Below are 288,358 nucleotides of genomic sequence, written 5' to 3' on the forward strand. Positions count from 1 at the left end.
GAATTGCATGAGCGATGTCACTGTTACTCTGATTTAAAAGAAAGATACCAGCAAAAATTATATTGGGATACAGGGGTATAAAATTGGCTTTGTCTCTGAAATAATTCATTTACCTTAGATTGTGCTTTGAAGTGATACAAGGCAGTAGGTAATTACAAATTTGTGCTTGAGTGTTTGTTCAAATGAAGTGTCATCGATGGAGAGAATTTTATTGAGGTAAAATTGTGTCCTCGGACCATAAAGTAGTGCATTTGATGACTGGAGCACAACTCACAGGTATAAGGTAACATCATACTGATAACTTGTTAAACGGTCAAGGGAAAAAACAATAAATAGAATTTAAAGCGACATAGAAGAGAAATTACAGAACAGAGGATTTCAATTTTCGAGGAAAGTAGGGCCTCTCTCACTCGCTTTTCTGAAAATTCTTAAGATTAGCCTTATGACAGTAAAAAAAATGAGCCTTACATGATAATATAAAAAAAAGAGACGAGAAATTGACATATTCATAGCAATCCTTAAGACAGGAGGATGGGAAAATATTTCAGCAATGTGGCAACGCCGTTACTTCCCCGCCTCCCACAACTCGTTTGCTGCGTGAAGAAAACAAAAGAAGATGACCGTTGAGCCAAGGAAGATGGAAATTCCACCCCCGAACCTGTAAAGGCCGAGGGGTCGCGGTATTCGCCACTTGGTCTGATCAGTCTTGCTGCCTGCGTATCATTAGCGTGTCGCCGCTCAGGTTTTTCGTCTGTGTTGCTTTAAATTCTATGTATTTATTGTTTTTTCGCTGGACTGTTTAACAAGTTATCAGTATAAACTTACCTTGTACCTGTGAGTTGTGCTCCAGCCATCGAATGCACTGCTTTGTGTTCCGAGGACACAATTTTACTTCAATATTTTCTCCATCGATAACGCTTCATTTGAACAAACACGCAAGCACAAAATTGTAAGTACTATTGCCTTATTTCACTTCAAAGCACAATCTAAGGTAAATTAATTATTTCAGAGACAAAGCCAATTTTATACCCCTGTATCCCAATGTAATTTTTGCTTGTTTCTTTCTTTTAAATCAGAGTAAAACAGCGACATCGCTTATGCAATTCTAAACGCGCGGTTAATTCTTCAATTCAACATTTTTCTGGTTATGCTGTTAATTTAATATGTTCCATTTTAGTTAAATTTTTCAGGTGTCGATGGAAAGAATCCCCGCAGCAGCTCTGCAACTCGGCGGCAAAGCTACGAGCCTCTCCCACAATGACTGTTGTGTGGTTTGAATTCTTGACAGCGTGTGGGAGATGGTTTGTAGCAAAAATTTTCACCTTCAAACTACTTTTATTATAGTACCTACATTCACACTGTTGCTGTAATAGGGCGGAGGATGAGCTTACTTCTGGAGGAATTGGATAAACTTCTGGTGAGTCTGTGTTTTCTTAACTTTTCCTATCATCATATGTTTTTTTGGTTTTTTCCCCTTCATTTTTCTGTTGAAAAAAAACTGCAAAGTGAGAATGGATACCCATGTACTTTTGCTTCTATACTATTTACAATCTTTTTATAATAGATTCTCATCAGACCGAGACCTTGACTCACTGGAAATCAACGATCAGGAGAATTCAAGCTGGCTGGGATTCAACGATCAGGATCATTCAAGCTAGTTGGGATTCAACGATCAGGATCATTCAAGCTCGTTGAAATTCAACGATCAGGATCATTCAAGCTCGTTGAAATTCAACGATCAGGATCATTCAAACTCGTTGGAATTCAATGATCACGATCATTCAAGCTCATTGGAATCCAATGATCCGGATCATTCAAGCTCGTTGAAATCCAATGATCCGGATCATTCAAGCTCGTTGAAATCCAATGATCCGGATCATTCAAGCTCGTTGAAATCCAATGATCCGGATCATTCAAGCTCGTTGAAATCCAATGATCCGGATCATTCAAGCTCGTTGAAATCCAATGATCCGGATCATTCAAGCTCGTTGAAATCCAATGATCCGGATCATTCTAGCTCGTTGAAATCCAATGATCCGGATCATTCAAGCTCGTTGAAATCCAATGATCCGGATCATTCAAGCTCGTTCAAATCCAATGATCCGGATCATTCAAGCTCATTGAAATTCAATGATCAGGATCATTCAAGCTCATTCGGGCGCATTAAAATTCAATGATCAAGTGAACGATCTGGATCATTCAAATTTGAATGAGCTGACGAAAAACTCATTCAAATTGAATGATCCGGATCGTTCATTTTTCAATGAGCTTGAATGATCCATTTTTTCTCGGGATGGAAGGAAAAACGCCGTATGAACATTCGAGAGTTGCCAAATTTCCTTCAACAAAATGTTTATTTTGGAGAAAAGCTATGAATATTCTTCCTTTACATTTTCAGAATCTTTAGGTGAAATTGCGAACAAAATTATCGGAAAAATTTGGAGGAAAATATTCATAAGTTTACCAGGAAATTCGTGTTATATCAAAGGAAATTTGCCAACGCCTGAAGGTTCATATGGCGTTCCTCCTTAGCATATTCCTTACCAATACCTTCAGTTATGTAAGGTGTAGGTTTTGGTAATTGGCATGTTCCTTTAATGATTGGTGCAGTTAGAAAATGGTTCAATTTTTATAAGAGGGGAGAGGAATTATGTCCATCATAAACTCACCTTGAAAACTGTTTTGGATGTAAACGAGGACGTAAAAAAACATGAGAACTTTTCTTGCCGATTTGACCTGTAGACAACGAGCAGCAGATCTTTTCCGGCTCTATGGTTTTTCAGATATATTGAGTAAGCCAGGAATCCAACTTCAGAACACTGTAAAGAAAACAAGAACAAAGAAAACGCTCCAATGTACTACCACCCTTAAGAGCCCACTTTATTTGATGATACTGTTTTCATAGGTTAAAATTATCAGCAATGTCTGTGTCGAAGTATTGTGCGCGTTAATCCAAACATGCATGGTCGTTTCAACTACGCAAAGTGGATCGAGTCAATAGGAGAGATCGGACAAAATTTTGAAACTTTAAACGCTTATAACTCCGCTCATACAAAAATTTAAGGTTTTAAAAGTGGTTCCACTGGTTTCCTCGTGAAATTTTCTTTTAGAAGCCCCTCTTGAAATTTTAAATGTGACGAAATAAACATCGAAACCTGCAGTTTCGCTCAAGTTCTGCTTTCTTTGATTTTTGTCTAAGAAAGAGGGATTGAAGTTCTGTGAAAACAAAGAGGAATTTCATCATTTTAAAAGCAAAGGATTTTTAGGCTTGATTGATTGACTTTTAATACTTACAGCAACTCGTAAATTAGTTATGTACATGGCCTCGACAAAAAGTATCAAAGAAAATAATGTCATGTCGACCGCAGCTAGTAAAATCGAGTGTCTTTCGTCAATCTGAAATCATTAAGAATATTGATGAATAGGAAATAGACTAAACTTTTACATGTGTTGCAAACGTTCATGTCCATAAAATAAACAAGAAACAATTAGGAAATTCTGTGACAATGTATGGCCATTGTTCATCAATCATTCATGCATCTAGTTAGTTAGTTCCATACTAAAGTGTGCAATAAGAGAAAGAAGCTACTATCTCCGACCCATCCATAAAATCGTATTTTCGCTCCGGAAAACTAATGAAAAATCAGTTGTTTCTAAAATGAGCCTTCCTTGTAATAAGATAGTACTTCTTTATTGTACTATTTGGTCCAGTTTATTTAAACACCTACTAAAGTGTTAGATAGAGCGCATGCAGAAAAGTACTAGTGTTAGAGAAGTTGTATCACTCGAATGTTACCAAGGCTGCCAAGTCTTTCAAAATTTTGAAGAAGTCTAAATATAGAAATGTCAGTTTAAATGTTACGAAATCATAAACAATCAAGAAATTTGCTCCAAGCCCTTAATTTCTTAGTCGTAATGCCATTTGTAAACGGCTGCAATTGCACTTATATTTTGCATCAACAAAAATCAAATTTTTCACCTATTGTGTCACATTAAAATCATTTTGATGTCTACAATCCATAATAAGTCAGAGGAACGTAACAAACATTTTGGTCCAACAGATCTCGTGTAACGATACGTCGCAATACGAACAATTGAAAAACTTTTAACGCCGAAGGTTCAAAAGGTTTTATATAGCTGGTATCTATAATGAATTTTAATTTTCAAAAAGTCATATTATTGTATAAAAGTTACACGATGTCCTTACCGAGGCTGAGGCAACGGCAAGATTAGCCAAAATTATTTGAAAAAACATGACACCAAAAAACAAGAATGGAGTCATTATAGCTTTAGCTCTCCTCAGCAACCTGTAAAAAGTTCAGATGAACATATTTACGAATATCCTCATTTTAACAATCTGAACACAAAAAGAACAATGAATGATCACTAATAAGTGAAAGAACGGAAAATTTGTGATGATTAATCAACTTGTATACTTTTCATGAAAAATATTTAAATTATTTAGATGCATAATTCAAAGACAAAAGAAAATTGGGGAAAAAGTCTGAGGAAAATGTTTAAGAGAATGAATAAATGATAAAATTTTCTATTTCACGTAGCGAATAGGTTAAACGTTCAGTCGTTCCAAATTTTTCGATGTATATGTATACTTTACTGGTGCTACTCTCGGTACCTCTCACCTTTTTCAAAGTTATGTGAAATTCATAATCATTCTTGCAATGCCACTTGAATTTAAAAAAAACGTTTTAAAATCTTACTTAACATCATTTTGTAAGTTAACTATATTTTTGGTATCTCTACTTTTGTTTCCCACTTCAAAGTAGTCTAGGCATAATACTATTCTAACACCCTGTTGGTTACAAAATTTGGAAATTATTTTTGTGTTCAAAACCAACCAGCTTAATTTTTGTGATAACACTCAAAGATACGGAAGGAAGGAGGTTTTCCCGAATATTCTTCTTCAAAGAAGGAGAACTCAACACAAAAGTTTGGTTAATACAAGAGCTATAGACAAAATAAAAAAAAAACCCTGGCCTTTGATTGACTTTCGGTTGACAATTTCAAAGGATATCAGCTTGTTTTTTTGAAGAAATTTGCTAAAAAAAAAAAACGAATGGCGAATACCAACTTCGCAATCGTAGGAATGCATTCTCCCAGTCTCCCCATCGTTTTCTGCGCTAAATTCACCGCAAAGTATATAAAAATCAGCACAAAATTTGTGTTGGTTTGTGTTTTACTTCCTATATTTACAAAAAGTAACACAAGTACACGGCAATTTTTATCAGTGTGCACGGTTAAAAATTGCCGTGTTCAGTGTTTTTCTGTGTTACTTTTCTTAATGTCAGATAAACGCAAAGGACTTGGTTGCTCAACACAATTTTATGTTAAATCGACCCACACCGTAGGTAACACAAGATTCTTCGGATTCAGAAAATAAATTGCTAACGAGAAAAGACGACTATTTTGTCGTCTTTCGGGGATACAAGAGACGGCTACTTTAATTAGTCGGGTTAAGAGAAAAACCAAACACGCAATTTGGCCTGGAACGGCGCGATGCGGAAAGTAATGATGAGGACTTGAGATGAAAAGGAGAAGCCCTCGGCGCGGCGGTCAGCATGTAACACATATTAGCGCCTACAAGACTGCATGAATACCTCACGCATTGCGTCAGACATAGCAGCAGCGGCGGCAGCGGTCGACGTGAAACGCATGGCGCCTACAAGACTGCATGAATACTTCATGCATTGCGCCAAAGAACACTAATCGACGGTGTAAGTCGGCAATCACATAACTCGGTTTGCGACGTCGCAGACTTCCTGTCATACTTTATTTCTTAAGCGGAAGACTACTCAACGGCAATTCTTTAAAACTGCCGTGATTTTTTTTCTCTGTGCGAAGAAAATTCTGCTTAAACTTCAAGGAATGATGTCCATTTGTTCTTCTTTAAAAAAAATAATATGGGGGTGCCGCGAAGATTTTCAGACACCGCAAACGAGATATGTGATTGCGGACCTACGCCGTCGAAATATGTATTTTTATGAGTGTTATAGTACAAGACGAACCTAAGAATCATTTGATGATGCACAATGCAATCCCTCAAATCAACCTGGTCCTCCATGTCCTCTCCACCAGCATCCCTAACTCCATCGATCTTCCTTTTCGAATCGAACCCCGACAATATCAACCTCCCTGCGGAGTCCCGAGCCATGGGCAAGGACTCCTTGAGGATCTCTATCTGTCCCTGGAGAAGTGTGCACATCGCGGGTGGAAAAGCGAAGCCCAGTGCCACCATGCAGGCGCAGAAGAGTCCGTGCATGAACTGGAGGGCGAGTATGATCCAGAACTCCCGGTGCGGGTCTAGACCGTAGAAGAGCCACGGGAAAGCAAATCGGGGCGACTTCCCGGTGGATTCGATGAGGAAGAGGTGGTCGTAGAGGGTCATGCCGAACCAGAGGACCACGCTTGCTTCCAAGGCCGACAGGACGGTGAGCACGATTAGTGATGAGTGTGTTTCGCTTCGGTCGTAGCGCTCCGATGTGATCTTCGGGGAGTATTTCATCGCTAAGGCCACAGTTCCTGTCCGATCAGAGAGTTTTGGTTAGTTTCGTGAGTTTAACTCAGAGACGAAGATAGATCCTCCACTCGCCTCTTGGCGATAGGTGGAAGCTTTTACTTTTGGGGATTCAACACTTCTTAATGGTCAGTTTCAAGGGAGTAACAGTCACCGTCCTTTTTTCTCCTGTTTACCTACTTATTATATACAGTCTTTCTGCATCAAAAGAAAAAAATATAAATTGAAAAAGGAATTCTGGCCGTGGAAGTCGCACTTACGGGCTATGTAGACATACCGTCCGCGTACCGGGCTCAAGGCCGATAGTTCCGGGCGTAGCATCCGGAGCGCAGTTGAAGCTACGTCTCCAGATTTTGACCTGTTCTACGTCCTGAGGTTTGTGCAGAACCGTTGCCTGAATTTTGGCAACGGTTGCGAACCAAATCTCATGAAAATGTGTACTTTCCTGTACTTTTATGCCCTGAATTCATGAATGATCCAAGAAAAATTGAAATCGCAATGGAGATGTTGCATGTGTGAGGAATTTGGGATTGGACAGTTGATCCTTATGTAAAAGTTCGCGAGAAACACGATGGTGCTACTGGTTTTCTCTTAAATCAACTCCCAAACTCAAAAAAAGCTCTTAAGTTGAGGTCAAAATGGAGGGGATATCCCATGCTACCCTGAGAGTCCACATCTACATCAAGACAAACTCTCCATGCAAAGATAGGGAGCAAATACATTGACAGGGCTACCACTTTATCTAGGGACTCTAAGACTGAAAACACGGCGACCTTTCTAATATGTTTGCTCCCTATCTTTGCATGGAGAGTTTGTCTTGATGTAGACGTGGACTCTCAGCGTAGGGTGGAATATCCCCTCCATTGTGGCCTCAACTTGAGAGCTTTTTTGGGCTTGAGAGTTAATTTCAGAGAAAACCAAGGGCACCATCGTGTTTCTCGCGAACTTTTACAATAGAATCAACTGTCAAATCGCAAATTCCTCACACATGCAACATCTCCATTTTAAAAGGGGGTTTGGGCGTGTTTTGGCTCCTGCAGTCCGGCCGTTTAACCCTGGATCATCCTGTATAGCCCGTAAGTACTTTTTTTTTTTTAGCGTTTGTGTTGAAAAAGTGAGTCTGTGATCTAAGGGTTGAGGCAATCCTCGTGATGTACCCATAGACTCTTACGTTTGAGCTCGGTGTCGAATTCCCGGAGTCGTTTGGCGTTGACAGCAAAGAGGACTGTGAAAGAGGCGACGAAGAAAAAACCGATGACTTGAGCGATAGCGGTGAAGCCTGAACCGTATTCTTCGATGGAGAATCGATCGTTGATTCCTCGGGCCTGCTCGAGCGCCGAAACCGAGACCAAGACGCACGCGGCGATCCCGTACGAGCGGTAGGCGAGCTTTTTGGCGCGGCCCCAGTGGGGCACTGCCAGCCAGCCGATCAGTCGGAGGATCATGAAGATCAGGTCGATGGTGTTGGTCCTTCGCTGGAATTTCTGAAGAAATGATGGATTCGAATGAGGAGGGTACGAATTCGATTGAAAATAAAAACCTGCGGGCTGATTATTGAAATTGATAGACAAAGCGATAGGCAAAGAAGTCATAGTGATTATGGAGCGATCCTTTTGATTGAAATAGTTGGTTCTGTTGGACTAAGGGGGTAAATGATGGACTAACTATATAGGGGTCCCTCGTGGGTTTCCGTTAGTCTATTATTTATACCTTATTTGTCTATTGCAACCACCCGCTTCCACCAATAGGATCCCTCCATATCCGTTTTGCCTTTTTTTTCGATAGCTTTGTCTGTCAATTTCAACAATCTGAATCGATTGATGTAAACCGGTCGTCATGGTGAAAATGCAGAAATGCGTATCTCGCTTTGCGGCGTTTTAGACCTCCTGTCATACTTTATTTTCTACATGAAATAACACTACTGAACGTCATTTGTTGGGAATTTCAGTGATATTTCTTCTTTTTATTAAGAATATTACGTGAAAACTTCAAGGCATGATGCTGGTTCGGCCTTTTGAAGAATATACTTAATAGAAGCGGAGATTTCAAAACACCGCAACCAAGATGCACACTTTTGCAGTTTCGCCGTCGAAATGGAGGTATTTGTGCTGAAAGGAACCATAGACGGGTGGATAAAAGGAGTGTGCTCGTTAGGTAAGGGCCGTGAGAATAAATCGGAACTGTAAAGCGCCACTGACGTCACTGTCAACGACGGGGGACCTACGCGGGGACAGGAACGTTCTTCCAATCATGAGCCCTATCCACAACGCTCTTGTTACATGCACATGGCTCATGAGTTAGCGTATTTTGGCGCTCAGTTCCTTTAATGTAAAGATAATGTAATATCCCACTTTTCCATTCTGCCAAAAGAAACGACACCCACTTTTACATTGTTTCTTATGTAGCTTCCACGAGCACATACATCTTTCCCACCCGTCTTCATTTTCTTTTAGCATAAATACGCTCAAGTAGCTCAATTTGCATACCAGAATATTGAAGGCGATTCCGAAAGTCGTCTAACAATCAAGATCTCCGACCAGAAGAGCTCTAAACTTTCAATAACTTTCAGCAGTTTCAGCTTTGAAAAGTGCGATACGATTAGATATTACGGAAAAATCAGTAAAATTAAACATGAACTGCGCAGTCATATTCTTGTAAAAATTGAATTGCTAAAGTCAACTTTGCAATCTTGGAATGAAGTTACGTTCCTTTGTCTCGGACACAATGTTTTTTGAAGCATACCCATTTAGATAGATACACAATAATTATTACACTCGCATATTTTAAAAAATGAATAAATTGAAATTTTACCATCATCCTGTTCTGAGGAGTTAGCGAAAGTTCAAAAATGCATCACAACTTCACCGATTAAAAATGCGTAAATTAAAAGGAACAAAAATGAGAAAATATACGGATTCTCGAAGGGTGCACCAAAAAAACGCTTACAGATACCACCAGCAGTAACTCGTCATTTCCTTCTAGGACTAATCAATAGTATTTAATTCCACTCATTTCAGTAAAGTTTCAAAAGTTGCTTCGGTGATATTTACCGCTGCTAAGTTTGCCTTTAATTTCATAATCACTGTTCACTTTCAAAATGTATCGCAATTGAAACTTAGCTCTCACGCGAAGATCACATTTCCCTCTCTCAAAGACCGGCAGATGTCATTATCACCCTCATAAGTTGCCGTCGCGTGAAATACTTTGGCCTGTAGTCCAGCGTTTAAAGATCAATTAATTAACCCGTCGTACCCTGCACTTGCAAAAGTAAAGAGTTGAGGTGTAATTACCCGTGCACCGTAGCGCGTAAGTTTTAGAACTCGGGATCGCCGTGAATTCATTAGCTGAATGCCAGCTTTTCATCACTGCTTTGTTAGTTGCATACCTCGCAGGCGGTATTTCTGATCGTGCTATGTGTGAAGTGCATTCAAGATTTCTAGCTGCATTTTCTTTATTTCTGTCTCTCTCTATGCTAAAGCCTCGCTTTAAAATAAAATTATTTTACTACTACTACTCTCTTTCTTTTTTCTTTCTTTCTTTAATTTATTAATTTATTTATTTTTTTTTAGGAATAAGGAGTCTGCTCGTAAATTTTTTAACACAATTCTTCACACCTTCCTTCTCTTAAATTCTATTGAATTCTACTATTTTTCTTCATAAGTAGAAGGCAAAGGGATGCCTACATCCCGGACATTATTACCGTAACCGCATCCGCCGGTTCTTCTTCTTGCTTGCCAGCAACCAAGTTGCAGTGTGATAGGCGTAGCAGTGACGAGGCGCGAATGGTTGATCATCGATATTCTTCCATTAGAAGCTACGGTAAAGAATCGATTCTTACGAAGTTCGTTGCGAATATCCTGGTTATCGATATTTTTCTATGGGTTTAAATGGAAGATGAACCAATGGTATTAGTCGAATAATAAAAGTTGATTTAGGTAGTACTTGCAAAGAAAATCACAACTAATACTGTCTGATTTTAGGGGCTTTTGTCACTCGGATATAACTCTACATTGTTAATGAATATGGTTCCCCATTTTTGAACCACCCACCCCCCCCCCCCCATTAACTTTTATAAGACCTTGAATCAAAAGAACGAATCAATGCCAGTGCGGGGGCAGTGGGTGCAAGGCACAATGTTACAAGAGTATATATAATTGTATCTCCTAAAAATGAAGGGGTTTTATCACAGTTTAGAAACTGGCCATAATGATACCGCTTCCGCTTATTTGATCTTTCCTCTTTTTCTCCTCATGGCTTTAGTACATTTTTGAAATAAATAATGATGAACTTTCGTCGCACTACCAATTTACCAAACTTCACATACAGTTGATCCAATAGATGCACGGTGAACTCAATCGAAAAGTGTGATAGTGACTACTAGATTTCTTGAGGAGCAATTGTAACGAAACACTCTGGTATTCATTGGCAATTTTTTTTCCATTCAGGCAGATCTATTTCTTTCAAATGCATAAATTATACCTCTTTTTTCTTCAAGTGAAGAATTTACTTCAAATATGTGTTTTATCTGTAATAGAAGTAGACTTTATTACATGTAAATCACTTGCATGTTCTAATCAAAAGGAGACAAACTTTGAAATAACCAAATACATTTTGCATTTTCGTTCCTAATTTATTTTAGTTACGTGCAATGTAATTAGCTGGCACCTTCCATCAGAATGGCTGATTATACATCGTCATAATTATTCGCAATTTTTTATGGTCTCGACTTTTATTAGGAAATGAACGAGTCAAGACTGTTTTGCATTTGACTAGTCGTCACTACAATTACTGTGTGCACCGATGAAAATATTTGTGATATTGGGTAACTTTTGAGTATAATAGGAAGTGAAGCACAAACCAGCACACATTTCTAATTGATTCGGTAAAGCTTGCTGTGAATTTAGCGCAGAAAACAATTGAGAGACTGGGATAAAACGTTCCTCCGATTGCGACTTTGGTATTCACCGCTCACCTTTTACGAAAGTTCTTTGAGAAAACTAGGTGGCACTTCTTTTGAAATTCTCAACCAAAGGCAAAGGATATTCGGATTGCATTTTGCAAAAAGGAACCACTAGCATTGCAATGTTGCTAAGATTGTGCAACTTCTTTTGTCTTGGAGGAAAAACCCGAGTATCCATTAATAGTTTCTATTTTACTCGCTAAAAACTGTAAATTTAAGACAAAAATTACCATCTAAATTTCATAGTTTTTCACGATTTCCGCAATTTTATTGCAAAAGATGAAGTTGCACAATCTTAGCATCGTTGCAATGCTAGTGGTTCCTTTTTGCAAAATGCAATCCATTTTGTGTTTTACTTCCCGTTTTAACCGAACTTTTTTAATTAAATTTTTCTCTGTGTACTGGTCCATAGATCATATTCAATACATCAAACACGTGAGATTATATCGATATCGATTGGTTTAACATGTAAATACATCCTTAAAAGTCAATTTAGAAATCTGAGAGAACGGGTCTTTTGTGATTGATTTTCTATTCTTTCGAGTACCAAATGGCAATGGAAAGTGAAAGTGTTAGAAATTATCTCATTTTCAGCTTTTCCAACTTTAAAACTAGGTTATTATAACGGCATATTAGTTTGCCTTCAATTTTTGGTGTAGGCAACACGAGCTCCCGCCAAAAAGTTTCCCACCAAATCGGCCGTCATCTTAGAAAGGCTACAAAATTTTAAAAATCTGATGCCAAATTCGTATTTTCTTGCTTAAAAACCTCGGAAAACAGGTTTTGGTCAAATTCATGGGTTAAACACACGTAAAACCATTAAATTTGAGATATGTATCAGCCATAGGAGTCGAATCACCTGTAGTTAATTAAAAGAGTACCTTCTTTTAGAGATACCTGCGGCTCAGGGCCTGATTAAGGGGGTGGCCACATGGGCCGCGGTCCATGGCGGCAAATCTTGGGGGCGGCAAATTTTGCAATTTTTTTTAAAAGTAGGTATAAAAAAATCGGATTTAGAAAAAAAAAATTACAAACGAGAAAAGGCTACAAAATCTCTCATTTCCTGAGAGTATAGTAATTTCTAATTTTGTCTTCTTTCAGTGATACAAGAGACTGCACCTTTAATTAGTCGAGTTAAGAGAGAAACCAAACACACAATTTGGCCTGGAATGGCGCGACTTAGGGAGAAATGATGACGAGGACTTGAGTTGAAAAGGACACTGAAAAAAGAGTTTGATGCGCAGAACGAGAATCTAGTGCGGCGTACCAGAATTTTTTAGTTATAAACTGACGTCACGTACTGGTTTATGCCGCGCACCAAACAAGTTTGGTAAGCGGCACGATTCATCTCGTTTACACCATCATCCACGGCAAATCATTCCGAGCTGTTACAAAAATGGCCGTTGCGTTGAGGTATCAACTACAAAGGTTTCGGACCCTTTTTCGGGTGCGTCAATTTAAAAGTCCCCGCTTTAATTTAAATGATTATTCTATTTTCCCGCTTCTTGGGTTGATAGTGCTGCTATCTTTAATAATTGATGTTTTTGCTATGAACAGTAAGTAAGGCAGGTTGTTGTTGGTCTGGATTGTTATCAGTGTCTTCGTCATCAAAACATGCCAATATTCTTTCTTGTATCTCTTTGACTTTAAACATTTAATTCTAATTTCACCCTATCTCATGTTTACTCTAGTATTCAACAGTTTGTTACATTACTTTTCCTAACATCGTGTCTTATGTGTGGAAAACCGCGATCGTACCAAACCGAAGTTCCGGCCATTACCAAGTTCATATCACTCAGATCCCTCACAATACATAATATCGGTAGTTTTTAGCATGTTTATTCGTTAAATATAATTACAATCAAGGATATATTTATCTTGAACATGTTCGAACCTAATTGGTTTTGTGATGCCGTGAAGTTTTGAAGCTACTCTAGCTCCTAAGTGCACTTGCCCACAATGTCGACCGAGACCTTAATCTCTTTGATTGTTTGTTTTCAAAGTAAGATTACTTTGTGCTTTTTCCATTTCCTAGTTGTCTAGAAGTTTTCATTTTATAATCTTTTCAAACGAAATTGTACTTCGCTTTTCCCTTGTCCACCTCTGAGAATGTTAAATACCAGGGCAAGATGTTGATGGATGCATGATACGCTAGATTGCCTGGGTACCATGATTTACTTGATAATTTTCCTATTTCATCTAAAACTCTCTTATACCCATGAAAATTCAATGTTTTGTGCTTAGAACTACAGAGAGATACATCAATGCACCAAAATATGTGCTCAACCGGAGAAATTCTTTAAACGCTTTTCTTCTATGATTTGGGATTTCCTGAGCGACTGCGCTAAACAGTTTCAAGGCTAATAAGGATACTTATTCCTCTCTCTATTAATCGTTAATTTGTAAATAGAAACTGTCGGTCTTGGCTTTAGATTGAATGATGAAAAATACCACCCTTACTCACCATCTTGTGCCCCTGAGTAACATTTTACATGGTTACCTGATCAATATTCATTACCTACTTTAACGCTCCAAGTAATCGCTTACAACCAGCTTCTATTCTGTACCCTGTGATTTTTGTGATTTCCTATTACTCGAAAGTTCTTGATCAATGATTGCTAAATGGCTAGTGTAAAACATCAGGTTGACAGCTTTTCTCTTGTGAGTTAGAGTTAGCATTACTCAAAATCAGTGTTTCTTATGTTTTCCTTATTCATCCTTCATATCCACCGTGCTCATGAACATAGGTTTTTTTAAACCATTACCTTTCTTGAAATCTGATTCTTAAAGTAAATGTGTCAGTCTACTGGACATTTTACTAAAAAATCAGTTCACAGAAATTATCATCGTTATGGATCTACCTACATTGAAATTCTTTGTACCCAACTGCTGTCAGATCTTACTACTGGATTTTTCAAATTGTGAAGCCTGAAGGTGAGTATCTGCTATTAAGCATCTTAAACTGTATCTTTTCTTCAAAAATGTGACATATATTCTATTAGCCAAAGTGTAAAATCACGTATCTCCATTATGAAATGAGATCCGAGAATGTTAGTATTTGTTCCGCCTGGCTGATTGAGATTCATAAACATTCCGCGAGGCGCAGCACCGCGCAGCGCTGTACCAAACGAGTTTCGTGGCGCGCGCCATTCGAATTGGTGGCCGCCACTAGGCAGCTCCGTACAGCACCTCAAACGGGTACCTACCACACCAGTTTCGTATAGCGCGTTATATCATTTTTTTCAGTGGAGAAGCCCTCGGCGCGGCAATCGGCATGTAACACATATTAGCGCCTACAAGACTGCACGAGTACTCCACGTATTGCACCAAACACAGTGCGATTATAGTGATCAGCGTGAAACGGATAGTGCCTACAAGAATGCATGAATACTTCATGCATTGCGCCAAATACAGCGCAGTCAGCGTGAAACGCATAGCGCCTACAAGACTGCGTGAATACTTCACGCATTGCGCCAAACGCGGTGCGGTCGGCGCGCGCGGCAGCGGAAGTTAAAATCATTAAACCAAATTTTGTGTTTGTCCTTTCATAATTTTTTCGTTCATTTCTTATGAATGGAAGGCCTTGTCCACTTGAAATAGGTTTACGAAACTTGACTTTTGCGCAAAGTTCCGTGAACTTTTGCTAGTAGTGTTGACAGGGCTTTCCTAAAAAATGTGTTCAACACGAGTAAACGCGTCTTATGCACTCCTCCCCCGCTGGCACGTTCACTTGATGGTTTTTATTGATGTTTCAAAACGAATGAGAAGGGGGCGGCAAAATACAGGCGGCCCATGGGCGGCAAGTAGGAAAATCCGGCCCTGCCTGCGGTCGATACTATTTTTTTACCACAGTAAACTTTACAGTCATTGCTGCATTTCAGAGCTGAATAATTATGACTGACATATTTTGTCACGGAATAAGAAGGAAAAGAAGGAGATGGAGTTGGAAATATATCAGTGATAAAGAAACAAACTGCTCTTTTGCCCACGGACATTTTATTTCATCTATGTACAGATTACAAAAAATTCACTTTTTATACAATTTGCAGCAATATGCGCAATAATAGTTCTTAAAGTACGCTTTATAAATATCATAAATAAAGTTTTTGGAACTAGGCAATGTAAAAAATAAATTATTCATTAATATTCGCAATTTTTCAATACCTTAAAGAAGGCATGATTAGTGAACATTATGAGTGGTTTAAATGTAAGTTTTTCACCGAGAAAAAATAAATTATGTGATTTGAATGCGACGCAAAAATTTCGATCAACTTGGATTTTGTTAGTTCTTGTGTTAAACATAGTTCAGTTCTACTTACGAAGTAACGGAAAACACGACTAGGAATTTACGTATGTACATGAGTGCAAATATGAGTACTTAACTACAGGAATCTTTAGAAAAATACAAAATAAAGGCGCATGCTGAGTACGGGCATTTTGCACAGAATTTGTTAATGTCTCGTAAATTCTCAAATTATCGAGAATTATTCAAATCTTACTGGTAACTATACTTTATTTCTTTTCCTAATATTTTAGATATTTAAAGAGAAACTTAAAATAGACTTTTTTTCCTTTTTTGATGTAGGAACACATATAACATACGTTTACTACCTAAAATGGGAAAATGATTTCTTTTCATAGTCAGTGAATCGGTGGAGGTAGAGATAAGAGAGGCAAAAGTAAAGACAAACATTTATAAAATGATTATTCACGTCCAAAGTTATTATACTTACGGCAATTGAATTGTTTTGCATCTATCAGGGCAACTATAATTACATGAATATAAAGTTTAATATTTAGCCATGTACGTAATGTATGTTGTTAGCCATTTATGCTTACGAATATGAAACTTTATTAATTACACAACCGGAGTTCATAGCAATCTGGCTAAAAATTGAATTTAATATTCATATTCCTGAATTTAACAAATGAAAGAACTTTATAGCTCTCTTTGAGTTCATGTAATGATGAAATGTTGAAAATGGTTTTTTTTCAATTCTCCGGATATTCATGAAAAATATGAATGGATCAGTGTCCTCTACCGCAGAAAAATTGATTACTTTAATCGAAAAGAACTTCCATCGAAAATTTCCTGAGAGTGAATTCAAGTTTGTTGCAAACAAATTCTAGTCATGTTCAAAAAGAATGAAAATCTGTCGACTTGTCCAATAAAGAGTTCTTCTCGAAGCTTACTAGGATTTCCTATCAGAAAATACTTAGTGAAGGTTTCTTCCGATTTTAATACTAATTTTTCTGGTGGCAGTTTTTGGACTCTCTTTAACTTCCCTCTACCTAAACTCCTCCGATTTAATGGATTATTGAAAGCTTAGGTTTTCCGTTTTTCTATACTTCCTCTTGAGGTATGGGTGGGATTACATCTCTAACTGCTTCAATTTTATATTCAAAATTGATGGACGGACGGCTATTTACATACTAAATGGTTAGGTAATCTTTGGTAAGACTTTCAACTTCCCTCATTTTCGAACCGAAGTGAAAGGTGTTCCTACGAGAGTCGCAAATCTACCGTGTCGCTTAAAATTATTTATTTTCAGTCATCATTCATAATCGTTCTGGTCATGCACAGAGTTACCCAACAATCTACTATTAGTGGAATATATTGGCATTTAATTCGCAGAAATCAGCAATCGTAATGATTTGTTTCGGACTAAAAAAAACGATGACGTTAAGCACATAAAAACTTGCATATGATCAATCTTCACCCGTGGATGATAAATATTTTTCTGTAACAATAAATTGGAGAACGCCAAAAAAGTAGCTAATGACAATTTCACAAACATCCCAATGAAATTTGACTTTAGAAAAAAAGGGTCATGAGAGGCGGCAATACACACCACACAATCTCCTTTTCTCAAGTCCGCTGCAATTGCAACAAAGTTCAAATTGAGCATCTGTTAAAACAGGATTAGGAAAAGCAATTCGCCAGGCTACACGTTGGTTCTAAAACCAACATTGAGAATGAATCTGCTCGCTTTAATGATGTCCAATTGGACTCTATTTTGCAATTAGGAATTATAAATTCTATCTCAGTTCAGAAACAACGAATGTACACCATTAGTTTTCCAACGCACATAAGTGTTTTTTACGGATGAGCCAGAAATTATAGTTCCTAATTGCAAAATGAAGCCCAATTGATAATTGCATGATTGAAGGTCAAGTGCGGGCAGTATTTTTGCACACCGCTGTCCGAGCTCAACAAGAATTACACTAACTTTTGAGTGCTTTCTTTTGAAGTACATGTTTCTCTCATTCGTTTCTTGATGTGGGTATTCTCATTTTAAAATCTTAAATTAATGGCGGTAACTATAAGTAAACCCACATAAGGAAAAGAGCATACAAACAAAGCATTCACTGTTCTAAACACTGTAACCAAATTGTTCATTCAAAAAATCAAAAAATGATCTGCTAATTTCCCTCGTATTCTTGAAAATGTCAAAATCAATAGGATCCGGCACTAAGATGGTTCAAAGGGGAACATTCGATTCTTAAATGATTAGTTCAAACCTAAAATTCAATGCCAAAAATTCCAAAAATGTAGCTGTAACCGTGCATGACCAGGGGAAGATGTTATTGATATCACAGGCTACAAAAAGTACTTAATTAAAATCTTTGAATTCAAAGAGTGCGTATTTACAGAATGACTCGTTCAGTCGAACGAGTTTTGGCCATAGAGTAATATGGAGTCTAACGACTTGCCATTCTCTGGTTTTATATATAGATACAATACATGCGCATCACACATTTCTGGCAAACTGAGGGGGCTTGACATAAAAAAAATGCAAAGAAACTAAAATAAAAAAATCAATTGCAAAAACGCTTAAGTTTCAAATCTGAAAGGAAACTTTAAAATTGCAAATAATGGTTTCTCTCCAGACCAAAGAGAGGGGTCCAAAATTGAAATTTTGCGGCTCTCAGCTGACGAAGAAGCATTTAAAATTTCAATTAAGAACTAGTCTAGAGTGCTAGCTTGAGTTAAAGAAGTTTGAAAACGACACAAGTTTATGCCTAAGAAAATTATTTCCGTTGATTTTAATTCTGCTCACTTCGGTCATCCTGAATTTTTTGTGAACTATTTAAAAATACTACTAGACGGCAAAAAATTTCGCACAAAATTAGCAACTTCTTTTAATAAGCGAAAAAATTATTTGATTTTTCGTAATGCCTCTCCTCTGGACGAAAATAAAAACCAACTTACAACCAGAAAACCTGATGCAAATTAAGTTTCCTGGTTTTTTGGGCGTGATCAATAGCCAGGGATTAGTCCTTACGTTTGAGAGCATTGGGTTTTTCTTCAATTTTACCATAAACCGCTTGAACGCTAATGGCATGTTTCTTTGAGTTCATGCTTTCCATTTATTTTATTTAATTTTACACGTGAGTTTTCATTTTGAGTATTTCATGGTACCCCTTCAAATAAAATTTTCAACGTGAATAACTCCACTGAAGATCTATAATACTAAAATCAAAAATCCATTTGCCACATTCGTATTGAGAAGCAATTATGAGCAGAGAGTTCTGATACTGTCCGGTTTCAGGCAAAGGCATGGTGGGTTTCCTGATGTTGATGCCTAGATGTAAGTCGAAAGGCAAAATGACCTCCTGATTAAACGCCTTCAATTCTCCGTGTAGGCAAGTAGCATAGTAGATAAGCACGAATAGTTGCTCGCACCAAATTGTCCATCATTTAAGATTGACTATTGCTCAAACAGCGTGAGACATTAAAATGAAAGTGTGATTTTCTCAGAATTCGGTTTCGCAAAAGTTTCTATGTTGGTTGATAGCGCTGAAAGAACCCAAAGAGTATCAGAAGTCTCTATCACTGATCCTGAATTCTATTATTTTCGTCGCGAAAGGGAATCAAAATAATGAGCTCCGACCGAATCGTTGGTCCAAAATACACCAACGATTTGGTCGAAGCTCATTATTTTGGCACCAATTCGTGACGTCGAACCCCGATCGAAGACTCGTCGTTCATCTAAACTACTTGGCAGCATTATTCTTTGAAATTTACACGGGAGATGACGTCGGTTCGTGACGTCAACTCGCGATGACGCATGGTGGTGTTGGGGCGTGGACGTGAGGGGGTCACTCACGAGTTGATGATGTATGAGATCCAGTCGACGGTTTGCGCCACCCTGTGGTAGATTCCTGGCTGCCCGCGCTGCGCGCACGAATACCCGGCTGAAACGATGCCTATCAGGTACCATCTCCCTGTTCGCTCCATCATTAACGGGCCTCCGGAGTCACCCTGAAACCAAAAAAAAAAAAAAATGAATCAATGCATTACATACAATAATTTCAACCCTTATTTGAACCGCGTTTAGCATCAAGGAACCAAGCCACATCAGCTACTGAACGGAGAAAAAAACATCGTGAATGGGACCCGACTTTGCGGTCATATGGATCTCTGAAGTTTTCTGATCACGCATCCGAAAATTTGAGGTCGAATTGCCGAAGTTCGGGTCAGACATCGAGGCACTGCTTCGGTTTGTACCGGAGTAATTCAGATGTGTGACCCGAACCCTTCGGTATAAATCGAAGTACTTCAAATATCTGACCTGAACTTCGGCAGCTGGACCTCAAGTTTTTAGACACGTGATCCGAAAACTTCAGAGATCCATATGACCTCAACTTCAGGTCCCACGCAAGAAGTTTTTTTCTCCGTGTGCTTAATTCAACCAGGGAATTCAATTTTTTACAAGAGAACGTTTGTGCGGATTCCCTCGAAAATTTTAAGGAATTAATATGCAAAAAAATTCACTGAAATCTGCACAATAATCCGCAGAATCGTTTTCATGTAAACAATGTAAAGCGCCAAATTAAATATGACTACAGTTGATGTGACTTGGTTCCTTTCTGAATAACCCGGTCTATTTGTAGCAAGTTTTTTGGCCACTACGCGGTGTGACCCCAGATGGCGCTTCGCGCCCTTTAAGAGCTCTATCGGTAGGCCCCTGTGCGTTAATTTAAATTGTGCGGGTTCATTACGGACTATCTCCTTTTGATAGCTGCAAAAATCATGAAAATCTTTAAAACGAACCGTGATATAAAATAAATATTAAGGGAATCAGAGAGCTTATATATGTAGTAATGATGATTAAGTATTCAACCTGAGTTCATCGGTAAAGTTCGAAATTCACTCTCAACTTCCCAATCTGCCTGAAAAAATTGTGCAATTTTTTTTGCACAATTTTCTGCCTTCTCACCTTAAAAAAACACAACCTAACCTAAACTTCCACATGGGTATGAACCCATCTTAAAGTCTGTTTGTTTTTTAAATCATGGATTGAATTTTGTTATATTTTGTACTTTGAACAACGGCAAATTGTCATGAGATCTTTCATGCATCCATTTTTTAAAGTTTTACGGCAAAAGTACTCTCGAGGCTCAACGATTTTATGATAATGTGCCAACTGTCACGAAGAATTCATTATAGTGTAAACTGCATAAATTCCTTTAATCAATTAATACGAATCTCTGATTATAGCATTGCGAATATCCGCTCATGCCTAATTTGTTTATACAGAGCCATCCAATAGTTGCCTGTCAGTGTTCTGTCAGTGCAATAATTCACTTCAAACCTTAAACGTACCTGACATGAGTCTTTTGTGCCACCTCGGTATCCGGCGCACATCATTTCGTCGTAGATAACCACGTTGATCCCATTCGACTTATGCCACCTTTCACATTGCCGATTGTCTATTATGGGCACGTCTACAGCTTGCAGCGTTTTTGGCCTCAGTCTCGAACCTGTAATTCAATACAATTCGACGTCAAAATCCAAGTTGCGTGTGAGAGTAAGCCACCAGCTGGCTGATTGTTGCAATTGATAGACAAAGCTATAAACAAAGAAGGCAAAAGGGATATGAAGGGATCCTATTGGTGAAAGCGGGTGGTTGCAATGGACAAAGGAGGTAGGTAAGAGACTAATCCACGACAGACCCTTTAATTAATCCATCATTTATCCCCTTAGTCTATAAGAACCACTAATTTCAATACCACCAATCGGATCGCTCCATACTCCTTATGTCTTCTTTGTCCATCGCTTTGTCTATCAATTTCCACAATCAGCCCGCAGGTGAGGTTTAATCCTTCAGGCCGGGATGCACCTGCGAGGTACAAGTGCGTGTTGAAAACCCTGGTAAAAATTTGCGATAATAGCTGCGTTTCAAAATACCATAGGAATTCTTATAGCCGGCTAAAGAAGGCTACAGAAAATAGCTGTCTAATGCGGAGAAAATCATACGGCCGGGCTATACGAAGCGATAAAAAATTATGCAGCCGGGCTATAGTTTCTATCGCCGGGCTTTACACTATATCGCCTGGCTGTTGCTTTTTCGCCATCGATTATAAAAGGCTAAGTATATGAAATTGTGTAGAAATTCGTGTGCTTTGGAAATCATTCAGTTTGATACGGAACCACCTGAATATTTACAAAACACACATTATATTTTCCTTTAATACATATTTTTTTCATCAATTAAAATGAGAATAATCCATACAGGATGTGCAAACATTTCAAAATCATGAGTTGAACACTTGAACTGAACAACGCTGACTCCGTCAGATTAAATATTAGAGCCTAACACAAAACGGAGCGGCGACGCACTGGCGCCTACAAACCTAACAGGGATACTTCACGCATTGCGCAACGCGTGAAGTATCCCGTTGGGTTTGTAGGCGCCAATGCGCGTTTCGCGCTGGCTGCTCGCCTGCCACGGCGCTTAAAGCAACTATTTCACACCAGAGGTATTGCACAGTATCATACGAAACTGAAGGCGCTCTAATATATTAGTAATGACAGGCATCCATCAAAAGTACGGTGCTTTCCTCGCAAAATAAATCAAGATACTACGGCCCAAAAAGAGAGCAGTATTCCAAAAACTCACTAAGTCCTAGCATCCGTAAATAGTAACGTTTAGGATACATACTTTATCGCCTGGCTGTTGCTTAATAGCCATCGGCTATAAAAGGCTATAAGAAATTGTGTAGCCGGCTATAGAAGCTATTGGAAATCTTACAGCCGGCTGTAGGTCTATGGTATTTTGGAACACACATTCTACTGCCAATTTTTACCAGGGAAAGGAACACCAAAAGGCAAGGAAGATTTCGATAGCTCGACGTCGAACGATCGAAATTCTTGTTTCCTATTGGTGTTTCACTTTCAACAAGCGCTTGTAACTCGCACGTGTATCTGTCGCTTTAAGTGGACGTGTTTCTGCTGGACGGAACTCCAGACGAGTGTCAAAGATGGGGTGTGCTCTAAAGAGTTGCATAAGAAATAATGTAAAAAGGGGCGTGATTCCCTTTGGAGAAACGGATAAACAGGATTTTACATTCTGTCAAATGGAACTATGTGCCAACAAAATGCGGCACTCATAAGCCGTAAGTCAAGTAAGTCTAAGCAAGTCTAATTATTATCTGCACATGCTGTACCCAGTTATATTTGAATTTGGCCTCAGCATTTTCTACGATTCCAAAGAAGTTCTCAAGGCGACACGCGGAAACATATTTGATTCAAGCAATCAAGTAATAAATTTTTTTCAAGAGAATGAAAAACGAATCAAGTAAAAAAGGGGACCTAAACTTATGTCCTGAAAAGCAGGCAGTGATGTCAGTGAGTCAGTTGTTCGGTCAGTTTTTTTGCCAAAAAGTCAAAAATCCAAAACTAGAATAAAATACGATAAGCAGAATCAAATCACATCAACATAGATATTCCAGGTACAAGATGAAGCATTTAAACGTGTTCGGGTCCAAAAACGAAATCGAAAAAACATCAACAGCAAAAGTCACACGTGGAGTTTTGACGGAGGCTCTTTCTCCAATTAAGCCAGCATCAGCATCAGATGAGTCAGCAAATTCGGAATTGCTTCCTAAACCGTAAGCGTGCATTAGTTGGTTGGTCCGTAACAGTGATTTGGGTTTGCGGCTCAATCAGTCAATGTTGTTTCCTTCCGCTATCGTGCGGTAATCAGTTAAATCGTTCAGTCAGCTGATTCGCTCTTCGTCCGCCGTTAGTAAGTCAACCATGTATTCCTTCTTCCATCCAGATGATGTTTGTCCCATACTTTACCTCTGTAGAATACACCAATAGACAAGGTCCAAATTCAAGTATTCGGATGCATGCTCACTGATAGTAAAAATTCACGCAGAACGCGGTTTGGGCATCAAAAATTTCTGAAATCAACTTGTACCTAAGATCTTAACGTTTCCAGTTTATGCACTGAAAAAAAAATATCGGTGTTTTTGCTAAGAAGAGGGTAAAATTACCAAGAATTCAGGGTTCTATTTGATCCCAGTTTTTTCTTGGTAAAATTACCATTTATGGAATTGGTAATTTCACCGAGAAATCACTTTCTCGGTAATTTTACTGGACCTTGGTAAAAACGCCAAAATTTTTTATCGACTGTGGTAGAATAACCGAGATAAAATGGCAAAGTTACCGGGAATTGATTACCAATAAAAGTGGTATTCTTACCTGAAAGAAACAGTAAAAATACCAGTTTTTTGGGAAGCTTACCAGTCTGTCTTTGTAAAATTACCAATAATTGGTAAAAAAGTGAGATGATAAAGGTACCAACGGACCTTGGTAAAAACGCCGAGAATTTTTTTTCAGTGTATCGGTAAGGAGAATGGGTTAGTTGCGCTTGTCACAGAATCGTGGAATAATGCCTGATTCTTATACTTGGATTAGCTAAAAATAATAAGATTTGTCCGAGCAGCAATTTTCTACGTTCAATATTAACCGAGATATCGCACTTAGAAAAGTCGGGTTTTTGACGGTGTCCACCGCGGTAGTGACACCCTTTGCTCTCTTCCACCTTGCTTTCATCCGAGTTTTACGTTGAGTAGCTGGTGCAAAATGTGCGTCACACAGACTGATGAATGCAACGTGGAAGAAACCAAAGGTGTCACTACAGCGGTGGATGCTGTCAAAACCACGAGATTTCTAAGGGCGATATCTCACTTAATATTGAACGTAGAAATTTGCTGTTTTGACAGATCTTTTAATGTTTAGCTAATCTGCAAGAATCAGGCATCAAAACACGATTCTGTGACCAGCGCAACTGACCCATTTTGAATGACTCGCTCACAAGAAAGACAATATAGTCCACTCTTGAATTAAATCGCGCATTAAAGCGATTTTGGCAGGTTTCTCAATCGAACAATGTCCTTTCCACGCCTTGTGTTGTTTAAAGTGTTAACAACGTGCAGCAGCTGAGCTGAAGTACTGAGATGGAGGGCGACATATTTTGAGCATTGCTGCAGAGACTGTTGAGGTAACATTTAGTGCACAGTTTGACTCACGTAGACAAGAGCGGGTGGTTTGAATTTACGAATCAAAAAACGTTTAATACCTCTGTTGGGAGTAATTTCAGTATTTTCGTTGCGCGAATCATGTTTTACGTGGAATTTTGGTCGGGAAACATGTACCATAATACTTAATTCGCACCCTGTCTGCACCTCGTCTGAGGGTCCCTTGTTCATGATTTAAAGCAGGAAGCTCTGAAAAGTATATTTCTTTTTTCTAATAAGCCGAGCATTTTTGGATAATTGCAAAACTTTTAATTTAATCACACATATTTTTTGTGAAATTTTGTGGAAAGAGAGGGGAAGGGGGTAAAATACAAAACAAGATAGGCAGTTGCGTTTGCTATCTTGTACGAATTTCAGGATGGAATTTGCTGGCTGAAAGATTGTTTAATTGGCTGCATTCCGAACTGAGACGATGTCCAAGTGCGTGAGTTAAAGTAAAGTATGTTTATGTAACAAAATATGTCAATTAAGCTAATCTTGAAGGAAATTGGATTGTTGAGTAAACCTTTGTTGATCTTAGGAGCATGGAACTTTGATTGAATAGCATTTTCAAACATTGAAACTAACTTTAACAACAAGAACAAGAGGCAGGATCGTGATCCTGAGGTAACACTCTTGCAGCATAAACTAAATCTATTCTGAATCTCTGTTAATGTATTTTTTGCCGCTGAATAAAGAAAATTGCCTTGGTTTTTCTCATGCATGAAAAGATTGATGCTTATTCGATTAAATGCTTTGGCATGATTAAAAGAATTGGCGACAGGTGGCAGCTTATACTTTCGGGGATTCAACACTTCCCTATGGACAATGGAGATGTTGCATGTGTGAGGAATTTGCGATTTGACTATTGATTCTTATTAAAAGTTCGCGAGAAACACGATGGTGCCACTACTTTTCTCTGAAATCAACTTCCAAGCTCAAAAAAAGCTCTCAAGTTGAGGCCAAAATGGAGGGGATATCCCACGCTACCCTGAGAGTCCACCTCTACATCGAGACAAACTCTCCATGCAAAGATAGGGAGCAAATACATTGACAGGGCTACCACTTTATTTAGGGACTCTAAGACTGAAAACACGGCGACCTTTCTAATGTGTTTGCTCCCAATCTTTGCAAGCAGAGTTTTTCTTGATGTAGATGTGGACTCTCAGGATAGCGTGGGATATCCCCTCTATTACAGCCTCAAATTTGAGAGGGTTTTTTGAGCTTAATAGTTTATTTCAGAGAAAACCAGTGGCACTATCGTGTTTCTTGCGGACTTTTACATAATAATCAATAGTCAAATCACAAATTCCTCACACATGCAACATCTCCATTCTCTGTCCATTCCGATCTAAAATCTTGGCTATTGGTGAAAATGTAATCTTTATTCCCGTTTATGACACTACGAGGGCCTATCATGGAGGGCACCAAACAGAATTGGATTTGCATTGTTTTTACTCTCAGCATAAAAGGGCTCCAGCCCTTATCATGGGTCAATGGGGAGGGGTTGAAACGTATCTGGAGCTATAAATTATACGTCATACCGGCTTGCAATGCACCCCATCCGGCTGCCCATCCGAACTGGCCTAAAAAATCCTCGCCCTTCTCCGGGAGGCAGATGGGGGCGATGTGAGGCATGTACTGGACTGGCCGATCCAGGCGAAGCACGGCCACGTCGAACCTGTCCGCTTGCGGCGTGAACTTGAAGTACGGATGCACGTTGATCTTCCGCACGCCGAAAGTGTACGCAGGCAACGGCTCCACCGCCGAGTTGATCACGTAGTCGCCCAACGTCACCTGCACTTGCCGCGCCGAGGCTCTGCAAAAAAGTGCCGTATATTAAACAAATAAAACCGTTTCCATGGTCATGTCAATACATGGTCATACATGGTCATACATGGTCATACGTGGTCAATACATGGCCATTTCATGGTCATGACGGACGAGGGGCTGCAGAAGAAGATGCTTGATCGGGTTTCTCCTTGGAGGAGACGGAGGGGACGCCCAGTGAAAGGGTGGAGACAGGGGGTTTAGAAGAAATGAGGGTGTGCCAATTCCCTGAGGGGCTTTGGGAGGATAGGGGACTTTGGCGGCTAGGTGTCGCGGAGCGCCCTAGCGCGCTGTAAAAGCGGCCTCTACATACATACTCTGCTATTGGAGAAGAAAAATCAAGGAAGTTTTTGCCGGATTACGTGAACCAGTTTTTCAAGAAAACATGAAGTATGACAGGAAGTCTGCACAGTCGCAAACGGAGATACGTGGTTTTGCACCATTGGTTATCAAAATGGTATTCTCTCATTATTGCACCTTGATTGGACCTAATTTTTGGGACCAAATTAACGATCAGGGTCCAATAATGATCGAAAACCATAATTTTCAGAAAATATCAGGGGGAAGGAAAAGTTATAGAGGGTGATCCAAAAGTCCCGCACTACCCCCATAGCTCTTGGGATTCTTGACCTTTTCCGAGGAATCCCTCTAATTTTTTTTTTTTGGGGGGGGGGGGGGGGAGGGTGCCATTTCGTATGACCTAGAAACCAAAATTTCTCTCTCAACGTCTCCATTTCAATTTTTACCTAAGTTATAGGGGTGGTGTGGCGCCTAGTGCTTGTGGTGCAAAACATTTGAATCACCGTTTAGTAATAAAGACAAAGTTCAATAGAAATGCACCAAGTTGCATTTGGGAAAAATTGCAAATTCAGCTTGTATATTTATTCCCATCAAAAATGTGAAGTCGTTAAAAAAGGTTTTGAGCATGAAAATACACTTTAAACTTTGTCTTCGATATTGAATCTTCAGGAGAAATAAAATTTCAAACCTCCTGATCTTGGTTCAAATTTGATGCAACTTGTTGCGTCTTCGTTAAAATCAGCCCAAATCGTGAGTTATTCGTGTGGCTAACGATTTTAAAAAACATTTTAATCCTGAAATGTCGAGATTTATTCGGAACTATAAAGACTTGACCTTGATAGTTGGGCCGTTTACAAACGTAATACTCACAAAATACAATAAATGAAAATAGGTCAACTATATTATAGATTATTTTGAGATCAATGATTTCATAGAAATAATAAGGTTGCTGCACATATTCATGAAATTCTAAAGTCCATTGCGCAAGTTGCATTAGTTAAAAAATTAATTAATACTTTTTTTTAATCAAACTGCTGAAGTAAGTCGCGTCTATGAAAGACAGAAAGCTCCTGAGAAATGCAAGGTAGGCAACTAAGTTTACACTATTCTTCATTGGCATTACCCCAAGCTATAACGATTTGGTTGTATCGTACACTCATTTAACTTCTTGGTGTTAGTAATTAACGAACACCTCAAACTTATGGTAAATTTTTCATGAGAAAAATTGAACATTGATCATACCTCGCTACACAATGCCCAGCTGTCACAACATGATACCTATTGACCAAGGAGCCTCCACACCTACTCGATCCGATTCTGATGTAGGCCTGCAATCAAAAGAAAAACATTTGATTTAAATCTGATGGAATTTGATTTTAATTACATTGATCAAACTAATTCATGGCAATTATGTGATGTTAACATGAATAGATAGAGAAAGCTCTAACGCTTTTTCACGCTATAAATTGATGTTAATTTCTAATCGCTTCATCGAATATCATGGTGATCGATTTTTTCGTTCATTATTAAACCGTGAGTAAAATACCATTGCAATTTTTAATTTAGTGATAACAGTTCACGTCACACTATTTGTTCTTTCGAAAATTTAAGAAACGATGGCTGGGTAAACCGTCTTGAAGTATAAACTAATGACATAATTGCATCTTACAACCTTTCTCACTTATCTAACAGAGGCAACATGAACTATTTTCATGTCTCTTCTAAAAAAAAAAAATTAAAAATGTGACATTAATTTGAAAATTAAAGAAACATTGAAGCGGACTTTAAGTCATGAAAACGGTAGGAAGAAGGAAAAGGTGGGGTGGAAGGATAAGTTATCATTAAAAAGAGAAAAAGAGAAGATGAAATAAGGTTCTGCACAGTGAAAAAAAAACGGGAATTGAAAGTTTCATACAACTTGGGAACCGAGATAGGCGATACAAATATTTTAACTCCTCAGTAGCCGAAATTGCATAACCGTCGATATGAAGGCAAACTGAAAAGTCATTTTACAGAGAATATTTCACCTCTTTTACAAGGAGTTTCCGTCTCGATAACTGCATAAATATGAGTAAAAAAATCAAGAAATCTGATAAAACTATACTGATAGACTAACTACTGCAAAAGCTTATAAATTCGTATACTAAATTTTGAAGATTTTAAAAGTGGTTCGATTGGTTCCCTCGTTAAATTTTATGTCAGAAACACCCCTTAAAATTTAAAATGTGACGAATTCAACATCAATTTGCGGTTTTAGTTAAAAATTCCAAAAGAACTCCGATTGACTAATTTCACTGTGCGTCTCAGGAAAATTCAAATGTTGCCAAGTTTTGCCCACTAATTTTTTTTTTTTTTTTTTTTTTTTTTTTTTTGAAAATGTATGGACAGTTTGGCCCTTGAATTTGTAGAAACTTTCGATTAGATGATGATTATTTTTTTTTTTTTAAATAATTTTCTACGTTTTCTAGAAACTTTACGTTTTGTCAACGGAAATTTGACAACGTCCCATGGCTCATACGGCGTTTTTCCTGAGTGCTTTTACCCCTGCCAGGAAAGCATCTCAATCGACGCGACGTCACTGAAGCAAGCTCTGAAGCGGGGGAGTAGCGACTCGTATCGGAGGATCTGTCTTTCGGGCTCATAAACCACGACGACGACGCCGGTAACAAAAGAAACGCGACGCGTTGTTTGTTCAGCGTCGCGGCGCGGCGCACAGTGGATCGAGTCAATTGGACTTGTAATTGTTTACTATTACCGTAAATTTTGATTTTAATTACGGCACATTTTAAATTTTATTGGGTGCTTATACAGGATAGTTTCATGAGGAACCCAGTGGCACTACTGTTTGTGTATCCTTTGCTTAAAAGACATTTTTTAGACTCAAAACTGAAAAAGCACGTATGTTAACCGAAAAATGTAATGTCGAATTTTTGACCTTTAGAATCTTAAAATATGCAATTTTAGACGATTTTTCGCTCAAACCGGACCTTCGGTATCTTTTTTCATTCGAGAGGTATCGAGGCTCATAGGTTTTGACCTTTAACCCCCCCCCCCCCAGCGCCCCCTTTGAAAATTTGGTAAAAGAATCGCTCAAGTATGAATAATCAATAGACAAAGTTTGAGGAAATTCCAGAGGGTGGCGGGCGAAAAAAGCCGTTTTTGCATCTAACTCTTTTTGACTTAAACTGCGAATTTTGACGTATATATCGTCACATTTTAAATTTCTAGAGGTGCTTTATGAAGAAAACTTTACGAGGAAACCAATGGAGCCACTTTTACAACCTCAAAGTTTTGTATTGACGGAGTTATAAGCATTTAAAGTTGCCAAATTTTGTCCAGCCTCCCCTATTGACTCGGTCCACTTCATATCGTCACATTTTACATTTCTAGGGATGCTTTATTAAGAAAACTTTATGAGGAAACCAATGGAGCCACTTTAACAACCTCAAAGTTTTGTATGGACGGAGTTATAAGCATTTAAAGTAGCCAAATTTTGTCCAGCCTCCCCCATCAACTCGGTCCACTGTGCGTCGCGGGGCGTCGCGACGGAGAAAGCGGCCGGGGCCGGGGCGAGGTGTGATAGCATCTAGCGTCGCGACGCTATCCTAGCGCACCAACATAACTGGACGCCGCACGTGCTACACACACTTCCGACCCGCCATTACTCAACACTATTAGCCAGTCCTCCTCCACCACCGGTCTTTCCACTGTTTTGTTCCGTAGTTGCCAGGCTCTGCCGAAAATCAGCAATTTTCCTCACATGACTCAATGTAAATTATGTAAATTTTATCACACGAACTGGCGAGTTGATGTTGTTTCCACCGGACTGCGCGCCTCCTTGGCTGGCGTCTTCATTTTCCCCGACATGCGACACTTAAAAAGTATAAAAGCAAAACCTAGTATGCGCCATCAAATGTTGTTCAGATTGTGCATATCACTTCTCATTGTAAAATGACGAACATGTCCTGGCGTTAGAATACATGTTTTTTTTATTTTTATCCTTATAATTCCGCGTTTCCTGGGCGAAAAAACGTAACTCCATTCCAAGGTTGCAAAATTCATTCAAACAATTCAATTTTTCAGAAAAATGTACCTCAGCAAAATTTGTTTGAAAATTTGTCTGATTCTTTCACGAGATCACAAGAAAAATCGGTGAAATTTTCAATTAAAAATTCCTAAAATTCTCCCCGTTAAAAAGCAATTTGCTCAGGAAAATGCGGCAACATTGCAATGGAATTACATTCCTTCGTGCGAGAAATGACGAATTGTAGGATGGTTTACTTTTACTTTTTTTTTAGTCTATTCAAATTAACGTCCATTTCTTTGGTCAATGGTCTGAAGAAGAGTAAAGGAAAACCAGCTCTACAATTATCAGGGCAAAGATAATTTTTTTTATTCTAACGATATTACATCCCCTGATTTAGGACGGTATCACAATAATTGTACATGTTCTTGAAATCAAAAAATTACCTAACAGAAAACTTAGGATTTTTTTTTTTTTTTGGGGGGGGGGGGGTTATTTAGGGGCCAAGTCAGCGCAGACCCTCCGTTTTTTCGGCGCCATGGCCCATTTCTTAAATGCATTCGTTGGTGCCTGTGAGTTTCAAACACTGTTTAGGAACGATCTCCAAAGCCATAATCTTGGAGACTTAAACGCGAAGGTAGAAAAAATGACGGGCCTCATCTCAAAACTCCCTCAATATTTGCGAGGTCAAATAGATCTTTTCACATTGATTGTTGTACTCAAAAAGCACGAAGCTCGGTCTGAGATGTTCCCAACCTCTCGGAAAACTAAAAAAAAATCGTCCTACTTAACATCTTCAGCGATTCTTCTCCTCTCTTTGAAGAAAATTTGAAGTAAAGAACTTCGCTTGTTTTTTTATTGGACGTAATGGTACACGAATGTAAATTTTGAGACGCTGCATTCACGGTAGCTTCCGAGTCTGACTATCACACTGAAAATACCACTCTTACTTTTTGCATGTTCATCTCACAAGTTCACTCCGCTGCAATAATGCAACCTATGATTATTCAACTTTCTATACTTATGCAAAGCTAAATTCCTCGCGTTTGCGACTCAATCATAATTGAAAAAGTTGATTCATCTATTCCAAACAACCATCGAGTAAAACAGCGACAGCACAATGAGAGTAAGAATTGATAAAGGGTTGCTTTCTTTACGGAGGAAAAAAAATCCGGTGATATGAATCGTAAATCTAGTGTTGAGGATCGACCAAGACTATTCGGTTAATGCAGCTGTACCCTCGATTCATGGAACCGATTTATATTTTTTTTTCTTAGCGATAGTTTATCCAACGTTTCAGTAAAGAAGTGTTGATATCAATGTGATCCATGTGAATTGACTTATGAAAGGGGGACTGAGAATCCACAACCGAAAATTTTCTCCAAAGGAGGCCAAAACATCAAAATCAACCGTTATCGTGTAAAAATAAACTTTGTAAGGGAAACTGATTGTTGCGTTGCGGGCAATGGGTTGGCCATGGGATTGGGTTGGGTGGTTTCGTTATGGTAGTCGTCAAACATTTAGTAACAATACTTTGCCGTAGAACTAACGAGTCAGAGTTCTTCGGGTTCAAGCAAATACTGTAAATAAAACCCTTAGCTTTTGATGGTTACCTGGTGAGTCACTAGACATGTCTTGCAGTAGAAGAAAACGTCACAGGTTTTCTCTTCAAAATCTTGCATAGAAAACAATTCACACAACTGGAAGTTTTGAAATCAACTCCTGAACGAGATATTAGCAAGCATTTTAAACACCAATCAAATGGAAGTAAAAGTATATACAAATCACGTCATTTGTATTTTCGCCATTTATGGCCAATGTTAATAGAAAACACTTTTATCTTGTGCAGGAGTTAATAATTAGACTATCCGCTGTGACGCTGTGTGATTCGTTCACCATCGTGAAATTTTGAACAGCAAACACGTAGCGTTGTGCTTTTATTTATACATTGTCTAGAGACCCATCTTGCGCCCCCTTAGTCTATAAGAACTACCCATTTCAACCCATGAGATCGCTCCATACATTGGCAAAAAAACACATTGGATCTAGAGTCCAGACTCTTGAAAACATTGACAAGAAAAAATACTCTCGATTCAATCAGATTTAAGCTTAAATCAAAAGGAAATCCGCTTAAATTAAGAGGCTTGGTTCTTGATTTAAGCTAGATTCTGATTGAATCAAGAGTACTTTTTCTTGTCGATGTTTTTAAGAGTCTGGACTCTAGATCCAATGTGTTTTTTTCCCAGTGTATACTCTATATCTTCTTTCCTGTTCTTCGCTTTCCTGTTGTCACCGTTGACGTCACTGGCGATTTATAATTCCCATTCATCCTTACGACCGTTAACAAACAAGCACACCCCTTCACTTGTTTTCGATTAAAAGATGCGACCATGAAAACACAATCATGCGACATGCCTAACCGTTCGATTCTCATAGTTGGGCCGGCGGGTCCAAGAGAGGAAGTCGTATAGCTTTGAGGAACACGCACGGACTCCGAGTGCGTGAGCAGGAGCCGGTCCCGCGGGGTCCATTTCCACAGCCCCCCCACATTCGAATCTTAAACCAAAAGTTATATCATAATTTTGTGCTAATTTTGTGCTATTTTGTGCCGCAAATTAAAAATTTTGTGCTGCAAAATTAAGGGGGGAAACGCTCCTCAAAATTGGGGGGGCTGTAGAAACGGTAGCCCCCCCACTTTCGAATTTTCGAAAAAAAAGAATGCCATAATTTTGTGCTAATTTTGTGCTATTTTGTGCCGCAAGAAAAAAATTTTGTGCCGCAAAATTAAGGGGGGTAGCAGCATTCCAAATTGGGGGGGCTGTAGAAATGTTTGCCCCCTGTTTCGATTTATCGGAAAAGGAGTATGCCATAATTTTGTACTAATTTTGTGCTATTTTGTGCCGTAGCAAGACTTTCAATTTTTTCAAATTTAAGGGGGAAAAATTGGTATTTCAAAATTGGGGGGGCTGTGGAAATGTTTGCCCCCCTCTTCGATTTCTTAAAAGTGGAGTATGCCATGCTTCTGCTTTAATTTTGTGCTATTTTGTGCCGTAGAGATATTATTCATTTTTGTAAATTTAGGGGGGTAAACGGGCACATCGAATTTTGGGGGGGCTGGGGAAATGTTTGCTCCCCTTTTTGATTTCTGGAAAAAAAAGTATGCCGTAATACTCTCATAATTTTGTGCTATTTTGTGCCGCAAAAAGAAAATTTTGTGCTCCAAAATTAGGGGTCTTAAATACCACCCCAAATTTAAGGGGGAGGTCGCAGGTGCGGCAGCCCCCCACTTTCGAATTTCGAGAAAAAAAGCACGTCATAATTTTGTGCTAATTTTGTGCTATTTTGTGCCGCAAAAAGAAAATTTTGTGCTCCAAAATTAAGGGGGTTAAATACCATTTCAAATTGGGGGGGCTGTAGAAACGATAGCCCCCCACTTTCGAATTTCGAGAAAAAAAGTACGTCATAATTTTGTGCTAATTTTGTGCTATTTTGTGCCGCAAAAAGAAAATTTTGTGCTCCAAAATTACGGGGATTAAATACCACTTGAAATGGGAGGGGCGGGGACTGTAAAACAAGCTAGCGCTCCGGCGGAACCCGAATCTTCCGCTCCGGAGTCGCAGGCTCGCAGGTAGCCGGAACCTTTGCCAGCGCAGCGTGGTCACATCTCTCTCCGCTTTGACTTCTGCCCATGGAAACGGACGGAAAGGGCCAAGCACCGTGGCAACTTAAGAAAGATCCGGGCGGGAGATCCGGCGCGGCGCTCTTTGCACGGGATATTTAACCAGAGAGATTTATCCTATAATCATTAAGGATCCTTTTTGGAGGGTTATATACAGTTGGGTGTCAGCGAGTTCCAAATCGAATGTTGCTCTACAGTTTTTATTTTGCACGCTACCGATTATTATTTACTGAATCGAACAGTTTTGAGAAATAAATGATTGGCTTTCATTTCAGAAGCAACAACAATTTTGACACGTATCCAGCGAAACATATCATGAAAGGACCATTTTTAAGGAATGTTTCAGAAAATGTGTTATCCTTGATTTCAAGACCTCCGAAATCTAGTTTACATTACCTCACTGGAATGCGCCCTGTGCTCTTTTCCAACTTTTAATAACAAAATTCAATTTTTCCACCATTTTTCGTTAGGTGCCGATGTTTGGTTTCAAATAAAGTACCAACACAATGTACATGTATATTTTTTAATAACGCTTTATTTATTCCAAAAAGCGCTCAAGTGTCCGAAATTTTCTTTTGTGGTAACGCTTTGCTCTAGCTTTCTACTGGGCTGATTTTCATGATTTTTGCGGATATCAACAGGTAATTTTTTTAAATGAGCCCGCTTACACAGCCTGATTTATGGGGGGGGGGGGGCATGGTGTTATGCCATCGGGCGACAAATTTCGGGGAATTTTTTGGGGGCTTTTTACGGAAGGGGAGTTTATGTTTCATTTTCGCCTTTTACGTGTCACAAATCCTCGTTCCTTAAGATAAATCATTTCCCCTTTCCTAAATAATTGTTTGCAACACTTTCCTGCACAAATGCGCATCCTTCTCACTATCGCAGAATACGACTGCGCTTTTGATGTTTTTGAAACTTATATTTCGTGCGCATCGGCATCGCGTGAATCTATAAGATATATAATTGATCAAGAGTAAGATATTATAATATTGACCCGAAAAAAATCCCTAGCCGGGAAGAAAAAAAATCCCTAGATTTCGCTAAAAATCCCTAAATCGCCAGATTTGCTCAAATATCCCCCCAAAAGCCCTAGAATTTACACAAATTGCCATTTTCAACGTAGAAATATGACATCGTTTGATGTATCAGTTTGGAATATTTTAATCTGATTGGCTTGTTTGAATTTTGCCGTCCTATGAAAGCATTGAACAGACCAATAAAATGAAGGAATTGGTATTAGTTGTGTTTTTTTTTTCTTTTTTCTTTTTTTTTTTTTTTTAACTGTCAAGCACATCGAGTGACGCTATCGTTTTATGTTCCGGCTTATTACAACACTGTGATTGTGCAGGTTCCTGTTTGCTAAATGCGATCCTATTGATCTTGCTATGCCGCAGAATCACGTATTTTCTTTGTTTTGACCACCGATTTGCTCGAAATTTTACCGCGAATTTGAAAATATTGACTAAAAAAACTTATTTTGAAAAAATAAAAAAGTTGCACTCGCGAGCTGTCCAATCCTCGGCTGAAATTTCGAGGGTCAGTTTCAGGTAAGCGCGAGACAATGGGGCAGCGATGTCGAGCGTGCCGAGTAGCGGTCTAGAGGATTGCTGTGTTGCCAATTACGAGATTATGGTATTTACTCATTCGATTTTCCAAACATCGTAGCAAGCCCCCGGTACTTAAATTGAGCAACAAAGGCCTGCGAAGCGGGCCCTTTGGGGGTTGGACTGCAAAGCGGCCAGTAATTAAAAATGGCCCATCATGAAGAACAAAAGCAATAGCATTTCTGGTTCCGTGATCGACCAGCAGGGGTATATAGGGTGATGCAAGACGATGCAAAAATTTTCAGGTTGCTAGGGTCGCTCCGAAATAGAACAGAATAAAATTTCTTTTGCGAATTTTTTTGGTCTTACTCCCTGAAATCAATTCATTTGAACAAAAAGACTCTGCCAAGTTTCAGACAAATTGAATAATATTAACCCATGCCGACTGAGCCGTCTTTTTTATATGGGATTTTACATTGAAGAACACTTTTTTTTTAGAAAATGCAATTTTCCGGAAAATCGGTAATTTCTAGAAAAAATCTGAGACCGTATTCGGAATGAGCCGAAAAAATTGAGAGGGAAGAGTCCCATCAGACACTTCAAAAACAATAAATTCACCTCTCGTTTTAGCGGTGAAACATGGGAAAGTGCTTTTATGAAGGGTAAATGACTGTATAAAAAACGGACGGTCTGCGTCCGAAAACAAAGCTTAACATACGATGGTTGTTATTCATGTGTTTTTTACGCTGTGTCCGATAATACTATCCCTATTCCTTCATCTCATCAGCATTTCCTGGATATTATACATATTTTCTCGTAAGAAGGGGGGTTTACCATTGATCGACGTTAAAGATATAGTCATTCATACCTTGTCTAGAGGCCCAATGTACAGTAGTTTTCCTCAGAACCATGAATACCACACCAAGATTTAGAGAGTATTTGTGTGGGCACTTTATTTGAAACCAAACATCGGCACCTAACGAAAAATGGTGGAAAAATTGAATTTTGTTATTAAAAGTTGGAAAAGAGCACAGGGCGCATTCCAGTGAGGTAATGTAAACTAGATTTCGGAGGTCTTGAAATCAAGGATAACACATTTTCTGAAACATTCCTTAAAAATGGTCCTTTCATGATATGTTTCGCTGGATACGTGTCAAAATTGTTGTTGCTTCTGAAATGAAAGCCAATCATTTATTTCTCAAAACTGTTCGATTCAGTAAATAATAATCGGTAGCGTGCAAAATAAAAACTGTAGAGCAACATTCGATTTGGAACTCGCTGACACCCAACTGTATATAACCCTCCAAAAAGGATCCTTAATGATTATAGGATAAATCTCTCTGGTTAAATATCCCGTGCAAAGAGCGCCGCGCCGGATCTCCCGCCCGGATCTTTCTTAAGTTGCCACGGTGCTTGGCCCTTTCCGTCCGTTTCCATGGGCAGAAGTCAAAGCGGAGAGAGATGTGACCACGCTGCGCTGGCAAAGGTTCCGGCTACCTGCGAGCCTGCGACTCCGGAGCGGAAGATTCGGGTTCCGCCGGAGCGCTAGCTTGTTTTACAGTCCCCGCCCCTCCCATTTCAAGTGGTATTTAATCCCCTAATTTTGGAGCACAAAATTTTCTTTTTGCGGCACAAAATAGCACAAAATTAGCACAAAATTATGACGTACTTTTTTTCTCGAAATTCGAAAGTGGGGGGCTATCGTTTCTACAGCCCCCCCAATTTGAAATGGTATTTAACCCCCTTAATTTTGGAGCACAAAATTTTCTTTTTGCGGCACAAAATAGCACAAAATTAGCACAAAATTATGACGTGCTTTTTTTCTCGAAATTCGAAAGTGGGGGGCTGCCGCACCTGCGACCTCCCCCTTAAATTTGGGGTGGTATTTAAGACCCCTAATTTTGGAGCACAAAATTTTCTTTTTGCGGCACAAAATAGCACAAAATTATGAGAGTATTACGGCATACTTTTTTTTCCAGAAATCAAAAAGGGGAGCAAACATTTCCCCAGCCCCCCCAAAATTCGATGTGCCCGTTTACCCCCCTAAATTTACAAAAATGAATAATATCTCTACGGCACAAAATAGCACAAAATTAAAGCAGAAGCATGGCATACTCCACTTTTAAGAAATCGAAGAGGGGGGCAAACATTTCCACAGCCCCCCCAATTTTGAAATACCAATTTTTCCCCCTTAAATTTGAAAAAATTGAAAGTCTTGCTACGGCACAAAATAGCACAAAATTAGTACAAAATTATGGCATACTCCTTTTCCGATAAATCGAAACAGGGGGCAAACATTTCTACAGCCCCCCCAATTTGGAATGCTGCTACCCCCCTTAATTTTGCGGCACAAAATTTTTTTCTTGCGGCACAAAATAGCACAAAATTAGCACAAAATTATGGCATTCTTTTTTTTCGAAAATTCGAAAGTGGGGGGGCTACCGTTTCTACAGCCCCCCCAATTTTGAGGAGCGTTTCCCCCCTTAATTTTGCAGCACAAAATTTTTAATTTGCGGCACAAAATAGCACAAAATTAGCACAAAATTATGATATAACTTTTGGTTTAAGATTCGAATGTGGGGGGGCTGTGGAAATGGACCCGGTCCGGCGCTTTCTTCGCGTTTAATTTTCTACGCGCTCGTGAGGAGCGGATAAGACGGGGCCGGGCGGAGGAACAAGAATATGGAAACCAGTTCGGTTACGTGGATTGCATCACAGCTCAAACGCCGGGCAATCCGGGGTGCCGGCACGTAATGTGCCATTGCCTCTTCCACTTGTGAGCGCTTGTTATTTCGCTCGCGTTACAAGCTCAAGTTCGTCCTTCGCGGCTCGGGCCTGCGGGCTGATTGTTGAAATTGATGGAAAAAGTTATAGACAAAGAAGACAGAAGGAACATGGAGAGAACAAGCCGCCTCTACTAATGGGTGAAGAAAAAAAAAAACACTAAGAAGTGGCCCGAACTGTATGTAACAAGGTGGAGAAATGGTGCTGAGTCCACACCATTTCGCAGGAAAAACAAGGCCAAGAAGTTCCAAAAATTAAAATTAGAGTCAAAATTAAATTTTTGAACTCTACCAATAGGTAGAGTCGGCTTGTTGCACTGGACAAAAGAAGTAGATAACATAGTAACTATCGGCAGCCCACGAGAGACCCTATAGTTAGTCCATCTTGTACCCCCCTTAGTCTATAAGAACCACCCAATTAAACCAATGAGATCGCTCCATACTCCCTATCTCCTCTTTGTCTATCGCTTTGTCTACCAATTTCAACAATCAGCCCACTGCTTGTATCATTTTTTCCTAGGTGAGTGGGTATCCTCAGGGGTGCGACCCTGAAGATGACTGGAATTGTCGAAACACGTCGGATATATTAACAAACCCTCGGACCAGTGAGTCTTAAATTTTATATTACAGTCCACTCTCCTATCCACGCGTATACAAGTCTCCGAAATTGCGGCTTTTCTTTTGGACCAGAGGATATCTTCAGTTGAAACTTATATTGTTGTGGAAAATTAAGTTTAACAGTTAGAAGAAGTTGATTTAAATGTTCATTTTAGACCTTTATATCTTTCGACTGACCGTTCAATAAGGCGGAATAAGGAGCAAGGACATTAACATCAAGGACATGTTATATACATTTTACCATGTAAGTACAGTGGAATTTCGATTATCCGACTGTAACGGGTGGCCAAGTCGTCAGATAATCTGATGCACTTTTCGATTTGATTTCCGAACACATAATACACCTATTACGATTTATAAACAAGGAACAAATCAGAACGCAAATGAAGTGAAATTTGGCTGCAGAAAATGCAAGCAGCAAAAAATTCTATAATCAACTTAAAACGCAAGTGGCGCTCTATCCAACTCTATCATTGCACTCTATCCAAGGCATCTCTGAGCAACGCTCTGAGTCATCATCATCTCTCTCCAGAACTCTGTTCATTTTTCTAACCCAGCGTTAAAGTCTCCTAATACTAATGTGTTTTTTTGTCAAGATTTTACGTTTAAAACCAATAATGCAGCGGGAATTTCGAAAATCAACTCTTAAGCGAGATAGTATCGAGTGTGTTTCACTCCATGCACGGTTGCGTAGAACTTTGTTTATTTTCCTAACCGTGCGTTAAAGTCTCCGAGCAATACGTACAGGATTGCGTTATCTTGCGCCGCGATTTTTATAATTGGCAAGCTTAGATCTAATATGACGAAGTGAAGTCGTCAAATGCCATTTTTCTTTACTAAAATTCTCTGTAGGTGTAAAATTCATCGTTGTTGCGGTGTCGGATAGTGATGAGGTCGGATAATCGAGTGTTGGATAATCGGGGATTCAGTGTGTAGCTATTCAATGATCTACTTGCCAGGCCAAAACTTCTTCAACGTCGAATGGCATCCGATTGTTTAATAAAGAACATAAATAAGACTGTCCACGGGAAAAAGAATAGCAATTCATGGAGGTATACTTTTTAAAAAAATGCTCTCAGTTTTGTTAATTTTCTAATACTTAAAAAATTGCGTAAAGCTATACATATTACACGCAAATCTCTAGCCCCAAAATATATAGCGGACAATCTTTCCTCTCAACTGCGTTCTTTGCACTGTAAAAAGTCTAGAGGACTCCAATTTGAATTGACCTTTTTTTGGTGTTTTTCATATCCATTCACAAAAAATTGATCTGAACATTGTAGTACCTTCATCGTCATTAAAAATTTGTTGGTATTCTGATCCCTTTACCAGTGGACGGACATGGTAATCTTCACGGTAATCATGGTAATCTTTGATCAAAAAAATCAACAAATAAAGATCTCTATTTACCTGCCACGGGAAACTTCCAAAACCAGCTTCATCGCCACCAACAATCCGCCGTTGTGCACCCTGATTTTTCACCGACACTCCACACCCTGTAAATGTTGTCAAAATTTTCAGCACTAACAAAGAAAATGAAGTTAAAAGGAGGCTTCATTAGTAAAAAATGTGATCAATACTCTGTCCGGATTTACTAATATTTCACGTCGTTAATGTGAGGGACGGATTCTCACATCTTATAACCAATAAAATTTCATATCCACTAATTGTAAGTCCACAAAATGATGAATTGTATTCCTACCGAAACAAGTCTAGTTTCATTACAGATTCATTCCTCTTTTTATCGAAACTTTTTCGGTTGAAATTGTTACACCTTCGAACATACGGAGTAGTCGTGGATGCATGTCACAATGTTCATGGTGGATCTCAAGCTCAACCTAAACTATTAGACTCACTTACAATATTAAATTCGACAACAATGCCTCATTTTTACGGGGACCGAGAAAATTGTTGACACAAACGTAACATTGCCAATGAGACTATAGAATTTTAAATTACGCTGGGATCCACCATACTTTTTGTGAGAGTTACAATCTCTTTTTCCGCAAGTGTTACCCTTTTTGGTAAATTTCACATTTTAAACCTTATTAAGCAATCTCCATACGCACCTCTGACTTTTGTTCTAATTCAATTAAAACTTTTTTAAGCAAGGCTTCATTAAAAATTTAAATATACTTTGGTAAACGCTCTTACTTTACGTAACAGCCAGGCTAGAAATTATGTGATGATACAGACGAGTCAAAATGAGAAACAGGAAATCATATAGATTGAGTATTATGCCCTTTGGAAGTGGCAAATGTGTTTGTAATCAAAGCGTTATGAAGAGATGAATGAATGATTAATATACGTGTTGCACTAGTTGACATTAGAGTTTGAGCAAAACTTTAACCCTCAACAAAACCTTGGTTAAAACCCATATTAAAGGTGAATAACATATCATGCATGCGTATTTTTGATGAGCAAGGTGAATTTTGTCATCTCGCACATGAAACAGAATTATCGCAAAACACAATGTGCGGGCACTAATTTTTTCAAATTTAAGATTCATACACTATTATTTCATAGCTGTTTCATGACAAGCGATATGTACTAATGCAACACTTTTTTTTTATCGAAAGCAGTTATCAAACATAAAATGTGTTAAGCTGTGACCAGATGTGTTAGTTTTCATGCTTCCATGTAAAGCAATCAGAGAGAGAAACAAGCATTCAAAGCATTCATTGGTTCTAAAAGCAAAATTCACTAAAAAAGAAAATTGTTGCAAGCAAATGGCATGAAACATACTAAAAGGACTCGAATATAATTCTTCTTAAGACAAGAAATGAAGAAAACATTCGAAATATTCAACAGATATTTTGGATTTCTAAATACCCGGTTAATGTATGAGTTGTCGTGCACACATAAATGAGAGGGAGGACTCTCCAATTTTTCTCGTCGGTTACACTAAAAAATCCTTTTCGTCATGAAAATTAGGAAAAATTTTTAAATAATATGGATCATGCGATTTGATCAATGCTAAATAGCCTGACAAACTGTTAGGTTCCCCCTTTAAAATATGGTATGAGTACGTTCACATGATTTTTTCTCAATCCATGAAATCATTCATATTTAGTGCGATCCAAGTTCAGTATTGATCTCTGATAGGACAGAGACTGCAAAAAATTCCCAATATCTTTTGCATTTGATCAACATTCTTAAGAAAAGGGTCAAAGTTTCAAGCCTACGAGAAATGAAGCAAAAAATTCCTCGCTTTTATATCAAACAACTCAACCGCTTGCTATCCGCATGCTATAATAACCGCTTGCTAAGTATCATTTAGTGGCGTGGCATGCTTTGCGATTAATCGATCGATTTGCCATTTAAACCAATGGAGGAGGATTGATTAACAGGTTGTTCGCAACTGACAGCTTAATAATCGATTCTTTTCCATAGCTTCAAATGGGGATAAATCGATAATAATTCACACCTCGCCACTGGCATCATTCATTGAATCATCTAACAATTCTAATCCTATAATTCACAGTAGGTATAATGATTCATCCACTCTTTGTGTAGCACTCAGCGGACTCGGAATGGTTGTTTGATGATTTTAATACTTAAAATCTATGCCGGTTCATTTCTCAATGCTACTTATTTCGTCATGATGGTAAAAATTTTGTGTAAATTCCGCTTTCTTTGATCTGGAAAAAATTCTGCGAGATCACCAGGTGTTTGTACAAAATTAAAACGTAAATCGGAGATGCTTTTTTCAAAGAAACGGAGTATTCCCTTTTTTAATTAATTTTGTTTTTTTAAATCGTGTTCTGGCATGGGATGCGTCTGGAAGAGAGGGCTCTTATTCTCAGGGTATTGCTCGGCCGAGGTGAATGTTAGTAAAAGCGTCAAAGATAGTACACTGATTGTAAGTGATAAACAGTCAAATGGAGCTCATACCAAGTTTTTAGAGCCTATGCTAAAGTTAACATTATGTTTCAGTGAGATATAATATGAGCAAACCGCCTTCAACATAACCATTTCAAATGTATTTAACGATCAACTTATGCATACATTTTTAGGCGATTTTAAAAATTATGACGAAAATAGGCCAAGTTTCAATGAAAGGAACCACATCATTTCACAAGACCGAGAACAAGGGGTTTCAGGTTTTATTCCTCCGCAAGACTAAATCTTGGAGATAACGTTCAACATCCTTTTCCATTTCGAAATATTTTTTCTCAACCGGTGCATAACGTTTGCGCACAATTTTTTTACCGATAACGTTTGCGCAGACTTTTCACGAATATCATTTGCGCACACTTTTTACCGATAACGTTTGCGCACACTGCACTATTTGGCAACGCTTCAATGATGCGTCAGTAGTATCGCTTCGTGATAAGGCAAGTCAACGGACGGATAATTTATAAACGGACGAGGGGAAATTTTCATTTAAATAAATTCCAATAAGCAATCAATAAGTAAATGAATAAATAAGTTAATAAGAAGAAGAAGCCTCTCAACAATTTTTTAACGCTCAGAATATAGTGTCTTTGAAAATTAAATCTGTGCGAAATGATGAGGTGTTCACTAAAAGGAATGATCAACAAAAAAAAGATGATGAAATTATTGTTTTAACCAATTCGTATCTCTATAAGGACCTGAAAATTACGGAGTTTCTGGAAATGGTTCGTGAAGTTAAATACCCCGACAAAAATGATTCAGACAAAGAAAATAACCCGGAGGCTGTAAATGCTTTCAATGCAGACGAGCAGTTCTTCTTATTAACTTAATTTATTCATTTACTTATTGATTGCTTATTGGAATTTATTTAAATGAAAATTTCCCCTTGTCCGTTTATAAATTATCCGTCCGTTGAATTGTCTTATCACGAAGCGATACTACTGACGCATCATTGAAGCGTTGCCAAATAGTGCAGTGTGCGCAAACGTTATCGGTAAAAAAAGTGCGCAAATGATATTCGTGAAAAGCGTGCGCAAACGTTATCGGTAAGAAAAGTGTGCGCAAACGTTATGCAGCCTTCTCAACTTGAGTTTTGACGGAAAAAAATCTGCAACTAGTTTTAAGCTCAAAAGTACTCCTGACTCATTTTTTCCCGGATTGATCCTCAGTTCTTTTCTATTTATTTCGGTCCAGATTATCTTAAAACATACTCAAGTTGAGAAGAGGAAGGGGGAGGGGGCATGATGGCGAAGATTCTCGCAAAAAGGCAACAATGTTCTCCGTCGATTTACTTCATTACAAATGCAGAAATAAACAGTCTGTCTTGATACATATCGAGAGTTTTACATGCAGGTCTTCAAAATTATCTGTAAAGACATTAATAGCCTGAGACGCTGAATGTCTTAAAATTATACTAACTAACTAACTAACTAATTACGAAGAAAATTCTCCGAAAAATTTAACGAAAAATATTCACAAGTTTTCCTGAAAATTCGTATTTGATCAAAGGAAACTTGCCAATTGACGAAGGGTTCATACTGCGATTATCCTTAGCTCGGCAGTGAAGGTCTCTCTGTACACAGTTATGACTCCCGGGATGATATTTCAGCATGCTGTTTTTTCCGTTGAGGTTTCTTTCAAATACCAGTGACGCACTTTTCATATTCACATATCCATAAACTATATGTGGTAGAGTATGTACGCACTTGTTATGTCATGTTGTGGTCCTCATAATAATTTGAAGGTATGAGCTCCTATAACTATTTACAGCCTGTCCATTTTTTACCTTCCGTATTGCACCGGAGAGAAGTGGAAGTGAAGGCATTTCGAGGAAAGTCCGTAGAAAGATTTACAAGTCACCGCTGTTAGTTTTTAAGTAGGTAGTTCGGAAAGATAGTGCGTGAGATTGTATACAAAGTGGAAGAAGTAACACAGTATCCGATTATCTTCCCCTCCGTTCTTATCGATAGTCTAAACAAAAAGGTATTGTGAACGATGTTCTTTCTCCTATCTCCATCGACAAGAAAGGAAATAATCATAGACAGCGCAGCGCAAGACGAGCTACGTCCTATGAATGGGCGGAAGCGGCCATTATCTGACGGCGCGTTGTTTGCCTACGTTGAGGTTCGTCATTTGTAACCTTCGAATTTTTCGCAATGCAGAGAGGTCCATTGCTGAATACAGCAAGCACTTATGAGTCAATCGGATCAAACAGATTTATGCAATTTTTTGAGATTCAAAAATTTATTCTGCAATGGAGATGTTGCGAGTGTGAGGAATGTGCGATTTGACTATTGATTCTTCTGTAAAACTTCGCGAGAAACACGATGTTACCACTGGTTTCCTCTGAAATCAGCTCCCAAGCTCAAAAAAAGCTCTCAAGTTGAGGCCAAACTGGAGGGGATATCCCACGCTATCCGGAGAGTCCACGTCTTCATCAAGACAAACTCTCCATGCAAAGATAGGGAGCAAATACATTAGCAGTGATGCTTTTTTTCAGTTTTAGAGTCCCCAAATAAAGTGGCAGCCCTGTCAATGTATATTTGCTCACTATCTTTGCATGGAGAGTTTGTCTTGATGTAGAGGTAGACTCTCAGGATAGCGTGGGATATCCCCTCCATTTTGGCCTCAACTTGAGAGCTTTTTTTGAGCTTGGGAGTTGATTATAGAGAAAACCAGTGGCACCATCGTGTTTCTCGCGAACTTTTACACAAGAATCATCAGTCAAATCGCAAATTCCTCACATATGCAACATCTCCACTACGAAGCTTCGACAGAATGTTCGTAGTTTTCAATCAAATGATATACCGGGTTAAAAGTTCTCGGTTGTTCCTGAAAGCTGACACACCGAAGCCTTGGAAATTGCGATTTATTTTCAAAGTTCCAGTTTTTTCTTGTAAATATTTGCGTTCTAAACGGACTTTTGACGAGAGAATCAGCACGATTCGTAAAAAGACTGCGCGCAGAAACTGCACCTACAATAAATGCTTTTTTACGCCAAATTCCTGTTCTAATTGCTTCAATGTTTACGTTACTTGTGAAATATGGACTTATTATTTCACCAAGGCAAGTCCACAGGTCAATCCGTACATATTTCATACAGACAGATAAGATTTTTTCTTTTGGTTTGTTTCCGTCGACGCGTCAGAATAAAAATATTTATGAAGTGAAGCTACAAAAAGCCTTTTTATTTAAACAGCAGGAAACTTTTAGCAAGCTCTAATATACTCAAGTTTTACGGGATAGGTAAATTTCAAAGTTATTTACAGGAAACTGTTACATGTATATGACTTTCGCTTCTTCAATGATTTAGCTGGTGCATGTTGGTAAAAAATCTAAACATGTTAATGACTCTAAGGCTGTTTCTGCATTGTAGATAAAGCTGTCAATATTATTCAACCACTAAAATAGCAATGCTAACATTTCCATTAATTGTTACAAGAATAAATAAGTGCGTGCAGAATAAATTTCCTAATCAATCATACTGCATCATGGAAGATCTGGCTTAGCAGGACATGAGTTCAGACCATAAGAATAATTTTCAGGTGGATAACGTCCTTTGAAAGAAGAACTGATCTTTTCTGTCAACTGAAGCGATAAACTCATTTAAGCTGTATCTTTTTTAAAGTGTCCTCTTACGAATTGTTTGTAGTTTTTGCAGTATACTCACTTGGTTCCTGCCTATGATATTATGAAACTATTGCATTACTTGCAGTTAATTTAATCTGCATCTGGTCTGCAATTTTGACATAAATATTACTCTTCTGATGATTCTTATTTTAATATTTGATTTCTTATTCTTGCTCTGCAAAATTATTTAAGCACGTTATAAGACGTAGCCCGTCGAGCACTGAAGAAGGAATGTGGTCGGTCAAGGAGCAAAATTACTCTTCATCAGATTTTAGTAAATTGAGTCCGAATGAATGCTAGTGACGCAGGCAGCTAGTTTATTTTTTCAAATTATTTTGAACCAATGATCTCTAAAAATCTTCCTTTTTAATGGATTTTTTCCCATTAAAAATACTTGGAATGAGAATAAGGAACAATATGATGAAGCTTTAAAAGCAGTTCGAATATTCATAGAACTATCAAAACCTTCTTTTTTCTGAGGATTTGATCCTTTATGTTCATGAAAAATAGAGACATGAGAATATTATTGAGGAAAAGAAAGAGAAATTTAACGGTCAATGGATGAAATTCATTAGATCAATTAACCATCCTGTCTGAGATGAAATCGAATGCGTTAAACAGCAAAGGGTTGCTCCTATTAACTTAGTCCACAAGACCTTACTAGCAATACGCAAAGAATCGACTTCTAAGCCTTTTGATTATATGCAAAGAGATTGCAAAGGCTACCGAAGAAAAAAAGCTAAAATTGCGGATGTTCTTGAGGTTCTTTTTTTCCTGCACATTAAATGAGCAAAACTACATTCAAATATTAAGGCTGACTTTTACTAAAATTTTGGATAAAGAGAACTTTAATTCCTCACCGAATCAAATAGAGTCAACGAGGTCACTAAAATGGTCAATTCTGTTCTTGCCAAAGTTTTCATAACACGGAAGATCTTTTTTCTCCGCAGAGAGCTTGGTAAAAACTTGCCTCAAGTTGACAAGACCAAAACCCATGGGAGGACATGCATCCTCCATGCTATGGACACTTTGAAAGATAGAGGATACTTTTTCAATAACCTTGCTGACTTAAGTGAAATAAGTCAATTGCATGTCTCATTGAATCTTGTTTTGGTAGGGACGTAAGCTGGCAAAAGGTAGATGCACCGACCTATACGCCTCACAATAAGTTCCATGAAGGAAAAAAGTGCAAATTTACAGCCCCTTGAAAAAAAGTTTGGATTACGTCATCCGTTACACTAGTGAAAACCATGACTGTTCTTTACCACTGGTGTACCGATGACGTCATTTGTCGTATTTTTCAAGCGGTGTAACCAACAGTAGTTTATGGCGGTAATTTATCGTAAAACAACTGCCATTGTCAATCGGCCTATCAATCATACTTGTCATAAAAATACGTTTTGATGATTGAACTCTTAGATTAGCAACAAAATAGCACAATTTGTACCAACGTCAAGTTTCTGTGTCAAATATTGGTGTTATCATTGCCCTTTAAGAAACACGAGGATTGATGTCATCCATAGCAATAATGCAAAAATTGGACTTCATTTTACAAATAGGATCTGCAATTTCTGACTCAGTTTTGGAACAACGTAGGTAACATTAGCTTCCCTAGGCACGTAAGTGGTTTTACGGATGAGCCAGAAATTTTAGTTCCTAATTGAAAAACGTAGTCCAAATGGTCCTCTTTTCCGTGAGCTTTTCAGAAGTGAAATTGAACTATATTTTGCAATTACCTAGATACTAAAGTTTTTGGTTCATCCGTAAAACCACTTGTTTGAATAGAGAAACTAATGGCACATACGTTGTTTCAAAGCTGAGCCGAAAATTGTAGCTCCTATTTGCAAAATGAAGTCCACTTGAAATCAATCAGTCAGTGCAAAATCACTCATCTTTGAATAACAAAAAAGTGGGGAGAGGTGTTGAATGCAATACCGCGGTGCCGTGCAGTTTTTTTTGTTGAAGTCACAGATTGTTTCGGCTGAAAGCATGAAGTATTTCGCGCTGATGACCAAACTAGAGCAACTGAAAAACAACTGACTAAACTTTTTATCCTCACAACCGAAACATTTCCGAACTGGACAAGGACAGATGACAGAATTCCTGTCGTGAGATTATGTGTCTGTTCAGTTCTATCTACTATAAAAAGTATCTTTTGCAAGAACAGAGCTTTGATCGAGAGCGAAGGACGATTAATTGGACCACGTTAACCAGAAAGGAACCAAGCCACATCATCGACAAATTTAAGTGGGCAAGTTGACCCTTTATTGCATAGCGTTGCATGAAAGCAACAAATGGTTTTCAGCTTTATTTCTATGCTGGAGTATTAAATTGAATCAAAGCAAGAAATGATTTTTGGAGAGCATTATAAGTTTGATCTCCTAACTTAAAAAATTACTACAAAAATCGATTTCAACTTACTCTATTGTCGAAAAAATACTCTACAATGTAGATTTTCTCACCAAAATCAACGATTAGCTCATGCAACAAAGGGCTAATTTTTTACGAGAGAACGTGTGTGCGGATTCCTTTGAAAATTTTCAGGATTTTGCCTTTTACGATGCAAAAAATTCACTGGCATCTGCACAAAAATCCGCACAATACTTTTCATGTAAAAAATGTAAGTGCCTAATGGATTTGGCAATAGCTGATGTGGCTTTGTTCCTTCCTGCTTAACGCGGGCCAAATACAACTGCGTACAATAGAGATGTTATACTATTGTCCCAGACAAATCTCAATAGCCCTGTACAGGATGATTCAAAAGTCCCGCAAAACCAGCACCAGGCATCACACCGTAACGTTTGAACAAATTGAGGTAGAGACTTGAAATTTTGTAAGTGCCCCAAGGTCAAAGAAAACGACTTTTGGGACCACCTCCCCCCCCAAAAAAAAAAAAAAAAAAAAAAAATTTAAAGGGACCATTTCGAAAAAGGGTAAGAACCCCAGGGGCTATAAGAGTGGTGCGGTACTATTGAATCACCCTGAAGATGAAGTGTTTCGTGGTTAGCTACATTTTTTTTTTTGTGTTTGGATGACGCCAGTCGTAATGTTTTCGGAAAAATGCCTCATTAATACTGAACGCAAAAAAATTTATTTTAACAAACATTGCTATGTTTCGCTAATCTCTCAGTTTCAACCATCAAAACACGATTTTATCCGCGGCACAACGACCCATTCACGAAGTTTGAACTTCATTACTTTTTGATCCCAGTCCACTGTCACAGTCCAGCTCATTCCATGCACCCCAGTGGAACGCTTTGACCGCTCTTCCGAGGTGCATTTCGTCCGGTCCTAACCTCAAACAGAGGGCTGATTATTGCAATCGATAGACAAAGCAAATGACAAAGAAGACAAACGGGAAATGGAGAGAAACTTTGATTGAAACGGGTGGTTGTTGTGGATTAAGGGGGAAACGATCGACTGACTATTCACGGTCTTTCGATCGTCACCTCATGGGACTCGATCGTCGCCTCATGGGCCTTGGTCGCCAACCTATCGGGTCCCCGTGTGGTCCAGTCAGATCCCGTGGGTTTTCACAAGAATCCTGTAGGATTCCGTGAAGACCAATGAGAAAATCATGGAAACCCCATGGGACAGTTCTATGAGGGTTAGTCTATTACCTACCTCCTTCGTCCATGCAACAAACCATTTTTACCGATAAGGCCGCTTCATCTTCCCTTGGTCTATAGCTTTGTCTATAAATTTCAACAGTCAGTCCACAGAACCACTTGGAATGCGCAGATAATCGAGGTAACCCGACCCACCCCGTTCCATGCGGTTCAAGGATAAAAGATAATCCCTAATGAGTGCGACTATGACCCTATTGAATGACCTAAACAAGATTCCCTGCGGCACGCAACTGACTTTTTCTCGTACAGAGACAAGAGACCCTCCACTGGGATCTTGGCAATGGTGGAAACTTTTACTTTCGGGACTTCAACATTCACCTGTTGACCTACCTACTTTGTCGATGGTCAACAACGTGTTGGGAGTTTCATTTTGCAAACAAGCCGAAGTTTGGGAGACTTTTTTGGCTCATGACGTCACCCAAAGCTCATCATCCACCTAGTATGTAGGTCAAGCAGCCAAAAAAAATCTCCCAACTCGCTTATTTGCGAAATGAAATCCCACACCTGTTGAACCATCGACCAAGTGGTAGGTTCACGTAATGTTGAAGTCACTAGAAATTTTAAAAATCTACCGAAAGTAAAAGCTTCCACCTGTCATTAAGAGGCCAGTGGAGGGTCTTGTCTCTGTTCTCGTGGAAGTTGGGGGGTGGTTGAAGGTTGCGTCTGGTGACTTACTGGGGTCGTTAGTGACCGGGCCCGGGTTAACGGGGACCGGCGGGGCGGGTGGGTCGTTAGTGATGGGTCCGTGGTGGTCGCTCGTCTTTGCCGTGTTTCGGTGGCAGCACGCGTACAAGAACCCGCCCGAGCAGGAGCCCTCGATCAAGCCCGACGTCATCCAACACGTCAGAAAGAACTCGCAGCTCCCGGACATGCACAACTTATTCTCTTTCCCTTCCTCGAGTCCTACCTCGTTCGAGTCCGGCCAGTCATCTGTGAACAGTCCATCATACCCGCCCGGTTACCATCACACCACTACACTCCTCGTCGCAACTAGGGGCAAGTCAGAGCTGAGTAGGGGTGGAGAGGGGTGAGTGGGGGAGTGGGGGTGAAGAGGGGTGAGTGGAGGAGTGGGGGAGTGGGGAGTGGGGAGTGGGGGAGTGGGGAGTGGGGAGTGGGGGAGTGGGTGAGTGGATAGATTGGGGGAGAGGGGAAGGAGGCAGTAGTCTGTGAACAGTCCATCATATCCGCCAGGTTACCATCACACCACTACACTCCTCGTCAGAACTAGGGGCAGGTGGGGGCTGAGTGGGGGTGGAGTGGGGGATGGGGAGGGGGAGTGGGAAGGGGAGTGGGGAATGGGGAATGGGGAAGTGGGGGAGTGGGGAGTGAGGAGTGGGGAAGTGGGGAAGTGGGGAAGTGGGGGAGTGGGGAGTGGGGGAGTGGGGGAGTGGGGAGTGGGGGAGTGGGGGAGTGGGGATGGGGAGTGGGGGAGTGGGGTGAGTGGGGAGTGGGAGTGGGAGGGGTGGATGGTGGGGCGGAGGCAGTCATCTGGGAACAATCCATCATACCCGCCCGGTTACAATCACACCACTACACTCCTGGTCGGAACTAGTGGAGGCGACAGAGGCTAACGTCCCTCGTAACCCTTGCCTTCTACGGACGAGTATACTCGTCATCGCAAAACCGCATATGGGACAACCTTGTTTTGCTTTTTGGCGTGAATTTTCTGTACATCTGAAGCAAAAAGTTAAAATAGGCATTTTTTCATTTTTCAAATGCCTTGCAAATAGTCAAATAATTCTTACTTGCATGGGAATTCTGATTCTCTTTGCTTATGCAGGAAAGAATTCATGGTACAAATTTGCATCGTAAAATGATGATGGTTTTTGGGCTTCAAATGGACACGTATCTCAAAATTCGCGGCGAACATGGATCTGACGGTTTTATGCTTTCTTAGAGGGGCACCTCCTAAAACTTCCTAGTTCCGACCATGATTACACTCCTATCACTCTTTCAACATTCAAGGACTCGGACTTAATATGCATGGAATAGTCATGGGTAAGATAGGATTATATTCGCTGACTGTGTTCGACCTAAAAATCATGTATTTCTTGGAAAGGAAGGAAGACCTGAAATGGGCATTGTAAACATTTTTGATCCATCTTTGGTTTACTCTTCAAAAATCTATACTCGAGTCATTCTATGATCTTTCTCTGAACGACTGTCAAGAGATGGGTCAGTGAATGTGTTCGAGTCGATGAGACTTATACTGTTTGGTTTATGTTCCTCTGTAACAAACCAGAGTTAAAACCTAATATGCTGATTTGATCATTCAGCCGGAGAAGGCTGCGATGTAATTTAAATCCTGACCCAAAAAACAAAAGTTGCGAATAGGTTTATGCAGAGCTGCACAGGAAAGGTTCCATCAAGAGATATTTCCCAGCGCAGTCATTCACAAATAGCCCAAATCTCTACAGAGCAAAATAAAAAAGGCATGGCTTATTTTTTCTCATATTACAAAGTATTATCTTCTTGAAGACAGTTTGTATAAGGTTTATGGTGGATTCTTCACACAAAGGTATCCTCTCCAATAATTTTTCAATGGTTTTTTAGTAAGAAGTAAAAATGGAGTTGAAATAACTTAATGTTGTATCACTTCCGTCTCTTCATCAAAATATCAGGATGCGCATCGCAAAAATGGTAGACATCCATTAAAAAGATACTTATTTTTGTTTCAGAGGAATCTGTAAGTTAGAACGTGCCATTTCAGTCAAATTTGACTATCTCATCCTTTTACTCGTTTTCCTTACGAGTGGTGGGACATTAGCTGCATTACTTAGAATCAATTTGTATTGAGTTGTTTCCTCTAAATTAAATTTAAAGAAAAAAATCGATTCTGAAGGTTAATCAAAAACCATGGCGGCTTTTCACCTTGTATACTATTCTCTCGGTCCGATAGAAGATATTCGTAGTAAAGAAAGTTCAAACTGTCGAATTTATGCAAACGATTTTATTTTGCTCTGCGGATTTTGTGAACCATCAAGCAAAGCGTTTGAAAAAAGTGCGTAAGCAGAGGACTTCATAAGTCTCAGCAGCCGCTTGATGCTAGAATGACATCTGATGGTGCCTTTTTCAATGCTTTTGTGCTACTCGATATTTTTTTCTAAATGGGTTTACTCATGGTAGGCATTCGGTACCTTTGGTGATTGAGTCATACAAAGTTTACAAGTATGTCATAAGTTTGTCGACTCTGCATTTTTATTTTTTCTTGACTGGTCTTTTGTAAATGTGGGTTTGGTAGTCCTTACTGATGCAAAAAGTTCAGCGAAAGCTTGAAGTGAATGCAGAATGTACCCTGCTGCATTCATGTGTGAGTGATCACGTTTGCTTGCACGCGATGATGTTCTTAGATACTTATTGCGTGATTTTGTCATTTTTGGAGGCAAAAAAGGTAAAAAGTGTAAAAACTAGTGATTATTGCTCGGAGTCAAATTAGCAAAATGCATGGGAAGGTATACGTTGTGACTGACTTAAGAGGTTCGAGTGTGAGGCTACCACAACATGTGATGGTGTTGTCATGTCACTTAGTTTTCTCATGAGAGCAACCAAATCAAATCATGTAACAATGGTCTGCATTTGCTCTGGTGAATAATTATAATTTGAGGCATTAACAACCAAGCAAAAATGATTGAAAGAATTACAGTGTAACTCCTCGGAACATATAAAACTTATCAAATCAAGAAATCGAATCTGAGAACCATATTCATTGTCGTTCCTTAATCAGCACTTTTTCTTTAAACAGTCATTTTTCTCAAAACTTTTAAATATAAATTTACGAATTTTTTCATTAAAAAAATTTCTTTCATTTTCAGTATCTTGGATGCAAGTGCTATGCATTAAACAATTAAGAATTTCCGCTTGACAAAGACTAGACTCAGTTGACTGTAGCGCCTTGATGCAACAATTCGTGTGCTACGGATGTGCGTGTTGCATGTTCAAAATTGAGGGCAATTTTGTTTTTCTCACCTCTTTAGAAATGCATGGGAGTTCTAGCAGCTGAATAAGAGAATGCCTATGCAAATAAACTAGATGTTGGATCTCAATCCTTTCACTGCAAAAAAGTGCCGCTCTTTGAATGGTCAACGTACCTCAGGCTTTCATGGATTCTCTGATTTCCAAAATTTGAAATAATTTCCGAGCAAGTTTTGATAGATATCTCTTATAAAAGTTATTCTCGTTCCGCTAGTTTCATTCATCTTTCTCTCGAAGAAACGAATTTCGATTAATCGGATCGTTTACTTGGATACTGGGTTTGTAAATAAACTCGTAAGATTTTATTAAAAACTCCTAAAATAAATTGGGAAAAAATTATATGTTAACTTGATTCTAACGTGATTTGTGCATTGTTTTGTTAATTGCATTGTTATTTGTTTTCGATACTTCTAAGTTCTGTTAAAATACTCAAGAAATATGCGCCAGATATTGGTCATCAGGGGCATATTCATTGATTAGTGTATAGATTGCACCTTAATTCAAAGACCGGCCCGTTGGCTTAGTTTTAAGACTTCAGGACTTGGGACAGGACAATTTTGCCAACAAGACATTACAACGACAATGAATAAAGCCGACAGTTCTTCCTGAGTGTTCAAAATTTCGAGCGGACCAGAGTTGACATAATTGGATTGGCGCTCGAAGCAAATACCCCACAAACCCAAAAATCGGCACGATTAGTGTGTGAATACTAAATAGAAACAAGCTCGCCAAAAAAAAAGAATCAAAATCGACACTCACCGCGGTTGTCATCTGGGGCCGTGAGGTCCTGAAGGTTGCCCTGGCCGAAGGGCGCCTGGAGGGTCCCCGGTTCGACTGGGTCCCGGAAGACCAAGCGGGGACTCCGGGGACCCATGGAGGGGACCGGCGGGAGGGGCTGCTGGTAGAAGGACGTCTGGAAGGCCGGCTGCTGCGGCCACGGGTTGAGCGGCGGCCGGTTGGGGCGGAACCCCGCGTCCGCCGGCGGGAACCGCACGAACCTCTTGTTCGCGTCCGCGTACGTGACGCCCACACCGTCCCACCGGTCCTTGAAGTGGTACACCCGGTACGGCGTCACCCTGTAGTACGTCGGGAAGTGCACTATCGCCCTTTTCGATCGTTTCCGGGCCGAAACCTCCGTGCCGTTCCCCTTGAACCACTCCTTCTTCAGGTACCTCTTCCGGAACCGGTTGTCCTTCGCGAACGCCTTGACCGGGAAGTGCCCGGCGAAGCCGGGGAAACCGGTCCTCGGGGCCGGGCTCCAATAGCTTTTCCCGGTCCGGGATTTGAACTTCTTATCCGTGACCGGTTTCACCGTCGTGAAGCTGATGTACGTCGTGTCGTCGACGACCGGTTTCGTCGTGGTTGACGTTGAGGTAGAGTTTTTTGATTCGGCTCTTTTACTATCTAGGGTTTGATTGTTGGAGGCGGGGGAGGGGTTCAGGGTGGGGCTCGGGGAGGGCTCCGCCGTCGTGGGGGTGGGGTCAGTCTCGGTGGCTAGGGTGGGGGCGGGGCTCTCGGTGATGAGGGTGGTGTTGAGCGGGTTGTCGACGTACTGGTCTTCGTCGACGTGGGCGTCGAATTTGCTGGGTTTGCCGGGGATGAGGAGGTTGCCCTTTTCGTCGTAGATGGAGTCCAGCTCGGGCGGGAACTTGGTGAGGGGTTCTTCGGTGAGGGCGGACCAGTGGCGGGTGCTGTTGGCGTGTTCCGGGTAGTCGGGCCCGGGCCCGGAGAGCACCTGGCAGAGCGACTCCTCGAAGAGTAGGACTAGTAGTGAGTATGCCACGCCCACAGCTACGAACCGACTGAAACAGACGTGAAAAAGAACAAAATCAAAATTCTGGAACGTCACATCAAAAAGAATCACACTCTATAACATAAAATCATAAGAATAACGCGAAACACTTAACGCCATGGGCGCGAAGCGCTTCGTGGGGGTTAGACTGAGAGGCGGTTAAGGGGGCATAGCCTCCTAGTTTATCCTTATAAAATCATGAGCGTAACGCATATACACTGGGAAAACATTTCGGTGCACACTCTTTAACAAAAAATCATCAGAATAACGCGAAACACTTAACGCCTGAGGCGCGAAGCGCTTCGAGGGGTTGGAATGAGAGGTTGTTAGGAGGCACGGACGGGCGTAGCCTCCTAGATTACCATATGAAATCATGAACGTAACGCAGATACACTGGGGGAAAAAATTAGTTCTTTCGGCTGTAGTATTTGGTATATGCTAAGGTATGCAAAATCAAACCGGGAGTCTCTTGCAAGGCATTCTTTGGATCAAAATAAGACATTTTTTCTGTACAAAGTTTTCTCTGATCAGTGCGTCTAGTTTGAACTACCATCTCCTAAAATGATTGGAATAAGTAATAATTTTTTTCAGAATTTTTGGCGATGATCATGGACCTATGAGAACGGCTGAAATCCTACGATTTTTAAAATAAAATTCAACCATGGTCTTAAAAATATCGAAATCTGTAGTAGAGGGAATGACAGGAGGTCCAAGGGGCAGCGGTCAGATCGTTGAAATTTGGGTCGGCGTGACAAGAATCGAAAATCGATTTTACGCGGCGCAGATAGGGCTATGTCTTGCCTGATCTTGCCTGACTACCAGTTACTGTCAACATCGGGCTGCAGGTCATGAATTTTACTTTGAAAGAGCCGAAACTCCCACGAAATCCCTGGAAAATCCCTCAAATGGACTCATTCGGTAACCGTTATTTCGCTCAAACATTCGAATGAACGTAAAATTTTAGGAGAATGTTTTATTTCACGAGTAAAAAGGGAGTAGGGGTATCCCTCTAAAGTAATTTATCCTAATTCAGTGCTAATTTAATTAAACCCTTCGAGAATCATTGTAGATGATGTCGTTTTCTATCCAGCTAAAGCCAACAATTCATGCATAACTGACAACCGAAATTGCCGAGATGAAGTTCACTGTGATATATTAGCGCAGTTGCGCTAGGATTCCAACCGTGCAACTCTGCGAAGAGACTTGCAGAAACAAAAGAGATTATGCATGATCTGTGCGTCCGGTGCGAAAATGAATGGAGCCCTATTCATAGCTTGCTGAAGTAATGCTTTTCACAGCTAGCTTCCCGAGTAAATTAGAACGAGCTATTATTGATTCTAGTCCAAATAGCGTTGCTAGCGCTTGCAGCGAAAGGAAACATTGCTATTGATCTGAATTGCACCACTTAGATAGCGAGATTAACGCTTGCAATATCCATTTTGTCGTGGATTAAGTGAATGGTGAATTATTTCAAGCAGTCGTCAGAGCCGACTCATACCAGAGGAAAATTATTGCAGACCACGTCATGAGATGATAAAGAAAATGCAAATGAAAAGATAGCAGAGGTATTGTTGGTTAGAAAAATGTCATGTCTCTGACTGCAAGCAGTAGCACTCTCCGAGAAAAAACGGATTCAACGTGTTTGTTGCAAGTGTCAAAATGATGCGCGTAAATGGGAAATGAAGGAGTGAAAGCCAGACGGGCCGATTGCAGTGGTCCAAAGTTTCACCTGAAAGATAATTTTTTGTTCATTCACGATTGTATATTTTACATCAAACATTGTTGGTAATATTCTTCAACTCACCGGAACATTTCACCATAATTCTAGGAGAAAATTTGCATCCGTGCTTGGGTAAATTAATAAATTGTTAAAGATAAGCCCGTATCATACGATCAAAGTTTTCGGGCTGACAATCTTTGAGGGTCTCGTGACCCCACGTGACGCCACTTCGAGAGCTCCACTTTGATCGTCTGAAACGGGCTTAGTGCGTACAGCGAAAGAGATCGGAGGATATTCCGCCTTCAATTACATGATAGGCAAAAACGGACACACAGGAGTCGCAATAGTGGTATCATAATGTTTGTTTTACGCTGTCTACGTAGTACCTAATGCATGTAAAGCAGACAATTTTTCTGTTACTGCTCCGCGCGTGCTGGTTTCATGCTTATGAATGGGCCTGTTGTAAACTTTTGCTAGAGCAGAATGAAGAGTTGTTTCCTATAGATAATGCCTCAAAAATCACGATGAGCGCATCGGCAAAGTCTGAAATGCACTCATAACTTCACAATCTGCGTAAGAAATTTGCGTTATTTTGAGCTTCCCGCTTCAAAAACGATACTACTGCACAGGTGAACATTTTGTTAGAGGAGTCGCTCCATCGTCGGCAATATTCATCATGCCCGACGCTTGCGCAGTTCCTCGCGTAATTCGAGGAGAGTTCAAGGTCAATTAAGGCGGGCGAGGAAAATATGAACGTAAACACGCCGATTGTTATATGGTTTAATCCTGTTCAAGTGTTATCGCGTCCCATCACACGTGTTTTGGCGGACTGGCGTCGGCCATGATGAGTATTGTCGCCAATGGAACGACTCCTCTAACAAAATGTTCACCTGTACCGTAGTATCGTTTTCGAAGCGGGAAGCTCAAAAAACCGCAAATTTCTTACGCAGATTGTGAAGTTATGAGTGCATTTCAGACTTTGCCGATGCGCTCATCGTGATTTTTGAGGCATTATCTGTAGGAAACAACTCTTAGTTTTGCTCTAGCAAAAGTTTGCAACAGGCCCATTGGCCTCATACAATGAATTCATTGCTTCATTTTGCAATTCACAGAAAACCGTCAAAAGTTAAGGTACGCACTTTTGCAGTGTCAGCGTAGACATAAATCTTTGCAACGTTTTGATACAATTACTCTCACTTTACTCTACTATCCACTTCTTCAAATATTATGTCATACTGACTTCCGCTCTACAGTGAATGTGCGCCTTAAAAATTCAGGAGATTCAAAACAAAAATGACGGTTCACTAGGAAGTAAATGTTTATAAAAAAAAGTAGACTTGATTACTAAAACACTCAAAACTGAGTCGAAATGAATAACACATCGCACATTTAAATATCAAAATCGTCTCTGAATTGACCCGACCGCTGTTTTATCGATAAAGTCAAAGATCTGCCGGACAAAAAGAAAAAAAATTGTACAGGTATTTAAAAACGAGGGTTTTGACAGAAATGAAGTGCAGCACGAGGTAACTCACAACGATGCTGAATATGATGTAAGAATGAGTGAATCACTCAATCAGGATATTCACATGGATACTTTCACCTGTAGAACGATCAATAAATTATGTTGAGAATGGGACGCGCTTTTTACACGGTCGGTGTTGCTGATTTATAACGCACAATCTTAAATTTTGTGTGAATGAATATTTCTTAGCATTAGCGTCAAGTCATCTTCTTGACAATAGTGTAGTGACGGTTTTTACCAGAATACTTTTAATAGATTTCTTTCCTCTCGCACGGAAAAAACGAAATTGCTGATTCAACAATTACTTAGTTAAAAGTAGTTTTCGACATGTTTCAATCTAGATTTCACAGTAAAAAAATGCTAATTTAACTACCCTCGTGGTTAATTTAGCTTTCCATTATCATAAAATGTACATTATTTGAAACATGTTGGACATATTCTTTATACAATTTAATTGTTAACTCAGCAATCCATTTTTTCCGTGTGCTTTCTAGACCCTTCTTCTTTTTGCGTAATCCATTCTAGGTGCTAATGAAAAAAAAAAAAAAAAAAAAAAATCACTAAGAAGTGGCCCGAATTGTATGTAACAAAAAAACCTCTCTCCACCTTGTTATTCTAGGTACTATCGATATGTTTAAAATTTTAACCTTCAAGTAGATTATTCTCAGAAAATTGGAATTCCAGTCTATAGATTAACCAGTGAGGAGCGTTAGTGCCGAAAAAATTCTTCCATCGTCTTAAAATAAAGTCAAAAGTACTGTTCTCAACTAACCGTCGATATTGATACATTGAAATCGGTTGCAAAATGGAAACAGTATTTTTGACTTTTTAAACATCGCAAACGAGTGAAGTGATCTTGGAGTTACAACGTCGATTTGGCAACTCCGTTTCTTCGGCTGGAGTGGAGTTCCCAAGTGCAAGCAGCAGGGTAAATATCCATCGAAACTGACGAAAAAAATTCGGCCACAGAATCCGTGACTGTTTGAAAGAGGGCTTCCCCATATCCACGTCAGCGACATCGATGGCGTAAGAGTGAAGAAGATATTTCACACATTCAAGTGCCAGTTTTGAGCCCAAATATAGGGAGTTTAAAATCAGAGTCGAGCCAAATTGATTCAGTTAAATGAGGACGCCATGAATTGAGGGGCTAGGAGGACAAGGCGCATGAGTGTACTTTTTGCCATTTAAAGAAATACGTGTTTAAAGGTTCCAAATTACATGGAGCCTCATGATAAAAAGGAAGATTGAACTCACTTTTTGATGCTTTAAAGTTGGATTTTAGTTGTGAATTTTTCACAGAACATACGTACAAACTAGTTTTAGTTGAGTTCATGAATATCTCGATTTTTTCAAAAGCTGCGCGTATGTGCCTTGTCCTTAAAGCCCATCAATTGCATTCGTCCGATAAGCGGAAATTCCAGTCCTTGGAGATGTGCGGATGGTGACGAAAACATATATTCACAAGTTCGTCACAGGAGTTTTACGAGAGCCTTAAATGGGTATATACCCAAACATGCTTCTAATTACTTAAACATCCATCGGTTCAGTTGGTTTTTATAGGTTCCTTGCAAATTTTGTGTTATGAATATTAGTGTTTCTTCACTCACAATCAGTGGCGTGGCGTGCTTTGCGATCTATCGATATTTCCCCATTTGAAGCTGTGGTAAATAATCGATTATTGAGGTGTTCGCTGCACACACCCTGTATATCGATAATTTTCCATAGGTTTAAATGGCCGATCAATCGATATATCGCAAAGCACGCCACGCCACCGCTCACAATTTAATTCTCTTGGGTGCGCTGTTTTACAGATACGTAAGAAAGTTGTCTAAAAACATATTGATGGCTAAAGTATATGTGACACCACGTATGGCCATTGTGGTGTTTCAAAATCTCTGCTCCTATTTAATTTTTTCGAGGAAAAGCACGTCAATTGTAAAGCTGGAAACTTTTAAGAAATATTCTACTGATAAAAAAGAAAAGTTAAGTCAGTTTTCTAGGAATTAAGTTTATACTAATTTTCCATTAAAAAAATGGAGTACGACAGGAAGTCTGCAACGACGCGACGTAGGTTCACTCTTAGGCCATCAAAATGCAGTTTATAAAATTAATTCTATGAATTTAGTAACTTTCTGTTGTGAAGAATTTGCTGCCTTATTTTTTTTTTTATTTTTTTTTTAGAACGAGGCTTACTTTTAATGAAATTCAATCCCGAAGATTTGATGTGCGTAAAGAAAGTATTCCATTATTGACATGATAGATCTTGCTGCATTTACACGCGCGGTTATGTAACTAGAACTGCTGGCTTAAGTTCTCGAACAATTAGGTAAATTAACTAATTTTTCCGTTGTTGAAATAAGGGTCCCTGTGACTCGAAAAGCACACATCAAAGTTGTCACGAGTAATTATCACGGTCCGCTCGCCTGTCATTTGCGAATTGAGATTTTTGAACGGTTAATATATTCCTGACTGACCGAGAGCTTTCACTCGCAAATTGCTCAGAAAATTGCTAATGCTCGCAGATTTGCGTTTGCTCACTTCAAAGCGTGAGGTAACCAACTAATCTCAGCGTATTGAACCGAGACTTCGTGAGGATCATAATTCTATTGTCCAAAGCATTTCACCGTAAGCCTCCTAGATTTACCCAATTTTTTCTCATAAAATATTTAATCACAAGGAATCAGCGAATAACCATCCTTAGGAGCAGATTAAAGTGAGCCCCAATTTCATCAACGCGAGATCCATTTTTAATCAATTTTTCATGCAACTTCATAATATTCCGAGCTATTCAACACGATATGATCCATATTTGACCATTGTGTTACTTTGTCACTCTCTACTTACTTCTACATAAGCTGATTTAAAATCGACTGAAATGTGTCATACCCTGATCCGTTTCATCTGCATTTTAGTTCCCGTATAAAAGAGTTTCAAAGAAATCAAGTAACTTTCAGAGTGCAGACTTCTAAAGGGAAAGTCCGGGCACAAGTCATTAAAATTCATCTTCAAACAAATATGTATACTTTAATATTAGATTTCATAATATAACTTTTATGTTGTTTCTTTCATTTGTTGTTATTCAAATTAGCTGTATGATACCACTTTGACGAGGGAGGCTCTATGAGGATGGTTCATTTTACCTCTTGTAGTGGGCAGATGATCTGGATGAACAAAAAAGTGTTACGTACCTCATTTAATGGACACATTTGTATGAGGTAGCGTGGGCTAGCATTGCTAATGATTTTATCTTTTATCTTTAAGGAGGCTGAGACATAATGGCACGCAATTGGTTCATGAGGGATTTATAGTTCACCATTGTAATGAACACCTTTAAATTTTACCCAAGTTCCGTGATGATTATCCTCTTTCATTGGCGGATTCAGCAAACTGGCAACATTGTTTTTCTCCATTTAAACCTATGGAAACGTATCGATTCCTGGAGGGGCCAGGTGCTCCGACAGGAATCGATTATTTAACATAGGTTTAAATGGAGGGAATCAGGTTTTGCCAAATTGCTGGATCCGCCGCTGTCCTTTTTATGATGCTATGTTTAAGGTTCCCTTAAGCCTCCTTAGATCCCAACGTGAATCATAACGACGAAGTAAGTCTACGATCACATATTTTGTTTACGGTGTTTGACAATCTCTTTTCCTATTTTATTTTATTGTTTCAAGGAGCTAGAGCAAATCGGCATCATTCATTGAAGTATTTGCAGAATTTTCTTCGCTTGGAAAAATCAATGCAGTTTTTAAAAATCGTCGTTGAGTAGTTTTCCTTCCGTAAAATAAAGTATTACAGGAAATACGCGACGTCACAAATAGAGACACGTGATCGCGGACTTACACCATCGATATTTGAAACCTCCCTAAGGAAAGGAACTGTTTAAGGAACAACTATGATTACGGCCCCTGCTTTCTACGGTAATAAGTGGTCAATTTTACATCTTAAAGACCAACGCAGGCATTCAAATGACAGTTTTACCACTGAAGTATGCCTTTAAGATTTTCCCAAAACCACTTAAAATTTATCCGCCCACGTGGCAACGTGGTCTGAAAGCCCTTTCCGATGTTACAGTTCCCTCGTGTGTTGCGTAACACGCTCGGCCACATTACGCAATGTCGTTGTTTTGTTTTTGAGGAAAGTTGTGGGATGACACCACCAGAGCGAACTTTGCCATTTGTCGACAACCGGTTTGACTTCATTAAGGCACCCACCTCGAATTACGTTTCTTTGACACACACATATAATGTGTTGAATTAATTAAACCTCGTCCGGACCCCCCCCCCCCCCCCCCCCTGCCGCCGTACTCGCTCTGCATACGTGGTTGGGGTTTTAAACCGCTTGTGTCTAAATATTGAAGTTCTCTCTCTGGGTTAGTTGTTCACACGAGGAAGAACTTAGGTTGCAAAAACCACGTGAGTCAGTTTCGCTTGTCACAGAATCTTTTTTTGATGCTTTATGCTTAAAGATTAGCAAACTTCAACAACAAAGACAATCAGATCCGTCCAAACGCCAAGTTTCTACGTCCCATATTAACAGAGATGCGCCCGGCAGCATGACATCCAGTGGCGTGGCGTGAACTGCGATATATCGACTGTTATGAGAGACTGTTAGAGCTGCGTTTCAGAGTACCATAGGAATTCTTATAGCCGGCTAAAGAAGGCTACAGAAAATCATATAGCTGGCTGTAGAATGCGGAGATAATCATACGGCCGGGCTATCCAAAGCGATACAAAATTATGCAGCCGGGCTATAGTTCCTATCGCCGGGCTTTACACTTTATCGCCTGGCTGTTGCTTTTTCGCCATCAATTATAAAAGGCTATAAGAAATTGTGTAGAAATTCGTGTGCTTTGGAAATCGTTAAGTTTGAGACGGAACCACCTTAATATTTACAAAACACACATTATATTTTCCTTTAATACATATTTTTTTCATCAATTAAAATGAGAATAATCCATACAGGATGTGCAAACATTTCAAAATCATGAGTTGAATAACGCTAACTCCGCCAGATTAAATATTAGAGCCTAACACAAAGCGGAGCGGCGACGCACTGGCGCCTACAAACCTAACAGGGATACTTCACGCATTGCGCAACGCGTGGTGTATCCCTGTTAGGTTTGTGGGCGCCAATGTGCGTCTCGCGCTGGCTGCCCGCCTGCCGCGCCGCAGCGTGCCACGGCGCTTGAAGCAAATATTTCACACCAGAGGTATTGCACAGTATCATTCGAAACTGAAGGCGCTCTAATATATTAGTAATGGCAGGCATCCATCAAAAGTACGGAGCTTTCCTTGCAAAATAAATCAAGATACTACGGCCCAAAAAGAGAGCAGTATTCCAAAAACTCTTTTCGCCTGGCTGTTGCTTAGTCGCCATCGGCTAATAAAAGGCTATAAGAAATTGTGTAGCCGGCTATAGAAGCTATTGGAAATCTTACAGCCGCCTGTAGGTCCATGGTGTTTTGGAACACAGATTCTACTGCCAATTTTTACCAGGGTACTTCTGAGCAGTGACGATTCCAGCAAGTTGGCAACACTTTCAATGCTCCATTTAAATCCATTGAATAAGGCCCGGATACACACTCAAATTTCCATCAATTTCCGATCAATGGTGACTGGTGCGCACCAAAAATTTGACCGCCAATTTTGTCATAATTTTGATCGGAAATTGACGGAAGGAGCGTGTATCCAGGCCTGTATATCGATTCGGTGGCTGCCTCACCAAGGAATCGATTGGCAATCGGGAACAGTGTTGCCAAGTTGCTGGAATCGCCACTACGTCTGGGAAGTAGACATAACAGCCGTCGGAAGTGAGACTCGTAATCCAGCACTATCCAGCACATGATGACCATTGGAGGACACTGGGGAGTTGCGGGGGGACGGAGTAGAACGTCCAGCGGTCTTCGACATGCATGTGTCCATGTGCCGGGCAATGCAAACATAACAATGGCACGAAGGCAATTAGTTCGAGAGGGACCAGACGCTACAATCACAACCGAAGTTGCCAATTCACGACGAAAGGATTATCCATCATTTGGCATCGATACATAGAGGGAAATTCTGCTATTTTTGTGGTTTTGTGGCGCACCTGCCATCAACGCACCGTGATGCAATACAATCATCATAATGGTCGGAGTCATAATTTTCAATAGTCATATTCACTGAGAATCATGTAACTGGCTCTTCTTTGACCGAGAATAAAGCGTGCTGTGCCTGTATTGAGGCCGAGATTGTCAAATTGCACATGGAAATTCACCGACAACGATTGGAAATTGAATAAAATGTTACACCTTCACAACGTTGTTCACAGCATCGACATACATTGACATTCGGAAGTGTCACAAGCACGGAATGAGGCCCATTCACGTGGCAAAGAATCGAGATGAGTTTCTTTACGGAACGTATTCGATGATTTTTGTCTTTGCTTTTTGACTACCACCGCGCATGGGAAGTACGCCATTTTAACTTTCGGACGTTGCCAAATTTGTTTCGATAAAAGAGGACTATACTGCCGTGCTACACTGAAAAAAAAAATCTCGGTGTATTTACTAAGAAAATGGTAAAATTACCAAGAATTCAGGGTTCTATTTGATCCCAGTTTTTTCTTGGTAAAATTACCATTTATGAAATTGGTACTTTTACCGAGAAATCTTGGTAAAATTATTGAATTTTTCGGTAATTTTACTGGACCTTGGTAAAAACGACAATATTTTTTATCGACTGTGATAGAATTACCGAGATAAAATGGCAAAGTTACCGGGAATTGATTACCAATAAAAGTGGTATTTTTACCTGAGAAAAACAGTAAAAATACGGGTTTTTAGGTAAGCTTACCAGTCTGTCTTGCTAAAATTACCAATAATTGGTAAAAAAAAGGAGATGGTAAAGCTACCAACGGACCTTGGTAAAAACGCCGAGAATTTTTTTTCAGTGATAAGGAAAAGCATCGTATGAACATTCGAGAGTGCTAAATATCCTCCCATATAAAATTTTTATTTTTGAAGATAGTTAAGGATATGTACCAGGTTGCGAATAAAGTTCTTTTGTAAATTCTCCGAAAAAATTTTCGCAGATTTCCCTAGAAATTCATATTATATCAAAGGAATTTTAGCAACGTCTGATGGCTCATACGGCGTTCTTCCTTAGCATAGCAGTATTCAGGGAAACTTGCAATTATTTGTCTTCCAATTTTTCAGAGAACTGAACTTGCAATTTAATCTAAAGTATTTGAGCAGTTCAAGGAAGAGTATATTTTATAACTTTGCACCAAAATTTTAGAAGGTCGCAATGTTTATCCGGAATATTCTCTCATATGACGGCCTCCCACGCTTTTACTTAAGAGGCCCTAATAGCAATGACTGTTGAGATATTTATTAAAAACTTGTCAATATATTTGTAAAAATACACATGACAAAATTTAGGTCAATAGGTCCCGGATTCGAATCCCGGTAGTGGCGCCAAATTTTCACGGAACTACAGGAACAGATTATCTTCGGCCTTAGTCCCTGAAAATTTGAAAAGCCCGAAGCACGGATTTGCCTAAATCCCTTGATGGTTGTAGGTCCCTAACGAAATATAAGCCAATCAACCAACAGAAAAAAATGCTGGTTTAATCTTGCTTAAATGGCTGAATTGGTTTCTATTTCCAGGTCAACAAACATCAAACGTCCTGCAAGAGGTTACAGATAAAAGTTTGTCAGGAGATAAAAATTATCACTGAGATTGAATTCCTAACGCACTGCAAGGTTACCTTATATTTACTTAAGAATCTGTGGTGATTAGCATATTTGTGGATCAATTAACAGTTGCTGAGCCTGTTGTGTCAGTATATGAGCGGAAAAAACGTCTCAGTGATAAAAAAGAGGTTATTGAAGGAAATAAATATCAATGCGGTGGGCTGAAGGGCCTCGCTCAAAGAAAGCATCTTAAAAGCCCGAGAAGCTTAATTCTTCAAAAAATTCTTCTTATGGAGCAGTTGCACAATCAATTTATGTCCTTTCAGCTCCTCTTACCAAAAATAAAGCTTATTTTTTGACCAAATGCTGAACAGAAAGAAGGCTTTAATTTGTAACGCTTTTGTGTAACGCCTATATGTATAACACTTAAAAAAAAACAGCGCAGCGCAACCCCCCTCCCCCCTAGATTGCAGTTCGGCTGACTTAAACCCGTCTATTTGACTTTAGCCCTCTTTTGATTTCAGTATATTTAGCGGGAACAGGATGTTGAGGCGACCCAGGCACATCCTGGTTCGTCTGGGCAAACTCACACACAGGTCAAAGCCTCGTCCAAACGCCTAACGTGATCGCGCAACGGTCGACTCAAGGACGGTGCACACCGACTAGCGCCGTTGAACTTGTGACTCATGACACACATAATAGCAAATCATCCGTTTCGAGTGTTTTGTGTGATGTTGCACAACGGCGCAACAGGAACTTCTGCGCTATGATTACTCAAGCTTGGCTCCAAGTTCAAGTTGGAACTTCGGCTGGTTTCTATACGGGGGAGTCAGGAAGAGATGGAGCCGAAAAAGGCGCTGTGAACAACGAAGAGGAGTGTTCAGTAACAGCTCATGATGAAATTGTTTCAACAGAGAATGGGTGTTCCGTGGTGCAGGGTGTCTACTAAAACAGGCTGACCAAAAATCAGCACTTTTACAATACTTTTTCAGTACATTCCCATGAAATTCAGTACCTCATCAAGAGAAAAATTCAATACTTTTACAGTGCCTCCGATTGACGAATTTCGCAAAATTAAAAAAAAAATTGACTTTCCCGCTCAAATTGTGATAAAAATAAAAAAATTCCGGACCTACTTGCGAAATTTTCGCACTTTTTCAGTACTTCCGGACCGCCCTTAGAAAATCAGTACCGTTTCTGGACTTGCAGACACCCCGGTGGTGCAACAAAAAATTGGACATATTTCTGCTGGAAAGAACCAGAGACGGGCGAGAAAAGAAGGAGTGTGCTCGTTAGTTGAGGGCCGTAAGTATGAACGGGAATTATAATGCGCCATTGACATCAGCAGGAATAAAACGAAGGGATCGCGATCGCCCAGCTCGGGGACGCAGGGCTCTTTAACTCTGGCTCATGAGTGCCGCATATTTTGGCGCTTAGTTCCTTTTGATTTAGTGTAAAATTTCACTTTTCCATTTTTACAAAAGGAATCACGTACACTTTTACATTGTTTCTTATGCAGTTTTCCAGCACATACATCCCATATTTCCCGCCCATCTCTAGTTTCTTCTAGCAGAAATACGTGTAATTTAAAAACGGACATCACTAAGTAGGACAAACTTAGCTGCGGTGGACCTTTCTATAAAGGGCGTTCTATTTTCGGAATGAACGCCGCTTAATTGTATGAAATAAGGCTGTAGTCCATGGAGGTTTGCTGGAGCAGTTTTTTCAAAGTAGGGAATAATGTCGGAGTTTGCAACTTTGACATAAAATTTCTCTATTTTCGTCACGAAAATGTGGTGAAATTTTATGAGACATTAATGTAGGGTCAGTTAGTTGTCGTTAGAAATGCAAAAATCTGACCAATTTTCATTAATTGCCCCTAGATCTGCAGCCAAAAATACCTAACAAGTAAATATGAATGATCATGATAGATTACAGAAGTTAGTGGCTGCCAAATTAATGACTTTTTGCTCGCAGTGCGAAATTAATCATACAGTTTAAACTGTCAAGAAATAATTTGATATAGAATGATGGATTATTAAGCCATACTTAAAACTGTCACTTTGCTTGACTTCTGTCTACATGACCACTAAACATTCAGGAATTTGGCAAAAGCACCTAACTTTCTTTAATACTCCACACAGTGCAATGAAAAAAATTAGTAATTTTTATGATACTTGTCAGAATACCGTACAAATATTATGATCTTTTTATCAGCTTTTCTAACCACTACCCAAAGTTCCTAATAAGATGCTCGTAAAAACCAGGAATTTAACCTCCTGCATTTCCGTTTCCGGGAATCGATATTCAGACATTCGAAATCATATCGACGAATTTCCTCCTTTCTAGCACTTGCTCGCTCAGTCCTATAATTGGATATGATATGATTGCCGAATAAGGATTAAAACAAACGGTCAGCTACGGTTCAAAAATACGTCTGCTCTTTAAAGGTTAAAATCCGTCGCCCGGCACACTTTTTTGCGGCAAAAAAGTAACAAAGGCACAGAGATATTACGCGACGGAAAGATCGCGGTGATAACATCGAGCGAGGAATTAAAAATGTGGTCGGGCGGTTTTAGTGAGCAGTTAATGTCCGGTATTGCATAAGCGCTTAAAAAAAGAAGAAAAAAACTGAACCATTACATCAACGGACTGAGTCACGGTCCATAAAAGAGAAAGAGGAAAAGAGAGATACACGGCACACGCACGGCCCAAATGGACGTATTCATGCTGAAAGGACCTATGTTACACGAAAACTCCGGGCACATAGTTCCTTTTAGCACAAATTCGTCCAAATGTTCTGCTCAGTGGCATTCGGTCGGGGCAGGAATGCACTGCAATCGCCAAAATACTCAAGGTCGTTTGATGTTGGTGACGTATTAGCATCTTTGCAAACTCCCGTTGCATTTATGGAATGTATTGCATATCAGGGGGCTCCGCCCCCTGCCCGCTACGCGGCCCAGCCCCCACAACGTGCTCTTTGAGACCTATTTTTGAAATGAGGAAACCTATGACAAAATGATCAGATTAACTGAATGATTTGGACTGCATTCTGTCACTTGGAACTACAATTCTCGGCTCGATTTGGAAAACACGTATGCATTATTCTTCCGTGCTATAGAAGAACGTCGTATGAACCTTCAGGCGTTGCAAAATTTCCTCTGATAAAATACGAATTTCTTGGGGAAACTATGAATATTTTTCTTCCAATTTTTTAGACTGTATTGTTCGCAATTTAATCAAAAATATCTGAAAATTTCAAGGAATAACATGCGTTAATTTCGTCAAAAATGCATGTTTGATCCGGGGAACTTTGGCAACTCTCGAATTTTCATGTGGCGTTCTGCCTTAGCTTGGCAGTATTAGTTTCTCTATAGACATAAGTGTTCTTACAGACGAGCCAGAAATTGCAGTTCCAAATTTCTAATGGTTGATCAAAAAGTTGAGAAATATATTTCGGAAACTATATATAGTTTGGCAAACTTGTTTCGCAAACCGTTAGCAACCATTGTTAGGTCGTCAAAGTGCGCAACAAGTTGCTAATTAATCATCATCAGGGGTACAGTGCTGGTATTTCGGTGTAAAGTTCGGTGTTCTTATGTAAAAGTTCGAGAAACACGATGGTGCTACTGGTTTTCTCTGAAATCAACTCTCAAGCTCAAAACAGCTCTCAAGTTGAGGCCAAAATGGAGGGGATATCCCACCCTACCCTGAGAGTCCACCTCGACATTAAAACAAACTCTCCATGCAAAGATAGGGAGCAAATACATTAGCAGGGTTGCCACTTTATTTGGGGACTCCAAAACTGAAAATACGGCACCCCTGTATTTGCTCCCTATCTTTGAATGGAGAATTTGCTTTGATGTAGAGGTAGACTCTCGGGGTAGGGTGGGATATCCCCTACATTTTGACCTCACTTTGAGAGCTTTTTTTGAGCTTGGGAGATGATTTCCTTGAAAACCAGTGGCACCATCATGTTTCTCGCGAACTTTTACATAAGAATCAATGGTCAAATCGCAAATCCCTCACTCATGCAACATCTCCATTGGTGCACCTACTCGGATATCTGGCGCCAAAATCAGCCGGGAGTATAGTTGGGATTCTGATACTTTTTTCCCCGGAGGTACTGAGGTACTCCAGAACGATCGAAAGATGCATGCAAGTCCCAAACCGTTCCTTTGTCTCTGGCTCATCAAGCCGGTTCCCAATCAGCCAGCCAGCGTCGATCCCGTCGAAATGCCAAGTTACGTTGGTCGGGGTCCGCAACGCGGAAGCTGCGTCTCTTTCCTCCTCCTCCGATTTCGGCGCCCGATTAAGCAGGCGCAATCTCTCATGCGCCGATCCTCGCTCAGCTTTCTCCGCCACCGCGGCCACCGGCGGTGGGGGGGGGGGGGGGGGTGGCGTCCTCGACGGCCGTTTCAAGGTAAACCCGGCGATTACTTTCACTGCCCGGGCGGGCTGCCTGGCGCTCCGAGTGCAATATGCAACGAGCGATGAGCTTACGCCCCTCCCTCCTCGCCGTATCTCATTTATTTGACCGTGAACGGAAATTCGACGTACGAGCTTCGAGACGCCGGAAAGTCCGGGCCTCCGACGCGGAAAGCTGCGCCCGGAAATCGACTTTTACCCGACTCGCGGTGTGATTAGAGTACCTGTATACCGGGGAGTATTGCCATCTCTGTGCCGCTCTCTGATTGGTTCGTCAGTTTTAGGCTATCTAACTGGTAAAAAAAACCTCTTGGACCAATGCCGCGGTGCATTGACTTAAGAGAGCAGTTTCTTGTCGCCGGATTTAAGAGTCTTGAACTCTTGTTTCAAGCGGATTTTGCATTGATCCAAGCGGCTTTTGCATTGATTCAAGCGGATTTTGCATTGAAACAAGAGTCCAGACTCTTAAATCCGGCGACAAAAAACTGCACTCTTGAACCAAGAGGTTTTTTTTTACCAGTGGGAGCTCCAAAGTTGGCCCGATCAATTTTTCGATCGATGCCATACCCTCCTTATCCTGCCGTGCTGAGAAAAAAACGCCGTATGAACATTCCAAGGTTGCCAAACTTCCACGGATGAAAGATGTGATTTTTAGGAAAAAGCATATTTCCTCTTGAAATTTTCTAATAATTACGATTAAATTGCGCGTATTCTATCTGAAGATGTTTGACAACACAACACCTGAAGGTTCTTTCGCCGTTTTTCCTAGAGTACCAATTTACGGGAGAATATTGCCATTTCTGTGCTTCTCTCTGATTGGTTCATCAGCTTTAGGCTATCGTGGAGCTCCAAAATTGGCTCGGTGTAAATAAACCCGACTTAGAGGAACACGTAATATCGGCTGAGAAATGAATGATAATCACACTTAAAGCTTACTTTTCTGCAGAAATATTCATTGAAGTTCGATTCGAACTCAATTCAGAAGTTGAACATTGTAAGTAACGAGTAATAACAAAAACATTTCTATCATGCCCAAAATCACGTCTAAAACTTTGTAGAATTTTTCCGCCATCTTGTTTGTTTACATTGGGCCAAACTAAGAGCGGAGAAGCTGGGGTTTGTTTACATTGGTCCAACTTTGGGGCTCCATGATAGCCTACCGATCAGAGAGCGGCACACGTTTTCTGTAGTAAAAGGATTGAGATAGCAATACTCTCTCGTATACAGTACTCCAAGTGTGATGATACTGAAGCAGCTTAAAGAGTGGTGAAGAAGTTACACTGAAAGAAAAACTTCGGCGGTGGAGGCCGTACTTACGGGCTGTATATGCCTACCGTACGCCGTACGCGTCCCAGGCTCAAAGGCAGAAAGTTCCGGGTGTAGCACCCGGAGCAATCAAAGCTACGGCTTCAGCACCCGGAACTTTCGGTCTTTGTGCCCGGGACGGACGGTATGTCTACATAGCCCGTAACTTTTTATCAATGTAGGCATTTTTAAGGGCAATTTCTATGACTAAGAATCTCTGAAGGAGGGGGGGGGGTCAAAAATTAAATTGATGGCCAAAGTGCGAAACCACGTATCTACGATGGAGGCGTTGCAGACTTCCTGACGACTTCATTTTTTCTTTTGAAAAATTTGTGAACGTAATTATTTTAAAACATTCCTTGATTTTTCCTCTCTACTAGTAGAATATTCGGTAACATTTCCAGGCTATGAAGTTATACAAGCTTGGCTTGTTCCTTTTCAAAAAATAAAATATGAGCAGAAATAATGAAGATCCTCAATTAAGGTACGAGGTTTCGCACTCTGACCATCAAAATATTGTTTTCAGCTCATTTTAGAAACGACGCATGTAACGTTAGTTTCCTTATGCTTATGGAGATAGGTGCTTTTATAGAGGAGCCAAAAATAATGGTCCCTTATTGCAAAATTTTGTTCATCTAAAGTAAGTTGAAAAACCGAAGGTAATATCTGCAGGAAAAGTGAAGAGTAAGGTTTTTTTTAGAACGTTCTTTTGAAAGTTCTAAATGTTCTTCTGGCGGAAAAGCAGGATTACCATTCAATAGTGTTGCTAACTCAAGAGGGTACCGCAAGTAACCCCATCCAATGACTACGTTGTCGTACAACGCAAAAACGCCGTAAACGCCACTTTAATTTTTTTGGAAACGATGTATTATAGCAGAAAAACATGTGTACACTTATGTAACTTGTGTTGGAACAATGTTTTTACAAAATTATTTTGCAAAATTATCAAGAAATTAACCTGAAAATTTGAGGTGCATAGGTACAACAGTTTTTATTTCATAAAGTGTTAAGTTCCAAAAAATGCGGGAAAATCTTGATGGATTTACGGCGTTCTTCACGGAAAAAAAATCTCGGTGCATTTACTAAGAAAAAGGTATAAAATTACCTAGAATTCAGGGTTCTATTTGATCCCAGTTTTTTCTTGGTAAAATTACCATTTTTGTAAAATTATTGAGCTTTCTTGGTAATTTTACTGGACCTTGGTAAAAACGCCAATATTTTTTATCGACTGTGGTGAAATTACCGAGATAGAATGGCAAAGTTACCGGGAATTGGTTACCAAGAAAAGCGGTATTCTTACCTGGAAAAACCAGTAAAAACACCGGTTTTTAGGTAAGCTTACCAGTTTGTCTTGGTAAAATTACCAATAATTGGTAAAAAAAGTGAGATGGTAAAGGTACCAACGGACCTTGGTAAAAACGCCGAGAATTTTTTTTCAGTGTTGCTTAGCACGGCAGCACGCCTCTGAATATTTACTGGTCATGAAAGAAATTCCAGCGCTTTAATAAGTTCTTTAATCGTTTAATTCACGTTCAGCTGCACACAGCGTAGTGCGGGCATCACGCAAGGAGCCTCATAACAATTTTCGTCCGGCTATAAACGTCCTCTACAGGAGTTCAGAGGCGAGATTTTTATCGCGCAAATTATGAATTGTTACTCCACGCCGCAATGATTCAAATAGTAATAAGCGCACACTCGCACTCTGGTGTTGTTTATCTAATATTTCGATCCGATCGTTGTTTGGGAGCGACGTAACTTCCGTTTTTTTTGGTCTGATTCCCTCGAATCTGTCTCTTCCGCCTCCTCCGTTCCTTGCAGTTGGATTTTTGCCGATTTAATTTGGTCAGCCAATCATCATCTCATTCATCAATAAATCATTGAGCCTACATTCCGCAGAGGCGGGCCGATTTTATCTCCTTTCAAGTCATAGGCGGGTCCAGGAGGGAGGTATAGGGGGCGTGCGCTCCCCTCCCCCCCCCCCCCTTCGCCCGAAAATTGAGGAAGAAAAATAGAAGGAAGAAAGGAGAAAGGGACGGGCGAAAAAAAGGGAAAGACGCGTAAAGTTACTAATTACTCATGACGAAATTGACTAAAACTGCATATTCAGTGCTTCAATAATTTTTATGGGGAAACGGAGGCCCCTGGACCCTTAAAATGCCGTGCTAAAGAAGAACTTCGTATAAACATTTGAAAGTTGCCAAATTTCCCTTGATAAAAAATGTATTTTTGACAAAATTTATGCATATTTTTCCTAAAAATTTTTAGATATTTTAGATTAAATTGCGTACAAAATAATCTGAAAATTTCGGAAAATAATATTCACAATTTTCTCAGTAAATTCGGCTATTATGGAAGGGAACTTGGCAGCGTCTGAAGGTTCATACGGCGTTTTTCCTAAGCACGGCAGTGCACCCATCCAGTTCGAGGTGTTTGGATCGGCCTTTGTTTTAAGTAAGCACACAAATACCCGGAATATCAACGGTTTCCGAGTTATCGGCCAAAAACCGTGAGAAAATGTAGTCGATCTTTTGCCATTTTCCGATTTTTTGTGTTCTTAGAGAGGAGGATTTGCAGGGGGAAAATTTGGATCCTCGTTTAGAACCCTCTATAAGTCAGAAATCTGAGGAGCAAAAAAGTCCTGCTCCCAAAACTGCATAATAACACCAAATGACTGGCCTAAGTTTCTGTCACGATTAGTCATTTTTCGAAAAATCAAAATGCAACAGAGAGTCTGCAACGTCGCAAAGTGAGTTGTGGGGTTTTGCAGTTTTGCCGTAGATATAATGGGAAAGCGGGGATAGTTGTTCCGTCTTCATAGAAAAAGGTCGACCTTGAGCGCCTTCAATTTTGATGAAACTTCAAGCACATCCATAAAGCACGAATATGGGTATCAGAGAGTCGTGTGAGTTCGAGAGCCTTGTGTCTTTGGTGTCTCTTGATTTTTCATATCTCAGCGATATTTTTTACGCAAGTGTTTCGGTTTGATAGTGTTCTCAAGAATTCTTGTTTCGATTTGATAGGTCCCTAATTGCCAGCGTTTTTGAAAGCCTTTAAAATGATTATTTTCAACTGTTTTCCACAAGTGCGCATATCCAAAGTATGGTGCGAAATGTTGTTACGACGTGTTGCAAAAAAGTTAAAAAAACTCAGAATGAAAGACTGAGAATGTTTCGTTTAAACCTGAAATCGATGTTTTAGCAGTGCTAAACAACCGACCTATCTGATTGACTCGATCCACTGTGCGTCCCCTACTTCCCCTTTCAATCCGCCTATGTGTGAGAAAAAGTCTGTTCATCCAGACTTTTTAGATATGTCGCTCATCGTGATTTTTGGCTTTTCTCCTCATAATGGAATTCCTATTTTTGCCGCGACAGAATTTTGCAAGGGACCCAGTTTTTCCATCGGTGAAAAATCGCACAACTTTGCGACGGCGGAAAATCCTAGGTGGTGATGAAAAGTAATGGTAATGAAAGTAATTGATATCGAATCATGGTGCGCTTTCCCGGGTAAACGATGCATGGCGAGTGGTAAACCCGAGCCGCTTAGAAAGTTTGTGAGCGTGAACTAGAGAACACGAGGTCTTGTACGTAAAGACGGATGTGCGCTTTGGCTCGAATAGAGCATAGGTTGTTTCTACATCCGAGACTCATTGTTACTGTTTCTCGAGCGAATTAAAACAAATGTGTGTGACGGGAAAAGTTCGAATAATATACTGATCCAAAGAGAGGCTCTTCTCAATTAACCTATAATGTAGGCGTAGTTAATTTCGCACTCCAAGACGTTCATCACAGTAGCACACTTTTAGGTAACCGATTTCCCAATTAGCTCTTACGCTCTTGCCAAACTGCATATCACAATGAAAATGTAAAAAAAAACGCGTACCTCGACTTATGACACGTCAGACTTCCTGTAATAATTTAACTTTCGAGCGGAAAAATGCGCAACGTAACTTGTTCGAAAACTGTGCCCCTGATTTTTTCTCTTCCCGATATTCTCCGAAATATTCAAGGAACGATGATGATTCGTTCAATCGATTCACAATATACGAGGGGCGTTCAATAAGTAAGTATCCCCCCCTCTCTAAAATCCATAAGAATGGACCAATTTTAAAAAACTTGGGCTCAAAATCTTCCTTAGGATATTTTGAGTTCAACAAAACAAACCGCAACAAAATCGGACTATATGCGGCCGAACGCGAGCCGTTTGAACGCGCCGAGGAGCTCGACGCTCCCGCCGAATCTGCGAGGATTTGAAGTCCGCTACAGGAGAAGAGCTTCTCTGCCAAAGCCTCAGTCGTTCATCACTGACGAAAAATCAAAGAAATTTTTGTAGAATAAGGGGCTTACTTCACTTCTCCACATAACCAGCTCGATCCAAGCAAGTCTGATACTGAGACTAAGACTAAGAGAACAGCTTTTGGATGCCTCGTGCGTGGAAGTCTTTCAGCTGACCGCGGATGAAAGAGTGGACGGCTTGTTTGACCTCTTCCATTGATTCAAAATTAACTCCTCCGAGTTCAGATTTCAGATACGATAATAAATGGCAAACCAGACCACCATTTATTCCCATTTCTGAAATCTGAACTTGGAGGAGTTAATTTTGAATCAGTGGAAGAGGTCAAACAAGCCGTCCACTCTTTCATCCGCGGTCAGCTGAAAGACTTCCACGCACGAGGCATCCAAAAGCTGTTCTCTTAGTCTTAGTCTCAGTATCAGACTTGCTTGGATCGAGCTGGTTATGTGGAGAAGTGAAGTAAGCCCCTTATTCTACAAAAATTTCTTTGATTTTTCGTCAGTGATGAACGACTGAGGCTTTGGCAGAGAAGCTCTTCTCCTGTAGCGGACTTCAAATCCTCGCAGATTCGGCGGGAGCGTCGAGCTCCTCGGCGCGTTCAAACGGCTCGCGTTCGGCCGCATATAGTCCGATTTTGTTGCGGTTTGTTTTGTTGAACTCAAAATATCCTAAGGAAGATTTTGAGCCCAAGTTTTTTAAAATTGGTCCATTCTTATGGATTTTAGAGAGGGGGGGATACTTACTTATTGAACGCCCCTCGTATTCCATGATTCCATCGAAACAAATGTCCTGTTTTAACATCGATCCTTTACCAAGGTTTTCATGGCGCAATTTAACTTCAATGCGATCAATGACGTACCGTCGAAATCGGTTTATTTTAAATCACACGTTACAGTATGGACTTTGTTGTTTGGCCATGTTTTTGGCCTTCAATTAGACGGTTAGGCAAAAGCAGCTCCCATACGTTCAGATAGTTGCATTCTGTAAGGTAAATGATTATTTTCGCAAGATTTTACTCCATTAAAGTTCTGAAACAAGTAACTTAAACAAGTAACATCGTCCGAGTTTTTAAATCGTTGCAATGGAGATACATATTTACCCGTTTAATTGTGGTAAAAACCGCGCAACGACCGTCAAGAGAAATGACACGGGGTTCTAGTTTTACGGCGATTTTAGCGTCGCGCAAGCCAGGGAAGGGAGCGCGGTCGGGTATCGAGTCATCTTAATAGTTTGATGCGCCTCCAATCTAGCTAGCGGCAATGTGCCTATGACCGTAGTCGAATAGTTGTTGCAAATAACTCTCGCATTGCGTTTGGCGCAATGCAAGAAGTATCCGTGCAGGCTTGTAGGCGCTGATATGTGTTTGACGCCGGCCGTACTGTTTGGCGCAATGCGTGAAGTATTCCTGAAGTCCTGCAGGCGCTGATACGACTTAGACGCCGACGGCACCGTGTTTGTCGCGATCATTCGAACTCGCGTTAGGCCATGGACGCGAACAAACGTACAGACAATACTTTCACTGCCTTTATGATCTGTTGAAAAATATTCCGTAAAAATTTTGAGAAAAAAAGTTAGTTTGCGTTTACTTGACACGGGATAAAAAAGAACACAAGGTTGTCGGATGATATGGACATTTACTATTAATTGTGGTTGTGACCCAAGAAGTTAGGTTACTAACCCAAATGTTGCGGTACTACTACAATAATTGGAAATTTCTATCTCATCCAATAAATTGGGGTAGTGCCGCAACTAACCCCTAAGACTTTTTTCCATTGACAATATAAAATAGGAGAGGATATTTCAAAATTTTGCGATCAAAATACATGGTTCCATAATTTAATCATAGATACGATTGTTTAAGGAGCATCATTGGCCCACTTTGAAGTGACTAAGTATTAATGAATACGCTTTGTAGTTCCGTACCGGTGGAGGGCTTTTATTTTCGTAGACTCTTAGTTCCAAAAAGTTAATACCTTCAACATTAAGGAGCTTAAGTAGCGACTTATTCCCACAACGGTTTTTTTTCGTTGCACTACACCAAACGGAGAAAGTAACCGGATAATAAAAGAAATTAATCATTCTCACGCACTGCGATGTTGAATATTACACGAAGCTCTGCGCTGGTGGAGTGTGGAGACTTGAACGCGGGTGTAGGATTGTAGGATGTACGACCGTCGGTTGTTCACATCCTTTTCATCGTGATCAACTGTGGCGTGGCGTGCTTTGCGATCGATCGATATTTCTCCCATTTGCAGCTGTGGTAAATAATCGATTAGTAAGGTGTTCGCTGCAAACACCCAGTTCATCGATACTTTTCCATAGGTTTAAACGGTCGATCAATCGATATATCGCAAAGCACGCTACGCCACTGGTGATAAATGGGAACATGACGAATATTAAATGAGGTTTTAGCTGCCTGTAAATTCAAAGATTATCTAATCCGGTGTTTAGACAGAATTTTCTCAACGAATCAACTCCGGGCGCAGAGTAGAGGTTTTCACTTTTTGTTGATATTTCTTAGAGAAAAACAAGATGGTGGAGGGAACCGTGGTATTTCCGACATCTTGGAAAGAGGCCGATGACATAAGAGGGTGCAGGATATTTGGTGCTAGGATTACGCTGCCATGCTAAGGGAAAATGCCGTATGAGCCTTTAGACGTTGTCGGATTTACTAGAAAACTTTTGAATATTTTTTTTCGTATTTTGCAGATAATTGTGTTCGGGACTCGATCCAACATATCACAAAATTTCACGGAAAAATATGCTTAACCTTTTACGAAAATACATGTTTTATCTGAGGAAATCTGGAAACTCTCGAATGTTCATACGACGTTATTCCTTAGCACAGCAGCACTCACCCACAGTCTTTTCGCCTAAAAAGACTATTCACCCACACGAGTTCACCTAAGATTTTTTAACTCGCGGTTATTCACCCACAATCCTTTGAACCTGCGTTTATTTTACTTAAAATCATTTTCGTGAAATAATTTTGACTTTTAAAGTGTCAATATAAATTTCATTAAATAAATGTGATTGAAAACTGATTTTACACATGGCTCAAAGAGAGATTCAAAGTTCGCATGCTTTCAAGAATTTCAATATCCACTGTCTTTCTTCTCTGCCATCCTCTTAATTAATTTCTTCACGTCACATCACATACATTTTCTTCAATTTTTCTACAGTGAACATGAAAATATCGTCGCAGGTGAGTATCATGCAAACATACCGGAAGTGATCCATGATCCCTAGACATAACGACTAGTGAAAAGCTTATAAAACTCGTACATTTTCGAAAGGGAATTCTCCGAAAGAGCTACCCTTTTTTAATATGTTTGACTAAAAGTTACTTACGAGAAGTGTGGAAGAACTTTTGAAGTGTGTAATGCAGTTTTTGAAAACGTAACATTTTTTATCAATGTTAATAAAACTCTTAAATGTAGTAGTTTTTAAAGACTTCCTTACGAAAATTTTACTACCAAAAATGTCCAAAAATGAATTCCTTAAGACATTCCTGTGAATTTTAACAATTTTGGAAGTATGCTTTTTATAGGTAGTTTTTATTGAGGTTCAAAGCTCCTAGAACGTAGAAACTTTTCCACGCCGGAAAGTTAATGTAAGTCATGGCCGCTTTTTCAATTTTCTCTCTGTAGAGTTTAATTTTCTTAAATCATTCCGAGACGCGGCAACGAAAACATAAATTTCCGAAAGCGACACATAAGAACGACAGAATGGATGAGGCGATCAGTGGCGTGGCGTGCTTTGCGATGTATCGATTGATCGGTCATTTAAACCTATGGAGAAGTATCGATAAACAGGGTGTTTGCAGCGAACACCTGAAACATCGATTATTTACCACAGCTTCAAATCGGGGAATATCGATAGATCGCAAAGCAAGCCACGCCACTGGAAGCGATACATGTTCAGAGAGAGAACACTTACTGTTGGCGCTTTACTTTATTATGACACAAGGCCTCCGGCTAGAGTTTGGGAGTTAATTTGATTAGAACGACCACTGCAGTCCTTCTACCCGTCTTCTTTTCGTTGAGTCAGGGTTCTCGGTATCATTTGGACGTCATCGAGTAGAGATAATCTATCTACAGAGGAAGTTTTTTTTCCAGAAAGGCGCGTATATGTTAAAGCACTCCAGTTCAATAGGTAATACGTTGTTCCCTTAAAATTCCTTCTGCAATCAGGTTAATTCTCATTAATGAAGTCCATTTGAGGCGGCTTACATGCGTTCCTCGGGGGAGATCGGGGGTTTAAGTTGGACCGTTTCATTAATCGATACTTGTAACGCGCGGCCTTCCGACAGTGTTGCGAGATCGCTCATATCATCAAAATTAACTACCTAGAAGAATTGAAGATACCTCTAAAATAGTTTTAAAATATCGTTAGGTTGTTGCTACACTTTTGGAAATTTTTGCGATATCGACAGGTCAACATGTAAACATGGCCTCAAAAGTCACTGAGTAATCTGAAGGAAAGGTTTCTTGAGATAGGTCTTTAATTTTTATGGGTATCAAAATGGTAATAAAAAGTGAAATTGTTAGGAATTTCTCTCATTTTCAGCTTTTCCTACTTAAATCCTAAAATTTTTGTTCAGGTTATGTTCTATTGTTTTGAATCAAACATACATCAAACCACTATCAAATACGATCTATATGGAGGCTCTATCAAATGACTTTCAAACCATACAGTCTCAATTCGAGAAAAGTATGTTTTGAAAAACAATGGTAAGAAAAAGTGGTACATATAATAAAAAGTGAAATTGTCAGGGATTTTCTCATTTTCAGCTTCACCTACTTAAATCCTAAAATTTTTGTTTAAGTTTATGTTCTATTGTTTTGAATCAAATGTACATCAAACCACTATCAAATACGGTCTACGTAGAGGCTATATGAAACGACCTTCAAACAATACAGCCTCAATTCGAAAAAAGTATGTTTTGAAAAACAATGGTGAGAAAAAATGGTAATAAAAAGTGAAATTGTTAGGAATTGTCTCATTTTCAGATTTCCCACTTAAATCCTAAAATTTTTGTTTGAGGTTATGCTCTATTGTTTTGGATCAAACATACATCAAACCACTATCAAATACGATCTAAGTAGGGGCTCTATGAATGACCTTCAAACAATACAGCCTCAATTCGAAAAAAGTATGTTTTTCGGTTGATCTGAGAGCGAGGCAACAGAGCGCGACACAGATGCCGGAGGGTGAGTGACTCTAAACGGTGAGCATCAAACGTCTTGAGTCATCGTATTATCTCACCGCGATGCTCGGTGTTCGGTGCTCGATGCTCGATGCCTCCTCCGCGCTCACTTTCTCTGGATCCGAGTTCGAGTAGAGCCCTTAGCCCTATGTTTACTTTCTTCGTCCAACATACGCGCATGCTCCATCGTTTTTCCCCTCTTTTTTGAGTTGCAGTCCACTTCCGCCCAACACACGCGACCAGTCATGCCGCTTGACCGTCGCGTTGCCAGTTTGATGAGTTTGATGGAGCAGTAATCTCAAATTGCCATATCGATAACCTAGGTGCGGAATCACGTATCGCCACTCTCCGGCCGAAGTATCAGAAGCGCCATGCGACGTTTAATTTATTTTTTTACAGAGACATTGTTCAACGAGGCTGTCCGAAAGTTTCACTGGATTTTCTTCGCGCTGTCTATAAAATTCAGTGAAATTTTCAAACGGATTCAACCAACGATTTCTCTGTGAAAAAATAAAATGGCGGCGGAAATTTTGAAACGTCGCATGCGGGGCTGGTGATACTTTGGCCAGAGGTCTCCGTCTAGTTGTGTTTCAAAGTTTCCCCTCTTACTTAAATTTTTTAAAGAGGAACAAGTTAACGACATAGTTTGAAATTAATACAGAATATTCTACTTACAACAAGGAAAAATCAAGAGAGTCTCCGACAAATTCCATTGACTAGTTTTCTCGAGAAAAAATAAAGTATGATAGGAAGTCTACATCGTCGCAAACGGAGATACGTGGTCTCGCACTCCTCTTCCTCCTCTTCCTCTTCTTCCTTCTCTTCCTCCTCTTCCTCCTCTTCCTCCTCTTCCTCCTCTTCCTCCTCTTCCTCCTCTTCCTCCTCTTCCTCCTCTTCCTCCTCTTCCTCCTCTTCCTCCTCTTCCTCCTCTTCCTCCTCTTCCTCCTCTTCCTCCTCTTCTCCTCCTCCTCTTCCTCCTCTTCCTCCTCTTCCTCCTCTTCCTCCTCTTCCTCCTCTTCCTTCTCTTCCTCCTCTTCCTCCTCTTCTCCTCTTCCTCCTGTTACCAAGAATGTAATTTGTTTGACTTTCACATGAGATCAGAAGAAAAATCAGCGAAATTTTCAGTTAGAGGAGACCAAAATCCGCCTCGTAGAAATGCAATTGCGAGGGAAAACTTAGCAACATAGAAAAGCAGTTACGTGCTTTCGTGAGGGAAACGACAAACTGCTTCATCTTAGCAATGATTTGACACGAATTTTTTTTGTCCCAAACAACGTAAACGGTGGTTGCGGGACACGGACAAAGACAGAGAGAAGATCATGACGGAAGACATAAAACCCAGAAATGAAGTGTCAGAAAAATGGTTCCGAAAGCCGTGTAATTGAATTTGAATTAAGGCTGCCTCGAGTCTACCAGGCAATTGCTTTTAGATTCGAGCACGCAATGAAAAAATATTATTCCTGGGGAGCAGCTGCGGAATTTCTCAACTTTTTGTTGTGTTTTTGATGGTTCTCAGCGCTGCCGTGCTAAGGAAAAAACGCCGTATGAACATTCATGAGTTGCCAAATTTCTCCCGATAAAACGTTTATTTTTAGAAAAGTTTTGATTATTTGTCCATGACATTTTCAAATAGTGTTGATTAATTTCGAAATAAATTATCTGAAAAATTGGAGGAAAAATATTCATAAGCTTACCAGGAGATTCGTGTTTCATTCGAGAATATTTGGCAACACCTAAAGGATCATACGGCGTTCTTCCTCAGCACGTCATCGCGGTTGTCATCAGTCCCAGCAGGATTTCAATCACCAAAATCATCACCTGGAGAGCTGGAGTAACCTCGAATCGCACAGAGGGTCTCGAGAATCTACGGGTGGTAGGAACTTCCGATGGCTTCAATATCGGTTGAAATTTAAGTTGGTGTCATAGGTCATCCATCGAAATTTACGAGGGTCAGCCATTCAGTATTGATGAAAAGTACACGTAAATTAGACTCAGACAAAGCAAATTTTAATTATCGGTAGGAATGCAGGTAGTGAATGTCTGGTTGATGCGTCTGCCTTGATATCTTGTACAACTAGGAAAGAGTATACGGAACATTAGTGTGACTATTAGTGTCCATGAGGACAGGAACCTTGGTCTGTAGAGGACCATCTTTTCCGTGGATCAATTTTTGTCGACTTGAATCGAGATATCGGATTTGGACGAAATCATTTTTGACGACAGTCACACTCGATTATCATAAAAAGTTCATAACAAGCTTTTGAAATGCATGAGGTTCTATCTTGATCCATAGGCGGATCCAGGCACCTCGAACGAGGGGGAGGGGGCGTAAGGGGGGCGGGCCTCTCCTAGAAAATGTTTGAATTGTTGAAGCATTCTGATGTTTGAGTCAATTCCGTCATGAATAATTACTAAATGTAAGCATCTTTTCTTCTTCTTTCCTCGGTTCCTTCCTTTTTTGCCTCTCTCATTTTCTTTCCTCATTTTCTTTGGGAAAACGAGGGGGGTCCCCCTATGCCCCCCTACCTCCACCTACGTCTTGGTCTAGAAATTTTGTGATATTAACTCGGTAAATTAGACTTGTAAATGGCCTCTGCTAGAAATAACAATATTGAGCTGGAAACTTCAAACGCTGCCGCCACTGGCGCTTTTAAAGTACCATTCATTCTTATGGCCCGACCACTGACGAGCACACCCCATCTTTTCACTTGCACATAAATACGCATACATACGTCAATGACGATGCTTGTGCAGAGGTTTTAGAAAAAAACCACGAAATTTCTTGGCAATCCCTACACCGTGATGCACGACCTTCCTTACACAATCGAACATTTAAACGCACCGGAGTTCCTAATGCACCCGCTATTGTGTAACGATCGTATGATGCGCGGCGACGTAACGTAATCCCGTCCGTAATTCTCCGTGCGTGTAATCCATTTGCCAGAGGTCGGTCGAAGTGCGTTACGCTCGAATCGGTTACGATTCGGCGTGGGTGTGTGCGTTTAAAAAGCGTAATTTCATTTTCCGCGCCGCGCATGGGTTTAATGACCTCATTAGGACTCGTTTTCTGCATGGATGATGTTGTCCACATCATAATCCTGGGACACGCGCTTCCGACCAGCTAGCCTGGTGATTCTGGTATGTTCTGTTTCCTGTTCCCTACTTTGAGAATGATTGAGTTCGTCCAATTAAATAACAAACTAAAAACACGGCTAAAACTACAGCTGACCTCAGACCCAGGAGCACTCACAAAATTTCAAATCTGCCTCTTCATCCATTTAAAAGATACAGCGGGCCGATTATGGAAATTGATAGACGAAGCTATACATAGACAGAAGACAAGAGGGATTTGGAGGGTTCCTATTGGAGGAAGCGGGTGGGTGCAATGGACAAAGGCAGAAAGGAATAGACTTGCTAACGGCAACCCACGAGGGACCCTTTAGTTAGTCCATCATTTATCCCCTCAGTCTGTAGGAACCACCCATTACAACCAATAGGATCGCTCCATACTCCCCATGTCTCCTTTATATAGCTTTGTCGATCAATTTCAATAATCGGGCCGCAGGGGTGGTGTCTGGTGCTAATGGTGAGGAACACTTGGATCGCCCTTTATGTCAGTATTTAATGCAGGAACTTAACGTTGCCTTAAATAATACAGATTAGAATTTTAGATATTTTTTCTATAGAAACTAAGCTTTATGAACAGCAAACTTCAAACCGTTACGGTTTTCAGTTTGGGCTGATATTGAGCGTTTTTTTTGTACCAATACAGTACCCGCATGATATTCTTTGGTGTCGATAACTCAATTCTGAGTTTTTGTATAGTAAGGCCCCTTTCCCTGTGGAAAATTACAACTCGATGACAAAATAAGAAACTCGATTGCAACGTTTGAAAATATCCGATTCTGCTTCATCTCTTTCAAAGAATACCATTTAAAATGTTTCCTTGCTACTTCCTCTGATTTTTTTAGAGTGGATGAGAAAAATGAAAAAAGAAACTTTTGGTTGGTTTCACTTTGAAAAAATATACATATACAGGTATACAATTTTCGACTTCAGTCGTCGATATGCACAATCCTCGTTAAAAATGGATACTGAATTGTGATTTGAGGGGTCTAATTCAACTTTTTAAGAGCTCCATTTTGCGCAATGTTACAGCATGATTTAAGAAGGTGGCAATTTTCGCTTTGGTCGTGTTTCTGCCATTTCCAAAGGCGTGCTGAACGGTTGACCTGATAAATCGGCCGGTTTCAAATCTTTGAAGTTAGTGCGGAATACATTTGCAACAGTTGTGGACTCTACTCACGAATCAGTGGTGTGGCGTGCTTTGCGATACATCGATCGATCTGTCATTAAAACCCGTAGAAAAAGATCGATAGACACCTTAACACCCCTAACACCTAAATAATCGATTCTTTAACACAGCTTCAAACGGGGAAATATCGATAATTGATCATTCTCACCTGGCCACTATCACGAATCTGCAAGTCGTGCGAATTCTTGTTTACATCATTTGATGATCGAGTTTCTGGCTGCGAATGCGTGATCCGGAGGACTTAAAAAAACTGGGAAATGCATTAAAATGGTCATAATTAAAAGAACGCAACGTTTACAAATCTCTAATATGTTTAATATTTTTGTGAAAAGAAATATTGGAAAAAAGTCACTTGGATCTAGAGTCCAGACTATAGAAAACATCAACAAAAAAAAATATTCTTGATTGAATTGGACTTTTGCTTAAATCAAGAGTCGGGCCTTTTTGATTGAAGCTGATTTCCTTTTGATTCAAGCAAAAATCCGACTGATCCATGAGTATTTTTTCTTATCCATGTTTTAAGAGTCTGGTCTCCGGATCCAATTTACTTATCTAACCAAAAAATTTCTTAACCCTCTCAATATTCTGAAAATTTGAGGGGGAATTCACACAAAATCTCCTTCGTGACCGGGGGTTACTCTGAGACATCTGGAGATGAAGAAAGTTTCCTGCTTAAATAATGTACTGTTGTTTCTCTCGATATTATCCAGAGATTATGACTTGAGTAAGAATGAATTTTGGCGGAGAGTTCCATGCAGAGTGAGTGACTGTAGCGCAATGGATAATGCGATCCTAAAGGTTAACTTCCAATTTTTAATGAGGTTGCAAATATTCAATCCAAAGATTTTTGGTCAACGTTAACAGAAGATTTGGTTAAAGTAATCAATGAAAAAAACATCCACTCAGACCCCCTCCTCCCCCCCAAAAAAAAAATCACCTCAGGCCTCCATTTGTGATAGAAGAAAGGAGAAATGAGACATTTTTATTTTTACTACAGATGGGGGTCTGAAAGTTTTAATTTATTTTTATATTCGTCCAGGAGGGTGTTGAAACCAGTGGCGTGGCAAGCTTTGCGATATATCGATTGTTGTGTCATTTAAACCAATGGAAAAGGATCGATAAACGGGGTAAACACCTTAATAATCGATTCTTTACCATAGGTTTAAATGGCATAACAATCGATACATCGCAAATCACGCCACGCCACTGGTTGAAACCGCCCCCTGGAACGTCCCAGGCACTCTGTTTGTCCTCAGCCTTAGTTTCCCATTTTCTCGTATTTCGTTTCGTTAGATTAATCGGAAAAATTTTTGTGCACCATTCTTGTCAATGAGATAAAAGCTACTCGATGAGGCGTCAATTGGACTGCATTTTGCAATTTGGAACTGTAAATTATAGCTCATCTGAAAAAACACTTATGTGCATAGGGAAACTAATGGCACATACGTTGTTTTTAAACCGGGCCGGAATTTATAGTTCCGAATTGCAAATTGCAGTCCAATTGATCCTTAATAATCATCTCACGGGTGGCAGTCACGGGCCAGCACGCATGCCTGACTTGTTAAGCCCTCCTTCCCGGGACGCGAACCAATAAACTTAAATTAAGATGTTAATGATTTGTGTAGTATGTTCGTTGGAAAAAACCGCCTAACTCCTACAGTGCCCCAATGAAGGAGCGATTTTTTTGCCACGGGCGGGATAGGCAGTGATATTTACGGCCTTTAAATTAACGCATAATCGGTTCTGCCCATGTGTGGGCGCACCGGTTCTGGCTCGAAAATTCTACCGCCCGGGCGCTCTTCAAAAATCGCTTCCTCGCTTCCTGTTTTCGTTCGGCTCGTTACTCAACTTTTTTGCATTTGGACGCATTCGTGCTAAAAGGAACTATGTGCGTAGGGTTTGCGCGTAGCATAGTTCCTTTTAGCGTAAATATGTTCGTTTGCTCGTTACTCCACGCGCGCGAGCGGGAATGAAAGTTTAGCGCCGTTATGATAATGACTGAAAGTGACACTGCCGCCGTCGTTTATTGTTGAAATGACGCGCCGTGACGTCATTAATTCACGGCTCCTGTGCTAACCGAGCGATTCGTATCGGGATTCCATTATTTTACGCAGAGAAAGAAGTGCGATCGTGAAGCCTGTTTGGTGTTAAATATCAGTAGCGTGACGTGAATTGCGATATATCGATTGTTATGCCATTTAAACCTATGGTAAAGAATCTATTATTATGGTGTACCACCCCCTCTTTTAAAATGTATCGTCTCTGGGCCCTTCTTAAAAACTGTAAGAATATAAACAGATCAGTGGCAAGGCGTAAATTACCGATTATCGACATTTTCCCTTGGAAGCTATGATAAAGAATCGATTATTAAGGTGTTCGATGCGAACACCCTGTTTATCGACCCTTTTCCATAGGTTTAAATGGCATAACAATCGATGTATCGCAAAGCACGCCACGCCACTGTTACATACCCGTGGCCAAAGTGCGAAACCACGTATCTCCGTTAGTGACAATGTAGAATGTAGACTCACTGTCATATTTTACTTTTTCTTTGGAGAGGTAGTCAACATAATTCCTTGAAAACTTCTTCGATTATTTCCTTGTGATTCCAGAATATACCGAAAAAATTTTAAGGAATAAACTTGGCTTTTTCCTGTTGTAAAAAGTAAAATCTGAGCGGAGAGTTTGAAACACCGCAGGAAATAGTAATTTTGCACGTTTGCCATCGATATGGCTGGGCTTACTTGGTTCGTCAAACCGAAGTTTCGATTCGTGTGACTGAGTGTTCGACTGGTGTGTCCGAATGTTCGATTTGTGTGACGATTGTGCGATTCGTGTGAACGTGTGCCTGAGTGTTCGATACGTTTAATCGAACCTCTTTTCCCAGCTCGAGTCAATCCAAAAGTTGGATCAAATGAACAGGACACTCGGTTGGATGACCCAAAAGTTCGGTCTGATTAACAGAATGTTCATTCTATGTGTGCGGAATGCAAAATGTACCGCGTTTAGTAGAAAGGAACCAAGCAACATCCCAGGCTGCTTCACGCATTGTGCAATGCTTGAAGTATCCCCTTGGGTTTGTAGGCGTCAGTGCTCGTTTCAAGCTGGCTGTTAGTGCCAAATTTAACTTGGCATTTTTAATTTTTTTTGAGAGAGCGTGAGTGAATTCTTTTGAACATTTTGAGGAATTAGCTTCGTACCTTACAGAAAATTCACTGAAATTTGCAAAAAAATCCGCAAAACTGACCGAAACATTACTCGTCGTGTTCATGCTGAGGTTAGGCAACGATAGAGACCTTCCACTGGTATCCCGGGAATGATGAACATTTTGAATTTCAGGGACTCAAAATTTTCTTTGAATTCCAGGGATTCTAAATTTTCTTTGAATTTCAGGGACTCAACATGGACTCATGGCTTTTCGATGGTGCGAATGTAAACAGAGGCATTACTCGTCGTGTTCATGCTGAGGTTAGGAAGCGATAGAGACATTCCGCTGGTATCCCGGGAATGATTAACATTTTGAATTCACTGAAATTTGCACAAAACTCCGCAAAACTGTTTCATGTAAAAAATTAAACTACGCCACTAAATTTGGCAGTAACTAACGTGGCTTGGTTCCTTTCTGCTTAAAGCGTTCCAAATACGAAGGGGGGGGGGGGTTGGCGGGTGGCGGAGGGCGGGAAGCACTCTGGAAATATTAGCCTGGTCGAAGGAGCATGTCTGTTATGCTGTTTCAATTCTTACTTTGTCTAGTGGTTCATTCGGCCCGACTAATCTCCCGCTGGAATCTGCTACAGTTATTTGGTGCGCGGCCCCCGGTTCGGGGGGCAGCGGGCCCCACGAATTCCTCAGAGTCTACGCTCCGGTATGGCTCCGATGCCGTATCACCGCGCTTGCCGTCGCACGGGCGCAGGTCGTCGCCCTCCTGACATAAAAGCGTAACTACACTCCGCGATGAACCCTATCGTCCATAGAACTCAATGCTCTCCCGGGCTCATCTCAATTTGCAGTTACGTCCCTTTGTAAGCCAAGCGACGGAGTGGTGGTTCGCGGTTTCACCAGCGCGGCACCGCGGCGCACAGTGGTATGATACTTCGGGAGAGGTGAGACATGGATTTTTGAAACTGCAAATTTTCATGTTTGCTCCGTCACATTTTATTTTTTTGGGGCCGCACTTATAGTCGCTCTTCAAACAAACCTTTTCTTTAGAAGGCCCCATGTGGCTTACGTTTTAATTGCATTGCATTTTTGCAATAAGGAACTAAGAGTGCTGCCCTGCTAAGGTTAGAACGCCGTATGAACATTCGAGAATTGCCAAATTCCCTTCGATAAAATATGTATTTTTGATGACATTTATACCTATTGTCCCTTGGAATTTTCGAATAATTTAGATTAAATTGCGTAAAAATTGTCTAAAATTTTTTGGAAAATAATATTCGCAATTTTCCCAGTAAATTCGGTATTTATTGGAGAAAACTTGGCAACGTCTGAAGGCTCTTACGGCGTTCTTCCTTAGCACGACCGCATCTTTTGTGCAACTTAGCAGGCAGTCAGCAATCGCCGGAATTTGCAAGCAGTATGTGTGCAAAATTGTCAAATCGGAAGAGTTCTGAGAATAGTAAAGGTTTCATTGATAAAGAACTTCAGAAGCGGGTATCCGCCTTGGAGAGCCTTCAAATCCGGCGATACTCTCCGCTTCGCCGGGAAGTTAGTTTAGTTGCTTGACCCAACCAAACCTAACTAAGGTCGCTAATTGCATTATTACTCGGGTGTGTGCTCACTGCCACGACACGCGGAGCGCCTTCAAATCCGGTGATACTCTCCGCTTCTCCGGGGAGTTAGTTTAGTTGCTTGACCCAACCAAACCTAACTAAGGTCGCTAATTGCATTATTACTCGGGTGTGTGCTAACTGCAAAGACACGCGGAACGCCTTCAAATCCGGCGATACTCTCTGCTTCTCCGGGGAGTTAGTTTAGTTGCTTGACCCAACCAAATCTAACTAGGGCCGCTGATTCAATTATTTCTCGGCAGTGTGCTAACAGATGCGACACGTACAAACAGAAAAGAGGTCTGATTCAATTCCGAGCATAATAACTGGTACTTTAAATCACTTATTGCTTTTTTTACTTTCGATTTTTTCCTGTTTTGATTCAAAGCGATGAATTGTGATTTGTTAGCAATCGAGGGCGTTGGGTGCAGAAAGGGCATTCCTTGGTTGCGGTGTCTTAAAATCTTATTCACTACTAATTTACAATATACAGGAAGATATCGATTCAGTGAATTTGATTAAATTTTTCGTTTTTAGCGTTGCTGAAAGGGCGATTGTAATTGCTTGCGCTCATAAAGAAACAATCTAATTTAGGACCGAAAATGGGTAATTATTCGAGAAAACTGTAAAGCTTCACTACTTATAGCGCTAGTAAATCAGGCAAAACCTTTCAAAAACACCTCAAATAAGGGCAAGTTCTCACAGGGTAGATGATTGAGAGTCGATTTGACCATACATGACATTATTCTAAGCTGTTCCAATTTTTGACCAAAGTTAGGGCCAAAATACCCTCCTTGGTTAATTCCTCCTCCTTAAGTCTTGTATTTTAATGTGTTTTTATCGTTACCCTCGTTAATGGGACACATACTTTTCCAGTCAGAAGCTTCTCAGCCAGTTTTCTCAAAACTTCATTTCGCACTTACTACTCTCTTGGCAATCACGGCAGTATCGAACACGATCTAGTACGTCCCATATACCTGTTTCCACACCATGGTCGACCTCTCCACTGTGCGCAGGTGGTGGTCGGACGTCGGGAGGGATATTTCGGAAGTCTGCGACGGTGGCCGCAGCGTCGCGGCGCTGCGCGGCGGACCGGGAGCGCCGCGACGCCGCGCCGCACCGCGCCAAGAGATATCTCCGTGCTTTCATCTCTTCCTGCTCCGCGATCATCTTTGACAGCTCCACTTCCCCGGGCCCGCGCTGTCAGACTTACCCGCTCGCGCCTCTCAATTGCCCCGCTTCTTATGGCTTCTCGTCTGACTAATTGACTCGCCTTGTGGCTACGTCGTTCAACATATATGACTGTTCGATGGTGCGAATGTAAACAGAAACATTACTCGTCGTGTTCATGCTGAGGTTAGAGGACGATAGAGACCTCCCACTGGTATCCGGGAATGTTGAACATTTTGAATTTCAGGGATTCAACATTGTCTTTGAATTTCAGGGATTCAGCATTTTCTTTGAATTTCAGGGACTCAACATGGACTCATGGCTGTTCGATGGTGCGAATGTAAACAGAAACATTACTTGTCGTGTTCATGCTGAGGTTAGAGAACGATAGAGACCTCGAGCTGGTATTCCGGGAATGTTGAACATTTTGGATTTCAGGGATTCAAAATTGTCTTTGAATTTCAGGGATTCAACATTTTCTTTGAATTTCAGGGACTCAACATGGATTCATGGCTGTTCGATTGGACCAAAAAATAAAACATCAGAAAAAACTAAATCTGATGTAGGTACTTGGGCTGATTGAAGTTGAATCCAGCCTATTGTTCTATCATGAGTTTAAGTCTCCAGAAACGTCTATTTCACTTTGCTGCTGCCAGTACCATACTCCATTTGTTTTTCCACTTCACGTGGTGTCAAAGGGCTAATTTGCGCTTCGAACCCATCAAGTTCAACAATAACTTGTTCAGAATAAGGCAATGCTGAGTAAACTGCAAAGTATTGAGGAAGCTTTCCACAGGATTAAATCAGACCCTTTACGTCGGGGAAGGTTTCAATCCGTGCGTTTTCTCTATAGTACCCACCCTCTACCAAATGGACCGCGTTTACCGATTTTGAAACGATAAGTAACATTGCTTTGAAACGGAGAAAATTAGGTTTGAAGCTTCATTCTTCAGCAAATTGTGCGTTAAGGAGTTGCTTTTATGCAATTTTACCTTTGGTAAGTTTACGAGTAGTCATTTATGGGGACTATACGTGATTTCTTCAAGCTCATTTCAGAAACAAGGTATGTGCTCTTCATGTTCCGACACACACAGGTGCTCCTTTTTTTTTCCTTTTCTTACTTTGCTTCCACTTCAAATTCTTAATTTTTACTCATTTTTCCACTTTTTTCTTCCTCCTCTTTTGTGTCCACATTTTATTCTCATCCTCTCCTTATTTCTTCTCCTTTTATTTTTTTCTTTTCGGTTTTTCTGCTATCTCTTCCTCCGCCTCTCTTTCTTTTTCTCTCCTTCTATCTTCCAACTTATTTTTCCTTTTCCAACTTCTTTCACCTTCTATTTTCTTTAGATTCTCTCCATACTGTTAGCTCCCTCCATGAATGAGTCAGACACAGTTGCAGTTCATTATTGCAAAATTTGGCCCATCTCCAAGCTGATTCTTGAAATTGATCGACAAAGCGATCGACTAAAGAAGACACAGGGAGCCTGGAACGATCCTATTAGCTGAAATGGGTAGTTGTCATGGACGAAAGGAGAAAATTATGGACTAACCATAGAGTCTCTCTTGGGTTGTCGTTATAGCTCAATTTTTTTACTTATTTTTTTAATTTTTTGCAGCTGAAAATGAACTGGTAACAGCTCGAAACGTCCTGCCTTGTAGTGTTTTTGATGTTTTCAGCCTTGTTTACCCATAATTTAATTCCCTCCTCATTTATTCGTATATTCGGGCTATATTTTTGTGCTTCATCGTTGTCGTTAGCTATACCTAATTTTTCCATCACAACCACCCGCTTCCACCAATAGGATCCCTCCACATCTCTTTTGTCTCCTTTGTCTATCCCTTTGTCTATAAGTTTCAACAATCAGGCCCCTTGTGCTTCCTCCTTGCAACGGACCCTTTCAAAAGTAACCTTTCATTATGCATAGTTGGCTACCATGTTCCTGTTGGCGCGTTCTCGCGATCTCGCCTCTCGTTTTCTGCCATGCTAGGGAAGAACGCCGTATGAACATTCAAGAGTTGCCAGATTTCCTTCAATGAAATGTTTATTTTTGAGAACAGTTATGAATATTTTTCCTTGAAATTTTCAGGAGCTTTAGGTGAAATTGCAAGCAAAAGTATCTGAAAAATTGGGGGGAAAATATTCATAAGTTTACCAAGAAATTCGTGTTTTCTCATAGGAAATTTGGCAACGCCTGGAGGTTCATACGGCGTTTTTCCTCAGCACGGCAGTTTTCGGGTAAACATTCCCGCATCATAATTCGCTCCTAGGAACCCGAGCGGAGCCATTGTGCTCCCCGCTGCGCTGGTCGGACTCCCGTTCACGCAATCCGTGAGCCGGCCACCGAACGGCTCCTGAAAAGAGAAGAAATCCGGCGAAAGTCCACTCCACCGATTCTTCCGAATGAGCGTGACTCAGTTTCGCGCCCAACTTATCTCTATTCCGGGCCGGGAGCCGCGGAAAGAAGCGTTACAAAAAATAGCGGAGAAAAAAGCTGAAAAAAATATCTGTGAAAAGATCGGTCGACGGAAGAAAGTTAAAAGCTCTCCGCGCGCGTGATGTTCCCTGCGTTTATATTCGCATTTCTCGGTCGGAAGTGTTTCGTGTGGAGCCCGGAGAAAGAGCTGGGCTGTGTTGCCTCCGTGAAAAGGCGACAAGTAGGGTAAAACATGAATTCATTTGCCCCATTTTATATCCGAGTGCAAGAAACAGAGACAGTTTAATCCAGAGACCCTTCACTATATTTGAAAAATAGTTCGGTCATTTAAACCGTAAGCACGGCGTCCTGTGCTGCCGTGCTAAGGAAGAACACCGTATAAGACTTAAGCCGTTGCCATATTTCCTTGTATAATAAAGATATTACCGGAAAAATCGCTAACGTTTTTCTTCAAATCTTTCAGACGATTTTGTCCGCAATTGAATCTGAAATATGCTAAAATTTCCAAGGAGAAATAAGCATAACTTTCCTCCAAAACATATTTTTTACCCAATATATAAAATTCCAGGTTTATCAAAGGAAATTTAGCAACGCCTGAAGGTTCATACGGCGTTTTTCCTTCGCACGGCAGTATGGTACTCAGCAAAGTGAAATAGACGTTTCTGGAGACTTAAACTCACGATAGAACAATGGGCGAATTCAACTTCAATCAACCGAAGTACCTACATCAGATCTAGTTTTTCCTGATGTTTTATTTTTTGGTCCAAGGACGAAACAACACTGAAACTAGTTTTATCATTATATTCCTCATGGTTTACGGTAAATTCATATAGAATTTAAAGGTGTCAAGTAGTTCATTTCTTCGTTAAAAAAAAAAAAATAAAAAACAAGAAGGAAAAAACAAAAAAGGAGAGAAAACTAGGCAACGATAAATGGCACATTTCAGCCAAAGTATGACACGCGCCATGCGATGTTTAAAAATTTCCGCCACCATTTTATTTTTTTACACGGAAATTGCTGTTAATTGAATTAGTCTGAAAATTTAACTGCATTTCATCCGCTGCAAAAAGAAAATTCGGTGAAATTTTTGGACAGCTTTGTGGAACAATTCCTCTAGAAAAAAATAAAATTTCAGCCTACATTTTTAAACGTCGCATGCCGCTTGTGATACTTTGGCCGGAAGGTGACAAAATGCGCAGCTAAGCTAATTTCGATCGAAATCGTCCAACTGAGAATAATCTCGTTGATTTGCCAACATTCGGAAGATCATAGAGCGTTCTTCCTTATCACGACAATATTGCGTCAGTGGACGCACGAACACCTAGCCTGGCAGTCAACCAAAATATTAAGGAACACAAGTGACTAGGACCGTGTCTGTCTCGGAACGCTTTCACTGCCAATTGAGAGCACATTATATTATGCGTCTTCCGAACAAGAGGCTCATAATTTAATGACTCATAATGTTATCACATGGGTGCTACGGTTCGACTACTGCCAAAATATTTATTGTGCTCGTGCTATAACACAGTATATCTGCTGTGCCGAGGAAAAACGCCGTATGAACCTTTAGGCGTTGCCAAATTTCATCTGGCTGATCAAACATTTCCGGGAAAATGTGTTAATATTTTTCTGTCAACTGTTCAGAGAATTTTGTTCTAGATTGGATCTAAATAGTCTGAAATATTCAAGGATACACATTCATAACTTTCCTCAAAAATAAAAATTTTCTAAGAGGAAATTTGGCAACTCTCGAGTGTTTATACGACGTTTTTCCTTAGCGCGGCAGACATCACGTCAGAGAAGAGTGCTCCTCGCCGGTGCGTGAACTCGGAAGCTTTTTTCGCTTCACGATACTGTCCTGATAAAAACCTCGCAACTGCAATGAAATCCAAACGAAGATACGCGATTTTCACCTCACATGGTAAGCTAGTCATCATCCTAGGAGGAACTTGCAATGAGTGACTTCTTTAAGGAGGGCTCGTATGTGCTTTAAAAAAATGGTGAATACGCTCATACGTCCTGTGTTACGTCATTGAGAAGAGTGTTTTCGCGTGTTACGGATGCCCGGGAAGTGTACCAGTCATGCTGGTCGGGTACAAAATTCACGTCCCGTAACTCGGAGGGTGCGATCTGCCGTGCTAAGCAAGAACGCCGTATGAGCCATCAGACGTTGCAAAGTTTCCTTCGATAAAAACCGAATTAACTGGGCAAATTGCGTATACTGTTCTCCAAAATGTTCGGACAATTTTGTATGGAATTTAATGAAAAATAACTGAAAATTTCTAGAAAATATATGCATGAATGTGGTCGAATATACATTTTTTATCAAGGGATATTTGGCAACTCTCGAATGTCCATACGGCGTTCTTCCTTAGCATGGCAGTGATGTTCCCTGGAGCAGAGTAGATTAGAACACCTATAGGGAAGAGTATGGACAAGTAGGTAATTTTGAGGTTCTGTCTATAGATGGCTGTAGGTTCCTCTCTTGGAATATAAGCCAATAAACCATCAGAAGAAGAAGAAGAATTTTGAGGTTAGGTCATGGAGCTTTTAGGGCCGAAACGGACACCCGACCTCTGAAATCTAATTAGCCAAATTTCAGTACTCCTGAGCCAAAAGGTACCAAACTCCCTTTTAGTCTCTTCGTAAAAACTGTTCTCGTGCGATGATTTCATGAGTCCAGTGTTCGAAACTCACCTTTGAGTTTTAGGAGCCATGTGGCGCATCAAGCCTGATTTTTAGGCGCCATTGGGGATTTTTTAGGGGCAAAATTGACTTTTTGCCTATATGTTACGGCGCATTTAGTGAAAAGTTAGACGCAAGATGTTTTCGTAACAGAACTTGTAAGTAGCTGTGCCTAACTTGGGGAAGACAAAAGCACTAAGAATGAAATCGTGAAGAATAGAAAAAGCTTTAACCTTTAGTGCTGAAAATTCTGATTTTTTTTAATTCAACCAGATTTGTTTTTCTTTCATGTGACTTCCTGTGAAAATCCAGATTTTTTGGAGGCAATTTTTAGGGGCCACGTTGGCGCAGAGCCTTCATTTTTTAGGGGCCACCCGCCCAACACAAAATATTGCTGCAATATTTTCGCAATGTTCCAAGACAATATTGTCGCAATATTGTTGAAAAAACACTCTTTAAATATTTGTTCAATATTTTAAAAACATTTTTGACAACATTTTCAGAATGTTTTTGCAAAAATATTGTTTGAATATTCTAGCAGTGTTTACAAAATATTTAATTTACAATATTGTTAAAATATGTTGATGTGTATAGTAAAAAAATGTTTCAAAAATATTTTAAAATATATGTTGCTGCAATATTTAACAAAAAATATTTTAAAATTATTTTAGAAATATTAGTTTAAAAATATTTGTTTAATATTATGTTAAAAATATTTTATAAATATTTTTGTAATATTTAAAATTATTTGCTAAAATGGCAAAAAATGGTTTGCGATTTCTGCAATTTGCTTTTTTTGCGAAAATGCCCACCCTCGTGGCAAGAACGACAAAACAATTTGCAACAGTGGTAATTTTATTGTGCGAAAATGGCAAACTATACTTTTGCGAAATTAACATCACTAGTTTATGCTATTATGGCTAAAACTTTTGCTAGATTTTCAAAATGTTTGCCAAATTAGCGTATGGTTTTGCTCTGTTTACCAATTATTTTGCGGAACTTACTAAAATCAATCGCTATTTTAGCAATCTCAATATTGCGATTTTGCCTACCTCATAAATTGCTTTTTTCACAAGATATATTGCGAATTTAGTGACATTTTTGCGATTATAACAATTCAAAAAGCTATTTGATTGTGCAATTTAATTGTGCTGAATTAGCAAATTGTTTAAAATTGCTGAATTTGCAAAATTATTGTTAAGTTAGCGATCTCATTTTGCGATTTTCGCAATAGCAAAATACAACCGTGTGCGCGCGCCCTAGGAGCCGTTTTTGGTACTTTTGTTCTTTTCTTATAAGATAAGATAAGATATTTTATTCAAGAAGTAAAACATAAAATAAAGAACAACATTAATCTCCCGGATCGGACCTAAAATTAAATTCAACTGATAATAATAGAAAAAAGAAGGGGGGGGGGGAGAAAAGAAAAGACAAAAAGAAGGGGAAAAAAATAAATAACATAACATAAATACATCGACATAAATTCAAACTAGAAAAATGCTCAAATAATTAAAACTGGAAAAAGACGCAATTATAAAAACAGTAATTTGGTAAAGAAAAAAATGAGAGAGAGAGAGAGAGAGAGTTAAAAAAAAAAAAAAAAAAATGAAAATTTGAAATACATGAATAGGAATATGTTGAGTACAATTAATAAAAAATTTGAAACATAAATTACAGGATGAAATAAAAAATAATAAATAAATAATAAATAAATAGTAAATTCTGGTAAAATATTATAAGAATCCGTCAATAAACAAACATATTACGGACTCAGAGGCCTGCGATAGTTAAGAGATTGAATTTACGGGCCCATCTACATCAAGCCTGGCTGGTCTGGTGGTAAAGTACTGGATTTCGGAGATCAACTCCATCCCGAGGCGTGGGTTCTAATCCCGACTAGGACGGCGCGGATTTTAAGGTAAGTAATAACTCTACGATTCACAACCTGGACGCATATGTACATTAGAAAGCAAATTAGTACCAAAGGTGTCTCCTAGAGAGCGCGCACACGGATATGGAATATGTACCCTGATCGCAATATTTGTGCAATATTTTCGAAATATTTTGGCAACATTGCAGACAATGTTGCCAAAACGTTCCCGACAATGTTGTCAACAATATTGTTAGGTAGGACCCTAGCACATTGCTGCAATATTGTGACAATATTGTGACAATATTGCAGCAATGTTGTCGGAAATATAATAACAATGTTGCTGCAATATTTTGGAAACATTTTCGTGTTGGGCGGGCACGGCCGACTTTTTAGGCGCATTTGGCGCGTTGGCGCCTGTGAGTTTCGAACACTGTCACGACGGTCTCCCTAACGACAATGTAAACAAGATTGGGCTCTCTTTAAGAACAGAGCTGTTTACAGAACGACTACGATCGCGGCGATCCAGTCATCAACCCGCTGAGCCCGAAAAATTCAGGATCACCACCGGTCAGACTTTGTGGAATAACAGAACAACCGGTTGGTGAAAATAACGGATTCGGGAGTTTCATCAGGTTCAACGGCCGGATAATTTTCACGATAACCGCACGAAAAAGATGAAAACAGACAGCGAGCTGCTTCACGCGGACGCGATACGATCTTATGCTCACGACATTTCCGTTATGATCCCGACACGGTATGGCGTGAGGTGAGGATGTCGGGATGCCAGACATTATTCATGCCTTTTTTGCTGAAATACGGAATTTAAATCGGGGCAATCGTCGGTTCAAGGCGCAATTTTTGTTTACCGAAATTGTTTGTTGATTGTTGATTTACACTGTTAAAAATCTTGAGCGAAATTCTGTGCCGGAGTCTATGTAGCGTCCAAAACCCCGAGTGTTTTAAATGCGGAGCGGAATCTACTCTACTTACGGAATGACTTACAATATTACGAAGTGGAATCTACTCTCCTTGCGGAACGACTTACAATATTACGGAGCGTAATCTACTTTCCGTACGGAATGACTTACAATACGGAGCGGAATCTACTCTCCTTGCGGAATCACTTACAATATTACGGAGCAGAATCTGCTCTTTTGGCCGAGGGTCATACGCTAATTTCACTTCGCATTCATATCAGTCGGGATTTTTTGGCGCTATATAGACTCCAGCAGTCCAGCGCCTTTACTCCTCAATTTTTAATAGTGGGTGGTTAAAGCAGCATTTTTTTGTTGTAAAATCTACATTGAAACATTGCAGACACATTTTTTAGCAATTGAATTGTTAAATCAGCAATTTAAGTTTTCCCGTGAGAAATTATATCAATTACTCCATCACCGAGCTTTCAACTTTTCAAGCAGTCCATCGGCTGGTCGACTTCCATGCAACGATAAAAGTAAATAAAATACTACCTCTCCTTATAACCCGCACTAGAGGGCGTTGCGTAACCTATGGATGCTCATCAAAGACCGCTCCGGTTTTTTTATTGCTTTCTTTTCTCTTTCGATGACGCGGGATCGTCCCCGGGCGCTGGGACAAAAGGACGCTTTAAAACCATAAGGAATCATATCCATGCTGGCATGAGCCCTGAGATTCACAAGCATATATGCATGACAGGGCTCAAATCACAAGGGACATAGTTCATTTTGATTTAAATGCGTCCTTAAGGCGGGCGTTGTATAATTATATCGATCAGCCGCAGAAATTAGTATTCTCTTCCGATGTCCTCTGTCGCGCGGTTCCGCCGATCGGAATGACGCAATCGATCCCGATACAATTGCAGCGGTGCTAAGGGAAAACGCCGTATGAACATTCGAGAGTTGCCGAATTTCCTCCGATATAATGTGTATTTTCAAGGAAAGTTATGGATATTTTACCTTGAAATTTTCAGGGACCTTGGGTGAAATTGCAAACAAAATTATCTGAAAAATTGGAAGGATAATATTCGTGAGTTTACCAAGAAATTGGTGTTTTTACAAAAGAAATTTGGCAACGCCTGAAGGTTCATACGGCGTTTTCTCTTAGCATGGCAGAATTGCAGCGGTGCATCGAACTAAAGCTCAACCGGTGATTGGAATGACGTCACTGTTCCGCGATGATTGACGGCGGAAACTGAGGAGCCGGGGCTGGATTATCGTGGCGACTTAATCAGCGCCGTCGCGTTGACAGCATCGTTGAATGAATGCTTAATTTATGAAACATCTTCTATTCAAAATGGAATGGAACTATCTATTCTGGCGTGTGAAAAGTATGACTTTGAGCTCTGACAGTGTGGATCCCGAACTGCTATCGATTGTTCAGCGTAACTTTAAGTTGTTTCTAAAAGTCAAAGATGACTGATGATATAAATCAGGGTGTCTACAAGTTCGGAATTTCCGGAAAATCCAGAAATAATACTGATTTTGAAAGCGCGGTCCGGAAGTACTAAAAATATGCGGAAATTCCGCTAAAAGACTCGGAATTTTCATTTTTGTCGCAATTTGAGAGAGAAATTCAAATTTTTGAAATTTTTTGAATTTCGTCATAAATGGAGGTACTGAAAAAGTACTGAATTTTTCCGTTGAGGAGGTACTGAATCGCTCGGGAATGTACTGAAAAAGTACCGTAAGAGAACTGATTTTTGGGTAGCTTGTTTTATTAGACACCCTGTAAATATATTTAAATATCAGTCTTGTAAACAAAATCTAGTGTGATAAACTTGCTTCTCAGACTTCTCAATCGGCCTGTCATCAGTTCATGATCAGGTTCATCAAATTTTCAACAAGTTGTTCATGTGTCATTCTTATAGGTCAATGTAAAATGCACAAGCCATATGAAGTTTTAAATCAATCATGACCCAAGTAAGGCAACGCTCGCTCTGCTTTGATTTGTATTTTACTTAGGGCTTGGTATTGCGATTATATCGAGGGTACTTTATTGCAGTAAAATCGAAATCAGAAATTGCAACGGCAAATGTGCCTGTCTATTTGTCGCAATTTACGAGCTTTTAAGGATTCAAAGATTGGAAAAATCAAAGATTGAAAATCTCAGAAAAATGACATATTCCTGATGAAATACGGGATCAACGTGTTTCTTGCTAAACTTTACATTAAAATAGTTGTGTTTTTAGGAGAAATATATGAAACTTTAATATTGAAAGAACGAACCAGTAAGTTTTGTGCACAAATCGATCATAAGCTTTGAGAAAAACATGGGTGAGTCCTTGAGGAGATATTTACCTGAAACAGACAAAAAATTGGAATGTTAATGACAATTTTCAAATTATGAACGGAAATGATGATGACATTTTTTGTAAAAAAAAAAATCAAAAAAATCTTATGATCCGTTTGGATTTATTATGCAATTTCAGTTATTTACTATGCATACGTTGACAAAACACAAATTTTCGGGAGAATTCGCAAGTAGTATTCCGTCAATTTTTTGAATAATTTTTTCGTAATTTCATCTAAAGTGTCCGAAATTTTCAAGGAAAAATAATCATAACTATCTTCGAGAATAAATATTTTTAAAAAGGAAAGTTGGCAATTTTTGATGGTTTATACGGTGCTCTTCCTTAGCACAGCAGTAATGTAGTGAACCTCTATACGGCTTCGTGTCAACTTCTTTATTTAATTCGTGTCGTTTATTCTTTTCAGAATCGCTATTTCAAGGATTTCATGATGTCATTCTCATGATTGGGCCTTAAAGAGGTAACAATCAATTAGTAATTATTGTGAGCGAGGAATGCGTGTGCGTTTCATCTGTGCGTAAACCACATGCAGGAGCGTCAAGGTGTCGAAAATATTGTCAGCTTGGCCTTTTCAATGATCATAAATCATGATTGGAAAACCCGATTTTCATTGACGGACTGTGAATCGAGTGCCGCATTTGATCAGTGCGACCTCGATTGGCACTGCTGGAGGTTGATGACCACCCGCCTGTTTTAGCATCCGTCTTAACGGCATTTTCCTTTCGAACCATCGGATGACAATACGCAATGAATGGCTAATCGAGGATTGAGAAAAAAAATTGCAGCCGGGGCTGCCGCTGCGATTCCGAGGTCGCTCACCGAGCATCGGCTGTGTTGCCAACGGTGCGGTTGGTGTTCGACGGAAGCAATTTTTTTCGATGGAGCTCTCTTCAGACAAACTTTCCCGATCGAGTATCTTTCGGATCGTTAAACTAGAGTGAAATCGGTTGTTTATGCGTTGACAAAACACTAATTTTCGGGAGAATTCGCAAGTAGTTTTCCGTCAATTTTTCGAAGAATTTTTTTCAACTACGAAAATTGTTTTGACAGCATCCACACTGGAAAAAAAACACACATTGGATCTAAAGTCCAGACTCTTGAAAACATTGACAAGAAAAAGGACTCTTGACTCAATCGATTTGCGCTTAAATCAATACGAAATCCGCTTACATTAAGAGGCTTGGTTCTTGATTTAAGCTAGATTCTGATTGAATCAAGAGTCCTTTGTCTTGTCGATGTTTTTAAGAGTCTGGACTCTGAGATCAATGTTTTTTTCCCCAGTGATCCATGCATACTTTGCCTCGAAATTGTCAGATATGTTAGATTAGATTGCGTGCAAAATTGTCTGAAAATTTAGGAAAATAATATTCGCAATTTTCCCGAGTTAATTCAATTTTATCGGAGGAAACTTTGCAATGTCTGAGGGCTCATACGGCGTTCTCCCTTAGCACGGTAGCACTAGTATACTAGAATTCAAGAGGCAGGTTGAAATCAAAAAAACGCTCCCGATCGGCTAAGCGCTTAAAATAAATAAATATAAACAAATATCGACGGATAAACTACCAAACCACGTATCTCGGTTTGCGACGTCGCAGACTTCCTGTCATACTTTATTTTTTAAACTACTCAACGTCAGTTAGTGAAAACTTCCGTGATTTTTCCTCTTTGTGCGGAGAAAAATCTGTGAAAATTGTAAGGAATGATATTGATTTAATCTCCTTCAAAAAACAAAATGTGAGTGGAGATTTTTAAACACCGCAAACAAGATACGTGGTCTGGTAGTTTCACCGTCGATATGTACCACTCGCTTCATGGGTTAAATACTTAAAACTTTCTGGTGTGTATAGTGCAAGTAGACACAACATTTTGACAGAATCGCAAAGACACAATACACTAATAATTACAGGTATATAACTATCGACTGGGAGTCTACCCATGAGCGCGGTGACAGCCTTGTGCTCATGTGCAATGAGTTGTCACATGGAACGGACGGTGGAGGACCTCGACCATGGGAAATTAGCTCAGTGACTTTCAGGCACCGATTAGTCCATTAGTCCAGGCCACACGCTCAAAAATTCTCACCTTCGTCACAATGACCTATTTACATCGGACACCGATCGGACATGGCGATTCGTCGAATGCTATGTCGTTAATTCGGGGTAGATTAATGGAAGCTGATTCGATCAAATCAGTCTCATAACCTCTGAAAACCCGACCGAATCCCTCATTGATATATTTGGAGGATAGAGATTGTTTGGTTCAGCGCGGGAAGACAAACCGCTCGGATAGGAAAAATCTGGTCCATAATCACGAGATACAATCATTGAACAATTGGACTTAATTTTGCAATTAGAGAATGCGGTTTCTGGCTCATCCATAAAAACAACTGTGTCAGGAAACTAATGGTACATAAGAGGGGCTTGGAGGACAGGGCGCATAAGTGCAGTTTTTGAAAAAATTCGAGATGTTAATCATTTCAAGTAAAGCTAGTCTAAATGCATATTCTGAGAAAAATTTGCTCCCTAATAATTCCAATTTTTAAGCACATGTTTGAGCATTTTTTGCCCAAAAATATGCGTGGAATACCCATCTATCCTCAATTTTGAATTTTTGTGGCTTAAGGTCCTTATTCACATCTGTTCCTGAAGGTACATATTCACATTTAAAGGGCTTGGAGGACAAAGCGCAAAAGTGCGGTTTTTTTTTTTTTTAAAAAAAATGATATATTAATGATTCCAAGTAAAACTAGTCTAAATGCATATTCTGTGAAAAATTTGCTCCCTAATTCCAATTTTTCAGCACCAAAAAGTCAGTTCGAACTTTCTTTCCGCCAGAAGGATCCATGTAATTTCGAAACTTCAAACACATTTTTCTCGAAGCAGCAAAAACTACACTTATGCGCCTTGTCCTCCAAGCCCCTCATATTATACGAGGTCTGTTAGATTAGAAACCGGATTTTGGTCATAACTAGCCCACAATGCGTCCAAATTACGTTTTCTTGAGCTTTTCTGATAGCTGGAAATATACTTAAGAACGCTACGTTCACAAGTTTGAAGAATCCTAATTAGCTTCGTTGGTATGTGGCTTGAAGTAAGGCAACCTCAAGGGTGTTTTGCGATTTTTATGTTTCCACAAGGACGATTGGAATTTCGTCTCTATATCGCAGCCGTACACTGAAATATTGTCACCGAAAATTATCCTATCCAAAAATGTAGGATCACTGTTAGAACGTTCAAGCAGCTAAAGGGAAATTGACATTTGGTTGGATTTTCGTTCAACGGACAACAATCAAGGGGCAAGTGTACCTGAAACTCGATGCGTGTCTACATATTCTATCAAAATTGTATGCACAGAGCCTTCAGAAATATAGTGGGGACATCTCATACAATGATCATGGTGAACTTCACTCAGCGTATACCAAAAGTTTCGGTACAAGGTATACCGAGTTTAAAACAAAATTTAATGTTGAATCTTTGCTATATCAGTGATCGCATGATGAAAATCGCAAAACGCACCTGACTTACTCGTATTCAAGATGACACAGAATAAACACTGATCAAAATAAACAAAATCTGTGAACGTAGCGTTCTTAAGTATATTTCCAGCTATCAGGAAAGCTCAAGAAAACCTAATTTGGACGCATTGTGGGCTAGTTATGACCAAAATCCGGTTTCTAATCTAACAGACCTCGTATTGTTCCTGAATTGAGACGGAAACTGTAATTTCTAATTGCAAAAGGAAGTCCACTTATGATTGGCTATTTATAAGCAACAATAATGACGTTGAATGACAAAAACATAGCATAAACAGAGAGGAAGTGAAATAGACCTTCATAGAGACCCAAACGCATTGTAGAACAATAGGACGCATGAACCGAAATTAGCCTAACTACATCTGACTTAGCCTAATTTTCTTTAATGATTTATATTTTATCAAACAGAATAAAAGTAAGCAATACCAAGATTTGAAATTTCGTGAGTATTTTCTTCATAATTTAGGGGTGAATTTGCATAGTGTTTGATGGCGTCACGTCATAGTTCTATGTTAAAAACAATGAAATTCGAGAAAAATAAGCCAACGTAAGATGCATTTCGGCTGATCTCGGTTAAAACCGTCAAAAAAGCGTTTAAACTCCTCGAAAGTATGCTCAAATTATGCACGATAAAATACACTCTGTTACGATTAATCACAATGACACATTAATCACAATCAATTGTAACATGGAATTTTTTTTCCCGAAGGGTCATTCCATTGTAACGGGTGTGACAACAATTTAACTTTAAACAAGAATTTGAACTCTTTCTTGGGGTTTAATTAAAAAATTATCTGCAGTAGTAGAAAGGACTTTTTTTATAGATCATTTTAGTTTATCAGAAATTGTTTTTACTTTGTTCCATTCCTCAGGAAAAAATTAAAAGGCTGCGTAACGGGCGTGACCGATTTTGGAAGTGAGTTTTTCCTCAGTGAGTGTAAAGTGGAAACTCAGCGGTTTTATGAATTTAAAAATCTGATTAAATTATATGATGAAGCCAAAGGGTTTTTGCTTCATCTGCCGATGATCCGTTTTCGATTATCTTTTTGTCTTTCCGTGAAAAATGGGAGAGTTTGCGTAACGGGTGTGACAGATTGTCTCTCTGAGGTCCATCATTTCTGAGAGAGTTTAAAAGCTAAAAAACTTACTTTTCTTCTCATACTCTTATTGCAGGCAATCCTAAGCAGTAAATCAATCAGCAATTTGACGCATTTTAATGTAGAACATGCCAAAACTACATTTTTCTACAAGGTGGCCCAGGCCTACCGTTTGCGTTACGGGTGTGACGTAACGGGTGTGACAGATTGTCTCTCTGAGGTCCATCATTTCTGAGAGAAATTAAAAGTTAAAAAACTTACTTTTCTTTTCATACTCTTATTGTAGTCAATCCTAAGCAGTAAATCAATCAGCAATTTGACGCATTTTAATGTAGAACATGCCAAAACTACATTTTTCTACAGGGTGGCCCAGACCTACCGTCCCAGGGCTTTTCTTCGGGTAGGATTCCCCTTTCGTCCCCGCGGTCCTGGACCTCGCATGATCCAAATTAACCAAAAAAAAAATCTTGGTACGGTAGGTCTAGGCCTATAGTAAAGTGAAAATATTTCAATCCAATCGGAGAGAGTTCAACGAGTTCTATTTGAAGTCCTTTTGAGATAGGTGTATTCACTTTAAATACTGAAATATGGCAAAAAAGTTGGCGATCTCTCTCTTATTAGATGTATACATACCTCTAATTGTGCATATGAGTGTATTTCTTGTGATAACCATAGAAAAAATGGTGAGAAGTGAGGCAACATCTGCATAATTGAAGCCTCTTCTCATTGGTCACACCCGTAACGTGTCACACCCGTTACGCAGTTTTGCCTATCAATTGTTGAATTAAAACTTTGGAAAAAATACTCCAAAGCTGTACTTGACTTGAAGACGTACGGAAAAAATTAGCATCTCAAAATAACATGAATTAAAATAGTTACATTAAAAAACCCATGTTTTGCGTAACGGGTGTGACAGTCAGTACACTAAGTTTTAAAAGTTACATATAATACACAGTGATTACTTTTAAAAATTGAGACTTGGCAGGAGCACATTGAATCAGTTTCTTGACAACTGCAAACATAAACTGAAACTTGGTTTTGGCGGGAACACCAGAAAATATTGCTACCAAACTGTCACTCTTTTTACAGTAGGATGAAGCTAACCAATGGGGTTACAAAACACGTGAAAATTGCGAGAAAAAAAACAAAACGGATGTAAACCCCATATATTTCCAAAACTAGGAGTATTAAGGAGTCCAAAAATAAATATTGTTGGGTCATTTGGAGGGGGGAAAAAAATACCCCCCGGACTACCTAGGCGTGGAATGACCCCGAAGAGTTTTTTTTTTTGTAGTGACGTGACGACCGTGCGAATTCCAAAGTTTTCAGCGAATTTTTCTTAAAACCATCAACATTCCACCTATTTTATCCGATTTTGGATTTGGATCAAAATATCGTCTCCCATCCAGATTCTCCTCGCATAAACCAGTGTTTGCTGCCTTTTTAATGATGGCATCAACGTTGCATCACCGATGACAAGCTTAAAAATAAACCAAGGATGACCGAAAAAAAGCGACGGCTTGTTTTGCGGAAGGATTTTTCGTAAGACCCAAACAAGGAGCATAAAAACTCCATCTACTTCCTTCGGATTTTTTTATGCTTCCGATTTCGCAGAGCGACTTTTTCAGGCCTCTTTTTTGCTCGTAAATACCGGCTGTTTCTCGAGCATTTCGTTATTTGCTTTAAAAAAGGGTAAATACCGTAAGGGGCAACTATCGCGGAAGTGTGAGAGTAAAGGGCAGGTCTAAATCGTAATAGTCATCAGTGATCGAGAGAGCCAAAAAAGCGGACGTGAATGAAGTCCCAAATACGGGTATCGGCCCTACCGTTCAGCTCGATTTGCGAGCTGATTGTTGACATTGATAGACAAAGCTATAGACAAAGATAAATGGAATATGCAGACGTCCTATTGGTGGAAGAGGGTGGTTGCAATGGGCGAAGAAGTTAGGTAATAGGCTGACTAACGGCAACCCAGAAGAGACCCTATAGTTAGTCCATCATTTTCTCCCTCAATTCATGGGAACCCACCACTTCAACTAATAGGGTCGCTCCGCATACTCCCTATGTCCTTTTTGTCTATCAGTGTCAATAATCAGCCGGCAGATAAGCCGCTTTATTTAGATTAACTGCCCACTTTTAGAGCGGCCGCACAGGAATCCTCTTACTCCCCAAGTAATGCAACAATAATATTGAAATACTTCTGCAATTCAATGCAATAAAATTGAAAGTTTTTATACCATGAAATCATGATATTTTACATCATTTCTGGTCAATTTTGAGCGATCAATTAAATGCGATCCATGTGTGAGAAAGGTAGGTAATTCGCATTGCAAAATAAATTGGAGCTTAATTCAGTTTCTTCGCAGTAAATTTCAAAAAGGGGTGCCCCTTCAATCAGTGCGAATAGACAACATGCACAACACTCCAATCAAATACGATGGTCCAAGTGCAGAACCGCGTATCTCCGTTTGTGACAATATACACCTCCTGTCATACTTTATTTTAATTTTTATTTCTTGGAAAACAAGTCGACCTATTTTCTAAAAAAACTTCCTTGATATTTCTTCTCTGATATCAGAATATCCTGTATGAATTTCAGGCTATGGATTTTTCTTTTTTCTATTTGCAAATAAATCAAATAGCAGTAAAAATGTTGGTACATCGCAATAAAGATACGTGGTTCTGCACGTTGGCCATCAAATAGCAATTATTTTACCATGCAATTGCACTTTATTGCAACCTATGCTACTTGGGTCTCTCGTTGTCATCAAACCATACAAATTTTGGCGAGCCTCTCATCTTCTAACTACCCACCTGCTCAAACCAATTCCTTCCTCTGACGCGTGTTACAGCAATTTCTTGTCTGATATCAGAATATCCTGTATGAATTTCAGGTTATGAAATTGCCTTCTTCTTCTTCGCGGATTTCAGCCGGGTCAGTTTCAACTCTCTTCGGTAACACGGTAGCCCAGCCTCGCATAATAAGTCTCCCCGCCTCTTTCGCTTCAGAAGTTCAGACGCAACGGCCTTGCTCAAGGCCAAATAAAAACCCCATTATATCAAACGACCAGGCAACTTCAGCATAGACCATCTTAAGAGAACCGGTGGTGGCGCGATGTGACCCTCCGGGCAGCCGGCGGGATGCGGATGGCAGAGAAAGAAATTATGAAATTAGCGGTCATCGCTTGCGAGCTTCACGAAAGCAGTGGTGCCAGCCCGCTTATCCGCAAGGTTCCCACGCGGTCGGTTATAAAAAACACGGATTTCAGGTTGGATTCGGCAACAACGCAGAGCGGAGAAAAGACGGCGCCGGGTTTTAGTGGTCATTACCAACTGTAAACGGTCGTCCGCGGTTTCCTCGCTGAACCCGACCGGTTGCGCAATAAGCGCGCGCCGGGAACGCGGTGCTATCATCGCTGAGATAATCGGTTTCAGCCGGCGGCGGTGGCGCCACCTGCCGGTTTCAGTCGATTCGCTCGGATGCGTTGTTGAGCTCTACGCTCAACTAAACGGGCAACAACTAACAGCGATTGTCATTGACGATGACTAAACTCGCTGAATGATACGTTATCATTAAGAAAATCAACCTAGAGACTTTGTAGGGATCAACGATCATTAAGGGAGGACTTAAGGAGATCCCATAGACGGAATGAAGTCACGTGACCAACGTGAGCCTTTTAGATCTCCTGATCGATGATACGCATAAGCGTATGACAGATCCATTAGATGACGTCCAAAATGGACGATGTGCAAAAGATTATCACTGAAAATTTCCGCTGCAACTAGAGTTAAAAATTATCATAGGGCGACAATCGCATGATCTGGACAAACGTTTTAGGGATTACGATTCGAAACTAAAAATTTTGCGAAATAAAAAATGTATACTTTTTATAATTTTTGTCAGTGTACTTCTCTCGAGTTAAAATTATAACGACGGATAATTCGAGTTTATTCGATCTTTTTGGCAAGAGCTACATACCTGTCAAACCTAGGCTCAAATTTCGACGTGTCCATACTGTTTCAATCTTGCATTTTTTACTAAAGACTAGATCGACCATATGTGCCGCTAGCGAGCCTAGCTCTGGGATTGCGCCTCTAAGCCTCTTACGGACCATGTCGTAAATCTAAATGAGCGTTATCGCACTGGTTATTAAAGGAAAGCGATGACAAGAGGACTGACTAGGGAGTTGGAGCGATACTTGCGTTACATTGCATATTTCCTATGGTCTAAGGCAGAACTGATGGTAACTAAGGGTCTTCGAGGTTGCTTTAGTTGATATCTCTTGCAGGGATGTTCAAAGTATCTGCGTTAACTAACCTGTTGTAATCTGATTATGGATTTTTTTCATAATTTTAGATGGAGTTCTTTAATCGTTCTCATGAATGCAAATCGATGCAAGTCCACGGGAACGCACCTAGGAACGCTATGAATTACGGCCCTTAAAATAGTAAAATGTTTCCATAATTTTTATTTAAGGAGGTGCGCCACACGATGGAAGTAACAAAATGAGGTTGATACCCAGCCAGTTCGCGAGTCATTTTTTACCGGTCCAGTTGGGTCTCATGTCACCGGAAACCAACGCAACCGGTTGTTTTGACCCCACAGACTATTGAGCTCCAGCTTTACAAAATATGCAAGAGACCAGCTTTTGCGTAAGGCTCTTCCTACACAAAGTATTACTGGGTTAGGTTAGGTTGGGATGTTGTCCAGCTCAGCTGCAGTCGAAGAAAGTCGGACACCGATGTCACCAATGACCGTCCGTACGTTGCATATGCAACACATTGAAGGCGCCCTACATTCCCTGATACGATATTTTAGGCAGCCTCCTAAGATGATATTGAGAAACGCAGGATACAACTATTTCTCCTCCACGAATGTGCGTGTTGCATATCCAAAAACTAAAGCCGCACTGTAATGCCTCCCACGATTTTTTAATTAGTAAGCTATTACGTTAATTGCAACCCTAGAATACAATTATTTCCTGCGTATTAGATGTGCGTGTTGCACATGAAAAATTGAAGGCCCCCACGCTTCCTTACGAATCATTTCAATCAGTAAGCTAAGATGCAAGCTTGACATACTGCCGTGATAAGGAAAAACGTCGTATGAGCCTTCAAGGGTTGACAAATATCCCTTTGCAATTGACTAATTTCCAGGAAAACTTTTGAATATTTGTCTACCGATTTCTCAGATAGTTTTGTTTGTAATTTTATCTAAAACGTCTGAAAATTTCAAGGAGAAATTTTCATAATTTTCCTCAAAAATAAACATTTTATCGAAAGAAATTAGGCAACTCTCGAATGTTCATACGGCGTTTTTCCTTAGCACGGCAGCATAATTCAGAAATTAAAAAAATTGAGAGTTAAAAAAATCATCATTTTCACGTTAGATTCTCCGAAGTTTCAAGAAAGTTTCAAGTGATCCAAAAACTTTCCAAGGAATTCAGGGCCTTCTCATCATCTAACAACTTTACGGTACATTGATTTTAAGCTTCCAGCTATGCGAGAAGTTTTGAACTGCGTCTTTTAAACAGCGATGTGAAATGTTTGAAATTCAGTGTGAAACATCATGGTAACAGATTTAATTTTACTGCGAGGATTAATTAGTTTTTAAAGCAACCGGAAGAGCCCAATTAGTGAGTGTGAGAACAACACAACGAGTGTGGAAGCACAGAAGACGAGTTGAGCATAGGTGGCTGCACCGCGTTTGGGTAAAAAGCAGCGAACTGATGCATAAAGATGCATGATGAATTTCGGCTGATTCGATCAGTGCTCCCATTCCATGTCAGTCCAAAATTCCGGGATTCTGAACTTTTTTGTTCGATTTTCTCCCACTCCATATCCGTCAAAAGTTCCGGGAAAAATTTAGGAAATTCTCGAAAGTTCCGGAATTCGCAATTATTTCCCGGAAATGGGTGTCTTACAAAAGGAAAATTGCTTGTTGCTATGCTTTGAACGCCTCTTTTAAAATTTACAACCATTGAAGTTAGCTTTCGAATAACAATAATACTAATAAGGAAAATAATTAAAATAACTGCAAAAGGCAGCATTGTTCGGAAGCTGCAGAATTGTCCGCCGAGTCATTAGCGATGACTTCCATCCCAACAATTACTAAATCTTATTTCTAAGTCTAAGTCTAGTCTAAAGACTTTTAACGTTTCGCTTTTTACATTTTAATATTTTCATTCTAGATTTAATGAGATTTGTAAATTCATAGCTTTCAAACGAGCTTTTGAAGAAAATCCACTTTTAACCATTTTATAAACCAAGGAATTTTAACGTTTAACTTTTTAAATTTAATACTTTTATTTTAAGATTGTTGAGATTCATGAATTTTTAGCTTTGAGTTATTTTTTTTTAAATCTTTTTTTAAATTTTTAGCTTTGAAACAATTTTCTTAAATTTTTAGCTTTGAAACAATATTTTAAATTGTTAGCTTTTTTAATGAGTTGGTTGTAGGGAGACTCAAGTTTGGCTCTCCTTTGCGTTGAAACGCCGGGAGAAGTCGAAAGAGCCGGCTGCGGACGTTAAAGACATAATACAAATAATAATTATGCACATAAGTGTTTTTACGCATGCGCCAAAAATTGTAATTTTTATTTCAAAATGATGTCCAGTTGTCCGTTGCGCTGAGTTTGCACATTTGCAAGATAGTTGAATTACAGAAATTTTATCATTTGAAAGTTGTTCCTTCTTATTGCGGTCCAGTTTTACGAGTGGCAACGCATCGACAAAACGCAACTCTATCACAGCAATCGATTTCCAGTTTCTCCATTCTAATGTATATTACCTGGATAGCGAGAGATTGAAATAATGACCCTCACCGCACAGGGAATCGAGTCATTGGGAGGGAGGTCGAAGTGGTCGAACATGGATTTTTTTACTGAAACAACAAATTTAGATGTTTATTTCGTGAGATGAAGATGGGTGCTTCCTCGAGTAAATTTTACGAGAAAAACAATCGTACTTATTTTAAGACCTCTATGTTTTGTAATAATGGAGTTACGAGCTTTCGAAGTTTAAAAAGCTTTTCCGCGACTTCACCCATAGACTCAACCCATTGCGCGGCGCGTGGAGACTAAACTTTTGAAATTTAATTGCCTGCAAGCTTCCCGTAACGTTATTTCACGGTCTATTGTCCATGCTTTCGACTGATTGACTTGACTGAACTCCGATGCGGTGATCTACTCTGCCGTGTTAAAAAAGAACACAGTATGAGCCTTCAGGCGTTGTCAAATTTTTCCCCCAAAAATACGAAATTCCTGTGAAATGTGCGAATAATTGTTATCTAATTTCTCAAAGAATTTCAATTAAAATTTAATCAGAAATACCTGAAAATTGGACGGAGAAATATTCGTAACTTAGGTTTAAAATAATATTTTATTGAAAAGAATTGGCAACATTCGAATGATCATACGACGTTCCTCTTAGTTCTTAGCACGGCAATATTATGAATCAATTTCATATATTATTGTGAAGCAAGAGTGAATGGAGGCCCAGTCGTATGTACGGCTGAGGATGTGCAATTTGAGGTTTGAATATCAGAACCAGGTGTAATTAAATGGCTACATCTTCAAGTCGAGTAGAGGTACTCATGCCATGCATTGACGAAATAATTCATTATACTGCCACTGTAATTGGTAAATGGTGCAGTGGCGTGGAGTGCTTTGCGATGCATTGATTGATCTGCCATTCAAACATATGTGAACCTAGGTTCGATCCACTATCGAATACGATCCATAGATCGTGTTAAGGAAAAGAAAAACATGGAATGTTCCGTATTTGAAGAAAATAACTTTACTTTCATTTTGGAGACACTGAATTCTATGTTCACATGGTTCACATTATTACAGCTTGGCTTGCCCTTGCTTAGACCTAAAAGATTGCAAAGACTCAGAGGTAGAGTCCCTATACTGACAGTTAAGACAGCAACCCCTCATGGAGTCACAAACGGGAATTAAGATTACACAAATTGAACGTTTTTCGTAAATTTTTATTCGACTCATTCTCAAATTCCTTTCTCCGTTCCTTCTCTCATTCCGTTTGTTCCTTGTCGAACCCGTAATTCCTCGGTCCATTCCAGATTATAATCTTTGCAATTGGTGAAAATGCAATCTTTATTCCCCGCTTGTAACATTGTGGAGACCTAAAATACGGGAACCAATCAGAAATGGACTCAGACTGTCTTAACTCTCAGTATAAAGGGACCAATGTTTGAAACTCACCTTCGGGTTTCAGGAGCCATGTTGCGCATCAAGCTCGATTTTTAGGGGCCATTCAAGATTTTTTAGGGACCAAATTGACATTATGCCTAAATATCGAGGCGCATTTAGTGAGACACAAGAAGCTTTAGTTAAAGAACTAGTAGCCGTGACTTGCGGAAATGTCGAAAATTACCAAACCGAAAAATTGGGATTTTTTTCTGAGGGAGCGGGGGGAAGGCAATTTGTAGGGGCCACGTTGGCTCAAAGCCTTCATTTTTTAGGCGCCATGACCGATTTCTTGGGCGCATTTGGCGCGTTGGTGCCTGTGAGTTTCGAACACTGAAAGGGACTCCATCTAGAGGGAGCAGCTACATAGCCAATTTGGGTTAGTAAGGGGGCCATGTTCCAACAGATCGTCGTACAAACCAAGAATATGGTAATAACCACGCGGTCTCACACCATAACACCAAAACCCTATCCATCAAAAACGGAGCACGAGGCGTCATAATTCGGCCGACAATCCCGGCGATACATCGAAGCTCAATCCATCAAACCCGCACCTCCGCGGCACGGACAATACTCCCGTCCGCACCGAAAACCGCGCATCGACACAACGTTCCCGCGGGGAGTTACGCGGTTCTCGGAAGGCGGAATACGAGCCCGCGCATTTACATAAAGACGCGGGGACGTGGACGGAGAAAGTAATTTGAAAGTAGCCGCGCGTTACCAGATACAACTTGTTTTCTTCTTCTTTTTTTCGGGGCGTTGCGTAACGGCGATTAATTACGCGGGCTTCGACACCGACGGCCCGGGGGGCGGGGGGGGGGGCGGGGGGGTGGTCAAGATGGGAGACATTATCAATTAGAATGACATCGGTCGCCCGTCCGTCCGTCGGACGTTCCGACGTCTCGCGCCAGACGCAATTCATCATAACGCGATGCCGTATTGTCACGAACGCGGCGTGTGACGTGACGTGTCGAATCGTCGTGATTGACGCGTTTTGGCGGCTGGGTATTGGAGCTGGAGACCCGCGTTCGGGCTTCGAGTCGGCTCGGAGATAAAATATCCGAGAAACCAAGCTCTGGGTATTGGAAATGTAAATGACGAATTCGTCGTTTTCCTCGAGGAAGAACGTCGTAACTCCATTTCGATGTTGCCAAATTTTCACTCGTAAATTGCATATTAACGAGGCAATGGAGATGTTGCATGTGTGAGGAATTTGCGATTTGACTGTTGATTCTCTGTGTAAAAGTTCGCGAGAAACACGATGGTGCCACTGGTTTTCTCTGAAATCAACTCCCGAGCTCAAGAAAAGCTCTCGAAGTTGAGGACGTAATGGAGGGGATATCCCACGCTATCCTGAGAGTCCACCTCTACACAAAGACAAACTCTCCATGCAAAGATAGGGAGTAAATACATTGACAGGGCTGCCACTTTATTGGGGACTGTAAAACTGAAAACACGGCAACCCTGCTGCATGCAGCATCTCCATTGCATATTAACGAGGCCATTTTTGGGAATTTCTGACTGGAATTCGTCCAACACTGGAAAAAAAACACATTGGATCTAGAGTCCAGACTCTTGAAAACATTGACAAGAAAAAGGACTCTTGATTCAATCAGATTTAAGCTGAAATCAAAAGGAAATCCGCTCAAATTAAGAGGCTTGGTTCTTGATTTAAGCTTAAATCCGATTGAATCAGGAGTATTTTTTCTTGTCGATGTTTTTAAGAGTCTGGGCTCTAGATCCAATGTGTTTATTTTTTCCAAGGTACATTTTTATGGTCTTCTGAATGCACATAGATCCGTTTGGCAGAAATACGTCCAAATGACAAAAGTCCCGCATCCATTCAAGGCTGTTCCGAGCGTAGCGAAAGAAATGGGAGAAATCCTGAGGCTCCGAAAGCTCCATTTTGACCGCCTCGCTCGAGGACTTAATTTCGCATTAACTCTTAAACGAACGTAGTAATTAAAACAAACAATAAAGACGTATAATGCAAGTGGGCTCTCCGCGGCGAGAGCAAGAATCAGCCACTGTGAAGCGGTGCCCCGCGACCGTGGTAGCGGCGGGCAACGACGTCCTTGTATGCATTTTAAGTAACGGATTTGTCACTCGAAGGTTGACATATGAATGATTAGGGACGGCAATCATTTTCACCATTCGTAGAGGCTACCGCTCACAGCACACTTCGCTGCGCGCCGGCTGTATTCGAGGGAAAACTCAAAGACGCTATAATCCATCGTTTTCCAGCCGGGCAAAGTGTAACTACAAGTCAACGTTGCAAAATTTCCTCTCGAAAATCATATTTTTATGGAGAAACCGTTGAGCGATCATAACTCGTTACCCTCTGGCCAAATTATCACAAGCGCCATGCGACGTTTCTGAATTTCTGCCGCCATTTTATTTTTTAACAGAGAAATTGTTCAACGAAGCTGTCTGAAAATTGCAGTGAATTTTCTTTGAGCTGCCAATAAAATTCAGTAAAATTTTTAAACGGATTCAACAAACAATTTCTTTGTAAAAAAATACAATGGGGGTGGAAATTTTGAAACATCGCATGGAGCTTGTGATACTTACACTAGAAGGTGACGAACTGCAAATTCATTTTGGGAGTAAGTTACAGTTCTTTCTCTGGAAAATGATGATAGTAATCAGGCGCGCAAAAATGCAACGTCGTATGAATGTTTAAATTTTGACAAATTTTATGAATTTTTTCTGTAAAAAACAAATGTCCACATTTGCAGTTACAGTTAGTTTTGCAAATTTCTGGCCAAACAGCCTCATCAAAACTCAAAAGTAGACTGATTCATGAGTGACGTCACTTGAAGGTTTCCCTCTAGAAGATATACCGCGATGACACAGAATTGAATCCAAGCAACATTGTTTTTGAAAAGAGAAATGCATTATTTTTTTTATTTTTCATTGTTCCTGCAACAAAGAGTGTGAAAAAAGTGAAAATTCAAGGAAAAAGATTCACAAATTTTCCAGAAAGTTCAGAAATGTAAGAGCGTCCGAAGGTGCCAGACGTCTCTAGCATGTGACTGAGTACGCTCTCTCCGTAAAGTAATTCAGGTACGTCAACTGGAGGGGTTTCCAACAAAATGTGATTCGACTGTGCAGAGTTGAATCCAAACAACGTTCTGAATACCGCACGCATGACAACGGAAAAAACATTGTACGAATGCCTATCAAAAGTTTGCCAAGGTCAGTTAAATGCCTATTAAAAGCTTGCCTATGTCAATTTATTACAGCCATAATCTTTGAGACTTAAACGCAAGGGTAGAAAAACATGACACTCTAACGTGAAACACCTGTGAGTGCCTCTCAAGGAAATGAAACTTTTTGCGGTGAAAACTCTAACATGTGGTTCAAATACTTATGGACGTGATTTTCAAATGCTCTACTTTTAAGTTAGGCTAGCGAGAAATAGATAGACAAAGTTTATAATGGGAGCCTCAAACTTTTGACAAATTTGCTGGTATGACCCCAGGAAAGAATTTCTGGTGCGTCCATCGGAATCGAATGCTCTTCATCCTTCAAGTCTGTGCTAATTGAACAGATTTGACTGGATCCAGACTAACTGCATTATTTTACGTTGCCTCATTTCCTCTCATATTTTATGTTTTTAATAGATAACTAAACATTCTAGCGTCTTTAGACTCTCTGTGAATTTACTCTAGATTATGAAGAGTTTACTTACATAATTTCTAGTTTTAGTGCTGTTGTTGTCCAAATATTTTTACACGAAGCAGACAACTCACGCACGTTTTTAACAAACGCACTGAAAAAAATATGGTACATTTTACCATACTCTGATACAGTGATACGAGTATGGCAATAAACACCAGACCCTACGGTTACATTTACCAAATTATGGTAAGGATCACTCGACTTCCGGTTAATACTATTATAATTTTGGTTATTTTCACTAAATATTATCACTATGTAAATAATCAAGTAGACTCATAGTAAATGTTACCATACTTTTTATTCAGTGCGGCTGTAAAGTCTTTTACTTTTAAAATAGAGCATGACACGAGCTTTGCTTTGAAAGAAACGGAGACGCAATGGTCTTGGAGTTTTGCAGTCGGTAAGTCTCAACTCCGGCAACAAAGAGCGTTAGTTGCTTAAGTCACACTCTACTGATTTTCGAGTGGTCGCGCCTACTCCTGATTTCGGATAATCAGACTCCGGTTATTTTGACCAGGTTAGGTTTGGTGTCTGTGTGTATCGAATACTTTCGGCCTTAAAACCGAAGGAAGCCGCGTAAACTTGAACCTACAACTGCTTGAGACTCACCTTGGATTCGTCGCTTGGCTGACATACGAGCGTAACTACATTCAGAGATAAGCCAGGGAAAAAGTTGAGTTACATGGACTACAGGGTTCATCGTGTGCTGTAGTTCCGTCCTCGTGTTAGGAGTGCTACGAATTGAGGTTAACTCACGAATCCGTTTTTGAATGTGGGAAAATGAATTGCGCCAAGTGGTTTATCTATTGTTGATCGTCATGTTTTGGGCCCATGTCACATCTCCTAGAGAAATTTTGAGGAACTGCACACTGAGAAAACGTTTGTGCCCAAGAAAATTTTTGGGTAACGTTGGTAGAGTTACCTAGTCTCTCTGGTAAAATTACCCGAAATCGATTCAATGACCGGTTTTAGTCCGGTATAATTACCGATTTTAGTCCGGTATGATTAACATAATCCGGTAAAATAACCGGGAAAGTTCAGTAATTTTATCGAGAATTTTGGTTAAAATACCAATTAAAAAAACGGTAACTTTACCGAGAAAACACCGGGATCAAATAAGATTGGGAATTCTAGGTAGTGATTACCGTTTCCTCGGTAAAAACGACGAGAATATTTTTTCAGTGCAGTAGCAGAAATTGTGCAAAAAAATTTGTGCAAAATGGGTGGATATTTTAAAACACCATTACGAAAGAGGAGTTTTTTTTAATGCAACATGTATTTATTTAATACATATGCAAACAAAATGGAGCCAAATACATGCAACATCACGTCTTGATATAAGTCCTGCAATTTAGAGTTTGATCATAACTCTTTAGTGACATCTCCTAGATTGCACTATCCAAATCATCTAAGATCCTTTAAAATGAAAAATGATCGGTTAATTAGAAAATTATCTCAACAGCTGCCTCCGTAGGGATTTAAGAACGTATTTAATTGAAATAAAAGTTTTCCTAATAGCAGAGAATTTTTTAACATAGCTAGCGCGTGATTGGTTTTCATTTCATTGAATCAACAGTACAAGAAGGTGACAAGGATGAATGATCTGTCCTTATGGAACAGGAGGATTTCGTTGAAATCAGCCAATTTTCATATTAAAATTCAAATATGTGACTAAATGCAATGGAAAGAAGAGAGATGGAAGGATGTATCCACTTAAGATGAGTGGATATGCATGAGAGAGACAACCGATTAGTTTATTGCAACATTGGACGAGTCTACTGAGGGTAATTTATTTGTGCATGCGGGCCCGTTTCAAAAAAGCGGGATCATAACTAGACACTATTTTCCGACAGCAAGTATGCGAGAGTGCCAGCTTGTGAAGAAAAAAATCGTCGCAGGAGAGGGAAGGACCAACTTGAAAGACCCCTCTTTGGTTTCACTCCCTTTCAAAGGTAGTTTAAGGGTATGCAGAAACGGGTGTCCAAACATTATCCGAATCACTACACTTTCACGGATGCGTCACAAACATTTCAGTAAAATTTTACCTTTAAGTGACTGATTCGCTCACTTTCTTCAAAGGGCATTGACATGGCAACAGGTGAGCTCGCAGTGGGCCAAACTACAGAGCGCAGAGCCTCCGACGCACACTGGACCGAGTCGGTTGGAGCAGTGGGACAAAATCTAAGAACTTTGAAAGCTCGCCCTTTGAAAAGTCGAGTTTTTGACGTCATCCATACCGCGGGAGTGACACCCCTGATTTCTTCCACCTTGCTTTCATCCAAGTTTCACGTAGAACAACCAAAGAAAATTACGTCACACCGACTGATGAAAGCAAGGTGAAAGAAACCAAGGGGGTCACTCTTACGGTGAATGATGTCATAAAAACTCGACTCGACTGTAGACCGATGTTCAAGGGGCGATATCTTAAATGTTCGGAAGTATGAAATAAACAAGTTTAAGAGTAAGTTGAAATTTTTAGCCAACGTGCGTTAAAATACAGAAAACCTCAGAAATTCTCCAGAAATCCAGGAAATCTCAATACAGGGGAAGAAGCTCATCCGTGCTGCGTTACACTGAAAAAAAATTCTCGGCATTTTTACCAAGGTCCGTTAGTACCTTTACCATCTCACTTTGTTTACCAATTATTGGTATTTTACCAAGACAGACTGGTAAGCTTACCTGAAAACCGGTATTTTTACTGTTCTTCTCAGGTAGAATACCACTTTATTGGTAATCAATTCTCGGTAACTTTGCCATATTATCTCGGTAATTCTACCACAGTCGATAAAAATATTGTCGTTTTTACCGGAGTCCAGTAAAATTACCGAGAAAGTCAATAACTTTACCGAGACTCTTGGTAAAATTAGCAATTCCATAAATGGTGATTTTACCAAGAAAAAACTGGGATCAAAGAGAACCTGAATCTTGGTATTTTACCCTTTTCTAGTAAATACACCGAGTTTTATTTTCATGTAGAACCGAAACGCGCGTCTGCAGTTGCGCCTTCCTGAATGGTCGTAACTAGTGTTGCACCAAACAGCGTATCTCCAATTGTGCTCGGATGAGTTTTTTCCTCTGTATTGGGATTTCTAGTTTTCTGGATTTTAACGCACTTTTACTAAAAATTGGATTAATTTATGCTAAAAGGAACTATGTGCATAGGGTTTGCGTGCACCATAGTTCCTTTTCGCATAAATACGTCCAAATGTAACTTACTGTCTGTACGACTCGTGCGTCTATCGCAATCAGTTTCACTGAAAAAAAGTCGCTTGGATCTCGATTCCAGACTCTTTAATATAATATCGACAAACAAAAATACTATTGATTCAATGCGATTTTTTCTTGAATCAAAAGGCCGAGCCTCTTTTTTTTGGCGGATCTCTTTTTGGTTCAAGCAGAAATTCCGATTGAATCGAGATTGTTTTTCTTGTCGATGCTTTTAAGAGCACTGAAAAAAAGATTGGTAGAATTTACCATTCCTTCACGTTGTATGAAAGGAATGTCGATCTTGAAGTCGATTCTGCACGAAGAATGGTTACCTGTACCAGTATAAAGTAAAGTTTACCTTCCTTCTGGCAGAATTGACTTTGAATTGATGCTGTGTGAAATACAGCGTGAAGGAATGGTAAATTCTACCAATCTTTTTTCCAGTGAGTCTGGACTCTAGATCCAATTTAAGCTACTTTTTTCCCGTTTTGTAAACTTTCAGGGTGGTTCCATCGGTTTTTTCGTGAAATTTTCTTTCAAAAACGCCGCTTAAAATGGAATTTGTGACGGTATTAACATCAAAATTTGAATTTTTAGCCAAGAAGATCATGCCCTACCTCTGCTATCAGGTCGTTCCACTGTGCGTTGTCGCGTCGATTGTCGGCGACGAGGAAAATAATTCACCTCCTCAATTATTTATTGCGAAGCGTTCGGGGTATTGTTTGTGACGGGAGATCCAGTTACGGCATGGCCCGGGCTCATGACATGACGGCAGACGTCGCAGACGTCACGTCGCTCAAAGCCAGATTCCGCTTCTCGGAGAGCTTCAAAGAGTTCCGACTTTTTTCCTCACAGCGGGGAGGCCAAAATGGCCGTTTAACTTTTAAATGCGCGTATGAGAGATGTACAACAAGCCGTTTTTTCTGAAAGAGAGCTTCCGCACTCAGCAACATTATGGGCTCTGACAAGGAAAGTTGCTTTGTCGCGACGGACCATACTAAGCTGGACCGCGTTAATCAGAAAGGATCCAACCCAGTGGCGTGGCGTGAATTGCGATATATCGATTGTTATGCCATTTAAGCCTATGGTAAAGAATCGATTATTAAGGTGTTCGCTGCGAACACCCTATTTATCGATCCTTTTCCGTAGGTTTAAATGGCATAACAATCGATTTATCGTAATTCACGCCACGCCACTGATCCAACCCCCGACAAACTGAAACTGAGAAAACTGAGATTCAATTGTGAAACTCTAATAAAAGTATCGAAATAGGGATCCGAAACCGAAATAGTATCACCAGTCAGTGATACGAGGTCAGAGCAACTAAAGCCAGGGCCGGGGTTTGGAGCCCTTTCACCCAAACCTTTTCCCCCAAAAGTCAAAAGATCCAAAGCCAGTTTCCCCATTGCCCCTTCATCCAAATTCACCGACAAAATTTTTCCCAAAGAATTTTCACCCAGCATTTTCATCCAAATTTCACCCATGAATGAAAATCCGTATTTATTAGATTATTTGAATTATTAGGCAATTTAGGTGACTCACGATGATTAGGCAATGTTGTACCTTTATTTTGAACTACGTTAAACTGTCCATGGCAACTAGAATAATTGCAGCGATCTTGCACTGCCATGAGAAAAAAAATATATGTATACATGGGCAGGGCCGGATTTAGGGGGTGGCCACATGGGCCGCGGCCTATGGCGGCAAATCTAAGGGGCGGCATAAACTTGCAATTTTTTAAAGTGTAGGTATTTGAAAAAAATCGGATTTATAAAAACAAAATTACAAACGAGAAAAGGCGACAAAATCTCTCATTTCCTGAGAATATAGTAATTTCTAATTTTGTCGTCTCTCAGTGATACAAGAGACAGCACCTTCAATAAGTCGAGTTAAGAGAGAGACCAAACACGCAATTTGGCCTGGAACGGCGCGACTTAGAGAGAAATGATAACGAGGACTTGAGATGAAAAGGAGAAGCCCTCGGCGCGGCGATCGGCATGTAACACATATTAGCGCCTACGAGACTGCACGAATACTTCAAGCATTGCGTCAAACACAGTGCGGTAAGCAGCGGTCGGCTTGAAACACACAGCGCCTACAAGACCGCATGAATACTTTACGCATTGCGTCAAATACAGTGCGGTCAGCGTGAAATGCATAGCGCCTACAAGGCTGCATGGATACTTCACGCATTGCGTCAAACACAAGGCGGTCAGCGCGGTGCGGCGGCGGAAGTTAAAATTATTATTTATGTTTGTTCTTGCATAATATTTTCGTTTATTTCTTAAACATGAGAGGCCGTGTCCACACAGAGGTAGTTTGTTAGTAGTGTTGACAGGGCTTCCGCAAAAAATGTGTCCAACACGAGAAACCGCGTCTTATGCATCCCTCGTCCCTTCCCCCTCCGGCATGTTCACTCGATGGTTTTTATTGATGTTTCGAAACGAATGAGAAAGGGGCGGCAAAATACAGGCGGCCAATGGGCGGCAAGTAGGTAAATCCGGCCCTGACTAAGACCAATAATTAAATGGGTCATTCTAAAAATACTTAAGCGCTAGAAATGAAAGCACGAGGAAAACATTAGAAACCACAATGATCGGCCCGTTTTAAATCGTGGATTTTATGATGATGTGATTTTCATCGCTTTAATATTTCAGAGCTCGGAAATTTAGATGGGTCGATTAAAACGTGTTTTTTGTTTTTATTACATCATACTTTCTAGCGCTTTTATAGAATGGTACATTTGAATTTGCTCCACTGGGAGGATAGGCATATACTAGGGGGCTACGCCCCCTGGCCGCTACGCGGCCCAACCCCCCGAAGGCGCTTCGCGGCCCTATTTTTGCCCTCCTGTCAGTGTTATTTTTATTTTTCCCCTAAACAATTACGATATGAGGTATACTTTAATTTTAAACTTTACTTGAAATTACTTTAAAATTAAAAGGACGCGTTTTGGAATGACTGCTTGATGAAATATTACAGTGAAACAATGAACAATGATAGTCAGGTAATAATTAAGATTTCATGAGTCGGGGACCGAACCTACACCGAGTTCAAAGTGGACGCATTCGACGTCTTAGACGTCTCGGTCACCGCTCGACGTGAGGGGTTCGGTGCGAATCTTGTGTAGATAAGTGTAGAGCTGATGCGCAGGCTACACAGCTACTGCGCAACCTCCTCGACCACTGCGCATCCTCCCGCGCATAGCGGTAGTAGTACCGGAGCATTCTATAAACTCACTCACTTTTATAACGTGATTTTAAAAAAACCTGGGTCCTTCTTCCAAAATCTGATTACAGCGGGCTCATCTAGGGCCTATTACCTGTCGATTTACGCAAAAATCATGGAAATCGGCCCGGTAGAACGCTCAAACGAACTATGACAAAAAGTATACATTTATATTGTTTAAATGAGAGAATTCGCAACTTTACCACGTAATATAAAAAAATCTGGGCCATATTTTGAAAATCTGAAAAGAGTTGGCTTATCTAGAGACAATTGCCCGTCGATAACCGCAAAAATCATGAAAATCGGCCCGGTAGAACGCTGGAACTAAGCGTTACCAGTTTCAAAATTAGGAGGTCTTGGAGCTTATAGTATAGATGGCGTTTGGGTGTCGCAGAATGCCAGAGTGCGTTGTGGGAGCGACTCTATAAATATTCATTCAAATCGATGATATCTCAATCTACGAAGTATTTCCACCTGAGTTGGTCAAGGCGCCTTAATACAACTATTCGTGCTGCACGGATAGGCGCGTTGCATGTTCACGATTGAAGGCGCTTTCACCTTTCTCACTTCTTCAGAAATGCACGGAAGTTGAAGTTAGATGTAGCGCCCGAATAACAGCGTTCCTATGAAGGGATATTATTATGACATCCCAATCCTCTTATTTAAAAAAAAAATGCAGTCCTCTGATTGGTCGAGGAATTTCAGGCTTCCATGGATTTTCAGATTGCCAACTTTTGAATGAATTTCCGAAAGGAAGATCAAAACACAATTCCTTTCACATGCAGGAACTCTATAAAGGAACTTGTAAGCGTTTGAAGAGAGAGAAAATAGTTAATGTTAATAAAAGTGATACTCAATTGACGCCACCACATTGACGTCATGGCAAAATGAACAAGTTGGTGCTAAGTCTTTGTGTTATTTTGTCTCTGAACCATTTTTCTAATGATCTCAAACTGGCAATGTTGGAAACGATACGCCCCGTATAGCGTTGAAAAACGATGACGGTTTTCCTGCTAGTGTTACAATTGCTGAGTTTGAGATAAGAATTCAAGATTCATATTGCCATTTCCCCAAAGAAATAAATTTTCAACCAATCCTTAACTTCCCTACGCTAGAATCATTATTCGAGTTTTCCGCAAATTCGACAACGTGAATCCAAAATTGTTGGACCGATTGTGAGCGGCGAACGGGTCGAAATCTGCCAATCGCAAAAAACGATTTTGCATTTGTTTCGCTCCTGGAGCGTGATGAGGTCTCTAATTTTGAAGCTCTGTTTGATTATCTGACAGATTGAGATCGACATTGCCACATAGCTATAATTTAACGGTCGTTTCCAGAATCTGCAGAAAAGCAATACGATAGTTCATTCCAATTGCTTGGGGATCAAAATGTGTAATCAATGTTCCTTTTGAGGTAAATTGTACTTCATTGTTGAATGTCATCTTTAGGCTACTTTATTTCAAGAACCTGATCCGTGGACACGCTGGGTTTGATTACTGTGATTTCAAGAATACTCGGAATGTTAGAATACGTTAAAATAGTGGAGCATGGTGGTCGGAACATTTTAAACATTGGCAGATCCAGCAAATTGGTAACATTGTTTCCCTCCGTTTAAACCTAAGGAAATGTACCTATCGATTCTTGAAGGGGCCAGGTGCTCCGTCAAAAATCGATTATTTAACATATAGTCCAGGCAAATAAGCCATGAAAGGGGCTATAGCCTGCAAAAATCCCGGGTAGCAATGTTTTCATCGATTCCTATGTAATTTTTGACGCTGAATCCGAATTTCAACTTTGCGCCATTAAATTCGGACCGGAAAGTTGCCAAATTTGGCAAAAATGGCCTAAAATCGGCCTTTTTTTCCGGATTATGGCCTGTAACTTGCCAAAAATTGATCTGACGATAAAACTAGTTATTTTCAGAAATAAAGCTCGTTAAATTTCCTACAAATCAGTTCCTATACACTTTTTTGCTCAGGGCAAAATTAAGCGCGCTGGCGGGCTCCGAACTTTGTAAAATGTGCGAAAATTGCGCATACTGTAATGTGTTGGGTTATCCTTATTATTTACATCAATTCATTACACTAAGTGTAAATTTTATCATCTGCACTTAATTTGTCCAGAAATTACTCGTCGGACGATTAAAACAGGAGACATCGGGCAAAAACCGCGAAAAACACAATTTTCGCACATTTTACAAAGTTCGGAGCCCGCCAGCGCGCTTAATTTTGCCCTGAGCAAAAAAGTGTATAGGAACTGATTTGTAGGAAATTTAACGAGCTTTATTTCTGAAAATAACTAATTTTATCGTCAGATCAATTTTTGGCAAGTTACAGGCCATAATCCGGAAAAAAGGTCGATTTCAGGCCATTTTTGCCAAATTAGGCAACTTTCCGGTCCGAATTTAATGGCGCAAAGTTGAAATTCGGATTCAGCGTCAAAAATTACATAGGAATCGATGAAAACATTGCTACCCGGGATTTTTGCAAAAACCGCAAAAAAACGCGATTTTCGTTCATTTTTCGAAGTTCGGTGCCCGTCAGCGCGCTTAGTTTTGCCTTGAGCAAAAAAGTGTATTGAAACTTTTTTATGGGAAATTTAACGAACTTTTTTTTAAAACAACCAAATTGTCGTCAGATCAATTTTGGACAAGTCACAGGCCTTAACCCGCAAAAAACCAAATTTTCGCTCATTTTTCAAAGTTTGGAGCCCGCCAGCGCGCTTAATTTTGCCCTGAGCAAAAAAGTGTATAGGAATTGATTTGTAGGAAATTTAACGAGCTTCATTTCTGAAAATAACTAATTTTATCGTCAGATCAATTTTTGGCAAGTTACAGGCCATAATCCGGAAAAAAAGGCCGATTTTAGGCCATTTTTGCCAAATTTGGCAACTTTCCGGTCCGAATTTAATGGCGCAAAGTTGAAATTCGAATTCAGCGTCAAAAATTACATAGGAATCGATGAAAACATTGCTACCCGGGATTTTTGCAGGCTCTTTTCCTTGTTTGCCTGGACTAATAGGTTTGAATGGAGGAAATCCTGTGTTGCCAAATTGCTTGATCCGCCCCTGATTTTAAATTGCTGCCTGTCATATTTTTCAACAATTTTTCATAAGATTCAGTCCCTTTTGAGATCAACTTCACTCGGAAGAACCGATGCTTAAAATTTTCACAACCCCCAAATCCCCCCCCCCCCCCCCTCAGGCTGCCTTCTGGGAGGAACTCAATTTGGTTCTTTCTTTGAACCGATCATCGTACATCCTCAATACGTGTCCATACCAAACCATTTGTTGGTTTTTGATGTCCTCCACAATGTCATTCTCAATCTCTCATTATTTTACGCGCTCGCTCAACGCTCAATCACGCTCGAACTCGCTCGAACATGCTCTCTTTGCGAGATCCCTGCGGATCACCGCCGAACGTCCTTTCCAGGCGCCCTCGCATCGGGTCCGCATCCTATAGCTGTCAAATCGTCATTTCCTGGACGAAAGAATGTGACTCCATTTTTGCAGAATCGACTCAAACAATTGAATTTTTTTACATGAATGCAATTATTTTGACAAAATTGTCTGATTTCCCCGATGAGATCAGAAGAAAAATAAAAAATTTTTGGACAGAATTGCCAAAGAATCTTCTGGTAAAAATGCTATTTTTGGGGTAATTTGGCACCATTGTAACTTAGTTAGGTTCTTTCGTTCTGACCTTATGTTACAGTTATTTGTTTACTTCTTCTCTTTCCATAGGAATTGCCGAAAATGAATGAACCGCTTCGCCCCACAATCATCAGTATGGTCGCCGATGAATTGTTTTTTTAAAGCTTTGTCTTATTTCATGCTAGTTTCACCCACACTGCCGCGCTAAGGAAGAGCGCCGCGTGAACCTTTAAGCGTTGCCAAATATCCTTGGTAACTCACGAATTTTCGGGAAGGTTTGTAAACATTTTTCTTCCAATTTTTCAGAATATTTTGTTCGCAATTTTAACCAAAGCTCTTGAAAATGTCTCGGCAAAAATATTAATAATTTTTCTCAAAAATATACATTTTATCGAAGGAAATTTGGCAACTCTTGAATGTTCATACGGCGTTCTTCCTTAGCACGGCAGCACAAGAGGACGCGAAGCGCCCTCAGGGAGTTGGACCGTGTAGCGGTCAGGAGGCGTGCCCCTTAGAAATTCCTCGTGTAAGAACTCCACCAAGATGGAAACCACAAGAACAAGGAACCGTTTAAGGAACTACACCGTCTAAGATGGTTTTACAATGTATCATTCGATGGTTTGATTCCCTTCCCGCATCTTGGACCGAGGCGTAACAGAGACGCTCCACGGAGCTTTCACCGTCATAGTCTCCTCCAATGTACCGAATAATCGACAGCTAATATTTGTAATCAATATTGCAAGTCTCGCTTCCTTACGTAACCGCTTTCGTATTCCGGAGGTTCCCTGGTGAGTGCGTGTACTTCATGAGAAGAATGAAGAGGAAACGGCTTTTGGACGGTGCCTCCTACGCGGTGCCAATTATTGACGTTGCCAATTTTTCACAAAAAAGGTATGTGGCGGAAGGGTGCTGCATGGGTCGATTCCGTACATTGCACAATTGAGTTTTGGCAGTTGAATCACAGATTGTCGCTCCTATGGTGTGTCTCGATTTTCACGTGAGCCCTGTTCTCCGTACAACTTCATGTTTTCCGAGGCTCATGTGGAAATATAGAGACGCTTTTACGTCAGAGAAGCGACGAAATGGAGAATTAGCATGCAAATTTTTTATTGCTTCATCTGAAAGTGCTGAAAGAACCGAAATCACAGTATTTTTGTAGTTTTTTTCTGATATGGGAAATAGTATCAAAATAGATTTAAAAGTGAAAAAATGCACCGCCTCGTGACATCATCTGGTGGCATTTCCCATTTAAACACACATTTTTTAGCAGGTTAGATTATTTTGTCATATCTTCTCCAATAATTGTTCGATGCACGAACCAATGGTATCCTCGTGTTCAATTCACTCGGTAGTTTCGACTTAAACACAAAATTTATCAAATTTCAGACACCTGCAAATTATCTATTCGTTCCAATGACAAGTTGTCGTTACTCGTTCGAGGGAACGTAACTCCATCGCGAGGTTGCAAAATTGACTCAACTAATTTAATTTTTATTAAAATATAACGGCGCAATTTTCGTCCAAAATTTGTCTAATTTTTGCACGAGATTAGAGACAAAAATCAGTGAAACCAGCTCAAAATGCGTATGAGTCTCCGAGTGGAAGTGCAGTTTGGGAGAGGAAAGTTTAGCTTGGAGATTAAATAAAGGAACTCTAGACAGGGTGGCAAAATTTTATGAAAAACAAAATCTTGAAATTGCACGTGAAATATTTCATGAAATCTCAGAAATTTGTGAAAGATATTGAAAAATATCCGTTTCTCTCTCATGATTTGCATACAGTGTAACAATTGCTAATTTCTCCTTTTTTTTTGCATGTGTGTTTGAGTGCGGCTTGCATACTCCAGCCCCTGAAAAATATGTAATATTTCACAGGCTCTTGAAATTTCATGAAATATTCCACTGAAATTTCCAATCTTTCATTTCTTTCTTACCTTTCATGCCACCCCGACTCTCACAGGAACTCGAGCTTTTTCTCGGTGCAAAGCCAAGCCTCTCGCGGCCTTGACCGAATGATACTTTTCCTCATACCCCTCGCTCGTGGATAATAAGGAGCAGGTTTTATACAGCGAGTGAATTATTCTAACACCTTCACTTGGCGCGGCCGCGTTCACATCCTCATGCTCCGAGCGCCACGAAACCCGAGCCCGACTATTAAAATGGACGTAATTCTATCGAACGGAACTATGTGCATCAAGACATGAGCCCTGTTATGCATGTGTTCTTATGGGTCTCAGGGCTCATGGCCTAAAGCACATAGTTCCGTTTGGCAGAAATACGTTCAAATAATCCTCCGCGACTCGCCATAAGCTCACGGAGCCGAGCCGGGCCGAAAGTAGTATTCAAATAAGACGAATATCATCGGATCAGAGGACATGATTTCATGAGAGCGAAATGATAAGCCAAGTTCACTTTCTACCGGCGCGCAACCGCTAAGCGCCGCCACATACAGTGGATCAATCGATCAGAAAGCTTGGACATACAATTTTTTGAACGTTACAGGAGTTTAAATCACTACACAAGTTGTTGAGTATGTAAAATTTAAAAAATGTACGAAAATTCAAAAACTTTTAAAACAATTTTTTTTTAAAAAAAAAAAAACACTCACTTGCGTATCACGGCAGTCGCGCCGAAGATGGAGGTCAGGGACGCCTCCGAAACGCGTCCGCTCCGAAAATTGAAATAGTTTATGCAAGTGAATGTTTTTAAAAAAAAAAAATTGTTTCAAAAGTTTTTAAATTTTCGTAAATTTTTTGAAAGTTTAAATTTTACATATAATTTTTCACTAAAATTGCAAATTTTGATGATTATTTCGTCACATTTTAAAGTTTGAGGGTCGGTTCTAGAAGAAAATCTCATGCGGAAATCAATAATTTTTTACTAAAATTGCAAATTTTGATGATTATTTCGTCACATTTTACATTTTGAGGGGTGGTTTTAGAAGAAAATTTCATGCGGAAATCAATAGAACCACTATTAGAACCCCACAGGTTTGTATGACCGGAGATTATAAGCGTTTAAAGTTTCCAAATTGTGTCCAACTTCTCCTATCGACTCGATCCACTGAGCGGCGCACCGTTGGTCACTCTGACTCACGACTTACGCGGATAAACCATCGCGAACCAATCCAACGGATTCAGGACTAACGCTGGCCGGCGCCAGAGAGAGGAATGGACGGACATGACATTTTAGGGGTCTAAGACTGCATCGTCTTGACTATACCAAAAGTAAAAAGCTTCTTTCAACGACTCAAATGTAGCCGGACACTGTATAGAATATGGAAGAGAATAATGAGTATTTTTGGTATGAAACAGCATAGATAAAAGGGTTGTTATTCATAACTCGTCTCGCTTGATTGTAAGTCTGGGTCAAAAAAATAATGGCCAAGAAAATGAGAGGCAAGTAATTACGAAGAGAAGTTTGTCGTAAAGACGAAAATTTAATGAATTTCTCTCCTCCATGTCCTTCCGTGAACCATTTAAACGGTTTAAAAAATGATCTCATCATTAAAATCGTAACTACCCCAAAATTGGAAAGCAATGAAATGCATCCTCAGAGACCGGTTTTGGGATACAATCGTAAAAACGAGTACCTGCAGACAATGGATGCAATAACGTCGAAAAGTCTTCCTTTTGCCTTCCTCTCCATACTGCTGTTCTAGAGGATGAACGTTGTACGAACATTTGAGAATCGGCCAATTTTATCTCTGAAAATATTTATTTTTGAAGGATGTTGTGTGATTCTTTCTTAAATTTTTCAGATCCTTCGCATAAAATTAACGGACAAAATTCTCTGAAAACCTGGAGGACGAATATTTACACAATTTTTCGAAAATTCACGATTTGTCAAAGTAAACTTGGCAACATCTGAAGGCTTATACGGCGTTTTTCCCTAGGAAGGTATATTATGAGCGAGATGAGGAATGATGTATATTATCTTCTTAAAAAGTTAAGTTAAAATACGCGGTCGAGCTACGGACATTAAACTCCTTCACAATTACTGTGAACTGCACTCCTGCGTTTGGCTTCCTCTTCGGCGTTCAGGTATGATCACAAAAGGAAACACAAAATGAAAGTAATTGTCTGATTTTGTTGCTTGCACTGCCATTGTCTCTTATTGACTAACCCGTTTTTGGGCATTTAAAATGTCTCTAATTCTGCTAAAACCTGACGTAACGTTGTAACGTTTATCACAAATCTCTGAGAAGTTGATTGTAGTAGATATAATATTAATTATTTTACCATCGGTATTATAAACGAATTTATTTTAAAAATGCGCACGTTCCTTCTAGTGATACAAAAAACCTGTTAGCGCTCATTCTATTCAGAGTAAATTTTTTAATACGTTTGAACTTTGATCTATTTCGATGAATTTTCAGTGAAATTTTTTTAATTTTTGAACTTATGTCGTTTCTAAAATTTATGGTCCTCAGACAAATTCTTCATCCTCACTAAAATACATTTAAAATGATGCCGATTGATTCTTCGGTCTTATGAACCAAATGTATTTTGTTCAATGTCGGCCGTACTGTTCGGTTCATGAGAACCGTATCCTCAGTTCTTGCAACCGAGCATTCAAACCGATCAGAGGTAACGGAAAAGCTCGGTTGCATGAACTGATGATACGGTTCCCAGAGCCGAGAAAGCGGTCGTATGAACCGAACAATGCGGCCGATATTGAACACCGTACATTCGGTTCATATGACCGAACTTTTTTTCTCGGTACACTGCTCTCTGCCGTGAATTTCGCTTTGAAAAAAAAAAAAAACTAGTCAGCAAGCGTTTCACACTCTTTCAGGAAACAACTCTCGGCACTTGTCAACTTTTCCCCATCGAAACTCGGCGTACATTTTTCTATTTTGACTTACCAAGCCTGTTCTTAAGTTTTAGCATCCGAGGGCATACATGCGAAAGTGTGCTCAGCGGAGTAGAAAGAAAGAGCGGAGAAAGAGGAGGCGGCGAGGAAGAGAAAGAAACTGTCGCAGAGGCAGAAAGTAAACTCGGGCGTTCATTGTCCGTCGCCGGTTGTCAAAACGTCGTCAATCCATTCTCCGGTGAGCCCTGACGACCGTGGAGTCTTACGGACGATGGGGTTCATCTCGGAACGGAGTCGCGTCTCTACGTCAGCGGTGCGAAGCGGTCTAGGAATACACCATGAATTTTCGAACAGTCATTGTGAAGTGAGAATTTCTGTGCGTAAGGAGCAGTTAACGGACTGACACAATGCGAAACCGAGGAGCCAGAAAAAAGAATTATCGTCACTTTTAATTGGACGTAGTTCTACCAAAGAGACCTATGTGGAAGTGAGAAATATGGGGTGTGCTCGTTAGTCTCTTTGCGTAAGAGTGAATGAGAATAATAAAGCGCCAGTGACGTCAGCGGCACAACGAGGCCGCCCGCGAGCGAGGGGGAGATGGTCGTCGGGGCGCTTTAACTCATGAGCCCTGTCCACAACGCTTTCTTGCCATGCCCGCGGCTCATGAGTTCCGCACTCAGCTGCACATAGGTCTCTTTGATAGAATGCAATATCCCGCTTTTCCAATTCTTCAAAAGGAACCATGCCCACTTTTACATTGCTTCTTATGCAGATTTCTAGAGCACACCCCACATTTCTCATCGACACATAGGTCTGTTTCGTAGAAATACGTCCAATTATGATTTATAATGAGTGAACCGGTGGTTTTCACCACCGCTGGCACCTCTCTGTTAACTGGCGCTTGCGAGACGTCAAGCTGGCGGAATGCGTTTTGGGAAAATTTTTCCAACGCACCAAGTTGAGAGAATAGTACGCAGAGAAAAAGTATTAAAACAACGTGAACAAACATAAAAAGTATCAGCAAAGACCCTGCATGTAAGCTGTGATATTTTTTATTTTATTTCGTTCATTTTTTGGGTATTTTGTTCAGTTACTTTTAGTCTTTTGTTCCCGTTTTTTTCATTTCACCCAAGTTATTTTTGTCACATGCCACCTTCGTTAGTTTCAATCCGATTTTATCGTCTATTTAGAACAATGATCAAATGATGATCATGTGAATGTCATCCAAATGCCCAACATCAAGTTGTAAGTTTTGATTTGATTTCAAAGTTTTTTAGAGTGATCAGATTGGACCGGTAAGAGCAAAAGTTGGCAAAGCTGGCAATGCAGGTATGAACACCTGCGGGTACTCCACTGGCTGATTATTGAAATTATCATTTATTTTCTTACCCCTGCGTTTGAGTCTTCAGACATGTGTAAAATGACATCAGTTCGTTACACACATTGATGGACATAACTATGCGAGTGACGAAACTTTCTCATTGAAATTGATAGACGAAGCGATAGACAAAGAAGACAAAACTGAAGAGAAAGCGATTCTATTGGTAGAGAGCGGTGGTTGCAATGGACAAAGGAGGTAAGAAATGTACTAACTAACGGCAACCCACGTGAGACCCTACAGTTAGTCCATCATGAACCCCCTTCGTCTATAAGAACCACCCATTTCAACCATTAGGATCGCTCCATACTTCCTGAGTCTTTTTCGTCTAGAGCTTTGTCTATCAATTTCAACAATCAGTCCGCTGACAGTAGGCTGTCTCGTTTCTTCGCGAATGATTCGCCAGACACCTCCCAATTCCGTTCCGGTAAATTATCACAGATAAAATCATATTTCGAGATGAGCACCTGCATTGTTTCGATGAAAGCAATGTAAACTGAAAGCGATCCATTGGAACATGCAAAAATTTGAAAAATTCGCTGTGTTTCATTCGAGTGAGACGCGATCAAACTCCGTCTGCCTCAGATAAATCCGGATCCGCGAGTTGAAATTGGAGCAGTTTTCGGTCTGTTCTGTATTATTTACCTTAAATTAAAGAACGGTGAGAGTGAGAGTGAGAACAGTTGGCGGATAGAAAGACCGAATGATGTAAAATAGACAAATAAATTGAAGACTCAGGGCACCGAGCGTTGCGCGCGGTTGCAGAACTGGGCAGAAAATACTGGATTATTCATTACTGCACTGAAAAAAAAAAGTAGCTTGAATCAAGCATGATAATTCTTGAATTTGCCGCCAAGAATTTTTTTTTATCTTGCTTTAAGCTGACTTCTTCTTGATTCACGAAAAATAATGCTTGGGTTAAGCAAAAAAGTAGCTTACATTAACCAGCAAAATTCTTGATTTAAGAAGAAATACTTCTTGGCGGCAAATTTAAGATTCTTTTTTTTTTTTCAGTGATGCACTGAAAAACTCTGGCAGTGGAAACCGTGCTTACGGGCGCGCGGTATCCGGAACAATCGAAACTATGGCTCCTGCACCCGGAACTTTCGGTCTCTAAGCTCGGAACGCACGATATGTCTATATAGCCCGGAACGCACGATATGTCTATATAGCCCGGAACGCACGATATGTCTATATAGCCCGGAACGCACGATATGTCTATATAGCCCGGCACGCACGATATGTCTATATAGCCCGAAACGCACGATACGTCCATATAGCCCGGAACGCACAGTATGTCTATATAGTCCGGAACACAAAACATGTCTACACAGCCCGGAACGCACGATATGTCTATATGTCCCGGAACGCACGATATGTCTATATGTCCCGGAACGCACGATATGTCTATATGTCCCGGAACGCACGATATGTCTATAGCCCCTAACTTTTTTTTCAGTGTGTTCGTCGCCACTGCCAATGACGGTTTTTAACCAGTTTTGCGAAATTTTTTTCTTAATTTGCGCCGAAAAAATTGTGCATTTGCTCCCGAAACGTTGCAATTTGATCTGAGAATATATCGCAATTATATCGACGTCGGTTTACTGCAATATTACCTGATAAACATTGATCTAAATTGCGATTTCATCTCAAAAATTTGGAATCAACTCGTGAGTTCGTCGACAGCAATTAATTGCAATAGTATAGAACAAGAAAAAATTTAATAAAATTTCATTTTTTTCCATTTGTTTCCGACACAGTTCAACGGCAACATGACGGATAATTCCAAATTTTTACCGAATTGGCAACAGTGTTGGAATTGGTCGGAGGCTGGGGCGGCGCTGTCATCGGCTATTAAAGCATAGGCCCATTGAATAATTGGCAATGTTTGAAGGCGTTTCCAACTCTGACCGCGACCCGCGCGGTGAGAAAATATTATGGCACTACTGCCGCGCTAAGAAAAAACGTCCTATGGACAATCCAGAGTTGTCAAAATCCTCCGGATTGTACATGTATTTTTGAGAAGAGTTCTGCATATTTTTCCTCGAAAATTTCAAATATTCTAGGTTACATTGGGAATAAAATACCCTGAAAAATTTGAAGAAAAATATTCAAAAGTTCCTCTAAAAATCCGTGTTTTACCTAACGTAATTTGGCAAAGTCCGATGGTTCATACGGCGTTCTTCCTTAGCGCATGGCAGACTACTGCTATGCCGCGCAACAACCGCGTATCCATGCATCCTTTTCAATTGAAGTCACGTCATTCTTGATAAGCGGCGAACGACTGCTCGTCCTCATCAAGTCGGACGAGCAAAAAGTGAATTTGCAAATGAGGCAAAATTTCCCAGCGCACGTCAACTCAACTGATCTGGAAGAGCGCGGCTAGGAATATCGGCCAAAACTTTCATCCGCGCAAAACAAGACGTTTTCGTCGTCTTATTTTCTCTCGGCCGACACTATACCGGACGGTGGTTACAGGGTGTTTCGAAATAGCGGAACATCCTCTCGCGGATATAGGGACGGGCAAAAAGTTTGGGGTCCTCAGAATGAGGAATTTCCATACAATTTTTTTTGTTTACCCAAGTAGCATGGGGCTCTATTTTCTGTTTGGCACTAATTTAGAAATTGTATATTTTCTAGACAGAAAAATGAAATAGAAAGAAAATGGGAAGAAAATAGATGTATCAAATAGAAGTAAGAAAATTATTTAAAAAAAACTTATATTTTCTGTCTATGTCCCGGACACTAAATACAAGGAAAACAGACAATTTTTTTGTCTACATTCTGCGTTTTTTCTATCTGTTTTCTGAATTTTAAATTTCTAAGAAATAGATAAAGAAAATAACCAATTTTTCTCTATTTTCAATCAGGTTTTTGGATATTTTTTCTTAAGGAATTTTTTTTTTTTTTTAATGTATACTGAGCCGTGCCCATTCAAGCATCCTGTCGCCTACTTTATAGTAAAAAATTGAGTAATTTTTTTTCGAAGCAATTAATATTGAAAAATTACGCGACTATTACAAGGACTATATATTTTGTATCTATCTACATCTATTAAATTAAATTGAATATTTTGGAACGGAGATTTGTGCATCATCATTATATTACCTGGGCACCATGGGCACTACACTGGTTGTAGAAAAACGTTTTTCTCGAAAAAAATTAAGATTATTTATCATAAAATTTATAGCTGTCTTTTAACTAAAAATCGGTGATACAGATCTTTTTTCTTGGGAAAATTTATGCTGCATATTAAAGTTCTTAACGTGAATTTTAAAATTGTTGCTATTTTCATCACATTTAACTTTTTTTGAGAAAACGCTCTTTGTCATGTCAATACTCAATTTTTATTCACTGGAGCTCTAAAATTAAAAAATTAGTAAGAGTACGTTTGAGGAGTAGTACTGTCAGTCCCCATCACTCCGTCGGTGACATTGATTTTTATTCAGTAGATATTGAAAAACAACGAAATAGGAGCGCTATCTGCGATTGTTAGGAAATCATTGATGCAATGAGTCAAAATACGCACTTTAATGACTGCGCTATTTCCGGAAACATTAATTAATCCTACACGATCGATTCACGCCATCGCACAAGGGGCCGCTTTTCAACAATTTTGAGCACCTTGTTTGCAGTAAAAGGGAAAAATTAGATTAAATTTTCAGATGGAAATTTTCAGATGGAAATTCAGATGGAATATTCTAAATTTCCTTCTTTTAAGAAGAGTTTGACCTCTCTATTTTAAAGATTGAAAGACAATTTTGTTCTGGAAAAAAAAAAAAAAAAATATTTTCCTCCGTTTCCCCCTTGGAGTTTACCAAAACTAGGATCTTATATTGACAATCATCTAAATAATCCGGATCCGAACATTTTCAAGTAAAAACATGGTGGATTGAAACTTAACATTAAATTTTCTTAAAACAATTGTTTTGAACCTTTTTAACTCCAGCTTCTGCACACATTTTGGGCGTTTAGAAGGTAAAAATGTCCCTAAAATTCTCATCTGCTATTTTCGGCACACTAGAACCTTAGTATCTATAAAAAACCTCTTATAGATTGCTGAAAAAAAATACGCATCTCCGATTGAATCGTTGCAAAGTTTCGTTTCATCAGAGGTAAACTAAACAATGTTTTTTTTTTAAAAAAAAAAAAAAATTCCTATATATTATTTTTCTTATTCAGCATGATTCTTAGAAAATTTCAATGAGATATTTTGTAATTTTCTCTTCAAACAATTTAACTTAATCGGATATTTTGAAACGTTGCAAGCGACACAGTCGACAACTTTAGCCATCAATATGCCCTTGGTTAGGTTTCCATTTGCTCTGGAGCACTACTGTACCGAGGAAAGACGTTATATGAACCTATAGACGTTGTCAAAGTTTTTTAATAAAGTAAAAATTTATAATAAAAATTGAATTAATTTCTTCCTATTTTTCAAACAACTATGTTTGAAATTCAAAATAAAGCTTCTGAAATTTTCCGGGAAGAGTAAGCAGACTTTCTTTCAAAATAAATTTTAATCTTAGGAAATTTGCCAAAATTTAAACATAATTATGGCGTTTCCGTAGCACCACAGAGCAGGTATCTCGTTTTACTGTAAAAACTTTTCACTACCCTTCTCCAATTTTTCTCACCAAGGAAAGAAATTTGAGTCAAAATCAAGGTTATCCAATTACTAAAACACCCAGAATTCATCTCAATGTTAGCGCAAATCATTTGCGTAGAACACTGGGAAAAAAACACATTGGATCTCTCTCCAGACTCTCGAAAACAATGACAAGAAAAAGGACTCTACTTGATTCAATCAGATTTAAGCTTAAATCAAAAGGAAATCCGCTCAAATTAAGAGGCTTGGTTCTTGATTTAAGCTTAAATCTGATTGAATCAACAGTATTTTTTCTTGTCAATGGTTTTAAGAGTCTCAACTCTATAGATCCAATGTGTTTTTTTTTTTTCCAGTGAAGCACTAATAAATCATCAGGTTCCGACCATAACGTCGCTCTGCTGTCGTAATGACGAACTTCGATTTCCTCATGAGCCGCAGAGAGAATGGATTTATATGTAATACAAGGCTCACGTGGAAATCGTGATATGCCCTCGCGTCAGAGGTGCGACGATAATGTCCCTTGTCACTATTCTCCGATCCGGGTAAACTGTGCGGCGTTGCGTAAGTCCATCAGGATTACTGCCCAACAATGAGAGGACAGTCGCAACACCAGGACCGACGCCGGCACTACCGCGTAAAAACCACGGAAAGCGGATTTGAGTCGGCCCCCCGTAAAAAAGAACGAGTCCGGTGGTAATTAACAATCGTGTTTTCGCTGAAAATCGCCGAGTCTTTCGCAAGGCACCTGGAAGCTCTCTCGCACGCAGAGGATTGGGAACAAGGATTGAGTCCCGGAGCATCAACCTGGATTACCGCGTAAAATGCACTTTGCGGAGAACTATTACAATCCGCGTAAAGTGCACTTTGCGTAGAACTGTTACAATCCGCGTAAAATGGACTTTGCGTAGAGCTGTTACGAACGAGCAAGTTGCAGATCGGCCGCTTTGTCTTGTCACTGGGTCATCCTTAGCATTGGGCGGATCTATAGAGTCCCTTTATACTGAGAGCCAAGAAAATGTGAATATATTTCTGATTGGTGGCCGTATTTTAGGCCTCCACAGTGTCACAAACGGGATTAAAGGTGACATTTTCACCATAGAGTACATAGAGTCGAATGTAAGTGGAAGAGCTGGCGCGTGGCGCCACTTTTAAGCATTTTCCATGTCCCGAATTCCGAGACTCCTGTGTGACGCCGGGTCACTTTTTCGATACATAATCGATTGTTTGCGGCCATCCGATGACAACAACAACAATAACAACAAAGGAGATAGGAATTACCACGTATTCCACACCGCCATTTTGGATCGAAAATATATCGAAAAAGCGACCCGAACTCGGCGCACACCGGGCTCGGAATTCGTCGAGCAGCACATGGCGCCAGCTCTCCCATTTACATTACGACTCTATGTTCTCAATGATTTTCACCGATTGCAAAGATTATAATCTGGAATGGACCAGGGAGTTACGGGTTCGGCAGGGAACAAACGGAAACGTTGTTCAGGAACGGAGAAAGGAATTTGAGAATGGGCCGATCAGAGATTACAAAAAACGTTCAATTTGTGTAATCTTTCACGGAAAAAAAATTAAATTGCTGATTCAACGATTCAATTGCTGAAAACAGTGAGTGCAATGTTTCAATGTAGATTTTACAACACAAAAATGCTACTTTTAACCACCCCCGTGGTTAAATTAGTTTACAATGTGGTTAGAGTAGCATTTTTTTGTTGTAAAATCTACGTTGAAACATTGCACTCACTGTTTTAGCAATTGAATTGTTGAATCAGCAATTTATTTTTTCCGTGTTATTCCCGTTTGTGACTCCATGAGGGGGTGTTGTCTCGACTCTCAGTATAAAGGGACTCTAGGCGGATCCAAGGGAGGCGCACCCCCTCCCCCCGTTAGCCCGAAAAAAAGGAGGAAGAAGAACGGAAGAAATGAAGCAGGTAGTAATGAAGGAGAAAAAAGGGAGGACCTTATATATGAGTCGATTCAGTGCTCCCATTACCCGCAACTAGTAGCGAATTCCGGAATTTTGAGATTTTCCTGAATTTTCCCGGAACTTTTGGAATCCCTACTGAAAAAAAACTCCGGCCGTAGGAGCCGCAATTACGGGCTATTTAGACTCACTGTCCGTTCCAGGCTCAAAGGCCAAATATTCCGGCCGCTGGAGGCGTCAACAAAGCCAATAAGACAGTTTATATCTCGTTTTTCTCGGATCCGCAATTTTGGCGCTTACGCGATTTGGAAAATAATCGGTTCATATTTGATAATTATTCATCACGAAATTGACTGCATATTGGACGTATTTATGCTAAAACGAAATAAGTGCATAGGACTTGTCCTACCTTGGAGCAAGGGCAAGGCCGGAAGCGCCAGACGGCATATTGGACTATTTCGGATGCAGCATCCATTTTTACTTCTCGAAAAGCATTTAAATTGTTAAAAAAAGCCCGTCAAGTTTCAAATGCTGATTTTACAAAACAAAAATGCTGACACAACATTTGAATTTGTTCGTTTTACAGTGAGCGTAGTTAGGTTAGTATTTCTCCAAATGTAAAATCAGCATTTGAGACTTATCGGACATGTTTTTAACAATATAAATCCTAAATCAACATTTAATTTTTTTTCCGTGTAGTTTCCCTGCGGGAAAAATGAACATCACTCCACCATCTATGGAATATTTTGAAAGTATGTGGAGAATATTTTCGTGGAAAATGACGAAATCCCGGCAGGAGGACGTGCGGAAAGAAAGGAAACGGAGGGCACGGATCAGTGTAATAAAGGTGAGAGTGCTGGGCCCCAGGCCCGGGAGTAGGGGCCCGACGTGTGTAGGGGCCCCGACGTGCGCCGGTGACCGTGCTAAGGAAAAACGCCGTATGAGCCTTCAGGCGCGGTCATATTCCCCTCAATAAAAAACGAATTTCCTGCAGGGAAAATGTTGAATAGTTTTCTTCAAATGTTTCAGACAATTTTGTTCGTAATTCGATCTAGAATATTCGACAATAACAAGGAAATAGGTGAAATGATTGAAAAAATAATCGAGCTACCAGCCAAAAATAAATATATCAAATAATATTTCAAACTACGTAGAGATAAGAAATAATAAAAAACTTACAGGAACTTACTTACTTTGTTGATAGTTTTGTAGCTTGTTCACATATTTTTTTTTAAATTTGTTTTTGTAAGATGTTTCCACTTGTTGCACTGAAGAAGAAGCCAGTTTGTTGTTGGTCGAAACGTTTCTTTTGTTTCCTGTAAATTTTTTATTATTTCTCATCTCCATGTAAAATACAGTCTTTCCGGTGACTATTTCCGGTCGTCTTGCGTAGATTTGGGTTATCCGCGATTTTCGATCATCCGCGGTATCTCCGGTCCCAATTATCGCGGATGATCGAAACTCTACTGTAGTTTGAAATATGATTTGTTTAATTTATTTTTGACTTGTAGCTCGATAATTTTTCAATCATTTCATCATGTTCTATGAAAGCCAGCCACCTTGGCATTAAAAATGTAACAAAGAAAAATACGCACAATATTTTTTCGAAAAAACGGTTTTATCGGTGAAGATTCGGCAACGTTTAAAGGCTTTTACGGCGTTTTTCCTTAGGACGGCAGCGCTCCCGTCTCCCGTCTCACGTCTCACGTATGGAAACATTTTTCCCGATAGCCCGGCCGCGGCTCTTGATCTATGCTGCGGCTCCGAGTAATTTACACCCATTGTTGCCAGATTGTGCTGAAAATACAGCAAATCTCTCCACTTAACTCAATGTTAAATATCCATATCTTTTCACACAATCTGGCAACCTTGTTTACACCTGATCGACACCGACACTCTGCCGAACGGGCTTAACATCTCCTTCCTCTTACGTAACTCGCTTATTTCACCCGGGCGCATTCTTACCCGCCGGGCTCATTTCCCCGCCGAAAGATGCCGCTCCGAGCCAGAAAATACTTTTTTCCCAGTCTGGAGTCCATCAGTCCACCGTAAGAAAAACACAACATTTTGTGTTACACACGCCGCCGTGCTACGGTAAAACGCCATATAAGCATTATAGGGAGATTATGGACATGTCGAAAATTTTTAGGTTAGGTGATGGAGCTCTTCGAGCCTTAAAGGGTAGGCAATCTATGAATTCAACTTATCCAATGTGATTTATAATCACGAATTCTGGGAACCGTCGTTGGTAAAGTACGTTTTGACTTAATTTTGTATAAACTTACTCATTTTTGCGTAAGAATGCTTACTTATGAAGTTTCTTGTCCATTTTCGTTTGATCAAATTGGAGTACAAAGATTGACAGTGACATTTTTCGTTTTCAAAGTTTACCCACCCTTTTAGGCCCTAAGAGCTACATACTTCGAGATGTCCATCCAACGTAAGAAAAACACAACATTTTATGTTACATACACTGCCGTGCTAAGGAAAAACGCCGTATAATCATTCGAGAGTTGCCAAATTTCCTTCAATAAAATGGTTAATTTTCAAGAAAGTCGTGAATATTTCACCTTGAAATTTTCAGGAACTTTAGGTGAAATTGCAAAAAAAAGAAAACAATTCTGAATAATTGAAAGATTTTGGTTAAATCGAACGAACTGTAGTTTACTCTGAGACATCTGGGAATGAAGAAAGTGTCTTGCTGAACTAATCTGCCGTGCTGAGGAAAAACGCCGTATGAACCATTAGGTGTTGTTAAATTTCCTTTCATAGAACACAAATTTCCTGGTGAGCTTGTGAATATTTTCTCTTTAATTTTTCAGATAATTACATTCCCAATTTCAGCTAAAGTTCCTGAAAATGTCAAGGAAAAATATTCATAACATTCCTTAATAGTAAACATTTGACAGAAGGAAATTTGGCAGCTCTCGAATGTTCATACGGCGTTTTTCCTTGGCACGGCAGAATAATGTACTCTTATTTCTCTTAATATCACAGCGATTGCGACTTGTGATTGGCTAGCGCATTGGACTATCCCCAATATCAGGAGTTTGATTCTGACGGCTGGCGCCTAATGTTAATGAGGTCGCAGATTCAACCGAAAAATTCCGTCACTTCAACAGAAAGATTTGGTCGATTTGACACAGAAAACTAACGCAAAAAAATGTAATCAACAGCTTGTGTTACTTCGTGTTATACTTTCCATATGGGCACAAAAAGTTTGGTCTCTTTTACTCTGCAGTATGCTGTTTATTTTTCTAAACGTGCATTAAAGTCTCCTAGCGATGAAATTAAGTTTAATTTTGAAGATTTTCCGTCTAAGACGAATCAACCAGCAGGAAATTCAGACTTCAACTCTTAAGCAAGATTTTAACAAATACATCACACCTCATGAAAGGCAGCGCAGAAACTTGTTTATTTTCCTAACCGTGCGTTAAAGTCTCTGAGCTATACTTTTTAAATCGACCAAGAATCGTTCCTCACTTACGTAAAGCAATTTTTCGGCATTGTTGATCTTCCTCCCCTTCACATCATGAGGCCTTTGCAGCTGCATGGGGCTGAAATTTTCGGCCACGATCGCCGACATTTAGTACAATGGCCGAATCCTCGGAGGACAATGCCGGCCAAATTTTCGACATTTTCCCTGAATTCGGGCGGCTGGAACTGAGAATCTCAGCTCCTGTAGCCGAGTTTTTTGGCTACGGATACTGCCGCAAAAGGCTACGGTGAGCCCCTCCGAAGACTTCTCTCTAGAGAACGAGCCCTCCAGCTTAGGTATGATGCAAAGAAACAAAACGGCACCACCGCATAGAAAGCAAAACTTTGGTTACACCAGCTCAACTTCTATTCAATAATGACATCAAATTCACTGCCGGTGACTAAATTTGTTGGATTGGCAAAAAATGGTTAAGATACTTTCATTCTGTCATTTCCTACATTGTAAATGAAAGGGACTAAATCCCCCGTAAAACACTTCTCTAGTGAGTCGTGCCAATACCTAAATGAATTTTGACTTTTTCGGCATTTTCTCCCGTTGTTGACAGGCCCCATGTAAATAAAGTCAGTTTATAATTGAGTCAGTTTAAAATCCGAAACTGATGAGATACTTCTTTTCTAAGGCATGCACAACAGGGTCAAATCAGGATTGAACTGGGAACCAATCAGGGTCCAAACATGGTCCAATTGGGCTCCTAATCAAGGTCCGAGAATTGGACCGAGGTTATTAGAAAGAAACCAACCCACATTTTTCAAAAAATTGAGTTAAAAATTTTTTTCAGAGTTCTAGTCTTTTATCTTCTCCTGCCAAAATCTGAGAGTCGAAAAAAAGGAATTGGTTTGTGAAAAGAGGGGTTGAAGTTCATTTTCTACATTGAGCCCTACGCAGGAATACAACTTCAAATATTTTTTTCTCAGTTTCAACTCAATGTGGGTTGGTTCCTTTCAGATGAACTCGGTTCATCCAAAGGGAGCTTTTCAGGAGCTTTTTCAGAGCTCTTTCGGAGCTTTTCCGAGCTTTTTCAACTGATCATAAAGGTATTGGTGTTATAGATTTTATTTTTGGTGTTTGGAGAGGATTGATCGGAACTTCTTTCAGAATAATTATTCGTTCCAAACTTATAAATGTTGCTATCGGTTTTTGGACTTTTTGGACGATTAATTGGACCACATTCATTTTTGAAAGGGTAACATTCCACCCTGAAATTGAAACTTCAAGGCTTACCTTTTTCCACGAAGACAGCTCCTGCGCCTGTTATTCCATTTCGTAATAATTCCATTTCCTGGCACCATTTTCTTACCATCAAACGCAATCGGAACAAAAAACTACGATCAAGACGAAAAACTACAAATCATAACCTCCAAGCCAGCGCGAGCTTGCATCCCGAACCGCGACACTCTTGGAAAAACTCGAGACCGGAAACGGGGGACGAGCAAGAACCAATCAAAACCGCGCACTGAAACCCTTCCGAATCCTCACAACCGGAAACCGCAGTCCGGGACCAAGGAACACACGCCGAGGAGCATACAAAAAGAGCACAACCCGTCACTGCAACACCAAAATATTTAATTCGAAGTAGTTTTGGCTCCCGAGCGTCGCATCATTTCCCGCCGATCCGAGGGTTGACACCAGCACTGAACGCACTTCGGAGTGTGATAAGCTCCGAGGAGGAGTGATAAGCGCGGGGTTGAGAGCGATCGGGGAAGTGCGAGAGGAGCTCTCGGTCGGATGCGAGGCGGGCGACGGCCGCGAGATGGCAGCAGCGTCGCCGTGGACCCGGGGGTACCCGCGGGAGGGGGCGGCGCGGAAGGAGAAGGAGACGGCGCGACGGACAGACGGACGGTCAGACAGCGGCGACGCTAAGTCGAAACCGCGTAACTGCTCGGGGTTTGGACGGGGAGATAGGTGGCGGGGGTCCAGGGGCCGGGGAGAAAACCTGGGCACTTTCCATTGCTCCGGCGTTGTTCGCCGTGTTGACGACCGTACTTTCTTTTACAAGGTCGCGCGCGGCCCCCACCCGGGGCTTTCACCCGCGCTGCCAGCTCGGACGCTGGACCGGCCGGTGACGTCATCGACGGCTCTGGAGGATGCGCTCGCCATGCGGAAGAGAATCCTCGGGCTCTTCTCGGACCCGCGTGGAGAGAGAACTTCAGCTTGTGCACGGAGAAGAAACTTCGTGCATAGGACCCGAAGTTGAGGTCATCTGGATCTCGCTGGAAGTTTTCTGATCACGTATCCAAAAACTCGAGGTCCAGCTCCCGAAGCTCGGGTCAGACATTTGAAGTACTTCGATATATACCAAAGGGTTCGGCTGCTGAACCTCAAGTTTTCGGATGGGTGATCAGGAAACTTCAGAGATCCATCTGACCTCAACTTCGGGTCATATGCACGAATTTTTTTTCTCCGTGTGTGAACTAAAGATGTTTTCAATCCCGGTAACCAAAGTTTTTCATCAGTGAAGGCAAATTAAGGCTCGATTTATAAAAAAACATCACTAATAGTTAAAATTCACTAAAAAATATGAAGGGTGAGACGTAACGAAGAAAACAAACTTCGTGCGTGCGTGGAACCCGAGGTTTAGGTCATGCGGATCTCTGAAGCTTTCAGAGCGTCATCCGAAAACCTGAGGTCCTGCGGGCCAATTATTTCGCTTATGGATTAATAGACAATGCTATAGACAAAGAAGACAAGAAGGATATGGAGGGATCCTATTGACAAAAGCGGGTGGTTGCAATGGACAAAGGAGGTAGGTATAATAGACTAAGTAATGGCAACCCACAAGAAACCCTATGGTCAGTCCATCATTTCCTCCCTAAGGTTATATTCAGTTCGTAAACCTGAACTCACCGTCGAGGGAACTGATCAGAACGCAGTGACTAGCGACCAGTTCACAGAGCTGCGGGCTGATCATTGAAATTGACACTTTCATTGGATCGTGGATTCCTCTGCGTGATGCACAAAAAAGCGTAACTTCGGTCGAACACCTATCGATGAATGAGTTGAAAACTCCGGTCTAATTATGGAAATTGATAAACAAAGCTAGCAGTGCAGGTATATGAACACCTGCGGGTAGTACACTGGCCGATTATCGAAATTATCGTTTATTTTCCTACCCCTGCGTTTAAGTCCCCAGAAATGTGTATAATGACCACAGTTCGCTACACACATTGATGGACATAACTATGCGAGTGACGAAACTTTCTCATTGATCATTGATCATTGAAATTGATAGACGAAGCGATAGACAAAGAAGACAAACAGAGGATAAAGCGATCCTATTGGTGGAGGCGGGTGGTTGCAATGGACACAGGAGGAAGGTGATAGACAAACTAACGACAACCCACGAGAAACCATGTAGTTAGTCCATCATTTCCTCCCTTAGTCTATAAGAGCCACCCTTTTCAACCAATAGGATTGCTACATACTTCCTATTAAGCGTGCCAGTAGGGCTCGCTTTTTTTTTTCTTTGTCTACTGCTTTGTCTAAAAATTTCAATTATCAACCCACAGCTGGCGAAGTTCGAGTCTTATGCGCGAAATTTTTTTCTCCGTGTGATTTTGAATTGAGTCGTAAACATTTGCCATTTGAGTCGTAAACATTTTGTAAGCTTAAGTTGATTTTGAAGATAGCCAACTCTCTCTCATGAAAGAACGTAACTACATTTGGACTGCATTTTGCAATTTGGAACTATAAATTCTGGCTCTTCTGGAAAAACACTTTTGTGCATAGGGAAACTAATGGCACATACGTTTTTTTTTTTTTTTTTTTTTTAACCGGGCTAGAATTTATAGTTCCAAATTGCAAAATGTAGTCTAATTGTGGAAACAATTTTTTGGACTCCCTCATCAGTCACTGATCTATAGAGAATCTGAGAGAGAATACCTGATAATGTGGAGGGTGGTTCTTTGGGAGCTGTCTACAAAAAGGTACGAAAAACCTTCCCTTAAAATTGTCTGGCCAAACACCCTCTACATACTGAAGTTTCAAACATGCTCAGTTTCAAATTCAGAGAGAACATGAGAGGTGACATAAAGAATAGCAACCATTAAACGGAGGCTTTTTAATCGCAATCATCTGCTTTGGAAGAGATTAACTAAGTTAGTGAATAAACGAGCAAAAAAATCAGAATAAAAGGATTTTTGTCATGCAACTTATTTATTGGTCCAAGTATAGAATAGTCACTGAAATATGTTTGCACTTCCAAAGATGCTTCTTTTCCTTATCTGTTCCTCCTACCTCTCCCCGCACGCTTACACGCACTATAAAGTAAACAAACAAGACAAAGTTCGTAATTACGACTTGGAATGTGCGAATCTGGTTTGTGACATAAGAACATTTTTTTAGAGACAGAGAGTGGAAGAGAGAGAGGAAGAGCTCAAAGCTCTTACGCTTACTATTAAAATGCATAAAAAATCTGCAAGTTCTAGCGAATTTTTGTCCAGGATTTCCGCTTGAAGGTAGAGGTCCCCATAAGCGTTGGAATATATTTGGCAATTTTTTTTGAGTGGATTCGCTAGTTCCGGGTGGATTTTTGTAATTTACCCGACCGTACAGTACATAACCTCTGCATGGGTGTTTTTTACACATGCAGAGTGTAGTCACCTTTTACTTTTGCTTATCTTTCGTGTTAAAACTTTTCTTGAAATTTGAAAAGAAATACCTAAAAATGTGTATAAAGTAGATCCCCAACGCGCAAATATGTAATCAATGGATCGCATTTTGCGAAAAGGAACCTAGAGCATTCCAATGTTGCTAGGATTGTTCGACTTATAATCTTTGCAATGATTCCCGAAATCATGCAAAAATCTGAATTTACAATGGTAATTTTCGTCTTGAATTCATAGTTCATTGAGAGTAAAGATAAAACTCGTATAGATGATTAGTATAAATTTGCAGGCTAAAAAAAGTTGCACAATCGGAGCAACATCGGAATGCTCTTGGTTTCTTTTTGCAAAACGCAATCCAATTGATGAACAGATTAATTTGTTGCTATTTACGTAAATAAAGACACACATGTCGAGAATTATCAGAAATTAACCCTTTCCATAATATCGCCATGTTGCGATGAAATTGCAATTTTCGGACAAAAAACGGACGGTTTTTTACGATATTCGGCGATTTTATGGCAACGTTTAGGGTTCCTTGAATTAAATAGGTATACAATCGGCGTCTTAACCAGGAATGACAAATAACTTCCCCCTCATTCCAACTTATTGCGATAATATTGCAATAAATACCAATAAGTTTGTCCATTAAATCAGGAGGATAGGCAATCCGCACATTTGCCACAAACTTGTAAAAAGTCAACGATATATTTGCAACTTACGGCAATGTCTGCTACTCGGCATGCAAGCGTTTCATTCGCCGCAGCGGGTACAAACTTGGCAATGATGGAATTAACTTTTCGAGCAAAACACATCTCCCTCTTCTGGCGCCAATGCAACGAATTAGTAGCTGCAACTTTCTGCTGCGGAAATGTTTACCGGATATGAGATGAACGGCGATTCCGACGATTTCGCAGCGAGGCGTGTTTCCTCAGTACAAATCTCGGATTTTCGCTTCGACTTTAGCCAAAATCATTTCGAGGAATACATGACTCCATAGATGGAGCAAAATACATTTCGGTAGAAACCATAAATACTATAATCAGAGGTTTTGTAGCAGAGGAGGCAAAATTTGATTTAAATTATCGAAATTTTCGGTAAAGAATACGTCTAATAATATACAATTTTTGACAGGAGGTGAGCTTAAATTCCATCAGCGAAAATATCTATGAGGTACTCCAACGTCTTTTAAAATTAAAAAAATAAAAAACATTTCTCAACCTCACCCATGGTCACTTGAGAGGCTTGAAAGACAAGTGGGGTAGTAGCAGTTTTTGAGAAAAATGAGATTTTTATATTCAACTAAAACTAATCTTGAAATACACTCTGTGAAAAATTCACTACTAAAATTCAATTTTTTAGGATCTAAAAGCTAGATTAAACCTTTTTTCCGCTATCAAGCACCATGAAATTTTGAAACTTTAAACACGTATTTCTTGAAACAGCAAAATCTGCACTTATCCCCCCCCCCCCCGAGTCCTTCCATTCAATCTAATTTTTAGTTTTCCCTCGGTGTAACAATGTAACATGGATTAAGTATAATAACTCGACTCCAAGACCATTAAGGCACCGGCAACTAGTGGTTACTGGAACCAAAGGTAATTTACCGCGCAAAAAGTCTATCATCAACCGCCAGGAAAGCCAGAAAACTAGAAAAAACTCCGCTCCGAAAGTAGAAAAGCTCTCACGTAAGATGTTACAAAATTATTATAAAAGGAGAATTCCTCTGGAGCCTGTTTTCTTGGTCGCCACTTGGATAACATATTAAGTAATAGTCTCATCAGGACCGTGGAGCCCTGTCTCCAACTCCGGTGACTTGAGCGTGGCTCCGAACTTCTCTCTCTTTGACTCCAGTGGCGTGGCGTGAATGATCGATTTTTGATACATCCCCATTTGAATCCGTGGTAAAGAATCGATTATTAAGATGTTCGCTGCGAACACCCTGTTTATCGATCCTTTTCCATAGGTTTAAATGGCTTAACAATCGATATATCGCAATTCACGCCACGCCACTATTCGACTCACTTTTCGTCGTTTCATAGATCCTATGTGATAGAGGTTCGATGTATCGTTTGGTTCAAAACAATAGAACATAACCTCAAACAAACATTTTATGATTTACATAAGAAAAGCTGAAAATGAGAAAATTCCTAACCATTTCACTTTCCATTGCCATTAAATACTCGTAAGAATAAAAAATCTATCGCAAGAAACCGGTTCCCTCAGATCGCTCGATTGACTTTAGAGGCTATGTTTACACGTTGAACCAATCATATCGATACACTCGCACCTGCTTGATGTATCGAATGCGATCCATTCTTCCTCCGTTCATCTTTCATCCATTTGCCGGTCGCCGCGGAAGGAATCTGATCACGATTGTAAACTGGTGTGGTACCGCACAACCGAAACCGGTGTGTCTGGTATCCGATACACCTGTAGCTCTCAGAGACGGGTCGTTCTTTCGAAGTATCGTATTCTACTCATCGCGAAGCTGTCGTCGGTGATTGGAAGCGGTTGTAAATGAGCTTCGCGGTAGCTTTACCTTCACCCTCAAGAAAGTGCGTGCGAGGAAATGAACTATTGGGACCAGGAAAATTGTCCTCTTCGCGCAAACAACGCAAAGTGAAATCCTTTCTATTCTAATAAAATCATTTTAAAGACGCTCGGTGGAAGCGGTGAGGGAGGGGAGTAAGACGGTCGATGAGCAGGAGTGAGAAAGGGGCGTTCAAAGGTCAGGGTTTTAATAGGGTGAGTCTTTACTTTCAGAGGCCTTTGTTTAGTCATGGACAGCAAAAAACAACTTAAAACTGTTGGTAGACTTAATGGTAACGAACCATAAGTCGAACACTTTAAGCTACGCTGGAAAAAAAAAACTTATTGGATCTAGAGTCCAGACTCTTGAAAACATTGACAAGAAAAAGGGCTCTTGATTCAATCGGATTCAAGCTTAAATCAAAAGGAAATCCGCTCAAATTAAGAGGCTTGGTTCTTGATTTAAGCTTAAATCTGATTGAATAAAGAGTATTTTTTCTTTTCGACGTTTTTAAGAGTCTGGACTCTAGATCCAATGTGTTTTTTTTCCAGTGTACTCGTGGTATAATCTTTAAAAGGAATTGGAAATCATTAGACTGATACCAAATTACTTACCGATCGTAATTTCAATGGTTATGTAATTCTACATGTTCGGTTCTTGCGGGAGGTTGATGACTCGCTCGGAGAACCACAATGTTGAGTGCATGGTCACACAACCGTACTGAATGCACAATATAAGACGACCCGCCGCAGTTCGTTGGACTTCCAACATATTTGAATCGGGTGATTTCAAAAGCTATCAAGTCAATTTTTGTACTGGCCCCGAGGTGCAAGAAAATAGATGCAAAATAGGGCTCATCTGAAAATGGACAGATTCTCTTCCAAAAAAATCGATTCATTTCAAGAAGAACTTATCGCTTCGGGATCCTCGCTGTTCTTGCGTGGTTCTTCGAATGAACCGCGGGGAGGATCCCTCTTTGCATTCAGGCCGAGTCCTTTCAAACATAAATGGACGCATTCGGATCAAGAGGAACTATATCCATAGTGACACATGAGCCCTGTCATTTATGCATTCTCATGGATCTCAGGGCTCATGTTGGAATGGATATAACTCTTTATTATTTAAATCCGTTCAAACCCAGCACCCGAGTGTTCACACCTAGCTTTGTCGTCGGTGTCTTGGCATGCTCGTCGGTTTGGAGCCATTTTTTCCCCCTCAGTCAATTTTTCTGGCTCTGACTTGGTATGGTGCCGCCACTCTTTATGATCCAACCCTCGTCGTGGTTACAAATGCACTCGACTTCCTATTCTTCGCGTCCGTGGAATGCACCTGTCGTGAGAAGGTTCACCTGTACTGCCGCACTAAGGAAAAACGCCGTATGAACATTCGAGAGTTGCCAAATTTCCCCGTAAAAAACATGTATTTATGACGAAATTCATGGATAAATTTATATCCTTGAAATTTTCAGATAGATTAAAGTGCGCGCAAAATTCGTCGTCTACCTGGCATAGGGGTGTAACTACACTCTGCAATGAACCCTGTCTTCCATACAATTCAATGCTTCTTCGGGCTCATCTCAATGTGTACTTACGCCCTTATGTCAGCCGAGCGACGAATTGTTTGAAAAATTTGGAAGAAAAATATTCAGAATTTTCCCAGTAAATTCGTTGGTTATTAAGGGAAATATGGCGACTCCTGATGGTTCATACAGCGTTCTTCCTTAGCACGGCAGTACTGCCGTGCTAAGGAAAAACGACGTATGAGATTTTAGTTATTGCCAATTTCTTATGAAAACTTGTTTAATTATATACGTATAAGAAGTTTTGAATATTTTGAGTGCGGATTTCGGGCGCATCAGATTGAATTACGAGTGACGTTCACTACAACATTGGATAGAATTCAGTCTTAAGTTCTCCTGAAAATTTGTGACTTATTGAAGACAATTTGACAACATTGACAGGCTCATAAGACGTTTTTACCGAGGCTGGTAGTATATTGGAATCCTATTTATTTATCGGGTCCGATTTGAATACAAATGTTTTCAACGATGGTTCTGGTGTCAATGGTCCAGGACCCAAGGTTGCCAGAGTGTTCCATAAAATGTAGATATTTTACAAGGTTTTAAATGGGAAAATAGGCTGATTTTCCAACACTATCTGGCAACAGTAGGACCTTACTCAACAGGAAGGTTAAGATGAGAGGTTGACCCCGAAAAGCTCAGTAACTGGGGCTTGTTCACGCTGTGAGACGTGAAAATGGGGTGTCATCAGTTTGAGGGTCTGCTAATGGATGTGAAACCACCTTAAAACATTGTGTTACACTCTCTTTGATCCCCCACTTCTTCAAACTGGCGTTCAAGAATGGATTTTGATAAATATTGCCCCTAAGCGATAATTTTTCATCTTAGATTTTGAAAAATTGGCACAGATCTGAGCAATATACATAACGTAATTCTAAACACCCTCTCCCCCTGTAGCGCATGCTCAGACCTCCCTCCCCCACACCGCCGCGCTAAGGTAAAACGTCGTATGAGCCATCAGCCGTTGCCGAAAATCTTTCGACAAATCACAAATTTTCAGGAAGTCAGACTTCTCAGAGGATTTTGTTTTTAATTTTATTTAAAAAATCTGAAAATACCATTGGAAAATATTCATAACTTTCCTCAAAAATGAACATTTTCTGAGAGGAAATTTGGCAACATTCGAATGCTCATACGACGTTCTTCCTTAGCGCGGCAGCACTAGAGTACCTTTATAGGAAAAGTATGTACAACTCGATTTATGCAGCTATTAGGGCCCCAAAGGGCGCCAACGAGTAAAACGAATATCACTAGAAAAGTGCCGCTGCCAACCTATGCATTTGAAATATTAATCAATTGGGCCGACAGCGCATTGTAAACAAGCGTCTTTAAGGATTATCACTTTGAAATTGAGAAAATTAGTGCGAAATCAAAGATATTATACGTGATTTTATTATTTTTTATCAGTTATGAAACGATGGGTAGTAAGAATTTTGAAAACTAGTACCTCTGGATAATTCGAGTTCATAGGTTGGAAGTCCTTTTGGGCCCCAAGAGCTACATGACCTGATCAAACCTAACCTCCAAATTTTCGAGTTGTCCATACTCTCCTATAAAGGTACTCTGGGCAGCACCGAGCGTTGCAAATTTTTATGAATGACCCCTTGGTACAACCTAAGTCTCGGTGTCGAATTAAACTATTGAAAAAAAAATGATTCTCACATTTAATTTACTTTTGTTTTCTTTACTGCTACACAGCAAAAAGAAAGAAGACGATTACAACGCCATCGCCTCAACGTAACACTGTCGCATTCACTTAATTAACGATGCAAAGCGCACAACGAGAAATTAAGTGAATCAGCGGTGCTGTTCTTTCTCCTCCCTCTTTTCCTCGTCCAACGAATCCGAATCAATGAATTAAAGAAAATTAGCATGAATCACAGGGAGAAAACTCGTCTAATTCGCGTTGCCAACTTGAAGACCGAAAACTTCCATTCCTCATAAATAGCAACGAGGGTGGTTGGGATTTTTGGACGGATCGGCAACGGGTAGGATTCTGCCTCTCACAGCTTTGTTTATCGCATGCCCACATCTCATTTTCTATAGTGGGCGTAAAGCTCTTTTTTTCTCTCTCGTTTTCATGACTGATTTCCGCGAGCGATTACAGTGGGTCACTCCCATGCATCTCATATTTTCGATTTCACAGCTTCTTTCGCACGTATGTACTGCTAGTCACGGTTTATTAAGAGGGTAATTTCTAAAAATGGTGCACCTCGTCCAGAGACAGTGTACTTTAGAGAAGGGACCCACCCCGCAGTATTCTATTAAAAAAATATTGCTCAGAGACTTTAACGCACGGTTAAGAAAATGAACAAGATTCTGCGCTGCCTAGCATGCAGTGAAATGCACTTGATAATATCTTTGCTTTAGAGATAAAGTGTAAATTTCCTGCTGTTTGATTCGTCTTAGACGTAAAATCTTCAATATCAAACACAATTGTATCACTAGGAGACTTCAATGCACGGTTAGAAACATAAACAGCACAATAAAAAAAATAAACCAAACTTTCTGTGTTAATATGGAAAGTAAAACACGAAGTAACAAAAGCTGTTGATTACATTTTTTTTTGCGTTAGTTTTCTCTGTGTCAAATCGACCAAATCTTTCTGTTGAAGTGACCGAATTTTTCCATTGAATATCTGCGACCTCGTTAAAATTAGGTGCCAGCCGTCATAAGATCAAACTCCTGATATTGGGGATAGTTCAATGCGCTAGCCAATCACAAGTCGCAACTACTGTGACATTAAGAGAAACACAAATACATTACTGCCGTACTAAGGAAAAACGCCGTATGAACATTCGAGAGTTGCCAAATTTCTCGAAATAAAACGTTTATTTTTGAGGCAATTTTTTAATATTTTTCCTTGAAATTTTTAGGAGCTTTAGGTGAAATTGCGATCAAAATTATCTGAAAAATTAGAAGGAAAATATTCATAAGTTTTCCAGGAAATGTATGTTTTATCAAAGGAAATATGACAACGCCTGACGGTTCATGCGGTGTTTTTCCTTAGCTAGGCAGTATTCATCATATAGTATAAAAGCAGGAGTGTCTGGAGTAAAAACGCTCAGATTCGCCTAATAATGACAATATATTTCAGAGACCCTACATTGATATAATCCCTGCAGTTCAAAAGTTTTTCAGAGCCTAACTTTTCAATTCGCCTAACGATGACTCATGGCCGAAGAGTTAAGAAATTTGTTTAGGATTCTAAACTAATTTGAAAAAAAATCACCCAGCAAAGTGCGTCTACGCACCCCGACATTCATCACTCATCATTCGACTCGTATTTGATGTTTTGCTCAACAAGCTGCTCATCACTATCATTTGCCTAATCGAAGCGTTGTAATGTAATTTTTGCCTCATCCGATGACATATCGAAGATAGTTAGTGTGGTGTCTCTAAAATAAATTAGCTTTGCTATTGATAGCAACGCCTGAATACAACTATTAGTGCTCCAGGGACGTCCGTGTTGCACACACGAAAAATAGTAGGCGCTCCATTTTGATATCCGCTCTTTAAGTTGCTGATTATTAGACTAAAAATAGCGTTACCGTTACCGCTAGAAATTCCACTCGTAGAATTTTGATATTTATTTGTGGTGGGAGGTTTTGACGCTAAGCCACCACGGGACTGCTGAAGTTTTTTGGCGATAGTAATTGAATTTAAGAATAAAATAAAAAATGGAAGAGAAAACTGTGTTTTAATTAAATATAATTTCATTTTTTTTATCATTAAACCGTGAGTCTCGAGATTTTCACGAAAAATTCATTTCGGTCGGACCACAACGGACATCACATCCGAAACGCCGACATAACGCAGGTCAGGTCGGTGGCAATTACATCTACGACTGTGCAACGGATTTTACATAATTTAATTCAACGCGTTATGATTTCATATTTCCCCCTTGGTCCGGCGTCCATCGCATCGGCGCACAGCGGAACGAGCCAATTAGGGAGGTCATACATGAAATTTTTGACCAAAACTGCAAATTTTTATGTTCGTTTTGTCACATTTTATATTTCTAAGGGTGCTTTCGGAGGAAAATTTTACGAGGAATCCAATGGCACCACTTTAAAAACCACAAAATTTTGCATGGACGGAGTTATAAGCGTTTAAAGTTTCCAAATTTTATCCGACCTATCCTTTTAACTCGGTCCACTGTGCGGCGGGCCTCGCGGATCCAGCCTCTACATTCATTATCCCGCGTTTAAGTCTCCGAAATTACGCAAGGGACGCGTTCGCTTTTCCTCGGCCCGCTCTGCCCGTTAGTTTTGGCATTGGATTACGGCACGCCGCACAGTCGTATGAGTCATTGCAGGCGTCGGACATGGTTTTTTAACCGACTAAAATGCTGCCGTGCTATGGAAGAACGCCGTATGAACATTCGAGAGTTCCCAAATTTCCCTCGATAAAACATGTATTTTTGACAACATGCATGCATATTTTTCCTTAAAATTTTCAGATATTTTAGATTAAATTGCGTTGCTAAAATGCGCATACTTTGCATTGAGTTATGTAAAGGGTATGCCAATTTTCTTCATAATTTGGTGATAGCTCACTCACGGTGTTGCCGCATTGTGTTGAATAATTTGTGTGCTTTACGTTAAGTTGTACGAATACTGCGGATTCTCATCGCAGTTTAGCGACTTTTTACCTCCACAGTCTCCTCTTCTTCTGATATTTCTATTTTAAATTGAGTTGTGGAACAAATTGTTGATTTTCACTATAATTCACTGGAAAAAAAAACACATTGGATCTAGAGTCCAGACTCTTGAAAACATTGACAAGAAAAGCGACTCTTGATTCAATCAGATCTAAGCTTAAATGAAAAGGAAATCCGTTCAAATTAAGAGGCTTGGTTCTTAATTTAAGCTGAAATCTGATTGAATCAAGAGTATTTTTTCTTGTTGATGTTTTTAAGAGTCTGGACTCTCAATCCAATGTGTTTTTTTCCAGTGTTTGGCAATTTTTTTATCCTTTTCACGTTGCATATCGCAGGAAATCCTACAGCGTATATATTGTTCAAGATCGCGCGCCTTGTTTGCCGGTCTGCGCACGCGCGGGCCTCTCACGTCACATCCAAATTTTCACAATGTAATTTTAAAGGGAATGCGGAAATATGGCAACAGTTTTGTTCAGGATTTCGGATCGCCTAGTGACGGCACTGACAGAGCTGGGTAATTTGGTTAACAATCATTCGTATTGTGATCGTGACACACTTATGCGGATGTGGAATTGTCCCTACTGAATAACTACGCGGCAGAAGGTTAAAGAATACATACAGAGAAGAATGAGAAGAATTGGACTGCATTTTGCAATAAGAGACTACACTAATTATAGCTCATCTATAGAAGCGCCTATCTGCACAAAGAAACTAATGAGACATTCGTTGTTTCTTAAGCGAACGTTGAAGTAATCGTTTAATGAATTAAGGTTCATCACTGCTAAATGTTGGCCAAATATAAGGCTTCGAGGAACAAACTTATTTTTAAATATGTAGGTGTATTTAGTTAGTCTGGGGTTTCATTCTTGCACCGTGATATTGTAAATAACGACTCTCAAGGGAAGAGAGTAAATACATGGTGTGAGGGACCGTCATTTTGTGGGTATGCAACGCACGAACCCATGGAAAGGGAGGGTTGCATCCTAATTTTGTTGTCAAATGCCTCATCTAGACAACGGAATAATCTGCCATGCTAAGGAAAAACGCCGTATGAACCTTCAGGCGTTGTCAAATTTACTTTCATAAATTACGAATTCCCAGGGACAGTTGGAAATATTTTTCCTCTAATTTTTCAGACAATATTGCTCGCGCTTCAATCTAAAATATCTGATAATATGAAAGGAAAATGTGCATAACTTCCTTCCAAAATAAACATTTCATTAGAGGAAATTTGACAATTCTTGAATGAATACGGCGTTTTTCCTCAGCACGGCAGTAAGCGTCGCAGGCGTATCCTCAACGTGACATATTTTGATACTTTTTAATCGTGTCATAGCAAATAAGGTTTCTTACGTATTTTAAACTTCTTGTTACTTAAGTTTGGGACTTTTTCAATAATTTACGATTTAAGCCTTCCTGCAAAATTCAAAATTACAAAGTTCCACTTCGTAACATTATGACATTGAACTTAACTTTAACCTCACCCGATTACAAACACTATTTGCGCGGGATTTCTAAAATATATTGTCTCTGGCTGTGCACTTAAACAGTAATCTTCGTCGCTGCACTTCCATGCTAATGAAAAACTCCGTGCGAGCCCTCAGAGGTTGCCATATTTCCCTCAATAAAGAATGGATTTTACCGGGAAAATTTGGAATATTTTTCTCTAAATTTTTCAGACAACTTTCTCCGCAATTTAATCTTAAATATCTGAACATTTCGAGGAAAAGTACTCATAACTTCTCTGAAAAATGTATGCTTTATCCGAGGTAATTTGGCAACTCTCGAATGTTGATACAACGTTTTTCCTCAGCACGGCAATGCAGGTACTAGCGCTCTTTCACCGGCAGCATGACCACCAGCACCGTGCATTTAAACGGTGCTTTGCGATACATCGATTGATCTGCCATGTAAACCTATGGAAAAGGATCGATAAAGGGTGTTCACAACGAACACCTCAATAATCGATTTTTTACCATAGTTTCAAATGCGGAGATATCGATAATCGATCATTCACGCTCCGCCACTGTATTCAAAACATTGATGGTGTGGGTTGGGCACTCTCTTTGTGGGATTGTCACCGGAGAAGGGATCGGCTCGGTTAATGTCCAACTTACCAACATTATACTTAAGAGATCCATAAACATGCCGCTTGCAGTTTCGGATCGACCATTGGCTTGCTCGTGGGTGCGGTTACGCCATTGCGAATCACTTCCGGGTGGATATTAAAGTGATGCCGCGAAATTTCAAGCGTAAAGGAGTTCTAAGTGAAAGGGAGAATGTTGTGACAACCGTATTTGTACTAACTTGTACTTTGTGCGAGTTCACATTGAGCGAGAGGAAAAATGATTGCGCTTTTGCTGTTTCTCTGGATGTTTGCTTTCCTTTTTTTGCTTCCTGTATTCCTCTCCTTTCGGGTTCTTCTTTGGCCATGAGCCCTTTTCAAGTATCCGATTTGAACTTGGAGAAAAGTCAAATGAATCGAAGTTTGGTCCGCAAAACTGAGGTTTTTTTCTGCGCGCATCTTAAGATTTCGAACAACGTTTTGCTCTCAAAACTAGACCCTTCTTTTCTTCATGACAACCTATACCCAACTAGACATCTTTTTATAACACTGAAAAATGGCTAAAGAATGTTTCTTTTAGGTTACCAGGATACCAGGTTGCCGAAGAAGGTGTTGGAGTGGGTCTCCCCGGTAAGCGACGGAGAGGGTGTCCAGCCAAACGGTGGGTAGAGGGCATCCGTGAAGAGAAGGAGAGATGCCAGCTTCCGGAGGATCTTTACAATGGCAGATTCCAGTGGCGAGTAGGCGCCCTAGCGCGCCGTAAAAGCGGCTTATACATACACATACGTGTAAAACTTTGATTTTGCATACATTTCAAATTCTCAATCCTAAACACGCTTGTTTACAATGCGCTGTCGGCCATAGTGATTAATATTTCAAATGAATAGGTTGGCAGCGGCAATTTTCTAGTGATTTTCGTTTTACTTGTTGTCGCTCTTTTTAGCCCTAAGAGCAACATAAATCGGCGTGTCCATACTCTCCATATAAAGGTACTCTAATAGAAACCTTGGGGTAGGGACAATGTCAATGGCGGTACGTCATTCTTGAATCTTCGAATTTCAAACGATCGTTTACTCACCGGACGGACGGGTTGTCAGGCGAAAAGAAGTGGTCTTTTCGACGCTTCTCTCCTTCCATCATCTTCGATTGAGAGATAAAACTTAATGGTCAACTAAGAGCCTATCGATTTCACCAAAAGTCGCTCGGTGGTGCGGCGGTCCTATTGACCACGCCGCGAGCCTCGCTTTACGAGGATGACACTCGCGAGAGTTCGATAAGACAACAACTTTTGGGCGACCAGCCGTTGGATCCATGCGAGCGCCCATGAAAGTGGACACCTTTGTACCGAAAAATCAAAGTTGAAGCACTGAGATTTTGGGATGTAGCACAAACGTCTGTTACAAACAATGGACGACTTGACAAGTTGAGAATGTAAGCATGTAATAGGACGCATTTTTGCTGAAAAGAACTAGAGACGTGTGGAAAAAGGTGGGATGTACTCTAGAAAGCTGTGTCCCAAGTAGGGATAAGTTGCGATTTGATCGGAGAAGGTATCGCGATTTTAGCATCTGCGTTTTGTTGCAATAATAATTACCGGATAAAAAATTGCGATTTCATTGCTTAAATTTTCAAGAAAATCGCGAATTAATCGACAACGATTTGTTGCAATATATCAAACAAAACATCGTGATGAATTGGATTAAATTTCGATTTTATCTAACGCGATTTTATGAAGATAAAATTGCGACAAGACTGAGGATAATTGCACAGATGGTGATGATCCTAGCGATTTTATCGCCAAAAAATCGTAACTTAATTTCAGAATATCACGATTCTTACGTCGAAAAATGCTACTTGGGATAAGAAGCAATGTAACGGTGGGCGTTATTACTCTATGGAAACTGAGAAGTGGGATTTGACATTAAAGAAAAAGGAATCATGAGCGCCAAAATTGCTAATTCATGAGCCGCAGGTATATGTGACAAAAGTGTTGTGGACATGGCTTAAGAGTTTAAGTTAGTGTCCTCAACCAAAATCGATAATAAATAACGTTATCCCTCGTCGTCGCACGTCTGATTCGTCGCCGATGACGTCATTGACGCTTTACAATTCCCATTCATTCTTACGCCAGCCCTCAACTAACGAGCACACTTCTTTGCCACACCCGTCTCTCGTTCCTAATAGCATGCATAGTCCAATATAGATTTTCTAATCAAAATTTCACGTAGATTACGATGTGGGCGATGAAATATGCTGATATTTGCTCTCAACCAGTATATTAAAGTTTTCAATTCGCATTGATTACTAAAAAATTGAAGTATTATTTAAAGTGTAAACAGCCCACAATAGCTGAGCCGAAGCACCAATATTGAGGTTGTCAGATTTCCATACTGCAAATACAGTCACGGCAACGTTTAGATAGAAATTTGACTCAAGTGGATTATTATTTTTTCTATGAGCGGAAAGTGTGAATTTATACATCGAAAAGCGTAAATATTTTGGTTGGGAGTTATTTTCAATAATTTTAGTTGTATCAATCGCGTTCTACGTGAAATTTTGATAGAGGAACATGTATCCTAATGCTTTTTACACCTTCTTTTACTCCATTTCTCTGAGCGTTGCCATGCAAATCGAACGTTCACTTTTCTCTCCTCGCGTTTAAGTCTCCGGGAACTTCCTAAGAGCTACTTAGGGTGATCCAAAATACCCTTCAACCCTCTCTAGCTTTTTTTCTAATCGGGGTAAAGATTTGAAAAGAGGACGATCTTAGGTCAAAGACAGCTATTTTGTGATGCCTCCGAAATTTTTAGGGATTCCTTTCTTGTAAGAGGAAAATGATCACATAACTTTTTTTTCAAACGAATAGCTTTCACCTCGCATACCCCCAGATGTAGTAGATGGTTGCGTCTGAAGCTTTCGGTGCATTGCCCAGGCGTATTTGGCTTGTTTTCTTCAGGATTTCGTTGAAAATTAGTTGCTTGATTCCGCGGGCTGATTGTTGAAATTTATAGACAAAGCGATAGACAAAGAAGACATGAGAGGTATGAAGCGATCCTATTGGTTTAAATTTGTGGTTCTTAAAGACCAAGGGAAAAAATGATCGACTTATTAGAGGATCTCCGGGAGGTTGCCGTCAGGTAGTCTATGACCTACCTCTTTTGTCCATTGCAGCCACCCGCTTACACAAATAGGATCCATCCTTATCCTTTTTATCTTCTTTGTCTATCGCTTTGTCCATTAATTTCAACGATCAGCCCGCTGATCGCTCCAAATTCCAACGGTGATACAACCGCCATCAATCCAAAAAATTAACCGAATCCAGTCTCGAAAATTCGTCTCAGTTTCAGCCAATATTATTGCTTAATTTTCATGTTGCCTCCTTTTCATAGAGCTTGGGTCTATTGAATTCAATAATCAGCTTGGAGAGCTCACATTGCAGGGTGGCATGAAACGTAAGAAAGGAATGAAATATTGGAAATATCAGTGAAATATTTCATGAAATTTCACAAGGCGGAGAATTATTTCATTTTTTCAGGGGCTAGAGTATGCAACCCGCACTCAAACACACAAAAATAAAAGGAAATCACAATTTTTACTTTTTGCGAAACATGAATAGGAACCGGCATTTTCCAATATCTTTCATAAGTTTTTGAAATTTCGTGAAATATTTCACGTTTTATTTCAAGATTTAATTTTTTATTAAATTTTGCCACCCTGAGCTCACAGCGGAGTCCGGACGAAAAGTGCGCGGGTCGAGAGCGTTTAGTCGGCCCTAGTTGACAGCGCGGCGGCGCACAGTGGATCGAGTCTACGCGAGAGGCCGGACAAAATTCGGAAACTTTAAACGCTTTTAACTCCGTGTATGCAAAACTTTGATATTCAGAAATTGGTTCGATTGGTTCTCTCGTGACACTTTCTCCCAAAAGTACTCTTTTTTAAAATGTGACCAAATAAACATCAAAATCTGCACTTTTAGTCAAAAATTTCGTGACCGAACTCTCTAATGGAGCCATTGGCGGATCCAGCAAATTGGCAACATTGAAATGACTATCCTTCATTTAAACCTATGGAAATGTATCGATTCTTGGAGGGGCCAGGTGCTCCGACAAGAATCGATTATTTAGCATAAGTTTGAATGGAGGAAATCCGGTGTTGCCGAATTGCTGGATCCGCACTGAAAACAAATTCTCGGCGTTTTTACCAAGGTCCGTTGGTACCTCTACCATCTCACTTGTTTACTAATTATTGGTAATTTTACCAAGACAGACTGGTAAGCTTACCTAAAAACCGGTATTTTTACTGTTTTTTCCAGGTGAGAATACCACTTTTATTGGTAATCAATTCCCGGTAACTTTGCCATTTTATCTCGGTAATTCTACCACAGTCGATAAAAAATATTGGCGTTTTTACCAAAGGTCCAGTAAAATTACCGAGAAAGTTCAATAATGTTACCGAGATTTCTCGGTAAAATTACCAATTCCATAACTGGTAATTTTACCAAAAAAAACTGGGATCAAATAGAACCCTGAATTCTTGGTAATTTTACCCTTTTCTTAGCAAATACACCGAGATTTTTTTTTTTCAGTGCACTGTGCGGCGGCGGATTATTCAAAAGCCGGGCTAATTAATTCAGCGCTAACACGATTCATTTCTTCACACCGTGTTATTTTGCATCTCTCCGAAATATCTCTATGAACAATGAAAAATTACCGGCCCGGAGACGCTCTGATCCGCAGTTCCTCGGTCCTGCGTCCGCGCCCGGCAATTCTTTACGACTTGCGCTCTTTAATTGCAGCTTTCTGCCGCGAACGGCCCATGCTCAGGGCGTAACTCCCCCTTCTCCGCCCCCTCCCCTCTCTCCAGGAACGCGCCGACAGCTCACGGAGCAAATCCATCGATGCCGACTCAAACGCAGCTTTAGAGCTTGGGTCTTTCCTGAGAGTTAAGAAAATGTGAATCCATTTCTGATTGGTTACCGTATTTTAGGCTTCCACAGTGCTGCCGTGATAGCGAAGAGAGCCGTAAGTGCAAAAATGAAGTCTTGAGAAAACGGGCTCAGAAGCTTCTGATCGGAAAATTTTATTGAAAGAAGCCTCCGTTCTTTGTCAAATTGCCACTAATCGTCTGAAATACTCCTGGAAATCGTTTGCATGATTAAAAATCGACTGATTTTATTTATATTACATAAAAAGGCTATTTTTCATTTTCATGCTAGGTTATTGTTAGGCAAAACAGCCGTAAGGGCCACCTTCTGCATGCTTTCGTGGTTGCGTTTTGGACACACAACAAACACATTATCAGGTTAGAAATCGGTAGATGAGGGCGGCATTCCTCTTGAAAGCACTGTTTTCATTGGCTCTCATGCACCTACGGCTGTCTTGAAAAAAACTATGTCATTTTTTGTGCACTTACGGATTTTTTATACGTCTCGTTTTCATTAAATTGGGATGAATTTTGTTGTTTTAGCTGTCTCAGTAATTTCATCTAAAAGAGTTTAAACGAATTTTGAAGAAAACTCGATTTCGAAAATTTTGCGCTTACGGCTCTCTTTACTATCACGGCAGAGTGTCACAACCGAGAATAAAGATTACATTTTCACGAATTGCAAAGATTATAATGTGGAATGGACCGAGGAATTACGGGTTAGACAAGGAACAAACGGAATGAGAGAAGGGACGGAGAAAAGAATTTGAGAATGAGCCGATCAAAGATTACGAAAAACGTTCCATTAGTGTAATCTTTATTCCCGTTTGTAACTCCATGAGGGGATGTTATCTTAACTCTCAGTATAAAAGGACTCCATTCTTGCCAACACGTGAAGGAAAACTTTTTCCCGAAAGAAAATTTTTAAATTTGATTTATTCTTTTTTTCCGGGGTAAAACTCCCTAATTGATTGGGTCCCTCCTGCGCACACATGATCGAGTCAATTGGCGAGGTCGATCATAAAATTGTTGACTAAAACTGCAAATTTTGATGTTTTTTCCGTCACATTTTAAATTTTAAGGGGTGCTCTTTGAAGAAAATTTAACGACGAAGCAAATGGAACCATTTTGAGAACCTCAAAGTTATGTATCATTGAATTATAAGCGTATAAAGTTTCCAAATTTTGTCCGACCTCTCCTACTGACTCGATCCACTGTGCTGCGGGCCGATTGTTGAAATTGATAGACAAAGCTATAGATAAAGAAAACGTAAGTAATATGGAGGGATCACATTCCTTCATGCTAAGGAAAAACGAGTCATGAGGCCTCAGGCGTTGCCACATTTCCTTTGATAAGACACGAAATTTTTGGTAAACTTTTGAATATTTTTCGTCTAATTCATCAGGTAATTTTGTCCCCAGTATCGCCTACTGTGTTTGTTTGTTTCAGTGTCACTTGAAACAGCAGCTTACATTTTTTTTCCTCTTAATATTTCGGCAGCATGTTTTAATCCCGGGCAAGCTTGAGCTATGACTCGCGTTATCCATTAATCAGTGGCCTCGCATGATTTGCGATGTATCGATTGATATAACACTCAAACCTTAGAAAAAAGATCGATTATCAGTGATTGTAACGAACACCATAACAATCGATTCTTGGCCATAGCAATATTGATAGTTGATTATCATGCCTCGCCGCTGCGACTAATTGAAAATTAGTCGGCTATTCAAGCATCAAAAATTTATCACTAAAAAATAAAGTTGTATTTTCTCTCTTAATTCTTCGCGGAGCTCTATGAAAAATGCGGTTCTTGATGTAATCTTATCACCTTTTACCTTATTGATAATCCGTGTCGTGCTGCAGGATGCTGTCATTACTCAAGAATATTTTACATAAAAAGATTACCTTTAGCAGTATCCACCGTCCGAAAAAAGGCGCAAGTTACAGGTAATAAAACAAATCGCAATTATCGCAAGTTGGTGCTACGGGGTTACGTATATTTGGATTTATAAAAAACGGTTTATATCTATAGAAGCAACAAATTGATCATTATTGATAGACAAAGCTATATACAGAGAAGACATAGGGCAGTTAAACCGATCCTAGATGCAAGTGGGTGACTTCAATGGACAAGAGAGCTAAGCAATAGATTGACTAACACCAATCCACAAGAATCAACAACATCGTGTTGAACACATTTTTTTGGGAAAGCCATGTCAACACTACTAGCGAAAGTTCACGGAACTTTGCGCGAAAGTTAAGTTTTGTAAACCTATCTCTGTGTGGACAAGGCCTTCCATTCATAAGAAATGAACGAAAAAATTATGAAAGAACAAACATATATGTGGTTGAATGATTTTAACTTCCGCCGCCGCGCCGCGCAAACCGCACCGTGTTTGGCGCAATGCGTGAAGTATTCCGACAGTCTTGTAGGCGCTATGCGTTTCACGCGGACCGCTGCTGAACGCACTGTGTTGGACGCAATGCGTGAAGTATTCACGCAGTCTTGCAGGCGCTATGCGTCTCACGCTGACTCCACTGTGTTTGGCGCAATGCGTGAAGTATTCATGCATTCTTGTAGGCGCTATCCGTTTCACGCTGATTACAATGACCGCACTGTGTTTGATGCAATGCGTGAAGTGTTCGTGCAGTCTTGTAGGTGCCAATATGTGTTACATGCCGATCGCCGCGCCGAGGGCTTCTCCTTTTCATCTCAAGTCCTCGTCATCATTTCTCTCTAAGTCGCGCCGTTCCAGGCCAAATTGCGTGTTATGTTTCTCTCTTAACTCGACTAATTAAAGGTGCTGTCTCTTGTATCACTAAGAAACGACAAAATTAGAAATTACTATACTCTCAGGAAATGAGTGATTTTTTCGCCTTTTCTCGTTTGTAATTTTTTTTTCTAAATCCGATTTTTTTTTATACCTACACTTAAAAAAAATTACAAATTTTTGCCGCCCCTTAGATTTGCCGCCATTGGCCGCGGCCCATGTGGCCACCCCCTTAATCCGGCCCTGCCCATGTATACATATATTTTTTTTCTCATGGCAGTGCAAGATCGCTGCAATTATTCTAGTTGCCATGGACAGTTTAACGTAGTTCAAAATAAAGGTACCATAGGTCGCAGTAAGTTTGAACCGAGAAGTAGAGTTGAAGAAGAACGTCCAAATGCCGAAACAAATGTATAATTTGTAAGTTTAAAATGGATTTTAGAGCGGGTTTCACACAACGCATCAATTTTTTTTTTTTTTTTTTTAATAATTGTGTTTATCTTGATCCTACAAGCCTTGATATGTTGTGATCCAACATCACAATGAACAAAGGTAACTTTAAATAAGAAGGCAATCCAAAAATTTCTTACAAATTTGCAATATTGTGTGCTTTCGTAAATTTAGCATATTTTTTGAATGCCCTGATGATGCTTCATCAGCGCCGCGCCAAAATAAATTTGTAGGTCCATAGATGCGTCAATGAGTGATTAACATTCTGTTCCCATCTTCTGGGCATAATATTTATTATTCTTTCGGCCAATTGACAGTGCAGTCTACCATGTTAACGACCTCTCAAATCTCTAGCCTTAATCCATCACTTCTTACCTAGTCATTTTCTTATTTTGTTCTTACATTGCCTAATTTAAATCATTTGTACGATCTGTATCTGAATCATTTGAACGACTTGTACGATCCCTTAAAGGGAGTGTATGTACCAATTGTAAAATAAAATAAATAAATAAATAAAATTGCTCTTGACTTCGGCTGTTCAAAATAAAGTTACGCGCACTACAATATTCGCGCTAAAGGTCCACGAGTTAAAGCTTCGTCTTTGCATCTCACGAGCTATAAATTCAACAGCCATTGACAGCAAATTCGACCGTAATATTTTCTAAGACAATTTTGCAACCCCCAACAACTACCTTGAGGATTGTCCTGATGACGAGACGACCTTGTTATTAAGATAACAGTTCGGACAGAAAGTTTATTTACTCTATAATTTCTTTCTTCTTTCCTTCCCGTATTCCCTCGCCGTCACTTCCCTTCCGAGCTTCTGCTCTCTCACTCTCTTTTAAGGCTGTCCGCATCAGCGGTGTCAGTTCGGCTGGGAATCGCCGATTTCAACGTTTTCCAGTGGCAATTAAATAATTTTTCGAAGAGACCTGGCAACTGCGTTCACGGTCAGCGCGGATGCTGTCCGAATAATGACGTCTAATGCGTTGTTTTCAATGGTCATCGGCAGAAGCTCCGCGTCCACGTGCAGTCCAAAGTTCAACTTTCAGTTCGACGAAACCACTTCTAACTTTCAGCTTGGCATCGGTACTCCCACCGATCTCTCTGTTGGACTAATCGGTTGAAAAAAAAACCCGCAATTAATCTGAGCTTGGTCTTGAATTAATATCCCGTTGAATTTTGGAGGATTATGAGGGCCTTTACTGTCGTGCTAGGGAAAAAACACCGTATGAGCATTCTAGAGTTGCCGGATTTTCCCAGATAAAACGTGTATTTTTGAGGAAATTTAAATTTATTTTTCCTTGAAAATTTCAGATGCTAAGATTAAATTGCTAACAAAATGACCTGGAAAATCAGAAGAAGAAAATGCATAATTTCCCCAATATATTCGTATTTTATGGAGGGAAATTTGGCAACGTCTGAAGGCTCATACGGCGTTTTTCCTTAGCACGGTAGTTCAGTAAACTTGTCATGTCGGATCCACACGATGATATGGTCATTTTTAATTATACGACATTTCACCTCGTGGCCTTTCGCCATGTGACATTTCGCTGCGAATTCAGAAGAAAAAGATACAAATCAAAAGTTGCAAACTTCAGAAAGTGCAAAACGAAGAGTTGTCTCCTTTGGAAAATGGCTCAAAAATCATAATGGAAAGAAATCAAATTTCGAAAGTTTGAGATTATTCAACCATTTAAACCTATGGTCAAAAATCGATTATTAAGGTGTTCGCTGCGAACACCCTGTCTATCGATCCTTTCCCATAGGTTTAAATGACCAATCAAGCGATATATCGCAAAGCACGCCACGCCACAGAAGTTGACCTACAAGAAGCACGGTTCATTTTCCCCCTGTTGCCCCGGATATGAAATACAGGCTGATTGTCCATCTTATCCGTGTAATTCATCATATATCGATGAAACTACCAAACCACGTATCTCGTTTGCGGTGTTTAAAAATCTACGCTCACATTGAAGTAGACCAAATCAATATCATTTCTTGAAATTTTCACGGATTTTCTCCGCACTAAGAGGAAAAATCACAGAAATTTTCAAGACTGGATGTTAAGTAGTCATTTAAAAATAAAGTATGACAGGAAGTCTGCGACGTCGCAAACCGAGATACGTGGTTTGGTAGTTTCACCGTCGATATACAGTTGATCTAATGACCGTCCGACGATGATCGATCAACCGTGGCGGATGTCTCAATCGAAGAGCTTTCAAAAATCTGGCGCCTTAAGAATCACCCTCTACGATGATGCCATCGCGTATGAGTATGATGACGGGATCGTAATTGATCGATTGGTCAATTCGGTGCCACTAATAAATCTGAACGTGCGGGACATCTTCCGTTTCAGAACTGCACTGGAAAAAAAAACACATTGGATCTAGAGTCCAGACTCTTGAAAACAGTGACAAGAAAAAGGACTCTTGATTCAAACAGATTTAAGCTTAAATCAAAAGGAAATCCGCTCAAATCAAGAGGCTTGGTTCCTGATTTAAGCTTAAATCTGATTGAATCAAGAGTATTTTTTCTTGTCGATGTTTTTAAGAGTCTGGACTCCAGATCCAACGTGTTTTTTTTCTCCAGTGTGGTGTGCGGAGGATATCAACGCTGAGAATTTTTATTTACACCGAAAAAAAAGGATGCTGACTCAACATTCTGGATGTAAAAAAAGTGTGCGACAATTCACAAAACGCTGAATTAACCGCCACAGCAGTTACCTTTACATCTTAAAATTGCTATAATAACTGCTGTGGCGGTTACTTCGACGTTTTGTGAGCTATCGCACATTTTTTACATCCAGAATGTTAAGTCAGCATCATTTTTTTCAGTGCGCGTGATTAAATAGATTTTGAATCTAACGATGATAGATAAATTGACATTTGGGCGTGTTGGGCAATTCCCCTTTGGGCCTTTTGGGCAATTCGAGACTTTGAAGTTATGTGAGGAAGGACATTCTTGTAGCTGGACATTTTTACGTGTTTAGAAGATATTGTTATAGCAACGCCCCTAGGATTTTATAACTCTCAACCCAAACCAAAAGGGTTGCCTTGATATGTCACTATATATTCACCGAGTGAACGCCGGCGCTTTCACCAGTTAGCATCTATGACGTGACAGTCCATTAGATGAGAATTTATTCCTTGCAAAAATTGAAGGCAGCTAATTTTTAAGTAATTTACGAATTCGGTGAGGGTTTTAGTCGTCTGCTCGACAACTGGCAAACTATGCGCCAAAAACCGCCAAAAAGAAGATTTCAGTGTATTGGTATAGGAAGTCACCTTGATGCGCCTTCAGGTATAAAAATGGTGATAGTTCAGAGCCCTACCCTGGTTCTATCTAATAGTCCTATAACTATTTCCTGTTTTTATCCTAGTTCATCTAGTTTTATATCCTTTATTTGTATTTCCAACGACACCTCATTCCAGTTTGTCTATAGTTGGCCGGAGGCACTACCTACCGGGATGAAGAATTGAATAGACTGTAATACTAACAGAAAAGAAGTCGACTTTTGCCACTTTTACTAATTTTAACAACTTCACGGTGCGAAACTTTGGGTGCTAAGTTCAAATACAGATTCAGCGCCAGAAATCACGTTGATCACTTAAAGCATAGCCACACGAAATTTTTGCCAACAAAGGCTCTTCCCATGAAATGAATTTCATGGAAAGAGAATTCCTTTTCCTCTGAATGAGAGAAGGGACGGAGCAAGGAATTTGAGAATGAGCCGATCAAAGATGACGGAAAACGTTCAATTTGTGTAGTCTTTATTCCCGTTTGTGACTCCATGAGGGGGTGTTGTCTTAACTCTCACAAGGGACTCTAGGCAGCATTTGAATGTTCAAAACTCAGTGTTGCCAACTTGCGCGAACCGCGAACCGCCACGAGAGCGCGCGAACCGCGGTCCATCCGCGGACTCGGAAGTGCCGCGGTGGACGCCGGACCGTCCGGCGCGGCGAGCCGGGCGTCGCGGCGCGCAGTGGATCGTGGGCTGAAAAACTGTCACCTGAAGATGGTCAAATGTCCCGTCCCCGCGTAAAGGTCGCCGCAGAGCGCCCGCTTTCTCCCAGGCCTTGAGCAATTAGCGCATATACGCTCCGGTTCTCGAAGAAAGTACTCTATCGGCGCATCGTAAGCCGCGACACTGCTGCCATCTGGCTCGGAACTGCCGCGCGACTCCGCCGTCGCCGCGTTGACAGTCATCGGTGATTGGCAACGGTGAGGCGCGACGTTGCCGGGTCTCGTTGGAAAAACAACGGTTTGCTATGTCGAGGTGGTGTGGATTGGAGGTGTTTTGGCAACGGTGGCGGTGTGTGGTAATAATTACCGCAGACTTGCACCGGCCGTTCCACCTCCTGCGTGCCGGTGTTTACCTCACTCGCTGCGCATATCTCACTGGATGCACCGCTCTCGGGATGCAGCCGCCGGATTGTACGCGGCGACGTCATTCCTCGACGAGTGACGAATGACTGGTTTCGTGTGAGGGTTCCTGATGACTGGTGGCTTCTGAATGATAGTTGTTGGGGATTTTATCGAGGCAATCGATTAATCAAAATGATCCGATTTTCTTTGAGATGAAGATGAAGAATTGAATAGACTGTGTTGAATATATTTAAATCAAATTCTTTCAAAAAAAAAAAAAAAAAAAAAAAAAAAAAAGTAGTCAAGTTCTGTCGTCTGGGAAACAACAAGCCAACCCCTCTACGTTCTGGTACAGTTAACTCATTTCATTTTCCTCTACTTTCTTACCTGAATCGAAAATGAAAATTTGAAATGGGAATCACGTTATGTTCCCCCATTTAAATTGTTTAATAAGCAATTTCATTTTTTACGCGCGTTTTGCACTTAGAGTCCCTTTCTGCTGAGAGTCAAGACAACCCCCCTCATGGAGTCACAAACGGGAATAAAGATTACACAAATTGACAGTTTTTCGTAAACCCAATTCCTCAAATTCCTTTCTCCGTTCCTTTTCTCATTCCGTTTGCTCCTTGTCGAACCCGTTGTTCCCCGGTCCATTCCAGATTGAAATCTTTGCAATCGGTAAAAATGTAATCTTTATTCCCGTTTGTGACACTGTGGAGGCCTAAAATACGGGAACCAATCAGAAATGGATGCACATTGTCTTGACTCTCAGTAAAAAGGGACTCTAGTCTATTCCAATGGATCGTATTCGATAATGGTTCGATGTATCGTTTGGTCCAAAACAACAGAACATAATCTCAAAAAAAAATGTATCCTCTGGCGTTAGAGGGCTATTTTGTTAGTGTGCTGGGACTGATTGTGCAACTGTGGAGGCCTAAAATACGGTAACCAATTAGAAATGGATTCATATTCACTGGAAAAAAAACACATTGGATCTAGAGTCCAGACTCTTAAAAACATCGAGAAGAAAAAATACTATTGATTCAATCAGATTTAAGCGTAAATCAAGAACCGAGCCTCTTAATTTAAGCGGATTTCATTTTGATTCAAGCAAAAATCCGACTGAATCAAGAGTATTTATTCTTGCCCCTAACTCCTCGAGTAGTGTCGATTGTTTTTTCCATTGATTTAAATGATCAGAACCCAGTGTTGCCAAGTTAGGCGGATCGTCGCCGATGGCAACGATGGATCCGGAGCGGCAAGGACCGAGAAGATGACGAAGCGGAGTCGTACTGCGCGGGAGCCGCTCAGGACTTTCTCCGCTCACACCCACACTTCCACCCCGGCGTTGTCAGCTTCAGCCACCTGAACACTGAGCACTGATACCGAGATAAGGGAATTATCAGATTTTAAGAATCTTTAATCCGACCACCGTCTCGGTCGGGGCTTAAATAATTTCAGGATAGACTGATTTAGTGGCTACGTCACTTGACGCACAATGCTGTTTGATTACAGACTGATTTAGTGGCTACACTGGTAAAAAAACCTCTTGGTTCAAGAGTGCAGTTTCTTGTCGCCGGATTTAAGAGTCTGGACTCTTGTTTCAATGCAAAATCCGCTTGAAACAAGAGTTCAAGACTCTTAAATCCGGCGACAAGAAACTGCACTCATAAGTCAATGCAGTGCGGCATTGGTCCAAGAGGTTTTTTTTACCAGTGTACGTCATTTGACGCACAATGCTGTTTGATTATACAGGGTGTCCCAGGATTAAATACAAATATTGAAGGAGTCGATTCTTTGGGTAAAAAAAGGACGTTTTTGTGGTATAAATTCTTTTCCAAAAACGCTTCTCCTGGGCGCCATGACTCCCCAAAATTTGAGGAGAAAAATAATCTTTTTAACACTGCGCAATGTTTATCATCCAATATTAATGAAAATTGGTAACTGGGAGTGATTTTAGCGTTCTTTTCATTTTTGACCTCCAAAAAAGGTAAAAATCATTTTGAGGGGGGTTTAGGGGGGGTATACCGAACCTAAAAGTGGCCAAAATTAATGTTTCTAGCGACAAAAATTGATTTTTGACGGCACCATAAGATTCAGCGTTGAAAATTATTGAGAAAATGACCCCAGATTTTTTTCGCTCTCAAAAACAATGTATCCTCTGGCGGTAGAGGGCTATTTTGTTAGTATGCTCCGACTGATAGCGTCATTTTACGACGATGCCACTATTCGATCACGTGAAAGCTCGTTTTTTTCTGTATTGAAATTGAAAGCGAACAGATCTATCCGTCGAATATATCTGTTAGTAATTTTAAAGTGCAAAAAAAAACTGTAAGATCCATTTACATTTTAGCGAGAAATTTATTAATTTTTATCAGAAACAATCATATGGTTTTAACTAATTTCGTGCGAAGATTCATTCTCTGGAGCAATTCAATAAACTATGAAAAATATAAATTTCACCACGCATTAAACTTAACCACTTCATTACTGGATATGTCACTTAAATCAATTACCAAAGATTATTGTAACAAAGAAGAACATCTGTAGATAAAAATAAACTGAAATTAAAATAACGGTCCGTGGATACGCTGTTTTGTCGTCAATCTCTCTCGCACTCATTGATGGAGATGCGGCAGTCCTCGCGGCTCGTCACAGGGACAATCGGCGCACGCACACATTCGCAAAAATACAGTCTTGGGCTCCTAAATTGGTCCACGGTGGGGAGGTAGAATTGTAGCAGTAAGATCACTTAAGTGCTTTTTCATGAGAGTCCCCAAAAGCACAGCCGTAAATTGGGAGGAAGACTCGAGTTATATTGATTAGTACGCTAGAGTAGACCGCGTGACCGGTGTCAGACAAATTTCAATCGGTATTCGGTTCGGTTGTCCTTTCCCGCCAATGCCACCGATTCTGTAGGTATGCTCTGCTGCATCATCGCAAATTGAAGGCGTTTTAATCGGTTGCTTGACGAACTTTACCAAAATTAACGTATCTGCATTTAGACTTTGGCACGCCCCATTAGTAAAAATCAATGTCACCGATGTTGGGTTTGTGCATTACATACACGGGATGGCAAGATTTTACCGAAACTATTCTAAATATTACCTGAAGTGACGTTGCAGACTTAGTGTTTTTTATCATTTTTAAATTTAAAAACTACCAACTCACAGCAATTTTTAAAAACTACCGTGCCAGAAACACGGTGTTCTCATTGATGACTCTACATTAAAAGAGAGATAAATATCTTCAACGGTCTCAAACTTCTTCTTTCCTCGCACTTTCTCATGTTCTGTCTCCTCTTTGAAAGAGGAGACATCATAAGAGGCAAATACCTGGGAGGATATTGATGAGGATATTGATGCATAGAGTATGCTTTCTGGCCTATCTTGGAATTTGAAGGCGGAAAGAAAATCAGCATAAACATATAAAAATGTGTACACCTTTTGAATCACATCTGATTCCTCCAAATATTCCGTGAGTATAACCATCGCAGTTTTAATAAAACAGTTAGTAACATCTCATTCTAAAACAAATTTGCCGTAAAATTTCATTTTCTTTTCTGTCTCAGTTTTTATTTGTCAGGAATGGTCCTCTGATTTATTCTTTTTCTCTAAAATGTCTTACAATTGCATTTCTATCTTTTACCTTCCTAAAATTCTGGTCCGACAAATGATACGTTTATAAAGCTGATCCCCCAAAAAATGTAGTAGGATAGAATATACAAAGAGGCCATTTTAAAAAAGAAAAACGTTATAATAATATACATTTCAAGCTGGAGCGCACTTCAGCTATGCATTCACCACTGCAAAAATGTCAAAGGAAATTGACAAGCCCAGCGGTAATGGAGGCTATTTCAATTGTAATCTTCCGTCGCATTTCTACGGCGCAATGATACAACTATTTGAACTCTCCGGAATGCGTGAGGTATCACGGCACATTTGAAGGCGTTTTCAAAACAGCCAAGTAGTGATATCCAGATAATCGTTTTGCATAGTTCATATTATTTTGTTTTCATTTCTAACCACTTGTTCATTTATAATCCTCCGATAAAAATTACCCATTTGCTATATACAATTCTAGCTGGAGCGCACTTCAACTATGCATTCACGACTGCTGAAATGTCAAAGGAAATCGACAAAGCTAGCGTGTATGAAGGCTATTTCAATTGTAATCTTCCGTCGCATTTCTAAGGCGCAATGATACAACTATTTAAACTCTCCGGAATGCGTGAGGTATCATGGCGCATTTGAAGGCGTTTTCAAAACAGCCAAGTTCCAATACCCGGATTATCGTTTTGTATAGTTCATATTCTTTTGTTATATTCCGTACCACTTATTTATTTTTAATCCTCGTATAAAAACCATCCATTTGCTAAATACAATTCTAGCTGGAGCGCACTTCAGCTATGCATTCACCACCGCAAAAATGTCAAAGGAAATCGACAAGCCCAGCGGTAATGGAGGCTATTTCAATTGTAATCTTCCGTCGTATTTCTACGGCGCAATGATACAACTATTTGAACTTTCCGGGATGCGTGAGGTATCACGCCGCATTTGAAGGCGTTTTTAAAACAGCCAAGTTCCAATACCCGGATTATCGTTTTGCATAGTTCATATTATTTCGTTATATTCCGTACCACTTATTTATTTTTAATCCTCGTATAAAAACCACCCATTTGCTAAATACAATTCTAGCTGGAGCGCACTTCAGCTATGCATTCACCACTGCAAAAATGTCAAAGGAAATCGACAAGCCAAGCGGTGATGGAGGCTATTTCAATTGTAATCTTCCGTCGCATTTCTAAGGCGCAATGATACAACTATTGGAACTCTCCGGAATGCGTGAGGTATCATGGCGCATTTGAAGGCGTTTTCAAAACAGCCAAGTTCCGATACCCGGATTATCGTTTTGCATAGTTCATATTATTTTGTTTTCATTTCTAACCACTTGTTCATTCATAATCCTCCTATAAAAATTACCCATTAGCTATATACTTATGAATGATAAAATACTATGTCATGTATGCTGATACCATCCGAATCCAAAATAATTCAATGTATTTTACAGTATTGTGGTCTATCCTCTTCCATTGAGTGCCACTTATCAGAAGGACTTCCAACTAACCAAAGAGATAATGGCGACTTACTTTCAGAATCTGCTTTTGGAGTCAAAATCGATACTCAACTGGGCCAGAATTCAAGTTTCTCTCAGTCTCTGTTCCGGTAAGAGTTTTATGCATTCACTTTCAATTTTTAGCAAAATATATTCCACCAAACGTGGCAAATATTATAGTTACTATTTCAATACATTGACTTGAGATGAGCACTCTTCCCCTCAAACTTGCACTAATACTCGTTAAAGTTTAACTTTTGACTTTAGTGCGGCTGATATTTGGAATTTTTTAGCTTTGAAATCCCCGCAGAATAGTACAAATAGGCATAATATTCTACCACCGTGTTAGTAGCAAATATTTCCAATATTGTTAATAGTTTTCAGTCAATATGATGTAAAAATACTAGCCTCTTGACCTTTCGAAATTATCATAATTAAAATTCAATATTTGAATTAGGGTGAGCAAACTTTTAGCTGCACGATTGTATAAACCCTGGCTTCATATGGACTGGATCTACGAGAAAACAAGCTATACAAAGGAATTGAACATTGAGTGCCAGGGCCGGATTAAAGGGGTGGCCCATGCGGCAAATTTAGGGGGCGGCAAATTTTGCAATTTTTTTAAATGTAGGTATAAAAAAATTATCAATGAGAAAAGGGGACAAAATCCTTCTTTCCTGAGAGTATAGTAATTTCTACTTTTGTCGTTTTTCGGTGATTCAAGAGACAGCTTCTTTAACTAGTCGAGTTAAGAGAGGAACTAAACACGCAATTTGGCCCGGAGCTTAGCGCAGAGAGGAATGATGACGAGGACTTGAGATGAAAAGGACAAGCCCTCGGCGCGGCGGTCGGCATGTAACACATATTAGCGCCTACAAGACTGCATGAATACTTCACCCATTGCGACAAACACAGTGCGGTCAGGAGCGGTTGGCGTGAATCGCATAGCGCCTACAAGACTGCAGGAACACTTCACGCATTGCGCCAAACACAGTGCGATCAGCGCGGCGCAGCGGCGGAAGGTAAAATTATCATACCACATTTATGTTTGTTCTTTCATAATTTTTTGGTTCATTTCATAAATGGATGGAGAAGCAAAGCTCTGTGAAATTTTGCTAGAAGTGTTAGCAGGGCTTTTGCAAATAATGTATCCAATAAGAGTAGGTAAACGCGTCTTATCCCCCCCCCCCCCCCCCCCCCGGCACGTTCACTTGATGATATTTTTTTTTTTTTTTTTTTTTTTTTTTTTTTTTTTTATGCATGAGGTTTGTAGGAAAATGATTTGCTTGGTATAGAATCGAGATATCTGATAATATTTTATCTTTCTTCCGGACCAAACTCCTGTTACTAATGCCAACATTCATTGCATTCTAAATTCGAGGTATTTATTAGATGCAACGTATGGTTCTCACGAAAATGGTTCTTTCAATTTTTCAAGCCAAGACATGATTAGATGAGGCACTTAAATTTTTATTCGCGGTGAGTTAAAAAAACCTAGACTTCATTTTGCAATTAATGACTGGTATTTCACCATGAAAGCACAATTACTCCCATGGTAAAACAAATAGCACGTACATTATTCCGGAAACGAGCCAGAAATATTAGTCCCCTTTGCGAAAATTAGCCCGTTTACGATATCAACCTCGTGAGGTGAAAAATTGTCATATTTCATTCCATGGAGTATCAAATATCCTCAATGGGACGAGAAATTTGCAACACTGCAACACGTGGTCTCGTAATTCCCTCATCGATATCGTTCAGTATCAAAGAAGAATAAAACAAGTTGGTTTTTGCAATCGCTAGCGATAGCAATATTCGTCATGGGAACTTTTGCTTCTGGGATATGAAAATGTTAAGGTACAGTTCGTTTGTAGCATCTTCAGAATTGAAGGGGCTATGTAATTTTGTGTCGACATCTCTTTTTTAACATTTTTAATTTTTTTTCTTTGCATACAAGAAAGCTGTTATTTACCAATTATTTATTTCCGTTGGATTATGTATGGTTTTCGGAAGTTAACGCATTTAACTTTCAGTTTCGTTTTTTCGGCGTAAAGTATTATTTTTACTCTACGCATATGCCCGAATACGCATCATAAGTGACCTATGTGCTTCCTAAGTTGCCATTTTTTTCATTCAAATAGATGTAACTGAAATGTTAGATGTGTACTACCTATACTACTTTCATGTCATTGCTTTATTTATTTATTTATTTATTTATTTATTTACTTTTTGAGTAGGTATAAATTGTTATTTTTTGCTGAATTTTGGAGAAAATATTGCTTTAAGAACGTGGAACGTAAATTAATTTTATTGAAAAAAGAAAATACCATCATTAATTTGGGCGAACAGAGAAAATATACATCAATATTTGGGTCAACATCTCCCTGATTATATGAAGGATGAATATATTAGTATTTCTGTATCAAAAAACTTAGCTTTTGTCTTCAGAGATACAATGATTCTAGTCCCAGTCAATTTGTTTTATTGGAAAAACAAAAAAACAAAAAATAAATAAAAAAAAAAAACAACTGAAATGTTAGACATACTATTTTCATGTCTTTCTATTTGTATCAATAGGTACTTTTTGCTTAACTTACGAACGTTGAATGCAAATTAACTTTATTTAAAAAAGAAAATAACGTCATTAATTTGGGGGAACATGTGGCTGATTATATGAAGGAGGTATATACATACATAAAGTCGCGATTATAGCGCCGCCTCGCGCTCTGCGACGCCCAATCGCCATTGCCCCCTATCCTCCCAGAGATCATCAGGCAACTGGCACCTTCCGATCTCCTCCTCCACCCCCTGTCGCCAACCTTTCACAGGACGTCCACGCCGTCGCCTTCCGGGAGGAACCCAATCGAAGACCTGCTTGGGCAACCGATCATCTGCCATCCTTCGCACATGTCCATACCAGACCAACTGCTTGGACCTGATATCGTGCACGATGTCCTTTTCCACACCCATTATCTCGCGTACCCTTTCATTGCGGATACGCTCTCTTCTCGATATCCCAGCAGACCTTCGCCAAAAGTCCATCTCGGTTGCCCTAAGCATGTCTTCAGTTCTTTTCTTAAGTTGCCAGACCTCACTCCCGTAAGTTACGATACTCTTCACGATGACGTTGTAAATTTTCCTTTTGGTCTCCTTGGAGATACTCTGGTCCCAGAGAACCCCATTTAGCATCGCGATAGCTTTCCTGCCTTGCACATTCCGATCTTTAATGGCCCGATCCAAATTTCCGTCCTTAGTTAACCAAACTCCGAGATATTTATACTCTTCACAGTCCAGGATCTTCCGGCCATCCTCCAGTTCAATGCTTTGCTGATCACCACCGATAACCAACTTCTCCGTCTTAACCACATTTACTTCCATTCCCCACTTTCGGTATACTTCCACTAGCTTCCGCGTCATGTAATTCGCATCTTCTTCGTCCTGAGCTATTACCACCTGATCATCAGCAAAGCACAGAGTATAAAGGGTGCCATCTTCACGTAGCGGGACGCCCATTCCCGAACAGCATCTTTTCCATTCCTTTAAAACTTCTTCCAGGTACACTTTAAATAAGGTTGGCGACAAACAACACCCTTGTTTCAGTCCTTTAGTAATTAAAAACCCCAACGATAACTCCCCATGCGATTTAACCCTAGAGAAAGCCCCACCATAAAATTCCTTAATAGCACTAATTAGTCCCCCACTAAAACCCCTTTTGTTCAAGGCTTCCCAAAGTTTCATCAATGGCACACTATCGTAAGCTTTCTGGAGATCCACAAACACTAGATGTAATTCCTGGCCAACTCCCTTCTTTTTCTCTATGACGTGGATGATGGTAAATAAGTGATCAATCGTTGACCGACCGGCTCTGAAACCTGCTTGCTCTTCCGCTTCATGTTCTTTCCACTCCTCTTCAATTTTTGCTTTCAAGATTTTTCCATACACTTTGCTCAGGGTACCTGCAACCGACAGTCCTCTATAGTTATCACACTCATCTTTTCTACCCTTCTTCTTGTATATAGGTGACACCCAAGACTCTTTCCATTCTGTCGGTACCTTTCCACCGTCCAAGCAATCTTGCATCAGGTATCTCAACCGTTGAAACAGCTTGCAGGTTCCACACTTGATCAACTCAGCAGGGATATTTCCCGGACCTGGAGCTTTATCGTTCTTCAGCTCTCGTACGGCCTTTACCACGTCCTCCATATGGATCTCCAAGTTATGATTATCGTTAGTATACTCCAAGCTTACACCTCCATCTTGAAATTCTTGAAGGAGGTATATTCCAGTATTTATGTTTAACATATTAACTCACGAGAAAATTTTCGCACATTTATAATCTAGTATTAAGTATTTTTTGATGATTAGTCTAAAACATTCAATACAACCATTAAAAAGTAACACCCACCGTCGGGTATCGAACTCCCGATTGCCTAGTGCCCGCTCCTTTTCATAAAAACGTGGCGACTTAGTCAACCAGGCTATCACGGCTCCGCGGTCGAGTGCGTAAAAATAGCCTACAAAAGACTCTGACGGTGGGCGGGGCTTATCACAAGAGTTGTTTTCGACGCTTCGTAGCTCCTGAGATAAGAAAGAAATGAGCTAAGCGCCTCTCTCTGTGAGACATTGTTTACCTATGCTATCATGTGTCTCAAGGTTCATCTCATCATGCATTTGCTATCGCGGCAGTAAGCTGAGGCAATATTTCTGTATTCATGGATTAAATCAATCAATCGAGTTCTGATTTTGGCTCATATATCCGTAACGAGTCCTCCAGAACAATTTTCCACCTTGTACGATGGTTATTATTTCTTTACTTCTATTTTTCGAATTTGAGGTGGGATAATGGCGGCTTCTCAAGAGCAACTAGGTAGGCGATCTTTTGCACCAACGAACAGAAAACTGATGGCGAAAAATAACCAATCAGAACCTCCCAAAAAAAAGAATTTGCCTAAAAACGGAACTTCGTGGTTCTGCGCAGATTTACCAGTCAGACACGACATCTTAAGGTGGAAAAAAACTCGCTGAAAGCGAATTTTAGCAATCAACACAACTTGACGTAGAGACATGATTGGCTAAAAAATACAACGGTTTTTGATACATCGGAAAATCAACCAAAAATCGGAGACTGGGCGAAACGCTCAAGGTCGCAGAGGTATAGGGAATCCCATAGCGAAAGCAACGGAACGATTCTAATATCATGGGGAACTCCGTTCCCATGACAAAAGCGCTGTCTATACCATTGCTATATTTATCATTTCCAAAACACACAACTATTTCACTTCATGAACTTCCGTGAATTCAGCAGGTACCCTCCAGTTGGGGTTGCCTTCAATTTCACCGCATAGGCAACAAACATACTGGAAATCGCGAGTATATATTTTGACCAAATGTTGCAACTAGAGACTACAATTTAAAGTTCATTCTTAAAAATACTTATGTGAACACGGAGAAAAAAAATTTCGTGCGTGGGACCCGAAGTTGAGGTCATATGGATCTCTGAAGTTTTTGGATCACGTATCTAAAATCTTGAGGTCCAGCTGCCGAAGTTCGGGTCAGACATCTCAAGTACTCCGGTACATACCGAGGTGCCTCGATGTCTGACCCGAACTTAGGCAGCTGGACTTCAAGTTTTCGGATACGAGAAATTCAGAGATCCATATAACCTCAACTTTGGGTCCCACGCACGAAGTTTTTTTCTCCGTGCATAGGGATTTTAAAAGTACAGACTAAACCGAGCGAGAAATTACAGTTTTTAATTGCAAAATTGATTCCACTTATTCGTAAAATAGTCATTTTTATACAATTTTATTTTTTTAAAATCTCAGGGTTGACGGAAAGGTGTGTTTAGGAAACTCAAAAATAAGGAGCATTATGATATTCAACTTTACTTAGTCTTTCCTTAGTTGTATATATTTCTAAAAACTGTCGATTAAATTTTATTTGCGGTATGTTTTACTTCATTTACACCCACTTTCATTGGTTTTTTCTTTCTGCCGGGAAGTGAATCAACTGCACTGGCGCATTGCTTTTTGTCTGCTAATGCTTGCAATGCACCCAGAAATTCAGGTAAATTCTAAATCTATAATTTGGGCATGTAGTAGGAACAAGAGTTGCCTTAAAAACAAAATGACGATACAAACTATTTTGTGCTTAAACTTTGTTCACCAAAAGAAACAAAAAACAAGCAGTGAACTCCAACACAATGTGTTGATAAGGCGCGTCATTAACTCGCACATATCAACCCCTTTAGTTTTCATTTACAGAGATTTCAAAAAAGGCAAGCAGCACAACAAGAGAATTCACGATCCAACACTGCAAGGTCAGCGACGCACCTTCACGAGACCGTGTATTGTGAATCTAGAAAGCTATTCGAACAAATTTAAGTTTTTTGATCTGCCTCAAGCAAAATCTTTTCAGATTCTTGAAGAAAAGTGCTACGGAAAAATTTCAGCGAAGAAAGGAAAAATTCTGTCGAATTCCTAGAAGATAAAGTCGATTTAAAGGTATTTTGGGGCTAAAATACCCAAATCACCGGTATTATAAATCCCGTTATATTATTGAAAAGAAATTGACTCGATATAAATGCAATTGTCTTAAATATGTCTTGATTTTGTTATTTTAAACGTCTTTTCATGCAAAGAAGCTCAACCATGTCCATGCTTTATTCATTCATGAATTGAAAGTAAGCAATCCACATCCCGAAAATCTACCGATTTGCCGTAAAAAATCGCAGAAACTTGATATACCAGGTCGATGTACCCACTCTTTGAATTTACCAATCAATTTAGTGAGTGCACGTATGTGAAAGTCAAAATGCTATAGTCATTTTGGGTGCATTCATTTTTCATGAAACAATTGTAAGTAATTTCAATCCCGAAAAACCATAAATTTTCCGTATAAAATTAAAAAAATCAAAATATGTCGACTCCCTGCCGTGAAAATTAAATTCTACGTGTGAAAATACTTATGTATCGATATGCTGAACAGAATGCCCGCCTCTCCTCGTAATTTACAAACCGTTCCTATACTCATCTCAAAATTTTTCTCAGAGCTTTGTGTTATTATCAGCTTCCATTTAAACCCCGGTTTGATGGCCGAATCGGCTGCCCAAAAAGCAAGCCATTTTTGAAGGGCTCTATGAGAAATTCGTGATATTATCAGCTCTCAGGAAATCACCCCATGGGTAAAATTGCTGGTATAAATTTTCGAGTGCTTAAAATAATCGTATTCAAGAAACTAAGGCATTAAACTATGGAGTCAATTTCGTTTTAATAATATAACGGGATTTACTTGTCTTCAGGTCAAAACTCATACAAGAAAGCCCCTTGCAAGAGGCTAATTTTTTGTAATGTCACTCAATTTTTTCTCCTTTTTATAATTGAATTGCTTGTCACATTCTGAGGTCAATCATATTAAATTGTAATTTATACATTTCTTCTTTTCCCCCTTCATTTTATTTTTTGTTTGGAGAAGTTTTGTTGATTTCTTCGGATTTCGAATACTGTAACTTCTCTTCTATTTGGCCGATTTTTATGAATGAGACCTCTTTTAACTCGTGTTTTAACGGAGAGGAAGGAAAAAATTGCTAAAAACTCGCGAAACAATTTTTTTTGAAAATTGGACGAATCCTAGCGTGACGGTGAAATGGTTAATGAAGCGTAAGTAATTGGGCGAGGGGCTGAGGATCCCGGCCTCGCTTTTTTTTTTTTTTTTTTTTTTTTTTTTCAAACAATTATTTTATTTGTTAAATGACAGAGTAGAATGATACGTGACAGGGTATCACCTGAAGGCCTAAGTTTACATATTATTAGTTTTTAAAGATCCTATTTACAATTTTTTGATTATTCCCCCCTGTCCCATGGAAGCTTATTGTCTAGTTACTTAAGTTCTAATTGGTTTCTCGAAGATCCTCTGTCTTCTTTTCGCTTTAGTTGTTTTTGTTTGTCCCGGAATTGCCTTGGGGTGGCCTGTCTTCGGGTGAGGAGGAGGGTTGGCAACTATCGTCATCCTTTTCTTGATTAAGTGCATGTTGTTTTCCCTGTAGTGTGTTCTTGACGTATGCATGTATTAGTGTCCATTTTTTGCGAGAATCTAGCATGGTTGGTATTAGATTATCTGGAGTTAGAGTTGGTATGTTTAGTGTTTTTTCCAGTTCTTCTTTCTTTTGTCTTACGTTGTTACAAGTGAAAAATGTGTGTTCAGGCGTGTCTTTTATTTCAATTCCGTCTTTTACACAATATGGACAATATGGGTCTTTTCGTTTCTTGAATCTATGTAAGTAAGAGGCATATGCGCCGTGACTAGAGAGAAATTGCGTAAGATAAAAATCTGGTTGGCCGTGTCTTCTGTTTAGCCATTTGTGTAGTTCTGGTATGACTCTTTTTGTCCACTTGTTTGGTGAATTTGACCATTCTATCTCCCATCTTGTCATCTTGTCCTTGTGTATTTCTATTGGGTCTTCTTTCATATATTTGCTCATTCTTTCTTGAATAAGAATGGTTTCCGATGGTATCCCTGAAATTATATTTAGTGCGAAGTCTGAAGTTGTTCGGTAGGCGCTGCATAAGGCTAGTTTGAGTGGTCTTAGCGTTTTTCTTATTTCTTCTTTGTTTTTCTTCAGGTTACAATCTGGAGCCCAGATTATTACTCCATAAAAAATTATGGACATTACAGCTTGAATCATAATTTTCCGTCTTATAAATGTTGGTACATGGAGATTTGGTAATAGTGGTCTGAAGTGGGTTGCTACTTTTCTTGCTTTCTCACAAGCTGCTTTGATGTGCTTGGCCATCCTGACACCCCTTGTGATTTGGAAACCAAGGGAGGTCAGTGATGTCCCTGCGGTGATTTGCGCTTCTCCAACTGTTACTTCGATGTTTTCTGCTTTTCTTGGCCCATGTAGTAGTATTGCTTCTGTCTTGTTATCTTCGGTGAGTAGTTTTTTCTTTCGCAATTTCTCTTTGATTTGCTTGGTGATTTGTTTTGTTTTCGTTTTTATTTCTTCTTCGTTTACACCTGTGATTATTAGTAGCGTATCGTCTGCATATGCCTGTTTTAATGAATCTGGTGTTGTATTTAGATTCAAAATTTCGTCAAAGATCATTATCCATATCGTTGGTGATAGACAGCCACCTTGCGCTGCACCTGAATTTAATTTTATCATAAAGTCTGGAAAGACTAAGAATCTGTTTGTTAAATAGGATTTCATGATTTCTATGAGATATTGCGGGATGTTTCTTTTATACATGGTCTCAATTATGTCTGTCCAGCTTACTGTATTGAATGCGTTTTTGATGTCTAGATTGAGTAAAAGTAATAAGCGTTTTTGAGTGTTACTGTTTTTTGTGTGATGTTCATAAATTTTTTTAATCCTGAGAATTGCATCGCATGTATTTTTGCCGTTTCTGAATCCAAATTGTGCGGTATTTGGGGTGAATGATTGTGTGAGTCTTTTGTTAAGAATGAATTCGTATATTTTAAACATCGAATTTAGCATGCATATTGGTCGGTATGCTTTAGGGGAGTTTATTTTTTTGGTTTGTTTCGGTAGTAATGCTAGTCGGGCTGTTTTCCAAGTGTCTGGAAAATCGCATTTTTTCAGTAAGGAGTTTAACATGTCTTTGTACGGTTTGAAATTACTATTTATGTATATTTTGCTTAATATCGGAATTATGTTGTCTGGACCTGGGGCTTTATAGCTCTTTTGTCTTTTGATTGCCATGTGTAATTCTTCATCTGTTATGAGAGGTATTTCTGTTTCTGGTATTGTTGACCGTTTCCATTGTACATAACCATGGTCTGGAAATAATTTGTCAACTGTATCTAATAGTTCCTTTTTGGTTAGGGTGTTGGTGTCATGAGTTGGTGGTCTTTTTAGTTTGTTTCTGAAGATCTTGTATGCTTTCCCCCATATGTCATTGTCTAATTCTTTTATTATTTCGGTCCATTTTTCTTGTTTGGATTTTGCGATTTGATGTTTTAGTTTCTTTTTTAATTCTTGATATTCTTGGAAGGTATCTTCTTCTATTTGTTCTTTTTTTCTTTCACGTATGAGTTTTCTTTGGGCTTTTAAACATTTTCTCTTTGTTTGTTTGATTTCTGTGTTCCACCAATATGGGGTGGTTTTTGTATTTTCTGAGTTTTGAAGTCTGAATGTTTTGTTGGCTGCTTCTATTATAATTTTTTCACAAGTCATTGGAGATAATGTGCTTTTTTCTAGGTGTTGAGTTGTGAGTTCTTTACATTCTTTTGAGAATTCTGGATACTTTTTGGGGTCAAGGATCCATTTATTGACTTTTTGTTCTGTTTTTCTTGTGGTTTTATATTGCGGATTGTATTCTAGAGTGAAGCATCGGTGATCGCTTATATTAATATCGTCTATCACTTGCATTTTTAATTTTGATTCTGTTTCGGGTGAGCATATAACTATATCAGGTACTGAGTCTCCCCTTGCACTGATAAAGGTTGGTGTATATGTTGATGTTTGATTACATGCCACCCGGCCTCGCTTGGCGACCGTCATTAGCTATTGTTCGTCGAGACGCCGACGCAGTGATCAGGAGCGTGGGGAAGAGAGGGGTAAGTGGATTCCTGTATGAGCCACGTTTAGCTAATGGTCTAATGAGTCTCGAGGCTCATCACAGATTGCACTTACACAGATTGCACTATCATGAGTGGCGGTAGCCACCACGGGCAAGTAACCTATCCTCCAACAATTGGCAACACAGCACAGCCCGGTCGAGGCAATGACACCATAGTTACACGAACTTGGCTTATTTGGGTTTTTCAGAGCACGGGTACCAACTTTTGAAAAGTATAACCGAGGTTACAGATCTGTCAAAGCAACGTTTTGAACAAAACGGAGGAGTTAGATTCTCATTCCGAGAGTGCCGACCTGCTCAGCCATCCTCGAATCAATTCGCTTGATTCTGCTTATATATGCATATTTTAAATCAGCGCGCCCCATTCTTAGGCTTTTTTTAAAAAAACCAAGTAACGTAGACTCTTGGTATTCACTGCACATAAACTAGCGACCCCCAGAATGAGAAACAACTTTAAATCATAATTATTGATGGATAAATAAACTTTTTACACGCTTTGGAAAATCTCAAAAGTTCGCGGTAGTCACTTTTCGGTAAGGAACTAAGGGACTCGGTTATTGTATCGAGCAGGGTTCGAAACGATCGCAAAGGCGGTATACTACGTATACGCGCCATTTGCTGGCCAATGACGTGTGCGTATTTGATCACAAAAAATTATTGAGGTTACACCGTCTAGACAGACGAAATTCTCGAGAGGATTAATGGATGACAATGAAATAAAATAAATCGTTTGAATTTATAAATGTTGAATGTCAATGACATCCGAGCCAATCAAGTATCTCAGTTTGCTTTATGCTTCATTCATCTGAGCTTTTTTCATTTTCTATTTTTTTGCAATTAAAAATTTAGGTGTTATTTCGCCAAAAGCCTTGTGGTTTTCAGTTTTTTATTGCCTCAGTTTTATTTTATTTTTTTTTTATTTTCATGAATATTTAAATCTGTTGTTAACCGTTCTGTACTGTACTTATTTTGTTTTTTGAGGTAATTATCTGAATCTGCATATTTCACAATATTTTTTTCAATGAAGTCGTGGTACCTTCATCCGGTGTGTCAAATTATATAACTTCTCGCTGTGCAATATGGCAAGGTGATCAACACGATTTCCTCCTGGAAGTCCTATTTATCGATTACCTATGTTATCACAAAAATCCAGCCAAATGTTGAAAGATTTTATTTAAATTTTGGAAAATTAGTGAATATTGTTCAATATTGGCGCATTTAAGGTAACACGCAAAGCTAGATCTGCCTGTATTTGATCATACCGATACATCTTTAACCTCATTAAAATACACCATTTTGTCCTGAATTATTTTCTTGATAAATTCACATAAATCTCTGGATTTTAATGAAAAAATAACTGAAATGTCTTTTTTTGAACACAGGAAAAAGTTCTTAAGGAACAGTACAGTATTTTTGGGAATGAAAACAGACCTGTTACAACTGAAAATATAGATAAAATGGAATATACTAAGCAAGTTATCAAAGAGACTCTTCGCCAGTTTCCAACACTACCTTTCATTCTCAGATCCATAAAAGAAGACATTAAAATAAGTGAGTAAAATTTGTGAACCGCATCATCAAAAACTGCACGGTTTTAAGCAAGATTTTTTCTAGGTTGCCTTTAGGATCAACGATTGGTCTATAGTAACGGTTCACAATTTTTAACACTGAAATTACGTTCTCTTAAATTATCTCAATAATCAAGTAAAAAAATTAAAAATTTTAGAAAAATTTTCAATCATTAAAATTACTAATACTCTCTTATTTTCATGTCCGTTTTGAAGAAATTATTTTTTTGGGTTTCTAATGTTCTTTCTTGAAGGTGCCTTTTCAAAGGCGTACAAAGGGTGGAGCGGGGCAGGGGAGCCTTGCCCCCCCCCCCCTAGAATTAAAAATAGTATCATCTTGCCCCTCCCAGAAATTCTGGATGGTGGGAAAGAACCTTCGTCGAGGATGATTATCTCTCCTAATGTAGAGTCTAAATTGAAAAATAGTGTTCTTTCACTCAGTAATTTCTAAAATTTTCATCATAGAGGCCTTAAAAATGGGGCCAATTACAGTTAAAATTTATAATTTAAAAAAAATTTCCGGATCCATTCAATGCAACAATTTGAGAGTATTCTTTGCTGAAAGTGAAAAATTAACGTAATTTTTCGGTAGAAATGATTGGAAAATCTGCGTCATGGAAGCCACAAAATGCGTCCAAACATGGTTAAAATTTCAAAAAATCCCCGGAAGAAGCCCCCCGAATCCCCCGGTGGTAGAGGGGCCAGGCCCTCCTGGCAAAATGACCTAGAAACGCCTATGTACCTTTCTAATATACAAGGGATTTTCCGATGGAATATTTCGGAATGATTTTGAATTCCTAGTGTTATAAGAAGGACCGATATGTAATAAAAAGAAAATTTAAAATAATGTCTAATCTGTTGGCGTGCAGAATATATTTCTTTTTATATTTTTTACGGAACTTTGATAAGTGGGAATTGAGTCAATAATTTTAATTCTTGTTTTGCAGCACAAGACCATATTCTGCCAGTAGGTTCACCGGCAGTGATTGCGCCACTACTGACCCATAATTACGATTCAACACTGTGGAAACAACCGAAGCAATTCAATCCAGAAAATTTTTCAACCGAGAATGTGCAAAAGGAGACGCAAGTATTCATTCATAGCTTTTAGTGGTGGTGCAAGAGGATGTATCGGTAAGAAAAACTGTACTCATGATTTTTTACAGCTTTTGTATTTTTCACTTTATTTATCTACTTATTTTTAGTGCGATTCGCTTAGAATGTATATAATTCTTTCTACAAAGCATCTGTGATCTCCCTATTTTCTACAGTCATAGAGAATCACGGATGTTGCTCATGTTTATAATTCACGGCATTTTCTGGTAACCCAGCTGAAGATCCTCTGATGTGTCTACTTTTATAACATGATACATGAGTAGTTGTAAGGTCGTCGTAAAATCTTTAGAGTATTTGCGATCAAATAATCAGGAGGACAAGAGCACTTCTACAGAAACTTCGTGAGGGGAACGTCACAAGGGGAGGAGCCTATGGAAATACAGTGTCATAGAACCTCATTCTTTTTACTCATAAATGCAACCTGATGGTGCGTGTGCACAAATATGATCCATGTCTTAGAGCGCGAATCATTCAGTTAAGATAGCTAGGTACTTATAAAGGAGGAGATTGGGAAAAATATTTTTGTTTCAGAAGTGTTTTCATTGTATTACAATTTGGCTGTGTGGCTTTTCTTGCAAGTGGAAAATTCGAATTTTTCGTGCCTAAATAATGATAATTTTTCGTGACGGTGAATATTTTGTTAAAAATTTGATTTTGATCATTTCGTCATATGAATCATGTTTTACGTAAAATGTTGAGAAGAAAACATATCGACGGTGTAAGTTGGCAATCACATAACTCGTTTGCGGTGTCTGAAAATCTCCACCTTTAAGTTATTTTTTTAACCGTTAGTTTTAAAGAATAGCTGTTGTGTAGTTTTCCGTTTAATAAATAAAGTATGATAGGAAGTTTGCGACGTCGCAAATCGAGTTATGTGATTGCCGACTTACAACGTCGATATGCCAGGGTGCTCAAATTCGTGACTTACCGAGTGATTCATTATAATGGACCACAAGACAAGGTACGAATTTAAGCAATCTGATACATGTTTCTTATCCAAAATTTCACGTCGAACACGATTCGCGCAACGAAAATTACTGAAATCAACTCCTTACGAAGATATAAACGCTTTTATTTCACATTGGTTACGAAGAATTTGAACTGCCCGCTCTCAAGAAACTCAAAGCTCTACGTGAGTCAAATCGAGCACTACAACGGTTTCAGCAAGCTTCTCAAACGAGCAATGTTCATTTCCCACTGTGTTTTGTTCGAACTATAAGCAATTTGCTATAGCTGAGCCAGAGCGTCAAGATTGAGGTTGCCAGATTTTTATATCGCAGAGACTGTCATGATAACGTTTAGCGCGCGATATGAATCACGTAGAGCAATGAGTTTCATGCGCGGGTGGTTAAAATTCACGCATCAAGAATCATTAATTATCTTCGTAAGGAGTTAATTTCGGTAATTTTCGTTGTGCGCATTGTGCTTTACGTAAAATTTTGGTTCAGAAACATGTATCTAAATGCTGTAATTCGTACCTTGTCTAGTGGTCCATTTATAGCTCACAATCAGCCTGACAATGTTAGCCCAACGTACTTACGAAGATCTAAAACTAAAATAAACTCTCTATAATTTAAGAACGAATTGTTGAATTTGTTTTGCATCTGAATCAATAACAAGTCACACCTTTTTAAGGAGCGATGAAACTACCTTGAGTACCTACACTCACAAAAACGAGAAAGTAATGCAATGATCCAAGGCTACCGCGTTGGTAAAACCGAATGTTCCACGAAAACAATAAAAAAGTGAAGTTACTCAACAAAAAAAGGACCAGTTGACCCTTCTATAGTCAGGTCCTGTTTTCAATAATTGATTGGCAAAACTGACAGTTTATGGAGTAGAGTTTGCGAGCTGTGTCAACCGGTAGCGCGATTATGTGCGAAGTGCTTTAATGCCCTACATAATATCGGAAGTAATTTTCTGAAAAGGTGATTCGCTCATTATCATTTGGTGTTTTAACTATCACTTGTTCTATTCATCTCTCGCGTCATAATGTAGTTTTCTAATTATTTATTATTTACTGAATTCGCACTTTAAAACGTATATATCAAACTTTTAACCTGCAACTAATAAATGGAGATCGGTTATAGTGTACCAGTTTATAGTTTGCTTTAAATATAAATAGTACTTTTTTGCATCAATGCATCGCTCATCATCAATTTTAGTCTAGAATTGCAATACATTGTGTTTGATTGTGGGTTTATTCGTGTGCAATGGAAATATTAATCCCTGGACTGTCTGACGTCACTGGGGCACTGTTAACTATCTTATGCATCTGCTTGACCCTGACATGGGGTATTCATAAATGGAATCGGAGGCATAAGGAGCGACTTGCCTCAAAGTTTCCTGGACCAACAGCTCTGCCTTTCGTCGGCAACGTGCTGTCACTTCTTAACAAAACTCACTATGGTAAGTGACTTTTTTGGAGTAAAAAAGGAAAGTTAATCTTCAACAACTGCTCGGTTGTTTAGCGCTCCGTACACAGTTGGACCAAGTTCATCAGAAAGGAACCAACCCATATTTTCGAAAAAATTGAGTTAAGGGTGTTATTGAGTTCCTCTCGTTGTATAATGTCTCCTGCCAAATACTTAAAATCGAAAAAAAAACTATTAGTTCGTGAAAAGAGGGATTAAAGTTTACATTCCACATTGGGTCTTATGGAGGAATAAAACCTCAAACTTATTTATCTCAGTTTTAACTTCATAAGAATTGGTTCTCTTCTGATAAACGCGGTCCAGTTAAAAGTGATTAGGGCTTCTGGAACAGGGCACGTACCGAAGATGCCAGGTGGAACCATATTTTTACCGTCACGTCTCATATGCAGGTATTCGTAGATTGAAAATTGACGATTTTTGAAAGTGAGAACAGCAACTGTAAAAGAAATTAAAAGACATTAAAAAAATAAACAATGAATAAAAAAAAACTGTGAGGGCCCATTTTCCGGAGATTGACACGTGGTAAAAGTATTTTGTGACTTAGGTAGGGCTTTTCATTCCATGGGTCCGCTGGGAAAGACACTGGGTCCAACCATTAATGAAACATAATGCAAGCAGCAAACAACCTGAAAGCGATTTCACACGTATAAATTTGCAGAGCTTTTCATACATATCGATAGGAATGATAATTACAGCTGAACATTACCTATACTTCCGATTTCAAAATGCGCGTGATCAATCTAGACATTTTATTTCACAATATCATATGAGATCATATGTCCTCTTGTATTTTTTTTCTTAGTTTTTTTAAAAGCCTAAAGTGAAGTTATCAACTTATGGGGATTGCGCATTTGTTTTAAAATTGTTGATGTTATACGATTTTCCCAACATTTTCTTTTGTTGATAATGGTAGGCAAAAATAATTTTACTTGTAACAAGGAGAAATGTTTTTCCTTCCCGGAAAAAGTGAGTGAAACTATCGTTGGAATTTTCTTTCTAATGATGGGTTTCATTTTTGCTCGGCGTATTTAGTTGCCTTGTGGGGTTCAAAAAAAGAACAAGTTTTAATGAGCTGTGTAATTGTCACATTCTCGAAAACCGTACTAAAAATTTGACATTGTCAGGAGTGAAACTCTGTTAAAAATCGTCGGAAGACCCCTTATGATCACCCAGTGGTGCATTTCCCATGAATCCGCTTTTCCAAATGTTTTCTGAAAAAGGATGTTCATATCTTCCAGTAGATACAACGATAATGTGTCTATAATCGCACAGAAGAATTATCCAGGATATGTATGCTGAGCAATGGTATTTTAGGTCCCTTAATTCTGCTACTTTTCCAGACTTATTATGGATCGTTACCGGATATTGTGAAGAGTATGGATCACCATCTAAATTCTGGCTTGGTAGTAAACTTCTTGTTTTCATCACAAAACCAGAGGATATCCAGGTAAAAAATATACAAAATTGTTGATCACCTCACGATTTTGCAACACTTACAATTAGTATTCTGCAAAATAAGCATAATTGCATTATGCCCTTAAACAAGTATAAGATTTCAAAACCATTGCCAACCAATCATTGGTTGTTATTACAACCATGAAGATGGAAAAAAAAAACAAGAAAAATAAGAATGCACTTTTGAGAGTTCAAAAACGTGTGGATTTAGAAAATTGATTTTCTGAAAAGTTGGTGGATGATAATTAATAGAGAGATAAGGTCATTTTTGGTTTCAAAAGCTGAAAGTAAGTGAGAGTAGGCCCATATGACAACTGCATTAAATAATTTCGTCATCTTTTCAAGATGCAAAACAAACGAAACAGTTTTGCAAGTGCGAGTATAGGCGGAATATGCCATTTGATCGGGCAAACTTCCTTATCAGACACAGCGGAGAAAATTTATTAATTATAATACAACAGTGGAAACTATTGAGTGAGGTGAACACGAGAATACCCATTGTTTATAAATTGAACGATTATTGGAGAAGATGGGACAAAATAATCTAGTCTGCTAGTATACATGTTTTTAAATGGCAAATTTTGAAATAATTAAATACGCGATAAACCCCCAGTTCTTTCCTGTTCTCTGATGTCTGTATCCTCAAATAAATATTTGACGAGGAAAGTCTTCGTGGGTCTGATTCGAGTAGTGTCCTCATATTTCTGAATAGAAAATTGCTATACGTACATTAGAGTCGCTTTTACAGCGCTCTGGCGCTCTACGAAGCCTAACCACCAAAAAACCTTGTCATCCCACAACCCTTCAGAGATTCGGCACTCCCTTATTTCAATCAAAACTCCCTATAGCCGTCCTCTCACTGGGCGTCCCGTTCGTCTCCTCCCAGGAGGATCCCAACATGCATCTCCTTTGACATCCTCTCTTCCATCATTTTGTTAACATGACCTTATTAGACAAGACCTGAAAATTGTTTTAATCTGATAATTTTTCTTTTTGTTGCATTTTTCAGATCATTTTGAACAGCTCTAAAACATTAGCCAAAGATGCGGTTTTTTATAAGGTTGGTCAGGCAGGGATAGGCACCGGTCTGATTACAGCACCACGTACGTAAATACCGGTTCAAAAAAATTTGATGTACCTAATTGGCACTTGGTTTTGACAAAGCTTTTATTAAAACATAAAATGCGCAGCATTAAAAAATTCATGTCACATCCTTGCTCGTGCACCACTCTTTAAGCCACGTAAAGTCTCTTTTTCAAAAATGAGAAATAAGTTGATTCGATAGTCAGGAAGGTTTGAACTAAATCGACGGGGTAAGTTCGCAACCACGTGTCTCGGTTTGCGGCGTTGCAGACTTCTTATCCTATTTTATTTTTTAAACGAGAAACTACTCTACGACAGTTCTAAAAAACTGCCCTCCTTATTTTTTTCTGTGTCCAAATAAAATTCTACATAATACTTCAAGGAATGATCCAGGTTTGTTATCCTTTTAAAATTAAAATAGGAGCCGATATTTTCAAATATTGCAAAACGAGATACGTGGTTGCGGACTAACATCATCAAATGCTTCTTATTTTCTCTTCAATATGTTCCGTATGAGATGATGCTTACAATACAAAAGTTGCAAATGGACATCTGAGTCAAATCTTAACTTTCTTAGTTAAAATCCATTGCATTCGGTTTTGTCAGACATAAGAAGAGGTACTCTTTTAATAAACTGCAAAAAAGGAGTGCAGTACCAAAAAAGTGATTGGGTGCCAATCAAAATGACTCTACATCCTCTTTTTATTCCCTAATTTCAGTCGAAAAATGGAAGAAAACTCGAAAAATGCTGACGCCATCTTTTGCTCCAAGAGAAATCACAAGATTTATGCCTGTAATGAGCAAAAGAGCAACGATCATCGTACAAAAGATGCAACATCATTGTGGTAGTGGTGTCGAAGTAGAATTTTATCCGTACTTCTTCACGGCTTCACTTGACACAATCTGTGGTGAGCTACTAATTTTAAGCAAGTAATCTTCTTTATTTTAATATTGTCAAAAAATATGAAAAGCGCTTGGCATCGTAAATTATTTGTGGAAGCTATGAGGTCTGAATCAATGATTTATCTAGCCGCCGAGGCAGCCTATTCCAATATGCGCGCAATAGCATGGCGCGCTTGATATCGTTGAAAAGAGGAAAATTTTCTGTTGTTCCAACGAGAAATTCCAGTCGTAGTGTATTTGATAGATATCCTCATTGGTCTGGTAGGAAATTTCTATTCGTGTATTATGAACTGCTTGAAAACAAATGCACCTTAAAGTTTTGGTCTTACTCTGATTCAATCCCAATAGAACTTGAATTTTTTGGAATTTTTCATAAGATAATTGGATGAGCTTGGAAATGTCCTGCTCCTAATTAAAGAATTTTAAAAGACCAAAAAAAGCTTCTTCGGGGCCTAGAAACGGAAAGTGAGGTTCAACATTTCAAAAACATGCATGCTACAGAAAGATGTAATTTACTAAATCAAAATTTCCAAACATTCTATCACATGGAAATTACAGTCACGTCTCTTTTTTAGAGGCATCTTTTGGGGTGAAGGTTGACTCTCAGCTAGGTCGAAGTCGAGACTGGGCAGAAGTTTTGTTTCGGTAAGTATCTGGCGTCTATAAACTAATTGAATTTATTTTCTTTCTTTTAACATAAAATCACGAATTTTTCAAAATACATCAAAATGAGAGAAAAAAATGCGCTCAACCCAATAATTCTCAATTATTATGATTCTGAATTTGGAGGCCCTTTCACAATTGGAGATGCTCCAGCAATCACTGCACTTCTATCCAAGAGGCTCGGCAGCGGCAGCTAGAGCCAAAACTAGTGGCCCGTGCTGCCAAATTTCGCCAAAAGTACCGAAAAATTGTCATGAGGCTACCAATTACCACCACTTTAGTCCAATTTTGACACCCAGGACCGTAAAGCTTGCTTCAGCTGCCGAACTTTTTGGATTGCAGATATTACCGAAAACTGTTTTAGTTGTTTTTGAAATAATTGGAAGGCACGCTGACAAACAGTTTTGCAAATTTCATCTTCAGTCTTTAGAACATGTTTTTGTTCAATTGCTTCAAGTCATTCTTCCTATTGTGAAATACATAGAAGATCTGTAAATTTTAATTTCTTGTTTGTTTTTTATATAACTTAAATGATTCTTATATTCTTTTCGTGCTGCTGTCAGAAGAAAATGAAAACTAATTATTTTACGTAAGTGTTTTTTTAGTGGATCTACTTTTTCGTATGAAACGAGATGCTTAACGGATGCCTTATATTTTGTCCCTCCTTTTTGGTTTATTTAATCATGTGTCAATATTGATCTGTTTATCGATTTAAATACCTGTCTCTTTTGCGTCTAGAAGGGAGGGTTTTTTTGGTTTTAAGAATCTAATTCGATTAGGGCTAATCATGTTTATAATTTGCTCCTGAATCCAAAAATAATTCAGAATTTTTCCGTCTACCAACCAATTTTTCTTCTTTTTTATAAACGTACTTTTAAGACAAGAAGTATTTTGTTATAACAGCAAAGATGATGTTTGAAAAACTCGATTTTACAAAAAAAAACAGGTCAATGTTAAAAAACGTAAAAGACTCTTCTCGAATTTTACAGCACAAAATTCGGCTAAAAGTCAAGGGAGATTCATTCGATTTTTTTAAGGAAAATCACTCTCATAGTCACTAAAAAATACATAAGAAACATTCAATTAATTCAGAAAACAGTAATTGCCCAAAATTTGAAGACCTGAATTATGAATAGTTAGCGGAGTAAACAAAAGCCGTGAATCCCATTTCCTGCTTTCTATAGACAGCAGTTCTATGGTGCGCACACTGAAGTAAAATCCCCCAATATTTTAATATTTTTAAATTTTTGAGGCCAATTGATCGGGTTCTTTTCCGAAATTCCCGGAGAAACTGCAGATTTTATGAACGAATCATAGTTTGCCCCACAGCTGCTGTAAACAGCTATTTCTACATGATTAATGAGTTTTTTTATATTAAACTAGGGTTTTGCCTCTTTTCGTGGAGCGATTTTTTACACCATTGTTGTACATGGACTACATTTATGAAAAAACAAGCTCTGCAAAGGTGATGAAAAAGGACTGTGACGATTTTCGAGACTTCAGCAAGAACGTAAGTGTTCAATGACATACTTTATAAACTTAACATTTAATTTGTATACAGGGTGTACCAAAAGTCCGTCCCACCCCTGCTAACTTTTGAACGAATTGAGCTAGGGTAATGAAACTTTGGGAATGTTCCTATCTCAAAGGGGACCATCTTTTGGGGGGGTCAAAATTTTGGTCCCCCCTCAGGGGGGGCGCGGGGGGCCCCCAACTTTTTTTTTTCAAATGGCAACCCCTATCTTGTGATACATCATTCGAAAGAGCATAAAAAACTAAGAATTTTGGCGCAAACCGCAGATCAATATCTTAATTTTTGACCGAGTTATGATAGGTCAAAGGTCAAATTTGACCTATTTTCAAAAAATCATAACTCCGGTTCAAATTATCGTAAAGAAAAAAATAAAACGGGAAAATTTACCAAATTGTGTCCGCTTTTAAGTAAAAATTGCAGAAATCACTTCGCTGTAATTTTAAGGGGGGGCTCGGACCCCCAAATACGTCAATTCAAAGGTCATTCAATTTTCCCGCGAAAAAAGGCAATTTCCCCTAGATTTGCCTCCACATTATCTCAGTAAGGTCAAAATTAGTTCAACATTACGTTGGCAAGTCCCCAAATTTCGGGAAAAGTTAAAAAAAACGAAATTTAACGGTCAAATTTAATCACCTTTAAATTTCGTTTTTTTTTTAACTTTTCCCGAAATTTGGGGACTTGCCAACGTAATGTTGAACTAATTTTGACCTTACTGAGATAATGTGGAGGCAAATCTAGGGGAAATTGCCTTTTTTCGCGGGAAAATTGAATGACCTTTGAATTGACGTATTTGGGGGTCCGAGCCCCCCCTTAAAATTACAGCGAAGTGATTTCTGCAATTTTTACTTAAAAGCGGACACAATTTGGTAAATTTTCCCGTTTTATTTTTTTCTTTACGATAATTTGAACCGGAGTTATGATTTTTTGAAAATAGGTCAAATTTGACCTTTGACCTATCATAACTCGGTCAAAAATTAAGATATTGATCTGCGGTTTGCGCCAAAATTCTTAGTTTTTTATGCTCTTTCGAATGATGTATCACAAGATAGGGGTTGCCATTTGAAAAAAAAAAGTTGGGGGCCCCCCGCGCCCCCCCTGAGGGGGGACCAAAATTTTGACCCCCCCAAAAGATGGTCCCCTTTGAGATAGGAACATTCCCAAAGTTTCATTACCCTAGCTCAATTCGTTCAAAAGTTAGCAGGGGTGGGACGGACTTTTGGTACACCCTGTATTATAATAACGTACATTTTTCTTAAAATAATTTATTTCATGACATAATTTTTATCTGGTGTTAGTTTTTAATTTAAGTTTAATTTGGTTAAGTAACATTAAGAAACAACCGCAACAAGTTGCAATCAGAACACCATGTGTTTCAAGGTGTCACATTACCATATTTGAACACTCATTTTAATATGTATTTGGAACCGTAATTTTGAATGAGTAAAGTAGCACTTGGAAGGTTGCTTCTATAACCCCTGCTGCCCTGCCCAGTGCCCTTGCCATTAGGATGGGTGCGAAGTTTTTCCTATTGCTTAGAACATTAGTCGAAGTCGAACAAGTACTGATGATGATGGAACTTAAAGCTCCGAACGCGTCTCACATAAAAAGATCACCACAAGGGAAAAACCGATATTTGTTGAAATTTTTTTTATCACAATTCACTTGTGCCCCCCCCCCACTCCCTCCCCCATGATGTTTCTGTCAAAATGAATGTAAAAATTCCAATTGACATGCATAAAAGTAACCGGATTTGTCAAAACAAAAGCTGGCAAGGCGAAAAATTCCAGCAAAAACGATTGTAATATCATTACTTACATGGTGATGCTAATAAAAAATCTTGAAGCTGTACATATGTTCATACGTCCACTACGATTCTTTAGAATTGTTTCATCATTCAAATGAGAGAGTGCATTACTCAACGTCACAGCATAATGATCTCTTTAAATTATACTTGATTGATAAGTCATTCAATCGATTGCATACCTAATTAAAACATAATTATTCCCAGGTAGCATTTCTCAACGTAAAAATAGCAATATTTTGAAATTAAATTCCGATTTTTTCACGAATTTTCGGCAATAAAATTGCTAGGATCATGCATCAGCACCAGGTTGATTATACTTGATCTTGTCGCAATTTTATCTCTATAAAGTTGCGTTCGATAAAATCGAAAGAGCGACGCCAAAAACGACCGTTTTTTGGCACAATTTGAGCCAGAAGGGATTTTTCTGAAACCGGGCCCAAACGATACCTTATGATACCCTAAAACTCTGGTAAAAATTTTAGCTTGAGTATACGCCCGGTTTTTGAGAAATGAGGGGGCAAAGTTGCCAAATCGCCATCATTCTGGACAGCATTTCTACAGCAAAAAGACGGGAAAAATGGACGAAAAAGTCAAATATTTGATGGGTTTCGGCTGTAAATGTTCTCATTGGGCCCCCAAGCATTTAACTGTGTTCAGTTTCAAAAATTTTGGTCGCTTAGTGGTCCAAAATGGGGAGAAATCGTCGACAAATCAGGATTCTTTGTCAAATTTTTAGAAATGGAAGTAAAATTGTCGGTCTGCTGCAGTTTTCATGGCTAACAATGTTCTTATTGGTCCTCAATGTATGAAAATGTGTTCAGCTTCACAAATGTACATCGCACAGTGGTCAAAAATGGGGGAATTAGTGGACAAATTAAGATCCTCTGTCAAACTGTTGGTCCCCAGTAGAGTTTAAATCCCGGAAAAATGCATGTTTTTATTTTTTTTAATTATTTATATATGTCAGACCGTATTGTTTATAGAACGTTGTTATAGAATAGACTTTGTAGCATTATTTCAATAAAATATGCAAACTTTCAGAAATTTAAAAAAAAGAAAGAAAAGTGGAGAGAAAAAATGTAAAAAAGATTTAAATAGTCAAAAAAAGAATTTAAAGAATTTTTCTGGGATCTAAAGTCTACTGGGAACCAATAGTCGTACATCATTTTTAAAAAGTTAGGCAGAAGATCTTAATTTTTCCACTAATTTCCCATTTTGGACCATTGTGCGATGAAAATTTGATAAACTGAACCCAATTGAATGCATTGAAGACCGATAAGAACATTGTTCTGCAGGAGACCAACAATTTTACTTCCATTTTTAAAAAGTTTGACAAAGAATCCTTATCTGTCCACGATTTCTCCCCATTTTAAACCACTGTACGTCCAAAATTTTTGAAACTGAAGATAATCACATGCACGGGGGCTCAATAAGAACATTTACAGCCCAAACCCATCAATGGTGTAACTTTTTCGTCCATTTTTCCCGTCTTTTTGCTGTAAAAATGCTGTCCAGAATGATGGCGATTTGGCAACTTTGCCCCCCCATTTCTCAAAAACGGTGCGTATACTCAAGCTAAAATTTTTACCAGAGTTTTAGGGTATCATAAGGTATCGTTTGGGCCCGGTTTCAGAAAAATCCCTTCTGGCCCAAATTGTGCCATTCTTGGCGTCGCTCTTTGGTCTTGATTTATATCATGATCTTCCATTCGATTATATTGCAATATATTGCCGTCAATAAGATAACAATTTTATTGCAAATTTATGTGATGAAATCGCAATTTTCTTAACCGATAATATTGCAACAAATCGACGTCACTAAAATCAACATACATTTTACAACCAAATCGCGATTACTGCTGCTATGCTGACTTGTTTTCGTATCTTGACCCCACTACAGATGATTAATGAAAGGAGAAAACATATTTCAAAAAACTACGGCAACAATAATGATGATATGAATGGAGCAGGTGTTGATTGTCCAAAGTATTTACTTGACGCCATCCACAATTTTCAAGAAGATAGCATCTACACTTATTCTGAAACAGATAAGATAGATGAGACTGTAACCTTCATACTCGCGGTATGTTTCCTTACATTTTATTTTTGGCGCCGAGCTGTGATTACACCCGAGGCGCGAAGCGTCTCGGGAGGTTGGACCGCGCAGCGGTCACGGGGCGTGTCCCCAGTTACTTCAATAAAAAAGCCATGCAAATGCATTTAGATTCATTTACGATGTGGAACAACATACATAGCTTTTGCAACCGGGTGGCACTTACCAGGTTTTGAATGAATGCCCTTTCTCTTTAATGTAATCAGACAAAGAGGTCCGTTAGATGAAAACTGAAGTTGATCGAAGTCGAAAAAATCTATTTCCAAATTTTGATACAAAACGCTTCTCATCAGTCTCAAAAAAAACTGAGTCCAAATTCCACGGCATAATTTTCATTACCAGTAACGTTCTACGATCTATAGAAATGAATCGCCTCTAACGCTAGCAACATTGTTGCTAATATGTAACGGCGTTTTTCTCGAAATCGCCGTGTTTTGCCTTCAAACTTTGAATTGCTTTTGAAGGGTCCATATTAGACGAAAATTGGCAGTCCAATTTTGAGCCGGTCATGTAAAAAAGATCTCCTAGAATTTTGACTTTTTGATTTCTCACTGAAGAGTGTGATCTGTGGATGAGGTCTAAAAAGACCCAAACCAGTATAGATCTCTCGGCGTGACTCCGACTTAATAGTTAATATTCCAATGCAACCTACCTGAGCTGAACACTCCCCCCCCCCCCCCCCAGTTTTGTACTGGTACTCATTAGAGTTTAAATGAAAATTATTTTTGACTTTAATTATAATTTTCGGAACTTCTTAGCTTTGATTTCCCCGCGAAATGGTGTGGATCCAGCACCATTTCTCCACCTTGTTACATACAGTTCGGGTTACCTCTTAGTGTTTTTTCTCTCATCTAAAATTTTGATTCACATCAGAATCAAGACTGCCAGATGTTCCCATATATTCAGAAATGACTGACATAGTGTCAGGTACTTTTTTACTGAAAAATATTTACATGCATGTCTATCGTCTAATTCTATAGTATAATTTTTTACAGGGAAGTGAGACCGCGGCGCAAACCAACTGTTTTGTTTTGTTAATGCTAGCTATTCATCCCGAATATCAAGTGAGTCTGTGAAACTTATTTAATTTTGTATATACCTAGAAATAGATGAGGATAAGCAAACGGGACGTATCTTAATGTGGTATTTCCAAAAACAGCATATCTGTTGAAGGATAAAGAATATTTACCTAATCGTTTAAAGCCTGTTAAGAAGCTGTGACTTATGTTAAAAAGTAAAAAAAGGGGCTACGGAAGGATTTAAAATACTCGATCCCTCTCCTTCTTGCTGCCAATGATTACATTACATTCATTTATTAAAATCAATTTTGAAAATGATCTCTATTTAGAGATGTTAAGTGAACACATTTGATGAAGTCCAAGGACGATATCAAAACCTGAATCGCTGGATTCACGATAGCTTCTTTACAAAACGAATTTGACAATATTTTGTATACAAGTATGGTAATATTTAATTTGAATGTTGAATGAGATCCACCATTCCAAACATTTTCATCAACCAAATGTTTTATGCTTCATTTTTTGCATTGTAGGAGAAAGTTTTCGAGGAGCAGTACAATATTTTTGGAAACGCCGATAAGCCTGTTACACTGGATGATCTAGATAAAATGAAATATTTGGAACAGGTTATTAAGGAAACTCTTCGCTTGTTTCCTGCGGTTCCTATTTTTGCGAGGTATGCAGAAGAGGACACGAAATTAAGTGAGTGGTGGCTTTTAAAACCTAATGGGTCAGTTACGCTGGTCACAGAATCGTGTTTTGGTGTGTGATTCTTGGAGATCGGCTGATGAGTAACAAGATCGTTCACGCAGCAACTTTCTACGTTCAAAATTAATAAATATATTGCGATTTGAAAAATTCGGTTTATAACGTCAACACGTCATCCATCGCGGTTGTGACACCCTCGGTTTCTTCCACCTTGCTTCCATCCGGGTTTCACGTTGAGTATAGTGGAAATGTGTGTATCCCTGACAAATGAAAGCAAGGTGGAAGAAACCGAGAGTATCACTACCGCGGTGGATGACGTCATGAAACGATTTTTTTAAAGCGCGCGATATCTTCATTACTGTTGAAACGCAGAGAGTTGCTGTTTGGACGGATCTTATTATTTTTAGCTAATCCATAAGAAACAAGCATTAAAACTTGATTCTGTGACCAGCGCATCTGACCTATTCTTATTTTTGTCAGTCCGGGTGCGTTTTTGAATGTTTTGGAGTATCTGATAACCGAGAAAACAAAACATGTTCTTGTTTGGATGTTCTCCACAAAGATAGCCGTCTATTACTGTACCAAATCCTTTATTCTATCGGATAAGTTCACTCCATGTTTTTTAAAATAGAAATACAGCGACCCTCGTGATCCAGATTTTAATTTTTTTCACCAGCGTTAGATGCGTTCAAAGGCGATTCTTGAACGTTGGCAACATTGCTTTTTGTGCATTTGAATCCGTTAAAAATATCGATTTTAGGTTAGGCAGGCTGCCTCGCCCAGAGTCGATTGTTAGCCATACATTTAAATGGAGGAAAATAGTGTGCTGCCAACGTTCAAGAATCGCCTTCGAACGCATCTAACCTCGATGAAAAAAAAATAAAATCTTACAATTTCTTCCAAGGGCATTCAAATAGACTTTCAAAAATAACCCGCAGTAGTTCAAAAAGTGTTGGAATTTTGAGATAAAGTTGGCCACGGTCACGTGACAAGACACGAACTAAAGCATTGCTCCGTTAAGTAAATTCATTCTCTTTGAAATTTTACGTAGAAAATTATTCAGACGACGTGACGAAATGGAATTCTAAAAAAAGTAGGTTACACCACTTTAATGTTGATGATATTTGTTCTTATTGTGTAAAAAAAGAAGATACGCATGCTATTCTCGACTTTTTCAACAGCCTAAATCCCACCATCAAAACCCTTGAAATTGAGAATAACAACCGTCTCAATTTTATTAGACATGACTTTAATAAGGGTGAATAGCGAGATTTAGGGCCGGATTTACCTACTTGCCTCCCATGGGCCGCCTGTATTTTGCCGCCCCTATCTCATTCGTTTTGAAACATCAATAAAAACCGTCAAGTGAACGTGCCGGAGGGAGAGGGATGCATAAGACGCGTTTACTCGTGTTGGATACATTTTTTGCGGAAGCCCTGTCAACACTACTAGCAAAAATTCACGGAACTTGGCGCGAAAGTTAAGTTCCGTAAACCTGTCTCTGTGTGGACAATGCCTTCCATTAATAAGAAATGAACGAAAAAATTATGAAAGAACAATCATAAATGTGGTTCAATAATTTTAACTTCCACCGCCGCGCCGTGCTGATCGCACTTTGTTTGGCGCAATGCGTGAAGTATTCATACACTCTTGTAGGCGCTATGCCTTTCACGCCGACCGCTGCTGAACGCACTGTGTTTGACGCAATGCGTGAAGTAGTCATGCAGTCTTGTAGGCGCTAATATGTGTTACATGCCGACCGCCGCGCCGCGCCGAGAGCCTCTCCTTTTCATCTCAAGTCCTCGTCATCATTCCTTTCTGCGCCGCGCCGCTCCAGGCCAAATTGCGTATTTGGTTTCTCTCTCAACTAGACTAATGAAAGGGCAGCCAACCTTCTGACACAAAAATGTCACTGACAAAATTCAGATTCCAATGTTAGACCAAAACGGCCAAGAATGTTCATAAATGAGCGTTCTGGCCAAATTGCGTGTTTGGTTTCTCTCATAACTCGACTAATTAAAGGTGCTGTCTTTTGTATCACCACAAAACGACAAAATTGGAAATTACGATACTCACAGGAAATGCAAGATTTTGTCGCCTTTTCCCGTTTGCAATTTTATTTTTATACCTACATTTAAAAAAAATTGCAAAATTTTCCGCCCCCTAAATTTGCTGCCATGGGCGTTTTCAAAACAGCCAATAAGTTCCGTTATCGGAATAATCGTTTTGCATAGTTCATATTATTCCATTTCTAACCACTTGTTTAGTTATAGTCCTCCTATAAAAACCACCCATTTGCTAAATACAATTCTAGCTGAAGCGCACTTAAGCGCTTTCATGACTGCAAAAATGTCAAAGGAAATCGACACGCCCAGCGTGCATGGAGGCTATTTCAATTGTAATCTTCCGTCGCATTTCTAAGGCGCAATGATACAACTATTTGAACTCTCCGGAATGCGTGAGGTATCACGCCGCATTTGCAGGCGTTTTCAAAACAGCCAAGTTTCGATACCCGGATTATCGTTTTGCATAGTTCATATTCTTTTTTTTTCCATTTCTAACCATTTCTTCAATTATAATCCTCCTATAAAAACCACCCATTTGCTTAATACAATTCTACCTGAAGCGCATTTAAGCGCATTAATGACTGCAAAAATGTTAACGGAAATCGACAAGGCCAGCGTGCATGGAGGCTATTTCCATTTAAATCTTCCGTCACATTCTTACGGCGCAATGATACAACTATTTGAACTCTCCGGAATGCGTGAAGTATCACGCCGCATTTGAAGGCGTTTTCAAATGAGCCAAGTACCGATACCCGGATTATCGTTTTGCATAGTTCATATTCTTTTGTTATATTCCGTACCACTAGTTTATTTTTAATCCTCGTAGAAAAACTACCCATTTGTAAATAAAATTGTAGCTGTCGCGCACTTCAGCTATGCATTCACAACTGCAAAAATGTCAAAGGAAATTGACAGGCCCAGCGTGCATGAAGGCAGGCCAGGCACAAGGCGGGGATACTGGGTCCCTGGTACCGGGGCCCGGGTCCCGGAGGGGGCCCGTGTTACCCGTAAAAAGCCATTACGAATTCACATGCAACCCTTGTTTCGTAAGAAAAAGTGATCAATTTACTCTAAAAATCTCGCAAAAGGTGAATAGATTTTCAGAAACACGCTGGGGCACTGTAGAATTCTTCTTAAATTTTCAAAGAAGTATACTTCTTGGAAAATTTCTATCTATTTCATGATTTTCAGTACAGAGGGATATTTTTAGTAACTGCGTTTCATTATCTTCCGTCGTCAGATGTTAAGAGTCTCCAGTCTGGACATCCTCGATTTCAATGGCTCATGGCTCAACTCCCTTGCCATACGAGGTGGATTCAGTGGGCTGCTTGACTGAAATGTATAGCCCCCCAAAAAAAAAAATAAAACAGTTTGAAGCACATCAAGTATTTGTGCGAAAAAAAAAAAAACATGATTATTACGCAGAAATTGATGGAAAAATTCTTTATGGAAGCTTCAAAATGCGTCCGATTTGTCGTTTAAATTCTAAAATTTCTCAGGGTATGCCCCTCGGACCCCCCTCCGTGCTTGGGGCCCGGACCTTTAAACTGGTACCAGGGCCCGAGACGGGATGTGGCGGGCCTGCTTGCTATATAGATTAATTTACGTGCGCTCCCAAAGCACCATCTAACGGATGGGCCGCGGGCCGCGTAGCAGCCAGGGAACGTACCCCCCCCCCCCTCCCGTGTAATTTATACATAAATAGTTCAACCAGACCAATGCTAGGTGAATGTGATGAGGCGTAAGCACATAACTTGGTTCTTTAAGGCATTTTCCATTGTTGTCGTGTGGTTGAAAGACTTGGTGTAGTCGTGGCTATACATGTATGACCTTGTCTGGTGGGTCATCAATGTATACATTCAGCAGAAGAAGCTACATTTTGAGCTTTTTGAGGACAAGCTGCCTTCTCTTAACAATTTAAAATGATTGATAATAATTGTTTTCAGCACAAAATTACGTTTTACCAGCTGGTGCAACTGCGATAATTTATCCATTCTTCACGCATTATGATACGGAACTTTGGCCAGAACCCAAAAAATTCAACCCGGATAATTTTACAGCTGAAAAAATGGCGAATAGACACAAGTATGCTTACATACCTTTTAGCGGTGGTGCTAGAAATTGTATTGGTAAGTCTGAAAAAAAAGTGACATCACAAATTTTAGAGGACATTGTGTTCTGGCTCTTATTTATTTATGTTATATTATATTTTATTATATTTAGTCATATGGTAAAAAGACCTGTAGTCATTTTAAAGTTCTCTTGCCATGCCAACAAACAAGTTTAGAAAGCTTCTTTTCGGATTTCAAAGGCTACCGATAAATACCTTTTAGCGGTGGTGCTAGAAATTGTATTGGTAAGTCTGCAAAAAAAAATGACATCACAAATTTTAGAGGGCATTGTGTTCTGGCTTTTATTTATTTATTATATATTATATTATATTATATTATATTATATTATATTATATTATATTATATTATATTATATTATATTATATTATATTATATTATATTTATATTATATTATATTATATTATATTTATTATATTATATTATATTATTATTATATTATATTATATTATATCATATTTAGTCATATGGTAGAAAGACCTGTAGTCATTTTAAAGTTCTCTTGCCATGCCAACAAACAAGTTTAGAAAGCTTCTTTTCAGATTTCAAAGGCTACCGATAAAATTTTCATGAAATGAGTAACTGTACGATGTAACGTATGTCACGAGTAAATCAGAATGGGAGAGTCGAGAGTGTGCTGATTTTGAAGAATAAGCTTTAAATCAAACACAATAGCAATGAGAGAATTCTATAGGCTGCTGACTGAAACATATTATGAAAGCTGGAATATAGAGCATTTCTCGATGAATCCTGCATATGAAGCCAAGCTAGCGCATATCAATATTTGTTTTTGCGAAAGAGTTAAAAAGAAGTCTAGTTAGAAAGAGCTTGATGCAAAAACGGCTTTTTTCGCCCCCCCCCCTCTGGAAGTTCTTCAGACTTTGTCTATTGATTACTCATACTTGAGCGCTTCTTTTCCCAAATTTTCAGACCCCCAAAAAATTTTGGGGGGGAGCTAGGGGGGGTGGAAGTTAAAACCTGTGAACCTCGATATCTCTTGAACGAAGAAAGATATCGAGGTCCGGTTTGGACGAAAAATCGTCTAAAATTGCATACTTTAAGATTCCAAAGGTCAAAATCCCGATATCACATTTTTAAGTCCACATATGTGCTTTTCTCCAGTTTTTAGGTCTAGAAAATTTCTTTTAAACGAAAAATTTACAAAGATCTCAATTTTTTATTTGAACAAAAACCAGTTTTTTAAATTGTTCGTCTTTTTCCGCATCCAACGAGTGGTCGTATAAGCTGGGGAACCGAACGGTTCCGGAGTTATGATCGATTGAAGTTTCCGCTCAACGCGCGCCGACCGATTTTCGCGCGCAAAAAAGTCGGATTTGACTGTTATTAGATCAGATTGAATGTTCAAACTGAGTAAAATGCTTTATTAGGGACTCTTGAGGGTCGCTGAGTTCAGAAATTACAGATACTTCCAAATAATTTACGTTTTTAAAATTACAGCTCCGCAGCGCTATTTTAGAGGCCCACTGAGCGCCGACCGGCCGCTCAGTGGTCCTGTCCGAAGCTGCAATTTTAAAAACGTGAATTTTTTGGAAGTATCGGTAATTTCTGAATTCAGCGACCCTCAAGAGTCCCTAATAAAGCATTTTACTCAGTTTGAACATTCAATCTGATCTAATAACAGTCAAATCCGACTTTTTTGCGCGCGAAAATCGGTCGGCGCGCGTTGAGCGGAAACTTCAATCGATCATAACTCCGGAACCGTTCGGTTCCCCAGCTTATACGACCACTCGTTGGATGCGGAAAAAGACGAACAATTTAAAAAACTGGTTTTTGTTCAAATAAAAAATTGAGATCTTTGTAAATTTTTCGTTTAAAAGAAATTTTCTAGACCTAAAAACTGGAGAAAAGCACATATGTGGACTTAAAAATGTGATATCGGGATTTTGACCTTTGGAATCTTAAAGTATGCAATTTTAGACGATTTTTCGTCCAAACCGGACCTCGATATCTTTCTTCGTTCAAGAGATATCGAGGTTCACAGGTTTTAACTTCCACCCCCCCTAGCTCCCCCCCCAAAATTTTTTGGGGGTCTGAAAATTTGGGAAAAGAAGCGCTCAAGTATGAGTAATCAATAGACAAAGTCTGAAGAACTTCCAGAGGGGGGGCGAAAAAAGCCGTTTTTGCATCAAGCTCTTTACACCAACCTACGGTCAGCTCTGAAATACGTGGTTTCGCACTTTGGTCATCGATATTAGATCGAAAGGAATTATATAGCGAGCGAACCTGACGTGCATATAGCTTCTTTCGATTGTATTCAAGTGCACATCGTTCGGTCTATAATAAGTACGTTTAATTCAGATAGTGCGTCTTTTTTCCAATCATCCTAACGTCATTTTCCGATAAATTCTATTCTTGTTTACAGGTAAAAAATTTTCAATGCTAGCAATGAAGACAACACTATCCATCTTTATACGGCAGTTTCGAGTTAGCACAACTACAAAACTTGAAGACATAAAAGTTTATATGGACGTGGTGCTTAGATGTAAATGTGGTTGGAATATGACACTTGAACAAAGAATAAATCAGAAATCCTAAACTGTCCGTTCTGTTTATTGATTTCTCATCCTTGCAGTCTTTAAAGACTAACTGTCCTGAAGACTCTCAAAGCTAACATTAAAACAATGGCGGCACGAATTAATGGGAGAAAGGGAGCAGTCCCTCCCCAAAAGCCAAAAATAGTATAGATTCTAATTGCAAAATAGACGTATTTAAATAAATAAAAAGGAGCTATACATCCATTCTGACATGAGCCCTGAGATCCACAAGAACATGATGAGTGTAATTTAGGGACGGTCCCTATTAAATGAACTGAATTAAAGTATACAAATACTAATGTTGGATACCGTCTTCCGCTTGAATTAAGTCATTTTTTCTCACTGTCTTTCTAATATTCTTATTATCATTCTCCCATATGCACCGAGTTCATCAGAGAGGACCCCACCCACATTAAGTTGAAACTGAGAGAAAGAGGTTTGAAGTTTAATTCCTGCATAAGGCTCAATGTGAAAAATAAACTTTAACTCCTCTTTTCCCAAAACAATTTTGTTTTTAGACTTTCAGTTTTTGGCGGGAGATAATTTACGGCTACTGAAACTCAAAAACACCCGTAACAAATTTTTTTCAAAAATTTGAATTGTTTCCTTTCTGGTAAACTCGGTCCATATGAAAGTTAGGAGACCTAAATCTATTAAACAGTGGAACAACAAAGATGAAAAAAACGGGAAACAAGGCTAAAAATACACAATTATGAAACCCGAGACGTTTCGACTCAACACTGAGTCATTTTCAGTCGGAAACAATAAAAAATTTTTAAAAGAAAAACGCTAAAAACCTGAGCTCTACATGGTGGGGCCGGGATCTGAGAGAAAAAAAAGAAAATTGATAACAAACAAGACACATCGATGCCAGCACCAGTAACCGAAAATGACCGATACGCTAGTTCACGATCCACACACAGATGGCAGCACTAACCAGTGAAACAATTAAGTTCAAGGAAAAGCCAATAGGTGCCGCTGGGGCGTCAACCTAAACCTGACTTTTTAAAAAGTGAGTGGTATATTGCACTAAGCCCGCTGATGTCAGTGCGGTTATTACACACAGAATCCCCATGTTTGAGGATTTCGATCATTTCCAGGACCAGTCTGGGAAACAACTTCTCTTCCTTACATAAAATTACCACCTTATCAAAATCGAACCGGTGACCAAATTCTGTTTGGTGCCTCTTGAGTGCTGTTAACTCACTATTGTCATATTTATGACCACCAAGCCTCTTCCTTAGAAGTTGCTTGGTCTGACCGATGTAACTGATGTCGCAATTTCCACAAGGAATTTTATAGACCAAACCCGATTCCTGCAGAATCGGATTTTTAGCCTTCACCCTAGACATCAGGAACTCAAGATTGTTGTATTTGGTGTTAACCACATGGTACCCGAACAATTTTAAAATCGATGACAAATTTTCCGAAAGGAAGGGAACGTATGGAAGGCATACAATTTTGTCGAGATCCCGTTCTTTGGTAGTTTTATCCTGCCCCCCTCTCTTATTAAAACTACTAAGTACCTGGCGGAAAATCTTTGCTATCAAATTGGGTGGATAACAATTTTCAACCAACAGATTCTTTCCAATCTGGATCATCTCATGCCGATATGAAACATGAGAGAGACCAATTATGCGCCGTGCTAAATTAGATGCAACGTTTTTCTTTACATTCATGGGTTGAACAGATAAAAAATTAACATAACGACCAGACGCCGTTGGTTTCTGATACCACTTACATCTAATCTCGCTATTCACCCTTATTAAAGTCATATCCAAAAAATTGAGGCAGTTGTTATTCTCAATTTCAAGGGTAAATTTTATGGCGGGATTTAAACTGTTGAAAAATTCAAGAATAGCATGCGTATCTTCTTTTTTTACACAAGAAAAAATATCATCGACATACCGCTTGTACATGCGGATTTCGATGGGAGATAAACTCAAAGCAGTACTTTCGATGCGCTCCATGGATATGTTAGCCATGACAGCCGAAAGGCTACCTCCCATGGCCAAACCCGAAATTTGTTGATAAAACGCATCATTATACTGACAGATGGTATTGGTGAGGCACACTTTTAACGTACTAAAAAACTGTTCTTTAGGTAACGGACAGAACATTTCAACTTCCTCCCATTTCAATTCCACACATTGAAGGGCAAAATCAACAGATATGTTAGTGTACATGCTAACTACATCAAGAGATATTAAATCATAACCGTCAGGTACCTTTACACCATTGATGAAATCAAAAAATTCAAAAGAGTTCCGAATATGCGAGTCCCCCTTACCGACAATGTTCGACAAAATGCTAGATAAAAACCTGGATAGTTTTTGGTATGGTGTTCCTATTGTGCTAACGATTGGTCGCAAAGGCAATTCTGCCTTATGCAGCTTAACAAAACCATAAATTTTGGCAACGCTGCCACCACTAACCATAAGATGTTTACACATACCATCATTTATATGACCTTCCGCAAGCCATTTTTTGACAATAGAGTTGTTCTTATCGATTTGCGAAGGCACTAGAGACCTAGCCACCTTCTTGTATACACTTGTATCCCTGAGAATATGAAGCATTTTGTTTGAGTAGTCATTGCCATCCATGACCACTACCTTGTTGGACTTATCTGCTTTTACAAACTTTAAAGACCTGTTTCTTTTACAAAACATTATGGTGTTCTTTAGATCCTCTTTGAGATTTCTCATCAACCTACACTGATTAAATTTCCGGTTCGACATGATGTTTATTTTTTCAGGATATCCCTGAGATCTTTGCATTTCTCGGTGATAACGGTTAATCACCAAGCAAATGCCTTCCCTAATTTTATCAGCAACCATAGATGATTCATTTCTGATTTTACCTTCAATTTGAGAAATTATTTTCTCAAGAGGAACAGGTTTAAAAATTGAGTTTGCATCAGCTCCGATTTTAAAAAATGGCAAAGAAAACATGGGACCCAGACACATTACTCTTTCAACATAGCCTGGCAATACCGTCGAAGAGATGTTCTCTAACCATAACTGTCTCTTTTCCATGAAAGGACCAAACAATTTATGATATTTGTCCACAACTATTTCCTCCAGCCTGACAAGTTTATTTTCCAAGCGCTGCCAAGTGACACGCCCGAGACGTTTGGCAATTAAGGTGGTATTAACAATAAAATCAATGAGAACGAAATGCGGTAGCGACGCTTTAAGTTTGGTTATGACGTTTCTAAGATTATGATTGAGATCCATAATCTCATAGTGAACATCCTCAATGCATAAGTTCAACAAGGAGCTTTTGAACTTTTCCGTAACCTCAATGCACTTGTTACGCTTCTTATGTAAACCATTGGTGATGTGTTTAAGGTGGAAATTGATGAATGCCGGGAAAACCTTCTTTTCCCTACATCTCAGCAGGAAAATTTTCCGACATGATGACAACACTAATTTCCTACTAATTTTCCTTAACTGTTTGAGAGATGAAACAGTTGCATAACCATGTAACCGCCGTACTTGTTGATAAAACATATTGCAGTCTGTTGAATGAATGGTGCACAAATGTGTCAACTGAGTAAAAGATAAAACGACTTACCAAAAGTCAGAATAAACACAGGTTAAAAATCGAAAAGACATAACAATTAAAAGGCACAATGAACCCAGTGCAATCATAGATACAAATCGGGGATCGGGTTTCATAATTGTGTATTTTTAGCCTTGTTTCCCGTTTTTTTCATCTTTGTTGTTCCACTGTTATCATCGTCTCGGGCTGCTCCTAAAAATTTGTATCTATAATCTATTAAACTCGGTCCCAGTATGAACCTTTCCCGCGATTATTGAAATTTCTTGTTTGTCGGGACGACATAGATGACATAGGTTAAAAGGCGGAGCGTGATTGGTCGGCTATGTCTTATCGCTGCTTTGTCGTGCCTTTGTCAGGTGGAATGATCGACATACTGTCAGAAACTTAAGAGGTGCCGTTAGCTTGTCGATCATTCCACCTGACAAAGGCACGACAAAGCAGCGATAAGACATAGCCGACCAATCACGCTCCGCCTTTTAACCTATGTCATCTATGTCGTCCCGACAAACAAGAAATTTCAATAATCGCCCCCCGCATTCTACCCCTCTCCCCCCCTCACCGTTTTCCAGGCACCCAGTGGGCACCAGTTCAGCACCAAGCCCCCTTGGTCTGAGCATTGGACTGATAAGCAGTGGCGTGGCGTGAATTGCGATGTATCGATTGTTCTGCCATTAAAACCTATGGTGAAGAATCGATTATTAGGGTTTTCGCTGCGGACACCCTGTTTATCGACCCTTTTCCATAGGTTTAAACGGCATAACAATCGATATATCGCAATTCACGCCACGCCACTGACTGATAAGTAAATGCTGGGGTTACGTAAAATACAGTTGCGCCAACACCGACAGAATCCAACGGTGAAAAAGCCGTTATCAAATTTAAGGTTATCATTTTTTCCGTGGCAAAGCCATTCAACCAACTTGCCCCTCGTGGGGGTATACTGCCGTGCTAAGGAAAAACGCCGTATGAACCTTCAGGCGTTGCCAAATTTCCTTTTTGATAAAACACGAATTTCCCGGTAACTTTATGAATACTTTCCTTTCGAATCTTCAGATAATTTTGTACGCAATTTCACCTAAAGTTCCTGAAAATTTCAAGGGCAAATATTCATAACTTTCCTCAAAAATAAACGTTTTATCGAAGGAAATGTGGCAACTCTCGAATGTTCATACGGCGTTCTTCCTCAGCACGGCAGTGTGGGTAACGTTATCCGCGCTGCAGCTTTCCGCGTTATGGTCGTGAGGGTTGCCAAACTGCCGGTAATATAATCTCCCCCGAGCAAGCTGATATTCTGAAAATATGCTGACGATCTTTCGAAAATTATTTTGAATATATTTTGAGAACAGTCTCGTGGCAAGTTCAGTGAGTGAGGAAGATACTTAAAAAATTATCCATCTATTGCTTTGGTCATTATTGCCGTGCTAAGGAAAAACGCCGTATGAACATTCGAGAGTTGCCAAATTTCCCTTGATAAAGCATGTATTTTTGACGACATTCATGCGCATTTTTCTTTGAAATTTTCAGATATTTTAGAAATTGCTTACGGAATTGCCTGAAAATTTTGGAAAAGAATATTAACAAAACTCCCTGTAAATTCGGTTTCTATCTAAGGAAATTTGGCAACGCCTGAAAGCTCATACGGCGTTCTTCCTTAGCACGGCAATAGTATCCTCATGTGATTCAGTAAATAAAATGATTACAGGAGAGTGAAGGATTTGGGTTTTTGCTGTCGATCCTCTCCTTAAAAGATTCACAGCGGTCGTAATTCGAGTCTTCTTCTTTTACAATGAGGAGAAAACGCGGGAAAGCCCGGTTTAAAAATAGCACAGTCTATCGTCTGTAAGTCGACAAAAAATTATCTTTGATCTCAGTTTGACTTCCTTTACTACGTGCGAGCAGTTCATTCCACACAAAAAAATCGAGATCTATATGAATACGTTTCTCAATTACATCTATGCGACATTAAACTTTGAAACATAGAGGTTACTTTTAAAAAAAAGAGTGAAATGAGAATTAGATTCTTGATGGAGAGAAACTGATTCAAAGGCTCAGCAATGTCTGAAATCGTGATGGGCGCCACATCACGCGCCATGCGACGTTTCAAAGTTCCCGCCGACATTTTATTCTTTTACAGAGAGATTGTTCAACGAAGCTGTTCGGAAATTTCACTGAATTTTTTTTTTTTGGTGCTGCCGATAAAATTTAGTGAAATTTTCAAACAGATTCAACCAAAACTTTCTCTGTAAAAGAATAATTTTGCGACGAAAATTTTGAACCGTCGCATGGCGGTTGTGATACTCTAGTCGGAAGGTGATGATATCCTTGTTTGCTGGATGTCAAGGTTTTCTATTCTGAACCCGAAATCAAATCCTTGATATCATCAGAAGATCAATACATAATAAAAATTCTGAAATTGATCAAAAGCAGCTGAAAATAATAGAGGTAGCGTTGAAAGAATTAGTGGAAGTATCAATATATCGTCATTATAAACGTGGGCGGAACTGAGAATTTTACGTGGAGGGGGGCAGAAGGGCACCTCATCAATGGAGGGTCCTCTTCCATAGGACATTGTGGCAAATTGAGTTATCGCAGGAGCGATTTGAGCTGTTCCCACCGGAAAATTGATCAAATTACACTTTTAAATATTAAGAATACGTCGCGCACTTACTCAAAAAAATCCCTCACATTTTGGGAGGGGTCGAGTGGATTTCGCCCCCCCCCCCACCCCTCAATCCTATTTGGGTTTATGGATGTGTATACAAATGTAGTTCTACCTATATAGATCAGTAAGTCTCAGAGTCGAATATCACCAGCGGGCCGATTATTGAAACTGATAGACAAAGCGATAGACAAAGAAGACATAGGGAGTATGGAGCGATCCTATTGGTTGACACGATTGGTTCCTATGGACTAAGGAAGAAAATGATGGACTAACTGTCGGGTCATTGGTAAGGTGCCGTTAGTTAGTCCATTACCTACCTCCTATGTCCATTGTTACCACCCACTTTCACCAATAGGATCCCTCCGAATCCCTTTTGACGTCTCTGTCTATAGCTTTGTCTATCAGTTTCAATAATCGGCCCGCAGTAGTGGCGATTTTTTGAGATTATACACACTGGTCTAGTGAAACAGATTCCACTCCTCTCCACTCCAAACAAAACGCCACTTAGTAGTTGTCAATGAAATAAAAAATAGGATCAGCCATTGGTTGTAGATCACGGTGGTACATAAACCAATGAGCCATCAATCAAAACTAAATAAATAGCGGTGGAAATGAAAATATAATTTTACCTTGAGTTGTTTTTCTTTTCACTTTTTTAGATCTTCGTGGGTTCTACTTAAATTGTTATTTCTTGGTAACATCAACCATTTAAATTCATTTTTGACCTACAGTCACCTATCTTTCTTTTGTCACACGAAACAGCGTCGCTATAGAACTCCCTCTCCGTCATTGGGCTGACTGTCTCTAAGCAGCCAGTAAATGCTCCGTAATGCTGTACATACTATCAGTTGATTATATCACCCAAGTATTTTTCAGGACGGAATCATAAATATTTGAGCTACACTGTTCAAATGGGAAAGTAAGTAAACAAGATCTGTGCGCTCGACCATACTTACACGGAAAGGCTATCAGTAAAATATTGTTTACTTAGAGTTTTTTCCAGTCCTTATTTGGATTACATTCCGAAATATGAAACTAATATTTCTGGCTCATCCATATAAGCACCGATCTACATTCGGAATCTGAGTGACATCCGAATAGTAAGGTTCCCTAACTTGTAGCTCCCGAACGAAAAGAGATACATCAAATCGGTAAAAAAATCACATATTAAACATATGAGGCCGTATCTGTCACAATGGCGGATGTATAAAATTACCCTCTCGAAACTCGCTTAAAAAACTGTTTTCGTCACACAAAAATTGAATATGTTTGCCTCTGGCATAATGCAAAGATCTCGAAGATCACATCACAAGTATTTTCTCAAAATTTTCTCGGTGCCAAAACAGTTTTTTGAACGTGTTTCAAAAAGGTAATTTTTCACATCCGCCATTGTTACATATAAGTCCTCAATTATAGACTTTATTACAAGCCCAAGTTTTTGAAATTCGGCCAAAGCGGAGGTCAAACTCAAGTTCAGTGACTCTAAATTATTGCGACATACGTGTACGTAGGGAGGGTCTCGAATAATTTCTAAAACTCCTCAGAAAAAGCTCGTTCTCCGAGTAAATCCGACTTTCCCAGGAAAACGGTGGGTGATGAAAAAAATCTGAGGTCATATTCGGGTTTAGTAGTTCAAAATACGTAAAGGTCGATGTATCGCTCATCAAAGCCTGTTTAAAATTTATCTTTCATACATTCAGTGTCCGGGAAAGCTTTTACACGAAGTTAGGGTCGGGAAAATCGGATTTACCGAAAAGCTGGAGGGCGATGGAAAAAATATATAGCGATGAAAGTGAAATCAATATTGATTGATTAACAATGAAGACATTTTTTTGGGTATAGAGGAGTGAAGTATGACAGTGAGGCTGAAACTTTGTGGACAAATACGTTTATCTTCTAGTTTCGCCATTTACTCTGCTGTTTTTTGTGAAGCCACTAGATTTCCTTCCAATTGACAGATAGGCAAAATTAGGTCTTCCAGAGCAGCAATAGTTGTATTTGCCTTTTGTACGAAAGGTAAAATGTGGACAGTTGGTTGCTGGTTTACCCGGCGGCTCTACTTTTGAGCTTTTTCTTTTTATACGTTATCAATAGAAAAAATATTATATGTAAACATTTTTCACCCCTCCATTTTATACTAATCAATAGTCAAATCGTAAATTTCTCACACATGTAACATCTCCAATGAAAGGTTTTTTGGATGAGGTACAAGCAGTTCTGAACGTACCGATGCTTAGTGAATATGGACAACTTTTCAACATCGGCACAGAAATAGATTGAATCAAAATTGTATAGTGTAGGTAAGGTAAGTATGGGGTAAAAAGTGACGTCACCTACGTTTGATAAATCAACCCGTATCTTCAGTTACTAGATAAAGAGCCGTGTGTTAACGCGCGGCGGAAGTAATTAAAAAGAAAAACGTAATTCCGGTCATGCATGGATGGTTAAATAAACCGGGTGTACTGCTGTGCTAAGGAAAAACGCCGTATGAACCCTCAGGCGTTGCCAAATTTCCTTCGGCAAAACACGAATATCCTGGTGAACTTGTGAATATTTTTCATCCAATTTTTCAGATCATTTCGTTCCCAATCTCACCTAAAGTTTCTGAAAATTTCAAGGAAAAATCTTCATAACGTTCCTCATAAATACAAAGAGCCTCCCAAAAAGTGGCCCCTTTTTTGAAACTCGGGGGTTTCATTCGTATGCGGCTTAAATGAAACCTTATGATGAGACAAGCCTCCAATAAAAATTTTAGCTTGAGTATACGTCTGGTTTCCAAGATACAGCGTTGCAAAGTTTGCATATTTAAGCTTTAAAAATTCGCATATTTTCAAACATCTTGCTTTAAAAAACAACTTAATTGGATATAATGTGTTATTTTGTGACATTTTACCTGCAGTCAGTCTTATCTTTAAATCAATATTCTTATTGATACGGTAATACTGCTGATTCTCTTGATACAACGTTGCAAAGTTGGCACAAAAGACCCATAAAAATTGCTCATTTTTGTAAGTTTCTGAATGAAAAAAACGAACTTATTGATCACCAAAAGATCTGTGTATGGTGTTTAGATGTAATTTTATAATATGATAAGTCTTCTGTATAGGCCTTATTGCGAGCGTAAGTACAGATTTAATGATACAGCGTTGCTAGGTTTATACATTTGAGCTTTAAAAATGTTTATATTTCTTAGTTCTGAGTTTAAAAAGCGACTTTCGTGGATCTTATTTAGAATTTGAAGCATGAAATCTACCAAATGTGTCATTTGTAGCTCTATGTTTGTATTCAAACAGGGATACTTTGATTGGTGGTGATACAGCGTTGCCAAGCTAACAACATTAAACTCTCGAAATTATTATTTATGCTAGTTAATGTCAATGGGTGTCATACCCTATATTAAGGAAAAATGTTGAGGGCTGATGTCAGTTCCAAGTGACGATTGGTATTCGCAAAAATACTATAGTTACGTTTATTAATACTTTTTTCCAACAATAAATAATAAAATTATTTTAAAATAAAGATGCCTCCAATAATTGATAATTTATTTTGGTTTTTTCATTGTATTTTTTAATTTTTAATTGATTTTTTTAAAAAAAAATTTCAATACTTTTAATTTTTTAAATCTTTTTTTAGAAACAGTGGAGGTACTCAATTTTGCAAGGCATAATGAATGTATTCTCTAGCTCAAGATTTATTTATACTTAAAAATCTCGAAAAATTCCGTATTCTATGTTTATTTTTTCATTTTACTTAAAAAAGGTCAAACTGGCAACTATCGTGAGGCATAATTTGTTGGATTTTGAAAGCAACGCTGACGCTGAGTATTTCATTGAGCATGGCAAAGTCTCTTGAATTTGATTTTGAAATTAGATAATTATTGGAAGTATCCTAATTTTATTATTATTTTATTTGATGATTAAATGTTGAGAGAAAAAAAAGGAAAAATTGGCAACAAAGCCATTTTTTACACCGACCGTCACTTAGAACTAACTAGAGTCCTTGTATTTTGCTTTACAATATCGAAACATGGTTGATCGAAGTTTTCTTTAATAGGAGAATAAGAGAAAATACATTTTCAGAGATTTAGGAGGTAAACTACGCAACGCTGTGTTACTTGAAATTATTGTAGCCTTTTATCAATGCAAACCGTGCATTCACGAGTACCACTAAGGGTTAATTTTATCCCTCAAAATGCAGTTTGATATTTACTAAAATTGGATTTTAAACAAGAAACTTAAAAATATGAGCATTTTTAAAGCTCAGAAAGGTAAACTTGCAACGTTGTATTACCAAAACAGGGGTCATGCATGAGCTAAAACTTTTTATGAAGTCTTTTTTTTATCATTATGCTTCATTTACACTTTGTTTTGATTGTAAAGTTCACTCTGATGTTGGTTTTAGGAAGATAATATTTGAAAATATGAAGATTTTTAAGCTTAAATATGCAAACTTTGCAACGCTGTATCTTGAAAACCAGACGTATACTCAAGCTAAAATTTTTACTGGAGTCTTAGGTCATTATAAGGTTTCGTTTAGGCTACATTTGAATGATCCCAGTTTCAGAAAGGGCCAAAAAGGTCCTTTTTTGGAGCTCTTTATCGGAAATTTGGCAACTCTCGAATGTTCATACGGCGTTCTTCCTGAGCAGGGCAGTGTAGGCAACGAGAAGGAGATCCAGATTTCCAGAAGCTCCGATTTATCAATTAATCGGCGCGAACTTACCCTTGAATGTATCGGCTTCTCGTAAAGCCGCTGGCCTGGAGATGTGTTCTCACTTACTGACCGATAAGATTTTTTTTTCGCCACGGACATCAACGAACTTTTCGATGGTCACGTGTCGAAAGATTCCAGTCTGCAACAAAACGCGATGAAAAATTACCCAATGATTTAATCTTGCACTCCTGACTTTTTCACTAAAATCGTTTTCTATCCTTATTCCTTGACTAGAGATTTTGTTGGAGATATCCTTCTTTAATAGGTTTTTATTTTTATTTTTTTTTTCCTCCCTTGATTCACCATTGATAAGTAAGGGTTTTAAAGGGCGCGGTGACGCCCTGAAGGGATTCGCTTCTGAAATTTAAGTATCTGAATTTTTACATGACGTTCATCAACTGTAGAAGAAATATCGCGGAAGTTTTCAAAAATCAATGGAATCAAAATCAACAAAATAATCTCTTGAAGATTATTACTCTAACTTTGTTAGGTTCCTAAGGGCCTTGTTGTGTCGAATCAAAAGCATCAAGTTTTTTCACAAACTTGGACTAGATAGATTCACACTCTCTTATTTTCTCCACAAGTAACTAAGCCAAGGTTAAAAGAGATGCGACGGCATCAGCGATTTGATTTTAAGCTCAGCTCGAGACAAAAATTAATCACCTCAGCATGTAGTGATTTATCTCAGCATTGAATTGTTCCACGATGGCGCATCACACTTGTCAACGAAAAAGAAAATAAATTTTAAGTGTTTCCAAAAATGCAAGTATGAGACTTGATTCTGGGTAGATTTTTAGCGGTGATTCCAAAACTGCATAGCCCCCGTTTTCTCGGTCGGTTGAGTTCTGCCGCCCAAAAAAAGCGACATTCTCCTCAAAAGTATTGGGATTTCTCGGACATCTGGCTCCCTACAGGGAGATAATCCATCGGATTACCTTTAAATTCAGCAACCAAATTTTTATTGGTTTGCACTAAGAGAGTGCCTGGGAATTTTCCCAGGTGGCCTCAACTGACGATACAGTTTTCCTGGTAAAATGGCTGCCCTCACTGCCACCAAATGCTTGAAACTCATCCAATTATTTTGCCTTTGCAAGGGCAGGAGAATAATTTTCTCTGGGTATTCGATGCGGCCAAGCTCACCTACATTTGTCTCTCAAACCGAAAATAACCTCGATTCCCTTCTGCGCATCCAATTGATTTTCGAAATATGAAATTAAAAAAGGTATCTATTTTCCAGTTTGAAAAAACAGCTCATCTTCCAATCTGTACGTTCCATTTACAAGAGATTTTATCCCATCTCCCTCTCATGGAACTGCGTGTAATCCTACCCAATAGAGAACGGAAATCAACCGCGTATACATACTTAGTTAGATAGTGAGTTGAGTGTTACGTTCAATATAGGTGCCTACTTTTGTGGTCGCGATTTCTATTGATCGTGTGAAAAATCGCGTTAAAAATTCACATCTAGAGTTTCCAGATCAAACGCAATTTTCTTACTTTTGGAAAGTTTGATCTCATAAATTTACGATTCGGGTACTAACTTTTAGCATGCCCGCATGCTTTCTAAGTACATACACCCCTCTCTTCGATCTATTATCCATCAGATTGTTATAAACTCGACAGTTATACTTTTTTGCACTCTTTTTGCAAAATCTTTTGTCTCTCGTAATTATTTGATGATAATTTCAGTACTGCGTCATTTTTACGTCAGCTCGGAACATTCAACCAATGAATGAACAAACACGTTCGTTTGGAGTGGAATACCCGACATCGCTGGTTGTTGATTCCCGTTGCACTCAGCCGCTGCTTGCTTTTTCTCCGCACACTGAAAGGCAATTGGCTCCGGTCCGAACTCAAGAATGAAACATTTTGGCCGATAACTCCTTGAGCCGATTATTTTCCAAATGACGTAAGCTCCAATCTCTATTTTGGTGGTTGAGGGATTGTTTTTTTTTTTGTTTTTCTGGTATGATCAATCATGTCTGATTTCAAAATAACAACCTAAAAGAACATTTATTTTTTGGAATTCGAAGATTGTCTACAAAGCGAATAAAACGGGTTTTCTTGTTTTTCTCGCATTCGCAATTTTGGCGCTTAAGTGATTTTGGAAAATAATCGGTTCCTTTATCGTTACCCCTCCGGCAAAAGAACGTATCCCATTTTTTTAATATTGATCAAATCTAAAGAAGTAAAATGAATGCATACTTTGAAAGGAATAACTGCGGTGTGGTGACCGGGGGTGAAGGAGCGTGCCCCCTGGCTAATCGAACAGACAGTATTCATTTATGTTTACCTAAAGCTCTAGAGTTGCAAATTATCATTCAAAGAGAAAAGTTGACTAAGGAAGGTTATACATTTTCAGCAAACGTTATCAAAAAAAGCCTCCCATGGAAGAATTGTTTGCAATGAATTTCATAGTTCTGCAGTCATTATTGCACCTCACACCAAAACCTTCATTAGGTTTTGATAGTCACTTGTTGAGGCAAAGATCTCTGGGACTAAAATTAAAAAAATTACACACATTTTCGGCAAACTTTGGGTCACTTTGACTTCCATTTGGACGTATTTATGTTAAATAGAACTACACTGAAAAAAATACATGGTAGATTTTACCATAATCTGACACAGTGGTCCGAGTATGATAATGAACACCAAACTCTACGGTAGCATTTACCATATTATGGTAAGTATCGCCAGATTTCTAGTGAATAATACCATAATTCTAGTTACTTACACCAAATAGTATCACTGTCTAAAATATCAAGTAGACTTATGGTAGATGCTAATATACTTTTTTTCAGCGTATGTTACACGCAAACCCCATACTGATAGTTCCTTTTAGCATAAATACGTTAATTTAAGAGGCTAGGGTTAACCACGATTCCTCCGGTCTGCGAAAAAAAAAAATTTAAAAGCTCGCATTCGCAAAGGCAGTGCACTGAAAAAAAAATCTCGGTGTATTTACTAAGAAAAGGGTACAATTACCAAGAATTCAGGGTTCTATTTGATCCCAGTTTTTTCTTGGTAAAATTACCATTTATGGAATTGGTAATTTTACCGACGAAATCTCGGTAAAATTATTGAACTTTCTCGGTAATTTTACTGGACCTTGGTAAAAACGCCAATATTTTTTATCGACTATGGTAGAATTACCGAGATAAAATGGCAAAATTACCGGGAATTGATTACCAATAAAAGTGGCATTCTTACCTGGAAAATACAGTAAAAATACCGGTTTTAGGTAAGCTTACCAGTCTGTCTTGGTAAAATTACCAATAATTGGTAAAAAAAAGTGAAATGGTAAAGGTACCAACGGACCTTGGTAAAAACGCCGAGAATTTTTTTTCAGTGTACGAGTAGAAATCCTACTCATATCACTAGAATATTCATTCTACTCATAAGAGTAGAAAAGTTCAACTCATATGAATTCAATTTTTTTTCATTTTTCCGAAGTGGTGTGGATAAAATGGCAAAGTTACCTGGAATCGATTACCAATAAAAGCGGTATTCTTACCTGAAGAAACAGTAAAAATGCCAGTTTTTAGGTAAGTTTACCAATCTGTCTTGGTAAAAGTACCAATAATTGGTGAAAAAAGCGAGATGGTAAAGGTGCCAACGGACCTTGGTAAAAACGCCGAGAATTTTTTTTCAGTGCGATTCCTCCGGTCTGCGAAAAAAAAAATGTAAAAGCTCGCATTCGCAAAGGCAGTGGAAAGGGACCAAGCGCGTATCTCAAAGGTTTCCAATCCTGCCCACTGTGGCGCGAGATGCGAAGATATCATATTTAAACGAAGCGATAAAGGCTCAAAGGTCCTTTTATCGTTCATTTGCGTCGTCGGGCCGGTTGCCGCAAAACGCTCTCGGGCTACTTGTGCGTCGCCCCTTCGATCGTAGGTATCGGAGCCCAGCGCCGGAAAACCACTCAAGTGTTCGTTTCCTCGCGCGCGAGTTACGTCGTTTCTCTCCCGTTGTCATGTGCCTTTTTGGATACCCATGAACGAGTGGATGAAGACACGCAGAATGGACTGCGCCCTTGGGGTCGCTCTACTTTTGGCTTTGACAGGTACATGCTTTTGGTCATGAAAATAAGCTAAAATCGGACGGGGAGCTGATTACACCACCTTTTTACACAGTTCGAGTCACGTTTTTAGGGTTTTTTTCTCTTTGTTTTTGATTCTAAGGAAAATGGTCGGAAAAATCACATTTTAAGGGCGGAGCTAATAAACTGCCGTTTCACAGGATTAAGCCAAGCTTTGAAACTTTTGACATATGTTCTCTAGAAGTAAATTTTACGCCCTTTTCAATGAGTTCAACCGTTTTTTCTCAGATAATCGTGGCTGAAGATAAGAACCAAAGTTTCTCCAAAAATCAGGGGAAATGCGCTTTTTTAAAGCAAATTTTTGACGAAAACGTTAGCTTAACGACCAAAAAATTAAGCTAGGAAAGGAAAAGGAGGGTGATTTTGGTAGGAAATGTTATGTCCTTTCTGCTGGATTTTTGTTTTTTTCGTAATATGAGTCGTTGAGGAGATATTTCCAAAAAACTGATCGTGGGTTTCCTCAATTTTGAAAAATTCAAAATGGCGGCGCCCTGACCACCAGCCAATTTTCCTGAAGTTATTATTGGCATTTTCGGACTTCTATATCACCTAGGAATCGAAAAAAATTGGTTTGGTTCAAAGGACAAACCAAAACCCGGAATCTGTTGTGCGGTGTTATTTAAATCGACAGGCAAAGCTATATATATGAGAGAATAAAGTTGTCCTCTTAGCGAAATTGGGTGATTGCAATGGGTGAAGTGATAAACTAATTGTCACTTTATTTTTTTTCTCTTTGTTTTCTTTCTCCATCGCTTTGTCTGCCAATCTCAATAATCAGCTCGCAGCACTGAGAAAAATTACCCTTTCAATCGACAAGAGTCTCTGTGAAATAAGCTGCGAGTAGAATTTTTCATTGAAACAACAGAGAATCTATATTTCAGCCAGTATTCATCTTGTTTCAAAGATACGTCTTGTCGCTTTGGAAAGACTTCCGATTGATTCGACGAGAATTTTTGTCGAAGCATGTATAAAAGGAACACTTTTCTCAGCGTGCATTCGGCAAGAAGACGGAAAAATTGCATATGGACGGTGTAAGTCGGCAATCACATAACTCGGTTGCGGTGTCTAAAAATCTCCGCCTCTGTGTTATTATTTTAAAGGAGAACAAATTGACATCATTTCTTGAAGTTTATACAGAATTTTCTTCGCACAGAGAAGAAAAATCACGGTAGTTTTAAAGAATCGCCGTTGAGTGGTTTTCCGTTTAAAAAATAAAGTATGACAGGAAGTCTGCAGCGTCGCAAACCGAGTTATGTGATTGCCGACTTACACCGTCGATATGTAATACAGATTTTACTCAACATTTCATGGGAATTGATGGGCTTGGAAGGCTAAGCACATGAAAGCCGTTCTTGGAAAAATTTAAACATTAGTAATTTCAACATAACTATAGTCTTAAAATATAATCTGAGAAAGATTTACAACCAGAATCCAATTTTTAAGCAAAATGTGAGTTTGAACTTCCTTTCCGCCATGAAATTTTAAAATGTTTAAACACGTGTTCCTCGAAATAGCAAAAACTGCACTTATGCGCTTTGTCTCAATTAATTTATGTCATAAAATGGCATTTTTTCTTTCTTTATTTTAAAAAAAGTAGAGAGTAAGATGTTATAGTCATTCCGAGTAGGTAAGACTATAAACTCAAAGATACTTATGAAAGAAATGGACACTACAGAAACACGGGGAAAGTGTCTCGGAAATATACGCATTACAAAAAGCCCAGTATCTAGGGCGGGTATATTCAGTCCTCGCTGCCAAAATTTGGTACAACTTCCGAAAGCTCATTGGTACATTTTGTCAAGCATTCGGTCAGCCGAAACCGAGATTGTCGGCTTCAGCTGCCGAGCTTCATTTGATTCGGATATTGCCAAAATAGTTATTACTACGTTGAGCTCATTTTATTGCCTCAATAGGTATTCTTGTTTGCAGGTCATTGTTATGATTAGCATCCGCGTAGTTTTTCGATTTTAAGCCCGTTTTGCTTGACGTCACAAAAACACCATGTAACTCCTTGATCCAATGATATATTATTTCATTGGAAAAGCTAGTCATTTAAAAAAATATGCAAATTACTCGTATATATCGTCACTTTACGGCCAAAGTATCACATGCGCCATGCGACGTTTACACATTTCCGCTGCCATTTTATTTTTTTACAGAGGAATTGTTGGTTAAATCTGTTTGAAATGTTCACTAAATTTTATCGGCAGGACAAAGGAAATTCAGTGAAATTTTCGGACAGCTTCGTCGAACAAATTATTTGTAAAAAAAATAAAATGGAGGCGGAAATTTTCAAACGTCGCATGGCGCTTGTGATACTTCGGCCGGAAGGTGACGATATGTCGCGACGGCTCGGCATTATGCCACTTCAACCGCTGAAAATGGGAGCTGAAAACGGAGGTCACCGATGCATCGTTGAGTGGTGCCCTGAAAAGGCCGCACAGCACGCAATTTTCAGCGATCGATGAGATCGGAGCCAATCCGCCATCATTTCACTTCTGTTTATAAAATGGCGGCCCGAGTTTTAAAGTTACTCGTAATGTTGTAAAAAGAGTAAATTTTTACAAATTCGTAATATTTTTTGGGTGAAAATGGGTTTCGAGGGTCAACATTCAACAGCGTCAAAGGGCCGTGGCGTGAACTTTTAGCACCTGGGGCAAGGATGTTGTCGGCGCCCCTACCCCACCCCCACCGCCCCAGGGGAAGCTGGGGGGGAGGGGCGCTTCAGAGAATTCAGAATTTTAAGAGCGCATTTATTTCACTTTATCGTTTTCTCCCGTACTTTTTCCTTTTCGACTTTTTGGCGCCCTCCCTCCCCCCCCCCTCTCGTCAGCGCCTAGGCACCCGTTCCACTCGCCCATAGAGTCCCTTTATACTGAGAGTTAAGACAATGTGAATCCATTTCTGATTGGTTACCGTATTTTAGGCCTCCACAGTGTCACAACGGGAATAAAGATTACATTTTCACCAAATGCAAAGATTATAATCTGGAATGGACCGAGGAATTACGGGTTCGACAAGGAACAAACGGAATGTGAGAAGGAACGGAGAAAGGAATTTAAGAATGAGCAGACCAAAGATTACGAAAAACGTTCAATTTGAGTAATCTTTATTCCCGTTTGTGACTCCATGAGGGGTGTTGTCATGGTCCTAACTCTTCAGTAGCTATCAAAGGGACTCTACTCACCCATAGGACACCACGGCCCTGCAGCGACACCGATGAACCATTTTCAGGACTCCATCTTCAGCGTGTGCAGTCGGCTTTACTATTAGCAGTGCAATTGGTTCCCCCAAAAACTAGCCGGAATGGGATGCTAGATGCGTCTCGGCTAATCTGCCTGTCTGATTCGGCCCGCCCGCCCCCTCCCCCCCGGTCCGCCCGTGCTCCCGACTCTAATTCCTTGATTGAATCATCCACTTCAACTCGCTCGTTGCCGATTTTGGCCCGGCTTACAAAGCTCTCGTTTAAGTTCAACGCTCTTTCATCAGCGTACTTTAAAAGAGAGAAAGAAGAAAAATTGCATACATCAAACATTCATCTTTACAACACGTACAAAACTCATCAACCCCACCCTCCCTTCTAGTTATATATGAATTTTAGAGCACACTGAACAAAAAATCTGGATCTAGAGTCCAGACTCTACAAGACATCGTCAAGAAACTACTTGATTCAATCAGATTTTGGCTTAAATCAAGAACCACGCCTCTTAATTTGAGCTGATTTCCTTTTGGATTATAAACTTAAATCTGCATTTGAATCTAGAGTCCTTTTCTTGTCAATGTTTATCAAGAGTCTGGACTCCAGATCCAATGTGTATCTTTTTCCAGTGCATGCTTTTTTGGGTATTTTTTACATTGCTAAGTATTTGGAGTGGAATTCTGTGCTGGAGTCCATATATCGTCACCTTCCGGCCAAAGTATCGCAAGCGCCATGCGACGTTTAAACATTTCCGCCGCCATTTTATTTTTTTACAGAGAAATTGTTCAACAGAGCTGTCCGAAAATTACACTGGATTTTCTTCGTGCTGCCGATAAAATTCAGTGAAATTTTCAAACAGATTCAACCAAAAATGTCTCTCGCGCAAACCTCAACTTGACGTTTGGCTCAGCTATAGCAAGTTGTTTATAGTTTGAACAGCCATGTGCGAATGACATGCATGGCGCTTGTGTTATCTTGTGAGCGGGCAGTTCGTTCCTGTAACCAATGTGAAATAACAACGTTGATATCTTGTTAGGAGCGATTCAATCTATTCGTTCGCAAGTGGAGTGCGTGAAATTTTGGTTAGAGAAACATGTATCAGAATCCTTTGATTCGTACCTTGTCTAGTGGTCCAGTATAAAATTCTTCCAGTCGCAGAAACGAAGTTTTATCTTGAGATGCAAGCACCGTCTTTTTTTAAGAGGTCCATGCCCCTTGTGTTGAGTAGCCGAAACTCGAGGTGACAGGCATTTATCTGTATCCTTTTGTCTTGTCACTGCCTTTGGAGCTCATCGGCAGTGCAAGCTCGTTCGCTGCTTTGATAAATTGCAGTGGCCAACGTGGATTGATGGCTCCGTACGCTTGGCTCGTTAAATGAGCGCAACTCAGGATCTACAAAACTTCCGGCTCTGTTAGACTTAAAATTAGAGGCAGGCTTGGTAATTCGAATAAATTGCATTTGAAATAGAGGGAAAGGAACAATTTGGCGCTTTTTAATGCTCCGCCCAAAGCTAGCAGCTGTAATGAAGACTTTATCCACAGGAACAGGCCCCCTGATTGCCGCGAGGCTCAACCCTTCATGGGCACCTCTAGTTCACAAAAATTCATTTCCTCGGAAAAAAGAAAAGACTGCATCGTAATTAATGGAGATGTTGCATGTGTGAGGGATTTGCGATTTGACCATTGATTCTTATGTAAAAGTTGGCGAGAAATACAATGGTGCCACTGGTTTTCTCTGAAATCATCTCCCAAGCTCAAAAAAAGCTCTCAAATTGAGGCCAAAATGGAGGGGATATCCACCCTACCCTGAGAGTCCACCTCTACACCAAGACAAACTCTCCATGCAAAGATAGGAAGCAAATACATTAGCAGGGTTGCCGTGTTTGTATAATTTTTATGGCTATCGATGGGAGGAAGTCCCAAAATGAGCACGCTCCATTTAGATTTACCCTTGGGGGCTCGCAAAACGGATTTTTGAAGGCGCGAAGCAATACCTCTGGAAGTCGGGCCGAGTAGCGGCCAGGGGGCATATGCCCTCTAGTTTTCGCCCATTCAATCCGGGAAATTTTGTTTCTCATGATAAGAGACTGTTGATTCACAGGTGCAGGTTAAATGTCACCAAGATTAGACTATTATTGCTTCCAGTCTCATGACGTGGACACATAATTTATGAATTAGCTCTGATTGAATAACCTTGGCATATCCAAGTTTTCCTAATTAATCCCAGTTCACCACCGTTCCATCCCAGTCTCAGAGTATTTACTTCAATTTTGAGTATTCCGATGCGTAGACAAATCCTCGACGCCTGATAAACCCTACGATGGCTCTCACGTGATTTTTACTAATCTGCTCCAATAATGCGTGGAGCGTGGAGCGTAGATAATTGATTATCAAATTAAAATACAAAATTTAACTACAAAATCTATTTTTAAAGTCCATCCGGCAGCTGAGGTGTACATCTTTTCCCAAGAGCAGGGCCGTTTGAAGATTAAAGGTCATACAATGTATTTCTCCGTAAAAAAAAAAAAAAAAATGGAATGGACCACTAGACAAGGTACGAATTTAAGCATTCTGATACATGTTTCTTAACCAGAATTTCACGTTGAACACAATTCGCGCAGCGAAAATTACTGAAACCAACTCCTAACGGAGATATTAACATTTTTATTTCACATTGGTTACGAGGAATTTGAACTGCCCGCTCACAAGAAACTCAAAGCTCTACGTGAGTCGAATTGCGCACTACAACGGTTTCAGCAAGCTTCTCAATCAAGCAATGTTCATTTCCCACCATGTGTTTTTCAAACTATAAATAATTTGCTATAGCTGAGCCAAAGTGTCAAGATTGAGGTTGCCAGATGTTTATATCGCAGAGACTGTCATGATAACGTTTAGCGCGGGATGTGAATCACGTAGAGCATTGAGTTTTCATAAGCGGGTGGTTTGAATTCATGCATCGAAAATCATTATTTATCTTCGTAAGGAGATAATTGCGGTAATTTTTGTCGTGCGCATCGTATTCTACGTGAAATTTTAGTTACGAAACATGTATCAGAATGCTGAAATTCGTACCTTGTCTAGTGGTCCATTCTGTGCAAGAGGTGGCTTTCTGAGTCTTATGATATTATTCAGCTAGTGTAAAATCATATTGTGGACAATTGACATGATACAACAATTTGGATGCAATAGGGCAAAATGCATGTGTCTTTGCCTTACGTAGGAGGGAGAAAAAATAAGATACAAAGGTATACCGCAACTGAGATGGGTGGATTTTACATCTTAGGAGCAAAAAACACTCAAAAATTCCAAGAAATAAGCCTTTGGCAACCACAACCGGGGCAGTCGCTCGGTCGAGGCGAGGAGAGATTGTTGTAGTTCTACAGCTACAAAGACCTCTCCTCGAGTCCTCGCCTAATCAAGAGCGTCTCCATAATTACTCCCATAATTACTCCCATAATTACTCCCATAATATTTTTTCGATTATGTTTAACATGTTCACTGAACTTAAACTTGCGAATTTTTATGTTTCAGGGCTTACTGCAGCTTACCCAACAGAGCAGTGTGCCGCTTATTGCAGAGGTAAGGATATTTGAGGGGCCTGGAGGACAAGGAGCATCAGTGCAAATTTTTAAAAAATTGAGATATGAATGATTTCAAGTAAAACTGGTCTTAAGTCATATTCTGTGAAAAATTCGCTCTCAAATTCCAGTTTTTAAGCATCCAAAAGTCAGTTTCAACTTTTTCCCGCCATGAGGATCCATGTAATTTCGAAACTTCAAACACGTGTTCCTCGCAATTGCAAAAACTACACTTATGCGCCTTGTCCTCCAAGCCCCTCATTTTTTCTTTCAGTTGATTACTCCCGTAATGTCTTCAGGTGGTTTTGATGTGTATTGAAGTTATCATGTCAAAAATCTAGATTGATTTATTAGTGTGTGATTTCAAAAAAAAAGCGGAGAAGTTTTCAAAGAACGACGTTGTGTAGCTTTCCATGCGGAAAATGAAATGTATCAGGAAGTCTATAACACCGGAAACCGAGATATGCTTCTCTCAAGTTTCACCATTGATATTTCGAATGCATTTTTGCAATTAGGAACTACAATTTCTGGCTCAGTTCAGAAACAACGTACATATATGTCGTTAGTTTTCCTGTACACTTGAGTGTTTTTACTTATGAGCCAGATATTAAAATTCCGAATCGCAAAATATACCTAGTCCATATATAGTTTCCTCCTACTTTCTACGTTCCTCCCAAAATTGAACGCCCAAGGCCCTAAACCTGTAACTTTCAAGACGCCTCTGTTTTTTAATGGTTCCTTTTAATTTTTTTAATGAGGATATACCCTTTAGGCACTCAGAAGTGGAGCATAGATAAAAATTTGAGGGGAGGTGCGGAATTGGGGAAAATGAGAGGAGGGATCTGGGAGGGTTTTCCCCAGCCGAGTGGGTTCTCAACAGGAAAATGTTTGGAAATTAGACACTCGTGGAACGTAATTTTCGGTTATTTTCACGGTAAAATATCCACTTTACAACAAATCCTCAGAAATTGGGGAAAGAATGGTAAAGGGGGAGGAAGGGGGAGGGGGAGGGGAGCTGCCTCCCACGCCTCACGCACGCAGGGCCACTGGAAGCAAATCCTCAGAAAGAATATTCATAACCTTACACATACTAGTCTAAAGTTGGCTGCAGGTGCTTAGACACAATGCCATTAAATAGCAAGAAAAAAAAAAAATCCTTACACATATATTGAGGGATGTTTGACAGCTGTGCTATTTAGCTATGCAGTGTTTTTTTTTTTTTTTTTAATTGACGTTTGTTTGCCTGACACCACCTTCAAAGGATTAGGGTGTTCTACTTGAGTCGGGGACAAGCCCCTTAAAAGTGATTTGCTCCGAAGAGGCGTTAGTGTTTGCGGTGCGAGAGTTGCACCACTAGTGGAATAATATAGGCTCGTAATTTTTACAAAGAGAATCAGTGATCCCAACTGTGCGGATATATCCGTGCCGTGCGGATCTTCCCTATGCCGGCACGGACTGCGCACGGCCCAAAAACTTATGGGAAAACGCTTCCCTATCATAAAATATCCGCAGGCCTGACTAGAGTACCTATATTGAGAGAGTATGGCCACTGGTGTTACCATCTCTGATTGGTTCAACCATCTTAGGCTGAATGGAGCCCTTAGGACCTAAAAATGGCGGACGCCATTAATTAATGTTATGCAAAATGACTGAAAATGTAGTTTTCTTTGCTTATTGTAACGAGAAATTTACCCAAATGCACTATTGCGACTTCTTGACATATTTTTAAGGCTAATCGTGAGAAAAATTATCTTAGATGCAGTAAGGTTGGCAGCAAGTGCGGATGGTGAAAACCGTCAAAAGTTGGCAATGACCCCCTTCCCATCCACAAAAAACCAAAATAAAGCACCGCCATTTTTGGGTCCTAAGCCTCTCCATGGGGCCCAGTGGCCATACTCTCTCAATATAGGTACTCTATAGGCCTGACGTCACAGAATGACGAAGTAGCCAATAGCAGCACGAAAAGCGGTAGAGCGTAGGGATCTCGCACACGGAGCACCCGGGAACACTGATTGGATTCCAAAGCATATTCGTGTCGTTTTTTGAGACGATGCTTCTGCTGAGTGAAATGGCACCTTTGAACTTATGATTATGGATCCAAGAGGGGTAAGCTATTTCTGGATGACGCAGCTTGGGACCTTTTATCGAAGCCGCAAGCTCTTATCTCTCTATTACAATCCTCACATAGCTAGGATTCTAGTCTCGAGTTGCCAAATTTGGCGTATTAACTTTGAAAACTTCGATCGTCGTGTGCATTTCAACGTTAGATTTTGCAACATCTGCTGTCAGTTTCCGTGGAAGTTTTAAAAAATCAGTCTAGCAAGCGGAGAATCAAAACACTGCTTCCGATGCAAATTTTCTTTCATTTTCGTGCAAGGCGTTTCTGGCATGTCTACATTTTTCGCCGCTGTATGGTCCGGTTTTTTTTTCCTTTCGGTGACTTTCAATAAAAGAGCTGGCAAGGTCATAACTTTAATGTCTGCTGAAAGCATGCTTTGCTTACATATGCAACTTTTCAACTATGCTTGATTTACTTCAAATATTTCATCCATACTGCAAGGGCTTCTTCTCTGCTTTTTCAAAGATAGCGCCGAACGTGTTAGTGCTCTCAAAAAAAAAAAGATTATGCTATGTGATACGCGCACTGCGCGTATCAAAACATAAGGCAACACCTGCAAATAGATCACGCTGAGACATGCATGCTCTTTATATTTAAAATTAGAGCGCATGCTCTTCGAGTTTGCATTTCTATTGTAAAAATACGGTAGCTCGCATCTCGACTTGCGACGCAGCAAATTTTCTGTCACAATTTAATTTTTAAAGAGTAAAACAATGCATTTCTTGGAATTTTTATCGCTCTTTTTTATCTCGCTCGTGGCATTCTGTGAAATCTTCAAATAACTGAGTTCGCATTTGTCAGAAGAAAAAAAAGGGATCCTTTTTTTCTTTTCTACTCGTTAGGAATTCTACTTAACTTAAGATAATGAATTGATTGACATTTACCAAATTCAACATTTATTGAATGGCTTCATTCATTATCTTAAGAATGGAGATGTTGCATGTGTGAGGAATTTGCGATTTGACTATTGATTCTTACGTAAGGAGAAGCAATTTAGGAGGGAAATTAAGTATGTGGTTTGATATAATAGACGCCTAAATCATGAATCCGGAGTATGATGCGCGACCCATTCAGATCAAGCACACACAGGAGACTAATCCCAGAATTATTTTTTAAAAGCAATCGGCAGTTTCTATCTATTACGCAGTCATAACGCAAAAATGAAACTCTTCGTCGCTCAACAAATTTTTTTTCAAATCTGAGATCATCAGAAAACTCGCAAATAAATAAGCTGAAGAGAAATTCAGCGCACGAAAAGGCGGCAAAGGAACTGAATGAATGCGTTTCAGCGCGATGAGTTTCGACTGCCTTTGCGTGAGGCTGATGACCCGATGATCAAGGTCAACTGATTTTACGCGGAGCATTTCTCCTTTTCTTTTTTCATGTCGATCTTTTTCGTCTCAAGCTGAACGAATACGCAACCGAAGTGTCTGACGAATCTTATCAAGCACCACTACCCACTGCCTATACAAGCAGGGAAACAACTCCACATCACACAGTTTACAGCTTAGTCACTCTCATTAAATGTATTCTTCAATATCCTAGTAGTGAGTAGCAACTTTTAGCAACACGGTTGAGATCAGAGACTCCAGTGATCTCTTTGAAAAGTAATTTTAATCAATCGATTTGAAAACTTAACAGTTCTCGCTCTCATCATGTAGGCATTCTTATTTTTGGAATGCATTACCCTTGGACTTACAGCTGTTGTGACGAGAGCAGTTCGTCGAGATGGGCAGTATGTGCGCACGAGCGCACTGTCAGATTGTGCAGTTGGGAAAGAACGTGTGACAGTGGCTATGGAGATGTTGCATGTGTGAGAAATTTGCGATTTGACTATTGATTCTTACGTAAAAGTTCGCGAGAAACACGATGATGCCACTGGTTTTCTCTGAAATTTACTCCCAAGCTCAAAAAAAGCTCTGAAGTTGAGGCCAAAATGGAGGAGATATCCCACGCTATCCTGAGAGTCCACATCTACATCAAGACAAACTCTCCATGCAAAGATAGGGAGAAATACATTAGCAGTGATGCTGTGTTTACAGTTTTGGAGTCCCAAAATAAAGTGGCAGCCCTGTCAATGTATTTGCTCTCTATCTTTGCATGGAGAGTTTGTCTTGGTGTAGAGGTGGGCTCTCAGGATAGCGTGGGATATCCTCTCCATTTTGGCCTCAACTTGAGAGCTTTTTTGAGCTTGGGAGTTGATTTCAGAGAAAACCATCGTGTTTCTCGCGAACTTTTACATGAGAATCAGCAGTCAAATCGCAAATTCCTCACACATGCAACATCTCCATTGGATGACTATTTGATATGCGATACATTCAATGGCTCTGTCCACAAGCAAATTGACTGTTTTGATATCGCTTTTTGAGAGCGGCGCACCTCAACGGCAATATACTTATTGAATGACGTAGCCACTAAATAAGTCCATGACGATGGAGGAAATTGACGGTGAAACTACATTACAACGGTGCGTACCTCGGAAAATAGGATTTTTCCGAAAAGTAAAGAACCGTCGGCGTACCTCATCATTGTTAGCAAAGGGAAAATCATTCTTAATGACATAGCTAAGATAAGTCATTTTTTTAAGATTTCATCATCATTTGGAACAATTCTGCGATCTGTCAAGCAATTCGGCAGAAACACTGAGATTCGCGTTTTCGACACTAAGAACTGACATCGCATCCCGAGGTACGCGAATTCAGGATCAAAGCCCTGAGTCGGTTTTTCGCCTAATTCAATCGAATCTAGAGACCGGACTAAGAGTTCAGAAGAATATTTTAATTATGATTTCTTTGCTAAAAGCATCTAAATATAGGTATTAATTTCAAAAAAATCACTGATTGCGATACTGGTCAATAGAATCATACAGAAGCTGGCGAGATGCACGCGCTTTGAGAATTAGCGCCGAGGTATGCACTAAATATTGAATTTTGCTTTTGGGTGACTGCCCGATTTTTTTCGAGTATAATATTTTGGATGATAGATAAAGAATATCTTCCACAGCTCTTTACACGGCTGACTCAAAACCGTCAAAAATCGAGGTACGCCGGTTTTGCAGTTTGATAATCGAAATCACGTGTTCTGATAACAGTGCCTCAATATTTTCGCTCTTATTAAATTTTCCAAAGGGAATATTGCTCCACATTTTTGTACGAAATTTCCAAAGAATATATTCCGAAAGCGTGAAGAAAACCCCGACGAAATTTTGTTAAAATTATCATTGACCGTCTTTTAAAAACTTACAGTTCTGTCTTCTTTTCTTTTTCAGACTCCGGTAAAACTCGGTTTGATGTTGGCTATCACTACACATATAATTACAACGCAGAGACTATCTCCAAAGTTGGAGGAATCGAAGAACTTGATAGCCAAAGTGCCACATTGAACATCTCAGCTACTGTCGACATTCATGTCTTGACACCCTGCGAATATAGTCTTCAGGTAAGGTCATTCTTCAAACAAAAATTTACAAAATTTCCCTTCGGAAACCCTTTCATCTTCGTACTTCACGTTCCAAATCGACACGGCACTGAATACACTACTGGACAAATTTGAAAATATCAGCACGAATTATTAGTTTTAACTTTTATACCTATCCTATAATTTTATTCGCACTTAAAAAATATCATCGAAGCTACGTTACACTGGAATATTGTTCATCATAAGTTTGTTATGCTTCTCTGCACCCACGGATGATGAGCGGAGGGAAGGCGCGCTTCTTTATTTATTTAAATTTTGGCGCTAAAAACTTAATAGTGCAATGTCCAATCAATAATGTTCCCGCTAAAACTCAATAGTGCAGTTATCCAATCAATAATGTTCCCGCTAAAAACTCAATAGTGCAGTTACCCAATCAAAACTGTTCCCGCCAAAAACTCAACAGTGCAGTTATCCAATCACGTTGGGCAAAGGTTTTTTTACAGCAATGCCAACACTACTTACCTTGCCATGCTTAATTCCTAATATCAGTTCTGTGGAAAATATCAGACTTGGGGGTAGAGTTGCATCTCGTTCAATTCAACAAATTACTTAAATAAACATTAAATTATTTTAATGGTAGCCTGAATTATCAATGCACAAGAAAGTTAAATAGTAAGTTTCACCCGATGTGTGTACTCGTCCTGTCTGATTGGTATTCCTGTTCTGTTTTTGTTTACCTACTTTTCTAACCTCACTTTCTACGTATGGACAGGACGAGTTCTAGTATGGAGATTCCAGAGGGAGATAGGAGATTCCAAATTCCTGAAAGAGATACATGCAGGAAAAACTAAATAATTTTCATAAATATTTCGAAGTCTTTAAATAATCTTGTGATCACTGTACGTGACGTTCGTGTATCAACGTGCCGGTCGACATTTTAAGGTGCAGCTTGTGAGTTTTTTGTCCACTGCAGTGGCTGTCCTTAGCTTTCATCTTTCCTAACTCGCTTCATCCTCAAATTCAGTCAGTATCTCTAGCTCTCCTTATTATCTTTGAAGTGTGTAATTCACATTTGTTACCATACATTATCTTGTTTTAACTTCAAATGCTTCAAACCATAGTGGAGTGAGCATCGCATGTTCTCATCCAAAGATCTCTTCGTCCTCCAGACACGTTAATTTTTTCAAGTTGGAATCTGTAAATGTACCGCCTTTTAGTACATACAGTACTTAGAGTCGTAATATAATGAAGTGAGCTGGAGTCATGTCTTGGTTGATGGTTCCAAGCCCGGTGTGTGCTGAGATTCGGTCACCTTTTTGTTACATTTTCGATCCAAAATGGCGATGTAGGATACGTAATGGGTAATTCATACCCTCTTTGTTAATATCGGGTGGCCTGATACCTGTGTATTGAAAACAATCATTGATGTACCGTAATGGCAAGCCGGCACCGCACAGGAATCATGAAATTCGGTGACTGGGAAATGCTTCAAAGTAGTGCCAGCTTCTCCATTCTCACTACGATTCTATGTAGGTACTCTATGCCTGCATGCATCATGAGGTTCTTAAATTGATATTCGAAATCACCATTTTACTCGTCTTTTACAATTATCACTCTTAAAATTGCTATGATTTGTTATTTTTGAGCTAACCTGTGCAGTTTTGTTTTGTAAAATTTTCGTAACTGAAGTTGATGTATTTGTGACCAGGTGAGACGAGTAAGATTGAACAATGTCGAGCGATCAGGTTTCTCCGCAGCAATTGAGAGGAGCCCTCTGCGATTCTGGAGTCACGATGGGGCCATTAAACGGATATGCCCCCCAATCGGTGAGCCTGAATGGGTGCTTAACATTAAGCGTGGTATTCTCTCCGTCATGCAGAACAGTATGGAAGATCTGCAAGAACATACGGTTAAATATGAGGTAATCAAATGTTAGTACCTTCAATTTCTCTTAAGTTTTTCATTTTATTTGTTCTACTGAAGTATGTGACCGATTCAGGAAGTGAAGGATAAAAAAAAAACTGGCATTTTTATACTTGTAGAGATGAATTTTTCCTATCATGAATTGATTTGTAAGTTATTTAAAAAAGATTCTACAATTTATTAAGAGGAAGAGCAGAGCTCATCTCGAGCCTATTTATTCAGGAAAGAAGGAATAAAAAGCAACGTGATATAGGATAAATACTCTCTTACTTTCCCATGAATGGCATCAAATTGTCAATAGCAATTGCCTTTTAATCGCCGTATTCTGATTTAAGGTCTGCCAAATAAATTTACGCACTTCTAGAGTGTGACAAAAGATCGGTTGTTTCAGTTATGCTTTGAAAGTAAATACAAGAATCTTAATGGCAGATCCTCTGTCTCTCTCTAGAAGTACATTAATTTGAAGTACATTGTAGACTCAATCCTAAACCAAAGACTTGAGTATCTCACATTTTGGCCACAAAGAAAAAAAATCATAAAATAAAGAAATGGACGATAGGTATTCAAACATGGAATAGGGAAAGCAGACGATTACAAGAAATTATAGTCACAAGCTGTATGAATTTGCTGTATCTTTTCTTAAATTTATGTTCCTCCATTTTTTCCCAGTAGACTCATTTCTTTTTCTAAAAGAACTTAACACTGCAAATCAAAAAATGATAGCTTTAAACCAAGTCACTGTAATTTCTCTCCTGGAATTAGGAATATTTCAGCTCTTTTCTCAGTATCCCTTAATGTATCCTTTACTGCTGCTGTATGTGAGGGAATGAGGTGCGTGGTTTTTTAATGTGCACCACGTTTTTCATGTCTATAATTTTGTTAGAATTGAAAAATAAAAATGCAGAATTTTACACCTTGCCCCCAACTTTATGCAATCTAGATCATGGATTAAGTTTTTCCCTTCTTAAGAAGATTTCTATAAGAAAGTTATGTACCAGTTATATTGATAAAAATTAAAGGAGTCTACCCATATCCATCTGTATTAATTCTTAAAATATTTAGATACCTATGAAGAAAAAATAACCACGTTTTAACCACTGGTCATAGAGTTAAAAGCCTTGAAATGTTCGTTCACTTAACATTAATGAAATGTGATCTATTCTTTCAGACTGATATTCTCGGAACTTGCCAGACGTACTATGATCCTTTGTTCAGCTCGGAGTCAGGTTTCTCAGTTGTCAAAACTAAAGACCTACAAAAATGCTCAAATCATGCTGTTACTCGCTCTGAAAATGCTATTCCTCTAAAAAAATCTATCACTCTATTGAGGTATGATTACCTTTTTAATGGTCTAAGGGTCCACAAGGAGTATCACATAAATTTAAGGCAAACTTAAATTTTTGTTTTTCAGTGTACTTACTATTCTTCTTAGCCAAAGCTCACAAATTGAGTCAATCAGCATTCTAAGAACTTTTTTGGAATAGTAATCAATTCTACTCAATCAAAAATGAGAATTTCTAAATCTTCATCGATACCAAGAAGCTTTAAATTGTCTGCATTCAAATCTTTTCAATTTTAAAAGAGTGCATGTGTCTTTAAAGCCTAGAATTTCGAGGCATTACTAGTCCACAATTATTTTGTCCTTATGGATCCTTTAATTCTTTCGCCAGCAATGTAAATAGGTACTGCAAGATTCTGAATTTAAAAAATTCCTGTAAAAATTAATATATTATTAAGTCGAATACTTATTCTAAAAGCTTTGAGCTTTCCCTTGACTGTTTATTTAACGGTTAGCGCAGATGAGGGGAAGCTTTCAGTTTTTATCATAAGTTTTTAACCTAAAATCATGAACTTCTCCTATTTTTAAAATTTTAGCCTCTTTCCAGTTATTACTGTAAGGGTTTTAAGTTTTGAGCATTGACTCCTCTTTTCAAATTACAGTTAATTGAAAATCACAATCGAAAGCTTTTATGAATATAGCCCTCGAGTGTGAAATAATAGGATTTTCCTGCTTTTTAACTCATTGCTCATTGTAACCCCTTCTTTTATGTTTCTGTAAGAGAGACTGATGCTGACAGAAATACCCATCTTTCCCTTTGATGTGTTTAGATACTATGCTTTAACAGTCCTACAAGGACTGTCTGTTGACAGATTCAAAATTAATAGCTCAAAAGTACTCAGTGAGCCAATGCCAATGGATAACTAAAGTTTAGTAAATAGTAGAAGACCGTGCAGAAGATTTCAGAAAACTTTTTAGTATTGTCGGCCTCCTGTGGTGTAATGGTTGTAGCGCTGGCCCCATGACCAAGTGGTCCTGGGTGCAATTCCCGGCCATGTGACCTGAGACTGATGCTCTCTAGCAATGGTCGCCTGGGGCTAGGGTAATAAGGGTTAGATTAGCCGATAGGCTATTTGAAAAATTTTTTTAGGAAAAAAAGGAAAAAAAACTGAATAGAGAAAATTTAAGAGTGCTCAGATGTATGGAGGAGAGGGTTCTTCGCTCTTCCCTTTCTCCTCTTTTCTCTCTTTCATTATTTGTAATCATTATTTTGTATAAGTTGATTTTTTTCTTCTTCTTTTTCTTTTACCAAAGTACATTGTGACTCTCATCCCCAACCCTAATGCTCTAGTTATTTTTTCTTTTAAATTTTAAGAGAATTAAAAATGTTCTTCACATATTGGTTGATAAAATGATGACTTATCATGTGTAATTTTTTTCAGAGGTGGCTACAAGTGCTTTCAGAGCTTTACTGCATCTGGATGGATTCAGGCTGCACAATGTTCAGAAACTCAGCTATTTCAGCCTTTTTCAAATGGAGACAGTGGAGCGAAGACTGTAATAACTTCATCTCTCTCTTTTCGAGAGAGGCTCGACTTTGACCCATCCACTCCGGCTGGTAAGTCTCGTACTCGGACATTCTTTTGTGGTTTATTTGCAAGTTTAAGGGGATTTCAAAAGCAAGGTCTGTCACAATTGAAGCAATGTATGATAGAGAGCACATTGATTTTAAAATTATAAAAAATATCAGAGTAACCCCTTTGTCTAATGGTCCATTGGCATTGATACCATTTATTGCCTCAAGGTAACATGGTTTTTTTCACTTTTTAATGAAGCCACTTTGGTTTATGAATCAAACGCCCTCGTTCATTTTGACATACTACTAAATAAACTTAGAATTCCTGAAACAATTTATAATTATTGTTTTGAAGTATTAATAAAAGGGACAAAACTACAACTTCATGTAAAAATTTCAACATACAAAGCCAACATGAATTAGCAAGCTGCAATCACAACTACTGTCACCAAAAATCAGCAAATCTAACCGAATTATTATCAAATCAAGGAGAACAATTTCTTCACTTGTTTTGTAATTTTTCTGAGTCATTTGAGTAAAATATTTTTCTCAGGGTGTTAAATGAAATTTGAATTTTTCAGATAAAATTGGACCATTCTCCACTTTAAAGTATCAAACTACTGATCCCTCGCTGGAAGTTATGGATGATGAATCTGACGAGAGCACTGTTTTCTCTAGGATGAACAACATATTGCAAAATCTGCAAAAGTCTTTTGTGAATGGGATCTCATCCGACTTTCCCCAGTACTTCAACCAACTCATTTCAGAATTACAACAATTGGATAGCGCAAGCCTTGAAAATGTAATTTCTTTTTTCTTTTTTAACTAAACTCATCAGCAGCTGTTGTTGCTGTAAAGTTCAGTATTTCTTCTATGTTAGTTCAATTTTAGTTCAAAAACTCTACTAAAATTTTAAGAAAAGATTCATGAAAAGTGTTTGAAAAAATCAAATGCCATAGGCTTACAGTCTTAAACGCCTCAAGCCACTGTCATACCTTAGCAAAACACTCTACCCAGCCAGCTGGAGGCAATGGAAGCCTTGTTCTGGATTTTTCTCTCCATTGTACATTTTGTTTTTGCTCATTCCCAAAGATTAAGATTATCCATGTGTGCAGTCTCTCTGTCAGGTGTAAAAAGAAATCTGCGCTCATCAATAATAACAATGACTTAAAAATTTTATGTCCTTGCAAAACATCACCACCTGCTAATGGGCGTTATTATGCAAAACATATATTCTGCAAGAATTAAATTTTATAAATTAATTGATAAGAGGATGTTACAAGAATTTTATCGCTAGAATAAATATCTGTTGCATTTTAGGTAATTTCCTCCAGCCTCGATTCCGATGAAATCGACCACAAAATTCTCATTGAAGCCTTGACTCAAGTAAAAACAGATGAATCTCTCGCAGCAATTGACAATCTCTACTTTTCTGGACATTTATCAGAAAATGAAATGGATGCTGTGTTTTCAATGATGCCTTATTTAAAATCACCAACACTCCGAACCATTTCAACTCTTACCGTGAGTAGGTTTTATTTTCTTTGTGCTTTTTGTTTCAGCATGATTAAATTCTTGTGGCTCCTGTGAATGAGAGTATCATTGTGAGCAAAGGTTGATAGACCTCTAGACAAGATGTGACCTTAAGAATTCTGATGTGTGTTTTTTGTGCAGATGATTCGTGCAGTATAAATTACTGAAATCGACTCTCAACCGAGATTTTAACATATTTTTTCACCATTGGTCATGTAAAATTTGAATTTTCAGCTCACAAGAAAAACCACAGTCTACATGAGTAAGAAGTGCACACTACAATTGTTTTGCGCGGCTTGTAAATTGAGCAATGTTTCCTTGTCGCCCTGTGTTGTTATGTGTTAATGTGCAACAGCTGAGCCAAAGTGTCAGATTGAGATTGCCATTTTTCTTACTGCAGAGGCTGTTGTGGTTAAGTTTAGTATGTGATTTAACTCAAGTAGCTAATGATTTCTTAATGAGCAGGAAGTTCAAATTCATGCATTGAAAAACGTTCATATCTCGGTTAGGAGTTACTGTCAGTAATTTTTGGTGTACCAGTTGTGTTCTGCTTGAAATTTTGATGAGAGAACATACATCATCTCATGCTTAGATTCGAACCTTATCTAAAGGTCCACTAAAGTTTTCCTTGCCAGGTATGATCAACGTACAATGTTATCAATGGTACCTCATAGGGATTTTTGTTTTCTGCCGACAATTCATTATGCATTTTGTGAACGATTACAAATTTATAGAGAGTCGTTTCCCTTGTAAGAGGATCCTAATCATCCTCTCATCAAATAAAAATGTTACAAAAAATCACATTTAAGGTACTCCTCTTATCTATATTAAACTTGAACAAATTTTGATTTCAATTTTACCAAAAATGTTAGGAATCTAATTTTAAGAACATTATGAGTTTACAAGTGAAAACAATTAAATTTAATGATCTCCAATTGAATACCAAAATTTTTATGCATACTCCCTGGCATATTTGAAAAATAATGATCTTACTCTAGTTTGTAATTCTCAGGCTATGACACACTATTTAAACTTGTATTGCAGTTATTTCTTTTCTCAAATCTCCAATCATAGGTGGTTCCGCGCTGCCCGATGAAATTCAATTTTTAAGGGCAGAAGAAATAGATTGAAAGACCACGAAGAATTCTCTAATATATGATTAGGCCTTTTAAAGTTGCGTTCCTGCAAGTGAACTGAGCAATTTTTTTCTCTGAAGAAATGAATCTACAAGAGGTCTGAAAAAAGATCAAAAGAATAGAAAAATTAACTTGAAATTTCATTCCAGCATCTGATCAGTAACAGTGCCCTTGACAAAAGCAGAATGATGTTGCCAGCCTCTTCAACCATTCATTCGTTCTGTCGGAACAATTTCGACTGCAGGCAGAATGAAGACATTCAACTTTTAATGAAGTGGATTGAGGTACCTCTTGGTGGTTCTTGTTCTGCGAACAGTGCCCAGCGTCAAGATGAAATCATCATTGCACTCAAAGCTATCGGAAATGCTGGTTTTATTTCTAACATTGAAATTCTCAAGTCTTGTTTTGAGGTAATTATTTATGAAAACTTGCATCATTTTAATTTCATATTCATATCATTGGCTTAGGTTTTATTAATTTGTTCAAAAGCAGAATTTAACATGGTGAGTCATAGTTATCAGTCTCTTGTGAATTATGAAGACGATCATTAGTTATTATGAGTGCTAAAGGAACGTACAGTGCATATTTATTTGAATAAAAATGAACTTTCAAAAATTATGTCAACCCAAAAATCAATGTCGAGCCTATGATGTGAATTGATGGAGTAGGAAAAATTATGTTAGGTGCCAAAAACCTAACTTAAAATTTCTCAGCCAAACATGTACTTTAGACGTTTGTCATTTTGACATTCTGATAGACATTGACTTGCAATTTATTCCAAATTATTATCTTTTTAAATGCCTTTTACAGCAAAGTTTAACAGAAATAGGTTTTCTGTCTAAAATTCTCAAGTATCTCTTGAAAATTATCCAAACCACATATCAATAATTATAAGCGTTTTTGAAGTATTACAAAGTATTCATACATAATTGCCACCCTTAATTAAATACACTAATCCAATCCACTGGAGAATGATTACAAACATAAGGGTTGCCAGCTATCTTGAAAACTTGTTAAATCAAGGAATTTGTGGCGACTGTGAAAATTCAGGGAATTTGTGGGAATCGTCTGGGAATTGCTGACACATTTACCAATCACTGACCTTCCAGCTGTTTACCCTTTCTTGTCATTTTCAAGGCTTTTCATCTTTTAAAAAGCCACTGAATGCCTTTATCAATAAGATCTCTAAACAAGGAAATTCATTCAAAGATGATGAAACCCTAAAAGATAAGCTTCAAACATTATTTGTCTGGCAAAAAGTGATTACGAAAATGTTGTCCCAAAGTGACTGCCAAAATTAACGTTGCAGGAATGTTTTATGTTTTTTTCGGCAGTCGCCAGGTGGGTAATGGTAACGCTGGTGGCAGAGCTATGTTTCCCGGTATGATGTCATAATTTTAACTCTTGGCACTTGTAGAAGTCTAACAGAAAAGTGTTTTAAGAGATAGGACTTTCACTTCCGTTTGTTACCCACTTTGGACTTTTGACTTAGCCCAACTTGTCTATTGGATTACCATCCTCTTTGAGACTATCTAGAATGATTTATGAAAATCGGTTCGGTAAACAATTAGGCTTATCTGCTTCCTCGTTTTTTCAGAGCTCTGATAATGCAGTAAAAATTCGTCTTGCAGCCATTGATGCCCTCAGAAGAATGGATTGTAACATGGTCAGATCTTCGAAGGTGCTTCATATTTACTCAGAGCTGAAAGAAAATCCTGAGGTGCGCATTGCTGCCTACCTAGCATCCATGCGCTGTCCCTCTGATTTTTTGTTCACTTTGGTCAAGAACACGCTTCTTGTTGAAAACACCAACCAAGGTTAGTTTATTATCTGTAGAACTCCAAACGTTTTTTTTTTTTTCTTTGTCGCAGTTTAGGAACTGTGTTGCCATTTCTAACATTCTTTTACCAATTTGGCAAATAAATTTGCGTTATAATATATTGATGGAAAATTGATACTTTTCTATAATGTGAAAAACCAGCTATTGATATGAACACCCATCTCAACCATTATATGTTCAATGTCATGCCTAACTGTTAAATTGCTCTAATCAATCATTAAAATTTCTATTTTTAGTCAACAATAGCAGTCTTGGCTCTGTAGTCCTACTTTTTTAGCTTTTCGCTCTCTTTAGTACGAAAATTTCCAATCCACCATCGTCCCTGAAGTGACTGTGTAATGTGACCTTTACCCCATTTCTGTTAAAGTCATTTGAAATAAAAAGAGACTGAAAATACATTGTTTCTAATTATAATTGCTGTGTAAAAATTAAGAATAAATGCTCTGTACTCAAGGTTGGTTTGTAACCCTTAATGTAGGCAAAGAGATTGGAAATCTGATCAAAGCTAATTGCCCCTGAACATGTTTCCTTTTATATATATTTGCGGCTCAAAAAGATTTAAACTAATATCTCTTCAAACTTGGTTTGCAGTCGGCTCCTTTGTCTGGACCCACCTTGAGAACCTAAATAAGAAGCACTCACCCTACCAGCATCTAATTCGCTCTATTATTGCCAAAAGTCAACTTAAAAACAAATTCAACACCGATGCACGAAGATTTTCTCGGAACTATGCAGGCACTACTTACTTTGATTCCATCAATGTGGGCTCTGCTGTTGATGCTAATGTCGTTTTCAGCCCAGAATCATACTTACCAAGGTCTCTGGGTCTCAACCTCACTGTGGATGTCTTTGGCGAGTCTGTCAACTTGTTTGATTTCGGAGCAAGACTTGAGGGTATATACCAATTTCCAATGTTATTAATTTAATGATGTCAATTTGTAAAGCTACCAAACACTTTTTAAACTAAGCATTGTCAGCCCGTGTGCAATTATACACACGTGCATATAAAAGCGCTTTACTCAGTCATATGTACATAAATTGAAAGGCGCTTGTATATGTACATAAATTGAAAGGCACTCTTTTAGTGGTATATTTTTTTTGAAAATCCCCTCCTTCTTTTAAGCACACAGTGCCATGCAGATGCTCATTTTTACACGTCCATCTATTGGTGGGGGAAAGAGGGTCTTTAAAAAATTTGTTATCTCATGTTCAGAGGCATTTTTTTGCTTAATGTTGCCTAAGATCAGGGGTGCAAAACTTCGGTGACCATATGACCGATCCAGTTGCTGTTGATCGCGCAAAAAAATGTGAGGGCAGCCAAAAAGGGTTTTTTGAAGGCTACCAAAAAGTGGGAAAAATGTGATGGTTGCACTTCTTATGAATAAAATTATGAAACAAATTATTCCTCCAGACAAAAACTGCTAAGTGCATTACTTTCAGCAAAGGAAACTGTAAACTGTGTGTTTTATGCAAAGAAAATAGTGAAGCGCACAATCTTACATGAACAGCAATGTGAAGACTGACCCAAAAATGTGAAGTGGAGGAAGTTTTACAGGAACAGCAATGTGAAGGTAGCCTTTAAATGTGATACAAAGACAACTTAATCGGACCGAAACGATGATATAAAATCGACATAAAATGGGACTGAGACTGCCCAATAAAAACATGAAATAAAAAACCCGGGATGTTTCGTCGTATCACAACTGCATTTTCAACCGGGGGAAAAAGAATAAAGAAAGGAAAGAAAATTTAATTCTTTGGAGGAAGAAATTGATAGTAAAATTGACTTGCTTGACATAACTGTGTCGCGTTGTGATAACATGGTAAAATGTGAATGGTACCAAAAGCCAATTTCATCGGGCGATTACCCTAACCACTTATCTGTGCAACCGGATGCTTATAAGAAAAATGTTGTTCTGAACTTGGTGCAGCAGATTTTCAGGCTTTCAGACCATCAATTTTTACCTGAGAAGATCCAGATGAGGAAATAAATTTTAGTTGAGAATTGTTATCCTCCTCCTTCCATTGACAGGTCAAGTAAAACACCATCGTGCAAGAAAATAAGTAAAGGGCATTGTGTGAAGCCTAATAGGAAAATTGAGTTCGACGAATTGATTTTGTTACCATGCGGGCCTTATTTGTCAGAAAATTAACCTGAAATGGTCAATAAATATGGATTTTCTGTTGTGCAAATGCAGTACAATAACCTTAGTTTCCATATATCTGAATTAAAAGCAAAAAGGTGAGGCTAGCTCTATTTCCTCTTAATTTTCCTTTTTTTCTGGTTGATAATGCAGTTATGACACTGCAAAACATCCTGGGTTTTTTATTTTATGTTTTTATCTCGCTGCCTCAGTCTCATTTTGACTTGATTTTGCCTTAAAATATGTGAAAGCTACCTCAAAAAATGAAGAGGCAAAAAAATTTCTGCACCCCTGCTGAGCATTTCTATCAATGATAAGCTTAAAACCCTCTCCAGAAGGTTGATTAAAACCGATGCTTTTACACCACTGAATGTCTCAAAATATGAAGTTGATTTCAATTTTCTTTGTGTTTCTAGGTTTTGAGAGTATTGTGGAAGGAATTTTTGACCCAGATGGTTACTACCCAGACAAAAATATTAGAAGCATGCTCGAAAACTTAAAAGTTCAAAGCAGTTTTGAAGAAAATGAAATCAGTGAACTTTCTGACACATTTATGTCTAGCCGCACACTCCTAAAAAGCCCCCAAGGTTTAATATACAGCCGAGTTCTGGGTAATGAGGTGTACTTGAAGCAGTTTGACAGTGTGAAAGAGGTGATTAACTTGTCAGATGAGTTTGATGATATACTAAGAAAATTGCTCCAGTCACAAGTTGATTTCTCAAAGTCAACCCGATTTCTTGACTTGTCTTATGAGTGTCCTACCAGCATCGGACTCCCTTTGAAGCTGAAGATCAACGGAACAGCAGCATTGAAATTCCAATCGTCCGTACAGTCATCGCTGGAGAACTTTTTTAAACCCAATTCAGCAGCGTATATCAAGCTTTTTTTCAACCCAAGTGCTGTTGTGCAAATTAACGGTGAAATAACAATGGATGCAGTCGTGGATTCAGTCGGACTGTATTCTTCCAGTGAGCTTCACACAAATTCGTATTTGGATCTGGAGATTGATTTTGACTCTGGAAAAGTTTTAGATGTAAAACTTAATTTCCCGCGTCAGGAGAGTGATATTTTCAGCGTTTCTTCAAAGTTATTTACGATGGAAAATGGCGTCAAAACAGAGGTGGATGGAATTACGGAGGATAGCGAGGAGTGGGAGTATTGTACGCCTGATAAGCTCTCAAAAGCGGTCGGTTTCCAGGCATGCTCCAAACTTAGGTATTTTCATCTATAATCTATTAATAATTTCCACGAGCGTAACTCCTCATTAAAGACCTCAGAAATTCTGCGGTGCGATTTGCACGAATTTTCAAAAAAACCATTGTTCAGCATCACGATGAAGCCCCAAGGCATCATGGAATTTTGCTGTTTTCGAATATGTAATCAAGCATTTCGCAAATTTCATACACCATTGAATACATCATAGATTTTGACATATTTCATATTGAAACCGGTAAATTGCAGTCGTAATTGGAAAATTAAGAAAGAAATTGTCTTTTTCGTGTTTAGCATTGTGAAGTTTTTCAACAAGTTTTCTTTTTTACATTTTTTTTTCTTTAATGAGAAAAGTTTACCTCGTGATCCTTGGATCCTAAGATTCTAAGAAAGAAGAAAATGAGATAATGCGATAAATTTTAAGCAAGAATTTGGCAGTTTATAGCAAAAATTTTAGGATTTTTAGCTAAATTTGGGTCACTGTAAATCTCGAAAAAATGGGATCTCTACTTTTCATTTAATAGATGGATTAGGAAAAATCTCTTGGGCTCAAGTCATTCACTCCTAACTCATTTTTTTCCCAAAATGTGGCTTGTGCATTTTTGTCTAACCTGGTATATTTTAAGTTTCCTTCAAAAAAGCAACTGTCATTTTGTGCTGAAACGATTTAGATTTGTGCTCACTAATTTATCAAGTTACCTTAAAAATCAGATTGAGATAGTTAAATTCCCCAACATCTCAAAGAATGAAAAAAAATTGTTGATTTCATGAACTAATGGAACGTCAAATTTTCTCTAAATCATTTTCTAATTAAGTTTTTTCCCCATTTTCTAAAATCTAGATATGCCAATGCCTCTCAATTCGACAATGCGCCCTACTTCCCATTGACTGGACCTTTTGAATTCTCCACCCAGCTTCAAAAATTTGATAATTTTACTGCTTATCACCTCAAGTATCAAAACCAGAGATCAGACGTCAGCCCAAGGTAATATATTTTCTTAAACCGTGAGAGGTTTTTCAACAACTATGTCTCTGAGAACTTCCCTACACATTTGGTTTATTTTTTTATATGGAATTTCTTGAACCATAGATATTCTAGTTGCCCTAATTTTTTTCACCATTTGTTCTCTGTAAGGCCATGGAAATTTGGAAGATACACATTTCCTCGTCATTTTATTGAATAAGCACTGCAAGCAGAATTTCTTGAACCAATTAAGCTAAAAGTCACCCGCCCAGTGAGTAACAAAGAGAACAATGAATCGATGAATAAATGCAAAAAATGCGTATCCCAATCGCAATGTCAAAAACCCTGGATTATGTTTGATTTGCTTCAAGGAAAACAAATAGAAATGTTTCCAGGTGTTTGGACAGATCTTATTATATTTTGCTAATCTCTGAGCATAAACCATAAAAACATGATTCTGTGACTAGCTCAATTGACCTATTGCAGCAATTTCATTAAACCTGCTCTTGAATCTTTTTAGTTCCAGCTAGTTATATCCTTTCATTTTTCATTTATTCGCAGCGCAAATGGTGCAGTAATCTTCTTTGACACCCCTGGTTCAAAAGTTGAGCGCCAGTTCGAAGTGAGCTACTTTGTGGATTCCAATGATGGTCTGATTCGATTCAATGCTCAAGCAGAATACCACAACACCAGTCTGGCTGTTCTCGACTGCAGTCTAGCTCGCAAATCAGGAGCAGAGTCTGCGCAGCAAAAGTATGAACAAACTAAAATTTTTCTCAATCATGCTCTCTGTAAATTTTCCTATAGGCTCCAGTAAAGGTAAAATCAACTGTAGAAAACAGCGATAGCTCTGAGCTCGGCGCCTGATGTTCGGTGTTGGATAGTTTTTTTTCCGTATCTTACCTCACCCTATTGTCATGAGGTGGAAGACATACATAAGGGATATCAATTCTCCTAGACTACAGAAATGAAAGTTGTTGCTCTTATTTAGAGACTTCGCCACATCTATCTTCCATTATACACAAATTTATTTTACAACACAAACTAAAACTTTTTTTGGCTTTGTTCACAGTTATGACTTCAATTGGGATGTAAAACTCCTTGAATTCCCACATATTCATGGAAAAGGAAATATGTATTATCAAGTAGGAGGAAAGTATGTCGGATCTTCGGTGGAGCTGCATGGCATAACCAACAAACCACTCTCTGCCAACGGTATCTGCTGCTTTCTCAAAAAATTTTGCTCGTTTATTTTTTATTTTTTCATTTCTGTGGTGCCAAGTCAAAAACTTCTCTTTTCTTTATTTGTATGAGAGACTTGCAAAACTGAAAGTCTGATATTTTTTCTTTTAAAAAAAGTGTCAACATATTGATGGCAACTGCAATCATTGGTACGAAACAGGAATACTCCCATAAATGCCTCTTGTATCATTTGTAGAACTCTATACTTAAGAAATGACTGAAAATGTATACCCGTAAATATGTAGATATGAACTCACAACACCGTGGAAGGGTTCTTTTTCAGTCAAAAGTTCTGAGTGGAAGGCTGCAGCAAAAATAAATCATAATCTTTATATAATATTATTTCTTTCTCTGAATTTTTAGTCAACCTGGCACTCCTGGACTTCACAAAAAATTTCGTATTCAATGTCGCATCCGGTGAGGATAATATTCTCAATATTGGAGGTAACCTCAAGACTTTGCCCTCGCGAGTGGACTCAAAATTCAGCTTGACTTACTCATTGCCCGGCAAAAGATCTGAGAACATTCGTGTCTCTTATCTGTGGGCTAATGTAATGAAAAGTGTGTCCTGGAAAGACAAAATGCAGCTCTCTGTGAAGGTAGAATCTTTTATTAATTCAAATTTTGCAGAAATAGTAGTCATATTCTCATAAACCATACTTACAATGTTTATTTTCATTACTACTGCACTAATACTACTCTGTATTACTGTACACTATTATATTATTTACTACATTATTACCATATTTATATTATAAATGTTATAATATATATATTTTTAAATACGCATATACAAAATATTCTACATGAAATTTTTCATAAAAGTTAAGATGTTAATGAGCTATCTTTTCACCAAGAGTCGTTAGTATTATTAAAGTCTCTATATGAATTTTTCTTTGCCGTGAGTATAGTGGACATTAACTTTAGGTAAATCTAAAACGGTTATCTGTCACATGTAATTTGATGTTACCTAACAATTTAATATCCTCATGATCATTCAGAATTTTGAAAAACATTTTTACGCTTTCTAGATTGGTGCAATATAAAATTTTTGGAGTGAAATACAAAGTCGAAGTGTGTAAAGCAATAACATAGTGAGTGTAAAATAAACTCAGACTAATATAAACTATGGTGTTGAGTAAATTATGCCTTACGATGTGGTAGATATTTCTCCAGGTCTATTCCACTTGAACCTTTTCACAACTGTAAGCTTCAGCCAACATGTGTTTTTAAAACGTCTAACAGTGCGGCATTATCCCCTAAGACTCTCAAGTGCTATTAATATGTTGCTTATGTGATGTAACATAGTGTCAAAATTCATTGCTTGATCTTGTTTCAGTCGTCAGAATTTCCTGCCTACAACAGTAAAATTGTTTGGACCCTAATCCGTGGCCAAAACTTCTTTGATATGAACACAACTCTTGGAATTGGAGGTTCTGATTGGCAAAGTCGACAGTTATATCGCAACTGGCGGACGGCAGCTGGTCATGTGTACTTTACCGTAGAAGCCTCGCTTGCGAATCCTTCCAAAAACTTGGACTATTCCCTGGAGTTGGATTATCAGGTACTCGTGATAGTCATGCATTAAAAGTTTCTTCCCCCAGGACCAATTTTGAATTGTTATCAACACCGAGAAGAAAAACACGTTTATTCTACAGTTACGTGGTTGTAATGCCACATGGGATTCCATGGCAGTAGAACCGTGAACTTCGGTAAGATTATTGATGAGCATAGTAGCATAACAATGCTCGTAGTAGAATTATTGTGCTCACAGTAATATTACGGAAGACACGGTAGCATCATCGTGCTCATCATTACAATCATCAAAACCCACGGCTTTACTACCGTGAAATTCCGTGTTACATTATTACCATTGTAACCGTAGAATAACCAAGTTTTTTTTCTCCGTGAACAGAATGCTATATCCTGTAGATCCCACAAAAATTTTCCTAGAAAAGAGCCTGCATTTAATTCTGTTCTGTCTGGAGATATGTCAAGAATTTTATGTGTTTTTGGACACAAAATACACCCATGCCTTTAGTGGAGCATGTGTGATTTTTGGTTGATAAAAAAAACTAAAAACAAAACAAAACCCATCAGTTCTGACAATTAACATACAAAACTCATGCAAACTTCCATTTTCCTCAGTCTTCACCTGTAATTTCTTTATGGCCAGAAATAAATGGAACTCATAAAAACTTCTATAGCGAAATAAATTTCCGGTCAACTGATTCATTACTTCTACTGCAACTCAAATAAATCAACTTTTTTACAAAAGTTTTAGGAGCTATACCTCGCTTCCCCTCTACAATCCCTCCTCAATTTCTTAAGGCATAAATCCCTATTTTGACCTGAAGACTCTACCCTTAAGGCATATGCATTAGATCCGGGACACCCATACGTAGATGAAAACGACTATCTTCTTCTCTTTTTTACAGATGAAAGCCAAGCAGGTAGATTTAAAATTTTTAGCACAGTTAAACGAATTGCAGAAAATCTCACTGGACGCCTCCTATGACAAGAAATCAACTTTTGACAGGAATTTTGATTTAACAGTGCTTTCTCCATGGAACAAAGGTGCTCTTTCCGCATCGCTCGTATCACAAAATTTGGGGCAGTCTTCTGACAAGGAGGAGATTTCACCTCAAACAGGATCTGTCATCCCCGACTATATGACCCTATATGTCAAGGGTAACTGGACAACGGGTAACAGCAAAACGCAACACTTGCAAATAGATGGAGGATATAAATCTCTCCTCTTCAACAAAGTTCTCGGAGAAAATTACCACACCTTTTATTTGACCATCAAGCTTCCCGAGGCAGTATCTGACAGGAATCCACTAAATTTCAAATACTCAATAGATACATTTAAGCAACCCAGATATGTTAAGTTGGATGCATCTTTCAAGGATTATGGCGCAAGCTATACACTCATCAGTCGAAGGTTCGTACCGTGGAAGTATAAATAAAAGCTGATGGTTATTTTAAAATATATTCAAAGAAGAATGCTAGTGTAGACAAGTATTTTAATTATTTCCTTTAATGATCAAGTAAACGATTTCTCCTTGGTTTTTTCCATAAATTTTAGATTTTAAAATTCACTCTTTAAATCTTGCAAGTATGTGTAGTTTTTTTTTTTTTTTTTTTGCATTTTCTAAAATAGCAACGCGCTTTTATAATTGATTCACTCCTATGCAATTTATGTGCAGTATGTCTGTTCAAATAGGATTTTCTCTGTTGAATTGTCTCTGTTCTGCTACATTTTTGTCTTCTGCAATCCTGGTCCTCTCTAATTTCAACTAATACCATTTTCCAGAAAATTAAAGTTGTCGACTACTAAAGTCCACGCATCATCTGGATCTCATAACTTCTCTATCATTCCTCTTATGTTCATCATATCATTCCTCGTGTGGTGCCTGCTTAACACTGTCTTGAATCAAATAATTTTCGTATCTGTTTGCCCGCAGCACCTTTCTTGCTACAACTGGAAGAATAAAGCCATTTTTTTACTTTTAAAACCAAAGAAAAAGCTTAGTTCTTTCAAGTAGATAACCAATAGGTATCCAAAAATAATTGATTTTTTCTAATCAGCAACCAATAATTTAATCAGCTTTCCTTGTTGGAGCACCTGTAATGATACATTTCAATGAATGATGAAATTTAATGAATTTGGTTTTATTTACAGTCAAGGAGACCTATCTATCAAATTTCACCTGCAGACGCCTTTCAAAAAGTACACTGGAGAAATTAAAGGGGACAGTCTTGATGATGAGAGTCATTTAGTAATGGACTTAAACCTGTCAAAATGTATACATTTTGAATTCAACGTAAGTATGTTTCTTCCTTAATACCTGCGCTTCAAGTATATTTTTATCTATGTAAAGTATCTCCTGCATTCATTCAGTGAGAGAAAGCGATGCTCAATGATAAATACATGAATAACTTCCATTAAATGTTATTTCTAATTACAGCAAAAAAATGCCTCAGGCAAACAAGAGATCGACGGCAAGCTGTTCTGGGATTACAATGGAAACAGGAATAAAACCATCGGCATATATCTTTACAACTCAGAGGCTGAGAAAATTGGCAAGCTGTACCTGGAACAGCTATTTATGGGATTAAAGATGAAGCTAACATCGGAAAAACAAGAAAAGTAAGTACTGAACTCTGATATTTTACAAAAATCAATTTTATAAATATTGGTCTTGCAAAATAAGAAACGGAGGAAAAAGAATTACATTTATATTGGAAGAATAAAAAAGGTTTTAAGTGTCACATTTTTTAGCCAGAGATTTATTAATTTACTAACGGTTTTAACAGACATAGGTCATGTACCAATATTAAATCTACTATAGTCAAAATGGCTTGGCACCAATTGCAGGAATAACAATCAACATAAATCAGCATCAAGAGTTCATTGTAGCTTTACGTAACAGCTCTAGCTGCCTACCCTCCTCTGTGTAGCATACCTGAAATGGAGTCTCAGTCCTCCTTCCTTCAGGAGCATTTACATTTTATGAACTTTAATTGTCCTTTAAAAAACATATTCAAGGTTTTCACTGAACAGCCAAAGAGGAGGTAATGTCAGGGGTTAACTAATGGGGTCTTGACTCTTGAAGGCTGGAGTTATGAAGCTCAATTTCCAGCTCCTAAGAAAACACCGAACTCGACTGATTTATTGGAAATAGATGTAAGAGGTCTGATGAGAAATTCTTTGCACTTGGAAACAAAGTAAGAATGCAAACCATCGGGGTTATCAGGAAAATTGGTCATGGATCAAGAAATTATGAGCGTTTCAAGCTTTTTTCCACACATATGATTCATTTTATTAGATGTTTTTTTTTTCTTTTTCTTTTTCTTTTTGAATCAAATGAGTATCAATTTACTATTGCAAAAAAGCAGGGAATCTTGTCTAATATATCAGGAAAATCCAAAATAAATTTTAACAATTAAATTATTTTTTTCTTTTTTTGTAGTTCCCTCCAACATAACTTCTTGTTCTCCACAAGTTGGGGTGAAAGTGAGCAAAATATAAGCGGTGAACTGAAACTGGATGGGCACTTGTTGGACCACAAATTCCAACATTTGAACAGTGACCTAGGAAAAAATACAACTCGTCAAGAATTGACTCTCTCAACCTCAATTGTAACACCAGTTAAAAACTTTGAGCTACAATGGATCGATCTCATACACGTCAAAGAAATCTCGGAAGAATCATTTGTTGCAGATAGTTCTTTCTTTTGGACATTAACATCTACCAAGGTAATACTAAAATTTCCTTAAAGGAAAAAGTATGATAACTTCGAAAAAAAGCAGAAAACTCAATACATCTTGACCCACAGTCAAATCTATTATTTCTCTTTTATTCAATTGGTTTAGGAAGATTGATTTGGGAAGATGATTTGGAAAGCAATCAAATTGTCTGCTTTGTAACTAGGTATCATTTAGCAGAAAGGAACTATGTCCATCTTAAAGGTGGATAAAGAATGAATGATGGTCGTATTTCGATTTTGGCTGCCATTTTGAAGATTTGTGACGTTAGGTCGAGGGTACGGGTTTTGCCGTGCAATCGGAGACTGGACCATGGCATGCAGTGCGTCGGGCGAACCTCCCGGCTGCAACCGGCATATGTACCGGATGTACCCAAAACTGTGTGATATCAAGAGGGTACAAGGTGCAACCACTGTCCTTTATCTGCCTTGGTCTATTACAGTGTTTTCATAAACATAAAACTTTTCCCTTCTCTGAAAAACGCCTCAAAGTTTGAAGAGTCCTCATTTTTTCTCCAAAAAATTTTTAGTTTTAAGTCAAGCAAATTCTTCAAGTATCACTAGGCCTGAGAATTAGGCCAAAAAGTTGCTTCATTATGAAAACACACTGCCAAACACTTTCCAATTATTGGACCGTGTACCAAGTACAAAGTACTTGTTATCTGACTGTGGTTGAATTGTAACTTTCTCCTATTATATTTGAATTTTTATGAATGTCTAAATTACCAATATTTGTTTCAACCATCACAACGCCTGAGCAGAGCCCCCCCCCCCTTTCTTTTTTAAAACACTTTTTTTTAAATAACATACAATACGATAGTCAATTAAAAACAAATTGCTAACTATGAAAATGATTGTCTTATCCAAGACAGTGCTGACAAGATTTCATCTTAATGCTTTTCGATGGTGAAACTAGACAAACACGTATCTTGGCTGTGGTGTTTCAGAATCTCTGCTCCTATTTTATTTTATAAAAGGAGAATGCACCTACAGAATGGCTTGAAATGTTCACCTATTATTCTTCATATCGAGAAGAAAAATTAGGGAAGTTTTAAAAAAAAGACGTTCAGTAATTTTCTACGTAGGAAATATAATATGACCGGATGTCTGCAAAACAGCAACGCAAGATATGCATCTCTCAGTTTCACTAGCGTGTTATTTTGATGTATCTGAATAGAGAATTAATAAGTATTTTTTTGGATGTATCCAATATGCAATATCTACTATCTAGTGATCGAATTGATTAATAAGTTTAAAATAAGGTTTTCGTATTTTTCTCCATTTTTAAACATTTTTCTTATTAACATTCTTTGTTTTTCTGCCGATTTCTAGGTTTCGTTATCTTGGCATGAAATGTCAGATCCTTTGTTAGAAGGTCAGGGTCTGGACTACTTTGGTTCCGAACGACTTGGCCCGCAATATTTTACTCGTCCTGATTCTGCTCATAACGATAACTCACCAAGTGCATGGATTGAAAGGAAACTCGGCGCAAAAGTGGAGACAATATTCAGTAATCACAAGACAGCAGCTAACTTCCTTTACTTCAATGACTATTCAGATCTAACTGCTGTTGATGTCTCCTTTAACTACACCTCTGACGATAATGGACTGAAAACCAGCTTGGATTCTACCTACAACTACGCTATGCCCCTCCTTCATATGGACCTGAGTAAAAATCAGACAGAGTCCCGTTTGAATTTCAAGTTCACCAGTCCAACGAAAGCTTTAACCTCGTTCACTAGCAACCTTGTTATGGCCAGCTCGCTCAACTACGCTATATTTGAAACCAAGTGGGAACCTAACAAAAATATTACTTTTTGGTACTCGATTGATTTGCCTAATTACATAGGAACTGAATTTATGTCTCCTTTTAAAAATTATAAACTCTTTACATTCCAGTTCAAGTCCAAAGACTCGACAGATATTCTCACAACAACCTCAAGGAGAGAGGCAGAAATTACCGCGCAGTTCAATGACCAGAAAGCCGCAGCGTCTTTCCTAGGCAAAAGTAGAGATTCCGGATTTGATGGGTCGTTAATGCTGTTATGTCCTACAAAACTAGACACTCTTCACATTTTCATCAGTCATGACTGGGATGATGTCAAATTCTCTGAAAAGTTCAGCGTCAAATCTGGATCATCGAAACAAACTGTGGTTGAGGCCAGCATTGATTTTCGTTTTCAGGACTATGCAGACTTTGCTGTAAAAACAGATTTTGCAACAACAAACAGTGTTCTTCTCCTTGAAATTGTCAATAAATTTGAATCGCAGGGCATGAACTGCTCCCTGAATGGCAAGTGGAACAAAGAACACATTTTACTAAAGTTAAATGGAGAATATATCAATGAAATCGATGAAACACTGGTTCAGTGTCAGTTTTCCATGTCTGGTTCTCCATTTAGAAAAGACTACGATATTATGTTTCAGCATTCCCACAATGATTTAAAGTATGATTCTCTCATAATTTTACCTTTTGGAATGAAGTTAGAACACAGTCTCCTGTTACAAAATTCGCTTAATTGGAAAAACTCCATCTTAATGAAGTCTAGCAGTAAATCTCTTTCAATCGCTAATGAGCAAAACTATAACACTAGCTGGTTTGGACATTCAATGATTGCTGAAATCTCCGGGCAAAGAAGTTCATTGGATGTTAATCTGCACTTTGATGATGATGATAGTACTCTCAAAAACTGCTCGCTTCTTGTAATAACTCCGTGGTCTCACCCGATTAATGCCAAGTACAACTTTTTCAAAGCTTTCAAAACTGTTGTTTTGGACTCCGGAGAAAAGTCACTTCTGTTCAGCGATCATTCTCTCACTTTACAGTATCAGAACAACAAAGAAATTAGCGTTAAAGCAAGCGGACATGCCGCAACCGCTCTTAATTTTGTGTACGATGTTGTATTCAGCTCACCTTACCACAACAACAGCCACGTAACTGTAAAATGTGACTGGGCGCAACCACTAAAAGTTGCTTGGGCTGTGTTCAGGCATAACCAGCATGTATATGAAACCCGCTTTGCCTATTTGCGGCAGGGTCTAGTCATGAATAGCAGTCTAACTTTTTCCCAGGACTCTACTCAGATTTCTGTATCACAGCTAAATTTCAATTTAGCCTCTTCCAATATGCATGCAGAACTTTTCACGATGTTCAGAAATAAGAAGTACAACATTCTTTTTGAATCGCAATTGCAGGAGAACAAATGTAAGGCTCAGCTAGTGTTGAATTCACCGTTCGACCAGTGGAAAAAGTTGATAATTTCGCTTGACTACGATACCTCTAAAAATGTCAAAATGGCCGTTGTAAACTACGAAAAAAACGCCGATTCTGCTAGTCTGTCTGCTACATTCATGCAAACTTGGTCATCGATGAAAGCAAGTGCTGCATTGAGCACAAATTTTCTCGGGAAAACACAAATCTACTCATTAGCCGGAGAGTGTGACTATTTATCAAGCGATGACCTAACTGCCTCTCTTAATTATATTCACAATGACGAAACCTCCAAGTTCTCAGGTAAATGGAGGAACAAGAGAGATGAGAAGGCAGCCCAACTTGAAGTTACCTCTCCTTATAAAGGATTTAGGGTCATGAGTGGCTCTTTCAGCTTGTTGAATCAAACGCAAGATCTCTCTTTAGACTTTAGTGTTGGCATCAATGAATTTAAATTGACTTCTGGTATGCAAATTGATGCACGGAAACAAAATTACAGCTCTTTCTTTACTCTATCCGGACTGCCAAACTCAAAAGACTTCTCCACTAGTTTTCATTTTTTGAAAGACGACTCCTATTTATTCACTGCGGATGCAGCCTCTGGCGGCAATTTTGTCAAGATGCAAGGATCATTGATTCAGACTGGCATCCAATCTCAACTCATGATGAACGTTAACTCCAGCATCAAAAACTACGAACACTCCTATCTGACCGTTGCTTTAAGATATCCTTATCCGAATTCCACAGAGCATCATGTCCAAGCCGAACTTTTTCTATCAAACAATTTGTGCACTTTCAACGCTGAATACAACCCCAACAATAAAGGCTTCAGGGAGGGACGTTTTAATGTAAGTTTTCCGAAGTCATGGAAAATTGTTGACATGTCTGGACTGTATAACATCAGCCAGTTTCTTGAAGATCAGCTAAGTGCTGAAATGTATCTGCAAGTAGGAGAAAGTGTTAACAAGTTTTCATTTTCTGGCAGTGCAAATCAAGCTGCCCTTCAAACCTTCTTGGACCTCCCAATTTTGAAACGCAACTTGATAAACGCTAATATGACTCGTTTTGCTGATGCATCTGAAAACAACTACCAGTTTTTCTTTAACATGATGGACGATTCGATGACAGAGATTTACTTCAACTCATCAGTGAAAATATCTCAAACGGAGCTTTTATTAACTTGCACAAGTTCTTTTTCTGAATTTCAGACCGTACTTCTTCACTCAAATTTACAAGAGAAAGTACCATTTGTGTCTTTCAAACGAAATAATAATTCTGTTGATGTGATATTAGTTCACAATGGCTTTAATTCAGTCAACTTCTCGATGAAAATAAGAGATCAATTTCTAGGCAACTGGGATGCTTCAGGGGATTTATCAACCGACAAACTGAAGCTCACTGAAAAATCTTTAATCTTCATTGTGGAAAAAGAAAATGCTGTGTGTTTAAAACTGGACTCACATTTCAATCTCTCGCGTTCAAAACCAGCTTTAATGTTACATTTGTTCCTCTTCGAGAGTCTCAGCTCTCGGCTCGATGTCAATTTTAATTTTGAAAATCTCCCAAGTGTCAGCTTCTCGTTTAGTTTCAATAATGAAACTAAGTTAGTGCTAAAAGCAGAAACAAATTCAGACCTAACTGGAGGAAAGTTTCATTTTAAGTGTACAACCAACTTGCTACCTCATCCTCACCAAAACACAACGTTTGATTTATGGGTAACGCCCAAAGGAGATGTAACAACATTTACGTACACTCGAGTGAATCAAAAGACAAGCAAGACACGTTCTGGTTTCTTTGCATTTTCTCTACTTCGTTCTGTTATTCTAATTGAAAACCCACGTTCAAGTGAAACATTGAAATTTCACCTTGACTACAATTTCAAGGGAGTAAATAAGTCCATTTCTCTCCATGCTCGGAATGGAACAAAGTTCCTTGATTTGGATGGTAGTGTATTAACAGGCCCTTCATCATTTGACTTGAAACTTCTGCGAGTGTCAGACAAAAAGCGTAGCACCTTAAACGCTAAATGCAATGTTTCAGAGGGAATGGATCTCTTGTTCTCTTTTGCCGCAAACTCTACTGATCTTTTCAAACTAAAAGTGTTCGTTGATAGTTTTTCAAAAGTCGATGCTGTTTTTAGCACCTCTCTGTCACTTTTAAAGAGTCTGCCTTCTCTTGTAGAACTCAATTATGATCTTACACAGCAAAAGAAAGTGTTTGTGGTGTCAGCCAAACACAAAGGATCTAGTCATGTCATAAATACAATGATTGACAAAGGTGATTTTGACGGCCATCTTGCTTTAAATGTCTCCAGTCCATTGTTACCTGGGGTGAGGAAAATTAGTTTCGCATCTAATTATAATTTTTCGGACTTCTCAAAAGTGGAATTAAACTCAGTAATGGCTGCTGACTCTTTGAAAGGAAATTTTTCTTTAAAATCAAACTTGGAGAGTACTCTGTTCATATCTATCCTGGCAGTATCTTCCGTCAAGAATCATAAGAGCTTTCCCATGGGTATCGACTTATCAGCAGATTTTTCAATTGATAATAAAACTGTCACTTTAAGTGTCTCTAATCCTGGTCAAAATGTGAAAGATGATTATGCAGCGCACCTTTACTTCCAAAATCTCACTGCTGAAAACAGATTAATCTGGAAACGAAATGACGAAATGCGTTTTATGACATCATTGTCTTATGATTTTTCCTCAAAGCGAGAGTTCGCTTTTAGTCAGAAGAAAAATTTGGAGCCTCTACAAGAATTAAATTTCAATTTAACTAAGGTGCAAAATGGGAGTGTGTCACTTACGAACATCTGGCATATAACCAGTTTCGAATTGAGCTATGATCTCTTGAAAATTGATTCGATAAACCTTGAAATGAATTATCTGAGCCAAAAATTTAACTGTCAAGTTTCGTCCTCATCATTCTTTGCACATTCATCGCTGGATTCATCCTTGTCATTCCTTTGGAACAACACTGGCACTGACTCAGCTGTCTCCCTCCAAGAGCCCTTCAAACTTAAAAGCCGAACCCAGCTAAGTTTTGATGTGAAAAAAAGTTTTGTTCGGTCAGTTTTATCTATCTCTGAAATGGACTACTTTAACCTCTCTTACTCTCATAATCTGATCGGACCAGAAGAATTTGGAATGTCAGATGTAATAGACCTATTACTCTATCAAGGTACTGGTGGTCCAGGACTGGTCAAAAGTGAGATAGCTCTCTCCGAGAAATTCTGGAGCACTGACTTGAAAGTAGATGCTGAATTGCGAGTAAATCAAATAACTGCTGATCTGGACAGTGACCTCCTTGGTAGCAGTCTGAAGTTTAATGTGAATATGGGAGGAGAACCTAAGATTGTAGGGGCTTTGACTTTCAACTATAATGAATCTCTGAACCGTTTTGCTTCTATCATCCACTATCAATCTGAGTATAACCACAAGTTCAGCATTCAAGTTAACTCTACTGGAGCCCAGCCATCTAAAGAAATTTACTCCAGTTTCTCATGGGATGATGATGTTTTGTTCCTTAATTTCACGTTTGATTTGAACATTGATCGAAGCACAATCAATGCTGCTGTGAAAAGTAGTCATTTTCAGGACATGAGTGTTATGCTCAACTATGATATCAGGTCGGAAAGTAAATTAGCAAGATTAGCTACAAAGGTTGGTTCGAGCGTGTATGTCTTGAAAGCACAGTCCACCTCCACGCCGACAAACCAAACACTTCAGCTAAGGTTCAAGTCTCCCATAGAGGGTTATTCTTTGCTCCTGCTTTCAGCCGAGCTCTCATCTTTTGTTGATGGTACACTAGTTAGAGAAAAGTTTGGTACCTCTTTGGTCAAAGAGACTTTCGAAACCAAGATAGATGCATCTTTTGAAGTTGATTCGGATCCTGAAAATCCAAAATTTTCTGTTTTGGTGAGTGGTAATAACATACTAGAATGGAATGGCAAAGTGAGAAACTGGTTAATATCTTTACGTAGTGAGAGAATTCCAGTGATGAACATTGCAATCAAAATTTCCAAATGGAAACCAGAAGCAGAGTTAGAGACGAAAAAGAATGTTTTAATGCAATTAAAAGGTTCACCTGAGAGTATGAATCTGTTGATAGATTTTCCTGATGTATCAAAAAGTATCAAGGTCAACTACTTACTTGCTTTCAACAAGACTCAAAAATCTATGAACTTCAATTTCCTTCGAGGAAAGGAGAAAATGTTCACTATGACTGGCCTCGTAAACTTTGATAAAGTGGGCGTGACAAGTTTTGAAGTGAAAGGTTACTGTCATCCCATTGGAACTTACGAGTATTCAGGTATCTATAAAAACCGCGGTAAGCAGTCGATCATTTTAACTCTAAAGCACAATGAGCAAGTCAATGAGATTGAAGGTCATTTTCGATACACTATACGCAGCTCCTATTTTGATTTAGAGTTTGAATCATCTTTGAATAATCAGAGGCACATGCACGTAAAGGGCAGCTATGACTTCAATGATCCAAGTGTGAAATCAGCGTCTCTGTACATTTCTTGGAACAATCATGAGCTTAAAGCTAAGTTTGGAGGCCGCGTAACAGCAAAGGTGGTCTCCGCTGAAATGCTCATACTATCCACAATCAAAGCTGTAGAAAATATAAATGTTAAATTTGAGCTGACCTCCCCAAGCTCAAAAGAAAACAACATCAGTCTAGCTGCTCACGTTAATGATGCTGACTACAAACTGAATTGCAATGTTTTGATAGAGAAGTTCAACGTCACCGGTAATCTAAATGTAATATTTCCGTCATTTATCCTTAAAGACCTTAAATATGAAGTCTCGCTTCAAGAACAGACTTTTAGGATGAAAATAGGACACAGTGGTGAAGAATTAACCTCAGTGATGTTAGCATATGATTTGACCTCTCAAGAATTGCTGTACTTGACTTTCGACGCATACCAACAGATTTTACCCTTCTCCAGTGGTTATTATTCAGGTGGCATTGTCGTGGGACCGCAGGCTGGAACTGGATTTGCATATCTGAGCAAGAGGCAGAGCAAAAATAATGTGGATCTTTTAGAAGAAGGAGATTCTTACTTTGCAATTCAAGGACGTATCTCAAGGCAGTCGAAAGCACTCAACGTAACTTTGAAATATGGTAATGAAACGGATGAAATAATTCTTAATTACATCAACCCAGACTTTAGCCAAAGCATTTGGCAAAGGCGTCTATTTGTGGAAGTTAAACTTCCGTCTTTGTCTCAAAATGCTACAAAGATTGACTTTAGTTTGTCTGGCTCACCAATTAGTCCTGAAAATGATTCTTTGCGGTGGGATTTAGACCTAGAGTCGCCATTTAAGTTCCTATCAAAATTGAGCAATCACTTGCATTTCGGTATATCTCCGACTTCAAGAAAATTCAATTTCTTACTAAAGTTATCGGGGGATATTGTCGAGAAAGATAATATCATTCGATTGGATTTTGATTTCGATAGTGTCACCAAGTCCATAGATCTCCTAATTTTGGAAGAATTCTCGTGCTTTGAAGTTCCAACAATAAAATTTAATGGTTCATGCAAGTATGATCTGTGGAAAGAATTGAAAATGAACTCGAACATCACTATAAACGAATTATTGTACTCATATGAAGGTAGTTGTAAACTTGATAATGAATTCCATGCCACAGTAACAAGTGAAACACCATCGCACGTTTTAACGCTGAAATTTGGAGGACATAGCATTGAGACTGATACTTCATCACTAAAAATGTTTTATGTGGTAACACCATCTTATCAATTGACTTATACATCTGATTTTACAATTAATAGCTTGAATAAGTTTTTATCGATTTCCTTGCCCGGTTACGAATTAACGGCAACTTTCTCTGGATTGACATCGGCATCATTGAAGCACATCTTCGACTATTCTTTCTTCACACCTACCCACAAATACTTGGGCTCCTTTAATTTGGTCGACAACTCTTTTAAGGTTCAACTATCCTCAAAAGAGCCACTAAATATCTCCGAATGCTCTCATTATAATGACTCTTCCTCCAGCTGTAGCATCGCCAATTTAAAAGTTGGACTTTTATCTGTATCATTCGATGAGGCCTCCTCGCAATACTCTTTTGAGGCAAGTATGACGGAAAGTGAAGACATGTTTGAAGCTCCTCCAAAGATCAAGCACCTAACTGGGCTGTCAGTGAATGTGACCAACTCGGATGAAGAGGTGTCCCTCAAAAGTCGAGTCAATTTTAAAAGAATTCGAAACAAGCCAGTCGAAATCGTTTTCAAGAAAAATTGGGATACTCTGCAAATTACCGTTTTGGATGAAGTTTCCCTTGAACTTCATCTTCGAAAACATAGAAAGCGGCCAGAAACGGAACTAAGCTGGGGTTCTTTTAACTTACAAGTGTTTAATGTTTCTCATAAGCTAGATTGGGCCTGTTTCCCAGCAGTTGAGCGTTTTCATCTCAATGTCAAATTTGAATTTTACCCCCACGCACAACCTACAAAAATACTTAAAATGTCACTGCTCATCAAGAACAATTCTACCCACAAAGTCGGTACCTCTGGCAAATTTTCTTTTAGCAAAGAAAACACCAATGTGATCGTGAATTACAACAATGGCTACATAAACATTGAATCCTCCTCTAAATTGGGACAGATCGCATTCAGCTCATTCATCGAAAACCACTCTGACAAAATTTTCTTTGTTGCGCTTTTCAACATAGATGAAAATAAACACATGGTTAGTTTTATGCATCAGAAGTCGCTGCCTCTTGACTCTTGGTCTACGATTGTGTCTCCGCTACTTCCTGTCGAAATGCTGAAAATCAGCCTCAAGTCAGAAAATTTAACTATCCTTTTCAATGTGATAACCAAAAATAGTACAGTTAAACCTGACTTATTTGTCAAATTTGGTGTTGTTCCACAGAAAGGATCTGCATTTTTGTACTATAAAAATCTACTATTCTCTCCACTCAGTTCTGTCACAGTTGACTGTGAGTGCATCTTGGAGGAAAATAGCATCCGCAAGTTATACCTCTCGTCATTTGTCCTTTACAAAAATCTTCCGTCTGAAGTCGTGGCTGCCTACGCATCAAATGGCAATCAAATTGTGTCTTCTTTAAATGTTCAAGTTCCATATCAAAATCTGAAAGACTTCCAGTTCTCGATCTCGTTACCATTAATTTTGACATCTCATTACAATGCAAGCTTCGTCTTGAATGTTGATAAGGCCATGATCTCCTCTGGTAGCTTAATCCTCACTCACAGAATCAACAACGATACAACAGACTACTCAGCTGATGTAGATTTCTGGTCATCCAGCCACAAGTCAAAAACAGTGCTTCAGATAACGCGTCAAAAAGATTCCTTAAGCCACTTTGCCTTCTCTTCGAATTATAAAAAGACTCTCGTTGCTGTTCGATACAAGAAAAACACTACTGGCGAACCAACAGAACAAACTTTTACAGTATTTTGGAACATGCAAAAAATTCTAGATGCCAAGCTCGGAACCAACTTTAACAGAGATGCGTTCCTTCTAGATTCAGAGATGCAAATCATGTTAATGTCTTATGTCCAAAAATATGCAGCTAAAATTCAGTTCTTGAACAAAGATGAGAAGAAAGTAGCACTATGGCTTCAACACCCATCACTTAATGAGGGAATGGGATTCACCTTTGCCCATCGGTACGATTCAATTTTCAACAATACGCTTCTAGTTCACGTTGACATGCCCTTCATCAATAGTTTTCCAGTCCTATCACTCAATATTTCAAATCGAATTGATGTCTTGCAACAATCTGCAAATGTAAACTACTATGCTCGTTATAATAATTCTTCTGTCCAATTCTTAGTCACTGGAGCCTCAAATTACCCATGGTATAGTTTTAGCCTCGACGCATTACTCGATGATTCACCCCTGGGTGGACTGGTCCTGGCCAAATCTGTCTCTGGCTTGTCATTTGCATTGACCACTCCTAAAGAAATCTCCGACTCCTTGTTCATTGATTACTCACCGAAAGAAAGTATGCTTTCAGTTGTTACAAATAGTGTTCACCTTCTTAAACTGTCATATGCTATTGAGTTACCAAATCTTGAACCTGCCACCTGGTACAATAAGCCATTCCTCATTCAAGTGACTGCTTTGAATCCAATGCAGCCCGTTCATTTTCGTCTCTCACAGACAATCATTTTAGATTTTTATGAAACAACTCTTTTGGTCAGATATCATCCGGACACTCAGGATCGGTTAACTGGCATTGGTTTCACTTATTCTAAAACAGATTCGTATCGAAACTTAGAAGTTGAAATGTTCGATAAGCAATTGCAACTCATTAAAGAAGGGAGAGATGATATGTTGGACTACACTGCAAAATTTTCTCTGGACAATGAAAACGCATTTGGTGTCAGAGTCATGAAAGGCAAACCAGAAGAATTTTCACAAAATGTCGGCCTGCTTACTTTGTACCTCCCAGGTAAAGTATTGAGCTTTAGTGCTTTCAAATCCCTTCCTGACGACAATGGATTAGATGAATCATCTTTAGGCGTTGCTGTTGCGTCCAATGACAAGAAAATTGCATTGAAATACACCACCAGTACGGAGGAATACTCGTCTACAAATGAACTTTCATTCAGTCACTTTGCACTCTCGCATGAAGTTGCTATTCGGATCCACTGCAGCCCAATAGTCAAACGTATGCAAGTCATTTACTCAGAAGATGTTGCTGATATGTTTACAGCTGAGTTACAAACTTTTGATTTTGAAGAAAATGGGACGAATGAATCATCATCCAGTCTCATAATCCTTCATAGTGCTACAAATTTGTTGTTCTCAGTAAAACTGTACTCTCAAGAAAATATTTGGGAAAACAAAGTGGGTGCTACTATATCATACCACAGTCTCCTGACGGATTCAACTAGAGTTTTTCAAATTATACGTGAATTCAATAAAACTAGTTCAGAAATGGACCTGACAGTGAAAAGTAACCTTAATCAATTGAAGATTGGAGGAGGCATTCTTGCGGACGGTTTCATTGCTAAAGTGCAAACAAACCACAAAGAACCACTCGTATTTAAAATGAGTACTGTCAACAAGAGAGAAAAACAAATGGAGTTACATTATGGCGACTTAAGAGCTTGCAGAGTTTATGTGGGAATGCCAAACAACAAGAAAATAGTTGCAGAGGCATCAACGAAGTTGTTTGATTCAGAGGAAACTGATGCTCTCTTCATGCTGCAACTGAATAGCTCCAGGTTATTGTGGGGCAAGATTCTTGTTCCCTCCGTAACACTGAGTGCAGCGAAAGATATTTTTGAGGAGTACAGTGATTTGCCAGTTGTTGTCGAGCATATTTACCTCGGATTTTTGGAGTTAGGCCAAGAAAATTTCCTCGCACCTTTTACTGTCATTCCTGCCAAGTTTGCTGACTTCTTGGAATTGCTGTTGCTGAAAACTACTCATGAGTCGCGACAAGTCGGTGAAAGTTTTGAGAAGGTTGGCAAGATAGGGGCTGTATTGTTGGACACCAATCAGTTTTACTGCAAGGATATTTACAACGGTCTGAAATCATATGTGTAAGTCCATTTTTAGTTTCATTCATGAAGTCACCATAGAGTACAATAGAGTTGCAATGTATTGGAGCGCTGATGAAGTCAATCCATGAATGGGCCATTCCGAGCCCCTTGTTTGCCGGAAAGTGGAAACCATCTGGGAACTGTTCGGCATTTTTTAACACGGCGGCTTATGGGAGAATCGCAAGCTGCGAGTGGTTTTCGAGATTTACTCATTTAAATCAATCATTATTTCCACGAAGTTTGGCAAATTGTGTTCACCGAAGTCATAAGGAATTCAAAAATGTACAACACTCCAGGTTATTATGAAATAAGTTTTATACCTGTATTTTCCGAGCGAAGACCGGAGCTGGGACCCTGTGCATACGGCATCGCCAGTCGCCGCACACTAGTCTCAGGAGTAACAGCCTTATAAAGTGACTTCGTTGGCGCTCCAGAACATTGCGACTGTATTGTACTCTATGTAAGTCACTCAGTGGCTTGAGAGACTCGAAATTGAGATGTGAGATAGAACCCTGAAGCATCGGCTTGGAATGTTTTTGAAAATTGCAAAAGTCAAATTGTTTACTTAATTCAGTTTTTCAAAAAGTTCCTGAATTTTTTTGCCTTGTCCATCATTTGAAATAATTCAATCTAGCTATAGAATTTATCCCAAATCGATCCAAGAAAAAGAAAAAGCAGTTTTGAAAATGGTACTAACTTTTTTGTTAAAGTAAATCTGTTAACTAATCAAACAACTTTGTTCTTTCTTTTATCCAGTGCTGTTTTGGAGGAGGAATTTTCTGGTTTTTTCAAGCTGGTTGTCGAGGTTGTCAGTTCCCTGAAGTTTGCTGCAAACGAGTTCGTTCTTTCAATTCGACAAGGTTTCGTTTTGAGCCACAGTAGAATGTCAGCTGTCATAGAGGATATCAAGGTTTGTCCTTTTCACCGTCAACAAGTTATTGAATTCTTTCATTATTAAATCTCTGCTCTATCAAATTATGTGTTTCAGAATTATATATATTTTTTTGAAGCTCTTACTTCAATTTTCATCCAATTTTCACCTCTGAAAGTTTATATGGACTTTCGTTTGCATCACATCTTAGCTGCTACAATAAATTCCAGTTTTTTTTTCATCTTTGCACTCATTCTTAATATTCATGCTAAATTGAAGCATTTTGAGTAGTTTTTCATGAATGAAATAAAATATAATTAAGGCTTTGGAATTTTTTACATTTTGCTATTGATATTCTGATGTGCAAGATTTGTCTAAAAACGGCTCTACTAATCTACAAAACATACATTCCTCTGACTTTTTATTTTTACTGATTTTGCCACAGGACGTGAGTTTATCACTGAAGTTAGTCTCCATGAATTTGTGGAATGATATAATGAGAGTGAATTTCAACACACGGAATTTCTTGGAGTCGCTGGTTATTTCATTGCGGCATCAGCTTGTCATTTTTGAGCGGACTGTCATTTATCAAATACAAATCTTAGAAGAGATTGTCGAGCAAATTCTGCTCCGGTTTGAAAATTACATCCTCACCAGGGGCATTGTTTTGCAAACTTACTATGACCACTTTGATGAATCCATCCTCCAGCTAGAAGACAAAATAAATGGTAGGTCTGTTGCTCTTGTTTTTTCTGAGCGAGTCTAATTGTTCCATCATTTTTTGTAGTTGCCTCTAGATTCAGAGGTGAATGATAGAATATAGTTAGGAATCAATAATATTAATGTACTGTTAAAACCAGAAGGATCACTCAACCCTGGAGATATACTAAAGATTTAGCCAATGCATGGTTTTGATTTCCATGAAATATTCACCAAAGCCAAGAATATAATCAAATTAAAGTTTTTTATTCTTTTTTTACTATCTTCTTATTTTATCTCAGGAATCTTCTTCTGCTTATTCTTCTTCTGTAGAGTCATTTAAGTTGAATCAGACCAAACATTACAATAGTGAAAAGTCCCTAAAAAGTACTTAAATTCTTTTGAAGGACTTTAGTAGACTCCCTGCCAGAGAGGAAATTTCAGGTTCCTTGTAGTCGTTTCTAGGTCAAAAGTTTTAACACAATCTTCTCAACATTTTGATTTTTTGAAACTCTTCGACTGGAAACTTTGAAAACGCCATACTTCGGTCAATTTTGGTCAATTTTTTAAACTTGGACTCACATGAACTGTCGGAATCTTCTTGTTGCAATTATGGTCAAAACTCAATTTTCTAAATTTTAAAGTAAGGTCTCTTTGCTTCGCTCTTATGTTATTTCTCAAAATTTAACCCTTTTTGGTCTTTTATTTTCCTTATCATATTCAGGCAGTTAATTATTTCAAGATATCTATTTTATTTGTTGTGTCTATTGATTAATTTTCCTAATATGTCCAGGATGATAAGGTAGAAAACCAGATAAAAATGCATCGCGTTAAAAAGAATACCATGTTCAACTTCAATCTTACATTTACTTCTTGTTTCCAACTATTTCAGGGAATCTAGATGCTCTCAAAGATGATTTATTCCGGATGGAAGAATCTCAATACTTGATACTGTTAATTGAAAGAAATTATCCTTGGCTGTCACAAAATCATCTCGGCAATTTAATCAAGAAGTTAAAATATTTCATGGATATGTAAGTTGTTCTACAATTTTCTCTCTTTGTTCTCATTGAAAAAGTCTGAACACCGAAGGTGGCATAACACAGTATTAACAGAAGGAAGCAAGTACATACTTATTCATTTGCTTCTTGAATTTTTTCTTGTGCAGTTCTTTGTCATTGGTTTGTTGGTTTTAAATGTGTAATTTCATATTCATGGTTTTCTCTGTCTTTGTGGGTTTCCCATGAGCTCTGAAGTTTGGTCAGGAAAAGTCACTTTTAAGTTTCATAATTTCGATGTGCATGTGGAATTCTCAATCTAAATGGACAGCAAATGTCTTTGTGGTGACCAGTGTGGCGCCAATGAATAACACTGTCCTTTTTTCAAAACAGGGCTTATATTTGAAGACCCTTCCTAATTTTTTTTAATCAATGTATTTGCAAAACATAAAGATGTTTACCTTTTTATTGGCCGATAGTGGTCTTGTAATTTAGGTTTCTTCTATTGTTAAACATCAGCCCAGTTTACTATCTTACCTGTGTGTCTGTATGTGTAGGATCACTGAACTGGTCGTCGAGGATCTCAAATCGAACTTTGGAGAATATATCAACTCCATCCAAACCTCCATGTTGACCACAATTGATAGGCTAGAAAACTACATCAACTATCCTGTGTTCAAAAATTCTTTTGATTTTATCAATCGTGTTTATCAGAAAGTGAGTATTCCCATCTCATGTTTTGTAACTGTGATTGACATATTTTGCTCGGCCTTTTTGTATCTTGTTTTTATATTTTGTATTTATTTTTTTTATTTTAAAATTTTAGTACTAAAAAAAGCTCAATTTAGCTTATAGTACAAGTCAAATGTGGTCATCGAGAAAAAAACTAATTGTTGCATGTGTGAATAAAAATTCAAATAAATATATGTCACTTTTCAATTACTCCATCTCAAGTGCGCTAAGTAAGGAAATGAAAAAACAAGTGGAACAACTACCAGAGATTCAGAAATTCGTCAGGAACAATCTATTCCCTGACATCTGTGTATGTAGCTATCCCCCAGAAACTCATTCAGGTAGTAGAACACTTCTTCTTGGCAGAATTTTTTCAAAAGTTGAAGAAATGCATTGGGATGCTCATTTTTTTAAAAGATAGTTTTAATGATAGCAGGAGGGCATTGAAAAGCTGTATTGCTTTTGATGTAATATCAGGATTATTTTCCACCGGTTGAGTTGTTATTCACCCGACAAAAATATTGTGAAAACATTGCTGCAATGTTAATTTTGGCAGCAACGTTGTGATAACAATTTTGTTACTCCTTTCTAACAAGCTGGCACACACACGCACGCATGTATGTATACTTTCTTTGGCTTTTGTGAAATGGATTATCAAATGGTAAAGTTGTAGGAAATTAAGTATTACCAAGTTGATAATTAATTTGTTCTGACTGTCAGATTTCTTTCATCACTTTGTTTGGTTCTCTAGCTTGTGTGGTTGAGGAAGTATCACGCCATTTCGCTAAAAATGCAAGAAAATGTCCGTAGACTGGTCCAGACGATCAACAGCTATGCAAATGAACTAGAAGTAGCCCTGAATCCATCAGCAGAAAATAGTGAGGAGGAGAGTGAAGAACTGAACACAGTTGTGAACATGGATTCCAACTCGATTGAGTTTTCTCAGGAGCTGCCAATCGATTGGGATGGCTTTGACACCAAGCCGCACTTTGAACAGCTGCAGCAAACACAAAATCAAGACACAGCCTCCGTTGAACTCAATAGTTTCAATACGTAAGTTAATTTTGTAGCTATTACGTGAAGTTTAGACCTACTTGTGCAAAAATTGTCTGTAGATGTTAGTTATCATGTTGTCCATACTTAGTAAATCTTGATTACTGTTCTATCAACAACCAAAAAATGCATTAAAACAGACAAGTAATTAGGAAGTTAGCAGTTGTCACCTGTTTAATCATAAATAGGTCAAATGTGCTAGTCTTAGAATCATGTTGTGATACATCAAGCTTATAAATTAGCAAAAAATAAAAAGATCCGTCCAAACACCAAAGTTCTTTGTTCAGCATTAATGGAAATATTGCTTATCAAAAAACACAGCATATGACATCATCCACCGTAGTAGTATGCATACAGTGGTTTCTTCATCTTAGTTTCATCCTTGTTTTACGTTGATCAATGAGTGCATAAATGTATGTGTGTTTCACTGATTGATGAAACGAAGGTGAAAGAACGAATGGTACGGATACATGCCATGCTTTTTGATGAGCTATATCGCTGTTTATACTGAACCTAAAAACTTGGCTTTTAAGCAGACCTTAATTTTTTTGCTAATCTAAAAACTTAAATCATCAAAACATATTTCTCTTACTAGTGCAGTTGACTCATTGCTTTTCTTGACCTAAAACTTTGAATTGCCTCTATTTTGTGATGTTTTAAAACTCTTGCTATTAATGATTGATTATTCAAAATTAGTTCTTTTATAAGGTAATTAATCTCCTAAAACAAAGAAAACAGACCAAGGTGAGAGCTGGTACTTTCATCACATGCTATCGCAGAAAGACGGTGAAACCATAAAGAGTACCCTAATTTTCAGATTATGTCTCTCAGTTGAGCTCACGATAAATTGCCCTCTTGTCTTGAATATAATAATTCTAAAGGTTTACACTGGCTCAGTGAGCGTTTGTCCTAAAAAAAAGTTGAAAACCTCTTTTATTCACCTTAAGATTTGTCAATCCTATATTTCAAAATTTCATCTGACTAAGTATTGAAATACATTAACATTTTTTCAGGCATCGACATCAAATTTTGAGTGGCTTATATTATGGTTTAATGAACATTGCGGCAGACAATGCCTCCTTCTCTTCACTGGTGCCTCCATTTCAAGCCAAAGGTCTACTGATTGGCAGTCAGTACTTTATCACCTTTGATGGAAAAGTGTACAATTTCAGCAGCACAGATTGCAGGTACATCCTGGCAGGAGACTTCAAACAGAATAGAGCCTTCATTACTGTGAATTATGTCAACCAGGTTTGTATGTTTTAAGTTAGTTAATTTACATGCATGCGCCGAAGCAGAAAGTGACCTTAGCACATGAGGGATGATTTTTTATGAAAGGCATTATGTAGTGCTTTGCCAGTGTTGATGTGTTTTTTTTTAATCGATCTGACCCATGCAAAGCATATGCAGAGTGACCAGTTATTATGTGTTTTACACAGGCCCATTGTCTTAACTCCATAGCTTTTTTCTCTGCACCAATCGTATTCCTTCATTTTCTGAGTTCCACCCATCTCTCCAGATATTCTCATTTATTCCCTATTTTTCCCCTCTCTTTTACAATACATACTACATACCATGCTTTTCCTCTCCCCTCATGTCTAGAGCATAGTATAATAGCTACCGGAAAGGCAGCAGTCAGCCATCTTTGCTCCGATTCTTGAATTTCCCGCGACCCTCGCTCAGCCTACCTCGCAAGAAAAATAGCTAAGTCAGTTCACTCTTACCCTACGTCTCTCTACCGTTTCAAATTTCATAGGGAAAAAAGAGCAAAGTCCGCTTCGAAAAAGTGACTGTACGCAACCTTACGGGAAGATCTGCCAGTCACCTTTCTGGTAGCTGTTATTCTATGTCTAGGGTTGCCTTTTTTTGTCACTGACTTCAAAAATGGTTTAATATTTTTTAGTTTTTCTGCGTCAAAGTGTTTATAAAACACTCCTATATGAGCAATAGTGCCACTATTTTAATTTTGAGTTTTTCAGCATTCGAGTCTCTTTTCTCAAGAATGGTCACATGAGTATTATGATTTCTCTGATGATTCCTCCACCTGAGAGAATCCGTATTTTAAACTGGAATAGTAAAGCTCTCTCTGAGTAATAAAGCAGCATTGATGTGAGAGGTAAATGTTGTCAGTCCATCCTGCTCACTGATGCTATTATATGTAAAACAAACGTTTTCATTATAGATGGGCAAAGATCCATTTCAAATACAAATTCTCGAGCTCAATCGAATTTTCTGAACCATAAAAGATGCACAGTGTAGAATAAAATTAGGCACACCTATCAGGAAGGCAACTGTGGATGCGTTTTGATTCTAATTAAACCCGACCATAGCACAGCAGATTTGCTCCTTCCAGCCTCAGATAGGTCATAAACGACATAGAGATATAGCGTCAGGTAAGGGAACTTGCGCGCCAACTAGTGAGCAACTCATCCAAACAGTATCTGCGTCAGCCTAACAGTATTACGTTGAACCAAATGGATTTAAACACTTTTTAGATTTGTTGACGTAATGCCCGAGACATTGCGTTATTTTCTTTTAAGAAAAAATCCCCATCTTTGAGGGAAAAATTTCATTGAAGAGGGAGAGCAAATGAAAATTCGTCTATAATTATTTTTCTGCTCTGTTTACAGGATGGTGTTCCAGCAAAAAAATCAATCTCAGTCATGAGCCATGGGACGGAAATAGAAATAAACCATCTAGACAGAAGAGTCTACGTTAACGGAAATGTAACTGAGCTACCATTTGCTAGCCGCTCGATCACTGTGACTCTCGATGAACCTAATCGGATTGTTGCGAAGACCGTTAATGGTTTCATTGTTGATTGCAACTTTTACAATGATATATGCAGCATTCAGATTAATGGCTGGATGTTTGGTAAAACCGGTGGTCTGCTTGGCACCTACGATAATGAGCCAGCAAACGACTTTACGTTGCCGAACGGCACAGTCGTCGAACAAGCCAGTGTATTCGCTCGCAGCTGGGCTTTGCGTAATTGCCAAAACATGACCAGTGAACTGATTCCAAAGAGCGAACATGTTGCAAAAAGTGAAGTGTCTAAGACAATAGCCAACTGTGAGTTCTATTTTAGGTCTAAAATTTCACCATTTCGATCTTGTTTTCCTAAAGTCAACCCTGAGCCGTTTGCGGAGCTCTGTAATCTTGGCTTGAGACATCCTTCATTTTGTTCGGCCGCTGCTGCCTACCTTGCGTCTTGTAACATGAAATCAATATTGAACCTGCCCGCAGAATGTGGTAAGAGAATGTATTGGTTTTGCTTCTGTTGCTATCCCCTGCTTCTTCCAAAGTAGATCGTTTTAACTGTGACGTAGCACAATTCATGGTTCATTTGTAATGATAATGGGATAGGTTTCATCAATTGACTGAAGGCATTGAGATTTTGCTAGATTTGAGGTGATTCGATGGACGCCATATTTTGTGTCAGAACGACATGCGATATATCGCAATGGTTGGTTCCATTTTTTCAGCTACTCGTCATCAAACGCGGGCACCTTAGCTCATTCCAAGTCCCAGGGCTCTCTGAAGTCAAACAACTTTTAAACAATAGACTGAGTCGTTCTCTGACTCTGTCTCTCATCCACCACTTTTCACGGCGACGACTCATGCCCGTTGGATTATAAAATACAAAGTTTTGACAAGTCTTAGAAATTACAAGTTAGCTGTTACACAAGTTACCTGTATCCTCATTAAAGTTGAGAAAATAATTACTAATAATTTTAATATTTTAAAGTGGCTTTGTGAATTCATTGAAAATTTCAAGCCATGACATTGGTTCGGTCTTAGTCTAAAAAGTATAAAAAGAATGGAGATTCGAATCACTGCAAAGAAGATATGCATTGTTGTAGTGTTACCGTCAATATGTGATGGCACCAACAACTCATGGGAGATAGATCCTGTTAGTTTACTGATGTCCATTTATTTGTGTAATGTCACCTTAAAACGATATATCAATTTCGGCCCGACTCATGAAATCGTCTCACCTTAGCACATAGCTCCTCATTTTTTGTATCATTTGTGGGAAATTTTATAGCCCGTGATGCATATTGACTCATCATTTTGTTTAACACCTTTTTTCTTGCTTACATTATCATTGCTTTCATTGCCCATAATATTAATCAATCGCCAATTTTATAATTCAAAGGAGTGAAAGCCAGAAGTGCTCAACTGCATTGCAATGTTCCAAAGTTTCATTTCACGCTTAATTGATTATATTCGTTGACAAGTGTATGTTTTACCCTGAAAGTTTTGTCAACTCACCAAGATAATGCACACAAAATTTAAAAAGAAAATTTGCAACTGTTTCTTAGTAAATTAATGGAGTGTCAAATGGAAATTTGCAATGTTGTAATGCAATTACACCTCTCTTTTTCTCTTTTTCTTTTGAAACTCTTCAGATTGGCATAGAATACTAAGATCTGCCAAGATCCAAGTTTGTCAGTTCAATAATAACAGAGTTATCATTCTTCGAAAAATTCTTCAACTACTGTCATCCACCATGGTGGTGCATGGTTTCTTCCACTTTGGATACGTTCAGCAGTGATTCACAATTTTTCTTCACTGAAAGAGTAGATAAAACTCAAATAAAAAAACCCATGGTAAACACTACAGCATTCGAAGATATTTCTTGAAGGAGGAGTTTTATCCTTATTATTTATGAATGCACTTGTAAAAACCTGGAGCCTAGACTGATCTCATACTAATACCAATCTACTGAGTACAGCCATTTAAAATTGGCTCCATAGTAAGCACAACTGACCCGTTCTTACTTTAAACGTTGGAGACCATTCTTGTGTGCATCAACTATAAAGAAAAAAATTAATCCTGGAAAAAAACGGAAAATCAATAATTCTAGAAACATTATGAATCAAGTGAATTTTTGATAAAAGTTCCTTGATTTGTTTGAAATATACCTATGATAAACAATAGTTTTCTTAGTATTTGCGCAACATGCTTAATGTATGGGAGAACTATTTCCCATGTTTAAAAAAAATTGCCATTATTCATACACCACCTATCGCATGTAGACATTATTATCAGCACATGTACCTAACAATGATAGACCAGGTTTCTGTACCACACTAAAATATCACTGGAAAAAGGAGAATAATTGGACGTATTTCTGCCAAACGGAACTATGTGCATTATGATGTGAGCCCTGTTATGCATATATTCTTATGAGTCTCAGGGCACATTGTTCCGTTTGGCAGAAATACGTCCAATTGGAAGTAGTCAAGATGAATATTGATTTCCAAGCATGATTAAAAAATCTGTTGATGAGAGATTAACACACCATCCCTAAGTTACGATTCCATGACCTCAGAAGGAGAATAACTTATATGATTCGCTGATAGGATATTATTTCTAATGAACAATGGCTAAGGTCTTATTTTGAAAACTTGGATTATTATCAATCAAAATTTTATTAGTCTTCATCATTGTAGATTTCGAAAATTTTCGAGTTTAAGGTCGGAAAATTCCATGTCTTAGGAGGTCTTTTTGGATCCTTTTCACTCGTCACAGGCTCGGAAAATTAATTTGACGTTAGAATGTAAGGCATGGTGATGCTGATTTTAGTAATGCCTTGGTTGTGGGATGCTTATCAGCCCATTAAAGTTCTAAACATTGATCTCGTTATGTGAAGTGCCTAACCATGTTCAATTTTGGTTGTTTCAGCTTACAATGAATCTTATTCAGATTCTGCTGAAAAAAGCGGAGTTAAGATTGCAGACGCAACATTTGTCGTGGAAGATCATTCTTGTATCCTTGGTTCAGAGTTAGAGTATATTTCTTCAATGTTATCAAATGTATTCCATACAGAATATGATCTTGTCAACATTGCTGTTGTCGGCTTCAGTGGAAATGCTTTCCCGGAACCACGGATCCGGACTATGAATGGAAAAATGTGGACTCAAAATACAAACTTAGTTAAAAAAACTCTCAGCAGGTATGAAAACTAAACATCATTTCCAGTTCTTAGTATTAAAATAATTATTTTCTTTTCTCTGGTGGCTCTAATTGAGTAATATGTAATATTGGTTCTCTCTCATAAGATAAAGAGTCACCTATTTGTGTCACTGAATTGTATTAAGGCGTTGAATACGTTTTACCTAATACCACCGCATCAATACCATGCTTTCCTATATCTGATACCAGTTCGTCCAATGACCATTCTGTCAATTTTTTGGAGTTGTCCCACACACCCAAGTTCAAAAGAAAAGGGTGTGTTTCTGTAAAATTAGACAATTTCTGTGTAGAGTCCAATCAGCAGTGAGACTAGTGATTTTGAGTTTTTTAACATTGAATATTTTATGATTATCAAAGAGGCAGCCTGATGATTCAACCTGAAATCTGAATGATCAGCGTTTGATTTTAGAATTTTTCCTCCTACAAAGGCTGCTTTCACCACAACTGAGAGCCTTGTCAGCCCTACATTTTTTATTTAACGGTAATAGTTTACCTATCCATCCTATTCAGTGGGCTTTCCCCTATATACCATCCTAAGGACACGCTTTCTAGAAATTACAGATCCTCCCAACAGTAGTTTAGAAATCCCTGTCAAAAAATAATATCATAATAACATTATTATTTTTCACCTTAATTTATCATTACAGCGATCGCCGTTTCTGGTCAGACAGTCCTACTACCAATGCCGCAATCATTGATGCATTAAAATATTCAACAAATTTACAGTGGCATGTAAATGCGTCCAGAACTGTCATTTTAATCCTGTGTCAAGACCTATTTACAGACTACCTGGAACTTCTGCCTGAGCTCACAGAAAAGCGTATCAATCTACAAGTCATCAGAATGGAGGTAAGAAATTCTTCCACTGTTGTGTCATGATGTGCTAATCCCAAGTATCTAGGAACTCTTTAATTTACTGGTGCAGCATTGTGGTTGTAAAGTAGTCAAAAATTATGTAATTTAAGTGCTCCAAACAGCATATTTTGCCTCATTGACTTTTCTTGAAAATGGCAATAATGGCATCACAGGGGTGCGGAAACTTTCCGATCATGCGATCTATTGCGTAGCCACTTGCATGAAAAAGTGGGAAGGCCAGGTCACAATAACGTTATAATTGTATGTTTGTTGGAAAATTACAGTGAAATTTGTGCATTTATTGTAGAATTGAGGCAATTAGGGGATGCAAAATGGGACGGCCAGTTTGAAAAGTGGGAAGGCTGAGAGCTTATTGCACCTCTGTGGCACATTGTCAGTGGATATAAAGAAATCCACCAGTCAGGGACAGACAGGCAGGCAAAACTCTGGGAAAAATCCCGGTGGAATGGTTGATATTTAGGGTAATTTTGGACTGGTTTATCCCCTTTACAAGGCATTAAAATAACTAAAACGGGCCGGTTCAAGAACTGATAGGTACTCCTAGTTATTTTGTTGCTCTCAGTCCTCGTCTGCCACTAGCTCTGGAAATCCTTGAATAATATTTTATCTAAATGGACAAACAATGCAGTGTTAACCCGGTATGAACAAGACAAAACTTGGGGGTGTATCATTTCTACAGTGTCATTTATAAACAAAAATTCTCAGCTTGAACCAAACTTTAAGGAGACCATAAATTTTAAGTATTTTAAGGCTAGCACAGCTCCAGCAGTCAACCATATCTTATCCTGACATATGAGTGCACCAGGGTGTCTACCAGTCCGGAATTTCCGGAAAGTTCGGAAATAGTACTGATTTTTAAAGGACGGTCCGGAAGTACTGAAAATGTACGGGAATTCTACAAGAAGGTCCGGAATTTTTGTCATTTTATTTGCTATTTGAGCGGGAAATTCAAATCTTTTAAATTTTTCGAATTTCGTCAATTTATTGGAGGCACTGAAAAAGTACTGAATTATTCTGTTGAGGACGCACTGAATTTCTTCAAAATGTACTGAAAAAGTACTGTAAAAGTACTGATTTTTGGCCAGCCTGTTTTAGTAGACACCCTTTTCTAATTTTTCAGAATACCGGCTCTACGAAAAGTACAACTCAGTCTTCAAGAATAAGTATACCTTTTCACCTCATCAAAACTTCGGACAGTTACGCCAGGACAGTAATGCGTTCTTATTTAGCGGCAGCCTATGACTCAAGTTCAACGCGCAGCGTTCAGTCCTACCACCCTTGGGCTAAATTTGAGCAGGTATTCATTCAACTAGAAATCTATTCATTTGCTTTTAACTCACAAACTCCTCGTACATTTTAATTTGCAGGTACAGTTAAAAGGGTTTATATTTTTAAAACCACAAAAAATTTTTATTCGTTTTCCTTGACAAAAATCAACATAATTGGAGGTTTGCCAACAGTGGAATTGCACATTGCTGGCGTGTTGCCATTGATACGTCGGATTGGGGCACATACAAAACTGGGAAATTAAGAAAAAACCCAACATCTGTCTGATACTGAACCATATCATTTTCCCATTTAATCCTCAAAGGAAACTTTTTGATTCGTTTTCGCTGGTGTGTCGCCATTGATACGTCGGATTGAGGCACATACAAAACTGGGAACTTAAGGAAAAACCGTGCATCTGCCTGATACTGAACCGTATCATTTTCCCACTTAATTCTCAATGTAGGTCACCCCTGCAGCACAAATTCTACTCAAACCAGTTTCAAAATCCATTCATTCAATTCATTCCATTCCATCCCATTAACAAATGATTCCTTCCTTGGAAGTCTCAAAATTGGTAGACTTTTTTCGCATAAATTTGTCCAAGTAAAAAGTGATCTGAGAATTTTCCAATTTTCAAGTTTTTACTCTTCATTTTGCTTGACTATTGACATGGTTTTGTTGCCAACAGAACAGTATTTCATCAAAAACAGGGATGTTTTGCACATCCCCCTACATTGTTTCTCACCCACAAAACCTCGATGAAGTAAAAAAAAATATGTACATTAATGAGAAAAATCTTCCCTTTTTTAAATGTTTTTTTAAAAAAAACTAGTGGGCGTTGTTGAAAATTTTTGCATACTTCAGTCTTTATAGATTGAAGGAACGTCAGTAAAAATTCGTAGAAATGATTGTTACTAATTCACCCTTGAATAAATGAAACATACGAAGAAATTTATGACAATACACATGGAGATACGATTTTTCAACGTTTTTACCGCGTCATACACGTGTACATAAGTTTTTTACTATCTCATTTTTTAAAATTTCTACCAAGGAAAAATTTGTTTCATTTAAATATGCATATTTCAAACAGCATACTTCAGTCTTTATAGAATGAAGGAATGTCAGTAAATATTCCAAGAAATGATGGTTTTTAATTCACCCTTGAAGAAATGAAACATACGAAGAAATTTATAACATTACACATGGAGATAAGATTTTTCAACGTTTTTACCGTGTCATACTCGTGCACTTACGTTTTTTACCATCTCATTTTTTAAAATTTCTACGAAGGAAAAACATTTTTTGTTTAAATGTGCATATTTCAAACAGCACATATTCAGAGTTTCTCATTCTTGGTTATCTTTTTTCAGGATCTTGACAGTTTCAGTGAAGACTCGCTCTCAAATGAAGCCGCAAGTGAAGAATCCAGGCTGCAAAATACCCCTCAGGTCAGGTCTTCATCCTCCACATCTATTTCATTATCTTCCCCTCGTCCATCCATTATCCGCAAAGCTACAACTGAGCCTCCGATAACCACAATTAATCTTGAAGATTATGACAGTGATTACAGCAATTACAGTAATGAATAAGTTTTTAATTTGTATCAGTTCAAAGTTTCAAAGATGGAAGTATAAGTGGACTTCTCAGTATTGAAGGAAAAATCCACGAATGTTTACAATGCCAAATAATTTGGATCAATTTAAAGAATGAACAATGCTCATAAAATTTTAAGGAGCCCTCAATTTTTATTTTGTAGGGAAATAACTTTTCAAATGGTTTGTAGAACGTATACATCATCATTGGTAGCCCTTTAGGTGCGATTAGATATCGATGGTTAAACTATGAAAGCATTTATCTTGATTAGCAAGTTTTAAAATTTCTCCTACCTTTTTATATTTTGAGCAAGTATTGCTGTATATTTGTTTACTAACTTTCAAGAGAATATTCCTGTAAACAGGAGGAAAATCTTTTGCAATAATGATGATCAGGTATCTCTCAAATATGTGAAATCTCAAGAAATGAGAAAACTGTGATGCTCCAAACCAAGATACATGGTTTTGTCCAGCCGAGGGTAAATTCATTGTATAGCATTATATTGTTCAATGTGTATATTTATCGAACATGCTTCAAATTAGGAATGTTTGACTATGTTCCCCTGGTGTGCTCCAATGAGAGCAGAACGGGTGGCGATCTGTCAATAGCCCTGATTTCTTTGCCCTTATGACCACCCTCAACCAAGGTTCTTGAGAGTAAAGTTGTGCTCAACCAAAAAATCTGAAAATGGCTTATAAAAGGGGAAAAACATTGGTTAAACATGGTTTTGTAGTTTCATCATTGATATTCTGCCAACGGTCGAGCAATTAAGCATATTAGTTTTTACAAGCACCTAGGTGGCCTTTTTTTTTCCTATTTTGTAATTCTTGAGTAGAAGGACCTTTAGACAGAATGTGTCGATGTACTTCTTCTAACAGTTTGAAAACCTTAAGAAACAGCCTATGTTCCTAAATGTTAGGCTACGTGAAATATTGCACTGGTTTCATATGTTGACTGCCTGCAGCCTGATTGTTGAAATTTTTTGTTTGTTGGGACAACATAGATGACATGGGTTAAAAGGCAGAGCGTGATTGGTAAGCTATGTCTTATCACTGCTTTGTCCTGCCTTTGTCAGGTGGAATGGACGACATACTGTCGGAAACTTAAGAGGTGCCGTTAGCTTGTCGTGAGTTCAACCCGACATAGGCACGACAAAGCAGCGATAAGACATAGCCGACCAATC

At 39.0% G+C, this 288,358-nt stretch overlaps 5 protein-coding genes across 7 annotated transcripts in view; 2 read left to right on the forward strand and 3 right to left on the reverse strand.

Annotated features, from left to right (window-relative positions):
* Positions 1 to 4,344: 4,344 nt before the first annotated feature.
* On the reverse strand, positions 4,345 to 8,009 carry LOC140225274 (uncharacterized). The gene is made up of 3 exons (XM_072303555.1): positions 7,704 to 8,009; positions 6,024 to 6,537; positions 4,345 to 4,357 (listed from the first exon to the last, which is right to left on the reverse strand). The coding sequence occupies exons 1-3, from the start codon at positions 7,975 to 7,977 to the stop codon at positions 4,345 to 4,347; spliced, it is 801 nt and encodes a 266-aa protein (XP_072159656.1). The 5' UTR covers positions 7,978 to 8,009.
* A 7,457-nt stretch (positions 8,010 to 15,466) lies between these two features.
* On the reverse strand, positions 15,467 to 147,726 carry LOC109044388 (uncharacterized). The gene is made up of 8 exons (XM_019062092.2): positions 147,265 to 147,726; positions 55,475 to 56,517; positions 51,419 to 51,673; positions 40,998 to 41,083; positions 28,179 to 28,264; positions 26,351 to 26,625; positions 21,103 to 21,260; positions 15,467 to 19,758 (listed from the first exon to the last, which is right to left on the reverse strand). The coding sequence occupies exons 1-8, from the start codon at positions 147,330 to 147,332 to the stop codon at positions 19,600 to 19,602; spliced, it is 2,130 nt and encodes a 709-aa protein (XP_018917637.2). The 5' UTR covers positions 147,333 to 147,726; the 3' UTR covers positions 15,467 to 19,599.
* Positions 147,727 to 187,038: 39,312 nt separating this feature from the next.
* Positions 187,039 to 188,214, reverse strand: LOC140225275 (uncharacterized). Its single transcript, XM_072303556.1, has one exon. It carries the CDS (start codon positions 188,212 to 188,214, stop codon positions 187,039 to 187,041), a length of 1,176 nt encoding a protein of 391 aa, XP_072159657.1.
* A 5,789-nt stretch (positions 188,215 to 194,003) lies between these two features.
* LOC109044439 (cytochrome P450 4C1-like) lies at positions 194,004 to 212,863 on the forward strand. Its single transcript, XM_019062159.2, has 11 exons — positions 194,004 to 194,805; positions 196,172 to 196,278; positions 197,296 to 197,389; positions 198,089 to 198,277; positions 198,848 to 198,917; positions 200,319 to 200,445; positions 204,173 to 204,355; positions 205,381 to 205,449; positions 205,938 to 206,106; positions 210,125 to 210,307; positions 212,691 to 212,863. Exons 1-11 carry the CDS (start codon positions 194,610 to 194,612, stop codon positions 212,861 to 212,863), a joined length of 1,560 nt encoding a protein of 519 aa, XP_018917704.2. The 5' UTR covers positions 194,004 to 194,609.
* Positions 212,864 to 227,628: 14,765 nt separating this feature from the next.
* Positions 227,629 to 288,358, forward strand: part of LOC109044421 (uncharacterized) — a 61,230-nt gene continuing 500 nt past the window's right edge. The window contains exons 1-33 of one of the 3 annotated variants that reach the window (XM_019062134.2): positions 227,629 to 227,867; positions 234,634 to 234,681; positions 240,068 to 240,237; positions 241,925 to 242,137; positions 243,308 to 243,468; positions 244,861 to 245,036; positions 245,576 to 245,796; positions 246,315 to 246,518; positions 247,813 to 248,073; positions 249,261 to 249,480; positions 250,095 to 250,397; positions 252,064 to 252,862; positions 253,701 to 253,844; positions 254,385 to 254,576; positions 254,896 to 255,038; positions 255,429 to 255,664; positions 256,405 to 256,629; positions 257,504 to 258,009; positions 258,751 to 258,892; positions 259,037 to 259,218; positions 260,042 to 260,327; positions 261,668 to 273,099; positions 273,856 to 274,009; positions 274,416 to 274,698; positions 275,562 to 275,703; positions 276,225 to 276,384; positions 277,151 to 277,452; positions 278,466 to 278,703; positions 280,083 to 280,704; positions 283,144 to 283,414; positions 284,082 to 284,283; positions 285,431 to 285,607; positions 286,953 to 288,358. The exon at positions 286,953 to 288,358 is cut by the window's right edge and continues 500 nt beyond it. In XM_019062134.2, the coding sequence (XP_018917679.2) occupies positions 227,798 to 227,867; positions 234,634 to 234,681; positions 240,068 to 240,237; positions 241,925 to 242,137; positions 243,308 to 243,468; positions 244,861 to 245,036; positions 245,576 to 245,796; positions 246,315 to 246,518; positions 247,813 to 248,073; positions 249,261 to 249,480; positions 250,095 to 250,397; positions 252,064 to 252,862; positions 253,701 to 253,844; positions 254,385 to 254,576; positions 254,896 to 255,038; positions 255,429 to 255,664; positions 256,405 to 256,629; positions 257,504 to 258,009; positions 258,751 to 258,892; positions 259,037 to 259,218; positions 260,042 to 260,327; positions 261,668 to 273,099; positions 273,856 to 274,009; positions 274,416 to 274,698; positions 275,562 to 275,703; positions 276,225 to 276,384; positions 277,151 to 277,452; positions 278,466 to 278,703; positions 280,083 to 280,704; positions 283,144 to 283,414; positions 284,082 to 284,283; positions 285,431 to 285,607; positions 286,953 to 287,171 (19,104 nt within the window). In that variant the 5' untranslated portion in view covers positions 227,629 to 227,797 and the 3' untranslated portion in view covers positions 287,172 to 288,358. Of the gene's footprint in view, positions 227,868 to 234,633; positions 234,682 to 240,067; positions 240,238 to 240,981; positions 241,168 to 241,924; positions 242,138 to 243,307; positions 243,469 to 244,860; positions 245,037 to 245,575; positions 245,797 to 246,314; positions 246,519 to 247,812; positions 248,074 to 249,260; positions 249,481 to 250,094; positions 250,398 to 252,063; positions 252,863 to 253,700; positions 253,845 to 254,384; positions 254,577 to 254,895; positions 255,039 to 255,428; positions 255,665 to 256,404; positions 256,630 to 257,503; positions 258,010 to 258,750; positions 258,893 to 259,036; positions 259,219 to 260,041; positions 260,328 to 261,667; positions 273,100 to 273,855; positions 274,010 to 274,415; positions 274,699 to 275,561; positions 275,704 to 276,224; positions 276,385 to 277,150; positions 277,453 to 278,465; positions 278,704 to 280,082; positions 280,705 to 283,143; positions 283,415 to 284,081; positions 284,284 to 285,430; positions 285,608 to 286,952 lie in introns of those variants that run through there. The other 2 variants (XM_019062135.2, XM_072303758.1) reach the window with 2 other exon arrangements.

This window comes from Bemisia tabaci, chromosome 8 (genome assembly GCF_918797505.1).
Source record: "Bemisia tabaci chromosome 8, PGI_BMITA_v3".
NCBI classification, from domain to species: domain Eukaryota; kingdom Metazoa; phylum Arthropoda; class Insecta; order Hemiptera; family Aleyrodidae; genus Bemisia; species Bemisia tabaci.

What these genes read in the sequence shown, in the direction of transcription:
- LOC140225274 (XM_072303555.1), bottom strand. Translation starts at nt 7,977, where the DNA reads ATGATCCTCCGACTGATCGGCTGGCTGGCAGTGCCCCACTGGGGCCGC. An exon ending in ATTCGACACCGAGCTCAAAC is followed by an intron (nt 6,538 to 7,703) that starts GTAAGAGTCTAT and finishes CTGATCGGACAG; the next exon opens with GAACTGTGGCCTTAGCGATG.
- LOC109044388 (XM_019062092.2), bottom strand. Translation starts at nt 147,332, where the DNA reads ATGGTGCCAGGAAATGGAATTATTACGAAATGGAATAACAGGCGCAGG. An exon ending in AGCTGTCTTCGTGGAAAAAG is followed by an intron (nt 56,518 to 147,264) that starts GTAAGCCTTGAA and finishes CGTCTGTTTCAG; the next exon opens with TCGGTTCGTAGCTGTGGGCG. An exon ending in GCTGGGCATTGTGTAGCGAG is followed by an intron (nt 26,626 to 28,178) that starts GTATGATCAATG and finishes ACTTTTTTGCAG; the next exon opens with AGCCTCGGCGCGGCAAGTGC.
- LOC140225275 (XM_072303556.1), bottom strand. Translation starts at nt 188,214, where the DNA reads ATGATCTTTGACGAAATTTTGAATCTAAATACAACACCAGATTCATTA.
- LOC109044439 (XM_019062159.2), top strand. Translation starts at nt 194,610, where the DNA reads ATGGAAATATTAATCCCTGGACTGTCTGACGTCACTGGGGCACTGTTA. An exon ending in TGGGCAGAAGTTTTGTTTCG is followed by an intron (nt 198,918 to 200,318) that starts GTAAGTATCTGG and finishes ATATTAAACTAG; the next exon opens with GGTTTTGCCTCTTTTCGTGG. An exon ending in CTATTCATCCCGAATATCAA is followed by an intron (nt 205,450 to 205,937) that starts GTGAGTCTGTGA and finishes TTTGCATTGTAG; the next exon opens with GAGAAAGTTTTCGAGGAGCA.